Consider the following 243,793-nt stretch of genomic DNA (forward strand, 5'->3'; position numbering starts at 1 on the left):
TACAAGCCATTTGGGAAACCTGGCAGTGGGGTAGTAGCAGAGAGTAGAACACTATGTTATTTTTTTATGCCAGACTTGAAAGTGGATGTGAAAGAGCTAGATGGTCTAATTGCTTTGACTTTTTTTGTGTGTGACTGCTAGAGGAGTGAGATCTCACCTTCTGCATTTGTACTTTGTACTGGCAGTTCCTGGTGGTTCCTCTGCCAGTTGTAAACAGTGTGGTAAAGTCAGACTAACATACTACACACTGATGCGTGGTTTTGTATTTGCCAAACTTGTCTTGTCATCCAGTCAGGTATTTTAGTTAGTGTCATTTATTTGCCCAAATTAAGCTTCTAGCTGAAGATTTGTTTGAACTAAACATTTATTTATTGTTCACAATATTTTTATTTTTTAAGAACTAGCACTATGAAGACATATTTCTTTTACACTAAACATAGCTGTTCTGTGAGATAGTAACAAACTCATTTCAATGAAGTGCGGTTGACCGTACTAAATTCGTAATTTTTAAAATATACAATAATATTCAAGCAAACCTTACAAAGGCAATATTGTATTTGCTACAACAAATGTTCAGAACACTTCTGTGGACAGTTTGAGAGGAGCAGTCTATGACTTCAGATAAACAACATCTTTAAATAACAAATATGACTGCATAGATGCCAAGATACTGACTGGCCTGATACAGATGGGTCCTTTCAAGCACTGAAATAAAAACCAAACATGGAGAGTGCACTGATCTTCAGGAATTGCCAGCACTTAGAGTATTTGACCTCTTTCTGCACTATGAAGAACCAAAACCTATTTTGCAACAAGATTGCTACTTGCACTCTGGCTTCTCCAGGACCTGCATGCTTCCCGGGCTGCAGGGCCAGGCTGGGAGTAGGGCTGGCTTACACTGTGTTGAATGTGGTGATTTGGATTATTTAAAATCTTAACTGAGCAGAGACAAATGCGATGGAAATTTAGTATTTTCTCCTCTGTTAGAAAAGTGCACTTTTGCCATTTCAGTGGACCTGTATGGTCCGTGTAGTTACTGTTTATATTTAATATACTTCCTGTTTTATTTTAGTAAGATTTAGGGTCACAGCAGTGTTAACCTCTGATTTGCCAGATTCTGCTTTGCCTGATCTGACTCAGTCTTGCTTTCACTTGGTTTGAATTGATGCATAAACACTTCATCAGTGATTTCTGAGCTGGGGAAAGAAACCCTAAGAGCAGTCAAGTGAGGGAAAAAGCATTAGATAGTTTGAGATGGTGTATAGGCACACAATTCCTGGTGTCCAAATCTGTTACTAGAATAAGTGAATATTTTAAACTGTCATGAAATGCTCAAATGCTTTCCCCTTTGTAGTGTACATTAGTTGTGAATTACTGAGAAATTCTTTATTACAAGCTAATACCTTACAACTATTTGAGTCACATTTTTCCTGATATGCCTGATAGGTTGTTAAAACTATGTACCTGTCTGTGTGCTATTCCAGAATCTTCATGCACAAGTCTTGATTGTGATTCTTGCTGTGAAACTGCACAAGGAAAACACAGTAAGACAGCTAGCTCAGCTCTCACTTTGCCAGGTTAGCAACTGTCACTAGTACCACATGCTTCTCTGGAACATTAGTCATGGCTGCCCTTTATTTTATCACTATTTTACTTACGTTGGACAAAAGATATTTGTCCTGTGCCAAAACAGTGCTACACTACTTTTTATTTAGGTTGTGAGGCCTCTGCTGACTTTCCTTGACCACCAGTAGCTGTGTCTCTTGGAAATCAGAAATTATAGCATCCTTCTTCCTTGTTTGTTTTCCTTGTTTCCTTTTCTTTTTTCCTTTCTTTTTCTTTGTTTTTTCTTTTTTTCTTTTTTTCTTTCTTTTTTTTCCTTTTTTTTAATTTTTTTTTTCTAACTATCTTGGCATGCAGTGATCCAGGTGGTATTTCTGATGGTTTGCAACAGGGGATGGCAAAGCAACAAGTTATCTTTGAGCAACTCTAGTGGAAACATAGGAGCAGTTTGTTGGAATGTGTCTTGTAAGACGACGTGGGTCAAAGTGTTCTTGGATACGCAATCCATGATGAGGGGATGCTTAGGTGTTGCTGAGTAAAATAAAGTACAGAAGCTGTGGAAGAACTTGCAGTGAAAGGAAGGAATTTTTTTAACACATATAGTTGGCTAAAATCTGTCCACAAGTCATAGAAGATTCAAGCCTGACTGTACAGGCACTTTGTATTCAGTAGAATCACTTTTAAATTGCGCTCCTGTTCTCATGTCCTGTTTGCCTTTTTCTGCATGCTTTTTAAAGACTTTTCCAATTTTTAGCTCTGCGTTAAGGTATTCTTCTGGAGTGGTAGTAGATGCATCTTCTGTTTTGCTCCCTCTTTGGCTATACCTTTAGCATGTCCAAGTGTTCTTCATCTGTCTAGCACAACCATTCTCTTCTGTCTTTGTGCTACTCTGTTCTTTCTTCACGTTCTCATCCATACATATCACTTCAGCTTCCTGGTTTTGTCTGCATGAATTGCAGATCTATCTGCCCATTCCTGATTCTTTCCCTGCAAATTTCTGTAGAAGTTTTGCCATAAATATGAGAAGGATTAAAAGGGCTTTTGATCTCAGTCATTTCTCGCCTCTAGGTTCATACTGATGGCAACTGAGATTATCATTCCATGCTTTTGTTCAACAAATGACATGCATAAATTTGTATGAAAGTGTAACCTAAAAGAACCTGTGGAATTTAGTTCACCTGTTTGTGTTCAGTAGTTTCATATTATTCTTCCTCCTCCTACACAGGGTGTTCCTGTAATGGCAATACGAAACAAAATGATTTCTGAAGGGCTAAATCCAGATCTTCTCGAGTAAGTAATATGCAACTCTCAGTAGGGCTGGAATGCAACTGTGTGTTTAAAAAACTTGGAAAAAAGTTTGCTTAGAAGAGCTTGTTTATGGTATTTTGAATCTAAATGATGAGCATTAAAATAGGTTTTGAAGTCTTCTGTGAGAGGTGGTTTAAGCATTTTGTATGTCTGAATAGGGCCATCAGGGCCAAAGGGGGAGCCATGCTGTCTCAAGTTCGGGTTTTTTCAGTATTGTCTAGCCCAAGGCAAAGCCCAGGAAATAGAGACTGGGTAAGTACTGCACTCTCCCAAACAGAAAGTTGTAGGACTTTACTATTAAGACTTGAGAGGAAATGGAAGGACTTCTTCCAAGCCAAGCAGAGGGGATGCAGTTCAAGGAAAAAGATACTGCAATGACAAGGTAACATTTGACAACGTTCATTTAGTGATGAGAAATCAGGTAATACGTCAGTAGCCATTTTCACTGTACTGTTAAGAATATGAGGGTTTTCCCAGATATTTTCTTTCAACACTTCAATACCAAAATACCATCATTGTAGAGTAGTAAGAACAAAACCTATTTTATTTTGCTGGATGCATGAGGGACAACGCAGCAGTTTCCCGCTTCCCTCAGTAGATGGAATGTACAACTTGATTTCAACATCGACAGTGTAAATTGAAGTCAGCAGTTTGAAATTGTGACTGATTGAGCTAACCTGTTGTGAAGACTACTAAGAATAGATACTCATTTTCAAAGCTACGTGTCTGACTATAAGCATGAATTTTAGGCTTATTTTAGATTTGACATGTAATTTAGTTTTACTGTACTATTTCACAGAATTTGTTAAACTGATGAAAATACTTTCATTCTTACATTATAGCCACTAAAATGTTCAATACGGTTTTGCATCCTCTTCAGAAAATGTCAATGTATTAGAAAGTCTGCTTCTCCTTTCCAGTGAAGTCTTTTTACATTTTGGAAAGGCTTATTCTGAAACCAGCAACTTGTTTAACAAAATAAATAAAAATATAGGAAAACTGAAGTATCGTCGTAGGTTGAGTCACTTTATCTCCCAGCTACTTCCTGGTTTCTGAATGAGCCTAAAGTAGTTATTCCTCATTTAATATTTTTACCAATTGAATGAGAAATAAGTAAAAGAACGCAAGTAAGAACGTGTGCAAGTGTTACATGTGTTGTATTTTTTACTCTGCATTTCTGATCCATGCCTTTCTGTAAATGCTGCTATTCATGTTTGGGTGGATTATTGTAGTAGATAAAAATAAGGTAATAGGTTAAAATTTCAAAAACTTTAAAAAAGTACCTGCTTTTGAATTGTCTGTTTTGGGCTAAGACAGAAATGTTATTGCTGTGAATTGGGGCTCACAGAATATGTTTGGGGTCAAAGATTCTGTGCAACAGTAAGGCTTAGGCGGATTTTCTTTAAAATGTTAATGGTTTGAAAACTGTATACAAATCTACATGGTTAAAGAAAGCTAATTATTTGGCAAGGTGCACACCACACAATATTTTAAGGAGTCAGGGATGACGCTTCTTTTAATTTTCTTGCTTCCTTGTCTCAATATCATAGACTTTTTTAAAAATATGTATCTTGCCATTCACACCACATTTCTTGGGTCTTCAGGTTCCTTAGTCACTCCTTCCTGCTCACTCAGTCCCAGTGGAAATTAGGAAAACGTACATATCGCTATCGCTGTATGCTCAGTCAGTTCCTGCACACTCTCCCAGCTATTAACCAGTGACTGAGCGTGTGTTTTTGTGTGGCTGCAGAGATGCTAATTCTGATAATATGGATTTGTTTATACTGTCTTCCTTCAGCTGTTTTACTTCTGTTACTGCTCCTTTCTCAACTTTTTGCAGTTTAATAACTCCCTATTCTATCAAGCTCCCAATTTATCTATTTTTAACTTTTGTTTCTTATCCTTTCTCTCTTCTCCTTATAAAATGCTGAGAGGGTTTGTCCTGCTCTTACGAACTAAAGGAATTCATTGCCATCTTCCTTTCCTTACTAGAGGCGAGTTTTTGCACTGGTCTCTCCAGATCACATGTCTTTGCACAGTTCTTCTGTTTTGTCATTACCACGGCAACAAGGAATAATACCGTGAAGTGGTATTTACATAAGAAAGCAAACTCTTTGATTTATTTTAGAGGTGTGCAGGGGGGAGAGGGAAGGCTCTTTCGCATTTCTGTAATGCACTTCTCATTTTTTGTGCCCAAAATGTTTAGAAACACTTCAAAAGTACCTTAGGGATTTCCAACAGAAATTATAATAAACAGAACTAAAGTTGGAAAAGAAATTCTGTAGCATGACACACAGAGGTAGTCCCAAGATAAATATCAACAGGATGAATAATACAATTGTCAGCTTATTTTAATATTTTATCAAAGAGAGCAGTTAACTATCATACAGGAGCCTAGTTTCTGTGAAGATCATTCTTCCCCAAGTGTAATTGCCTGTTTATTTTCTACCTTGGTTTCAGAATTGACCAGGCTCAGTCCTGCTTGTATTGTCAAACTTACTGCATACTTAGGAGGGACGCTCCAGGGAGAGACAGCATCTTCAGTCAGTAGTGTTAGTCTGTAGATGACTTGCTTCTGTCCCCTTCATTCCCAATAGATCCCCCTGTGCAAATGTTTTGATGTGATGTTTAGATCCATCTTAAATTCTCTTCAAAACTAAGCACAAGAGGTCGGATCATTTATAGTCAATAAAAATCCCATGGCTGCTCTTGCATGTCAAATTTAACCCAAAGTTCTAGCCAAATTCCACTCTGAGTAATTCTTTTTTGCTTCTCTAAATTATCCCTGCAGTTTTAGTTGGATACAATATTGTTCATTTCCTGTGTTATTTTTTTCATGTACTATTTACACTGCTTAATAGTGTACAGCGTGTTCCTTTCAGCCCTAGAAACTCTGAAGATTGAAAAATATTGAATTAATCAGTATTGCCTGCTTTCAACTTGTTCTACAAGTGTTTGCCACTTCTTGGTGATCTGTCAGTATTTCCGATAGCCTCAAAGATTTGCATTCAAATCGACGTCTACAGAGTTTTGATGTCCTGTGAGTTACAGTTTCTAGTGCTTTTCAGTTGTAAGTGAAGCAATACCAGTGAGATGAGAGTTTGTAAACTGTAAACAGTTAATGTGTTAAATGTTTTGGAAATAAAGTGCATGCAATTGTAGTGAAAGGACATTAACATGACATGCTAAGTTGCTTGTGTTCTCAGCCACCTTCTGGGAGTTACAACATAGAACATTTTTGTTGCCTGCAGGACCCCGGATGCCCCTGTGCCTGCCTGGGGAGATGATGGGAAAGCAGAAGACAGTTCCGATAGTGAATCTTCATTTAGTGATTAAAGAGACTGATTTCAGCCTTTGGAAACCTCTGTTAAGTGCTAATGTGTTTGGAGCTTTAGCAGACAGTGGTTTTCTGTGAGTCACATGAGTGACATGGTTTATCTGACAGCATTTTTAAGAGCTAAGATCCTCCATGTTCTCTCCCAGAAAGTCTGAACAGGCAACGTGTTAGTGTGTTTCAACTAGAACCTTTCCACCATGAAAATGAATCGTGAGATCCTTGCAATGTTTGTGCTGCATCATTTCAGATTCCTTTCTGATTCTTCTGAAATTACTTTGTAAAACTCTAAAAATTCCACACCTCTAAACACTGCATTCTGGTCATTATTGGATTTTCTGTGCAACTCATTTAACCTGGGTTGTCTTCTTCCTGTCCCATAACTTACAGATAAAGTAACTTTTCAAAATGAAATTGTTTCATTGATGAAAGGTATTATTTTTTTCTAATGTACTATATTCTGTAGTGACACAAGAATTACGTAGAAATCAGCTATCTTATGGTGATTGCAAATCGGTGATACTCTGTTTTGAGAGAAACTAAAATACAACTGAAAATATTAAAAACCAATCTGAATCTATTTTCGAACTATGTACTGCTATTTAGTGTCACGTTAGAGTCTAATACAAAGTTGTTAAAGCAGTTCTTGCTCTTTAGAAGAGTTGATTTATCAGATTCAGGTTACAGCGGTGTAGGCAAGTGCAAACATTGCAAGATTGGTTTGAAAATGACACTGTGAAAGAAGCAAGTGACTGGGAGATTATTAATGGAATACCAGATTCTCACTGCTTGTTCATTGTCACGTGGGTCAGTAGAAACCACTTTCTGATGGCTGTTGGGCTTATTTGAAAGGAGCTGTGGCTGAGCAGTTTGCGTGGAATAAGAAACCACCTTCAAGCTGATGCCTGTGCTAATAACTCCAGCAAAGAAGCCATAATTCAGTTTGTATGATGATACAACTACCTTGCTACCTGTTGAGGTATGCATTAGGGAACAACATAAAGAAATCCACTTGGAGCCTGACTGGCCCTGAAGACTTCCCTGCAGTTACTTAATCTACTCCATGAGTCAGAAATGACATTTTATTAAAGAATCTTCTCTAATATAATTTGTTCCACGTGACATTCTTCACAATCTATTTGAATTCCCCAGGTTATTGTGATTATACCAGAATGCTGTGGGCCAGGAATCATTCACTTTCTGGTCTTTCACATTCTTCCTGAGACCAAGAAAAGACTCAAACTGAAGCTCTGAGTATATAGATTTGTAAGCTTTTATGATCGAGTCGTTATCTTCTCTCTCAGTTATTTATGCCACTTCGGTAGGTTAGCTGCTTTTTTTTCCTGTAACTTAAGCATGGCTCCCATTTCAGTCTAGCTGACATATTTAAGTTCTTCATAACCTGCAAATCAGACTAATGCCTGAATCCCTATGAAAGCATATATGCAATGGAAAATGTCTAGAGATGGCATTTCAATGATGAGTTAATTATCATTCAACAGAAACAAAAATATTAAATAATTAAAACTTGGTAAAACTTGAAAAATATTAACATATTAGCAATAAGTATTACAAAGGTAAATGTTACAGCGTTATTCCAGAAAGCATATATTAAAACACCGGTGACTTTTTAAAATCTGTCTTTGAAAACTCATTGAAGTAATCTGTTTAATTAAAGCTATGCTTTGTAAACCAAAGCTGTGGTTCTGTTTCATTTCCATATGTTGTTTTAAAGAAGTTAATGACAATTCTTCTGAAGTCTTTGCAAGTCATGTTTCTCCAAAGCTGGTTATGCTGAAGTTGCATCAATCTGCTGTCTGAAGGGGGGAGTTTTGGATATAGGGATTTGGAGTTTAACCTAAGCCATACTAGCACTCTGACTAGGGGGGAACTGAATACCCCATAGCCACTATTCTAACAAGAAAATTTAAGGAAGACTGAAATTAATGAGGACTTCAATGAAATTAATGAGGACAGTTCAGTACTCAAACTGATACGAACCTGTGTAAGAAAGTAGTGTGATTTAAAGAGTTAACTTGAGATATAGTAGTTAATTATGTTTTTTAAAAAAAAAGTTACCAAAACACATTTAAGGAGATACAACTTCAATTGTTTATCATTTGAAAGAAGCTTTTTGTGTAAAGCAATTTTAGTCTGAAAAACCTAAAATCAATTGTCTTTTACACCACTACAGACGTATTTTTATGTGGAATGAAAAAGAAAGCCTCTTAGTCTACTGTCACTTGTTAAAATGAGGGACAATTATTTGGTAATTACATATGTCACAGAATGACAATTTCATTTGTAGGCATGGTGAATTTAATTGCTTAAGACTTCTGGGTTTTTTTCAGGGTAGCTGTTTACTTTGGAACAGTGCACTCTTGGTAGGCTTGCAGAAATGTTAAGAAAAATCTTGCCACTTTTGTCTCATTTCCCACTTGAGTTGTAGCACACTGCACAGTAAAAATTCCAGTGTCTAAACTGTGAGGAACCAGGGAAAAAAAGATAAAACCTTCCTTTTTTACCTTCAGTGCATCAGCAGCCATAGTGCTTCCACCACCTTCGGAACCTCTGACCACATGAAGCGCCTCTGTTCTTGCCAGTCTCATCTGCTAAACACATCCCTGTACTCTTAGATTGTAGCCAAATTCAATCTGAGATGTTTCAGCTTAGGACACATGCTGACCCAAGAAGCTATTAAATATGGGAAGGTTGGTTTGGGACTGGATTATGTCAGCTGTGCTAGTCCTCCTTGATCTACAGCAGTTTTCTAGTGAGATGGTGCTAACCCAGAAAGTTGGAAAGTCCTTAACCGCAAACTAAATACTATAAGCAGAGAATATTCCAACTTGCTCATTATTTGCCATCTGTTTTGGAATAGAAGATGGAGGGAATATTTCAACTTGGCTGTGTAGTAATCAGATATACGTAATACTTTCAGGGAAAAAGTCCATTTTTAAGTGCCTTTGATTTTTAAAAAGCTGCTAACAGCAAAGAGCTTTTAAAGGGTGCAGTATACATTAAGGGTGTCATTCATGCACGTCTAATACACCCAAATTTTACTTGGATTTAAAATCAGCATCTGGGCCAATATTACAATTTGTAGGCATGAGAACTACTTCAGCTTGTTGCTAGAATAACTGTTGAATGTATCTGTTAACACTAATTATGTACTCAATGTTTAAACAAACTTACTTGTTTTTTAGCCCATCACTATCATCCTCATTTTGCAGGTGAACTGGAGTGCAGAATGTATAAAGGTCAGTTTCTTAAAGATATTGCAGGCATTTTAAGTGCATGTAGGTGCCTTAAGACTAGACGCATATCTGTATTTATGTAAGTGAAACCTCAAGCAAATGTCAAAGGCAAAACCAACATCTAGACATGATAATAACTTTATACTAAAGTCCTAGTTTAGAACTCTTAATCTGTTCCCTCTCAACTCTCCTGTTCAGCTACATTTAAAAAGAAAATTGTTGGTTCTTTTTCCAAGTTGGGTCTCTTCCTCTCTTGTTTTCCTTCCAGTGTCATTTACACCAGTGAGTAAGTATATAGTTTGACATTCTGTGAAAAAAAGTCATAAGCTGTAGCCTGTACTTGGGAAAAGAGAATATCCCCAAGATCAGCACTTCAAGTTGCATGTGATCAGTCGATTTTGTGTTCCCAAACGTAACGTAGCAGGAAACTGCAGTTCATCACAATCGGAAGCTTTCTAGGAATCCAGTTTTATCTCTGAAAAGCTCACACAAGGTTTCAGTATTACAATGGATTTGTCTGCAAAACAGAACATGTATTTTCTTAAGTCTTCAGAAAATGTGGCAACCTGTTGACCGAGATGCCGGCAGGTTGAATGCCTGCACTAGTGCCCAAAGCTTTATTGCCCTGATGCTTCATGTGATGTCTCCATTCGGTCCAATTCAGAGCAAAGCAGGACCTGCCGTGCTGCCTCAGGCCTGTAGCTGGCTTGGTCTCGCCGTTCTGTCTCTGGTAAAAATCGATACCGACTGCTTTAACAGAAGATGCAAGGAGTACTGCAGTCTGCCAGCAGTCCCTTTTCCTGCCACCAAGATTTTACTCCAGCTGTGAGCAGAGATTGACATTCAGTGCTAAATTACAAGTTTGTTAGTGCTTCCAAAAATGTTTACATCAGTTCAGGGAGTGCTGAATATTCCTGCCTTGGGTTTGACTGTCTGACTTTGCTAATACAATATTGTTTTGAGGGAGTTCCACGGCCTAGTTCATTATGAGGGAAACTAAGCAGAAAATTAGAATAATGTACCCCATGCCATACATAAAATGAATGACAGAAACAAGCTTAGCATAGGATGTGTCTCCACATACTTATATATTTCAAGGAAACAAGTTTAAATAGCTATAAATCAAAATGTTCGTGGTTGGGTGAGGGCAGATGTAGCATGAAACACTCCAGTTTTATTTGGAATTTTTTTAAGACGTCGTTTCAGTCAGTGTCTTGACCTTAAACAAGTGGATTATTTTCTCATTCAGTGTATTTCCCATTTTCAGGTAAATGGGCAGAAAGGAAAATATTGAACAGTCACTTTGCAGCCAGTTGATTTTTTGCATCAGACTTCACAACTGGTACCCTCTCCCTGAAGGAATGAAATGGTAAATAACTGTATTTTCTGATTTAGGTAACATACTTTTTGCTTATCAAGCTCTTGTATGTTCCAGTATATGAGCTTTTACATGAAAGCTGCCTACTGTGTCTGAGGACATACTGTTCCCTGTACCCAAAAAATCCTTTTTTGTGCTTCATTATTGCCTCCTGCTCCGGTCTGTGGAATCAGAAGTTGTAGTAAAGTGGATGCTAGGCTTGAGACCAGTCTTTTACTGGAAAGAGCATGCATCTGAGTGCTGAAAAGGACAGGCCAGTAGGAAGGGATCTGGGAGTAATTTTTTGCATATGAACAGATCTTTTTATAGGTGATTACCATCGACTGTTTAATAAACCTTACCCTTTACGTTACTTGTAGTGATGAGAACTTGAGCATACTTGAATTAGCCTGCTGTGAAGAACTGAACAGTGGAAAAAGCTTGTAAGGGCCCATTTTAAATGATAACTTTGCTAAGAATTGTGCTTATCCTTTTTGCTTTCAAACAAATGATCTCTAGCGTTCAGCTGACTCCATGCTCCCCACAGATTCCATAATTCTTCTGTGATTTCTCATAGCACAGTTTACACTGGTTTTCAGGGGCATGGGGAATCCTTCCCCAGTGAGAGCTAAACTGTTCACAATGAATGTCTTACAGTGCTGGTTCCTCTCCATCACTTCCCAGCAGCTCTTTGAAATGGAATACTCTTGCATGCTGAGATGATCCTTTGATCTTCTGTGTTCAGTTCACCTACTTTTAAAGTAGAGTAGAAGTAGGGAGGGGGATGAACAGAAGGAACTAGGAGTGTCTTTTTCTTAGTTGTTTCATCATTCACTTTTTCCTCAGTGCAGTGCTTTTAGGGAATTGCCAAATAATAGCAACAGAGATTTTTGTTCCAAGAAACCTTGAACAACATTGTCTTGTTTGCCCAGCACGATGCCTGGCATCATCAAAAGCAAAGGGTGAAATAGGCAGCAGCCAGTATTTTTATAAAAATGGATTAGGTGAGAAATGGTTCATAATGCTTTATCGTGTGTTTGGTATGGTTGTCATGATGATGTCAAAAGCTTGCCTGCCTGCACAAAAACAGATACTGAAAAGACATTTTCAAAGCAGCTGAATATAGTTAAAATGTGGGCGGGGGTGATTATTAGTATTTTTCTTACTGTAACTTATCTTTGCCTCTGACTTGGCTTTTGTGTCTGCCTCCTCTTCTGTTGTAAACATTAGGCTTTGTTATTGTTCTTCCAGCCTCGTGGCATCCTTGCTCTTCAAACTGTTGAGTTGACCTATTACCGTAGTTCAGAACCATGCAAGTCTCTCTTTTGAGCTCTTCTGTTTTATAGGATGACTCTATGATAGCTTCTGCATAATATTTTAATTGTGGAATGTGTTTCAACCTGATTTACTATGGAAACACCATGACTTTGTACATGTGTCCGTCCTCAATTTTCCTCAACTTTCAGAACCTTTTGTCTAGTTTTAGTCACATTTTGGTGCCATAGAGAGGAAGACATCTCAAAGGTCCAGGTCCCTATGGATTTGATGAAAATAAGTAACTGGGTAAATGGGAGAGATAATGTAATATAGCATTGATTGATCTGGAGAAAGGCTGCACCCCTGGCTGGTGCCCTCTTAGACCCCAAGTGGTCAACGTCAGAAAGAGGTGCTATAAAGTACCTATTTTACACTTTTCCCCTAAGGTTAGGCCTTCTCATCGGCCAGCAGCCTTTAGACCTCTCTTGCTACAACCCGGACTCAATTCTAGGGTTGTCTCCGGGATTTTGTTTATTCAGGCAATGTGTCAACCAGCAGAACAGTGAGATTATAACCAGTGGCAACTGGTCTGCCCAGCAGCTAGAATCTGAGGTTCACTAAGCAGGGTCACATTGTCTCCCACAGGTTTTGATGAGCATAAGCTTATGGTCTGTAGCACTGCTATAAGAAACGTACATATAGAGCTTGCATCTTAGAAACCAAGGCCAGTCAGGCACATGCTCGAGCTCCCTAGGAAATCAATTTCTGTTCATTTCCCTGAACTTCTTGCTGTAAGTATACAGTTACCAGAAAACATTTCAAAATGTGACCAGCTTGGACAAAGAGAGATGCCATGCTTTTGTGGTGACTGAAGCTTTGGCAGAGAGGACAGGAACAATAGGACAGTTCTCTCCGGGAATTATTTATATTGTGCTCACAAGTGAGCCATGCTGTGCTAGTGTTGTGTAAGGCAGTCCTCAGAAAATCAGGTGGGAGTACAGACTTTCCTTTGGCATATAAACAGGGTGGGTTGCATAACTGGACTTGTCTTTCTCCCATTCTGGACCTTTTTCCCATTTCAATTACTGTGTCTGTAGCATCATACATATCAGCATACGCTGCACTAGCTGTTTTTTCCGGGACCTGCCTCTACTGGGCATCCATCCCTTTGCTCCATTACATGCTGTTGCCCTCCACAGGATTTCCAGGCGTTCAATGAGCCTCAGCCACCAGCAGCATAAAGGACAGCTGCACGTTGTCAGGCCACAGCTGGCTGCTGCACGGTGTGTTGCTAATCTCACCTCTCCCAGGGACTGAATTCCTCGATCTTGCCCAAGTATTTGACACTGGCTTCTTTCATCAGGTGCCTTCACTAGGGCGGTGTGGTAAGTAATAGACACGCTGTAGTAGGGAGATTCACCAAACCATATACAATGGGGCTCTGCTGACCCAGCAACCTGACTTCAGGAGCCATGAGCCCCACCTTTCCCTGAGAGGGCTTCCTTTTCCCTTTTTTGAAGGAGGTTATGGGTTGTGGTTTTTTGTTGTTGGCTTTTATTATGTCTCTGTTGGACATCTCAACTACCATTTTATTCACACAATGAGCACACAACTGTAGAGGAATTATAGAGGAATGAAGGCAGGTTAATTAACATTGATAATATACAGCTGTGGGCTGGCTTCAGGGGCGGTGGGTTGGCTGATGTGGATAATGTGCAGCTGTGGCTGGTTCCTGCTAAGTAGTTAAATAGCTCTAAGGGGTATGGAAGAGAAGGACTGTATGAAGAGGAGCTCTGGATGAAAAGAGACCTGGAAGAAGCAGAGGGAGGAGACAGAGTGCCCTGGATGTAGGAGAGGCCCTGGGAGAAGCAGAGAGAAGAAGGAGGCCTGGATGAGGAAAGGCTGGCTGGAAGAGGAGCTGGAGAAGGAAGACTCTGGATGCAGCAGAGGCAAGAAGCAGGGTGGACTGGCCTGAAGTGGACAAAGAAACAGCACAGACAGTAGATGAACCTTTGAAACCTTTTGTGAGACTGGTGGTGGTGCCGAGGCATGAGAGGGCTCGTATGGGTCGGTAAAAGCCTTGTTGCAGCCAGCTAGTTTGGGTAGTGCTGTGACACACAGCCAAGCTATAGCTACAATTAATGACACACAATCAGTTCAAGTACTAGCCATGCAACTTTGAATGCCATAATTTGGCCGTTTTTCAGTATATATCCCTATTGTGTGAGACTCCTTACTACACAGGAACCACCTGCCAAGAGCATCGCCCTGCAATAAGAGAGAACCTTTTGATCAGCAGTCATTTTGGTGATCCCTTCCAGGTTTTGTATCTATCAGTTGCAAGCAATTGTCCACTGATGCAGTTTATATCCTTTCTCCAATAACACGTGCATGTCATACTTAGCTAGAGGACACTGATTCTGTTTTTAGGATTGCATAGCAGGTTCACTTTAGTGCCAGTCTTAGCTGAAAAGTTTTGCTTGATCTCTCATTGTTTAAGCCTACATATGAAACCACAGTGAACTGAGGAGAGAAAAAAGCATTCATTGATGGTTAACTTGATCATGGACAGAGTCTTTATCCTCAGATTTTTGAAAGTTTTTATTATATAAACTCTTCTGCTTCACAGAAAACGTATCCACACATACAATTCTCACATATATGTTCCTAACTTCCCAACCTGTTTACATTTTTAGTTCCAATTTGCAACGCTTCATCTGTTCCTGAGCAGTGCACATTCACTATTTATGTCCAAGACAAAAGCCAACAAAATTCCTTTAAATATCTTTCTGAATTAGATGAAAGTGGTGAAAAAAAAGCAAAACAATTGAAATCTCTTCCACTTAAATGAAAATTTTACTGAGGCTTGTTTTGTTACATAGTGTTACAGTGAAAACATGATATTTGAAACTTGGCTTTGAAGCAAGCCTCCCTTCAGACTCCACAGGCAATCAGACATTCCCCCTCTGCACATCACTTCCAACAGCTCTTTAATGCAAAATATTCCCGTGTTTATCCTCCAGACAAATTACAATTGCTGATCTTAAGTCATGTGTGCACTAAGAAAATTATGTGTTGTCAACCCCAAATCCAGCTCTTCTTTACAAGTCCTTTCTTTCATGAAGAATTGAATGAAATGAAGAGGAAATTCATTGCATGTCTTCCTTTTTAAAAAAAAAATATTAGGGTGGCTTCAGTGGAATCAGCTCATCCTTGGGAAGTGCAGTGAGCACCATACACAATCGGCCCGTGTAGCTGGACCCCAGAGCACTCTGGTAGCTTGCACGTTGCCCAGGCAGGGCTGAGGTTCGGCAGTACTGCTGGCACTAGAAGAGCAGATGTTGGGTATACTTACCCCAGTCTGTGTTCTTTACAAAATTACTGTGGACCATTTAGCAAAATGTTTAGCTTGTTTCGATAGCTGGGCTAAATTGTAAACAAATGATAACCACGTGTTATTTACGGCAGAATTATTTTGCTTTGTTTGGGTTTATGACAGCATTTACACAGTATTTTATGCAACCTTAATGACCTACATAATTTTTTCGTATGCAAGTTATACTCTTTTTCTGAAAAAACAAAAAATTAACAAAATAGATGATGGCAGGATTTGTTTTTAACCATAGCAGCTGGTAAATTGATGGGGAAAAAAAACCCTGTAAAACTGCTTCAGTGTTTTCAGAGATCAAATATTCTCTTTTCTGCTGTCCCAAGGGTCTTTAAAAATATTCAGACTTCTTGAAGTTCGTTAAGTCATGCAGTGATAGCAATACGGACTACCATCCCTAATTTCAACTAAGTTCCCCTAATTCCTGCCATCACAAACCATTTCCTGGCTTCTCCTCACCTTGCTCTGAAGTGTTTTTAATTTAGTTTATGGGGGTTTGTTACTCAATTTTGGGAAGAAAGGGGAAGACTGTGATGAAACCTTCTTCGGTAAAATGACTGAAACAATTACACTGCAGTTGCAGCTCTGGTCTATTTGCCTTTAAGCACAAGCCAAGATCAGATGGTTCTAGATCAGCAAAGAAGAAATTGGGAAGGAAAAGCCACATAAAAGCTTTTCTCCTCCCTAGCACTTCCATTCAAGAGTCCTGGAGGTAAATCACAAATACGTTAGGTCAGCCTTACAAAAATCGTTCTTTAACAAAACACAAGTGCAAAAAAACCCCAAAGCCCCAAAACACTAGGGTGTGCAAAATCTGAATTATTTCACAGTAATATTGAAAAAGTAGGAGCTGAATAATTATGTGACTTGGTTGTTGTTTTCAAGGCAGTTTTTTAAAGGTGCAGGAGAGGGAACAGAAACCTCTTGGTTAGGATTTGTAAATAGAAAATATCCAAAGTCTGCTGTCCCTTTTCTCTTCTCTCATTACTCTCAGGAAGCCACCTGTAATTCTCTTTGTAAATGGTCTGTGCTGCATGTGAAAGAAGGAAGAAAGAAAGGGGAAAAAAAACCAAAAAACCAACCAAATTTGCTGAACAGAACACAGTAAAGTGAGTATTGTTGAAAATGTTTAATTTTCCAGGAGGGATGCCTCCAATTTTTGGTCTCTGGTACATGGCAGGGGGTGGGGAAGTTACACCTGCTTTAAGCACTATCAGCTCCATTTTACTGCCAAGATGACATACATGTGAACTGAAAATATAAAAAATACCAGTGCTAATATTTCTTAGTGTTGTTCTATGATTTGTGTATGTTATATGCATAAGCTTTTTCAGTGAAATGGAAAGAATTAAATCAAAAGGCTTTATTTCCCCATAGTTAAATCACTCACTGAGCTTTAAAGAAGCTAAAGTTAAGGTGTCTGACTTTACAGTCCCTTGCATTTTTACTACGCAATTTAGTGTCTTGACTTATGGGCTGTCATATTTTTTATTCCTTCTAAACCCTTTCTGCATGACATTCATTTGCATAAACAATCCCATGGTAATAGCAGGAATAATATTTAGCTCTCTAAACCAGAGCATTCATCCATATTTCCCCAAAGTATGTCAGATCTGAGTGTGACTGGTCAAGATGCCACTTGAAATTCCTCCCTGCTCTTACACCACGATGGTGAGTTTGAGCTGGGTGCAGCAGCTTAAGTAAATGTTCAGCTCATATTTCTTTCATAGGAATGACTGGAGCTACCGGGGAGGAATGACCTTCTCCTTTTGCTTCCTCTAGCTCCTTCATGGTGCCTCACCGACTTGCCCAGTTCCATTTTATCATGCTTCTCCTCACTCCCTGCATCCATTTCTTGCAAAACTGCAAAAAATTTCAGAGCTACTTGAGCAGATTTTTAGACCTGCCGTGTTTCTGCCACGGGGCAAAACATTCCAGACCAGGTGCCCTTCTTGGACTGATTTGTTTCTGAAAAGTTTAATTCAAAATGTCTTCTTGAGAAAGTATGGAGAAAAACTCAGTTGCTTTTTTCTGCATTTAAAAAAAAATGGTATTTTTGAGAAGCTTGTGTCCTCACATTTAGATCAGAGGGGAAGCCTTTGTCAGGGTGCAGCAAGAGCAGATTCCCTTCCCCTGAGGGAGAGCAAGGTGGGAGCTGAGGCTGGTGGCAAAGCAGGAGCAGGGCACAGAGCTGGCCAGCACAGGCACAGTCCCACAGCCCCCGGGCGCGGTCAGCAGAGAGGCTCTGGAGGTGGGAGCCAAGTCTGATGAAGAGTCCAGATCACCAGGCAAGTCCATAGTGATGGGTGAGGTTTGAGGTCAGGTTGGGTCTGCAGTTCAGGGTCAGGTCCACAGACAACCACCACGTTCATTACACAGCCCAGTGATCACGAAGTGTACCCATAGTGTGGAGGAAAGTCTGAAGTCAAGCTAGAAAATCAGATCTGAGGGTTTTCTCAAAGAGCTCCAAGACCGGTGATTAGCCTCCCTGATCGTCTCTCTCCCCCAGCGAAGTCCAGCCCCTTCAGAACTCAACCACCTTCAGTAAAAGCTTTGCTGGCCCATTTCCCCCTTGTGCCAAGTGGCCATAGTGCCCATGGTGGCACCTGGCCCAGCACCACAACACGCCGGGGTGGGAGGAACACAGGGCCTGTGTAGCAGCCCACGGCTGGGATTTCCCTGGCCATTTCTGCTACGTTTTCTGTTGCGCTCCCCTTAGCTTAAAAGCATCAGAACACCATGTGCAAAAACCATGAAAGTAATGGCTGCCAGGAAAGATAATGAAATGGGAGGCTCCCTATGGAAATACAGAGCATCACAGCAAAACTGAAACAGAAATGGTGGCATGTTTGCAGAGGAGGCTCAGATTGTGCTGTTGCACAGGTAGCTTTAAAACTGACAATTTACAGCTTGCGTGCTTATGGGAAAATACACATGATGGTTGCAAAGCCCAGTCTTGGCTTGAAATTTTAATACGTATAAGCAGCAGAAACTAAAAGAAAAGGGTTGACTCATTCTTCTTGTGTGGGGAGGGATAGTGTGGAAAAGATACCGAATAACACCTAATAAAAAATGGGCAGTGGTGCGTATAAATTAGATTTTGGGAAGAGGTCTGGTAAAACTTTGCTTTTGGCACTAATAGCACACACCGAAAGGCTTTCTGAATATTGGAGGGGTTTCTTGAAAGAAAACTGAAAACTCCAATTGTAATAAAAGGAAATACTTTTCTGACAGAGCAGTAAAAAGGTGCAACAACAGATGCCCTGATAAACATACCCAGTTGCCACAGGCACCTATAACGCATCCTCTAAACATGTTTTTTTGGCTGGCAACGTGGAAAAATGGGCAAATCTAGGATTAAAGAAAATTGCATCCCACTTCAAATGGAGAATTCCTGAATGGTATAAATTGTGTATCTTGGCCACCCCCAGATATATAGGCAGGCACTTGAGGAAATGAGCTAGAACTGCATTTCCTCAGAGTCAAAACTCAGTTGCAGCCTTCAGTAAACTTGTATTTTTCCATCTAACATGGTTAGTGGCTTGGATTCCTAATGAGAAAAAAAGATAGTAGCAAATAATAAAACACAGAAGCGGTGACCTACGTCCCATATGGTAGCAGGTTTTCTGTAATTGGTTAGGTGTAACCATAGAGATACTAAAAGCTAGTTTTCCCCTAAATCAAAACACACAAGCAAACAAACAAGCAATCTAGTAAGGTGACAGCCAGTTTGACTCTGCATCAGTCATCTGAGCTCTCAGGGGGCAGCAGCTTAAATTCCACAAATGTGAAAACATTTCTCTGTGTAGGTATTTTGTGTTCAGCGAGTGAGTTCAATTTATCTGACAAAGTGAATGTTTGAAAGATTTAATGGAAAGATCTGGAAAGAACTTGGTTTTAAAAAGTTTTCAGATTTTGAAGACTTCAAAGTACTTAGAAGGAGTTATGATTGATTTGTATGAAACTTTAAAAAAATGATCTTTGTCACATTCCCTGTAGAATATTACAAATCTTTATGGTCAGCCAGAAATATTTATGTAAAGCTTCTAAAATTGCCTTAATGAGGATATGATGTGTTTTATTCTTTTTATGTTATGTTTTGGCTTTCTTTTTCTTCCCAACCCTGTCTTAAATTCAAAAATAGGAGTGGAGAGACTTGTATGTGTTCTACATATGTAGCTTTTTAGATTAATTCATACTTAATCCAGAAGCATTTTATCACCAAAGGGGAACTGAATGATCAAGAGAGTCCATACTGGTCTTATATTTAAAACATGCAAATAGGGAATATGTTACATGATTTTGCCTATTTGAAAAAGCTCTAAGTCTTTCTAGTCTTTATTAACATCATAAGGTCTGTAACATCTGCTTATTAACTTCCCTAGCATCCTTGCAGTAAAAAGACTTGTACTTGCAAAAGGATGGATTGAATTGCACACTAGAAGTCATCTCTGACTAAGTTCTACCGATAATTGCATTTGTTCCTTTTCTTGTCTACATAAAAGACGGTTTGTACACATGGGAGAGAAAGACCCAAGGAAAAAGCAGGACTATGTAACAGTGTGTTGAAGGTATGAACTCTTTGGTTTTTGACATCAGTTGCTCTGATCTTAGACTCATCATGGCAAGACAGAGAGCGAGCAACTTAGACCAGCATGATAAATGTTCTTTGAGGTCCCCAACAGGCATGGGTAGAGCAAAAAATATGAGCTTCAGCTGAGAAAACCTTTGTCCCACATCAGCACATGTATACATGTGGCCAAAGGGTGACTGCTCCAGAACTTTGCTTGGCATCACCTGTTTTAAAATAGCAAGTATGATAATGCTTAAACTGTTGCAAAAGCACAGACATGCTACCTAAATAGAAATTATCATATCTAACTGCCTCAATACAGTTAGGCAAATATTATGACAAAATATGAAATTCCAAATACCATGAGAGGCAGGGGCTTTTCTGCTGTCAGATCATTGTAAGGAACTTTAAAAAGATTTAATGTTGAATTTTCAGGTTTGTTTTCCTTAGATGTTCTAACTTGGCAGCGTTCAGTTCCAAAAGTGTCTGGTTTTGGTACAAATGACTCATAAATAAAAACTTACTGTAGAAGCTTTAAAGCTGGTGCATAGTTTTCCACAAAGCAAAATCATGAGGAACTTATTCTCAAAGTGGTAATACAAATACTAGAGTAAAAACACAGGGTGAGTGAGGGGACCAGGATGGAAGAGAGTTAATCACCTTAGCGCGGAAAGCTAAATTTAAAAGGTGGGCGTTTTTTCTCTTTGTTTTCCCCCCCTTCTTTATTGCTTTTTTAAAGGCAAACAGTCCAAAAGTGCTCAAAAATCAAATTTGATCCAAACTAATTCAATATTTACAGTACTTGCATTCCTTTGTTATGGTTTGGCTCACAGATACAAATCTTGGATCAAGGACCTGTGGTGAGAGGTGGCAGACTAGTCAGTAAGAAAGCTTTAGTGATAGGAAGAAAATCAGTTTTGCTGCTTTATGATAATAAATAAGGACTGAAAACAAGCCTTTGTATAATTTCAGATTTTCCACATTTCAGACCTTTCCAGCCAGTTTATGGTTCCTGCACTCTGCTTTCTGCTAAAAATAACAATAATTGCCTCCCACTGATTTTGATCCACCAAAGGCAGGAAAAGTCGGAATCCTCCTGCAGGCAGGCTGCGGGGAGCTGCCAGAGTTTCAGCTGCCATTTGGTCTAACTCGCTGAGATCAGAGCTGTACCTGAGATTTATAGCGGAGTCGTGCTACTTAACCAAGCTAAGCGTTGTCAGCGAGACCAAAAACTGAGCAAGCAGGAACAAGAATGGGAGGTTATAGGAGAAATATTCTCTTGCATGCCAAGATTATCATAACTGATGAAGTCAGGTTGAGGGCAGCAGTAAAGACAACTGGCTTTTTCTGCATGGTGTACCGCAATGGCCCCTGTTGGGGATTTTGTCCCCTTGTGCTCAGCTTTCACAAATGGCACAAACCTTTCTGCCAGCCCGGAGCCTGCAGGTGTTTGTCCCAGACACCATTTTATAGGAGCCTGCTGGAGACAAACCCATGTAGCCCTCTGCCTGTCTCGCAGCAGGCTGCCCTCTTCTCTGGCTCTCAGCAGCTGCTGCTGCTGCTGGCCACTCATGTTTGCTGCTGCTTTAAAACCACAGCTGAAACCTTGTTTAGGTGAACTAAGATAAAGTAAATGTAGCGTGGTTCCATCCTTCCTGCCACTGTTAGACCGGCCAGACATGGGAACACCTGTTCTCCTTCATTAGCTGGCAAACCTTTGCAAAATAACCCTGTTACCAAAATCTCGGAATGAAGAACTGATCAACACCAATGTGATGTAGATAAGCAGACACTTCTTTATTAACGGCCGGGTGCATGAGTGAGTCCTCTCACGATCAACGCACACCAAGTTTCAAAACCGTACACCATATATAGAACTTAATCATGCATATTCATTAAGTATTCACCCATAATCATAGTATTTCCCCCAAATCATTAACATACTCTCCTCCCATATCTGATTCTGCACAGTAAAGGTTAGAAAGGTCCAGAAATGGGTCTGGGGTACGATTTGGGTAGGTGGTACATGAGTCGGTGGTTGCGATCTCCCCCTGCCAGAATTACCTTTTAGTAAAGTCCACGGTTTCTTGGCAGATAACTACAAGTTGTTCCAGTCGACTCTCCCCAGTTCCCCTTAATTCTACATTCTGACATTTCAATGCATTCTCCTAGTCTACCCATAAATACTGTATCCAATTATCTTGAATCTTAAGTCTGTTATCTAGGTTCTACTCATTCCTACTAGGTGATTCTGACCTATTCTTTTGGCCTTGCCACAGGGCTGTACAGAGGATTTCATAGCAGCTTTTGCTGTGCAACTACAAGTTTCATTAAAATATATTTCTTATTCCAAATGATTTTATAAAATCAAATAAAGTCAATTAATTCTAACTTATTAGCAGATCTGTAACAACCCCACCACCCTCTAACTTGTAAAAGGCAAGTGTTCGGAGAGCAAATTCTCTTTCCAGTCAAACAGAGTGATTTACTCAAATTCTCATTTGATTTCAGCTTCTGCATTTACTGATCTGTCAGCATACTAACACTTTGGAAATATACTTTGTAAACTTTTACCCATTTCCCTGAAGAAATTATGTAGACAGGACAAAATAAAGCCTGTTTGCTCCAGGTAAAACATTAGTTACCCTTGAAAAACTTGTCTTGTTTCTTAATTTCCTGCCGGCAATTTGCAATAGCCAATTAGGTAGTAAGGACAAAAAAATACACTTCCTAAACTACATGTTGTAGCCCAAACTCAGTGTAATACCTATATGACTGCAGAAAGGACTTGTTTTTCTGGAAAAAAAAAAAAAGAATCAGAGAAAAAATATTCCAATTCAGTAATATTTTAAAAAGTTAGAGCAATGAACTATTGTCAACCTTCAGATTTTGGCTGCCAGGAGCCTGGAGCATCAGTGGTTCTGAGGATTGCTGTGGATGACTAGTGGTCCACAAACCCTGCTTGGGTATCACTTTTCCAAACCATAACTGAAATTATGACAACTTATAACTCCAATTTGGCTTCCATATGAAAGGCAGAAATATGATATCACTGTGTAATTATTCAAATGTTGTTTGGTTTGGTTGTTGTTGGGGGTTTTTTTGTGTCCAAGGACAACTAACATTCTAGTTGTTTCCCTGATGAAGGAGTGTGAATGAATGCAGTGTCTGCAGCTAAGGCTAGGTATCGATTTACTTGAATATGGAAATACTGATGGATTTGACTTTCCTTTGAAACCTGAAGAATGCTAAGTCAGCATTGTGACAGCTGTGCCTCTGCTCACGTTTTGAACAAACTTTGTTTTGGATTCCTGGGCCTGGCTGCTTCTTAGCTTTATATTTATTTTACACTTAAATCTCATGTTACTAGATGGGTGTGCCTGCTTCTTTTTTTATCTATTTTGTTATAAATAAACAAATCTCAGCATCATACAAAGTTCATGGAGTTTCATTTTCTTCATTTGGTTGGCCTGCCTCCAGAAAAGAAATAAATACTTTTTTCTAGGTTCTTGGTTTTAGGTGTATTCTTTCAGAATGAATGGACTTTCCTGCCCAGACTGTTGCCATTTGTTCCTTTATAAAGCCCAGAGTAATTCTTGTAAAGACAGGTTTCCTCTTTCATTTCATGAAGTGTAGCCTGGTGTATGGATAGTTAAGGATACTGGTATCGTCCCAAATGCCCTTATTCCCAGGCAAGATTTTCCTTGGCTTTAATAATTATTATTATTAATAATAATAATTTAGTACTTTTCTAGCCTAATTGCACTCTGGTGACCAAGGCTATAGATTTTCATAAGAAAAGTTTGTCACCTGTCTTTGCTTGCTTCTTTGTGAATTGCTAGAAGAACAAAAGGTTTGGTACTGGATGGTATTAGGTCACATGTAACATAGCCAGGGAGAATTTCTTCATTGCTGATTCCACCCTTGTGCAGTGAGACTGGCAGATCTGCTTTCTGAATGACGGTGTTCGTTACTTCTTCCACAGGTGACACCCTGTGCCTCGGGAGCCGGCACAGCAAATGCGCTCTGTCCCCAGGCTGCAACAAAGCTTCTGTGCTGGGTAAGAGAGAAACGCAGCTCTATTCTCTGGAATGCCCTGCTAAATAAAGGCAAGTGCTTTGAAACCCATGTGCTTAGCAGCCTTCAAAAGCTTCTTCCACATCAATATTGAAGCCTTGCTGCCCTGAATAGCTCCAGAAGACAGGATGTAGTGCTTTTGTCCAGGCACATAAAATAATTTTCCTAATTGAACAGAATCACAGCATACGTCTGGGGAGTTTGTTTTTGCCATTGTACCTGATGAATGCTTGATTTTTGGCTATCTGTTCTGTAGTTTTCTGCCCCATCTAGCATAGAATGATTTTAGACAGGATGAATTAAAAAAAAAAAAAAGGGGGGGGGGGGAGAAATCAACCATTTGGAAACCACTTAATGAAAATTAAGGCAAATATCTACTGATTAGATTATATCAGATGGAGGAGTATCAGTCATTCAAAAGGATACATGCAAAGGATACCTTTGAAACCTTCCATCCAGCAGTGCTTATTGTTGAACCTGGATACACGATCCAGATCACAATTAGATCATTCTGATTGCTACCTAATGAGGTAAGATATATTTTTTGACACTATTCCAACAGCCAGGTCAAAGATGAGGTCACATACGCAGACTGGCCTGATGAAGACCACTGTCCATGACTTCTGCATCTGCAGCCTTACGAATGCTAAAAACTTTGCCTGCTAAATCTGCTGGGCATTTCAACACCGTTGCCATAAAGGCATCAGCAAACTCTTCTGTGAAGCCTGTAGTTTTTGGCAGAGTGTAAATGAGCACAAAACTTATGTTAGCTTTGGCTCTGGGTTCTCCTGCAATTGAATACATTTGTATCAGTCTTGCTTTACATGAAGCACCATTTCTGGATAAGAGATTAGAAATTATGATAAATTAAGTGTCAGTTGTAATCTGCTAATTAACCTAGTGTGTCAAGGTGGATAGCCCAGGGCACATGGTGCCATCCACCCTGATCTCTGTGATACCCTTAATGTGATATCATTGTATAGCACGTACAGTTAATTCTTTCCAGGGGAAGCTTATTTTCATTCGTTGTTTCACAGCAGTGCATGGAACTCATGGTCAGTCATTCAAACATACCTAGGCTCAACTACAAGCACGTATGTGTTTGTACAACTAAGGACAAAATTTAGTTAATTCATTCAACTGCTGGACAGGTGATGACAAACCGGAAACGGCAATTACACAGACCAGCCCCACCAGTAACATATGTGCACCAAGTATTTCAAGAGTCAGTAGGTAAAAGCGGTATCAGTAACCACTGCTGTTTACCTGCCTCATAAGTTACTGTCAACCAAGAATAGTAAGCAGGGGTTTTGTTCTGCAAATGGTTCTCAAGGGCAGATAAGCATGACAGGAACAGAACGTGATTTAAATCCAAGCAGAATGGACAGATTCCACAGGATTTCGACGGTGTTGAATGAGTCTCGTTGTAAACAGCCACCTTAACACAGCAGCTACCATGTAGGATGCTTAGGAGATCTTGTTTTCCTCCTGTGGCCAAATTTAAGTATCCCCAGACTCTACCTCTTCTCTCCAATGAATCTGAAAAGAGCAAATGCTGTGTATCCCACTGCTCAGTCTAGTTCTTCATCTCTCATAATTGCACCATTATCACTCATAAGGAACCCATTAATATGGAAAAGGTTTTGAAACCAAAGTCTCTCTTTTCAGAGCCCTGATCTAGGAATGCTTTATAAGGTTATATGCCAGCTCAAGAATCAGATTCATTTTGGTTCTGGGAATCAAACCACAGCCTCTGAAAAACAATGGAATTCTTGGCTTGCTCCAGAAAGTTAAGCAACAGCCTCAGCTTTTTGCTAAAAGACGACTAATAAGGTTTGATGTAACATCAGAGGAGCTAATTCAGATCTAATAACAATAGTTGTTTTTTAAACACTTTATTCTTAACACAAACAATTTCTCACTTCATAATTTTCCTTCCTAGAACCTTCTTTTGGAATATCCTACAGGCAGATGTCCTACTTAACAGGAGACCCCTCATAATCTGCCAATTTCCAGCTATGTTTAAGTATTTACTGACTGAGAACATTTCAACCATTAGGCAAAGAATCCTTTCTGTGTGGCATGCCAGATGTCAGCTGCAATATGATCTGCAGAAAGACGTGCTGTCTTAAGGCTACCTGGGCAGTAGTATGATGGACTTAGTCATTTCTGCCTTATTTGAAACAGCACTGTCCCTATTTAGAAGTAGATGTTAGGAAATAATGAGCTGTATGCAAAGTAGTGTGTTATGTGCAGAGCCGAGTGGCAGAGGAAAACTAGTTTGTACTGCACCAGCAGCAGAATTACCATGAACAATATGAAGAATCAAAAGCAGCAGCAAACGTGAAATGATCTCAAGGGAATGGACATTTCAGAATGTGACTGGATTTGTATTTCAAAGTTAAGAGGATTCATTACAAAAATATTTGCTCCCATAACTGTGAATGTAGATGCAAGAAGTAGCCAGCTACCCTGACCTTTAGAAGCAGCCAGGAAATAGCCGAAGCCTAAACCACTCCAGTTTGCTCCAGGATCTGAAATTGCCGTTCTGATAAGGGGTGGCAGCTAGGTGGGTGGGGGAGAGATGACACCAATTGTTATCCTTTAAAAAGAAGCAGGTTTAAAATCAAAGTGAAAAAAATGCCAGGAAAAAAAGTGACAAAAATGGCTAGGTTTCCTGAAGGGAACCTGCACTGGAATTAATTTCCTGTTTACAGTAACTGCTGTAAACTTCAGCCTCTATAGTGTCCTGTTCGTAGCCCGGACGGGTCTGGAGCAACTGTACATGACAGAAACAGAGCTACCTCCGTGTGCCTGTTCATGTACAGTGTTGGAAAGCAGAACGCAAGCTGTAAATGAAGTTGTTTTAAGAACAGGGTTTGTGATTACACTTTAATTACTAGTGAATCAGCTGGTCTGCATTCAGATTTGTGCAAATCTTAGATGAGTAAGTTGGTTAAAAAAATATTTTAAAATCCTAGGAAGTTAAAGGCACTAAAGTGGCCATAAATAAACATTAAAGAGTAAAACTAGATGTTGAAAAACAGACTCCCCAGATATGTTGGGCAAGAGCCTACAAAAGCCTTCAAAAGAATTTTCTTCAAAACACTGTGAAAGTTAACAGGAAACGCTCTATAGGAGACTTCATGATGATTATAAAGATGTTGTTTGGCACTTTCTGAATAATGTGTTCCCTTGTTTAAAGAAAACAATACTGACAGTTCGCAATAGCCCAGAAATAAATGACTGGGGCAGCAACAAACGTGTGCTGAGGAGTGATTTCAGATTAGCAGTATTTTATATTAAACAGTGGTTTAGCAGTAGACTAACAGAACTACCCCCTGTGCAGACTATTTAGGAGATGAGAATTAATTCCATAGGTTTGGTTGGATGAAGCTTGACAGCACATTTGATTGTTCCTAATGAAGCCCAGAATAAACACAGGTAAGAAAAGCCATCTCCACCCTTTTCTGCTGGAGTCTCTGTGCTCCTCCTGATTGTCAACAGATGTTTTAAGACTTCATTACGTATTATTTGATGGGTGGTCATTTACCTTGTGGCTCTTACAGTTGCATCAGCATAGTTCTCTTCTTCCTCCCTGGATCAGTACCAGTCCATTAGACTTACCAGAGGTTTGTAGTTCTCTCTGTTTTATTTCCAGTTTCACTGTTTTTATTTCTTGGTATGTTTTGTTTCTTTTTTTTTTTTTTTTTTTTTTTTCATTTTCAGTGATGAGCATGGGGCTCCTGACTTAGGTTTCTGTTTTCCCATCTTGTGATGTGAAGGGTTCTTGTGCACTGGCTCCTTGAGATGTATTTCAGCCATCGCTTAGCTGCTGGGAGTGGAGGACCCATCACAATCAAGCAAACCCTCCTTGCACCTGCAGTGACAGCCTTTTTGGAATCTCCCACATGGCACCAGAGACAGGAGCAGATCACCACAAACATCTTTCCTGTGTAGCTCATTCCTCAATGTTTCATTTCAGAGGCCCTGTTCCTCTTCCAGTTCTGTCATTTTGCTGGCAAAAAACCTCTCCTGTCTTCCCTATGGGACTGCCAAACAAGCTGCTGGCTTCTCACCGGCAGATACATGGGACCTTTCTAAGCAAGCATGATCGCCTGTTATCCCGAATTCTACACTGAAAATCCACAGATGGGAGAAATCCTCCTGGCTCTGACTGATTTGCTGCAGCTCATGAGCAGGTACCTCTTCTCCAGGTCCTGGGACTGCAGTTACAGTATAACCTTGCTTCTAAGAACCCTGCCAAGGTATTGATCCTTAGTATCCAGAAGCTGGAGAAAAACTGCTTACTGCTCCCTCTATGTAATGTGCTGTCATTTAATGAAACTGAAAAGAGTTCCTTATGTTTTTTATTTCCACTGAGCCCAGCAACAAGTGGCATGTTCATCTCCACACGCTCCAAGGCAAACTCCTGTAGCCCTACCTTTTCCTTCTCCTCTTTTCCTATATGAGGACTCTCCTCTTTCTTACTGGTTCTCTCAACTTCTAAATTTTAGACCTGTTTCTGAGTCTGCACATCTTGTGAGTAACTGACAAATGCTGACAAAAATGCTGGGGAAGTGCTGATTCTGTTATGAGGTTGCATCATTCAGTGTTCCAGATGATGACCTGTCTCCAGCTCTCCTTGAAGGAAATTGAGATTGCTAATTCCCATTTTGCCACGCCATTTAACTACTACCACGACTTACAGGATGCTTTCAATAATCCATCCATGATATTGCTAGTATTTTGGTTTCCAAGATTTGTGCTTTTCCAAAACCCAGAGGTATGTGCAAAGGCAGTGTTTCTATTCTTTCTAGAAATCTGGGAGAGACTTGTCTGTCCCCAGTCCTGAGTCAAATGCTTGATACACAGCGCTTTCTGCTCACTGAATTTAACTGGGTGGTTTGAGAGTCAGCCCCGTTTCATCCTTCACGTCTTCTCAAGAAGACTCAGTGGTCTGCAGAACTGCATTTTTACTCCAGAAATTGTTTTTTATTTGTCTGTTTGTGCATTTTTCCATATTGAATTTTTATCTGACAGTGCAATGAACAGTTTCCAACCCTGTCTTTCTTTAGTTTCCTCTCACTCCTCTTTAGTCCTAACATTGTTAAATATTTTTGCAACCAGAAGGTATTTTTGGAGGGAATATACTGCCATGACTCTCTGTTTTCAATGGCAACACTCAGTTCTGGCTGCCATGAGCAGACACAAGATGCCATGTAAAACTGCAAGTTGATTTTTAAAAACTCTGATTATATAATGCTGTACCATTCCTTTTGGTTGAAATTCCAGGAAAGTAGCAAAAGGGATTTTGTATTGCCTACCCTAAACAGTAAGCATGTTTTAAATTCAGTTCAAGACTAAAAAGCTACGCTAATACAATAATAATGTTCAAATTTTAAAGCTGGCAAGAAGGGGGACTGAAAAAAATGTCAGCTTCACCCTTTGACAGCACTGGCAATCACCCTTTAAAATCTGCTATAATACTATAATTACCCCAAATATTTGCTTTAAACACTTTTAAGCTAACCAGCCATGCCAGCTGTAGGCAGGATCTTAGCTGAGAGTTGATTTTGGTCGGCAGTCAGGTCAGAGAGCACCCATGACTTACTACCTGCATAAGTTTAAATTACCCAGACATCAGACTGAGACCACAAAATGGGGGAAAGTAAGGCTAATTTGTTGACTGTCATGAAGAAAGATGATTTCTGGAACAGAATCCTAGAAACCACATCCTAATACTAACATACTAGGAGAGCCGTTTGCCAACACAATGTGTGTGAATTGAGTATTAGGTAACACAGAAAGGCAGAAGACAAAGGGGGAAATAAGAAATGGCGCCATCTCCGTGCCCCCAAACCCGAGAGGAAGCCATGCCAACAGAAAGCTTCCACAGTCCTGAGAAAATGAGTGCTTGCTGAAGCCTGGCTCCTGGTTCCATGATTGCTTCTAAGACGGTTACAGCTACTTGGGGACTTCGCAGACCTTGCCACAATGCCATGATCTTTATACACAATAGCTTTTGCACTGGATTTCAAATAAAATGTTATTAGAGGCTTAGTCAAAACTGCATCCTTTTACAGTCTGTGGTATTGGTTCTGATACCTCAGGCTAAACACTTCACTTTGGACACTCCATTTCTGTTTCTTCAATAAGTAAACAAGTTGGGTTTAAGGAGCAAGAGCAGAACAAGCAGAGTCTTCGAGCTTCAGACTACTTACAGAGAAACAACTTATTTTCTGGATTCACCCCTGAGGTTACTCTGCTGGCTCCAGCAGCTACCCAGGAGACATCCCCAGGCCCTATGAACAACATATGCACTTGCTGAGCAGAGAAGAAATACTAACAATTAAAACTAGTAAAAGGCTTGTAATCTGATTGTAGTTGATTAAAGGTAAGAAGATCCCTTTCCTTCAAGTGAAGGTTCTTATCTGCTATTGAATTTGGATCTTCAAAGACTAAACAGTTGTCTAGAAGAACAGAGTGATATTTCATCAGGAAGAAATTTTGACCATTACATTTTTTCCTTAAGATCAAGAGCTATGATCAAAATCAGTTCTAAGCAATAAAGACAAGACTTTTCACATAATCCTAGTGAAAGTTCAAATCTGTACAAAATCCTGTTTATTACTAAAGGAAAAAAGCCCACAAATTATTTTACTATGAAAAACTATTCTGTGGAGGAGACCAGCAATTGTATAAAACAGTATTTATGGTAACCCCACAACAATAGTCTTTCACTTTCCCACACCACCTATATAAATTAAATCTAGCACAGATTACTAGAAAAACCAGAGCCATCATAGAGATGCTGGGATATGACAAATATAGCTGCATAAGCCCTTGTTTCAGATCATGTGATTGGATCACGGTCAAGGTTTTTGAACTATCTACACATTGGATATTTAAGGGGGAAGATAATTGATTTAAACAAAAAAAAAGTCCTTTGAATTGTAGTGTTGCCCAAGAATTGCATCACCCAGTCACCCATGGACAGACAGACATTAAATAGTTCCAGATTCTAGCTAGATTGAACAAAGATAAAAAAGAGCCTTTATGCACAAAGACAAAAGCTAAGGCACATAATTTATCTCATTATTAGTGTTATTTCCTTTTTTCCTGGTTAGAATTTCCCTAGTCTTCCACAACCATCTAATGTGTTTCAGCTCTTTGATGCAATGTAAGAGGAAGGAAAGACACCTCTTTACAGGGAGATCCACCAGCTGCTAATACCTCTAATAAAAGTGGGGCTGCAGAGAGACTGTTCCTGCAGATCTCATGGTGAAAATCCAGGTGTTCATCAGACAAACCTTCTTTGAAATATACCTTCCACTTACAATGAATTCTGAGTGTGTTTTGGGAGAGGAATCATGTTGTGGCGTAAGAAGGTTCTACCATGTTAAAGATGTCTCAATAATTACAAAGCATTCATCCTTTGTTAAAGCATTTTCTGTATTTATTTTTAAAAAATCCATTCAACATTTGATGAGAATTTTTAGAGGACTATCTATGCTCAGTGGCTTACATAAGACTGAGAATGCTGAACATGTATGATTCCAGGTCTGGATTATTGCTACACTTCACAGAAGACATGCAAAAATGCCATCCAAGTGTTTAGTTAGGCAAGGAAATAACTGAAAACAGACTTCTTATATGTAAACAAAAGTGGATTTTAAGTAGACAGAGTAGCTGCCTGTGAATTTTTTTTTGCAACCTGACATGTCACTGTTTCTGGGTGAAGAATGGCTACAATCTTGGAATGTTAAAATCTTGTTCTTTTTGTACTGTTGTCTTGTGAAACAAGGTCTATGTTGTCTTCCAATGCTCCATTGCAAACATACAGAAGTCTATTGAAGCTCCTGAGTAAAATGTCAGGGTAGGAATAACTTCCCAAGGGAAATGGCTTAGTAATGACAGCTGAACTGCAGCTTGTGCCAGTGCTAACTACAGCAAGTGGCTCCTTTGATTTAGACAAATTAATTTGAATATTGAAGTTTCTATGACACTACACGTTGCAGTAGCAAAACATATTTACTTAGATTAAGGCAGGAAGGGATGGCAAGAAAACTTAGATCTGACTTGTTTTCCACAAAGGCATAACTAGGTCTCCAGATGACTACTAAAAACAGTTAAAGCTACCTACAAAACTATTGTACTTGCTAGCCTGAACGTGGAAAATAAACCCTGATCCTGTGGTCTGCTGGTGCCATCTATTGTGTGTAGGGGAAAATACAGATACCAAATGTAGAAGTTGCCTATTTTCAAAATGTGAGAAATACACTTTTGGCATTACAGTACCAATTAGAAAGCATAGCAAAAGCTCATAAAATCACTTTTGTTTTTTGTAAAATACAGCAATTTATTTTCAGTTATGTGTATTACAGCAACATGCAGGACTCTAATGACTGTCAGGCTTCATCATGCCAGTACTGATAGTGTACGCATGTATGGACCTCATGGCACACACGGAGAAATGTAGTGAGACAGACCCGGCTGTCACAGTTCTAGTCAAAGCTACAGACATCTTACAAATTAAAACCTACTGCAGCTTCCTTACATTATGTCAAAGTTCTCCAAAATAAGGGACAGCTCCTCTTCCAAGAAAACGGACACTACCCCTCCTTAAAATCCAAGCACCATGCTGCCTTTCACCATTTCTTGGAGGAGAACAGCTCTTCCAGCAAGAATATTTGTAGTGGATATTGTAACCACTAGGATCACTTCAACAACCCCAAACACTCTGAAGTCTTTAAGCAGACCCTCCAAAACCTGAAGGCTTATGAAAATGCAGCGTCAATACTAAGACTAAGACTGTATTTACGGAGAAGTTTAAAATACCAAGCTCTTGAAGTTCTTTACAAACTTTGTACTGAAATGTTCAAAACTTACTGACATATGTTACCACAATCCCTCTAGTCTGCTTGAAACTTTTGCAACGAACATCCCTGGCTGCCAAATAATAAACCCCTTGCCATCAAGATCATTTTACTACTGTCAAACATACACTGCTGTCACACCTAAGGCAGTATGCAGACAGAGCAGATCAGAAAGAAAAAACTAGAATACCTTATGAGATAAAACAAAGGTGCAATGTATGGGGATCACTGGCTGAGCACACATGAGAGAGAGACCAGTGCGAGGAACAGTGTCCTAAGAAAAAGCGGAGTTTAGGAATTTTGAGTTGATTGAGTTTCACTCTTACATGATTTGAAACTGTGATGGAGACCACAATGGTAGTAATTCATCAGTAGATCAAGCTGCACAACCTAGAATAATGGGGGTTTTCACTTTTGGAAGGGGTAGAGAAATGATTTAGCATAATCACCAAAAATAACTGTCATTTGATTTACTGTAGTTTATGCAAAAGAAGTTTCTCAATCACGCACGATGAGCTGACAAACGGAAAACATCACCCAGAGTAGATGGTGAAAATATTTCTATCATAGCTCCCAAGAAAAAATAGCTATTTCTTGTGCCTAAGAAATGTGAAAATATAGAAAAATGGCCTGTAGCAAAGCAACAAAGTGTAATGTGACATTATCTGTACTAACCTGTAGAGATTACTTGTTTGTAAAAAATTAAATAGCATTATTTAACAAGAGTTATCCACAGCTAAAATGGTACACCTTGCTAGAATAAATTTTTACAATTGCTTGCAGCTTGTCAACTCATATTTCAACTGAAAAAATAATAAGGATTATGACCAAAAAGCTGCCTGGAGCCAGAGAATAACCGAAGTGTTTTCGGTAGTTGTTCACTGCACAAATTGAAAGCTAGGAATCTATTGCATCTGTCTGCATGTTGATGCATATTGACATTTTTGGCCTAGCAAATTAAATAAAAGGCAAACTTGGTGACATATTCTTTTGGTCATGAATGTAACTCATATAAAAATGTATTACGATAAAGCTCAGAAAAATGGGGTTTCATTCAGTACTTCTTCAGTACCTGAGTTAACACATTGATTTCAGCAAAGATTACCTTGATTCAGCCACTTTCTCTGAAAAAAATGGTGGTTTTTTTTCTCTTTAGGATACTGTAAGCACTGTAAAGTTTGGCAGGCTGGATATGATTCTTTTGAGGAGGAGAGTGCTAAGAGATTAAATAAGCGTGAAGGAGCCTTGTATTGGGATGATGATTTAATGTTTTCTTAGTGTTCTCTCACCTTGAAACTTGTGCAATTTATTGTGGTGATTTCCTGCCTAAATCAGAACAATACAAATAATTCTTTTTAAGTGTAGTTGGATTCACTGTGAAAACACACTAATATTAGTTAAGGCTGAACTTCAAGTTAATGTAATTTCTTTTATCCATGTAAAGGTTTTAGTAAATTGATGAGCTGAAATCTGGTATCATTTGAAATAACACCTTCCAACTCCTTATACTTTAGTTTAAGAAAGTTAGGAAAAGCAATAAAAGAACAATAGACAATGCTCCGAGAAATATGGTCTTTTCTTTACACGGCCTTCAAAGTAACAGGATCTCACATTTTGTGGTTGGTATACATTTTCTTGTGAGCATTTCTGGTCTTCACTTGAAGGAACGTGTGTCCTGGCAGGACAGCTAATCAGCAAGACCTAAGTCTTGCATTTAGTCAGTACTGGAGTTGATTTTTAACAGAATTGTAATTATAAACATCTGCAAGATAACTTGAATATTGTGGAAAGTAAATCTGCCAGTGAAAAACATTTTTACTATTTTTATTTTGAAGTACTTATAAAGAAAACATGGACTCTTAAGTTGTGAAACAGCTGAATTTAATACAGTTTAAAATACATATTAAAGGAAATATCAACAGATGACTAGTGTTAAGGCATCACTATCCAAAACACACATTTGTTTTATCTCATGAAAAATTAGAAATCATCAATATTTCTGCATAAACTGTGATAGACCATGGTAAATGTAATTTTCAGAGAGCTTGATTGATAGCTAAGTGGTTAATGCACTAAATGGAGGTAGTGAATCAATCCACAAAAGACCCTTTTGCCTCCAGATAATTGCAACGTGCCTTTCCAAGTCTTTCATTATAGAAGTAAGTTTATAGCAGCAAATATGCCGTATCTTCACTACAGAAGCTCTCCAGGGTTTTTTTTCATGTTTTATAGATGTACAATACTCATACACATACAACTGAACACCTGAGAAGAACTGGTGCCTCTTCCTCTTTGCCATTCAATCCCAATGACTTTTTGGAAGCCCTCTTCATTCCATCACTGTAGGTTAAAACACAGGCTGGAGAGCTTCTGCTTTGTATTAACCAAATTGCAGTAAGATTTCTCTTTAGCAGATCATGCATAACTGTAAATTTACTTTCTATTCCCACCAGTTTTAAGCTTCCTACAGCCAGCAGTGCATAAAGGGGAAAAAGGAGTAGACTTTTACAACATACATTAGAGTGATGATTAGAAAACCTCTTTCAAGCAGTAGTTTAAACTTCTCCTAGGATTTGCATTTGTGTACAGTGTCCACTATCAGAAATGTGTAGCATAGTGTTGCCATGTACTAACTGCAAATTTCTAGTCCTGAAACAAAGATGCCCACTTCTGCTTACACCTTCCTCCACAGTCCTTGCAACTCAATAGAGCGGGAATTCAGCCTTAGTGTTTTCATTGTCTTTAAACTTTCCTAACTATTTGCAAAATGTACTTTCTGAAGGTTAAAACTAATGTGACTAATCAGACTATAACAAATGAAAAAGTACGGATACGTCCAAAAAGGGAACAGCTGAGGAGATCAAAGTCTTTGAATGACTTTCAGGTGCTTCTACAGATTACTTCTATTACAGTATTTTTAATATATCAAACATTATAAAAATACAAAATATTGCAAAAAGGTAGCAGGAACATTACTGTGAATTTTTAAAATGTTTAGTGGATGTTGTTATAGATGTTGCAGAGATAATGGCATGGGTTCTTTATAGAACTTTATAAATCCCTATCCCTGTGCAACATTTTTCTGTAAGTAAAAAGAAACCTAGAATATTCATATATAAAAAATATAAATTTTTCCACTATCAGGAGTCTTCACATATTTCTGTTGATATCCTTAAAGAAACTCTCTAAAAGAAAAATAAAACAAGATCAGCTTAAGATAAATTAATTTTACAGTTCTGTGATATAAAGTACATGAAGATAAAACAAAAAATGTATTTAAGTGAAATGCATACAGTAAGAAATTAAGAAAAAAGAAGGCTTATTTTTCTTAGAGTCTGGTGTTTGTTTTTTCTGAATTAATAGTCTGGCTTTCTGTGAGTACTGGTTAGGACAAAAAGAGCATAGAGATAGTACCTTTCTGTCATTGTCAAACACTAACATTGGGTTTCATGCTATTATATAGCCTGTAATTTAAAATGTCTGCATTTCTGTTTAGTTTAATTCCATCACTTCCTCTTATTTATTATGTTCACAATATTGATATAAACTTTCAGTGTTGAACACTTCTATGGTCTGAAGCAGACTTATCAACTAATTTAGCTAGTCTGCGGACTACAGCATTCTTTGCAAATATGTATCTCCAAGGGAAAAGCTTGGCTTTTGAGAAAAGAGATGCCATCATATATCTAGACATCAGAGAGTGATGGACTGGCAATAAACACCTCCCCCCTAAAATGGTAAATTTAATGATGCATGCATTTCTGAATGGTACTTTAATATTTTTGTCAGCTTTAGCAGGCAATTATATGCCTTTAAGATTGCATACTTTTGAACAATTATTGTTTCTTAAAAAAGCATTTTGTTCTGTAGAACTTAGCTTTTTTATTATTATTATTATGGGAAGGCCCTACAGCCATAGTCTATGCAGTACTCTCAGTCAAAAGTAAACAGATGTAGAAATGTTTGCTATCAGTTAGCAAAATGTATGTTAACTCTGAATTCTTAGTTGAAAATTGATTTCTGTATATGCTTATGAATGTTATGTAGAGATTATATGTAAGTATTAACCACTTCCATGCTGAGCAAGCACATAAGTGAAGAAGCAATTAAATTATAAATTAACTACAAATTTTTACACGATCTGATGTCAAACTTTGATGCCAGAGGACTTAGAGGGTTCTCACTATTTTTCCTCCCTTCCCACTTCCAGAAATTCTGGATATGGTTTCCAGGAATTTATCACAGCACCAATTGGCTCACATATGTGATCTGAATTATTACTTCTACAGTTACACAAATGCTTGGATCTAGTTTTCGGCTTTCTGTGAGTCAATGGTATATATGAAAGACCTACATATGTGGTACAATACCTACAGTGATTACAACTGAGTTAGTTCATCTACGCAATTATGGTATAAAGCAGCAGTTCTCAGTCTTTTCTACCTTAAGCTCTCTACTCCAGTCTTGCAAAGATCCAACTACTTTATGGGGAAAAAAATCCAGAAGTCTGAGAAGGGTAAGGCGGTCACTATCCTCCAAACACCTACAGTAATATCCAGGAGGTTTTGTCTGGAGTAATCTCCAGAAAGAGCTTGCCATGAGCAATGTTTCTATTTATTTTTTTTTTAACAAGTTCTTTTGCCAAAGTTAAGCCTCACACACTGGTATTTCCAGCATTTTGTATCCCTGTACCAAACAAAAACCCCATGAAACACTGCAGCTAGAACATGCTGTGTAAACAACAAGAGCTGGGCAAGACAAAACTTGTGAAAGTAAGTTCAAGGCACACCTTTCACAATCATATAAATTTGTTTTCTTTTTAACTGATCTAATATTTTCTCTTCCTTAAAGTCAGTCTTCATGCATCACCAGATCCAGCTACACAAACCAGGTTTTCACGTCAATACTTTTTAAAAAGTATTTTCTATTCTTTGAATTGTGAGGGAACATATATCAAAATGTGTAATTTTTAAAAAGAAAGTAAACATCTATGGTTGAAGTGCATTGTATTATTATATAAAATCCATCAGGTAGAAAGAAATGTAGTTTTAGTTGCATCATTTATTTTGGTATTGTTTCACCTTTAGAGGGCTTCTTTCTACAAAAAGATTGGTAAATAAGTAGAAGATACTAATTTACTGAATAATTTTCAAGACCAGACACCTACTAAACTGATAAATAAAACAGATTTGTATGTTTTAAAACCCAGGGGAAAATATTCATTAGGTGGACAGAAATCAGTTCTGTGACTGATAAAATTTGTTTCTGTATGGCTTTGGTAATCTAGCTGAGATGAAGAATGGTAATTTTCTATTGCATTTGCTGTTATACAATTCATAGCACTTCTTAGTCACTACTAAAATATGTAGATACTCACCTGAAAATCTCTAATGAATGTTAAAAAGAAGAAGATAAACCCAAAGGCCACCATCCATTCACAGATCGCACTCACAAAATGGTAAGTATAATCCTGACAGAATAAGACATTAAAAAAAAAAATTGAAGAAAAATTAAACAAAATAACTGCAGAATGCTATAAAAATAGACTTTTCCCTCTGTAAATTCAACAAATATTCTAAGACTTACGACTTATCATCCCAGTACCCTGATGCATAAAAGTCAATTCAGATTTAGTTTTTACAGATGGTAAGTATATTTATCAAGGTTGCACATGTTCCATTAAGCAACATATCTTGTGCCCTAACATAAAAATGTGCACTAACAAGAGAACTACAATTAGCACAAATTCAAGACATAGCTTGAATATAATTTGCACCTGATAAAAAATTAGTTCTTATGCAAAGATACCAAAATGCCCGTATTCAAAACTTTTACTTAGAGCCATTGCGTTCAGTAGTACTGTCCCTTACAGTAAATTCTCACATTTTAAAATGGACAGCTACCCTTATATGAGTTCCTGACAAGACCTTTGTTTTTAAGTAGATCATCATAGAAAATCTATGGAATATGACACAAACAGAATGTAAAGTGTTTCTTAATATGCCATCAAGAAATAGGTCACCTGTTTCAGTACAAACATTTTCTCATCCTTGCCATCTTCAGTGAAAGAAACCTCAAGAGGCAGATATTACTAAGATTACCGGCTTGTGAAGATTTATCCCACGGCTGCTTTGCCACTGTTTGGTTGAGGTGCATTTGTCAAATCTGCTTTTATTAAGCACTTCAAGCAGGATACACTCCTTGCATAATTCAACCCGCTTTTTGAATACCTCCATGTGGCAAAGTTTGTCCAAAAAGGAAACTTACCTTTCATAGATACCATTCTGAGAACACTGAAATCAATCCACATACCTAATATTAACTTTAGTATGCTCCATATCAGACCCCACAGTGTTTATCACAATAGTAAGGCCTATTTAATAAAGAATGGTGAAAAAGCTGAGAAAACAAATGTTGTAAAAAACCCCAAAAATTTCAAAATCAAAATTGGTTCACTTCTGTTCCATGTGTGAAGTTCATTTTCAAGAAATGTGACTATAAAAGGAAGTAGAACAACACACTTCTTCCAGAATTTTCTTCTTTTTTTTTTAAACAATTTATTCTGTGGGTAAGTTTCAAATGCTTCGTTAAAATGAAAGTCTAACTCTCAAGACTGACCCATCCATGACAAGTTTTCTTACCCCAGCTGCAGACAGTTTTCTAATGAATAAATAACTGAAAACCAACATTGCACAGATCAGTGAGATTTCACAAATCTGTTTATGATAATGTACTATTTAAAGTCACTGAAGTTTTTGCTATACACTTTCAGATAAACATAACAGCATACCCCAAATAATATGACACAGGGTAAGTTGGCTATCTAATGATATTTTACCTTTTCACCTGGAATCCAATCAATTTTTGTCATGGAGATTTCTGAAGCAAACACAATCACTGGGAAAAAACAGCGTAAAGGAAGATATAAAAGTTTACAGTGAGTAATAGAGAAAATGTCTCCTTACAAAAAAAGGCCCTCTTTCCCCGTTCTGTAACACAGGAGATCCTGAACAGCCAAAATATCAGATCAAAGTATTAAGAAGGCAAGTAAATTAAACACATTATTTGAAAGGTAACTGATAGCAGCAATCAAAACAAATTTCTGCAATAATAAAGGTTTCTGTGACTTCTTCCAAAGTACAGAGGGTAAGGAGAGACATTCCAAAACTTAGATCGCATTCGTGATTGAGAACTGTGGGAATAGAGTCCTGCATAGTTGGAAGGTTTTGTTGGAAGGAATGTTGGTTTCCATTGGTCCACAATAGGTGCCTTGATATATTTGTACAACCTTCTCTCAGGATTGCAGTCCTCTTTAAAAGCGCCTTCACAGCTGCTAAAACCAAAAGCAGGCTGTAGCTGCCTGGCTGATGTGATGATCTGCTGTGACCACTTTTCAACACTGGGAGATCACCTAAAGACCAATAAAATCAATGGGATGACTAATTTTAGCAGGCTGTGGGAAAAGGCAACAAGTGTATTGAGCGTGTCTCTATGGGAGGCATCTAGTGAAACCAAGCACCAACCAGCACGATCAAAAGCATCCGCTTAGGCTTGAAGGAAATCTTGTGTATGCCAGCTGTATTTTATATGTTCATATGTTAGGTTCATTTTAGAAGTGGTGTTCCCCTTTTCCAGGCCCTTCTCCATACCCTTCTTCAAATGAAGGAAGTTGGAAGGTTGGTCTAGCTTAATTATTGTATGATCCTGTGAAGAACACTGGGGCATTAGATTTAAATATACCGCTGACAGAAGAGAAACAGCTTTTTAGAAGACCCTGAAACCCATCTTTATGCTATTAATGGTGTCTCGACATGCTATATGCATTATTATAGCAGAAATATTAGATAGCCCTAAGCCAAGATTGTAACCTCATTTTCATCCTTAATCAGCAATGGTTTAACTTAAAAGGAAAATCATGAATGCATAAAGGGAAAATCATGGGATACACCATAAAGGATACTGGGAATGAAAGCAATGCATGATATTACAGATATGGCCATCCTTATGTGACACACAAAGTAAGTGTTCCATTGTGGACAGGACTTGTAAGAGATTATAGACTGAAGTGTAATGTATACAACACCGGAGCCAAACGCCACCAAAGCTCCTATGTCATGGACACTGGGAACAGACAGCTCCTGGAAAGAGAATCAGCACAATGGTTAGCTGCTACTATTTGTACAGGGGTAGGAATCAATGAGCCCTGAGAAGACAGTAGATACATTATGCTGGGCATGTACAAACAATGGGAAGTAGTCCCTTCTCCCAACAGTCTACATAGGGAAGATGAAAGGAAATGGAAAAAGAGTAGCTCAAAGAGGTTAACTAACCATGTCCAAAGCCCAGGTCAAAGTCCTTTCCCGTGTTCACATAAAAGCATAGATCAATTTTAGTACTGTTCAACAGCTGGTCTATTACCAATTACAGTTTCCACAAACAGGAAATGGCTTGTGCTTTTCTTAAGATGTTCCTATACCTCCTTCATCCCTTTAAGTTGTCAAAGATTTTCATCATTTTGCATTGGAAGTCTAATCTGCATTTGTGTGGCCATACTCTAACTGGCATGATAAAGTTTCATGGGATCTGTTCTAACTAGTGACTGACTGCTGTAGCTCCACCCCACACCCTCAGTGGCGAGCCACAAGGCTCCAGGAAATAAGTCAGCAGAAAATCAGTTATATATTTAAGAAACCCCAAACTGTTACCTAAAATAAGCTCTTGATATGAAGGTTTTAACACTGTCAGACTCTTGAATTATTCAACCCCCTTACTCTTCTGCACATCATCAGCCGCTTCTATTCAAGTTCCACAACAAGTGAAAATGTGTATAAAATTCCAGTATCACTATATGTGGCCTATATTTTTACAATACCCTACCTATGGAAGATTCTGTCCTTTAAAACACAAACAAGCAGAGTGGATATCCCGTAACAAAACAGATTAAGATTCAAGAGAAATTATTGTATTCTAAATATTTCAAAAATTACAGATACAGAGTTATGCCACCTTGGAATCCAGTCTCAGACAGGTAAATTAGCTTTAAAGCTCCTTTCTGTCACCAGAGCATAGCAAAACTTATGCTATGATCTGACCTACTACAGTGCTATTTTACTGATTCGTGAAAACACATCTATATCCTTTCATTACATATTTTAATGTCTTTCCTGTCTGGAGACCATTGTTTTGTCTGTCTGGTAATGCTGATTACATTCACATGCTTTTTTAAATTTGGAATTCTTTTAAATTTTAAATTCATAGTAAAAATTTTACAGCAAAAGCTTCCATATTAAGTATTCTAGTGCAGACATGTTACAAGACAAGCACACATAAAACCCGTTACTGACATAACTGCATAAGCAAAAGATCTAGTATATAGGGAGAAAGCAGATCTGTCTTTTTAAAGCTACTGGAAAAGGCAGGAACAAGAAAGACATTCTTACTCCATTTGCCAAGTGTCCACACTGGGATAAAGTTAACACTTTTATCTATTTGATTTTTTAACTGAGAAAACAACTTCAGTTTCATTTATGATATTAAATTTATGGTCATACCTGAAAAGTTGCAACTATGCCCATTCCAATACAGCCCATCAATCCAATACACAATGAAAACACGTTGCACGAAGACCTAACAAAGTGCGATGACTCATTTTGCTTCTCTATTAATAAATACCTGATGTACATTGTAATTACACCTGAAAACCAAAAAATACATATTTTGTTCAATGATTATGCATTGCTTATATTTTAACACCTAGCCCTTTAACACATTAGCATACAGAATAAAATTATAAGCATAACACAACAAATACTACTACCTTTACTGGGGTGAAGAAAGGTAGTGAATTTCAAGTGTATTACTTCCAGATAGAAATGTCTTAACATTGTACATCAAAGCTATCTAGAAATAATTGCACATCACTTCAAGAAAAACACTAATTTAAATCCCATTCTCCTGTGTGTTTTAGGCACAGAGGCACTGGCATTCCACATTAGGAACAGATGTTACAGGGAGATGAACCATAGAAGTGGGAGAATTTATTCTGCTCTGATATGCAGTCTTGTACCAGAACTACATCTCCTTATAATGGATGCCCTGAAGAATTAATACAGTTTGGTGGAGTGTAAACAGAAAAAAAATATAACTAGCTGTGTATCCAGAAAATACTTTCAAAGCTTTGGGGCCAATTCTGGCTGTTCTTTAGTACAACAGCACCCCCAAACCCCTACACACAGATTTTATTCTAGCCTGTGTGACCCCAATATGCAGTCCACTCCTGACAACCACCTCTACTGAATGAGAAGATCGTGGTTCATCAGGATATAATAATCTGTAGACTGTATTTCACGGTTCAGTAACACAGAACACAGTTTCAGTCTATGTACATTTGGAAAAACAAATCAGGTAACTTTCCAGGCACAAGGTTATACGAAACACATCGAGATAGTGTGACTGAATGAGGTTCTTAGAAAAGGTAGAATATGTGATTTTTACTTTACATGAAGGCCATCATAGACTACATGTACACAGAGGTACAGAGCTCTTGATCCTTCATACCTAAATGTGAATAGAAAATGCCAAACCTCACGATTCAAGGCCAGTAGACATTTAGTAGAGGAGTAGGCATCTTGTGGAGGAAACCAGGTGTTGCTTCAACACTGTTCTTCCCTTTGCTGCAGCATCCTAGAACTTAATGTCTCCCTACATCAAAGATACAGTTTTTGCAAAGTAATGATGCCATCTTTCTTCCACTTTCTATTTCCAGCTGCATTGACTACTTTGCACTGATGAGATGATCTTAAAATAGACAGAAGCGCCTCTAAGCCTGCACTTACTGACCCTAAGGGCCTGGCCCTCTAGGTATAACTTCCAACTGTCTGATTCACAGTGGCGTAGTTCTTCTGCAGAATATTGTATAGACTGCAATGTAAGCAGACAGCTTTTGCTAGTTTTCATTTCTGTGCTGTGTTCAAAATGAGTATCTTATACATACCTAAAAGTGCTGAAATATTAATCATAAAACCAAAGATACCACTCTCTGGAGGTTTAGTCCCAGTGTCACTGAAGCAGGAAGAGAAAGAAATTAGAAGTTAATTTAGATCCGTGAAACATAACTGACATGTACACATGAAACCCCAGGAGAAATGTAACTTATGTGAACTGCTGCTATGTGCGTAAGACATTTAAATATATAAATTGGAATGTTGTCTGCTGCACACTTTAAGCTCCATTTGTAGTACTGAATCTTTTTTTTTAGAAAGAAATCAGATTTTTAGCACACTATTTGAACTGTATTTCTTCCTTTTTTGTATGCAATATGCAAGGATGTGACAGAGTGATACTTCGATCATGAATGCCATAAACTATTACATAAATAACATTTTAAAAAACATTTCTTTTACCTGCTAACATCATGATACTAGAGTAAAACATATCTAATGCATTCAGTATCCTAAGATGTGAGAGAATTGGGCTTTACTACCTGATTTGTTTGAAAGGACTTTACCCCATGAGAGCAATTACATTCCAATGCCCAGGAAGCTTCTTAGGCACAGTTTAATTTACTAATATAGATAGAGCTTAAGAGTACTCTATGAGCAAGGTAATGTAAGTGTCTTCTGCTGAAGCAATTCATCCTTATAGGGGATAATTAGAAATTCACTGGGACAGATGGAGCATGAGTGTGAGAATATCTACAGAACTGATACACATACATAAATGTATACATATATATGAAAAATGTATACATATATACAAAATATGTTACGTAGAAAACAGCATACCTTCATCATAGAATCCTCTTCCCTCTTTTCCCTTCATATGTGCAAACACCCAACCCAGAGAATGCCCTTTCCTTGCTGGAAGGACATACTCTTGGGAGTACATGGGTTCAAGTTCCCTCAAACAGAACTTTTTTATACAAGGTGAGTGCTCTGTTGAAAGAAGAATACTGTGATGCCATCACCTCTTTACGCTATTTTTTCTTGTCTAACGTACAATCAGTTGATACCTATTTGATCAGGGTCTGTTGGGCAAGCCAATGGCAAACATGTAGCCCATAAATCTTTACATAATTTGGGTGTGAGCTGAGTTTTCAGTTACTCAGCAGTACCAGGAGGCACAACTGTGTGTAAACACAGGCACCCAAGGAACTCTACTGTCAGAAACATAAAACACGTAAGCTAATTCAAAGCTCAGTGGAAACTGAGCAAAGATTCTGAGAACAAAACTTTTTCTTAGGTGTATGATGGGACAAGTAGGTACTAGCTAGAGGGGGTTTTACGTGATTCAAGAAGAGGAATACTCTTCATTCCAGCAGTGAGGCTGGATTAGTTTTCAGTGTTAAACTTCTAAACCTACCACTGCATACAGCCAAAATGACAGCTGCTCAGCATGAATGCCTGCGCTTTTAACACCCAGAAGAGAAAGCACTCCCTACATAAGTAATCATTCTTACAGATTTTGACAATTTTGTTAAGTTCAAGCCAGGAAAGTATGACCATATTAAAACAGTTATTTTTTTAGAAGTTAATTATTTGCTCTCAACCCCTTTCTAAGTTACAGAAGCATTTCTGTAATCAGTTGCTAATATGATTTGTCAAGAACGGGAGGAAGCTTAGGGTAAAGGGAGAACCCATTTCTATGAAAAACTGGTGCAAAAAATAGAGAAAAATCTTGTATTTTGTTTGACCAGATTGGTTCCGAAGTCTCAGATAACAAAAGCTTGGACCAGGCTTTTAGACAAGTTTTTACAATTTCTCAAGCATTCTGAATCCCTATTCATCTGAATTTTCTTGTTGTAATGCTTTCTGAAGACTTGCTCCAGCTTGTACTCTGTTTCTCTTTGATAGTGGAATTTATGAAAACAGTACAGTAACACTAATTATTTTTTTTTGTCTGACACTTTTGAAAATCTATGCTTCATTTAGCCCATTTTTAACATTCAACTTCACATCTTTTCCTCATGTTTCTGGAGTGTTTTCATTAATATCACAAAGGACTCCATTTAAAAAGTAGGCCACTTGTGACAATCTTGAAGGACTTTTGCAAACCAGAAAATGCTCTATGCTAAGTACAGGACTGTGATCACTTCAAAGCTTTTGAAGGATCTTAGGTGAAAAAAGAATGGAATTGGCACATGCAAAGAAAGTCACTTGAAGTTCTTGGAACACTTCACATCATAAGAGCAATCCAAATAACCTGAAATTGCACTGAACTCCATTCATTTTTTAATTAAAGCTTTTCTCAACGTAAATCTTCATAGATGAACTTTGCTGTTGTTGATTTTGAAACTCAATAATCTTAGATGTATGCTTTCAAGAAACTTCATACCAAGAATACTGTATCATATCTGCAATGTATTTACAAACTACTGCACTGGACTTTTAGGGACACAGTCTTTTTAATCCCATATTTTGCACTAAAAAACCTCTGAAGCTAAATGAAGACTTAGTTACATTCTTGTTTCACTTCTGGTCTGCTGCTTTGAAAAAAAATATTATTTTTAACTGTTACTTTGTTTTCATGAAAAAGAAAAAAGCAAATGGCACAAATGAAACAAAACCGTGTGCTCACTTATTTGCAATGGTGCACAGGTAAGAACAACCACCATGGAAAAGACAAGGAACCCTGTATGAAAATGACAGCATTTTTGTGTCACCATCTCATATAGTAGAACTCTACAGTCAAACAGTCTTCTCAAGACTGGAAAGACAAGAAGGTAGAGGAGACAGGGAAAAAATATTTTAGGACCAAAAGACTCATGATCATCTAATTTTCTTCACAGTTATCATAAACTATTTCTCTCCAAACTGAAGTCCCAAATTTTTAAAGTAGGAAGATTATATTCTGCCTGCAGGGATTTTCTGACTGATCCAGAGGTACTAACTGGCAGCAAATACCTTAAGGAAAATTCCCTTTATTCTTTCACTGAGAATTCAAACCACCAAACAGCCCCCCCAGCACATCCAAATTAGTTTGGATTTTGAGTAGCATGAGGAAAAGAGCTAATTTGGGCACAATCTAATCATCTTTTAGGCCTCAGCTGCTAGAAAATTAAAAAATCATATTCATTTTTATTTAGCCAGAAATGTATTTATATGGTTTGCTTGATGAGACATTAGGACAGTTTCAATGACAAATTTAGATGTGGTCTTTCTCTCATTGTGATAGCTGTTACATGGTACACAAATAAAATAAACAAGTTACTTCAAGGCATATACCGGGTATTTGAGGAATCTAAATAAGAGGTACAGAAATTTTGAACTAAAATTTGTCAGTATTTTTCTCCTTCATGTAAACAGAATTTCCCCATACAAGCTCTATTTAATTTTTATAGTTCATTTTAGGATATTGCACAACTGAAATGTTGCAACATTCTTCCTCTTTCTTTTTTATCACTCTAAGTTTCACTAAATCACGTTCTTAATCCCATGATTCAGCTTCTTAGGCTAAAGCAATAACCTGCAAAATAACACTATGAACTATGGTGTGACTGTTGGCCTGAGTACTTAGAAGGAATCATCATATTACTTCCAAATGCACCTTCTACGAAGATCATATGCTTAGACCATGCACCTTCAGAATTACTACAGATTGTTCACCAACAGTTAATGCATATCCTTAGTCCAACTGTTGTGCTAAAAGGTTGTAAAGTAAACTGTCTTTCAAAAAACTTCACGAGCAAATGCAGAGGGCCTGAAATGTGAGTGGGTTTAATGTTTTTTTTAATCACTCGCACAGCCTTATACATCTGGGGTTTTTTTAGGGTATGCAGACATTTACTGTGATTCCTTAGTTGAAGGATAAAAATTATCTTTTCAGTGAGATGTTCAGTTATATTAATATAACTATGGCAGCTGTGATACATTCATCAGAGTTATACAGCTGTGACTTGTAGGTTTGATCTACCTCTTTAAAAAGAATAACACAACTGAGATATCTTGGTTGTCAAAAACTTGACTGCAAACACAATTACACAGAAAAAAACCCCTACTATTCTCTCATATGTTTTATTCAAAGACATGGCTTCAACATAAGAAATATCATTTGTCAAATTTCTTAATACAGGACCTCAAAATCCTTCTGAGCACAAACCATGAACTCAGTGTGGACACAGTTATATCAAATAGTTTATTTTTCTTGGTTAAAAATGTATAAATTGCACTGATTACAAGCACTCTTACGTCAGTAAAACTGTGTATGTAATCAAGGAAGAGCATGAATATAACCACAGTTGTTAAGGCAGTAGTGTATTTGTGCATGTGCAAGAACAAGGCTTTCCAAAAACTGAGTCCAGATTTGGGTAGATAATCTTAAAAAAATTTGCTGACATAAGCATGAAGCCAAACTTTCTTTGGCTCAGTTTGAATGAAGCTCAACTTTCTTGTGGGCTCCAGTGTCATTTGCACCATCTCACTTGCTTATGGTGACAGACCCTAATTTTCAATCAAATTTATGTGTATGTACAGATCAGATGAGCAGCCTTCTGAAATTGTGCACATCCATAAGGCCCTTCAAGGAATTAGGTCTTGGTGTACCTTGAAAAATATATTTTAAAGTCTTTTTTTATATCTTCTATATATCAGAGACCAGTCTTGACTTTCTGGCTTACCTTTAATCTATTCAGAGCTAAATACTAGTAATTTCAGAGCTGAGATTTAAATGTTAACATAAGCCAATGTATAAACAATGATTTATACAGAACTGCACTTAAATGACTAAAGGTTATAGAAAAGTGATGCCAGTCACCTCTCTGGGAGCCTTTTACACTAATTGTCCCGATGCTGAAATTTTAAAAATGCATGTCTGTGGGTGTGAGTGTCCTACAAAAGCTACTGTAGGGCTTCCAGTCCTGTCACCATCTGATGCACTTGGGCCAGTCCTGGAGTTACACAATCAAAACTACATTTCCACCGCTTACTCCGTAAGTTTAGCTGGGGTCGGGCCCGCACCACACTTTGGCTCCTGTGGAAAACTCACTCAGGTCCTACCGTGTCCGTCAGCGCGGGGGTCCTGTGGCTCTCAGGGGGGCCGGGCAGCTGGAGGGGCGATGGGCCACTGGGGCGCACAGCGGGTCTTGCTCGGCTTCCCCTCACGGGGAGGCGCCGCCACCGCCGCCTCTCCCCCTGCGGGGACCCGCATCCCCACCGGGGGGCCCGGCCCCAGCTCGGGGGGAAGGCGCCGCGGCGCCGGCAGGAAGGCCCCTCTGCACCTCCGGGCGAAGCCGCCCCCTCACAGCCCGGGCGTCACCCCCTGCGCCCCGCCGGCAGCTCGGCCGCTCCCGCCGCCCCCCCGCCTCACCTGATGTAGGGGACGAGGGGCTCGACGTGCCCCGCCAGCACGGCGATCGCATAGGAGATGATGAAGGAGGCCGAGGACCAGCTGACGAGCAAAGCGGGGACGAACGCCACGCCGGGCATACGGCACAGCATCACCGGCGGCCGCTCTGCCCGGGGCATCGGCGGCTGGGGCGGCAGCGCCCGGCCGGCCTCCGCGGCGGCGCCCTCAAGTCCCGGACCGGAGGACTTGCGGGACGGACGCACCCACACGCGCACACACCCCACAGACACACCGGCCGGTTCCCGGCCGCCCCACACGCCTCTTCCCCCGCCAGGCAGCGGCCGGCGCTGCCACCCCCGAGCGCCCGGCAGCCCCCGCCGCCCGCCGGCTACCCTTCACTTTCGATTCTCCTCAGCGCTCCCCGCGGGGGGCAACGCCCGCGTCCGCCCCGCCCGCCGCGGCCAACGGCCCAGGCGGCCCGCCGAGCTGCCCCGGCCCGGGGGGCGAGGTGGGCCGGCCCAGGTGGTCCCGCTCGCCCTTCACCTGCGCCGGCACTAGGAAGCGCCCGCAGAGTTTCTGGCGGACGGCAGAAAGTCTCCCCGCGGCCGCGGGCCCAGCCCCGGCGCGGCCCATCGCTGCGGGCCGCACAGCCCGGTCGGGGCAGGGAGGCGGGCTGTGCTGCCGGGGAGCCCTCCTCCGCGGCTGGGGGGCTGCCGGCGGCTTGGGCTGGCACGACTATCTTTAAAAGGAAAAGGATTTAAAAAGTGTTCACGTCTATGGCTGCGGGCTTCACGGCTTGTGCTCGCTGCGAGGCTGGCGAGAAGCCCACGGAGATCTTGGGGGCGGGGGGGGGGGGGGTTAAGGACGGTTAGCTGGGCTCAGAAACTCTGGGGTTTGAAGGTCTCATGGAGTTCTACATGGCACAGAATGCATCCACCTGGGACTTTTCGTTCCAAGCACATCATGTAGCCTTGATCCACTGATCTTCTGGGGCATTCACTTTTTCACACGCTTAGAGGCAAACCACAGTTTAATTCAAAATCACGCTGTGTTCCGCATTTTTGCTTTGGTTTAAGCTGAAGCCATGACAATCTGTCAAAGTCGTTTCAGTTTCCTTTGACTGCTCATACTCACCTGCCTTTCAAATGCATGGCCACCGTTCTGAAACAAATACGTGCATACTCCACCTCTCTCCTTTGGCCGCCTTGAAAATGTAGTGTGAGTCTTGTCTTGCTACCTTCAGTACACATTCCATGTGGTGGGAGCACAGTAAGTTACAAAGCAAGTACTTGGCATGCCTTTGAAGACATTAGGAAGCCAGATAGAAATTTAATAAGCGTTGGGACAATGTTCTTTGGTGCAAGTACAGAAAAGTAATCACACAAATTATTCAACTGTTAAGACTGGAGGTGCTCAACACCCTTTGCTTTTTGGCAGTAGCATGTTGCTCACATTCTTAATGTACAACTGGAGTCTAATAATTCACTGATACTTCATGTTTACAGTCCAACACTTTAAAAAGAAAAAGCTCGTCTGTTTTGATACTGGCTAATACTTCTGTACTACTCTGAAAGAGGTATTTTAGGTATAGGGAAAGCAAGGGTTTGGAAAAAAAACTACCCAAACCCTACAAATTCATACTTAATCTTTCCATAGGTGAACTGTCTTCTAGTAATTTTGAATGACAGAAACTTCTGGCTGAAAGAAAGGGTTTATTTCTTTTTAAGTTAGAGGTGCAAAAATAATGGAACTAAATTACTAATTGAGTTGTTTTAATATATGCAGATTTAAAACTTTTTAATTACCCCTCAATAGAAGATATTTTTGCTTTTTTCCCTTGAAACAGAAAATGAAAAGAAATACCATACAGGCACTATATCTAGCCTCTTTGGTAAATAAATGGACTGCAGAAATGTATTGATGTTCACTGTAGTTATAGAAATAGATATTTTTGTGTGTCAATAATGTAGTATTCTGTTTTGGTTCCTTGTAGAAAGAGGATACGATTCACTGTATTTTACTGCATCAATATTTAAGTCACATTGTTGGAAAAATGTTTCATCCACTGTTCTGCAAAATCTCATTATACTAGCTATAGTTTTGTAAGTAATAAATAACTCACTCTTAAGGAAGAGTTGAGTATTTAAATTCTTCACATGACTTTTTGCAGTGCCTGGACATTATTTGAAGCGAAAGAAAAAGACACGTCTTTGGCTCAAGCAGGTGGTAACTTACTGTTTGGCAATCACTAGTAAAGGCACTTTGTTGCTATGTAAATATTTATTACAGCTCATGTGCTGTTTCTTTACTTCATACTTTTATTATAGGAGGTAGTCAGTAACAACATATAATTTGAACGATTAACTTGTTTTTGTCAGCAGCACTGATCTTCAAAAGATCATTAGGAGCTGTAAGGAGTAACAAATACAAGTTACTCAAACTTGGGGGGACTAATTTACTGGACTTGAGAACATTAGTGTGATATTTCAAAGAAAGTCTATGTGTTTTGCTTTATTGTGCTTTGGATAAACTATATAAAAACACTAGTGGTATAAAAATATAAAATAACTATGGACTTTAATGTAGCTTCACTGGATTTTTGTAGATGAAAAATTAGATATGAGCCAGCAATGTGCACTTGCAGCCCAGAAAGCCAGTCATATCCTGGGCTGCATCAACAGAAGCATGGCCAGTGGTTTGAGGGAGGTGGTTGTCCCCCTCTGCTCTGCTCTGGTGAGACCTCACCTGGAGTACTGCATCCAGCTCTGGAGTCCCCCGTGCAAAAAAGGCATGGACCTGTTGGAGCAGGTCCAGAGGAGGGCCATGAAAATGAGCAGAGTGATGGAACATCTCTCTTGTGAAGAAAGGCTGAGAGTTGGGGTTGTTAATTCTAGAGAAGAAAAAGGTCCAGGGGCACCATATTACATCTTTTCAGTACTTAAAGGGGGCTTATAAGAAAGACAGGGAGAGACTTTTTACCAAGCTCTGTGGTGAGAAGACAATGACTAATGGTTTTAAACTGATAGAGGGTAGATATAGATAGATAGAAGGAAGAAATTCTTCACTATGAGAGTGGTGAGACACCGGACCACGTTGTCCAGAGAAACTGGATGATGCATCCCTGCAAGTGTTCCTAGGTCAGGTTGGATGGGGACACCTGATGTAGTGAAAAGTGTCTGTGCCTGTGGCAGGGGGGTTGGACTAGATGATCTTTATGGTCCCTTCCAACCCAAACCATTCCATGATTCTGTGATTTAACAAAGTGATCGGACTACTTCCTATATGTTTAAAACATTGATATAAATTTATGCTTGTCAGTGCAATATTGTATTATAATTATTAGAAGAATAGATATGTCAAAATATGAAAATAGTAGCATCCATGTCAGTGATCTGAAAACATATGAAGATAAAGGAAATGGAAGAGATCTAAAATAGGCTACGCTGGTGGTACTTGTATCCCCACCTTTCTTCTATTTTTTTCACAATCTGGTTTCCATGGATTTTATATTTATTATATGTGAACATTTTCTTTATCACATTACATTCTGAGGAAAGTCAGGTAATTTTAATTAACTAAGGCACATAATGAAATCTGCAAAATGTTATGTAAGAAGCTCATTGTTTTGTTATGTCACCTATGTAGCACCCTTCAGTTTCTAAAATACTAGAATAAATTTTGCCTTGACATCTTCAATTTGAGAATGGTTATATAGGGATTTTAAAACCTGTCTCTTTCCCATTCGGCTCCTCTTTTGATCAAAAAAAATGCACTCATTATTCAAATGCACTCCTGCTGCCTCATGGTGTGTACTCCATGGACTTTTTCAACTGCTGGTGAAAAGTTTATTTGAAATTGGTAGGCATTCTCTTTCTAACAGAAAGCACAGGTACCTAAAAAAATTTGCGGGGAAGGGCTGGTTTGAAGGCGCAGGGATTGAAACAATAGTGGGACAATCACATTTTCTAGACACATAAGCATCTCACTTTGAGCTTTGACGAAAAGAATATTGAATAGTACCTTCTGAATCTAGAGAGATCTCTTTCACATTTCTCTGGTATTTCTATTTGTCACATCTAGAGCATTTTTTCTGGTGAACGCTTTCTTGTATTTAAACAATGGGTTTCTAGATTGGCTTGTAAATATTACTGGTTTTAAAAAAAGGGTATGGAGAAGCAGAACAGCTTAATTTAGGCAGATTTTGAAAGATATCTGAATGAAATAAGAAAGTTCTGACTGCAATGTGTGATTCCAAAATCATTTGTTATGATCTGGAGCATGAAAGACCTACTGTGTCTCCCCCTCCCCAAACATGTTGGTCTTTATTATCTCTACATGGTGTTCAAACAGATCCTGTGCAGAATAGTCATGGTAGCTCTTACTTCCCTGATTTGGTAAAGAATTTGCTGTAAGATGGAAGAACAAGTGAGATGGGAACATGACAGCAGTGAAAGCCTGGAACATGAGCAAGAGAGAGGTTAAGTAGTACAGTTACTTCTTGAAATCTTTTATTTTGCTGCACACAAGCACTAGGAAAAAGGCAGCCTTAATCAATGAATGGAATGATTAAATTTTTTTTTGCTAACACCTGCCAATCCTGCAAACTCTATAGCAAAGCCAAGCAATTTCCGTCTAACATCATATGTATTTTTTAAAGATGACTAAAGGGTACCTCCCAAGCTTGCTTTGGCTGTCATACACAAGTATTCAAAACCCTAAATAAAACTGAAAATACAATTTTTTTCTAGCCTGTTTCTTCACTGTTCTCCTAGCACTTTTACCCTTCTTCAAACTTGAAAGTGTTTCCAGTGTAGAACAAAAAAACTAAAAATTTGTGAGATTGCATTTAGAATATAAAAAGATAAGGTATGCAGATTTTGCACTCGGAGATTATTTGTTAGATTTATTTATATGTAACCAGACCTGAATATCCAGGGAGCTCTACTATAACAACATACCCTTTGGAATTCGCAAATTTGCAACTGCTCATAAGCAGAACTAGATCTTCCCAGGGAATAAAGTGAGAGGCAAGAGGAAGAATTTGTTGCTTGTGAAGAGAAAAGCAGTGTATGGTGAAATAAGGAAAAGGAGGGTGTGACAGCTGTGCAGCAGCTGGGGACTGCTGTGGTAAAGATGGTATTGGCTGGAAAGAAGGAAACCGTTGCCAGCCCCAGGTTGTGCCAGAAGGACATTTACAGGAGGAATCAAATACACTAGCTGCAACTCCTGCAGGCTGCTGTGTGAAGGGTTCAGGGTGGTCTGTGGCATCCCTTCCCTTCCTCTGTGGTCACATGCCAAATGTCTGTGACCTCTCAGTAACAAAAGCATGTGTAAGCTATTTTCACTTCTTACATGCAGTTCAGAATTAGCAGTAACAACAATTTACATCTGTGAAGTCTTGCGCTGTGAGCCATTCATGGCATTACATTAATATTTCTGGGAAGTAATGTGATTTAGTTGTAAAGTAGTTGTCAGGTGTTACTGTTGAAGAGGAAAGATGGTTTATTTTGCTCAGTTTGTTTTGGTTGCCTCTATGCCTCTATAGTTATCTAGATTATAATATCTAGCCAAACATCTAAACAAAATATAGATAAAGATGACTCATTTGTCAAAAAACAGTGGACATGTAGGAAATATTGGTATGTCACTCAAGAATGAAGATAGGTAACTACTGGGTTGAAATTGTGTAGTTCTTTCTCTCAGAAAAAGGATAGAAGTGGTGTGGGACAGATTTGGATCAATATCTCCTGATAATGCTGAGATCTGAAGTTTAATTCTAGAATTCCTAAAGAAGATTAGCTCTCACAATGTACATATTTAACTCCACTCCTCTCTATTTTCACTTTCTTTTCAGGTGATGGTTTTTCAAAAGAAAGGGTTTAGTGAGAGCAATCTTTGTTTCCAGAAAGCATGAACTATAGATCAATGTGGGCTATAAAGGGCAACAAAGAGACTGTTTAGCTGCAGATGAACCATTCTGCAGTGGGTTTGTTCTCCCTCACTCTAAATGAGGTAGTCAATGTGCTGAAGCAGGCTGTGGGAGAATTTGACTCTAGCATTTCAATAGTTCTGTTACTACATTTTTAGAGAAACACATTTTCACGGAAAAGGCAATCTTTCAAAGCAAAATGGTAGCTTTTCATGTGGGCTTGCCATCTGAGAAAAGTACCTTTGCAGTTTTCTTAGAGGAACACAGCAACTGACACTAAGTTGCTTGCTGAAGAGGAAAAGGAAGTAATGAAATTCATGACCTTGAGTCCAGTTAGGATGGTCTAAATGGAGAGAATTTGATCAATCCTAGCAAAAGCTGTCAAAAATGTTTTTTTCTCAGCAGCAGAAGTGGCTAATGATGTGCTATTCCCCACATAAAACCTCCTGGAAGTGAGGAGGACCCACTACTGAAAAATCAGATCCTACTTTCACAAGTTAAACTAGATTTGCCACAACAATTTACAGATGTTGATTTGTCTGCCTTTACTGCAGCATATTGCTAAATATAGGGCGTTCAACTACTTCTTCCTGTTCATACCATGCTTTGCACTTTGCTAGTTGCATTACTGTTTGCTCCTTTCATAAACTTCCTTCTTTTGTGTCTGGTCACAGCTGACACCAAGGCCACAGAGGGCAGCCACACATGCTTTAGGGTGATATTATGAAATCTCTCTATGTTGGAACTGCTTGTTTTGAGCTGATACAAATGTAACAGACTTACTTAGTAAAATGTAATTTAAAAAAAAACTAATTTTTTTTTCAAATTTAGTATTTTCAGTTTTAACAAACAGTGTTTTCCATCCTTTCTTGCCCTTTGCCAATGTCCTTTTTAGTTCTTCTATATCAAAGATTTGTGCCACATAGCAACTCTGATAAGACCACAAACAATATGGAATAAAGGCAGAAGGATTTTTCTTGTTTAGTAAAAGTGCAGCGAAACCAGCCTCATGAGGCATAATCAAATGCTCAGCTTTGTACCCTGGCCATGAGCATTGTGATAAGCTGTAGGAGCACAGCATCACTGCTTCTTATTTTGGTGAGGAACTTTGGATCGAGGAAAAGCTAGTGCAACTTCTCTGGAGTCCCAGAGGAAAGATTGTAAACTCTATCTGGATCTTCCCTGTACCAGCTTTTCCACACTCATGAATGTCAGCAGCAGAGGCATCAGGTTTTCAAGTGGTTTGAGTTGTGCATTGCTGCAGCCCATTGTTAGGGTTCGATGTGAGGTGGGAAGTGGTACCATAGACAGCACCAGAGGCTGCCCATTAGAGCCCACCTGAGTGGGTTGCTCCATCTCATAGGTCCACCTGCCACTGCCCTGCTGGAGAAACCCTCCTTGGTCCTTCTCCCTGCATGCACCCTAGGGGATTCAGGTTGTTCCTTGAGGCTCATGAGGCAAGAATTCAATGTCTGGTTTTTTGGAGACAATTAAATGTAGATGTAGGGTACATGAAGATAAAGGACTCATGATGAATTCTTATCATGTTCTGAAATAAAATAGACATGAAGAACAACAGTTAATAGGGCTTTCCAAAAACATCTTGTAGCAATTATTTCCACTCTGTTCTCTTTGTAGTGTCTTAAGCATTTGTAGATATAGAAAGTTTATTTCCAAGCAACAAAGGAAATTGTTCATCCTAAACAAGTCCTTTATTTATTTCACCCTTCTGTCTGATACTCTGATCCATATCAAGTAATAACCAAAATTAAATGCTCTTCTAATGTTCTGAGTCTCCATCTTACTACTGTAACGTAAAAAAAGTGCCATTTGACACAGCCACAAAAACTTCTTGGCCACTGCTCATCACTAAATGCACCTCCATTTTTTTCTAAGTGTGCCACTGAATGGACTTAAAATACTACCCTGCCTATTCTAACCATCAAATCCATACATCCTGTTCTGGTGCTATTAGAATTTGATAGGATTAACAAAAGAAACATAAAATTCCAGTATTGTTACATAACAATGACATCAAGGTACTAAAGAGCCTGTGTTTGTAGTACTAAAGTACAAAATTATACCTTTTTACTCTTTAGAATAACTGTACATTTTCCAAAAGCATGATGAAATGAAATACTTCAAAAATAACATATTTATATAATGTATAATTTTTAATATACACTATATGTATTAAATAATGGCTGGGGGAAACTCTCCAGACTCTTCCATCTACTCCATTATGGACTTTGGAAACAGACATACAGATATGATTCGGTTTGAAGCCCACAGTCTATTGAAATTATCATTGCTTGTTGCTAGGAGTGTATCCCTTTAAAAAGCAAAAACTTGCTATAAAACAAACAAACAAGAAGAACCAAAACAAAACCACCCAAGAACAAATGCCAGATTCTGGCACAGAATACCTGGGACAGAGTAATTCTGGGCACAGGTATAAACTGGGAGAGGAGTAGCTGGTGAGCAGCCCCGCAGAAGGGGATCTGGGGGTGGTGGTTGACAGCAGGCTCGGTGTGGGTCAGCAGTGTGCCCTGGCAGCCAGGAGGGCAAACCGCATCCGGGGGGGCATCAAACAACCAGCTGGTCAAAAGGGGTGATTATCTCACTGTATTCAGCGTTGGTGTGGCCTCGCATTGACTACCGCTTGTGCAGTTCTGGGCTCCGCAGTTCAAGGATGTTAAGGTACTCAAATGTGTCCAGAGCAGGGCAACAAAGCTGGTGAAAGGGCTGGAAGGCGTATCCTGGGAGGAATGGCTAAGGACTTTGGGCTTGTCTAGTTTGGAGAAGAGGAGGCTGAGGGGCAACCTCACTGCTCTCTACAGCTTCCTGAGGAGGGGGAGTGGAGAGGGAGGTGCTGGTCTCTTCTCCCTGGTACCCAGTGACAGGGGGTGTGTGGATGGTTGAAAGCTGCCCCAGGGGAGGTTTGAACTGGACATTAGGAAGCACTTCTTTACTGAGAGGGTGGTCAAACACAGGAACAGGCTTCCTAGAGAGGCGGTCAACGGCCCAAGCCTGTCAGCATTTAAGAGACATTTGGACAATGCCCTTAATAACATACTTTAACATTTGGTCAGCCCTGAAATGGTCAGGCATTTGGACTAGATTTTTGTAGGTCTCTTCCCACTGAAATATTCTATCCTATTCTGTTCTGTTGTTCAGTTCTGTTCTGTTCCGTTCCATTCCATATATGCTGCAGCCTAACTCCCTGATCAATTTAACTGATTTCAGTACTTGATGGCTCTTCATCCCTTTTCCCACAGAGGACAGAACAGTTGACATTCTGAAGAAGAACTGGACCAGGCCAGCTGCCTGCTAATTTAACCACAATGACATTGTGCAGTATCTACAAAGTTTCAAAAAGTTTCTTCTGGCTTTTGGCAGGCATTTGTTATTTTAGTTTGAAATGCTCAGAAAACAATGACATCTTTCAGAGTAAAATGTTGGTATTATGCTTTGAAAGTTTGATTTTGGTGCTAGGTGCACATGCTGCCTCAGCCTTGTGTAGGTGTTCACTTTCAGAGATCTTCAAAATGCCGCTGTTCCAATCCTTTGCTCTCCAGTTACTGCTTTTTCTTTTGCTTCTAAGATATTGTTTTCCTCTTTTTTTCTTTAGTCATACCTATATTTACTAGCCAAGCTCTTCAGCTTATTGTAAATATCCTTTCTAGTATCTGCACAAATATAAAAAAGAAGTGGAAAGGGTAGGATGACTAACTGCTGTGTAAGAGATAATAACATGTTTTTTCCTCTAGAGAAATGAAGCCAATAGAGAAATGGGGTCTGAAGAAAAAAAAATATCTATATTACATCAACAAAATTTTCAAGTAAGAAGTCGTAAGTATTCCTTGCATACCAATTCAGAGGGTTAGGAGGGGAACATCTGGCGATTTTCAAAACTAGTGACACACTGAAGTACTGAGCACAATTTTAAAATTTCTACTTTTGTGGCAGTGCTAAGTGAAAACTCTCACTAGCTGCCTATAATGAGAACACGTTTACTCACGAGGCTAAAATTACTGCGGACTGATTTAGAGATAATCTATTACAAGATGTAGCATTAGGGTCTAACATAATCTTTCAGAAACTGATCGCTTATATTCACTCTATTTTAGGAGTAACGTCAGTGGAATTGACTCATATTAAAGGCTAAGATCTCTATAAATGGTGAATCAAAATGAGAAAAATTTTGCAAAGGATGGAATACTACTTGGTCATTGTTTTTTACTGTTTTATGTTCTGAATGATTAATGTGATTTAATTATTTTATTTGATAGATATTCGTACTACCAAATTCACTGTGCTGTACTGAGCTACTCATTCCAATATGCCTAAGGCTAGTGCTTTACATTTCAGAAGCGTAGATATGAACATTCAGATATAGATTTTTGGGGCGTGGAGGGTCAGAGGAAGAACACCTAGAAGGCCCTATTGTCTCCCATTTTCTGGTGCTGCAGGTCTTCAAAATACTGACAAGCACACCAGCCTGTTTTGACTGCTATTTAAGGCCTAGCCCCCTACAAAGTCCTCTGTTGGCTCCTAGGTGAACAGAAGATACATAAATTCTTAGAGGAGCTGGTCCTTAACGTATGTTAATGTAGTAAATGAACATGCAAGTGTAGCAGAGAAACCTTTGAAAGGCTTTGGTGGGGAAGAAATGGTCCAGAGCTGTAGAGAGAGGCTGTAGGTCCCTGTTGGTGGGTCAGCAAGTGTGCCCAGCTGCCAAAATGTCACACTGCACTCAGCTACTTTTAACCCAGCTCTTAAAGATCATGCTAGTTGTGAAGATCTGGAAACGCAGCTTTTGATATGGACTATCAGCTCACATGTGTCTTACCAGGAGCTCATGTAACCTGCCCTGAAGTCCGTGCTGACAAATCTTCACTATTAGTCATCTTCTGCTAAACAGGACAAAGCTACCCTGGACACATACACATGCCACTTTTGCATGATATAGAGATGTAATTTCAATGGTAGGTATTGACAACCAATGAAAAATTAGGAGGATTTCTGGATTGTTTATGCTAATTAACGTTTATGCTGATAAAACTGCTTTTATTACATTTTTTTCTTATATGTTACTGAAAAGAGACTGTTTAGACCAGATGCACAAAGGTAGTTATGGAACAGGCATTCAGTCAGGTGTCTAGATTGCCACTAAAATCAATAGGTATTTAGATAGTTTTATTGGAGCTTTTGAGGACTTTAATCCTTCTGAGCATGTGCATTACATGAGTGAAATAATTGGCTGCTTTTTTCTCCTTTCCATCCTTCAGCGCATGGGGTGAACCTGTTCACAGCTGTGTAGAACTTCTAGGGTTTTTACAAAAGTTCTTAGAAGATCTCTTGTGAATAAGGCAGGAATAGAAATGATAGCTGCGTAATTACAATAAGCAAATATAAACTGGCCCCAGCCGCTGCTGCAGAACTCTTCTATAAGGACAGCAAAGTCGCTTCAAACTTTCCACAGTAAGTCAATACCTCTCTGTTCTTTACTTCTGCCTGCCTAACTTTTGCTGCCTCTGAATGCTGAGAAGTTCTGAGCATTCACAAATGCAACAAAGTCCTTAAGAGTGAACTGCTGAGCCTTCAGAGTACTATCAGTTAGCCCCTGTACTGTGAAAAGTTGGTCCTAAAGTGGAAGCAGGCATCAAACTTGTTGAATTTTATCTTTGTCTCTGTGCTTGGTAATATTTACTTCACAGAGGCGCTACAAGATTAATTCATGTTTGTTGAACAGGCCATACAGTGATGAACGCTGGAAGCCTATGAGGACGTTAATTCTCTTTGCTTTAGCACAAGATTCATGGACTGTGCAGTGAATATTATTCTTGGCTAACAAAGAAGCTTGAGATGGTAGGTTGCTTGTTTCTGGTCTTCTGCCTCAACAAAAGATAATTACATAATTATCTCAGATGTTTAGCTCTTTGTCTTCTCTCTTCCCAGAAAATTAGAATGCAAAACATCTGGAAAAAGTATTCCACAATACTTCAGCTTTTCTAAGGAAGGAACAGTGTGAGTGATTGCTGTTTTCCTAGGATAGATATGAAGAAGAGTAGCAGCAACTCCTGCCTTCCTCAAGCCTTTGAACATTACAGGTTCTCCAGTTGAATTTAAAGAAGTAGTTATTACTTTCCTTTTGAAAGTAGCTTCTACCCCCTCTTAGAAAAAGGTTTGACTACAGTAAAAAAAAACATCTCAAATTCAGAGAGCTTTCCAAGATCTAAAAGATTTAAAAAGTTGGTGAAGGCAACTTGCAGAAAATCAGGATCAACATAAAGTGTGTTTATAATTATCTGACTGCTTATTTTAGATTAATTCATATTGCACAGAAAGCATGCCTTTATTGTAAGTGTTGCTACGTGCATCTTAAGTTAATACAAATACAAGTACAGCTAAGTAGATCATTCCAAGGGCCTAATGGTTTACATGGATAGTGATTTGGCAAGGCCCTTGAGTATACTTTGGATTACAACAGCAGCATCTAATTTTTAGATATTCTGACACCTAGTGGAATTTGTTGCTCCAAACAGAAAATCTGGGTTTATTTGCTTGTACAGTGACTGTGGAAAATGAAGAAAGTTAAGTATCTTGTTCTTGGTGCAATAACAAGATACTCACCTGGACAGCTGCCTAAGCAATGTATTAGATAAAATGTGAAAAAAAAAGAAGAGTCTGGCCTGAATCCTTCCCCTTTCAGAGACATGCTCACGAAGCCAGCTGCAGAGTAATGCAAGGTCCCTGATCCAGTTTCTGGTTTTGTGCTTGGTAAGAATTTCTAGTGACAAATGTGTAAGGATCCAAGAGGCTTGGATTCAGATTGTCTTAAACCAGATTTGAATCTGCATTTACTATATATACCATAATACCTTGCAATTAATTAGCAAGTTGAGGATGGCCTTATTTTCATCCATTTTCCATCATGCCTTTTTGTGTTGCATGGAATAATTAAGCCTTTGATGGACTGAAGACAGCAACAGCGTATAAATCCATGGCAAACTGGGAATATAGGGGAACATCTGGAGTACAGAGTCCTGTCTACTGTCAGAAGCTGGCTAAGCTGTCTCTCAAGGCTTAATAGGTATTCCTGCTATTCCTATTTCTTAAAGAAATTCCTACTTCTTAAAGAAAAATATATTCCAGAACCTTTTTTGCTCTCCTTTTTTTGGTTTTTTTGTTTGTTTGTTTGTTTGTTTTGGGTTGGGTTTTTTATTGTGTTTTAACCTGGTGAAAGTTTTGCATTTAGTTTAAATAAACTTCTGATCTTCATTCCTGTAACATGAACAAGCCAAAATCTTTTAGTGTCTTCTCAGAAGGGAGGATCTGGTTGTTTCTTTCTGTGCATCTGTTTAAGTTTAAATGTATATTCCTTGAACACAAGTATTCTAGAAGCAAGGACAGATATAGTCTCATCATGATTTGTATGGTAGCTTTTTACATTTCTATATCTGCTGGAATACTTTTGCTGATACTTTATAAAATCATATAAACATGAGAATTTTAATGGTGTCTTCACATTGGTATTATATGGAAGTATTTATTAATCTGTATAAATGTATCATTCCATATTTTGCACTAGTTATTTATCCAGGGCTTGTAGTCATCCAGTTTTCCTTGACTGATTTTCTGCTTTACTTTGCTGTTATGTCTCTCAGCTGCCTATCTTCAGCATGTTTTAGTCTGTTTCTGCATTTTCTGCTGTATTATTCACCAGAAATAATGGTTTTGTTTCTTTAATGTGCACACATGCTATACCTCAGTTCTGAATGAAAACCTCAGTCTGCTGACTCAGAATACCAGGCCATGACTAGCACTCCAGCCACAGTGCCGTAGCGGGTGGTAAAGAGGTGCCGCCATTCAGTGATAATGGCTCAATAATAATAGCACAGTTCTTGAACAGGAGGTGCAAGTGAGGGAAGCACCAGCAGACCTCCAAATATTATATTCCTCCAGGGTATTACTTTGGTACATTGGTGAGAACACGTGAAAGAAGAAGACTGCATGGGTTAGGAGATTGTGCTGGCTGTGCACGCCAGGCAATAAAAGCTTAACTAGAGGCTTCTGCGTACTGAGACTGGAGGGCTGGGTTATTGTAAAGGGCCAAATAAGTATAACCATGCTGATAACACAGGATAAGGAGGTGGCACACAGCACTGTGTGGTGGGCTCTGAGACTCGGAAGGTAGGCCCTAGTGAATTTGCCATCCTGTCCCATGGTCCATGAAGAAAGGAAAAACACTGTGACACCAAAAAGGTAAATAGGAGTAGGGCTCAGTGGATTGGGAGAGCAGTGCCAAAAAAGCCATGCACTCTGGGACACTTCTTAAAGAAGTATGGCCAGGTGCAGCCCTCTCACACCACAACTGTGTAAATATACTAGGACAAACTTATGGAAACGGTCAGGCTTTATTACTATACACAGGGAAAAATAAGAACAGGAGGGTAACGCTTGTTACTCAGAGGAGTCACTGCAGTGAGTTGTAAGAAATACTTAGAAGAAGACCTTTCAATGCAGTGGTAAAGGGCTACAGAGATAAACGCTACTGTCCTTGTCCTCATGAGCGCCTACGACACCACATCATTTTGCTGTGGTAACCACAAGTGCCTTTCATCATTCTGCCTGAAGAAACTTTTGGCAGTGGCGATACCAGCCGTGTCCTGTGCAGATGGCTGCACTTCGTGACAGAAATCAGATTGATGCAGATTAAGGATTTAACAGAGTCTGCTGTCAGCTAGTGACTTCTAACTAGTCTCTTGTTATTATGGTTTTGCCTCAAGAACTGTTCTTGAAGAGCTCCATGAATAACCTTCTTCGAGCCTGGTGGCTCCCCTTGCATGAATCTATGCCTGCACTTAATTTCTGTGCGCACAGAATTGCATCTCAGCATGTAGCTTTACTGTATCTTTACGATTCCCAAGAGTCCTCCCACTCGCTCTTAGCTGGGGAAAACAGATTCACTGTGGCACGCCTGGAAGCACGACAGGGTGGTGCAGCTCTGCTGGCCGCAGCTGGGCAGGCGTTAGGTGCGCAGAAAAATCGTCTTGTGGGTCAGCGATTTCAGGATCACCTAGGACATTACACGTCAAAACGTTTAAGCTCTGTTCTACAGGCAGCAGGTAACTCACAGGGGAGGGGTCACAAGTCCGGTCGCGACAGTGCAGCGGAGCTGCGGGGGGCTGCTCCCGCGCGCACCCCCGCGTGCGGCGCTGCGCTCCGGTGCGGGGAGCGCCGCCAGCGCAGCGCATGCTCTGGCCCAGCTGCTGCAAACAGGCTCCTGGGTCCGGATTGCTTCATCCGGATGATTTCTGAAAAAACCTGCAGAGTCAGTCCCGCCGCCTCCGGCGGGTCCGTACTGTTGATACGCCTCGAAGGCTGGAGCGCCCAACGCCGTGAGAGAGCAGCCGGGGAAGCAAAAACCCGTACGGCCCGGCCCCTGCTGCCTCGGTGTTGGGCCCTTGGGAAGGCAGAAGGAAAACGGCAGAGAAGCGGGGGACGGCAGAGGCCGGGACCCCGGCACCCGTGAAGTGCGGGGCAGTGCTCCCGTCCGCAGCAAGCCCGCAGAGCGCGGCTCGGGGCGCCGCCTCGCCCTCCCCGAGGCCGCCGCCAGGTGGCGCCAGGTGTCGCGGCGGCGCTGCCGGAAGCGGGGCGGGCACTGGGGGCGGCGGGATCCGCCCGCCCGCCCCGGCGCACGGCAGCGCGGTGAGGGGCCGGGCCGGGCCGGGTCGGGCCGCGCCGGGCGAGGCGGCGGCCGCCGGCAGGCCATGCTGCTAAAGCTCCTGCAGCGCCAGACCTATACCTGCCTGTCGCACAGGTATGGGCCCTGCCTCTGCCTCGGGGGCCTCGTCCTCATGATCGTCTCCGCCCTGCAGTTCGGGGAGGTCAGTACGGCGCCGCGCCGGCGTGGCGTGGCTGCCCCCCTTCCCCTCCCTTCCTGCGGGCAGCCCCGGCCGGGCCGTGCGGAGCCGAGCGGTGCCGGCGGGGAGAGGCCTGTACGCGGGCGGCGCCCGGCGCAGTCCCGGCGCGGCCCGCCGGGCGCGGGTGCCTTTCGGTTCGGGACTGTCTTTGCTCTCGGGAGCCGGGCGGTCGTCACGTCCCTGCGAGCAGCGGGCGCCTTCAGCGGGCGGCTGTGGTGTGCGCGCTGGCCGTGGCTCTGTATTTCCAGCACGTAAAGGGAGAGGACGGCGCTGCTGCTCCCCTGGCGTCCCGGGCTCGGTCCCTCTCGGGGCTCGGTCCCCCTCGGTCCCTGGCCGCCCCGCGGGCCGCCGTGTCGGTGCGGTGCGTGGCGCTGGCCGCGGGGCTGCGGGACCGAGGGTCCGCACCTCCCCTCCCCTCCCGCGGGCCGGGGCCGCCGTGCGGGAGCGCCCCCGGGGCAGCACTGGCGGGCCCTGGCGGGGTGTCCCCGGGGAGCCTGGCAGCGAGGAGCCGCGGCAAACCTGCCAGCTCCAGCAGCTGGCGGCCTGTTTTGGGGCAAGTTTTTCCCGCTTCCCCCATCAGGTGATTAATTACCGCTGTATTTTGGGTTTATTTGACTTTAAAAGCCCGTGCTGGGTGTAACCTTCCCTTCAAATGGGAACCGGGAGTGACAAAATCTTTCTCCATCCGAATTTAAAGAGTTAAATGTAGCCTCTCCAAGCTGCCTTCAGCTCAGCAGGGTCTGTGACATTGCTCGCTGCTTGTTACTGAGTTTGCCTGCTGTTTTTTAAATGATGCAGTATAACTTCTGATTTTTAGATATATGATTTTATGCAAGTGCATAGTATATTTTAAAGTTTCATTTCAGATTACCCTATTTGTTTTGGAAATCATCGACTAAAGCATCTGTAGGGGAAAAAAACTCCAATTGTTCTTCAGTGTGGTGTTTGAAAATATAGCAAGTATTCAGGGACTTAGAGTATTTTTGTCAGTGTAAAAGGGTGGCATGTGTTAAATGCAAACAGACAGGAATTTCCTGATTCCTAAACTTCCTTGGTTTTTCTCTCTGTTTTCTTCTCTCTTTTATTTTGATGGGCTTTCAGATACAGAAAAAAATCAAGAGTCGTAAAGATTATTATCTGAAGCTCTTGAGTGTAGCACGGTCAAAACTTTTATTTTGTGTATCCGTACCTCTTTTTTTTTGCATGAAGTACTTCATCCCTGCTGTCTTATAGGGTTCACAAGTTCCTGAAGCACTTGATAAGCCATCAGCAAATTCATAGTGTAGTACTTCTAGGCACCTGTTTGTACAATTCTCAACTTGGATTGTACCTCTTGGTGCTGTGAAACTTTGAGTGTAGTTTTGCATTTCTTCAGAATGACAACTTTAGGATTTCTTAGAAACTTCTTAAAAAACACTTTGGTAGTTGTCCAAGCTATGGCTGATTTCGCTGAGAATAAGTGAAAATCACTGCTCAGAATTACTTTCCTACCAAATCTTAGTTTGCTACTTCTGGCCCTTTTAGAGCTACTTTTAGAACTATTTGGAAAGCTTAGATACTATTTAGACAGTGAGCAAAGATCCGGCAGATTCCTGTAGGAGTAAACTTTCAAAATGATATGTTGAGAAAAAAGAAAATTGACCAGCAATGTTTTTTAAAAAACAAAGACGCCAAACACTAGCAAAACCCCCACCCTTTCTGGTATGACCATACAGAAACCTAGAATAACTTTTTATTTTTTTTTTCTCTACAGTGGTCATGAGTGTTCTTGGTAAGCTATGTTTGTGTGCATTTTGCTTTTTACTTTAAATCATAAAAGCGATGTGTTTTGGTAAACAGTGGTAGTTTAAGGCTTTAGGAGAGCCTAGGCTTCTGAGAGCAAACACTGTTAGACCTTTTCTGACAACTGTAGTGGGAATGGAAAACACTTATCATCTTCAGTACAAAGTCCATGAGGCAACAACTGTTAAAATACATCACTGTTCTGAGAATGAAACCAAGAAATCTTTCTAGTAATTACTAGCTCAAACATTTTTAACAATCTATGGGGAACTGTCAAGCAATAAAAAGCAGTGTGGTGCAATGCTTATCAGACCCTAGTGTTGGAGCAGCGTTTGCAGTTCTGCTTTTCCCCCCACCCCTAGAGCCAGCTTTTTTGTCCTGGTAGGCAAAACTAGATCTGCTTGCTTAGATTCATACTAGTATCAATAATAATGGTGGTGTAAAAATGAATGGCTAGGGGAAATAATTTGGGACTGATAATGGTGTCCTCACAGCCTCAAGCTGAAAATTAGCTTGATTTCAAGAAAAAAATCTTGAGCTTACTGAAATAACAGTGCATTAAGCATGATTCAGGAATATTTCTGCAAAAATGTGTAGGGTAGCCTGATTTAAGCTAATGCTGTAACCTAGCTGTAAGATGAGCTTTAAGTTTTAGGACAGTTTGGTTGTACCTGTCAGCCCTTCTTGGCTGTCCTTCCGTAGGTTGCTCAGCTTGGTGCAGTGTTTTATAACTGGAATATGTCAGAGCCTCTGTTATCACCCGTCTGATACAGTATCTCTTAATAGAGGGTGTCTCTCCCTCTTTTTTTTTTTTTTTTTTTTTTTTAATGTTGTTCACTTTGTGGTTTTATAGTATCAGTATGCAAACTTGAAAAGCAAAGAGGCCTCCAGGCATTATTGCAACACAAGTAAGGTGACAGGAGGGAACAGTTACAGGAAAAAAAAGTATCAGGTGGGAAGAGCTTAAATGTTTTTTCTAAATGAGTTTCTCAAGTTGACTGTCCTGGATCTTTTTGATTATAGATACACAAAGGCAAAAAGCCAAGGCTTGAACACTTAGCCTTTTTCTTCTGGAAAATCATATTATTTGTATAATAAATTACATTCTTACTCAAATACTTCTGTATTTCTTCTAGAAGCAGATCAGTCAGTGTATGTCAATTCATCATTATCAGTAGTAGCAGATGTTTCACTATGTGCTGTATTAAATTAGTGTATTTGGCAGAAGGACGTAATGATTTATGCAAGAAAAAGTGTAATAGTATGTTTTTAAGACACTTTCTGACTTGAGTATTTAAGGGAGGAGATTTTATGCTCACCTGGGACATTGTGTCCTTTGTGTAAGGGGAATGAACTTGCACAGATGTGATCTTGGTTACAAAGAGACCGTTTGTAGCTTTGGCAGGAACTGTGTGTGTGCATGGACTTGTCACCTAGCCACATGATGGGGCTTCCCTGCTCTCTAGAAGGCTTTAATTTGCTTTAGTGGGCATGAGAGAAGAGATGTGTATCTTCTTAAAAGGGACAGAGGTAGTCTTTATGCTATAGTTTCGGATGCTGTTTCAGAGAAATGGTATATTTCAGTGTTCCTGTAATACAAGAAATAAGCAATAAAAATTTAAATCTAGGAAGAGTGGTGTAAAGTAAGTACTAGTCTTCCCTGATATTTTTTTCCCCTCTCCAGTACGTATAAATACATACTTCTCGAGGTAAAATAAGTCACTACGCCTTCATCTCTAAATCTCTCAGCACAAGATAAGGTTGGACTTTCACTGTAAAAGATAGCATAGCAATTTTATCTCAGAGTAGAACCTAAATGTCTTATATTATTTTTATCTCAAATTACTTATGCCTTTTTGCTGTATTGAAGCATATTAAGCATTTTTAGTGTTGAAAAGTCATGGGTTTTTTATTTAGAGCCATGATGCCAGATACTTTGTTATTAATGGAAACATAACTGTGTGCCTTTGTTTTGTGTATGTATATATATGTACAATTAAGAATGGGAACAGAATGTAAAGTTGCAGCTTTCCATAGTAAGAATTGGCTTAAGATTGATTTGCTGTCTAGTTAATTTATGTAAATGCCTGGGAATGGGGACAGCTGGCAAAGTGGCCCACAGTTTGATGTTTTAGCGAAGCAGCCTTGATGGCTGGATAAAGGTGGGGAAGACAACCCTCCCTTCAGCTGAGTGTTCCCACCATTTCTCACCAGCTCCAACAACCACGTAGAGGAAGGTCAAGTGCTCTGGTTTTTGAAGGTTCATCTTTCTGTTGGTCTCGCTTCGTGACTTGGCTCACTGCAGGACTGGGCGAACTGTCAAGCTAAAGGGGGGTGGCAGAAATGCAGGGGGGTGGAAGGGAGACTGCAGAAATGCTATGCTGTTGGGTTAATCTGTGTGCAACGTAAGACTTCATCTGTATTGGGAAAGAGCTATTGTGTTTAAATTTATGGCCGGTTCAATTTGCATAATTTGATATGGCCTGTCTGTTTGCAAAGCTCAGATTTCAGAGGTGTATACACTTTAATATACCCTGTATGAGAACAGAAGAGAAGACAAGCAAAATTATGTGGGGTGGGGTAGGGATTTCCTGCTTGTATTGAAGTATATTTATTTTAGGTATCAGTTTTGGGAAAACATTCCTGAATTTTTATAGCCTAAGAGGTGAGGGGGAGGTAACCTAAATGAATAGTAGCTTAAGATGTGTGTCCGTAAACATGAAATCCTTTCTTGCAGATAAAAAAAAAAAAAAAAAAAAGTTTAAACCAAGTGCACTCTTAAGTTGTGGGTCTGGTTGCTGGCTCAGTGTAATAACAGTTTAGATTAAGATCTGGTCAGTTGTGCATTAATGCATAGATCAATTTGAATGAAATTGATTAAACATTTCAAAAGGAGAGTTGTAGGTGTCTAATTTTAGAGAGTGGTGATGTCAAGTGTTGGTGTTTTATTTTTCTCTTTTTTTTTTTTTTTTTTTTTTTTCCTTTCCAGGTTGTCTTGGAATGGAGTAGAGACCAGTATCATGTTATGTTTGATTCATACAGAGACAACGTTGCTGGCAAATCATTTCAGAATCGGTGAGCTTTATTTGCAGTCAACAGAATTGCACACTTTACTCTTCAATGGATTTTCAAATATTCAAATCAAATATTTCAGATGGAGTAATGTACTGTTGAGTAGGACCTTATTTGTATGGGCTGTAAATCTGAAGCAAATTTTGAAGTTAGTGGTTTTAAAATTGTAAGTTAGTGCTTAATATCTCAGCTTGGAAGGTGTTTGGCATTTGGAAGCTCTAGTCATACCACAGTTTACATTTGAAATGCATTTAATTCATCCAGTCTCTAATAAAACATCAAAATGGTGATAATGTTAACAATAAAGGGAGGACATGACGTGTTTTCCGTATTAAGATAGGAAAATATAAATAGCGTTCCTGTGGGCTTAAAATTCCAACTGTCAATGTTTTGAAAAGTTTTTTTTTTTATTTACCTTACACTTTCTGTGACAGCTCATGAGGGGCATTTAGTAGAGAAGTCACAAAGCTATTAAGAAGCTTTTTAAAGCTGAATGCATGGGAGGTAACTCACAGCAAGTTGGAAACCAAGTCCGAGGGGTCATATGTTTCAGTTGTGTTAGCTGCTACCTGTGGTTTCAATGTTTGTGTCTGAATAGTCATGGGGTCTGTTGCTCAGGAAGTCAGTGGATTGTGAAGTGGTAGGTGGAAGAAGCTACTAAGGAGATATCATCTGACTCTTACATGTTGATATGCTTGATGGAAAAAAAAACCCAACACTGAAAGCAGATGTTTAATCTGCCTTGAGGTTTGTGGAATCACGGGACAGAAGAAATTATAAGATCAGTTTGTCACGCTTTAGCTGGTCTGAGATAACTCTATAATACATTGCATGGTGTTAGTGAATCCTGTATACTTTATACTCATCTCTTACCCCCCTCCTCCATTTTCCAAAGGATGATATATGAGCTGTATCACTTTGCTTCTCATCTGGATGATTACCTTAATGTTTACATGTTTGTCAGTACTGAAGTGAAAGCATGCTAGTTTGTTCCTGTCAGTACTAAAATGCCTGACTTTGTGATAAAGGACAGTGCTTTTATAAAATGATTGAGTTTGTCCAAAACAAAATCAAAAATGTTACTGTTGTGATGTTTTCTTACTTTCATTTTGGTTGTGTAAAGCACTCCTTAGCTGTGAATTGCAAGCAAAACATCTAGTGCCTGGAGAGGAGCTGTTGGCTGCCTGAGCAAAAGCTTGAGATTTTCATAATGGGTGCTTAAGTTATTCCAGTTCACCCACCCACCTTTAATACTGGTACGCTGGGCATGGCAGGGAGGTTTGTTTTGATGTTTGTGTGCAGATACCAACTTCCCATAAAAATTCATACTAACAAAGAGTCTTTGTGGAGATATACTTTTAGGCATCTGTTAACTTTTAGAAGTCCTTTGTCAGGGTGTTTTATTGTTGTCAAGTTTTTTTGTATTATTGTCGAGTTTGTTTTTATTATCAAATTTCACAAATGCAGTAAGGGACCCCGTTTTGCAGTATGCACTGTACTAGTGGTAGTTTGATGGAGTTTTGAGGCTGGCATTGATGCAATGTTTAGGTCATGTGGTTTTTACATAAACTGAGGATTCTGGACTTCCAGTTTTGATCCTACCTTATCTGTTGATTTTAATAAATTCTTATTTTAGTGTTAGAGAAAAATAATCAAAATTGGAGAACAGGAAGCTTGTTGGTTTGGAAATTAAGCAGATCCACTGCTTAGTGGACAGTAAAATCTGTGTGGTCTTTAGGAAATATTAATGGACCTTCAACTGAATTAGTGTTATCTTCTAGGAGCTTTGCAAGAAAACATCTCTGTCCTTGTCAAACAGTTGTGTTATAAACTTTTATAAAGAAAACAGTGTAACATGTAGACAAATTTGTGCATGTGGGCAAGCTCTGTACGATTATAAACTCAAAAAGCTGTTCTTCCCGAGTAACATAAAACCAATGAAGTTGCTAACATCATTAGTTACACCATTTAAATGTTCTCTGCTAGACCAAGGAAGACTTCTTGTTTTGCCTCATTTATCAACTGATTTGGTTTGCTTTTCCCTCCTGTTCATGTCCTTTGGCATCCCAGCTGTTGCACTTTCTAGGTAGTCATGTCAGCTGCTAAACTTCCTACTTAACATTGTCCAGACGCTTATACAGCTTGTGACAGTGGCATAGAGATTCCAGGGCTTTTTACTGAGCCACTTCATTCAAACCCATTTTTGAAGACTTAGTTTTGTTATGAAAATGAAACAACAACAAAAAAGAGGAGAGAAAGAAACTAAATAATGAAGTTGCAGGCATGAGTGTCTTGAAAGAGAACTGTATTTCATTACTCTCCACCAGCAAATTCTGCATTTTGGCAAGTGCTGAAGTGTAATTTTGCTATTGCAGGACATGGCCTGATCATATTTAAAACTCCAAAATCTATATGGAAACAAAATGTGAAGGAACAGTCCTTAGCTTTTCAAATGTACAGACTGATTTCAGTACAGTACAGCAAGTGAGAGCCATTTATTGTTGAGCAGAGTGAGGCAGGAGAGACAAGATGCACCAGTTCAGAGCCGAGAGGTCCTGAAGCCAAAATAGCAATGGAATAGCTGAGTTGCCATTGATGGGTAATTACAGAGATTTAGGAGAGCCAAGAAGTTTACAGTGGGGAGCTTAAGGCCATAATGGACTTACACTTGTTTGTAAAGAGGCCCAGCAAGGTTGGACATCACCGTATGGTAGCTTGGGAGAGATCCAGAGGCTGCTGTACTCCTTCAGCAACAGTGGATACTGAGGCAATGAGACTTTCTCTTCTAGCAACAATCTGTGAGCATGGCTGTCACGCGTAAACAAAGGCCACAGGTATGGAAAATGCTTCCCAGCAGGTGCATAGAAAAGGCAGCACGTGACAGGTCTCCTGTCCTGTATGGGAGAGCTGGTGGCTTTGTCTTTGTCTTCAAGCAGGATCCTGTTGATTTTTATTTTTTTTAGGTCTGCAAGTAAAAAATGGGTACGTTTTTGAAAGAGGAAAATGTAAAGGAGTATCCAAAATAAGCCTTGACGTATTGTCTGGGGGTCCCCAAAGTCTGTGTTTGCTGATATTAAAAGCAGTAGCAAATGGGGAAATTAATGATTTTCTGTAGAAAGGAGTTAACATAATTTATATTTAGGCAGATCATCTTGGGTTTAGTCTGTTTGTCAGAGTGGTATTTGTGATGAAGACCAAATGTATAAATCCACATGAAGGAGAAGTGCAGCTACAGAATTTGAGGGAGAAAGTTTTTGATCTTTTCTGACCTTGAACTATTTGCAAAAGACTCTGCATATGAAAAATAGCATTTGAGAGCAATAAAGCAGAAGTGGCTCTCTTGTTCCTTTTTAGTTTTAAAGCAAAATGCCAATATGTGCATTTCAAAATAAAAATTCTTAATACTTTTTAAGAAGCCATGAAACCAGCTAGAAAGCTTTGGCAAAGACCAAAGAGGTGAAAACTTAACAGTGTTACTGATCCTAATTGGGAACAACAAATTAATTTGTGTATGATATCTGGTTTTATTACTATGTTTGATAACCACTACTTTCTCGAACTATGTTGTAAAAATGCATTAAGAAAATTTATCTGAGTATTTGGATAAATTTTAAGCAATTATGCTAGTGGATCTGCAAACAGTTCGCTTGCTTTAGTTGCCTTTTTCACTAGTCTCTATTGCCACTGGTAATGAAGGATGAGCTTGCTGTGCCTGGGTTAGTTCAGAGACATAACCTGCATCTGACCAAAAATACCTTTTCTCTCTGGAGTTTATTAGCATTGGCTGTACGTGGTGTCATTTCAATGCTAAAAATTAAGTATAGCAGATTACATAGTTATATGTGTTACTGCATAGAAACACACTTTTAGCAAATGATAAATTGGGGAGAGGCTTCATAGAAGTCAAAATTGCCTCATACCTTAGAAGGAGTTGGAGTAGGGGTTTTGGGTTGGGTTTTTTTTTGACATCTTATGTTCTTCACTGAAGCCTGGGTAAACTCTGCACTTTGCCCAGAAGTCTGAGTGTTGAGCATTTTTGAAATTGGCTGACTTGTCAGGTGCTTCCACCTAAAACACTGTTGTCCTAGCTGTAGCATTCAAGGGACTGTCAATCCAATAATTTAACAGATCACAACAAAAGTAGAAAAGGTCTAAGAGCTCCTGCATTGAATTTCTACTCTGTGGAGGACTTCTTAGTTCAAAACATGCCTTGAGTTGCACTTGTTAATGAACCAGAAGCTAGTGCATGTCAGAGGCAAGAGAGATGTTCTGGGTGGTGCTGGGGAGGGCAGCGCTGCTTCTTAGATGGTCAAACTGTCTCAGAATGACCTACCATTATCCTCTGAAGTGTCATAGCTCAGTTGGGAGTAGTGATTGAGTAAAAAATGTTCCTGAATATTGTGCTGTGACCAGCTACTGGCTGCCCTTTTAGCAAATTTTGTAGTTCAGTTATTGAATCTCAGCTGGTAGGAAATGGAGCTCAGTGGAAGTTGTCTGCGTGGCATACTGTGCAAAGGAAGGTAGAGGAGATACTCTGGGTCTTTAAATGCTTTTTGAAGGAATGCAGGGGGTGGGTAGGGAACACCTTTCCTTGGAAACCTCATTGTGTGACCCTGTGTATTTATCATAGCGTTATAGAAGTGCTAAGCGCTTGCTAGGCCGTCTTCAGCTCAGGAAAGCATTGAGTAGTTGACACTGGAACTTTTGAAAATAATATTTGGGGAATCTTCCTGTCGTCTGGGAATGAGAGGTTCACCTGTGGCAGCAACCTGGAGTATTTGTTGAAACAAAACTGTGGGCCATGTACAGAAGATTATCATAAATAAATAGAAGAAAGGTACTCCAAAACTTTTCGTTCTTCTGCCTTAGGTATGCTAGAAAATGCATAACTGTCCCGAAGCAGCCCCAGGATATTAAATTGTGTCAAGAACGAATTTGACTGCTGTGTCTAGAGTGTTAATATATGTACCCTACTTAGGTTGTTGGTTTATGAAATGCCCTGTTGCTAATATCTAAGAGGCATTCCTAGGATAGAGAGTTGGTCCTGCTGAGGCCTTATTAGCTCTGTGCAATTAAATAACAGCAAGTATGATTTAAGTCTTTATACTTTGTGCTGTCCTGTCTAATGTAGTTAGTGAATTAAGGATGTGCCTGGATGCTGGTACTGGTTTATGTAATATTTTATGGGCTCAAAGGAGTTGGATTATAGGCTAATGTAAGTGAAATTTAGAGCATAAAGTTCTGAACTGAGTTACTGAACTGTTATAGCCACTTTAGATCCTTTTTGGTTTTATGTCTGTCCTGTTTTGTCAAAGGCTTGTGTAAAATTAAGAGATGATATATATATATATAGCTAAAGAGAAACTTTTTGCTTTGTCTAGTTCACAGCCCAGACACCAAGTATTTCTTTGTTAGACATAAATCTCTATTGTAGGATGCCACAAACACCTGTAATGTAATATTAAACAGCTCATGTAGCTTTCATTTGAATTGTGTAGGCTTTGTTTACCCATGCCGATTGATGTAGTATACACCTGGGTGAATGGCACAGATGTTGAACTGATCAAAGAATTGCAACAGGTCAGAGAACAGATGGAGGAAGAACAGAAAATAATGAGGTAATAATCTTATGTATTTTTTTCCCTTTAACCAACAACAGCACTCTAATGCAGTACAGCCCTCCTGGTTTTCTTCCCATGTTACTCAACATGAAAATTCAAAGCATATTTTTCTCACTTCTCTGATTATTTGAAAAACCTTGTTTCAATTCTACATTTAGCTATGAAATGCCATCAAATCAGAAAAGTGTTTGACATTTGAAGCATAATAATTTGAAGTAACTAAGGCTGTCCTGTCTTTTAATTTGCAAAATGCCATGCAGAAAACTGTTCTCTGTGTATGTAATTTTGTATTGTATTTCTGTAAGTTGGTTTGTAAATAATAATAAAACCATATATCAAATGTATAACCTCTCTTCACCCAATGGGCTTAATAAAATCTTGAGCATATGTTTATTAGAGGCTTCTTTTTAAAGTTAGATTTGTGGTCTCCCTAACACTGAAACTGAGAAAGAGGAAAAGAATTTATTCATGTTATAAAGGTATGAGTCAGCCTTCTGACTAAGGAAAGACATGTATTGCTGCATTTGATGTTATAGATTGTGCTACAGTTCTGCAAAACTGCTGATCCAAGGCTTCATACACGGGCTGCTGCAGATACCTTGGATTACGTCTTGTAACTATTGCTTTAGTTCTTAATAAGCAGTTTTGTAGTCACATGATCTATTTTGGCCAGAAAATGTACTAGCTGGAAAAACAAGTCTGTATTTTAAGGGTTGTAATAATCTGAAATCCAGAAGTGAGCAGATTGATCTGATTCTTGGCATATTATGATTTGCAATTTGGGTACCACTGACAATGTGATGACAAGTGAAATTCTGGATCTTTGTTTTGCTACCTAAACAATGAAAGTATTAGTAGAACTTTAAACCCATTAAGTTTAGACATCTTAAACATAGACATGATCTGTGCTCTGAAAAGCTTTCAAATTGATACTGATCTTTTCCTAAAAGTTTGTATAGCAAATGTTAGTGGGTTTAGCTTTGTCATCATTTGTGCTATGGTTCCCATTTTATAAAGTGAAAAACGCATATATCTTTTTTCCATAACACTGATTTGGAAAGTCAATTATCAAGCTTACAAGCAAGACTCATGTCCATGCCATGTTCATTACTTACAGGGGCACCTGTTCTCTCCCTTATAGATGATTTTTTTTTCATGTACTTTGAAAACGTTTAGCACTGTTACGTTAGCTGTTTCATGGGATCAAGATAACTGCAGAAGACAAAGGTGTCAACTTTTGTTCTCTGCTATTGAGTGTGTATTTTGTGTTGCATAGCAAAGCTTAGTAAGTTGTAACTTTCTCCTTGAATAATGCCTGGATTGAGCTAGTCGTGGATCTAGATGCTTTATTCTTCAGTGGGAGAGAGTAGCTTGATGGATGGTGGTTCTTTTTGTTGGTGTGTGTAGAAGGGTGCCCTTCTGATATTATTTTGATTATTATTTAGCATCAGCACTGCGCTACCTTTATATTAATCCTCATTAGCTTCTACACGTACATGGCAAATGCATGATAGACCTTATCGGAATATTTGTTAGGCAAAACAATCAAGTCAATGTAGTTTCATGTCACTTCTTCCTGGTTTCCTACCAGGGTTTTCAGTGTCAACATCAGTTTCATTAGGTAATCTAATAATAACCTCTGAAAATCCTGTTAGCAAAGAGTCCTGCTACCACAGCTGTCAACACAACCAAGAATTTCTGAGCTCTGCTGCATGAGGGTAAGTGAAGGGCACGTGTGTCAGCCTGTGCTTGCCTTGGCAAGGCCAGTGGCAAGACCTTGGCAGTCTTATAACTGGGTTATTGGTGCTTTCACAGCATGTCCCTGACTCAATTATCAGTCTGAAATTAGTCTAAATTCCTTTCTGTCAACTCAGTGTTATTTAATATAGTTGTTTTAATTTGTAACAGGGAAATCCTCGGAAAGAATGCAACAGAACCAACAAAGAGGAGGTGAGTTTTTGTCGATTTGGATGTAAATTGGAATAAATTGTATCTTGCTCATTGTTACCTGAAAGCAGATGCTGGTTGGGGATGTTGTTTGGTTTTCTGTATGTCACTTCAAGAAAAGCTAACAGCATGATAATATATGTACTGAATAAAAATAATGTTATTTTGACATATATGAATGAGCTTCTTAAAATGTGACAATTTCTGAAGTTCAGAAAGTGTATCCTTGCCAGTGGTTAGGCTTAGTTCCAGTTACGAGTGTGGATTTTTAATGAATATGTACCTGGAGTTTTATAATTCAAAAGCATTTCCACATTGCTTTCACCTGCTGTTTGTGTACACAGTGGTGCAAGTAACTGTCTGTGGAGGGTGCAAGTCCCTTGTGGATCTGCTGTCAGAAAGTGGCAGGGCCTGGTCTGTCCTGTTCCTCGTTTGGTTTGGTCATTCTGTTAATTTAAGAGATCTTTAGAAGGTCTGTTCTGTGGGCAAACTTTGAAATCTTGGAAACTTTTTTTTGGGGGAAAAATAAAAAAAGGAAGACAGGAATGAACTAAACTATAACAGCCAGATATGTACCTTCTGCAGCAAAATACATGTTCTCCTATAGAAAAAATTGATCAGATTTTACAAAAACATCTCAAAACCATTGATTTTTGACTTAAATTTTTTACTAATGTTAAGTATACCTTTGGTATTTTGCTGTAGTGAGAAGCAACTGGAGTGTTTGCTGACATACTGCATCAAAGTGCCAATGCTTGTCCTGGATCCCGCACTGCCTACCAACATCACACTGAAAGACCTGCTGTCCATTCATCCTGCTTTAGAAGCTGCTAACAATATGTTCTTTATAGCAAAACCAAAAAATCCTTCTACCAATGTGACAGTAATTGTTTTTGATAGCCCTAAGGATGGTAAGAACCTATTTGTCAGATTCCAGCCAATTTTCTAGAGGAAGCTTTTTAGTAAGCTTCTGTGAATTAGGGTTTTCTTTTCCTCCAATACTGACTCTGCCACTAATTTTCTGTTTGACTTTGGCAAGTCATTCAGTGTCTCTTGCCCTCAGTCTGTTCCTTTAAATGATGACATTAATGATACTGTTTGCTTACCTCCCAGACAACTGATGATTAGAGTTCCATGCTTTAAAAGACTATTGCAAAACAGGTTTGATATCTGAATATCTGTGTTGCAGTGATAATCTCAGAAGACTGAGGAAGATTAGTTTTAGAAATCCTCTTGTAATTGCTGTGAAGTCTAGTTTGAATATTGTGCAATAAGTTCTGCCCTTGTTCAAAGGACTGAAACAAAATTGTCCATGTGGTCAGGGTATATAAGTAGGACCTTAGAGCAAGTATGGGCTTCTTACTTTGTTTGATACGTAGCACCTGACCACTACCACCCACCAGCCCAACTACTGGTGTTTGTTTTGCCTCCAAGAATTATTTACCACTTATAAAGACTACTCTTCGCACCATAAATATTCAGATTTTTTAATTTGGAAAAGTATATATTGGTTGCTAGAATATACAAAAGAAGTGACGTTCAGTTTTTAATTTGCAATGTATTTTATGTATTCTAGTGGAAGCTGCTCATTCTGGAATGTTAAAAGACAACAGCAAACATATAGTATGGAGGGGTTACTTGGTATGTACTTCTAAAACCTATTGCTTAGCTTTTGTATATATTAAATTTTTAGTACATTTTTTAGAGAGTGTTTCTGTGTTGTTCTTTTTCTATAACTCACATGTAGTAAGAATTGAAAGCTTTTATAATAACTAATTTCAACTTTGAAGTTTGGGTTAAGTGACAAAATAGACACTGTTAAATCTGTCACCTGATGAAGGATTGACAGACAAATGTGAATTATTGCAGGTTTTAAAAGGTCTTTATACCCTGTTTTCTTGTTTTTAGACTACAGACAAAGAAGTTCCAGGTCTAGTATTAATGCAAGACTTGGCCTTCCTTAGTGGATTTCCAGCTACATTCAAAGAAACAAATCAGCTACGAACAAAACTACCGGAGAGCCTGGCCTCTAAAGTAAAACTGGTAAGGGTCTGGAGGAAAGAGTAATTTAGTTGTATTGGTCTTTTGGAATGGTTCATGTACGGGATCTCACCCACCTAGGAGACTTAGGATGTTTCTAATAGTAATCTGGTTTTCTGTTTGACTCTGTTTTCTTGAGTTGTGAAGAGTAGTAAATAGTGACTCAAGTAGTTGCCTTCAAAAGACCAGTTGTCCTTTCTGTGACTGCAAGATACATTAGGCATTAGATTTGCTAGCCTGTAACTGATTAAAAAGTACTAGCCTTATCAGTTTCTCTGAGCCATTTGCTACAGGCTGTTGTCTGGCTGAAGCATACCCTATAACTGGCTTGTTTAATGCAACAGAATATTGTTTATGTAGCTTCTTAGCTTTTTTCGTCCCTCTTTGCTTTTAGAAGAATTATCTTAATAGTAACAACACTGGATTGTTTCACAGCTGAATGCTGTATTTCTCTATGCCAAGTACTCTGTATGGTCTTGAGCAAGTTGCACTTGAACTTACCCACCTGCAAGGCAACAGTAGATCACAACTTCTGTGACTGTGGCATCTATTAACATTTTGTGCCTTCTATTCTTCCCTGCTGTTTTGGCATCTTTTTCTGTTACAGATAGGTAGATGTTTCAAAAGTTTGTGAAAATTATTGGCTTATGTATTGGAGAGAGATGTGATTGGTGGTGTGTGAAAGGGGCTGAGGCCAGGGCGTTTGTAGAGGACAAGTAGTTAGCAGGGATAAAAGGATGTCAGTCCCTTGGCAGTCTGGCTTTGTTAGTCTGATGCCCATTTGTAGGATGTGCTAATTCACTTCATGGTTCGTCCTTGGTGCTAGAATGAGCTGACTTCCTTTCCTTGTCGCTTTGTTTGGTAGGCTGGGTTAACAAATCTTGTATTCTGCTATTGCCAAAAAGATACTGTCTGACACCTTTCATAGGCTGGTCTCCATCTTAATACAAGCTGAATTTCACCTTTCTTGTCTTAGCTTGTGTTAACAAGCTGTCTTAGTCTTACTCAGGGTAGAAACCCTGGGAAGTAAATACTGAAACTGCTTAATAGACCTCTTATACAGTTATTTAAGCTCAAATAGCTCTTTGCTTTTGCTTTGTTTACATCTCTACATCATTCATAGAGAGTTACTATGGCTTCTCCTAGCCTTTATTTTACTAATTAATCAGTCAGTGCTCCTCCCACAGCACTGGCTCTCCGTTCCTCTCATTTTTCTGACAGCCCTTCCCTGTGAATTCCATTGTGGATTTGTCTGCCTTCATCATGATTGACTGGAATTTTTTACAGGATTTTAAATGAGGCATCACTAGAACTTTTTACACAGTGAAAAATATGTAGTATGGAGCTAACCCAAGGCTGCAGACTGTCAGAGACTTGCTGTGTGCTAGATTATGCTCATTGCAAACAGTGCTGCCACCATTCCTATGTAATCTCTTCCTTCCATTGCTGTGTATTGGTGCTGTTCATAAAAATTCTCTCTTGCTATTGTGAATGTGTCACTAGTTTGGGTGAGTGATGGCAGATGCACGCTGCTGTGGCCAAGGCATCCTTCCTTCTCTCTCTTAGTGGCACATTTGGTTAAATAGCAATGGATATTCATATGGTCAGTCTGCCAGTCTCCACTTGTTTTCTGTGCTATGGGTGTTTTTAAAATTTCTTTAAATGGTGTTCACTCTATAGAAATAAGATTGTTATCCAACAGGAGGAGGTACTTTGCTATATGAGATGTTAGGTTCTTATTTCAACGTTCCTCAGGCAAACTTGTTAATTAAATGTTTTCTGTGTTTGAGCCATCTGAAGAATTGTCTTTTTGTGCAGGTTCATCCATTTGGGTTTGGAGCCTTTTCTAGTTCCTCACCACAGCTTAAGTTACAGGTTCCTGGTAGTTTTAATATATTTGACTTAATGGAGCTGAAGAGCTCAGAATACCTTTGACTTCAATTACCATCTCTTTTTATTCGTTAAACTTGTCCTTCAACATTCAGAAATTTAGTAACAAATGTTCCTTAGTTATATTTTTTTCTGTTTCGATTTGAAATCAATTAGCTTATGTTTTCTTGACCTAGGGTTATTTTCTAGGAGCAGCTCTTCTGTAATGTTCTCATTAATTACCAAATTGGTATCTGAAATAACATTGCCTCTATCGCTTCAGATTATTATTTGATGGAAAAGAAATCTGTCTGCTTCAGGTTCTGGGAATATATTGGAGCACCCTCCAAGGCAATGTTTATTCTCTGGTCGATCATCATAGACATAAGCTCTCATAGTAATGTAGTACTGAGGAATGTACCGCCCTCAAATATTACTTGGAATTTCATTCTCTGTCCCTTGGCATGTTGCTTTATGGTCTTTTTCCAAAATGAGTTCTTTTATCCATAGTACCCTACTTTTTTTTTTTTTTTTTTTTTTTTTTTTAATTTTTAAAGTTCTGGTGTCTTGGGCATTAACACTTGGTGTTCCTTTGTCAGAGTAACTTCTATGCGTCTTTCTTGGACACTTCATTATCCTTTGTCCTTGATATTTAATTAACTTCTTTCCTTCCGTCTGTCTGGTGTCATGGCTAGTAGAACATACTTTTAGTATAAGAATATATGTTGTTGTGGGTTTGATTTTCTGTTTTGTTTTTTTTTTTTTTCTTGTACCCCATCTCTCCCCAGGTACTTTGTAACTTCATTAGTTATTTTGCTAATTGCATTATCTGGCTATTGTTCAAGTCAGTATTGATGCTTTTTCTCCTTAATACTTACTCCTGTGTAGGTTTTTGCTTCCAACACTTGAGAAGTTCATGATTCTACCCAGGATTTCTGCTGTAAATCTGTCAAGCATAGACCTTACTCTTAAGTGGGCCTGTGTCTCTTGTGCTATAATAGAGGCCTCCCATCTTTTATGGACACCTTAGAAGAATGAAATACTTGGATTTTTTGTAATTACTTTTGAGCCATCTGGTGTTTTTTTATTATCTTGTGGTGACTTGTGGAGCGATTCTGCCTGGACCTTAATTTTTTGTTTGCATTTAATTTTTTTTCCTGTTTCATTGGATGATCCCTTTTCATCATCATTTTTCTATTCCGGTCGGATCTCCTAGCAGTATTAGTCCAACAAAAACCAAGATGGATGGATTCTTTCTGTGTTTCAGTTCTGCTTCTCATTAGCAGCTGGCTAATCTGTTGTCTGTATCCAAGCTGCTTGCTAGCTTTAACTCTTTAACAAATCTCAAAACTGTAGTTTCTCTGCATTTTTGCATTGCTGTCCAGATGAACGTAAAGGCTACATCTCTGGGGTATCTTAGATGTGTCTCCTGTCTCATTGTCTGGTTTTTATGGAAGTGACATCCTGTGCCTATTATCTTTCCACATGATTTTGCCTTACCCTGTCTTGGTTGTGTTTTTGTCTTTGTCGTCAGTCATGTGTCATCCAGTTGATCACAAATCTTTCTTTATGCTGATTCTCTTTTTCCCTGATGTGTTCTTACAGTTGTGTAAACATTACTGTTGTGATCAACTCATCTGTTCCGAAGACCTCCTCTTCTGCAACTGGATTAGGCATATCTCTGTATAAACACAATTTTTCTTGAGTATTGACACTATTCTGCAGTTTCTCTATCCATCCATCATTGCTGTCTGTGTTTTGTGTTTTTTTTCCTGGTGATGGGTGCTTTAGAATATTTGGATTGGGATTATTGTAGCCTTTGTGGTTATAGCAGCGTATTCTTCCCCAACCCATTCTCTGTTCTTGATAGCAGCAATTTATTTATGTTATACCTACAATGGAATGTATACATATATGTAAGAAATGTCTTACTTGCAAGGATAAACATTTTTACATATGAAGTGTGGATGAGGTTGTTTATATAGAAGCCTTTTCTAAGATCCCAGATCAGAATCAGTTATCGGTTCAGTGAATGTTATAGGTAGGCAGTTATAAACATAAGCAAGTGTGGTTTTCGCTGGAGAGAGAGATGCTGGGTTAGTGCTACAGTTAAGTAGAAGAAGGGTTGGTTGGTTACAGTCTCTGCTGAAAGTTGCAGTCATTCCTCTGCTGTTATCACTTCTGGAATCGAAGATCTGAAGTGCTGCGAGATGCTGGGTAGAGAGGAAGAACGTTGCACCTGAGTTTAGGCTAGACTTGTGTCTCATAGCTGCCTCCTGATGCTTAATTGGTTTCTGCATGCTCTTGCTGGGTAGAGAGGAAGAACGTTGCACCTGAGTTTAGGCTAGACTTGTGTCTCATAGCTGCCTCCTGATGCTTAATTGGTTTCTGCATGCTCTAGGTGAGAAAGGGAGGAGTGTAGCTGTTGGTGCGTTTGTGTTGAATGTTGATAATACTGCTTTAATTGGATTGCTTTAGTTTGTTTGCAATCCCTCCTCAATCCAAAAGGACCAAAAATTGCTCTGACATCTGGGCCAGATGTTTCTTCAGCTGAAATATCTGAGAAAAGCAGCCGAGCTCAACTAGAGTGGGTTAAATTGTGAAGATTTACTATAAAAGGAATCAATTTCCAGGGTCAATCAGGTAGGTTATGGTCTACTAAATTTTTGTTCTTATGGCCTGCATTGTAATCTAATGATATGGACGTTTATTTCCAGACAAAAGGTAGGCAGTGGTGTGTCTGCTGATCCCATTTGTCGTTATGCATTGTGTGACTATGACAGATGTGGTTGACAATTGTATTTGGCTGCTTTTTGTTTTCCATGCTTTGTTAACCGTGCATTAGTAAGCCGCTAGATGGAGGTGTTACTCTGGTTGTGCAGCTCTCTGCTGCTAAGCCTTATTTCTTCAAAGGCTGTTAAGATGTTACATTGCATCTATACGTGAAGAACTGATTACACACACACACACACCCTTTTCCTCGCTACCCCCATTTCTAAAGAAACCTATTATTGTTAAGCCTAAAAGAGACACTTGTGACTTAAAAACCAGATAGTGATGTGAAGGATTAAAAGGGCAAGGGGATTGGATTTCTTTGATTTTGTTTTTTTGAGGCTGTCATGCTAACGCTTTTTCACTGAAGTAGTAGACAGTAGTGAAAATTTTTGGAGAAGGGTGACTTTCCTTTCAAGATTTAATATCCTGATTGGTTCAAGGAAAACTGAGAGCTTGCAGATCTCCTTCCTTTGCAAAATATTTCCTCTTTAATCTGCATGCACACACACATACATATATATACGGACAAGTTATGTTGGAAACTAAGGACTGTAATGTGTCTTAATGACCTTGTGTTACCAGTGGAAGAAAACCTATATAGAAACCTGCAGGCACAGTGATGCTGGGTATTTGCTTTCCTCACTGCCTTGAGGGTGGGGGATCTGGGATTTTTACTGCTGCTCTTGTCGGTGTTGAAGGGGCAGATAGGTGGCTTCAGGAGCTAGTGTCATATATGTTCACGCAGTTGTAATAAGCTTTGTATAAAAAACCCCATAAGGCGCTGCATTGGTTTTAGCTCTGTGGTGATCCTCCTACTGTGTTACCTTATAAAGAGAATTTGATAAATTTATAGACAACGACCTTTCATATTTGAAAAGTTTTTTTGTAACTCTTTAACACGACACATGCCCCCTCTCTTCCCTTGCTCTGTGGGTATATGAGTTTTCCCAGTATCCATACTGGAGCATGAAAAAAGGAGCATATTATTCCTTTAACAGTCAGCTTTGGCCATTAAGAAGATAAAGCATAATAATGTAAAGACTGGTTATGGGTCGAAGCCCCACCTCAGGAAAAAATCTGCTCTTGAGGCCTTTTATCTTGAGAACATGGAAATGACAGTGTTTACTTCTGCATGGGGTGTCTTAGCCCATCTGGCCTGCTTCCTAGTCTAGTAAGTCTAAGCACTGCCAAACATACTGGCTCCAAAGGAGAACCTGTTAAAGTTTTTTGTTTTAAAGTTGCCTGGTGGGGAGAATGCAGTTTTCCTGTTTTGTTTTCAAGTGTGTGATATAAATGTGCACGGGTGGTGGTCTGGGTATGTGCCTGCATGGTGTCTTTTCAGCCTGCTTGTGTCAGAAGCAGAGGCTTGCCTGATCATGCTGACTCTGTGCATCTACCTGCTTGTTTTTCTGTTCTGATTTCACAGTACCTTTTGGATCTGCTGAACTGTTTTGTCAGCATGAAGATATTCTTTAGATAATATTTCAAGGGAATGGGCTATTGCATGCATCTCCACTGAGAGAGGGTTAATACCTGTGTGACATAAGAAAATCTGCCAGGAGTGAATTCCATTTTGAATATACCAGCAACAAAATATTTAGAGCAGAGCTTGCAATTTAGTATAATCTAGTTAGTTATGTCACCAGATAACTTCACTGAAATCTAACTTTATTGATAGTTCTGCTTGTGAAAAGACCTTTTTCTTGAAAAAGGTATTGGTGGAAAAAAATTGATGTAATAAAAATATGTGTTCAGTGCAGGGATTGTCTTAACTCCAATGCTGAGCAGTGGAGTACATTTTTTCCACTGTTTTTTGTTTGTGCTTGGTCTGTTACGTGTTTGAAAACCTGAAGTATATATGCTGTGTTAGTGGGGGAAAAGGGGAAGCGTTTGTAATAAACACAGGTACCTATTTTCTTGAGATGATGGAAACAAGTTAAAGAGAAACTAAATGTTTAAGAATGCTTTCAAAACTTTAGAATGCTAGTGGTTTTGGTTTTTTATAAGTATGTTTTAAGTAACAGATTCTAAGAGACTGTGTGACACTTTGTATTCCTAAATAAAGGACATACCCCCTGATGGCAGCTTTGCAATCTGTAGCATTTTGATATCGATATTTTTGGAGGTTGCTTGCTGCAGTCCGTAACTATACCTCAGCCATTTAGCTACTGAAGCCATCCTTTCCACCCGTAGGTTCAGATGATTCCCTGGAAGGTCTGAGATTTATCAGATTTTTCTGATGGCAGGCCTCATAAGTCAGATTGAAAGATCTCAAATAGCGTATGACTCAAAGCATCAACAGCTTTAAAATGTCACAAGTGGGACAGCTGGTCTTGCTAAGGGAAGGGGTGGTAACTCTGGGACAAATGTTGTTTTAAAATGAGCAGAAAGGGTCAGATTTAATAAAAAATACAGAAATAAAATCACTTAAGGGTATTGTAAAATAAATTGTGGGTTTGCAGGGTTTGAACGTGACAGTATTCAAATTCTGTTAACTTAAAAATTGCATTTACAGATCTTATGCCACTAAAAATCCGGTAGATGTGCTTATTTGTCTTAGGTTGCATGAAGGAGCAAAACTTAAGCACAGCATGTAATATTGTTAGTGATTAGGTGCATTTATTCTCAGTCTGACTGTTGAATGTATGCACTTTGAGAACCAAGGTGTGGTTCTGCTTTTCGTTTTTGTGTCTGCTTATGCTACTTCATAAATTAAACATAGAATTTTATTGGTTATGTTGTTTCTAGTGAAACATTTTGGTTCCCTGTAATTTGTAAGCTATACTAGCTGTTAAAGAGGGCATGTAGCGCAAGCCTCTTCTTATTCTGTGCATTATGAAATCTGATCTACAGACTTACTAGGGGCAGGAGATAAAAACGGCAAACAGATCAAACGGTCCACAACTAAGAAATGACCTTAACAGCATATTGGCAACCATCATTAAGGACTTGGAGACCCACATGGATTAGTTCTGGAGCCCTTTGTATCTCAGATTTCTGAGCTCTAGGTTGATCTGTAAACCATTCTGAAAATCTCATGCTTCTGACAGCAATGATGAATCTGTGGCCTTAATTTTCTGAGAAGAGTGTTGCTTGATTAAGATGGGGGACAAAAAAAAAATCATTCTTTCAGTCATATAAAGTTGTAATAAAATACAAATTTTGTTATTTGGGGTGGGAGGGAATGGATGAGGACTTACTCTTCACTTCAGAAACATTTATAACATGGACAACTTTACTGTTGCTGGTATTGCTGATGTAAAGAGAAACTTTATTTGGAAAGTGAAAACTAAGCATCTAGAAATGTTCTGTATTTTTAAGTGTTTTTCATTTCACATTTCACTACCTGGCTTTGTGTTCTTACAAAACTGTAGTTCTTTAAAAACAGTGTTTACCAGTCAATCTTGTTAGTAACTCTAGAAAGAAATATACAACAAAAAGATGGAAATGTCAAAGGAAGAGTGCTGCTGTGGGTGCATGCCAGAAATTATTTCTCTGCTTGTATAGTTGCAGCTCTATTCAGAAGCCAGCGTGGCTCTCTTGCAACTGAATAACCGTAGGAGTTTCCAAGAACTGAGCAAGCAAGCAAAGAAGAACATGACTATAGATGGAAAAGAACTGATGCTTAATCCTGCTTATTTACTGTGGGACCTCAGCTCTGTCAGTCAGGTAGGTAAATTCTGTTATGGCATGTAAAGGTTGTAGTATTTAAAAACTGCAAGTAGAGGCTAACTAGTCAGTGACAAGGAACAAGGGATTTCTTCCAAAAGCTTGGAAGTGTTAAGAATCCAGGATTTATTACATTGTAAGAAAACATCACAAGAACACTGTCAAATTCTGAGGTTAAGGAGGAAGACGGATCAAACACTGTGACATTTAATTGAAATTTTCATGTTCTCCACTAACTGAAAAATTTTCCCCTCTGCACATGTTCTGATAGTTGTGTGCAATCAAGTCCTGAAAGGCTTAACTCATGCTGGCAGATAAGCAAACTTCTTGTGTGGAGGAGACAGAGGGATTTATTAACAAACATGTTTATCTCCTTATCAATATGTTTCTTCAGCATTTTTTGCTTTGCAGAGTCGTATATGTTGAGAGTAAATGCTAATCACTTCTATAAAATTTTGAAGGCCTGAAATACAGACATCTGTAAGGAAAGGAGGTTTACTTTCAGTGTTTTTGATACAAGCGAGGATATTTGGTTTAGCCACAGAAAACAGAATAACAAAGCATCTGTTTCAAGATAAGATCTTATAATATCTTGGGGTTTTTTCTCCTGCAGGAATTTAGTTTTATATTAAATGTCAGGTAGCATGGGTAAAGTAAATGTGCCTGCTCCAGTAAAACTTGCAATCTGTCTTTGTATCCTGTGAACGTAGCTTTTGGGGAACTTTTCCTTTTTAATACAATCCCTGAACTCAAACTTTATACTTCGGCATGTTGAAATTATGTGTTATTTTGTAAATGGGTACCTAGCTAATGGATGCTGGTGTTGCTGTAATGTTTTCGGTTGTTATGTTTTTGAGAACGTGTAAGCTGTGTTACTGTACATATTAGAAAAGGTGACAACTTTACAGTGTGTAGAACCTGCAGTGAAAATGGTAATTGTTCAACATTCACATTTTTCTAGTTTCCTGTTTGTTGGGCATGCTTCTTTTAGACATGTTCCTTTTAGGCAGCCTTAATTCTTATTTTTCAGAAGAGGTCATCAAGTTCTTCTAAATGGGAAAAGAAACATATATTACAGTGTCATGTAACCTAATTTTGTTACTTAGCTGATGAGTTTCTAATTAAAACATTTTCTTTTTAACAAAAATATTCGGAACATTTAGCTATTTGGTAGTGAATATCAGGTTAAGTTTTGTTTGTGTTTTTTTTAATTTTCTCCTGCTTAAATTCTTCAAAATAAGAGCAGGGAATTATTGAAGAGCTGCTACATCATGACACTTCTGATGTATCTGTGTTAGGTGATATTTATGTGCGGCAGTGATGCAATGTACTTGGAAGGCCCCAGCCTATTAAAACTGAATTTCTGAAAGGCGATGTTACTGATTTTAAATGCACCTTGGCTTTTGGTCAAGATCAGGAAATAATTGAGACTAATAATCCAGGAAAACAGGAGGGTGTGTGTTTTCTGGGGTTCGTTCTTCAAGACTCGGGATCATACAAGGCGCTATCTTGCCATGTGGTCAGAGACATCCTAGTGATACTGTGTGGTCAACTACTGATGTCATATTTCAGAAGAATATGAATCTTTAGAAGAAAAATGGTACTTGTTCAATGTTCTTTTTGGTTTTGAATGTCTTAAGTCCTCAAATGCTTGTGCACCCATATGCTGAAGCACACTCTTGTTGCCTAGCTGGATCAGAACTTGAATGTTCTATTTAAAAATCTAAGAAAGGGATTTTTCTTTTTGTAGTCTAAACAGGATGAAGATATTTCTGCCAGCCGTTTTGAAGATAATGAAGAGCTGAGGTACTCGTTACGATCAATAGAGAGGCATGCCCCATGGGTACGACATATTTTCATTGTCACTAATGGGCAGATTCCTTCCTGGCTTAACCTGGATAATCCTCGGATAACCATAGTGACACATCAGGTAAAACCCAAAGAATCAAAAGCCAAACAGAAAACGGCACCAAAACACCCAAACAAACAAAAATACCAGCATGACTGTGCCACTAGTAAAGATTTTGTGTTTGTTTTGAAATGCAGTTGCCCCCTTTCAGCTAAAGGCTGTATTTATTTGGAATGTAGAAGTGACCCCCTCTTCCCTGTCTCATCCATGGTTTTATTAAACCTCAGTATATCTTCGCGTTTTGGCTAAGCAGTAACTGAATACATATCAAGTCTTCATTTAGTCCACTTTTCCAAATAGTGAGGCTTCAGCCATGTCTAGTTTCCTTATAACTATTTATAAAAAAACTGGGGAGAAGAAAATGTAATATGAATCCGTAAGCACTCTCTCAGGACCAGTAATAACCTAATAAGCTTGTGTTGAGACAGGATGGATTACAATTACTGGAACTAAAAAGATGGCTGCAAAAAAAAATAGCTATGCATTCTAAAAATCTTACTTTAAAAGAGAAAGAGAATCCTTCAAGCTTCCTGAATAAGTGAAACAAAAATACCCTAGTAGCTTCTTATAATGAATTCAAGAGTAATTTTGGTATAGTGACATGCCATAGGAGGCCTGAGCGACCTAAGTGGTAACAGGATACTAATTCAACTTCTGTTTCTGTCTGCTTGTGGAGTTACTTGAAAGAGATGGAAGAATCCTGACTTTTTGAATGCTGGAACAGGTTCAACTTGTTTGAAATTTTGTGCAGCCTGTACTGCATGAGAAGTATAAATGTATGTTCACTGGGCCTGATCCAGTACCCAGTGAAAGAGGAGCTTGTGTCCTTGCATTGAACCAGGTGCAGTTTCTTAGTTAAGCACCAGACATGTAAATGTTTTTGTGTGAGGAAGATGAGGTAGCAAAGTTTCCTTTTTCACTAAAATATTTTCACTCTTTTTCTTTCATATCTCTCCTTTCTCTCCTTGTTCTTGATTTTTATTTTTTTTTTTTAATTGTAGGTAGCTATCAAATACATCTGTTGTGCCTGACCTTCTATGTTTTGGGGGATTTTTCATTTATTTTTGCCTTCTAAAACTGTTTGGGGTGGTTGGGGCTTTTTTCTTCTAGGAAATATTTCAGAATGTGAGTCACTTACCCACCTTCAGTTCACCAGCTATTGAAAGTCACATTCATCGTATCAGTGGCCTCTCTCAGAAGTTTATCTATCTCAATGATGATGTTATGTTTGGGAAGGATGTTTGGCCTGATGATTTTTACAGTCACTCTAAAGGTCAAAAGGTAAGCCATTATGAAAGGATTTTTTGCCAAAAGTAGATGTGAAACTTTTCTATGCTAATATAATAAAAATCAAATAAATATACATTGAAAGGAAGAGCAAATATAAGCTTTCCTTTTGGTCCCCGCTCCCCGTTCTACCTCTAAAGGTTCATTATTCTTAACTAGACAATAGTTAGTGAAGATACAGGGTGGGAAGGGATCTGTCTTTTTTTGGCGTGTATGCTATGTTGATGTTTGGGTTGCAGAATTGCTTTTTTTTCCACATTCACTTTACAGGTTTCTGGTCTTACAATGGTTTCTCTGCCAGGCTTCATGCTTTAGTTTGTGTCATTCTCTAATTCTCCCGCTTTCTGCTGGAGCACTCGGTAAGACTGATGTGGTGTTTGGCAGCTGTCAGTCTTCCCTCCCTTGTAAATTTTTTTTGTTTTGTACGGAATATTCAAAACAAAATAGAATCAATTCTTCTGTGCGAATACTGAGGTCACACGACATTCAAACTGGTCTAATGTTTACATTTACCATTAATTGCTTCTTTTCCAGACACCAATAATATCTTTGCCTAATCTATATATAATCATATACATAATTTACTAAAAGATACATTGTTGCATGTTCATGAACATCAATTAATTTAGTCCTTCAACAGATCTATTATCAACAGCTGGGTTTAAGCAAGGAGAGCAGGACGAGGAAATTGTTAGCAATAGTCATGCATAAAGATTCTGACTGCCAGCATAGTTTTCATCCATGATCTTGATCAACAAGAGTGACATGGAGGAAATAAGATTTATTAATAACAAGACGCTAGAGACTACTGAATTAAACAATTCACACATGCAGATGTGCACACACACAGAAGGGTTGTACAAAATTAGTTTACACTACCCTAAAATTACTGTTTCGGTACTTGAGGATGTTGGGAAGCTTTTAGTTGCTTTGAATCCTTAAGGACATAGGCATATAACTGCAGAATCATATTGCTAGTGTGTATATATTATTCTTCAGTTATTCTTCCCAGTTATGATAATAAAGTCAGCTTATATATGATGGTGTTTGTGATAACCTGATCAGCAACTGTTTCAATAGGAAATGTGCTGCTAAAAATCTTGAAATAGTAAGGCCTAAAGGAAAATCTGTGTGGTTTTAATGCCTCCCCTGCTGAAAATACACACACCCCCACACTTTTTTTTATCTTGGCAATTCTTAGAATTATTTAAGTCATAGAGGATCAGATGCTTTGGGGATTATGTTCAACATGTGCTGCTTATCTCGTGACTGGTTAGTAATGAAGAAACATTTTGAGTCAGGAGAACAAGTGACCTGCATAGCTATTTAAGAGTTTAAGTTCCCCCTTCTTATCTGGAAAAAGATAAATTATTAATTTTCGTTGGAATATTGTTTGCAGAAGTAGATTTGAGAAGTCCTGCTTTCTATTTCTGGCCACTGCTGCTTTGCTGTATGGCTTTAGGAATTCTGCAGTTCTTCTTTCTGTTTTGAAAGGGATAACACTTACTTCATAGGTGGTAAGGTTTAAACGCTCTTTGTAAAGCTTTGTGAATACTTAAGGCAGTATACACAGGGAGGCATTAATTTAAGTCTTTGTATTCCAAGAAACGAGCTCAGTTAACTTCTATTTGCTAGTCCTTGTCTGAGATTGTAATGTTGTTCCAGGTTTACTTGACATGGCCTGTGCCAAACTGTGCTGAGGGATGTCCTGGTTCATGGATTAAAGATGGCTACTGTGATAAAGCTTGTAATAACTCAGCATGTGATTGGGATGGAGGTGATTGCACTGGTAAGATGGCAATGCTATATTTAGGAAAAAGTGAACTGGTTTTTCTTAGAAGGATAGTTCTGTAATTTGTTGTTCTCTTATAACTAAAGTTTGCCTTGTTTAATAACAGTAATAAAAAGTTGGCTTGCAGATGAAAACCATAGTTCTTGCAAACTCTGAATTTCTGTGGAAAATGATAGCAAATAATAGGGCATAGGAAAATCTTTGGGGTACCCAATTTAACTAGCTGAAAAGAAGGTTTTTGAAATTCAATTATTATTATTGTATAATGTATATATAAACGCAGTATTGCGTCTGTGTATATTTGGACTTGGGATCCAAATAATAACAGGACTGTGAAGCTGCACTGTTAGTTTCTAGATCGAATTTTCAGGAGTGCAGGGTAGGAAAATGAAGTGATACTCCTGGATTGAAGAAGTAATACTACTCTATAAGACTGTGCCGTCAAGACTGCAAGCACAACAACAAAAAGGCAGGCAAAAACATAGTTTAGAAGTTAAGACAAAATACGTTGGAGTTTTTGTTGCAATTTTAAGTTGGTCCCTAAACTACTACAGTGAGATTGTGCGCACCATAGATTTTACACTAACTCACAGAGGTCTGGTTAGCATTTGCTCCATTTTAATTTCACCAGTGATAAATGAGATTGTCAACTCTTCAGTCTAGCTCTAACACTGTGGCGTAAAATGTGCCTTTCCTCAGAAATAAGGATTTCAAATGACTGGTGGTTTTTTTTGTTGTTGTTGTTTTCTCTCCTTGTAGGTAACGGTGGGAGTAGTCGTTATGTTGCTGGTGGAGGTGCAGTTGGAGGTATTGGGAATGGACCACCATGGCAATTTGGTGCAGGAATAAGTGGTGTTTCATACTGTAACCAAGGCTGTGCTAATTCCTGGCTAGCAGACAAATTCTGTGATCAGGCCTGCAATGTCCTCTCTTGTGGATTTGATGCTGGTGACTGTGGCCAGGGTATGTAAAATACATCTCTGATAAACTTTCTGTAGGGATTCTCTTGAATTGTCTGACCTTTTTGTTCATCATTACACTCAGATTAAGCTAAGATGCCCTGTATGGAGTCGTGAAAAATAGCTACTAGCAGCTGAAGAAAAAGTCAGCTGCTTCTTGTATTCACTAATACAAGCCTGAATCAATATTACATGCTGCTTTATTTAACAAAACAGTTATTGACCAAGCTTGGGTGGGGTGCTTGATAAGTTATGGAGCAGCAAGCATCAAACTTCTTGCCCCTGAAGAGCCTTACATTGTAAATGGAGAAATTGTATTTCAGCTATGTAAACAGTCTTTGCCCAGATAAGGACAGCTGACTTGGTGATGCCTGTAGCAGTTAAGAAATTTAAAGAACCTCTCTGATGCTGATAGCATGAGTTCAAGCCTGGCTCTGTGCTCTTGCCAAAGGCTACTTTCAGTCACCTGTGAAGTTGTCTGAAGTTTATTTTGATATGAAAGAGTAGCAGGAGTGAGTGAAGTGATCCAGAGTGCTGAGTGCTATAGACAGGGGAACAGAAATGAAAGAATTTAGCCTGTTTGGAAGAATAGAGGCTCCCCTGCATCTCAGCTGGACAAATGTTTTACTGGTAATTCTGTTGCTGGCAACCATATTTTGTTCATGTGAGAGTTGACAGCTGATCTGTTTTTTGCTGTGGGAGGAGTCAGTTCAATTCAGCCTCTCCGATTTTGGGAGTCTTGAGTCAAGATGCAATGTAGCAGTGAAATCCAACCGTTGTAACATTAATCTTCTAAAATGTGGCAAAAAGGTAGTATGGGCGTGTTACTTCTGACTGATACGTAATTTTAAGGGATGTGTGATAACAAGCCACTTTGGCTTTTCAGGTAGAGACTGAAAGAGTGATAAATACTGGCTTTTAGAATTACCACTGAAATGGCTGCCAGCTTTATATATCTTGAGTATGTTCTAGACATTCATTATTGAAGACAGGTGAGCAAGAAACTAGAAGCTACAGTATCTGTCCTTTTACAAAGCTGTCTCCCTGCTAACATAGCGAAGCTAACTGGGCATATTACAATCAAAAAAAGTGAATGATAAGCGTCACAGTGCACATCGACAGAAATTTGTTTTGTTTTGTTTTCCCCAGATCACTTTGAAGAGATGTACAAGGTGACACTTCAGCTTAATCAGACCTACTATGTTATTCCCAAAGGTGAATGTCTGCCCTACTTCAGCTTCAGCGAAATAGCCAAGAAAGGAATTGAGGGTTCATATAGTGATAATCCAATTATCCGACATGCTTCAGTTGCTAACAAATGGAAGACTATCCACCTCATAATGCATAGTGGCATGAATGCAACTGTGATCTATTTTAATCTTACATTTCTAAATAAAAATGATGAAGAGTTTAAAATGCAGGTAGCTGTTGAAGCTGATACTAGAGAGGAACCAAAACTAAACACAACTTCTGTGCAAAAATCTGACTCTGATTTTAAACCTATAACTTCAATACCAGAAGTTGAAATTATATTTGAGGATATTCCTGAAGAAAAACGTTTTCCAAGAGTCAAGAGACGACGAAATGGCACAAAAGAGAGTCTACACAAAGAGGTGATAATACCATCAGTAAATGTGTCTCTCCTTCCTGAAGATGTTCAGCTAGCACTGCAGAACCTGCACTTAAAACTACAAAATGGTGATATCACTCAGAAAGGATTTAACCTATCTAAGGCTACTCTCCTGAGACCTTTCCAGTTCTTAACTACAGTAAAGAGTATTACAGGCTTGGAAAAGAGGAGTGTGCATAATCGTTCAGGAGATCAGAAGAACCATACCAGCTGGCAGAAGCCTTTTAAAGATGTAAACAATGGCAAAATAAAAACAATAAAAGCAAATGAAGAAGTTCCTTTGAGGCTTAAAGGAACAAAGGGGACTGTTGTGACAATGAACACAAATAAACCGATTTATAAAGCAAAGCCTAGATCCACACTTCCCTCCCAGAGCATGCGAAGTAAAAATGAAACTCGAGAAAAAGTGCTGAATGCACTAATTTTAAGGGAAACCCAGAAATCAAAACATACTGGGAATTTAGATACTGGAGAAGACGCACAGGGAACGGAAGGAGGAAAAGGGCATGTGCAGGGGGATACAAATGTAAGGGAGGGGCTAGTGGGAAGAAAATTACAGTTTTACGCTGAAAGTTACCAAGGCTTTTTGCCATGGGAGAAAAAGAAGTATTTCCAGGACCTTCTTGATGTGAGTATCTTAATGTCATTGCTTATTGGTATAGTTGCATCTTTCTGTGCTTAGTGGAATACTGTTACTATGATCTGTAAATTTTGAACGTGTCTTGCCTGTGAGGCAAATACTGAGATTTTTTTGAAAGCTCCTTTTGACTTAATCTAATTTGTTTAAGATCTGGGCCTCTCTTAGCTATGTGGTAAAAGCTGAACAGCCATTTATGCTCTCTTTCTACTGCCTTTTTTGTGTTTTTTTTTTTGTCAGATTCACTTTTTATTCATTGTATATTGATACAGTGCTATTGTTCAAACATATACAGCACTAAAACAGAAAGCTTAAGTTTTGTTTTGATTGCATTTATGCAACTATGGATCCAGTTTAAAAAAAAAATAAAAAATATGTATAATGGTGAATACTTGCATTCTAAAAGTTAAATTGAAAGTCTGCCACCAAAACTGAATGTCCAGACCACATCAAACAAACATGTAGGAAGCTTCCTCTGCTTCCAGCCAAAGCATTTTGGCAGTTTTGAAAACCTCTGGAAGAGAAGATAGAGACTGTGCTTCAGTTGGTAGCAACTGCTTTGCCCTGCTCCAAATAGGGCATAACCAAAAGGGGTTGTGTTTTTAAAAGACTAGTTCTTTCTGTTCGCCTGAGACTGGATTTTATATGGGGAAACTTTATACTCATAGAATTTCAATTTATCAAATATGGATGAATAATCAGCAAAAAAAAAAAGGCACTAATACAAATAAATCTGATAGCAAACAAGGACTTTAGAGTGTGTGTGTGAGAGATGTCAGAGCAAATATTAAGGAAGTTTTTTATAGACTACTTTTCATCAGAGCATGAAAATTTTAAGGAAAAGGTTATCTTTTATCTTTTGTTTTTAAAGAGAGAACTAAGGAGTATGAAGAAAAATATTCAAAACTTCTCTTCCTATTTTCAAATATCAGAAAGGATTAGTTAGCACCTGGCTGAAATGCCATTTTTCCTGTGTGTTTAATATTTTCATTCTTTTTTTTTGTTTTTGGTAATGTAACCTTGTTTTGTGCCTGTCCTGCTGTTTAGGAAGAAGAGTCATTACTCAAACAAATGTCATACTTTACTGATGGTAAACATTTTGGAAGGCAGCTGAAAGATACATTTGCTGATTCCCTTCGATATGTAAATAAGCTTTTAAACAGCAAATTTGGGTTTACGTCTCGGAAAGTCCCTGCTCATATGCCTCACATGATTGACCGCACTGTTATGCAAGAGCTACAGGATATGTGAGTACGTTTGTCTTGGGAATAATGTGAAAATTTTACCTTTCTGTTGATGCTTTGCTATAGCTATTTTCAATGTGTTGATGGCTACTCGTTAAAGTTATATTTTGATAAAGGAAACAGGGAATTCATTCCAACATGATAGTTGTGCTAAATTAAGGAGACTTTTGAGGACCTTTTAAAATTCTAGATGGTAATTTGTTTTTAGGTAGGGAATGTTTTACTTGAAGAAACTGAAGTACTAAATTAGTTTACATTCGTGTATAGGTTTCCTGAGGAGTTTGACAAGACATCATTTCACAAAGTGCGGCACTCGGAAGATATGCAGTTTGCTTTTTCTTATTTCTACTATCTTATGAGTGCAGTCCAGCCACTGAACATTTCTCAGATCTTCGATGAGGTTGATACAGATCAGTCAGGCATTTTGTCTGACAGAGAGATTCGCACATTGGCCACGAGAATCCATGAACTGCCACTAAGTTTGCAGGTACTCTTTCCTTACCAATAACTTTTAGAGTAACTTCAGTTTGAAGTCCAAAACTGTTAAAATGAGTAATATGTTTTTTTATCCTTGCTTTATAGCATCTGCAACATTTGGCATTTATTAAATTTTACTTGGAGAATGTAACATTGTTCTTATTATTGTTGCTTTATCATTGTTCTATGGAGTCAACAATTAAGTTGAGTTCTAGCAGTATCAGAAAAAGGATCACTGGTGTCCGAGCTCAAGAAAGCAATTAGTGTGAGTTTGTCAAAAAATGTTAACTGATAAAACAGCTCTGAAGAATGGAATCCTGCTGTGTTTGCCCTTGTTCTTGCTCATAGTAAAAGACAGTTCTTGCCCTGAGGAACTTGTGGCCTAAAGAAAGAATTGAGAAAAAGGGTAGCAAGGAAGTCATACTAGTAAATACTATGACCACATGCGAAGACTCACATTTCTGGTTTTGTAGGAACCTGATAAACAGAGACATGTCTCTGTAGGATTTACACGTTTAGAGACAGTTGGTAGAGAACAAAGTGTACTATTTTTGCTTTACAGAGAGGAATTGGCACAAACCAATGAAATTATTGGTTTGTGAAACAGCATACAAGATCATTGGCACAGCTGGAATGCAGCTCTGCTTGAGTGTGTTCCTGGCCTGTACCTTAATCAGAAACTCATATTCCTGTCCTTTCAGTTCACTTTTCTGTTTGCTTGATTTGGGTTTTAATATGCCACTGCTAGTTTGGGAATTCTGTACTGTTCTGATATCATTAGTAAAGGTGTGGTTTTCCTCTTAAATTAAAATGACATTGTCATGCTTTATGTGGTCTCAATTCAACTATGCACTGAGCATTTGCTTTGTTGGGTGTATGGGGAATCCCAGTGACTTCAGCAGCTATTGAATTGCGGTCTGCTGAATATTAAGTTGTCTTTTTCTGACAGTAGCACAGAAATTTGTTATGTAGGTGACATTAAATATGTCTGTGCACCCCGGATTTTTAGAACTATAAGAGTGAGAAAATAGGATTATCTCTCTTCTCTTTCTGTTAGGATTTGACGGGTCTAGAACAAATGCTAATAAATTGCTCTAAAGCTCTTCCTGCCAACATCACTCAGATCCACATCATTCCACCAACTCAGGAAGCATATTATGATCCCAATCTGGTAAGAAACATTGGTCTTAAATGGTGTTTGGTTTCCTTCCCAAGCATGCGTTTACTGTGCTTGAAAAGCTGGTTTGATTTCTAGAAGGAAAGTATTTACAAAAATGCCTGCTTGTGTGTACATAAATGCGTGTTATAGAAAGAAAATTTTACAAGCTACTTCCTAACTTACAAAGCCATTAATTTCCTTCAAAAACAGCGAAAAGCTGGATTTTTAAAGTCATCCTTGTTAGGAGAATTCACTGTTGTGAACCAAAAAGATAGTAAGCCCTATATCGCTCTGACTAGAACTTTCTAATGTCTTTACCTGAATTATAACCATGTATTTAGAAACAAAACAAAATCCAGAAAACCACCAAACCATCAGATAGAGATCTTTAGAATAATTCTCCCTTATCTGAAGGTTTCAGTCTAACTGCTTTTAACATCCAAAGATGGACTGACAGGAACCTCATGAAGTTCAGCAAGAAGTGGAAAGTCCTCCACCTGGGGAGGAACAGCCCAATGCACCAGTATCATCCTAGGGGCCACCCAGCTGGAAAGCAGCTTGGCAGGAAAGGAGGCAAGGGTTCTGGTGGACACCAAGTTGAACGTGAGCCAAGTGTGCCCTTGCCACAAAGAAGGCTAATGGTGTCCTGGGTTGCATTAGGCAAAGTGTTGCCAGCAGGTCAAGGGAGGTGACCATTCCCTCTGCTTGGCAGTGATGAGGCCACACCTGGAGTGCTGTGTCCAGTTCCAGGCTCCTCAGTACAAGGGACACATGGGCATACTGGATGGAGTCCAGTAAAGAGCCATGAAGGTGATTAAGGGGCTGGAGCATTTCTCTTATGAGTAAAGGATGAGAGAGCTGCAATTAGCCTAAAGAGTAGTCTCAAGGGGGAATCGCATTGATGTATATAAACACCTGAAGGGAGGGCACAAAGAAGATGGAGCCCTATTCCCAGTAGGGCCCAGTGACAGGACAAGAGGCAGTGGGCACAAACTGAAAACACAGGAGGTTCCCTCTGAACACTAGGAAACAGTTTTTTAACTGTGAGTGTGACTAAGTGGTCTCCATCCCTGGAGATACTCAAAAGCTGTCTGGACAGTCTTGAACGACTATCACCGGGTGGCCCTGCATGAGCATGGGGCTTGGACCAGATGAGCTCCTGAAGTCCCTTCCAACTTAAACCATTCTGTTGTCCTGTGAAATCTGAGGTCTTAGGACTAGATGTCACTTAAGCATTTAAGTCCTTAATTTCTATTCTAGTGGTTAAATTCTCATTAAAACCTGCTGGAAAGTTGAAATCTAGAATCTTTAAATCTCGTACTAATACCTGAATATCTTTTACAATGAGGATTTCATTCCTGCATCAACCTATGCATTTGAAAAAAAGTGTGCATGTACTTTGCTGAATTGATGACCTTGTGTTTTATAGCTTCAAACCAATACCGTATCAAAGCAAAAATAATTTGGATGAGTACAGTTCATGAACTTTTGGGTAGAAGAACGTTATTCATCCTCAACTTGCAAATCATAGTACAGAGATCTACAATGTGTGTAGATAAATGTATATGAATATTGAGTTTTTTCTTTTTATTTCCTTCCCTCTGGACATCTCTCCTGTATATTACCAGGCTTTAAAAATATTTTCCCCACAGTCTTAATTCCAGCTGAGTTCTATATAAAGCCGTTCTGTCAGCCTGATTTGAAGAGGTGGAAGTATGGATATGAGAATTCTGCTCAGTTTGAGGACATTACATCCAGTATAGCCTTACTTCATTTTGCCTCTATTATTCTGTCTTCAAAATTCTGTGAAGTAAAAACTTTGAAGAGTAGAAGTAAAGGGTGGCTGCCATTAATATGTTTTAAGATGGGGTTAAAAATAGTTCTCAGTGGCTGGGAACAATGCCACATTACTTCTAATCCTTTTGGGGAATTAGTAAAATATTAATAATCTAAGCAGTAATGCCTAATGTACTGTTATCAGTCAGTTCAAATAGTGACAAAATAGTGTTCGTGTTTAGTACAGAGGCCTGATTTATTCCTGTTGTCTGCAACAGCTAAATTTCTTGGAATGAGTCTAGTACCATAGAATATCCCTTGAGAACAGGGATTTTATTTCCCAGAATTGTTTCAACATAGCTTGTGATAGAAATAAGGCCTCGTGTATCAGCTGTTCTACAGAGTTTGCCTGGCCCGTGTTACTGGTGGCCTCTATCAGAGGAATGTCAGACAGCTGTAAAATGAGTAGAATTTCTAAAGATTTTATTGAGGATGAAATCCAGAACTTGCAATGTTTTTGCCAAAAATAATCTGTATCTTTCATATAGTATTGTTTGCATAGGAAATTGTGATGTTATGCACCAGTATCTTTTTTGTTGTTTTTGTTTTTTCCTTCAAGAGATGATCAAGAAACTATTGCTTTTCATTCCAGGAGAGTAAAGCATACACAGGCTTTTCTAGCTGTAATACAGGTTTTCTACAAAGTACAGACTGTAATTTTCAGTAACCTGTAATCTAAACAATGTTTTCTTCCAGCCTCCAGTAACAAAAAACCTAGTGACTAATTGCAAACCTGTGACTGACAGAATTCGTAAGGCATACAAGGACAAAAACAAATACAGGTATGTTGTTACAGTCCTGTGAAAAGCTATGCTAGGTTTTGTAATAAGAGGTATAAATATATACATGACCAAAGATTGATTGTGTATGTTAACAAATCTCAGCTCAATTTATTGTAACATTGGAACTGAAGAAACATACTGGTATCTACTTATGTATGTTTCATCATGCAGAATTATGTGATTCCCCCCCCCCCCAGTTTCCTGTTTAGTAGACTAAATATGCTGCGTGTCATCTTTGGTCAGATCCTAATTTGTGTTGTACAACAGTATGCCAGATCATCTTTAGATGGCTATATAAATTGATTATATGTAGTCATATGAGTCAGGGCAGTTAAAGTAGCATAAAAAGGAAGAAAGAGCCTGTCCTGTGCCTGGAAGTTGTAAATCTGCTTCATCCTTTCTTCTACTGAAGCTTAAGAAAAGAACAGAAAAAGTGTTTTAGCCCTAACTACCTTGTAGCTTTCCTGCAAGGTTAGAGGAGTGAGAAGCAGGGAGAGAGGGGGACAACACAAAGGTTTCCATCCCCTGTTGGGAAGGGCAGGACAAACCATGGTCGTGACCATGGGTTTGTCTGAATAATTGTGTTTGTGTAGATCTGCCTGAGATAGGTTCTTTCAGATCTTCCTTCTTTGAAACCTGCGAACCAGTTGCGTTGCAATGAGGCAGTTTGCTGGTGTGGAACTCATAGCCTTGTCTCCTGTCCATTGCTTCAGCAGTGGTGTTGGGCAGGGGTAGGTGGTGGGGAGTTTGAAGCATGCAGTTGCCCCAGGAGTGGCTACGAAGTCAAATAAAACTGTAGAATGAAAGGAGGTTATAGATGCTGCTTAGAGGCAGCTTTTGGACATGATTATATGTTAATTTATAGTACTTCAAGTTGTGCTGTAAGCTTTATAAATAATTCCCTTCCCAGGAGAGTTTATGCTAAAACTCAAAAGCTGACATAAAAAATGAGATTGACAGTTGTTAGGGTGGGGGCAAAGACTTGCTGTACTTAAACTGATTCATAGTAATGTATTTATATCATTAAGATATATGTTGCTCTTTCATTCTGTTGAACTTAAATAATTTCATTATTAATTTGTGAGCTTTATAAATGGAATAATTTCTCAGGGGAGACTAAAAGGAGCAGGCAGGATGTTTTCTTATATCAAGATAAGAAAGGTGAAAAATGTAAGTGTGGTACCTCTAGTAAGACTGTTAAAGTGGGTTAAAATGCTTCTCAACTCAAGATACCTTTCAGAGATTATATGATACTTCTGCATTTTATGTACTTGTTTGCAAGTTACTGATTAGGTGGGTGAGGAAGGTTTTATTTGTATTTGAGGTTGTAGGTTTATATATTCTTCTGTTGAAGATTGGAAGATAAGAATGTTTTCTCGTGTCTGAAGTTTAATTATAAATGACAGTTGTAAATGCTGTGTGTTCAAAAAGAAAAACACTAAAAAAAGTAAATAGTGCTATATCTGCTCTCGGATCAATTGTTACTTTTATGACAGAATTCATAGTTTATATACTTGGTATTGGAGTTCAGTTCTCTGATTTATACTACTAATAAATCCTGTTGGAATGTGGTTCTGTGCAAGAGCATTAGCCAAAAAATGTATATATACTGATAGAAAGCAAATGGCAAATTCTAATGAAGGTTGGCCAGTCAGATTAGAAGTTAGTTATTAAATAAAATACTAATATTTATTGAACCTGACTTTAGGTGGTTTTATTAATGTATAAATACTATTTTAACAATAAGGTTTGAAATCATGGGAGAAGAGGAAATTGCCTTCAAAATGATTCGCACAAATGTTTCTCATGTAGTTGGTCAGCTGGATGACATACGAAAAAATCCCAGGTAACCTGTTTTTTTATTTGTATGAAGTTTTGAGGTGGCTTTAATATTCTGCTTCAACTGTTTAAGCTATGTTGGAAAAATAAATTATTGCCATGTGTTTCTACACTGTGTGTTACAGGGTAAGAACAATTTTAACCAAAAGTACTTACAATTTTTTCTATTTAACTGAATGGCTGATCTCTCTGTTATGCTAGGGGTTCTTTCATTAATTGGTTACATTTTTATATATCTAAAACCTTTGAGAATGTCTAGATGAAATTCAGTTATTTTTGAAGCTTTCATTTTTGCCGTTCTAGAGGGCATACAGTTTATATTGCAGGCAACTTTATTCTAACGGAAGAGTATTTTGATCTGCTTATGCAACAATTTATGAATAAAAACTGTGTGGATCATTTTGTTACAAAACCAGTTTTGCATATCCATTAAGCTTTCGTGCGCTGTTACATGGCAAGAGGTATTATGATTTATGTTTTTAAAAATATTTGTAGAGAAACAATTCAAAGCTGGAAGGCAGTCCCCTGTCCCTTCATTCTGCAGTAGTAAAAGGTTTAGATATCCAAATCTGAGAATAAGCTCTTTAGTGTTGAATTAAGCTCCTGAAATGACTGTGAGATAAATGGTGAAAATAAATGTTAAAGTAAAAATAAGAACACATTTCACAGCAACCACCTTGCAAAGCAAAGGAAGCTGTATTTGAAACTCAAGTCTGAATCTGCTTCGCAGAAGCATTTAACTGTAGTCCTGAGCCCATTGCATAAGACTGGGGTTTGACAAGGGGTAAGGGAATGTAATAGCTAGCTGTCTTGGAAGTGAGACTGCCTCCACTCCTCATCCTCTTCCTTGCTCTCAGTTGCATGTTTTTATCTTGCATCTTGCTTCTGTCTTCAGAAAACTAGAGTTCTCTGCCAATTCAATGAGTTGGGCTTCAAGGTGGGGTCTGACAAGTGTCAAAAAACAGAACAAGGAGGAAAGTAGGCCCAGGTACCTTGGGCCAGGGAAAGTGAAACCTCTTGCAGGTCACAGCAAGCTATTGGGTAATCTCAGCTGGCTGTAAAGCTACACTGTTTGTAGATAAAGAGTAGGTTTTCACTTGCTCACTTGCCTGTTACACTGTACTACTATTTGGTAGGCCATTCATTCAGAAAGGGGAATGCTAGTCTTGAGACATTTTGCAGCTGAAGGTTGTTTGTGTCTACTCTTGCAAGAGTGCTTTCTGACCACGTAAGTCCTGCATTCCAGTTCCTGCAATGACCCAGTTCAAAAGAAAAGCAGGCGCTGCCCTCAGTCATCCTGCTTCTTCCTCTTCCTCATCTATTTCTCAAGCCCTGTTAGACCCAAGGAGGGCACATAACATGAGTTTCTGACCTTCTGTGTTCAAGTTCATGCTTGCAATCACTGGCTTCTGATTTTGAAGGGTGGTTGCTGATGTCAGCCTTGATCCTGATGCTGTGTCGGTTGTGATATGAGTAAGCCAAGTGGATTGAGGCCTTCTAGCAACTTAAAATGGAGCTGCCTGTTCTGAGTGATTGCATCCTTAGATGAGGATGTGCTGAGTAAGGGTGTCCAGACTGTTGTCTCAAGGCACCTCAGTAGGCAAGATGAGGTAGGTGAGCTGATCTGCCTTGAATTTTCCCCAATTTTGATATGATACACTGGCATGCTATTATGGACTCAACCTTGAGACCTCATATATGCATACCCTTTTGTGGTTTTGGTTATTTTCTTTCTTCTTAAGGAACAATAGCATATTTTAGTCCCAGATTGTTGGCTGGTTCATGGAGTGAGGTTGAGTCAATTGCTTGGGCTGTATTCCTGTGAAGTATAGTGCAGTATCGCAGTCATATCTTGTCAGCAAAGGAGAGCTGATGTGGCTATGTAGGTGTGCCATTTCTTTCTCTGCCACATTTTCCCTGCATATAAAACAATAATTATACAAAGTCTCTAAAAACAGGTATTCAGTGTCTCTCTTGCAATGAACTAGAAGTATTGTTCACTTATTGATCTGCCTAAAATGTTTGGTTTGCATCCTTTAAGGAAAAGTGAGCCTTAATCATCTAGGCATTAATTCTGGAATATTCAAAGAAGTGTCAGGTTTGGTTTCTTTTGGGCGGATTAAACCAGTCTTTCCATTTGAAACAAGTTAATATCCCCATCAGTCCCACTTACTGTGCTTTGGTTTGCTATGTGTAGCAACCTTTCAGTCTGTAAACTGTGTCTCTTTCAGATGAAGCTAAACAGGGATATACACTCCAGGAGTGCAGCTACTGCATTCCCAGGGCTAATGAGCTGCCAGTCCAAGGGACAAGGTCAGGGACAGTACAAAGTGAACTCCCAAAATGCTTATAGTATAGACATATGACTGCCATAACCAGCTGCTTTGCATAGTATTACTTGATAGTGTAGACATAGCCTGCTCATCTTTGAAGAGGAGAGGCGTATTTTGTTCTTCTCGGATTTGAGTAGTGATTTGAGTGGCTGTTTATCCTGTGCATGTAATTGTCTAGAGCAAGCTTACCGGTTATGCCAGATTCAGTACAGGCTGAGGAAAAGTGGTAATGGCCTGTGTAGGCAGATTCATGTGCTGTAGAGTTCTGCTTATTTCCAGCTTCATGTAGGAAGTATGAACTTTGCTCTTTGAAAGAGCACACCATACTATAGAGAATACAGCTGACCAGAACTACTTATTTACAAAGGTTAGCAGTTACAAGACACATGTCACCAGATACGATTTCTCTCTCTGGGGAAAATGTAAGGGTCTTGTATCTCACAATATAAATAAAGCACATAACCTTGCCTATATGTGGGAAAAGGGATTTTTGTTGTCAGGCACCAGGTCAGAGTGGCCAAGGGTACATAACCATCCAGCACACTAGCTGCTGCTTTATTTTCAGTAATAAGCAATGATTTAGATAGTTACATGTTTCTTATATGAGAAATAACCCTCCGCAAGAGGCATTATCGGGAACATGCTTATTTGGTCACAGTGATTTCCATACACGTTCTGTCCAGGTGGTGGTTGTTTGTATTTTGGTTGATTACACAAGTTCAGCATTAGGTCTGTGATTCAAGTCATGTCCTGCCCAGTTTGCATAGTGTTCCCAGTGACTCGGAGCCTTGGGGACCAAGCTTTGCGTTCTTGTACAATCTTGTATAGGTTTTATGTTGACTTTCTCTGAAGAGTGCAGTATTAATTTAGTATGTTTACCTCCTACAGTGGCGCTCACTTTGTTATTTAAGATACTCATTATAATTTATGTAAAACTTTAAAAACCCTTAGGCAAATCATAACGTTGGCTTCCTAATCTGCTCTGTAGCCGGTGGTGGTGGGCTCTGGGATGAGACACAGTAGTGCCCATTAGATGGCAGCATTGCATAAGTAGAAGAGAGAGAAATGCCGCTTGTTATTGCATTCCTCAGAGGTTTTGACTCACTATTGGTACTCGTAGAATTAAACTCCAATTAATTTTAAATAATGCAGCAATAAGAGAACCGATTACCAGTATCATATATATCAATTTAGTTTTAAAAGGATACTGTAACAATTTTGTTTGAAAGGATTCTGTGTTCTTGGTTTGGCAATACCTTTGCTATATTATTAAAGAAATATTCTGACGACTTCTTGTTTTTTAGAAAATTTGTTTGCCTAAATGACAATATTGATCACAATCATAAGGATGCACAGACAGTGAAAGCAGTGCTTAGGGATTTTTATGAATCAATGTTTCCAATACCTTCCCAATTTGAACTGCCAAGAGAATATCGGAATCGTTTCCTTCACATGCACGAACTCCAAGAATGGTATGTTACACAGGTTCTCTTCACATTATTGTAGTGCAATAGCATATAATTATAGAACATATTGGTATAAGCCATTCCCCACCCCTAGTTTTGTAATGAAGAAGTTAACAGTGAAAATAATGTGAAAATATTTGAATGGACTAAAATTTGGGGGTTGCAGGATACGGATTTTTCTGATCCTCCTAAAGTCATTAACACTTCATTAATTGTCTCTAACCTAATTCAAAGAAAAAGTGATTTGGTTGTGGGGGGGGTGTTTGTGTGGGGTTTTTTTTGGTGTTTTGTTTTTTTTTTAATAATTTCTGGCTTTCTTTAAATGCAGAAAAAACTCAAAACCTTTTGTTTGAAATGTCTGTTGCAGAGGAGCAATATAAACTGTTATGTTTCTTAGTGATTTTTTTTTTTTTTTAAAAAAACCCTGTCAAACAGCAATGATCAGCTGGAGAAACGTGTGTCATTTTTACATAATGTGTGAAATTTTTATGTGTGTTTTACCTCTTGCCAGTTTACAAATAAAAACTTCAAAAATTAGGGTAGTTGATTTGAGAATACAAGCAAAAGGTTGGCCTACAGTGATAAAAAATGAGGCAAGAAGACTAGTATAGTAATTTTGTTGCTGATCAGCAAATTATGAGAAATAGCTGTTAGTAAGTAAAGAGAAAATATTAGAGGAACTGTAGAAGGAATCAGAAGGATTGTAGGTGACAATAAGTGTGGATTGTAGTGCTACAAGCCCTGCTGTAGCAGTGGCAAGAGGAAGTGGTGGGCAAACCCATTTCAGCAGTTAGCTGTAGAAATTTATGTTGGAGGAGTAGACATATTGTTGGTTCCCTTTTTGAGAACATCCATCAAGACTTTGTTAGCTTCAAAAGAACACTTTATTTTTACTTGTTTGTAGCCACAGCAGATTTCTATTGGGGAGGGTTAAAGCATGCTGAAGTACTGGTGGAAATCGGTGTTTATCAAAATGTTTTACAGAATCGTAGGATAGTCCAGTTTGGAAGGGACCTTGGAAGATCATATAGTCCAACATTATGTGGGAAAGGGAACCTAGATGAGATTATCTAGCACCCTGTCCAGTCACATCTTCAAAACCTCCAGTGGTGGGCCAGGTCCCTGAGGAGGTTGTTCCAGTGCATGATTTTCTCCCTGTAAAAAAAAAATTTCTTGTATCAAGATGGAACCTCTCGCAGTCCAACTTGTACCGGTTGCCCCTTGGTCCTCTCCATGTAGCTCTTTGTGAAGAGACAGCCTCCATCCTTCTTCTGTCTGTCCTTTAAGAACTGGAAAAAACTTCCTTTGCCTGTTTCATGGAAACTCTTTAAAGTTTATGTATTTGCATTTATAATATATGAAGATATTTTTCTGTTTCCTTTCTTTGTGCAGGAGGACATATAGAGACCAGCTCAAATTCTGGACCCATTGTGTTCTAGTAACACTTATTGTATTTACAGTCATCTCATTTTTTGCTGAACAGGTAACATTAATATCTCCTTATCAAATCTGTAGTACTTCATAATTGATTGCTGTATCTTCGGGATAACATAAAATGGGATTTTTTAAGTAGGTTTCGAATAGTAGCTAGGATTTTTCCTTCATAAAAGAAGTGAAGATATTACATGACTAATGATTATGTTGCTTCAATTCTTTAGTCATGTTGAAATTCCTTGAAAAGAGTCATATGGGGGGTAGGAGAATGGTATTCCCTTTTCAGGCACCTTGTGACTGTGAAGTCCATCATCATTGTGCTGAATTTGGGTGCTCAAAATCAGGAACTGGTTTTTAAATTCTCAGTCTATTAACACGTGTATCTGTAAAACTGCAAAGTAAATTATCAGGAAGGAAATGTAAGTAATAGGAATATTCTAGTCCTGAAGAGAATCAGAAGGTATTTAGAATCTCCCTAAGTAAGTGCAAAGACTCGTATTGAATTAAAAATGTTTTGAATCTGACTTGAAGGAGAAAAAAAACAACAACCCTCCACTTCTGCAAGTGTAAAATGGCTTTCTTGAACATGATTAATCCTGCTAAACTTAGAGGGAGTCAATGGAACAAATCATATGGGTAATTCTTTGCAGGTTGGGGCCTTAAGTAACACTTTCCGTGGTCTGATGAAGAGGGTGTAATTCTTGAAAGGTTGGCTTTTGATTATTATTTTTTTTCCCACCTGTAACTTTTGCATGAATCTTTCCCTTGATTTTCAGCCTTTTGTATATATTAGGAAACTTGCCCTCTCTTGGTAACTTAGTTTTGGAAGGGGTTACTCAACTCAGTACAGCTAGGTATATAAATACTGTTTTAAGATGCCAGCTTTGTGTTGATCTTCTAGAAACTGAATGTAGCCTGGTGTTACATTAATTTAAACACACCAACTAACTTTAAAATAACCAGAATATAGGTATGCTGTATTTTTCAATTCCTGCTTGTCTTCTGGTTATTGAGAAGTCCAGTGGAAATGTGTGCATTCCTAATAGATGAATTTGAGTATTTTATTCCTGTGCAGTGGGAAAAAAAAGACAGTATTCACTTAATTACTATGGATGGTACCGATTTTATGATTTCTAGGATGAAAGCTTGATCACCTGTGCACCTCTAGCCCAGTAGAGAACTAAATATTGTAATTTTTTTTTTCTCTTCTCAGCTAATTGCACTTAAACGAAAGATTTTTCCAAGGAGAAGGATCCAAAAGGAAGTTGGTCATGAACGAATCAAAGTGTAGAAGAGCTTTATTTTGGAGATCAGTCTACCTCAAGATGTGATAAGCATTTAAAATCTCTCATAAGTGTCTTTTATGGTTTGACATTTAACTACATTGATATGAAGAAAAAAAATCGTGCATCTAGAGTTGCAGTACTCTGCAGTACTCTTCATGATATGTAAGCTGCTGGAGCTGTGACAATGCAAAACAACAAAAATAACTGCAGGAAACCTGTACATAGGCAGTTTTTAATAGATCTTACTTTACAACTGTTAGTTCATGGCCACATTATCCTTTTTTATAAAAAGGGTTACCTAAAGAAATGTAACTGCATTTATTGCAGTGGATGTTGCCAACTAGAGAATATGTTGGAAGGCAAAGTTGTTTGGGATCAGATTAACAGGTCCTTGATCTTGCATTCCAAAACATTTTGCAAATTTCTGTCATTGCTGCTTTTTTTTAGCCCTATGGAAAAATTGAGAATTATGTAACTTGTCATTTAGATTTAATATACGTTTATTGATGTTGACATTCTTTAAAGCACAGTGACAATTCATCCCCTATCTGTAGTACTTAATTGAGATCTGGAAGAAATGTATGCTAATAAAAAAAATACACAGTAACAGAACTACTAATGGTTATTTGAAAGATTCTTTATCTATGATGTATTATATTCCAAAGAATATAATGGTGTTATTTTTTGGTTTGATTACAAAGAGAGGGTTGTAATCACATGAAAATGATCAAGGTATAGTATTTTACAAGCATTGTAAATACAAAAGCAAAAGTGCCTCTCTCTATGAATGGGTAACAAAGAATTTTAATGTAGCAATGTATAGGAGCAGTGTTTCATTTCAGAAAACAACATTTGTACCGACATATGAAGCTTTGGTGTTTTTAAATTTAACAGGGTTTGGCCTTGTATTTTGAGACATCAGCATTAGTATGGTTTTATGTGGGAAAGGATACTGAATCTTTTCAGGCAGAAATTTTTGGTGATGTATCTTCAGTTAATTGTATTATCAGTATTCAAAAAAGCATTAATTTTTGTAATCAGATGATGTACAAAATGTATGTGCATATGTATTGTAAGATACTTGGTTTGCTTTGAAATTAACTAAAATGTGATAAGTTTCATCTGTTTCTGGTTTAAAGTACACCAAAACCCATTTTTTATAAATTCTTAATCTTCCAACAGTAATAATTTCATAGTAATTTGAAGCATGAATGAATTCTCAAAGTAGAACCAAACTTTTAGGCATTGTAAAAATGCAAGCACTTTCGATTATTAAGGTTATATTTCATGTTAGCAATATTTTTCATGTTTCAGCATAATATATAAGTAGTTTAAATCTACAGTACTTTGGACTAGCAGAAAATGAGACATTTCAAGAAATACAAGAAAGCTTTGATAGGTTCTTACACTTCTGTTATTGGGTAGATTCAAGTTTGACTAGCATCTGTGTTGTTTTTTGTAAATGGTATTTGGCATTCTAATTAAAATGGTTGGAAAACTTGGTTGAAATTTTAAGGCAGTTTTTCTGCTGAAGTAATATGTAAATCAATAGATGGCATAGGTAGCTCAGCTGTCACTATAATTCCTTATTGTTTAAGCAAAAAGTCTTGATGGTAGATTCATGCAGTTTTGTTTTACTACAGCAGTAAGAGCCCAAGAGATGTAGCATAAACTTACTGAGAAACATTCATTGAAAATCAGTAATAAAATCTGTGTGCATGGTACCTGGAAAAGAGGCAAGCAAGCGAAGCAGGGTAAGATGTGAACAGTATTGTAGTTGCAACTAAGCACCCACCCATGCAGGTGCTCCTTCCTGCTGGTAGGATGAAGGAGAGAAATGGAAAGGTAAAAGTGAGAAAAACTTTTAATAAGTTGTAACAGTTTAATAAGTGATAGGCTAGGAAGAAACACTAACCAAAGTGATGCAAAGGGGGATACTGAGACACTGTATCTCCCCAAAGGAGGCTAAATCCCCAGCCAGTCTGTGAAGACCAAACTCACAGCTTTTATTGCAGAGCCTGACGTATGGTATGGAGCACCTCCTCAGTCAGTTCAGGTCAGCTGCCCCAGCAGTGTCCCCGCACTGCTGGCTGGGGGGGGGTGAGGAAGGGCTCGATGCTGTGCCAGCCCTGCTCTGAGCAGTGCTGCGCCCATTCAGCCATTGCCAGCAGCGGTGGGGATGCACAGCATGGGCTGCTGTGAGGAAAGCTAACTCCACCCCAGCCCCACCCAGTGAAAACTTGAATGTAGTGAAGGAAATACTAAATAAAATGTCTCAAATGGTTGAGGTTAATGAGAACAGTGTAAATGGAAATAGCAGTAGGTTGTTGTTTTTTTTTTTTAATTTAGGTTTTTGTATTTGGTGTTCGTAAGTAAAGATCGGAAAATCCTGTGGGAACAGCGGAAAAATCCTAAACCATGTAGTTTGTAAAAGTTAACCTGACTGGAGAAAGACTGCCTGTTTGTGTTGACTTACGGAAAAATCCTTCCATGGCATTGCATCCTGCCCTACCTACACAAGAACAACATATTTTGCAAACTTCTTGTTGTCTGAATGAACAGTTAAAGCCATTTCTATAAAAAAGAATAAAAGGAGGTTAAAGGTCGGTGACATTCAATCGAGTCAAGCGCCTCCTGAGGGTGCCGTGGGGCGCGTTACTTGGCGTGCGCCGCGCCGGGTTTCCCGCCTTTTTCCTCGGGGGTGGGTGGGGTGGAGGCGAGAGCGCGCCCAGTCCTCCGCGCCTGCCGCCGGAGCAGTCGTGTGTGGCGGTGAGGGGGTCGGGAGGGCGTGAGGCGGCCTGCCTCCCTGCCGCTGCTGGGGGCCCTCCGTGTGAGGCGGCGAGAGTGGGGAACGAGGCCATCGCGCGGCAGGGGGGTGAAAGATGTGGGGGCTGAGAGTAAAGGAACAGGGTTAGGACACTGTGACGCCCCTTTAGCTTTTGGCACCCCAGTGGCTTCCCCCCTGAAACGTGTTCTGGGGGTGGGGTGGGCCCAAGTCTCCCATGCTCTCAGAGGTAGAAACAGGTGGGTCCCCTGGTGAAAAGCCCCACACAGGAAATTAACACAAATACCGGTTTATTTCATATCTTTTGGGGCAGGGTGAAAAAAGGAGGTGAGTTTCTCTCAAAAATCATCCTTAAATACACAACTGTGGACTGGAGATACTTGAATCAGCTAAAGCAGGTAGCTACACGGTATGGATGAAGGCTGTATGGGGTTGCGAGGTTGCAAGATTGTTTTGAAGTGTATGGAGGGACTGGGAAGTTGTGCTTTGTGTACTGAGTTTCAGTACAAAGAAAAGTGCCTGCATCTGAGATAAAATGTGCTTGCAGTTTAAAGTTGCAGTGCTTTGGCAGCACAGTCAAGAGATGCACAGCCAGATGCTGTACTAGTACTTGCCTTACATCATGTTTTCAACAGACACAGTAATTGAAAAGCAGAATGAGTCTTGAAGATTTTGATTTCATTTAAAAGCAATTTTAATGTAAGAACTTCTGATTTTCCAGTTAGTAATTTAAAGAGATAGTGGTTTTGTTTTTCAAGAGGTCTAAACCCCCTCATTATATAGAGATGCATCAACCTCAGAAAAAGCTGGATATTAAGAAGCAGTGTTCCTTATTTAGTAGCTTAGTGTGATCATGTATATATCCATGTAACATGTATTAAAAAAATATATATTTTTATAGCTATGGACAACTAGTTCAAAAAATAAATGGGAAACTCAGGTGTGTGAGACAGGTGTTAATGCTCGGGAGACTTCACAGACCAAGAAATGAAAAAGATCTTTACTGGAGTTTGCAATTTGAGTGTGTGAACCTAATTTTTAGATCTGTCTTTGCCCTGGTTTGTGGAAAACCTATTGATATTTCTAGCCATGTTGAACTGCATCTAGAATGAGAAGTTTATTCACTGCCGAGTCAGGTCTTGCTCAGTTTGGAAAACAGGCTACTTGCAACCCATTTCTTTTTCTGCATTCTGTCCATCTTCCAAGTAATCCTGTTATTTTTTGAAAGGTTTTTTGAAGTATATGTTATGTGACACAACTTGAAATGCTTCATACCTCTTGCTATCAAAGATAATGAGAGAAGAAATACTTCAGCAAGGATTCAGTATCTTGCTATTTCCTTTTGTATTTATATATTATTTCTATTGTTGATAAAGTGCTAAGGAAAAACTGATTTTATTTTGTCACTCGTGCATTTAATGATTACAACTGTGCTCTTTTCCTTCTAAACAGATATTTTACTCCTTGAATATTTACAAAAAACCAATATATAAAAGTTATTACTAAAGTAATTAATATTTTTTTCATAGGGCAGTGTATTGGCAAAATGCTTACAAATACAGAAGCTGCCTTAGTTACATTACAGAATGCAGAGGCGTAACATATAAATAAAGATAATTCAGAAACTGAAAGTTGTTCAGGATTTTTAAAAATGGCATGTGTGTCTGCATGTTTGTCTTTCTTGTGTGGGATGGCTTGTAGAATCAGATTGTCCTTTATGGTTTATCATTTCTGTATTTTGTACAATAGAATATTGGCATATCTTTTTGAGTATGCAGTGCTGGATATGGCAAAACACATAATAAACACGGAAGATGAGCCAGCAGGCACCTTAAGAAAGTGCATAATTTACTTCCTTGTTTTTCAGCAGAATCAAGTATGTTCCTGCTAGCTCTGGTATTATTTTTTTTTACCCTGTTCTTAAAAGCACCCCTTACGGGTAATCCTGTGGATTATCTCAAAACTAAGTCGGTTTGACTGCTTGAATATCCTTACAGGTGGAGACTGTTACAGGGCTGTCCGTAACAGGTCCATGTAAGCATGAAAGTGTATTTATCTTCAAAGTATTGTGGGGAAAGTTATGTAACAAATATAACATACCATTTCAGTAGGAACAAAATCTCATTATGGCACCATCGGGAAGAAAGCATGGAGGAAAAGCTAGTAAAGCAGCCCAAGAGGGTCAAGCCATACCTGCCTATGACTTTCAGGAGGACAGAAAAGAGCTGAGTGGATCGGAAGAAGATATTAGAGAAGGTGCTTATGTCATTATTTTTTTAATTTATTTATTTTAAACATGAAGTTTATAATATTTCTGACTACAAGTAGAAGTGAAGGCACTTCTGTGTCAGCAAGTGTCTGAGTAAGTATGGTTCAAAATGTTTGTGACAGCTAACTTCCTGTTCTGTAATTTTGATTGGTAAGAGAACACAATAGAATAGCTCTGTGTAGTGCACTTATATGTCTTAAAATTATAGGTGAAGTCTTCAGTAGAGTAGGATTTTGTTACATGATTTTGATACCTTATTTTAATTCCATATCCTTCTATCACCTGGTTGCATATAACATTGTGAGATCAGGACAGAACGAAAGAAAAGCTCTGCTTGCTTGTATGGAGTGCTGAGTCAGGTAGGGTAGTTGGAATCTTAATGCCAGCAGGATTGTGAGTAATTCAGGAAGGATCTGAACTGAAGAAAAGAAAGGAAGAAGCAGAGAAAGCTGAGGAAAACAGAAAAGTCAACCAGGGAATTCTTGTTTGATTTTGAGGGAGTGTCATCAAAAAGTGGACTTCTGCTTAAAAATGCAGTTATCATTCATCACGTGATAGGTTTTTTGTAAAGTGTGATGTAACTCCATTTGTGGATTTTTGTCTTTCAGCACTTATCTCTGGGTTTGTTTCTCTTAATTTCTCACCTTCTTCATTTGTTTAGACTAAATTCTCCCCCTTCCCCCTGTTAGTGAAAATCAGAGTGCCAAGGATATTTTTTTTGGAAAGAATATAAACATCTATTTGTGACTGTGCTTTGTTAAGTGTCAGAGTACCTAATTTCAGTACTTTACAGTAAATGAAATTCTTACAAATTGGGCTTTTTCAAGTTTTAGATTATTTTTAACTTTCTGATGATTGGTATATTGCAAGTTGGGAATAACGGCATAGTAGTGGGCAGAGAAACTAAAACTGGTTGAGAACAGTCTAGAGGAACTCAAAGCAGTGCCAGCTGAAATCTAGCCTTGCAGAATAATTCACCGCCATCTGTCAAATCCAGATTCAAAGTTTTAGGAGCTACATGTGTTAATGGAAGGGAACTGAGACCCATGAGAAATGTTCAGAGAAGTGGCATTACAGAAAAGTAATTATACTTCTAATAATTCAAATTACCCCTACAAAATATAGGATGTTTCTGTAAATCTTTTTGAAATTTGTATTAAGGTGAAACACCGGTAATGGACAAGCATGTAAAGAAAAGACCTTTGGTGACTACTCGTGTGGTTCCAGATGATGTTGGGTAAGGTTAGGATTTCCTGTCCCTCATGCCCCCCAGCAAAATAAGCAAGCCTTAAATAGACACCGATTTCGGTTATTCAATATGCTTGTTGTGCTTAGGTTTGCGTTTTCTTAGTATTTGATTCAAAAATCAGGTGACAGATGGTGCAGTAATTGTATGTTAAATAAGAAAATATAACACTTTAAGTAATTCTATAGTTTCTTTGTAAATACTTGTGAACATGCATAAAAATTGACATGTATGAGTTCTTAACATTCTTCTTTCAAAAGATGATTTGTTTTATTGAAAAATGTTGATAATTTCATTTTTTTCCCACTGATGTTAGTTGCTTGAAGATATTAATAGTACTTTAAACGATCCAATTACTGCATGAAAAAAAAAATATTTTTACAGATAAATCTTATGAAATTCAGTATTTACGGACAGTGAAAATGTAATTAAAAAGTGTATGTTGAAATAGTTTTTAGCAAGATTATAGCTGTTGAGTCCAAGATAAGGGTTTTTCCTCTCTCCTGCCCCGCCCCGCCCCCCCCCCCACCCCCCCCCCCAAAAAAAAAAAGAAAAAGTGATATCCTGTAGAGAAGATATAAAACAAGATAAACATTTTCTTTACTCACCGTGTCCCCTTTTGGATATGTCCACTATTGTAACACTGCCTTACACAGTGATGTTTTCATCACAAAGTTGTTTTAAAAACCACCCTGCTCTTTATTTGTCCTGGATTTTTCTTACTGAACCCGTCATGCTAACTTATTGGACTTGTTTTCATTTGATGTTCCTAATACCTTTTGTGTTTTCTTCTTGTATAGGGAATGATCAATTTTATTTACTGTCCTCCCTCACTCAAGACTTTTTAAATGCCTAATAATGCCTTTTAACTGGGGTGTGTGTTAATAGAGTCTAGTAAAATTTCTTTTAAAAAGCAAATTAGTGTAAAAAAGAGACCTCTCACAGGAGCAGAAAAGCAGTGTCACTTTTTATCTTGTAGAACAGTAGCAGCTCTGTCACTGCTTACAATCAATAAGCATGTGAATAAAATGAGTTTTAAGCATATACAACATGTCTTATTCTAAAGTCAGAAAATGGGCAAATAAAGTTTTTAAACACTTTTTGTAGGGGTGAAGTACAGAATATGCTGGAAAGATTTGGAGGTAAGTACATTTACATTCTAATAAATTAAAAAAAAAAACTGTTTAAGTTGCAGATTTGGCAGCAATTCCTTACCATAAAATAACTTCGAAGATTTACCTAAAATGACCAGTCTTTGTAGCATTCTTCAACATTTTTGAAAAAAGCCAGTTGTCAGAAAAAAAATTATATCCAAGTAGGGAAAGAAGGGAATAACTGCATATAAAGTGAGATGTCATTACCTATACTAACACAAAGAAAAAAGGGGAAGATGCATGCGTGCTTTTGGTTATTAAGTCCAATTTTAAGATGAAGGTTAAGAGGTAGTGATTATATTGGAGAGAAAAGGGACAATATGAGTTAGCTGTTCTTAGTCAGTTTTTTGTTACAATGACATAGAAGAGACTGGGGATCACAAGATTTGAGTGACAAATTAGGGGCATGTAAATCTTAGTATAAGCAGCTAAATAGAACAAACAGATTTAATTTTAGACAAGGAATTTTGAAAGTAGATTGTAGTTGTGAGTTGCGATACAGAATGAGCTAGAGAGTAGTCTACTCCACACCTTGAGAAGTCTAGAGCACAGGGCATCAGTAGAAAAGAGAATTTCAGCAGTCAGGAGGAGTACAAGTTTCTAGTTAAGCTAAATAATGAGGATCAGTAATGCCTGTTGTCTCACGATAAGAGATTTATGCATGTCACCTAGCTGGATTTAGTTCAGTTATAATCAGATCCTCAGATGACTTGACTTACAGCTAAATTTCCGGCTGAATTCTAGATAGTTGACAGGTTAGAGAAAAAAACATTTTACTTGTAAAGAATGTGTAATACATATCATAGTAACAAAAGTATCAAAAAGCTGTGGAAGGAAGGGAAACCATCTTAATACCAGTATGACATGCTCAATAGCTGATTAATGCTTTCATTGTGTGTGTAAGGAAATGCTGTACATAGTCATTACTTGCATGTAAATCTTAAGGTGGAAGAGGAGTTAAAGGGTTTCCTTAATCCATGAATTAAAACTTTCTGCTGTTAAGGTACATATTAGAATGCTATTACCAATCTAACAATCTAGATAGGAGGAGGATTTCAATGTTAAAAAGCTAGAATTGCTTGTTATTGAAGACTCAAAAGTAGGATGGAAGGAAGGAAAGTGAATGGATCAGAGATGGGATGCTGTCTGCTCAAAAATAGGTTTGGCATTAGCAGGAGCAGATGCCTCTGCAAATTAGAGGGAAATGCTTCCTGAAATCTACAGTGAGAAGGAAAAGAAATTGCTGTATTAACCTTAATCTGTGACTTGTTAAATCTCCAAATGTAAAGTGAAACAAACATACTAATTTATAATAACTTTTTAAAAGTACTGTTTCTCCAAAGTATGAAAAAGTTTGTCATTCATTCATGACACAGAACACATGTATGTTCACAGTGACAGTAATCACATACTACTTTTTATTTATTTTTGAAGTCTAAGTAATTTGACTATTACTTTGAAAAATGTGTTTTTTCTAGAAAAAAAATCAATTATAAAGTGTCAGCATAACTAAATTCCTTGAAGGTCTGGAAGGTCTGTACTGACACTGCAGTCATGCAGCTAATCTGATGAGGATTTTCATGATGTGACTAAAACATTATTAGACACTAGAGAAATGAGCAAGATGTCTGTACTCAGGTTTCTGCAAGGTATCTCTAGCTCTGGAGACTTCACAGGCTGTGATATGTCCAAATACGTTTGAAGATAATGCAGTGTGAATTGGATAGTGGTTCCAGTGTTTCGAGCATGTATGTGTGCTTATTGTATGGATAAGTTAGAAGTGCATCTTGGACCACAATAGTCAGTAGGGCAACACCTGATGACAGTGTGTAAGGAACTGATTTATATGTATGTAATGGAAGTACTTGCAGCTACCCTGAGTTCAAACCGCTGGCCAGTTTCAGTTCACTACCTACCTACTACCATCCTGCCTTGAATAAAAGAAGCTAAAGCTGGGTCACATTGCAGTAGGTCCTGTTTGGTCTGGCCCGAGAGAGATGGCACTCGAAGCAGATGCTAGAGAAGTTGGTGGGGCTGGGATGAGCGGCTGGAACTGCAGAGGCCAGCTGTTGGGTAGGGTGTTTGGGGGGCTTAGGGAAGCTGCACCCACACACCAGTGCCAACAGCAGGTTGAGGGACACTCTAAACAGCAGCCAGGAGCCCAGGTCACATTAGCTTCCCTCCATTAGAACACTGCTTGTTTCCTTCTCCAAAGTATAACTCATCAGCATTTTCAATAAAAGGCACGATGTATCTTGGTATGCTTAATTTCTCAATATTATTTGATTTTTAGCTGACATTAACAAGGCTCTCTTAGCTAAGAGGAAAAGATTGGAAATGTATACGAAAGCCTCACTCAAAACCAGTAACCAGAAGATTGAACAGGTTTGGAAAACGCAGCAGGAGCAAAGGTAGCATTTATCCTTGTTTTTCAAACCTATGAAAGCAACTTCATTTTTGTGTCACAGCATAGCTAGGTAGTCCATCTTCTTGCAGTTAAGTAGCAAGTAGTGTATCTACTAGTTAAATAACTGCCCACGTCTTCTGTTTCTGCTGTCTCTAGTTGTGTCCACTTGGTTAGATTGACAGTAACACTTTAGCATAGTTCTTTCTCTTTTGAATGGAGAAACTTAAGATTTGGAATTTTGAGAGCAAGGTATCCTAAAGGGCTGGTTTTATTTGTATCTTTGTGGAATATGATCTCTTGGTGTTGTTTTTGTCTTTTAAACCAATGTTTTTATTTTTTCCACTTCAGTTGGAATTTTTGTTTCTACTTGAAAACTGAAAAACGTTTAGTTAGTAACATACCATCCTGGTTAAGAAAGAAAACAATTTTCACTTTCACATTGTAAATAATTGTAAATAATTTTCACCCTACTAACATTCCTTTCACCTCTGAAGGCATATTTAATTACTACATCTGATATTACAGGTAGAGCAAACTTTAAAAATGAGACAGCCAAAACCTGAAAGTCAGCAATACTTATAATTGTCTTTTTATATATGTATTTATTATATATATTTACATAATATATAGAAAATATATATTTGTATAACTTTTAAAATGTTATATATAGAAACTGTCATTGACAAAATTTAAGTTTACATAAAGAAACTAGAGCATAATGGACTAATGAATGAGCTAATAAACTTCATTATAAACCTCTTGTGTTAAAGCCAAGATCTGTAGCTTGGTTGGATAAACACAGTAAATCTCAGAAAACCTGACACTGTTAGGAAGAAAAGTTGCTGTAATTTTTTTTTTAAACTGAGTTTTGTATATGAGTGTTCTGTCCTTATAGTTACATAATCCACATTCACTCAGAAAGTGTGTGTCTGTGTATGTGTGTTCAGTTTTTCAAAACATGAAGTATTCAGTTATAGCCAGATGTCAAAATAGCCTGTTTCTTTATGCCCGCTCCTTTTATTCTACTCCATGTGTGTGTTGCACCTCAGCTTTCTTTGTAATTCTTCATAGCATTTGTCATATTTATGGCTAGTGTCTGTTTGTAGGCAGAAGCTCAATAACGAGTTCTCCCAGCAGTTCCTGACTTTATTTCAGCAATGGGATGTAGATGTGCAGAAAGCAGAGGAGCAGGAAGAAAAACTAGCGGTGGGTTTCCAGCATGGCTTGAGTTTCACAGTATTTTCACCAGGAGGGAATATTGTTGTTTAGACAGTCAAGAAATGTAAAAACACTTTATGTAGTTTAAACAAACATATGATTGTTTGCCTTGGTTAAAAAAATTAATTCAGGTTTGGTGACTCAAACTTGAATTAAGTTTTCGTGCATTCATAAAATTTATTGCAAGTTTATAAATGGCAATTAGTCATGCTGTAGGAAGTGTATGGCTTGAGAAAAGCCAAGACCATTTATGGAGAAGACAGATGGGTGCAGTTTCTGTACGTCAATATTCTTTGGGTTCAGGGAACAAAGGAGTAAAGGAAATCAGTTGTCTTTTAGCATGTGTTGCCTAAAAATATGCTTGTGTATAATAAATGTGTGAGAATTTATCATTGAAAGGGGATAGGAGCTATACAATGGAATGTAACTGTATTTGTACTCCCATCACATTTGCAAGTTTTCCTTTTCCCTGGGCAGCACATTTCCCTGGGATACCCTCAAAAATGGTGCCAGATAGCAATCCTCACAGGGATAACTCAGGTTGGAAGGAACCTCAGGTGACTTAGGGCTTAATCCAGTCTTCAGTCTTTCTTTAATTAACAAGAAAAACTCTCCAGGCAGAGACCTATGTTATGTGACCCAGATTTCCAGAGAAGGCAGAATTTCTGATTCTTATAAATGACATTAGTGTTGCTGTCCAAGTACTTTTTGTTAACTAATGTGATTATTTTTTATTTTGCTTCTGCTTCAGAATATGTTTCGTCAGCAACAAAAAGTTTTTCAACAGGCAAGAATAGTTCAAAGTCAGAGACTAAAAACCATTAAGCAACTCTATGACCAGTTGTTAAAGGTACAGTAAGTTTTCTCCTTAGAAGGCAGCTGATCCTTATCATATGACTTCAGAAAGCTGTATTAATTCAGCCTTTATGAAATACAGAGATCTAAGGGTCATTTAAGGAAAATAACAGCCTTGCATGAATATTCATGTTACTATCTTTCCCTTATTTGTTAAGAACATGGCTTGTTCTCTCTATACATGCATACACATTGCATCCGTTTAATGAAGGATCCAGTTAAATGTGTTCTCACAGGGATCTGCTTGGCTTGCCTGCTTCAAATATTTAACCATAATCCTCAGAACATACTTGCTAAACAGAGCAGAGTTTTTGTACCAGTTGAAAGGTTATATAGGTCAGTTAAATGATCAAGATTTTATCTTAATTATTCCCTTAGATTTTTGAATGTATTTTAAAAAGTGAAGCTTGACAATCTATTAAAAATACATCTCAGGATTCAATTTACTGCTTTTATTACTGCTGGCATATGCATCCCCCATAATGAGAATTAGATAGCAATTTTTTCTGTCATTAGCCTTTCTAGCTATTGCTGCTGCATGTAAGGAAAGTGGTCCTTAAAGAAAATCAGTTGTAATTCCCTCAAAATTATTGAATTAGAACTCCCTTCATCTCTTCCTAAGCAACATTCATTAGGAGGGGATTCCTCTCTGTAAACTGGTATTCCAGGTAAGCATTCACTAAAATTGTTAATAGGAAGAACCTGATGGAAATAATGTTTTATGGAGAAAACAGGCCCAGCTGGATGGTTATGTCATCAAGCCCTTTTAACTTTCCTGTTGTTTTATGCATAATTTTTGTGTTTGCTGGGTGTCCCTACAAACACTATTGCTTTTGGACAGTGCTTACAGAGATAATGTATTTGAAACACAATTCACACTCGTCAACTGTGGTGTGGTTTGATTTTTTTTCTTTTTTGATGAAGTAGCTAATATACTAGATAGCAAACAAAAAAATGAGTACTATTCAAAAATTTGACTTTTTGGTAAAAAATTTTCCATGTCATTTTACATGAAGAACAAAACACTTTATCCCAGAATTTCCTTCCCCCACTGTTTTTCTGAGGAAGGTATTAGAAATCTGAACTGTGAGAAAAATGGGGGTACCCTCAATGATAGGTTTTGTCATTAATGTAGAGGCACACTATCATAGAACCACTGAAGGGCTGAGGTTGGAAGGGACCTCTGGAGGTCATCTGGTCCAGCCAGCAGGTGGTACAGCAGGGCTACCTAGTCAGTTGCCTAGGCCTTCTGTCCAGATGGCCTTTGAATACCTCCAAGGATGGAGATTCCACAGCCTCTCTGGGTAGCCTGTTCCAGTGCTCAGTCATCGTCACAGTAACAATGTATTTCCTGATACTCAGACAGAACCTCCTGTGTTTTCACTTTGTGTCCACTGCCTCTGGTCCTGTCGCTGGGCACCTCAACAGCCTGGCTCGATCTTACTTTGCACCCCTGCTTCAGGTACTTACACATATAGGTAAGATCCCCTCAGCCTTCTTTTCTCCAGGCTGAACAGTCCCAGCTCTAGGCCTTTTCTCATAGGAGAAATGCTTCTGTCACTTAATCATTTTTACGGCCCTCTTATGGGCTCTATCCTGGATGTCCATGTCTCTCTTGTACTGAGGATGCAAACTAGACACAGCTCTCAAGGTGTGGTCTCACTAGTGCTGAGCAGAATGGAAAAATGACCTCCCCTGAGCTGCTGGAACACTCCTCCTACTGCAGCCTTGGAGACCGTTAGCCTCCTTTGCTGCAAGGGCACACTGTTGGCTCATGTTCAGCTTGGTGTCCACCAGGACCCCCAGGTCCTTTTCTGCCAAGCTGCCTTCTAGCTGTGTAGCCCCCAGTATATACTGGTACACGGGGCGCATTCAAGTTGTCATTTTCTGACAAACTTTGATTTCTATTCAAGTCATTTCCTAACTGGTCCCTTTTTGAAATTTCAGGTGATAAGTTTGGGGTTTTTTCAAGTCTGGTTGCTTAGAAAAATAAATCTGAAATAGAGCAACTCTTAGTTTAAGATAGTTGAAATTTACTGAGGCTATTACAGAAGCATTAATAAATAGTAACAGTTCCAGAATGTGAAAAATGTCTTCATCAAAGATGAAAAACTGAACAGAATGTTCAAGTATTACTTTGATTTTTCTCCTCAAGGAAGATCAAAAGGTAGAAATCAAGCCTCAAATGAGCTTAACTAAATACAAGTCAAGAAAAACACAACTACAGACATGCATACAAGTTAGGTATAATGGTATGTACAGAAGGGAAGATGACCTTTACTTGGCTTACCTGGGGAGGTGTGCAAAAGGAAAGAAATTTAATGGGTTTTATAGTCCTTACTTCAGGTTTCCAAGGTTGTCATAATATTGAACCCCTATTGTTCCTGACAGATATCTGTTTAATCTTTTCTGGTATAATTCTTTATTGAAATGCAGGATAACTAGCTGAGACCTCACAGATGCTGAGTGGAGGGGGCCATTTCCTTCACAGAGGCTGTATTGTTTCACAGGGTGCAGAGTGTTTAAACGGGAATATAGACTCTAGTTCAAAGTCCTGTATAATCTCTCTGTCAAAAGTTTGTGACAAAACTAATCAATTATCAGTGACCATCGCTCCTGTAAAAATTAAATTTTAGTCTGAATAATGGTTTGTTTACTTGTTTTAAATGAACCCTTTGACACTGAGCAGTTTTGAATTAAGATTATCCTTAATTTCAGAGCATGGAAGAGCTGGAGAAGAGCAATGAAAATCTTCTAGCTGATGCACAATGTGAACTTCGCAAGGAAATGGCTATGTTGCAGAAGAAGATTATGATGGATACTGTAAGTAACAGATTTGTGTAGTCAGTTAAATGCAAAAATAGAACATTCTATAAAAAAGTCATTTTACATTCATTTAATGAGCACAAAGGAATCATATTGATATGGCATTTGTTCAGTATTATCTCCTTTTCTTGTAACAGCAACAGCAGGAGATGGCAACTGTTCGCAAGTCTCTTCAGTCCATGTTATTCTGATGGCTCAATGGAGAAACAACTTGTACCTAAGTAACACGATACAAGTATAGGCATTAGCCATAGAGAAGTATGTTAAGATTTAAATGTCTTAAAGTTGATATTAAACGCTTTCATGATTGTTCTAATCTCGTGTCTGATAACATTGTAGGAAAGTATATTAGTAAATTAATGTATATCTTGCCAGGGTGAAAAAAAACCACATTTACTGTCTGTCTGATTAACCTTTAACTACTTAATACTCACTTTCAGTAGCACTGGACTGTTTAAATTGTTTCACTTCTTGTAGTGACAAATTGTAACAATGGGAAGAATTAATGAAAAATGCATTACCCAGACTTTATGTAACAACTTCAAGACTTTAAGTAGGTTGTGCAAATGGAAGCATTTTTCGCAAGCTGCAGACTTCAAGATTTTCACAGTTTCAACATTTAGTCTGCTGACATATCAGTAGTTATAAAAGTTCACAGAGTATGACATAGCTCATGTAAGATTGTTTAATGATGTATATTATGGTAAAGTAAATTTGTTAACTTTTGTTAGGCTAGCCATTGTAATATCTTTGTACTAGTAAAGAGATTTATGAACTGGTGTAGCTTGTCCAAAAAGCAGGTTTCTTTAGTTGAATGATGAGCCGAGTATCACAGCTTTATATGACATCTGCTCAAGTAAGCATAATTAGATATTATGCATTTGGGGATATATAGTTCCTGTAGAACTACCGCTAGAAGTAATCTAGCTCATTTATTTAGTACAAGTTATTACAAGCCTTTGAGATGGGAGTATTACTTTTTGCAATTCCAAATGACTATTGATGCAGGGAGGTTTAAGGTTTTAAGGATAAAGATTATCTTTCATGTATCTCATTACAGTGAATCAGTATAAATTAAACAATCAGCTTAGCTTGCATGCCATTTGTTTTTACAGAAGACCATTACAACTGAATAGCCACTTATACAAATTAGGTAGTTCCTAACATATTTAATGCTTATATTTAATATAACAGCAGATACAACAAAAACCATGCACACCCCCACACACTCAAATGTGATGTTTTCATAACAATGTACTTCAAAAACAGTCCATACAGATTCTTCTCTCCCCAGCTTACTAGCATTTTCAGTTCAGAATCAAGTCATGTGGTGGTGGCGTTCCAGTTCTGGGAGCCAGAGTAGCGATGGCTAACTTACAGAAACCTCAGCTGCTGGGCTGCAGCTGAAGCTGAACAAGCAATCGGTATGGAGTGCTTTTTGTTCTGCGTCTGCTTGGACTCAGGGAAGGAGCAAACACAGAAGTTACATTGCGAGAATGATGTATGAGGCAATATGGGCTGCCGGTGGGTAACAAGTAACTACGCTAATTTGTAACTGTGCTGCTAAGTCTCAGCCCCCTAAGGATAATCAGCTGATGCTATGAACTACAGTTAACAGTTTGTGCATCCTATCCTCAATACTAGGTTATTTGTTAGTATTGCCTCATGTGTCTGGTTTTCTGACCAAGTTCTCTATTACTTTTCTATCTACAGCCATATCCTTAAAATTACTTACACCTACTACTGCATGATACATTTTTGAGACATCTGGGATACCAAAGGTTGTCATTCTAAAAAAAACCTGCCTATGTCTTTTCCTCAGGTGATTTGTTTACAGTATTCAGACAAACTGAAATGGTCTTTACCGTCTTCTGTTTGCCCAGGGGCTGGGTTCAGGCTGCATTCATGTGTAGATGCTGCGTCTTGCCCGGCCTTGAATGGGAGTAGTAGGATTCATTTGGAATTGATAGCGGTCAGTTACAGTGCCAGTCCTTTGGCAGTAACTGTCAGAGTTACCCCTCCAGTGTATCAGTATATCCTTCTTAGGCCAGACTGTGGTAGATGCTATTTTATTCCCTCCAAATTTAGCAGACAGTAACACCACTTTTAAAATTCCTTGAACACGGGAGGTCTTTTTGAATTAATGTGCAGCTAGGAAGCTGTAGCGGTAGTATTTTTAAAACAAAACCTTACCCTTCTTTATTGTACAGTTCAGGAAGGACTTTATGAACTCACAGTTCAACTACCTATCAGCAACTGAAAGCGTTAACAGATACATTCAACAGCTTTTTACAAAAATCATATTCAAATAGTACTCCTTTAAAGGAGCTAAATAGGGTTTGTGTGCAAGTCATGATTTTCTCTTACAAATAGCAAACTGCTTTCATTCAGCTTTTCTCTAATGACAACAGCAGCCCTTTAGCCAGGCATGTGTTAGCCAGCGGGTCTGTTCTTAGAGAAAGGCTGGCAGTGGGCCTGACTGGTTTGGAGAGTTTTGCTGTACACTGGGGTTTAGTTCCATGCAGATTTGTTTGGATCAAGTACAGTGATAGCTACAAGACAAGTCAGATAGATTATAAGATAGATGAACACAGTGACAGCAAACATACTTCACAGAGGGTATTACATATGGGTGGACTGCATTGTCACAGTCATTTGAATTTATCAGTGAACTTTGTCATTCACTTGTATAGTTTCACAGATACAAGTCAGAGTAGGTAAAGTTAGTGTCCTTGAAGTACACAACTACCTACAGTCTATGGGATACAATGAGGCAAACCTTATTATGACTACAAAACTAGAAACTGGCCTGGAAAGAAAACACAATTTTGACCTTGAAAGAAAAGCTACAATTGTATTTAGTAACAGTAGGTTTGTACTTTGATACTAGAGACTACGTGAATACTAAAGGCACTCATAACAGTATTCTGAAATAGAAGAAAATTATCCTGAGCTCTACCTCCTTCATCCTACTGATCCAGTAGCTTGTGCTTTAGAAATTCTGGAACAGAAATGAATGAGTTTTACCTCATGGATGCCTCATTCTACCAGTCTTAATAATGCAGTACTGTATTCATTGCTACCTCTGGCTACCACTTCACAGCAGTTCCAAGAAGACTTTAGAAAATAATGCTAGAAGATTAGTCACTTGGTCTAGGGAAAAGTGAAATTCCTCTTCAAATTCTGGTTGGTAGCACCTTGGTTTGCAGTCTACGTTCACCAGCCAAAAAGTACAGATTTAAGGTTACCTAACAGGAAATGGCAAGTGTTTCAAATGTGATATTCATGATGTGAAACACAGGGGGAAATACATCCTGGAGCAAAAGTACCGATCACCACAGAATCTGCAGGACCTTGTATTTACTAATTCTAACATCTGGTAATGTCTGGGATAGAGCAAGCTTTCTCATAAAACTATTTTTGTGAAAAACTTAATCTGTCTTCCCAAAGAAAGAGAGGCTGCTTCATTCAACATTCCCCTAACTGCTTCTTCTCTTGTCCTTCACCTATTTAATCAGTCATTATGGTTTTGAACCTGTTCAGGAGCTTGATGAGATGAAATTCTGAAGACATGTATATGAAGATGAGCGGCAATCTGTAGGCATACACCAGTGGCATATCTCAGCATATCAAACAAGGATATGAACTTCAAAAGAACAAAACAGAACAGGTTAAAAAAAATCAGTTTTTTTTTAAATTGTCCCTACTATAAATTCAGCTATACTTTAATCAGTGACAAGTTTTAACAAGCTTTTTAACATATAGAGTTGTCTAGTTCAGAACAATAAAAAGACCAAAATCCCCAAACCCCAAAACCAGCACTAAACACTAACAAAACCTGACAAACAATTAGTCTGCAGTTCACAGAATCACTTCAAACAAACCAGCTGGACTAAAGCATAATTACAAGAGCAATCTGGAAATTTACTTTTACATCTCTGATCCAAGGAAAGAAGGCCAGTCGGCTCCCAAAATACATGTTTACATGGTATCCTGGCACTTCCTCCACAGTGACAGCTGAAATCTGAGCAAGTCAGAAACGGCAGAGCAGAATGACAGGGACAGTTCTCAAACCTTTCTTTTAAGTATGCTCCCAATTAAAAGTGTAAAACAAAATGCTTACCAATGCTATCCATAGAACAATATATTCATCAACAAAACTGTTGAAATACTGGTCCAAAAACAGAAGTCCTGGCCCAATAAACGCAGTGTCCTGAAGACAGATTTCACTTTTTGTCATGTGAGCCACCTATGTTTAAAAAGAAAAACACCAAAAAGGAGACACACAAAAAAGCATGACTACAAGATCAGTGTAACTACCAGAAACCTGGTGTGATGTCCCTGCCCAGTAACAGCCTGCTTCCACAGCTGTTAGGAGGCAGCAGCAGGCAGGCCAAGAGCTTCACGTGCGCTTCAGGGCCCACTGCTCCCTGACAGTTTCTTTCTCGAGGACCAAGTAAAAACTTCAAAATAGCAAAGTAGTCTAGGTGCCAAGTTTGCCTTAAGGAGTCACCCTGTCGTTCCTTGCCTCCTTGCTTGTGGATACCTGGCAAGTACAATTGAAGTACAGAGGGGTTCCTGTGAACAAAGTGGTCTCTTGGGATAATACAGAAACGTTCAACTATGCCGAACAGCAAAATTCACAGAGAAGCCTGTGTGCGTCCCAGTCTAAAGACAGTACAAACCACAAAGGCTTGCGTTCAGAGGAGAGCTGACAGAGGCTTCCACCCTAAGCCAGCTAAGGATGCTTCTCTCCTGCTACAGGGATCTGCGACAGGGAGCAATTCCTGGCTGACATCTGACCTTGATGTGCCACAGCTCCACAGGGTTAGCACCCATGGAGCAGCTCTGGCACAGCCCCACAAACTGCACAGACCTTGGCTCGTCTCTCCGCTGGGCCTCCTGCCTGGTCACACCTTAAGTTTTTACTGCAGTTTGCTCACTCCAGAGTGCCTGAAGGACAGCGCCTCCTGAAACGGTGAGAGCTAAACCCACAAAATCCTTTCCCCACCGCCTTTACAGATGTGCTTCTGGGGCAGACTGTCCTCAAAGCTACACATAATGCGCCAAGGGAAACACGGCTTGCTCAGAAGCATCCGCGAGCGAGCAGACACAGATGACATGGCTACAAGGTCCTGAGTGAGCAAGGGAGCCAAGGTGCTCAACAGAACAGATGAACCACCTCAAGTTCAGTCTTATGGCTCAGTCTTCTCATCAGTGTTCTCTCTCTTGAACAAAGTTAATATCTCACTAGGTGAACTCCTCTTCAGCAAGTAAGTTTGTAGAATGCCTGTTTTCTGGAGTGTGAAAAATGTCATGCTGGGGCGGGAAGAGCTGGCTCGATTACTGTTGTTAGCAAGTATGTAGTAAGGCAGATTTTATTTTTTAATCCATAATGAGATTTTTAATTACAAAAGAATAAAGATAGGAAAGTTTATCTCTTCATTTTAGTAATTAAATTAATCAGATAATTAAATCTGATTTAATTCAGATTTATTAAATCTGATATTAATTCAGATAACTAAATCAGAAGTCACAGCCCAGTTAATGATGCTTGAGGGACTACAGTTATGATGTTTGAAGACAGAAAGTATATTTCTAGGAGTAAGTTAAAACTGAGATTTCTAACCAATACATTCCACAATAAGTGTGTGTTTGCATTAGCATCATATATAATAATCTCTGTAGGAGCCTGAGACTAGTTCAGTGTCTTGGTCATAACAAAACTGGTAATACAGTGGCAAAGCAGAATGGGAAAACTTGCACGGTGCCCACTGATCCAGCAAGCCTTAAGCCAAGAACCAGTTTAGTTTTAGGAGGTTTAGGACTGAAAAAATATTCCTTACCACCAGCTTCTGTGAGATTTTAGCATTCACAAATCCAAATGTCAAGACATACAGGCAAGAATGTTTTTCAAACAGCTGAGTTGTGGACTTTTTATAGATCATAATGGCCAGTATGATAAGTAGTCCAATGTGCAGACCTGGTGAAAGAACACTTGTTCCCTGAAATACAAATGGACAGAAAATTTGTCTTAGGCTTCAAGTCACACAGTAAGGTCCAAATTTTATACGTATTGCAAATATCACTAAATAAAACCACAGCTGCCAAAACTCAGGGAAAGTCCATTATCATTACACCAATGCTATTAGTACCCACTGCAGTGACCACTGATCGATTTCATAAGAAAATTCATTGCTGGTTCCTGTGACAGAAGAAATCCAGTAACAGGTAGAGAGAAGGTAGATAATGAAGTTTTTGCTTTAGCCATCCAACACTTACATGCTTGTCTGCTTAAATGCTTAAACAAATCAAACCCTTGCGATCATCTGAAATGCAATAAATTATGGGCATAAATTATTCAAAGATCATTCAGATTTTTAAAGCTACTTACTGCTATTGTAGATCCATTCTTTCCAACCCCTCCACCAAAGATGACACGGAAGTAATTGAAAAAAGAAAGTGCTGTTCCACACAGTATGCCAAAAACAGCAAAGAACTTCAGTTCTAAGCCCATCACAGGGATCTTAGCAGGAAAAACAAGAGAAAGATTTTAAAAGCTAAGGATATCACCTTTTTGTTTAAAAAAGCAATTAAAAAAGCTACTGATACCTAATAAACAATTGCTTTATTTGACCTCTCACTTTCATAGGCACAAGCTCAGGAGGATAGTGTTTGGAATTTGGTTCCTTACTAAGGAGACAACGAATTTCTTTTGTAAGGTTTAAACTTGACTTCTGAGTACTTGAGTTCTGGCCTTGGAATTCAGCTAGATCTTACTGTGTTTTTCCTTACAACATTCTTCAAATATTTTTACTACATAAGCAAAAAGTTGACACAGACTACTGCACCACCTAGGCGTGGGAGCGGGGAGAAGGGCAGTTCTTGCTCTTTCACTGGGTAACACAACACCGAACCACAGGAAACACAAACACCATCTGCCTGCTTTGTGTTTTGGTACGTGTTATTTGAATGCTGTATCTTTGCATTTAGAATAGTCTCCAGATAAAAATTTTAATTAAACAGTTACCTTTCAGAATCAATTGCAGTTTCAAGGAAACTTCCAAACGCAGCAGAGGATTTAAAAAAAAAAGTAGTAGTAATAAATTGAAACCATTGACTGTATTTTTGAATATAGATTGTTTTGAGATACAGCATTACTACCATAAATTTTAATACTAAAGAAAAATCAATCATAATTAAAGTCTAATGCACCTACTTTATTTTTCAACATGAAAATAAGCTTTTTGAAAATAGAACAAAAGCATCCTGCAGGATGGGGAATAGAAACAAAGTTTAGCTAAACATTTCTTAATTGCCGAGTAAACTTGTGAATCGATTTGAATTACTTGGTGGTTTATATTTAGATTCGTTTGCATTAGTTATCAATAGCATGGAATGGCCTCAGCTCTTCCACACGCTATAACCAAGCAAAACTATGTATTACTGAGTAAAGGCCCTAGAAAGGATGAAGATTTTAGTCTAATATACTTTTGATACCATCCACTAAAGTGCATCTTTAAAGATCAGAATAAAAGCCAGAGATAAGGAAATGCTTTTGGACAGAAAATAATTCTTTACATATAGATATTTACATGTAAGTCAGCTGCAACATAACTAGTTAAAAATCAGTACATCTCCATCAGCACGTAAATAAGGGTTACTTAATCAACCCCCCCCAACGTCATCCCATGGTTTTGTTAAAGCATTTAATCTTTACGTTTTAAAAATAAAGCATCCTATAAATCATTTTACTGAACAGAAATGTATGTCTTACAATAAAATACACAAAAGAAATAAAACTAGAACAAAACCTATTTGTTAAAGCTTAAGTATCTGTGGAGTATTAGTTCCAGATCATCAGTTTCTATGTGGCAGATGGGGTCTTTTTTCCTCTGTGTAGCTCTAGATTTGTGCATAGGAAGTCACATCACTATAGCTAAATTAACTACAACATAAAAATAACCTACATTTGTGCAATAAGCTAACACAGAACATTAGACAACTAGTAGGCATTGATGGTACTTGCACAGGACAGCTTCAAATACCATAGGAACTGCGAACGCTTAACAGACCTGAATACTCAACAGGAACGCTGAACACTTCATACACTTACCTTACAGTCCCATATTGCTGTTCCACAATATGCAGATATCAAGAGCAGCATTGTTATAGCTATCTGAACTTCAGTTACATCAACTCTATTAAGGCAAAAAAAAGTGAGATTTAGGTAAAGAAAAGGTCTTTTTGCTGTAAGTAGAAGGCGGGGGGGGGGAGGGGATAAAAGAAGTTACTTGAAATTATCTCTTTAAAAGTACTTCAAATTACATGAGCGTATATAATATGATTTTCCTTGACTGACAACGGTACTCCATATGGAAGAACACATCTTGGGCTAAGATTTAAAATTAAATCTATACTCCTTATCTAGAGCAAGCTATGTATGATTTTAATATGGGGGAAATGTTTAATGAATAGATGGTTAACTATCTGAGAATTTTGTATAAATTTACAGACTTGTTAATGTGTAAGTATCAAATCAAAGTTTAAAGCGAGCTCACAGTAAACGCAATCAAATATTTTCATTAAAAGCGTATCATATAAAAGGTTGGACCATAAAGAGCAGGCTGGGACAGAAAGCATTTTTTTGAAGCCATCATATCATGAAAACTTGACAGATACAACCCGCAAACATAAGGACAGTATTTTGAGGACTGAGTCAGTGGATAGCTAAGCATCTGCCCTGTTTCAGAGGACATATAATTGATATCTTGGGTTTTTTCCATAAAACCATTTTTAAAATAGGCGGCCTTGCATGCCCTCTAAAGTCTCCACCTTTGCTGTTCTCAGCAACTCTTAATTACTGTATTTGATTGATGAAATGTTTTGTGAAGAGCTGAATATGTTAAAAAAAAAAAATTAAGCAGAGGCTCAAGAGGAAGAAATTGTATACTTTCAATAAAGCTTCAAAATAAAAAAAATAAATGTGCACATCTAAAGGTACCTCTTATGCTACCAAAGGTTTTGAGACAGCTACCTGATTTTTATACTGAAGTTACCAGCAAACAGTGACAACAGATGTTTAAAATACAACATTTCTTTAAGCAGTTAGAATAAATTTGCTGTCCTAACGTATTATGACTGAAGTCAACATGTATTGTTATTGCATAGCATGTGAACTGTGCACAGGAAACAGGGTATTTTTCAAGGGAGATAGGGATCAACTCTTGGCTAATGGAAAACATTTATGTGATCTTGATAATCACAGTAACATTAGACTCTCATCTTTCATCAGAAAGATCGTGATAAAATATGCTAAGTTTCATCACTTCAGCTTCAGACTCAGTCTTAGAAGAGCCAAAGTTTAGGCTGCAGTTAGATGATAAGTGCTTGTCACTGCTCAAAGCCATCGGCATGGGTCGTCCTCCCTATGCTGTTGCACCCCGTCGCTTGTACCAGCCATAGCGCACACCAGACTGTAAGGTGCACCAGTTCAGCTTGCGAAACTCAGGCAGGCTTTTAATCTTCTGCCCATTTCATGAATTGGCTTGAAGTCAAGTGACAGTCTGTACAGTGGGGAAACGGGACAGTGGCGCTGGGAGTGGGCTTTCCCCTCTCCACCAGGAATGAAATGTTACACCTGCCCGGCCACTGCTGTAGCTGTGCACTGAACTTGTCAGTTACATCATGAAAAACCATCCACGTGCAAGTGCTCGTGTTCAGCATTCACACTCTGTACTATTAAAACCTAGATTTCTAGGCCGTACTGCATTTGCTGTTGCTGGTGGCAGGAGGAAGCTCAAACTTGGAAGCTGAGTCATTGTATGTGCCAAAGTTTAGTACTTAATTTTACAGAGGCTCAGGCTGTTGGTTGCAACACAGCCCAAATCAGAGCCCAGAGATTTTAAGCAGACACTGTGCGGTATTCTATGTAACCTGACAGTGGCACAGTACCCACCTGCTCTGATCCTTCCTGGCCATCGGCACTAGGATTCTCTCACCTGTCATTTGACTTCTAAAGTCAAGCACTGCTAATTCAGGAACAGCATCAGTGAAAGCTTCTGTCCATGCTATTATGTATTTAGAGCAATATACTAATGCCTTCATTTAGACTCTGACCTCTATGCTTAAGAGAAATAAAATTGCGAGCCTTGAAAAAACTCTGACCTGTTTTCACTAAACAGAAACGTTATCTTGGAGAAAAGTTGTGTCTATTGAAGTCCAAACTGTAATCATGGAACACCAGATGATTCCAAACTGCTTGTACTACGCACTATCACTATATTTACCCAGAAGCCATTAAGTTTTTAACAAAGAAATTTTTATGTGGTACAGAAATCTCAGTGCCTTCCTGACATAGGGAAACCATTCTCATGTTTTATGCAAGAAAGAAAGGCACAGAAAGTAATTGTGTATGCAGAATCCCAGAGCTCATGGCACAGTTGATCTCCCTTCAGTGTAGTCCACTGTCACATACAGAAATTATCCTATTTTGGCCATCGCTGTAAAGCATCTGTTTTTGTTTACAGCACAAGATGTCCTTTAAAATCAAGTAGGATAGGTAGGGCGGTAGCAGAGCTGTAGTTTGCATGGTAAACACATTATCAGCAAATCAGAAAGAGTTCTTAACATTACCACAGAGACGGCTTTCTTTTGGTACAGATATCCAACAGTACACAAGGATAGCTGATCACTAGCCTGTGTGCCCAGTGATGCTCAGATTTGCTCAGGTGCTCCTTGCAATTCAGAGCTAAGCAGAACTACAAACAGTCCTTTAAAACCTATAAACACCTATAAACAGGTGACTTAACAAGTGACTAGGCTTAGCAGAAGATAGCCTTCATCTACCACGTATTTCCAATCTTGCTCCTACAGAAGTCTCTGATCTTTTCAGAAATGATTACTGAAGTGCAGTCATTGTTTAAAAACAGCAAAAGGCCATGGCTAGGCAGCACCGCAGCTGCAGGAGGGTGCAGCAATCCCCACGTTATTAGAAGTTAAATTGGAATTGTTATCTTCTACATGAATGTCATGACCCTCCTCCTACACTGCAGTGAGAACAGATGAAATTTCTACCAAGTCATGAACAGCATCACAGCAATCTCTAGAACTGTGACCTAACACAAAAGCTAAAGGACACCAGAGCCCGTATGAGCCAGATTAAAAGCAAAGCCCCCACATAAACCTGGGGTGATTCTTCAAGCACCGCGGAGCTCCTTGCCAAAGGATGAAGTGGATGCAGAGACTTCGTTCAAAGGAACACTGAAGATGTCTGTGGAAGGGCAACCTATTAGCAGGGGAATTTCTCTAAAAATGCATGTGGTTCGGATCCCCTGGGCTGAAACTGTTCTGTGGCTGGGGGATTACAAAGGGAGGTACTGCAGATACTTGCTCTGTCCCTACTCCTACACAGAGCACTTGTTTACACTGCAGGCAAGACCTCTCTGGCCTGAGCCTGCACAGTGCTTGTATAGGTTCCGAGAACAAATCCGCAGACAAAAGAGCCAAACGCATGCAAAGCATATACAGCTAAAATTAACTGCTACAAAAACAAGTTGTCTACTCAGTATTATGCAGAGTTTTAAAGCTCTTGCTGGGTAAAACACAAGTCTGCCAGGGCAAAAGGGAGATGAGGAGGAAGGTGAGAGGAAGAGAGAGCAGGGAAAAAAAAAACCAGAAATGGAAATCAAGTTTAGCTAGCAGCCTCAGACATTAAGCCACATGTACTTCTAAAGATACCTACTTACTTTCCAAACCTTAGTATGCCCGATACATATGTCTGCCAGTGAGCAGAATAGAACATGAACAGTCCCACAAAACAACAGAAAAATAACCAGTCAGGATTTGTTCCTAGTCGGATTGCTATGCAGGATCCAAGGACAACAAAAACTGAAAAGCAGAAATGAACATGTTAGTCATATACCCTCTTTGCTCGCAGTTAAGAGAAAAAAAATCACAAGACATTTTTTGACATCACTGTAACAAAACAATACGACTGATACTTTACTCAGTAGCTAACCTCAGGGACAGTCCTGGCAGGAGAGACCAAAAGACAGGACTGCTTTTCTTCCAAGCGAGGGCCCCGCCTTCTAGCCTACTGTGGCTGTTCTCCCTTCCTCTGGCCTTGTTGTCTCACGTTCCTTGCAACACTGACAGCTTCAGCGGATGGGCCCAGCTCAGAGAGACTGGCAGTTGCACTTCTTTGGGGAGTGAGGCATAGAGAACGTACCAACTCCCAGGGCACGCGTTTCAGCCATTAAGCTTTCAGAGAAGGACAGGCATTGCCACCAACAGCTAAGTTATGGAAAGTAAAACTGAGCAAGGCTTACTGCTTAAGGACTCCGAATCAACTTTTTTTGGAACTCATTCTTCTAAGGAATATAAATTATCCTTCTCTTAAGTGCCAGGCTGGATGCCCTATTACCAAACTGATATTTTGGCATGCCACTCCTAAAGTGGAATCCTTAGTTTCACATGCCAGCATCAGTCTTTTAGGTCCTTAAAATCCTTTATGAGGCATCACCTGTACCCCACTGGGAAACACAGTCTATGTACAGTGACGAATCTCTCCGCATGCTCTTACAGAATTCTTTGTTCACCATCTAGCTCATTCAAACAACACTGTACATGAAGATGCACAGTAAGTATGAGCAGAACGCATGTTAACCAACATCTGCCAAAATTACTTCTGAAATGTCCTCCCTGCTACTGGTCAGGAATGCAAAGGTCAGGGGCAGCCCCGGCTGCAGAGACCAGGAGATGGTTATCCTAAAAGAACATGCTGACCCTGCTCTGAGCAGGGGCTTGAACTAGATGATATTCAGAGGTCCTTTACAACTCCAACAAAGCCCCTCTTGAAAGCAGGTAACTTTTTTAAAACTAGGATGAGTAACAGCAGGTTAAGGCTACCTGTGGAAATAGAGTCGCAACCATGATCAAAGAGTTCTCCAAGAGGAGAACTACTGTTTGTTCTTCTGGCTTGCTTCCCATCAATGGCATCCAGAGACTGGTAGATAAAAAGTCCTAACGCACCCAGGATGTATGCCCAAAAAGGTGCCTGAAAGAGAGTCACATAAAAGGTCACCAGGCAGTTCCCAATTTCTTAGCTAACAATCTATTTCATCTAAAGTAAAAAGAGCACAAAACTATACTACGCTGTTCTATTTGCTACTTAGTTAATGGACAAAACCAAATTTCTTGTGCTGATCTCTACATGAATGGTAGTAACTACTATAATGAACTACTCCAGACACACAAGTGGAACACAGGTCCTTCTAACTTTTAACATCTCTTCTGCATCAACTGACTTATTTTTCCCACCTTAAAACTACAGTATTTCTACAATTATTTTTATTCTGTGTACTGAAAAATGTTACAAAAATAAAATTAATCTTCAGAAAAGAAAGCAGTAGCAAAGTACTCACTAAAGTTCTCAGTAGTTTAAGTGACAGGCGCTTATATGACTTGCTTAGATTTACAACATACAGCTATAAAACCCCATTTTACTAAATAAAGACTTCAGCTTTTAGAGAAAGTGAGGTTTTCCAACATGGAAAAATTGACTACATAGGCACTTTGGACAAGGTTTTGAAGAAATTAAGTCATTCGCTAAACACGAAGGAGCAATACTTTAATATAGACTATCAGAGTTTCAAAACAAGCTGTGAATCAGTTATATTAACACCAGTCAGGTCCAAAGGAACTGTCCTACAGTAGTACCTTTCAAGAGCATTATTTTCACATGCATATATCTTTCATCTAGAAACTAGTTTTTACTAAAAATTATTTATAACACCTTTTGAGCAAAGTACAGGTAACATTTTTGCCTTATGTAATCCTTAACATTTAGAAGCACTGTTCACAAAGAGAGTCAAAGTTAGGCTAAATGCTGGAAATGTAACTTGAAGGTTAAACAAGTAAACAGTCACAGGCAGCCACAGAGCTGAATCTTTTCCCACTCCCAGGTGAGGCACAGCTACCACAGCTCTAAACCTCTGCAATTCCTCTCCTGCAGCACAAATAGACCAATGTGATTACATGTATTTCCTAAGTCCGGCAAAGGCTATTAAGCAGATTTAGACAACAGATCAAATCTTAGCGAGCTGACATTTGTCCACACTCACATAAGCCCAGTGTCACTGCTGGGGAAAAGAGGAAAAATGAGTTGCCAAATCAGTTCACAGGCAGGGACAGGAGAAGGCAGCAGTAAGAATGCAGATGTAAGCTGCTCCTCCAGACATCGTCATTCTACTCACTGACTTGAGTCAGAAAAAGAAAGTTGTGCCTCCAGTTAAGACTGATCACAAAACACATCCTTCCCAGGAACCAACATGCTTGAAGGAGGTTCAGTTCTGAACAGGTTTTTTGCTGTTATTCAGAACTTCCTCGTGTATTCCAGGCTGGCTGATAATACTACGTTATTGCTGAGATCTGTACTTTTAATATGGAAACAACACTGTCAGCAAATTTATGACTTTCCTGCTACCCAGTACTTTGGTAATTTCATTAATAAAACATTCCTATCATTGAAAGTCAAATGGTTGTCTGCTTTCCCAGCTTTGAAGCAAAAAACAGTCAAAGAATTAGGGGCTCCGACTATAGGTGAGAAGTCTGGATTTGTACGTACACAGAAATCTAGAAAACAGACAAATCTTCCAAACTGGCAAGGCCAGCTTTCCCCTTATTCCAAGGAAACTAAGAAAAATTGTAATCACAGAACATGTTGGAAGCCTTGAGCAGGTGAAAGAGGATGAGTAGATATTCTCATTCCAATGGACATACACATACTGGTACCCGATAACCCCCCAAGATCATACTATAGAAATCCAGATCAAGCGATGGCAGCAACGCATTTGATGTTTACCAATGGAACTACCTCAGTTATTTAGGTTTCTTTTCCCTTTTCGTCCAGTTAAACAAAGGAATTGTGTGTTGGGGGATGGGGTTAAAGCAAGGAGTGAGTTCTTAGTCATCTTTTGAAAAATGTTTCTCTCCTCTGACGAAAGGGGAAGCACCGAGGATCCTGCAGACAACAGGAGCAGCCTACTGCCACCCTAGGAACAGAGAGCTCAACGGCCTCTCCCGTGCAAGCTCGCTTGGTCAGACGTTCTGCAGGGAGGCAGCAGCTACCTGTTGGCCCCTGTTCTCACCCTCCACCTTTCCAAAACAGAGGGCTGTCAGCCATTGCTCAGGTATTTCAGGATATAAAAGCACAGTTAGGGCACTGTTGAAGCCAAGATCATTTTAGTTGTGCTAAAATCCACATACTAAAGCTACCACAGTGCCTATACTGTTTTTTTCAGAAGAACTTTGTTGCACGGAGAACAACAGACATCCTTAACCACGGCAGCTCTTGCCACAGAGCTATGAATGAAGCACCATGAGCAGGAAGGCTAGGAGAAACCACTAGTTTCACTGCAGTCCTTTAAAGTAGTATTGTAAAAGACATTTCCAGTTTTACCACTGATATTGCTGTGAAGTGCCACACAGGTAACCTGCAGTGTTTTTCAAGGTGTCGTTACTGTGACATACTTCTACTAGTCACAAAAAGATAGCGTGAGACACATTGAAACTTGTCACGCTAATCCCTGGATTTTGGCAAGTAAACCAGACCATACCCGGCAATTCTGTCCAGGACACCACTGGTTTTTTGGTTGCACTAGGCTCCCCTACTTTTGCAACCATCTACCTATAACCGCAATAGGTTTTAGTTTGCTTTAAAGTGGTCAGGTTCTCCGTATCATGGACAAAAGTGTTAAATATGCTAGCCAAATTCCTTACCCACTCTGCACGCACACACCAACACCCACCCCCACAGCGCGGGGCTCATCACCAATTAAGTCAAAAGGCAGAGCACGAGCAGTTTCTTATTTAACTGGATCATTTCCATAATAGAAACACCAGTCAGGAACAGAAACCTGTTACGGCACATTTTTTTATCATTGGCCATAGTGCTGTATGGTGTATGCTTGGTGTCATCACAATCTTTTGATTTCACAATCATTTGTGAAATGCAAGCTCCATGAAATGCAGTCTCAATTCTAACCAAAACAGAAGGCTTGCATGCGGGTTACCGTAGTCAGTTTATGAAAGTTTCCGTAACCCACAGAACATGATGCAAGAATTCTTGTTCAAGGTAACATCATCTGTGTTCGCCTTATGTCAAAACAAGTGTAACATATTAAACATAAAAATGAACAAATAAATCACCTTCAACTCAAACTTCTCTTACTAGGTCTTTCTGACAAAGCAATGGCTTTTGTCGAGTTGCAAGTTATGGTACAGGTGTAATCGTTACAACTGCTGATCAAGGCCTGTTTGCATTAGCTCCTGCTGGGACAAATCAAAGCAACGCTCCCCCCAGACTCCAAAACTAAATTGCTCTTCTCCTTGATCTGGAAAGAGGAGCAGAGCTCCCTCTCTTCCCAGTAAGGATCATCTACATCCATTAACACCTGTAGCGGATGCATCTGTATCCCCATGGATGTGGAGCAGGGAAGAATATCCCAGTAAGAACAGGGAACAGGTGTCTGAGAGAGTTTAGAAATGCCATCTGGGAACATTTCATTCCTGTCAGTTCAAATTTAACCCAAAGTGGCAATAATCAAGGGTCACTTGTGATCAGCCATCTATTTAGCAGATTAAATGAATGCTCTAATATTTTAATTGGTAAAACACAGCTTCCCAAATCACTGAAGGTGCACAGAGGTTTCCGAAGCTCCCAATAACCACAGATTATCTCTGCTATCTGTCCTCTCAATAAGCTACAGCTGCCATCTCCACTGCCTTCTCACATGCTTGGCTCTCTATCCAGGGATGTCCCCTGCCAGCTTCCCACGCTGGACCTAAGTAGTTTGTAAATTAGAGAAGTGGGAGCATTTGAGAATGCCGACATGGCTGACAAACTCAGCAGAAAGGTCAGGAGGCTCCCAATAATCATCAGCTTTTCACTGATGAGGTGTTTATTATCTCTGCCCAAAGTTATATCCTGTCCAAGCAAATGTATTATTTGGCCAGAGCTAGATGCTATTCTCATGGAACTAGAAGAGAACACAAAGCTGGGGGAAGGGGTGGCAGGGGGTAGAGGGGAATGCTTCTCTGCTTCAATTAAAAAGGATGTCTGAAAGATGATACAGCCCCAGAATCTTGTCACACACAGATCTGGTACAGCAGGTCTGGCCATCTACTGAACCAGAAGGTGTCAAAACAAAACCATGTGCATATGGTGTTTGGCAGGTATGTGTGGCATGCCTCTCCTTCAGGAAAAAGTTTAGGTTGAACAGCAGTCCTTATTCTTCTGCTCCCGTGATTCTACTCCACAGAAGAGCATGCCCAGCTACAAAAGACTGCATTTGCCAGGGAGATCCCTTACCATTTATTTCAAGAAAAGCTCTAAAGCCCAGAGAGTTCAACAGCTTAAGCTTTTGCAATATTTAAAGATTCAGCCCCCCATAATTACTCATTACATTTAGTCATAATCTCGCTTCCACAATCCACAGCTACTAATTTTGCCCTAGTTTACATGGCCCCTGTTCCAACAGATCTGGAATAGAAAGACACATTTTTACTGGACTCCTTTCCTCTTTCCCCTTAAACATGGATGATTTCCCTCACTTCTGTTCAGCACAAAGCACTATGTACATTTGTACTACTAGCAAGAGAAGGGAATGCTGCTTAAACCTGCATTACAGCAGGGGAAGAGGCCAGGGAGAGAAAAAAAAAAAAAAAGTAAAAATAATAATCAAATAATCATATTATATCCCAAATGCATTTCATACACACCGGAGGCTCCCTGCATTTCTTTAGCATCCTGCTCTCCCCAACAAGCTTCCTCTGAAAGAGCTCCCATCCTTTGGTGTTGGGGTTCCCGAACTTTCGCTGTCCGTCTTTATAACAAATACCTCTTTTCCCCACTCACTGCTGAGCGCTCTGTTCTCCACTCATGGGTATTGGCTGGATTCCCCATCCCACTCAGTGCTTCACACTTCTCCTCTAGCAGGTCAAGGGCTTAATACTTCTTCCTTCACACCCCCACATCACCAGTTCAGCTGCTGCAGCTCACCCTCTTTTCTACTTCTCTACTTTCTCCTGCAAAGCTCAGTTGTGCCCTTGCTGTTTACATAATGTCATCCCTGCCAGTATCTTCCCCTCATTTCTCCCTATAACAGGAAAAACCTGAAGACTATCCCTCTCTCAGTTTAAAAGGTGGGTTGTTTTTTTTCTTCTTTGAGGGGGGCTGTTGGTTGGGGTTTTTTAAGGGATTATTTTAAGAAAGAGAGAGAAGCAGAGTGAGCACCTCACCAATGTTTCTCTCCCTCCAAACAGTTAATAACAGAGCTAGCTAGAGTCACCTAGACTCTCCCCTGCTTTTTGGCCTCCCTCTATGTATGGCTTTCTAAATAGCATGTTTCAGCAAGGTGTGACACCCTTTCATAAATTCACTGCACCATTTCTTAAACACTTCTACATAGCTAGCCATCACAAGCCTCCCCCTCTCTCCCTTTGCTCTCTGCACGGGAACCCTTGGGCCCCTGACCCCTTTTGCCATCACTGCCCAAATGGCAGTCCATAATCCATGCTTCTCTCTTCCCGTCTTCCTGTTTCCAGTAACCTCCAGGAAATTACAGACAACAGAAACAAAGACTTTTAAAAAACACAAATAAATGAGACATGGTGGAATCCAAGAAGCTGAGAGCAAGCAGGACAGGTCTTTATCACTGTGTGAAATCTACTCTGATGCATTTGGAGGACTCTGCTCAAATCCTGCTGTAAGTGCTACAAATATTTTTAAAATAGGTACAAATTCATTACAAGGTAACTACTGTTACCAGTAACATCTGTCCTAAAATTGTAACTTCCCATGGTTTCTCAGAGACACCTGTGGCTGAGCTTCAAGGATTACTGAAACGGGGCCCCTCCATGAGCAATCATGAAAGTAGCAGGATGAGAGTTTACTTTCTCCCTTTTAAAAAGATAGTTACATTTAGCCAGTTTTCTTCCTAGTGTTTATGCAAGGAAAAAATTAAAACACCAGTTTTGCTCGGAATGGGAAGGGGTCCTAGAGATTCACCTGCAAAACCTAATGCGACCTAAAAAGTAACCTCGTCTACTTCTGAGAAGTCAGCTGGGAGTAGGGCAAAACAGGTCAAGGTCAAATGGCGGGGATAAAATGGAAATCCTCACCGAAGTGCTTCTTTTACACTCTAATGCAGCAAATACATACTGTCCACAACACTCAGCAAAGCTTTTAATCCTAAATATTTTACAATTACTGTTGGAAAAAAGGGAGGAAGGAAATTAAAAAAAAAAAAAAAAAGGGTGTAGAAAAAAGGAAGAAGGAAAACAGAAAAAAGAAACAGAAAGAAAATAGAAAAAAAAAGAAAATAATAAAAAAAAGAAAATAGAGGGGGAAAGGGGAAAAGAAAAAAAACCCAACCCAGCCTGCAGTCACAGTAGAAAAGATCTTCCAGCCCTCCACAGGACATGAACTGTGCAGGTAGCATCCTCCCCACACCACACCTGGTACAGCAGTCCCTCATACTACTTCTATAGATTGCTGTCCTAAGATACAGAGTAGGAAACTGGACAAACACTAAAAGAACTAAAAGCCACGTGTGTAGATTTTTAACAGTGCTTGAGGGGCACAGCCTGCTAATGGCTTAGCTACAAATAAAGTGGCTTATGCTGAAATGTGCATTTACAGGAGACAGTGACACAACCCATGCTCCTACTAGACAAGGCCACATTTCTGCAGCAGACAGTATTTTATAAAGCCAAAACATATTGTACTAGTCAGTAACAGACCAGCTTTTAGTGGCTACTGATGTTGATGAAGATAAAAAGAATAGTGTACAAGGAAGTAACAGCTACAGAGGAAGAGAACAAGGGAGCATTGTATGGTTTTATACATTAATTGCAGTGTTGGGGGGGGTATTATTAAACTGTGGAATTTACTGCAATGGGACATAATGGAAGCTGAAAGTACGAACAGGTTCAAAACAAATACTTCAAAGGCATGGTATCTGTGGGAAAACAGATCCATCAGCTGCTGTTCTCCAAGTAACCCGAGTAGAATCCCTCACTGAGAAACCCCTAAACCACAGTCTTTTGGCAGCTGGAAGGGTCTACTGGGGAAAGATCTCTTTCCTAAGCATCTCCTAGCAGCTGCTCTCTGAGGGATTTCAGCTACCAGTCTTGTTTTGGACGGTTTGTACGATCATCAAGACTTCTGTGTTTTCAGTAAAGGACTAATAGAAATGGCCCTCTTCAGACTGGTTAGGGAACAAACCAAAACCAACCACACAAACCAACTCATACACCACCACCCCCCAACACCCTAAACCAAAAACCTGCTTGTTATTTTATCTGAGTCTTCTACTCAATGTTCCTATACTTTTACCAAGAGAATATAACAAGTTCTTGTTAGTCCATCAGGTAATCAAGACTTGTTCATGAAGGAAAGAAGTGGCTTGATAGTATCGAGAGGTGATGCTGAAGTGCACTGTGCTATTAGTTCAGTCTGTGATTCAATCACCTTTAACATAATTTTCGGTTCCACCTTCCCCCTAGTCCTTCCAGCCTACACATCCAAGTCAAAAGTACAAAGTAGGTAATTACAACAGTACATACAGCACCTATTAGTGTTGCAACAGTTTTAGCTTTTTAAAAAAGCCATCCACAACTATGACGTCTTAGGTGGAAGACAAGCCAAGTCATTAAACAAGCACAAGAGAGGTAACAATGGTCTAAGTGATACAGCAAGAGAAAGTAAGGGCTATTCTCACAGTGCAGAGTCAAAAAAAAAAAACCAATAAAAAAAAACCCAATAGCATAAGGAGTCTGGCTTTACACTACATATTTATAAAGGACATACTGACATCTGAACAAGGAAGTTCAGTCCAAACTGTAGGTTCTTCTAAAATTCAGCTTCCACCACTAAAAAACCCAGTAAAGTTCCTAAAACTCAACCTAAGCTTTCCTGGAAAGATTAACTCCCTGGATGTCTCCAACACAACCTTTTTCTGTTTGTACAAGTGTCCTCAAGGGAAAAATAACTTTCTGCTTTTTTTTTTTTTTTCCTGGATAGCAAAGAGAAAAAGCTAAACTGAACATCCAGACACACAGCTGGCACATGATTGCTATCTACGTCATGCAAGTAAGCTAAAGGTAGCAGCTCCCCAAGCACTTGAATTCTGAAAGTACCACAAGAAGGCAATCTGTGGTTTCCAACTGTTCACTCCCATCTCTATCCTCCCTTCTCCCACTGCCTGCAGCGCCACAAAGTGCCTCTAACCTGGCGATGTATATCGGGGATGTGATCAGGGAAGCGATTAGGGCGAGACCAAAGCAAAGTTAATTTTGATGTGGATGAGTTTCCCAATAAATCTGCCACAAACACCTCTGCTAACACAAAGGGCAGAGCAAGAAGGGAAAAAGAAGGGTTCTTCTGTCAACAGGAACACTCACCAAAGTGTATCTAAGCTACTAAAAAAAGGCAACCAGCCGGCTCTGGGCAGCTCTGCCCTGCTCCTTGGCACATCCCGCACCTTCCCTCCTGGCTGGGAGCTGTTTCTACCTGCGGCCCCATCGTTAGAGCCTTCCTCTTGAGGAGGGGGTCAACGCTGCTGACACCTCCTCCCCAGCCTGCCCCAAGCAGAGGCACACACGTGGGGCACCAGTCGGTCCCTGGAGGAGGCTGGGGCGGTCCCTGGAGGAGGCTGGGGCGGTCCCTGGAGGAGGCTGGGGGGGTCCCTGGAGGAGGCTGGGACCAGCCCAGGCACAGCCTCGCTCGCAGCATGCGGCACGGGCCAAGCACCCGGCCGAAGCCCTGGGCCCACCGAGACCCCGGGCCAGCGAAGGGCCGGGGGGGCGAGCGGAGCCCACTGAGCCTCGCCCTTGCACGGGCTCCCCCCAGCATGTCGGCACCCAAACCCCCATCCCCACCTCCTGCCTGACCCCTGCTGCCCCAAAGCCTGGCCCCGCACCACCGCTCCCCGCAAGCCCCAGGGCAGCCCCGCAGCGCCGCCCCAGCCCCCTGCCCCGGGAGGGCCGCGCCGACGGCCGCGGCGGAGCCGAGCGCTCCGGCTATTGCTGGGAGGCACCGGGGCGGCTCCGCCACACCGGGCGGCCCGGGAGCGACCCGCGGCACCCGCCCCGGGGCCGGCGGGGCTGGCGGGCCGGGGCAGGCGCGCCGGGCCGAGGCGAGGCGAGGCCGCGCCGGGCGGGGGATGCGGTGAAGCGCTGATGGAGCGGCGGCGGCCCGCGGCGGGCGGTACCTGCTCGGTGGCGCTGGGGCAGCAGGCGATGAGCGGCAGCGCCGTCAGGCAGTTCAGCAGGAGGCCGCCCAGCGTGATGGCGTTGGGGGCCAGCCCCAGCGGGACCTGCTCCACCAGCCAGGCCCAGTAGGGCTGCAGCCAGGGCTCCAGCAGCGAGCGCCCGGCCGCGCTGTAGCGGTGCTGCTCCAGGCGCTTCAGCTGCGCCGGGCTGAGGGGCGCGGGCAGAGCCCAGGGCACGGCCATGCCGCCGCCGCCCCGCCGCGCACCGGACGGGAGCGGGGTCAGGCCGCCGCCGCTCGGGGCGGGGCTGCGCTGAGGCCGCGGCGCAGCGGCGGGAGGCGGAAGAGGCAGACGCGCCCCGGAGGCTCCGCTGCAGGGGAGCGGCCGCCGCCCGACCGGGAGAGCGGGGCGGGCGCCCTCGCCCCCGGGCCGCCGTTGGTGCCTTCGCCCCGGGTGCGGGGCTCCCTCCCTCCCCCGCAGCAGGGCCCCGTTTCTGGGCGGGTTGCCCCGGCCGTGGCGGCTCTGCCAGCCCCGCATCGCCGCGAGGGGATGGGGGCCCTCCCGGCAGCGGGGGCAGCCCCGGTGGTCGAGGGGGCGCGCCCCGGGAGGGCCCGTCCCGCCTGCGCTCCGTGCGCCGCCGTTTCCCCCGGCCCGAGGGCGGGGGCAGCCCGGGCTGCGGCGCGGTGTGGCGGCCCGTGCACCCGCGGCCCCGCACCGCTGGATGCGGGCAGGGCGGGGTGAGGCCCCCTCTCCCCGCGCATCTTCCTCATTCTTCTTATTTTCCTTCCACGCGGTTTAGAACGCAGCTGAGGGCCGCCGCAGGGCGCACGCCGCAGGTGGCCGGCGGGGCTTGGCACGGAGGCAGGGCCTGGGCCGCCCCGCAGCAGGACACCTCGGCCGAGTCTGCGGGGAGGTGGGCCCCGACGTACGGGCCAAGGGGGCCCCGCCGCCAGCAGAGACCTGCCCGGGCAGCGGCGGCTGACGTGTTACGGGGCACCTGGACACTGTGTTGTGCAGGACTTCACCTCCTTGGCCTGCTTAGAGAAGGCGCTTCAAAACAAACGGGCGTCCTCTGAAATCGCTGCATGTCAAGTTACTTGAAGTAGTCCCGTGAAGGATTTCAGATATATCCCTGAATCTCTAGGAAGGTGTGTGGTTTCTGAATGAGGCCAGGGAAAGGAGAGCACTGGGTAGCTGTATGAAAGATGAAAGCGTAGAATACAACCTCTAACAAGTATTATATAACCTGATGGCATCTTCCTAGAACCAGAAATCCTTTTTTAAGTTATTCCATTGGGAGTCAGGCTGTAGCTTTCTGGACACATTGATTTCCTGGACAGAGCTTGGTATTCAAAGTGCGCTGATTCACTTTGTCTAATAAAGGTAATATGTTTTTGAGTAGGTTTCTCTACTGCAAGGGTCAGGAATGCTTGATATACATAAAAAGGTGGTTTCAAAATCCCTTGGTATGGCATGTGCATCCTGAGTGCTATGTTGTTCATCAGCTGATTTCATTTACAGATCACTAAATACAGTATGATACAGCAGTTGGGATTAGCAGCCAAAATAGAGAAGAGAGGAACTGCCAGCAAAGGAGAAGGTAATGCATAACATAACAAAGATTCAGTAACAGCCAACTAGAAAATGGCAAAAGGGAAATGTGACTTGTTAGATTCACAACCAGCCAGGTCCCCAGTCCACTGGAATCCCTGGGTTTGGAAAAAGGTAAAACCATTTATTTTAATACCCGGTGCATCTCTGTGGTTAATGAACATAATGGTACTGGTATTTATGGAGAGATTGCTCAAGCTCTTTGTGATACCAAGAGCAAAAGAAAAGAAAACAAACTAGGAAAAGAAGTGGAGGGGAAAGAATGATGTAAAAAGTGAAAGCCACATGATTAGAGGAAGAAATGGATTCCTTACTGAATTTGTTACTGAGCTTGGGGAATGGCTTGTTTCATTTTCAGAAGTATTCAGCAACAAAGCATAGAACAAGAGAACAAAGAATTTAAAGCCCAGTGTGTTTAGACTTCCAGTGCTTCCTCAGTATTCAGGCTACAGTTTTGCTTCCAGATGCTCCCTGCTTCAGCAAAGCAGCAGCTTTACTTGTCAGTCAGGAAAGCAGGCCATGAAAATCAAGTGACAGTGCTTAAAATAGAATGCCTTTTGCTCCAGAATCTCAAAATGCAACAAAAGACGTTCATAAAGTAAGTCTCCCTTCACAATGCTCTGTAAAAGGCAGCAATATTACACTTCCCCCCCACCCCCCCCACCCCCCCCAAGAAAAGAAGTACAGGAAGCTTAAAACATTTCTGACTCTCAGTAAAGACCTCCTTATAAACAGCATATACCAATGTAAGCATTCCTTCAAAGATTTGCATGTGTTTTTTCTCCTTCCCTTTCTGTATTTGTGAGATTGCTTTCAGTGAGGGAAAAATAGGCTGGCACTGGCCATGATCTTTCAGTACAAACAGGTAGTAGCTACTATGCCTGTGTCAAGCTCCACATGCAGCAATCTGAGAATGGATCTGTATTTATACAACAGTAACATTTATATGCCTGATGCCCTTTCATAGGCAAGAAGAGCAAGCCAAGAGAAGATAAAATATTTTCCCTTGGCTTCCTTAAAAAAAACAAACCCTTTTTTTGTTTAACTTTGATTCTTCTTTCTCTGTTTATCTGTGTGTGTATACATGTGTGGGTCTGCCCTCTTATTCCAAGTAATAACTTTCCTTTACCTGTGTAAGTCAAACTCAACACCAAGGCAGAGCTTTCAGGAATACTAAAATCTTACCAGATATGTGAAAGTGTGCAGAAAAGAGAAAGGTGCTACTGAACTATAACCTCAGCACGTACTAATCGATGGAGAGTGTACATAGCAAACAGATAATATGAATAATGCAACTGGCTGAAGGTTTAAACTGGTTTCATATATTGTGAGACATCAGGGAACACAACCATAAGCCATAAAAGCACTACTAGTTTTACTTCTGGAGCTTTTGTGGTTTGTGTTATTTTTTATGATATAATCAGGTTTTATTTAATGTCCTGTGTTACTCCTAGGTCTCTCTGAGTTTTGTTAATTCCCTGGAAATTCCACGAGAGCAGAATTTGGAGAAATTTCATCCTGGGAGTACTGGGCCATATCTTCTACAGCAAGATATTTTGTTGCTTCTATCCTTTCTAGGTTGCTTTGCCTGTAGTTTTTGTCATCTTTGGTATGTCTTTATTCTCCTAAACTGGTATTAATGGCAGATTTCATTAGCATTTTCTTAACTCTCTTGGTTTTTGTCACTTTATTTCATCTATCAAACATGATCCCTGGAGAATCCCATTAGGCAAGTCATCATAAATCAAAACTTTATCTTTTGTTATTCTTTGTTTAAGGTTCTGCAGCCTATTTTAGATCTGTTAGAAATGCCTTTCATATCCCACCCCATCCTATCATTCCTCTCAGAGTAATTTTCAATTAATTTTTAATCCAGAGGCTTGGCTGGTCAGGATAGTTAGTGAGGGTATGAATTCATAGCACACCAATGCTCATTCATCTTAGTCCACCCACAGCCTGATACCCAGTACTTCCTATTGGCGTGGCCCATCTCGAGCCTGAGGGACAGCCGACGGCAAGTGCTGGGCAATGCAACTGGGGAAGAATTAAGGGCATCCGAATAGAATGCTTACCGTCCATACAGTGAAAAATAGCTTAGTTCAGCTTGTCTTTTAACACTGCTGGCATCTGGTAGAAATTACGAGTAGCTGATTCCATCGGCAGAGAGCCTACAGAAGCTGAGATTTATTCTGGCTATATAGGTTATAACGTACAGTTGAGACTGAGGAGGCAGATAGATAACATAAGCTTCAAGCTGTAAACGTCATTGCATACAACATGCAGATGGCCATGCACATCCTTTTTGGCTTACTGAAAAGCACAAACTCGCTATAGCTTTTTGTGCTGGCTATAATAGATCTCAACTGACTGATACTATTTTAAATGAGGGCTATGTGCCTAAGTGCTTAAATCTGCATGGCATATATTCAAACCGACCCTCTCCCACAGCCTTCTGTGCTTCAGAAGATATGAAGGGAGTCCGATTCACTGGTGAGATACAGAATAAAGAGATATTATTAATCCTTTATTATATTTTCTTCTTAGTAGATGTCTTTCGTGTGTAGGTGTGAATGGATGTGTAGGAGAGAATTGATTTTGACAGGAGTAGGGTGAAATGCAGGTGGAGGGGTGTCCAGGATCACTGGGAATGGAGAACTGCTTTCTTGCAAAAATGTCAGCCCAGAAGAAATCACAAAGATAGAAAGGAGAGAAAGAAGAAGAAGGATCTTTGAGCAAGCGAGATTTGCAGAACAAAGTGAGAACATTCATTCAGATCCCTACAGTGAAAGAAGTGGTAATTCAACTGCAAAAACACCAGTTCATAGTAACACATGCTTTTATTATTGCATAATTACTGATTGCTGGGTGTTTGAAAATGTGCTGACATCAAAAAGAATCTTGTAACGTACTACTGGTCTAAATAGACCTTTGTCTTTATAAACAATAATTGGAGATCAATCATTAGTCAGTAAGCACCTACCCTATCTATACAGCCAGAGTGAGAACTGGTAAATAAATGACAGGGCAACAGGGAATCGACAACCTGGCCAAGTTATGTGTGACCATGCTTCAGAGTCTGCTGAAGACTTACAATCACCCCCACCCCTGCAACACTTGAAGTTTAACATCGCTAGAGTTGGAAAAGTAACGTAGCCTTTTTGCCTTGTCTAAGGCATTTTTGCCTTGCACAGTAAACTCGCTAGTGATATGGTCTGAGTCCCTTTTCTGCTAAGATACCTACATGAGCTCCATGAACTGCTGAGGAAAGGGGTGGATCCAAAATGATGAAAACCACCGGGGTTAACATGTATAATATTGAAGATATTGAAAACATGTAGATACAAAATTGCATGTATTTATCTTTACTCACATTCTGTATCATGTATCTTACATTGTAAGCCCATTGGGTCAGGTGACCGCTGATACTGTTTTCCACTGAATGTGGTGGATTCAAGTTCCTGCTTTACAGTAATTAAACAAGAAGCATAGTAAGATGAGATGGAAAAAAACCTAAAAAAACAGTAAACAAGAACTTGATAGATCTTGAACACTTCATATTTATTGTACATTAAATAAAACAATTTCAGGTCAGTTGAGAGACTGGTGGGTTGGATTTAGGAAACCAAAACTTCTAAAGGAAGATATGTTTAGCTTAAATGATCATTAAGTAACATATTAATTCATCATAACGTATTAATTACGTTATAGTAAAACCATATTGTTAAACAATTATCAGGTGAATAAGGTACATTATCAAAGAGGTATGTATTCCAAGGGTCTTATTGCACAGCTACTGGCTAATCCATGTACTTTCAGTCTGAGAAAAGTATGCTTTGTACCACCAAGTACAAACTCTGACTGCCTCCTGGTGTTTATTACACAGCTTCTCCTCTTTCCTCATCAAAAAACAGACCACAACATCAAACAGAAAATAAAGCTGAACATTACAAAATGTGTGTTGTCTTCAGATCATTTAATTTCAACCTCAAAGCAATCCATGCGTATTCTTTCTTTTCAGTAAGAGCAGGTAGGAAAAACAAAACAACAAGTAAGAAACAAAAAAAAAGGGGGGGGGGGGGGGAGGGGGCAAGAAAATGCCCAGCCACACGTTTGTTCTGTCATTGCAAGAACTAAAATGCTGTTGTTCTGCTACCGCTTTCCAGTGCAGTGGGAGGAAACACTGTGGACGGACTTTCACTTCCCCTCAGTTTTGTTTGCCTGTACTTCACGCATATATGAAGCAATGATATGTGGAGGCACTCCATCCATCAGTAGTCTGAAGTATGAAAGCCCACCTACAAACAAGGAATGAGACAATCTTCAGGCTCAAAGTCCCTGGAGCAACAGCTTTGTACCTTTATTTTCTGGTGTAAGTGACAAAGATTTAGTCCATATTGCATAATTCATTTTGAGATGTGATAAAATTCATCCCTGTTCAAAACTTCATCACGAGAATTAACCATTATTTAATCTCTGTACTATGAAGAACTTTCCTGTCCTCTTGCATAGGGTGAATTTCATTTCTTGGGTGTCATGTATTCAGTCATTTATCTCACCCCTTGCAATAATCTATGATAAGCTTCACCTCAAATAACCCTCCTAGATTTCCATCAGGCTGGGTGGAGGATAGTCAGAGATGGAAGTCAGTTCAGAGGGAACAATGTAGAAAACACCTGACTGTGATGAGTTGTGGAAAACATGCAGAGACATTCAAATTATTCTAGAGTTGAGACTTAAAATGGTTTATAAGGATTTAGCAAAATATTTACCATGTTGCTTGAAAATATCAGGTAGGATGACATGTGAAAGAATTGTATGAAGAAAAGCCAGGGGTTTAGATATAGGTGCCTTTAGAGTCCAGAGGGGGGTGATGAAACTCAAAACTTTCATCTGCTGGGGAAGTCTGAAGAATGATTTTGGATTCAGTTTTGCATAAGAAATAGGCCACATGTAATCACCTTGGATCCAGGTGCTTATCTGCCTGAAAGCTCTAGAGTTTTCCCAGGGCTTGAAGCTATTGGTGCGTGATCTCAAAGCTGTGGGAGGTCCTGCACCAATCCATAGGGGAGACTTACTCTGTGCTTGTGGCCAGCATCTTCCTTAGCTGCAGCAGTGAGTGCCCATGCTCACAAGCCCCGCTGACAAATAGAGGCCTCTCATATTCAGTGCTTCCTCCAGCCCTGCCAAAATGTTGTCTCCTTTCTCTGTGAAAGGAAACTCTTTTCTTTCTTTCTTTTTTTTCCCCTCCATTTTCCAGTTTTGTGATGGTTGGAGTCAATATTCATGGAACAGGTATCAGAAGTACCATTCCCAGAATTTTAGGACTATGTGCTTTATGACTGTGGCTTAGCCACCATGAGTAAAAAACTGAACCAAACCTATTTTAAATCACTGCTATAGCAGAAACCTGGGTGTTCTGGAAAAAGGGACAAGGCAAAAAAATTCTGAAGAATGTTTAATAATTTTAGCAATCCAAGACAATTTTCAGTGCCCAGAAAAACATGTGTGTAGTGTCTTAACACACCAGCCGGGGCACCCCCAATAATCCTACTGATGTAGAAGCGGTAACTGAATACAAATAGTCCAAATTAGGAGTGAAATGTCATGCCATTGAAAAAAAAATTAACGGTAAATAAACACATGGGCATTTCTGTTAATTTCATGGAAATCAAATGACATTTTGAAGGAACAATGGGGAAAAGATAAATATTTTGCTAAAAACATTTCCCAAGGCAAAGGGTGGCATTTCTTGTAAGCAAGCTACATACCGTTACCATTCCTCTTACAGATCTGCATGAGTATTGTGTTCTGCAAGTTGCAAAACCACCCACTGATCACTGCACTTACCTTCTGAGCCTTTTCTGGAACACACCAAAAGCTCTAAAGCAAAAGTACACTGCCAGAATGAAGATATCGCTGTCTCTGAATACTTCTGCTAAATGCAACTGAGCTGATACAGACAGCATTTATCCTCAGCACACGTTTTAGGAATTTATAACCTTTATTAACACAAGGATTATCCAATTAAAGTGCTATTAGCTACTAGTGATTATGAGACTGTGCTGTCTTACTTAACACCAACATTGTTGCAGAACTGTTCGCTCCCGGCCTTAGATAGATGCACCATACAGACAAAAAAAAAAGCATGCTTTTTGGCATTCTTTTCAACTCAGGTAGTGCAAGTTGTGATACCAATAATTCATCTTTAAATTAACTGTGGAATAAATATTTTATTTATGTAGAGGTATATTCCTATATGAAAATAACTGACTATAAATGCAAAATACTCTTATTACTTGCAGTTTATTCATGCTAATTAATCATGCCAACTGATGCACTGTTAAATTCCGTTGAAACGTGCACTGTTAGAAAGATGTACTACTAGGAGGCATTACCGTAACAAGCAATTATTATAAAAATCTGGATTTATATGCATTAAAACTATCATGCTACTAATTTGAAAAAACATTTTCATTAAGTGAAATAATGAAAATCATGCCATACTAGGCAGACATTGTATGACGTCTAAACAGACATAAGCTTCATATGCAAGAACCATATGAAAGCTTACCTTAGATGACACTATACATTCAAAAATCCTTACTGTGTAACTAAGGGAGAGAGAGAAAGAGAAGTAACAATTTAATCGCAAACACAAAAGTAGAGAGAAAATGTTGAGTAAAATTATGCTTACAATTATGTCAAGATGATGCTTTAATCCTTAGTCATGTAAAATACGTAGGACTAGAAGCACATGAAGAGTAAAAGGTAGGGATCCAGTTCCGCTTCAAAATTATCATTAATAGGTAAAAGCAATATTAATATGTACAAGTAACTATAAATCCTGTAATTAGTCTAAAGAATACATTGGAACCCAATTATGCAACTGACATTTATGAAAAAGGTTTCCAAACGTAGCTTCAAAGAAGCTAACACATATATATATATATACTATTTTCCACCAGGGAAAAAAAGCACACACATAACACTGAAGCGCATATATATATATATATATGTTGAAACTCTGTAAGGCAAAATAATCAAGTCCAGACTAATTACATACTTGTGCACTAAAGTATGTACTTTGTCATGTATCTGCATTTACATTACTTACAGCATGCTATTTGTAGGAGCCTTTACCTTTATATAAACATTTTGACTCTATAAATAAACACCCATGTATATACATTTATATGTGTGTATGTATATGAAAGCACTCAACTTGGTACCTATTTTAGTCTTTTAAGAAAAATGCTTTAATACTTCAAAAACTACAGGAACAGTTCTGTGCAGGATCATAGCCTGATTTCTTAACATGTTTTAGGTCTGAAATAGTAAATTTGGATGCATAACGTACTGCAGATTGGTTTCTGGGCATCTGTCATTTTACAACTGCACTGTCAATATTCTGGGTTTGGGCAAGGCTACAAGCAAACACATTTCTATAGAAAAAGCCAAATTCTCTGAACCCCACCAACCCTGAATTTCAAGTAAGTTCTAGAGGAAAAAAAGTAAAACTATATTCTTGGAAGTAAAAGGTTTTCACTGATTTCAATTGGATCAAGATTTCATCTCTTAGGTTAAGCTCAGGCATGGATTATCATTCTGAGCACTAACTAATCAAAGAGTAATCTGCAATGAAGAATGCCTTTTAAGCACAGCAAATGATTTTATGATACTTCTGTTCTTTCAATAATTCTACAAACTAACTGAGAGCTGGTTTTTTGAGATGCAGATTTCTGTCTCCTAGAAAGATCTCAACGGTAGTCACAGTCATTAAATGAATTCTTTATAGGTACAGGTAGTTCTATGCCCAGTGGCACAGCAGAAATAAGTCTAAAACCTTTGTAACTCTGACATTACATACTCCTATTCTTGATTAATTTGGCCTTCTTTGCTCATGTGACATAGTCATTGTATGCCATGAGACACTAGCTAGTTTAATCTAAAACCACAAATAAATACACACTTTGCATGCAGAAAATGCGTTTGCATGTGGAAAGAGAGGAAGGGAATGAAATGGAATGTCCAGAGGAGTATGCTTATTATAAACCTGGTTATTCCCCGCCAAGAAGAATGGTTCTCCTGGGTTAATTACTCCGTGATATATCACTGCAGAATTAGAATATTTACAGTGGTATTTATTCGCATTTGAAATTCTTCCCAGTTGATCTTAACACCTTTTAAAAAAATATTTCTTATACAGCATCTTTGCTACAATCAACCTGTTAAGAGTGATCACCAACCCTGATTTTGCTCTTAAGATAAACAATTTCCAAAGCTATTTGTTTCATGATAAGAGAAGCATGGTGCTTTATCTGAATCTTCTCATTGACCTCAGATACCTGATAAGGAATCAGTTCCTTACTGCTTGTGATGGGAGATTTACAGCCATATTTAAGGATCAACCTCAAGAATCTTAAGAGATGCATACATTATTTTCCCTAGTAAGGTGAGTATGAAACATGTATCATGAGATTCAGTGTATGCATCATCTTTCAAGATAAGTGAGGCAGAGTTAATCTTTTCTCTAAGATCTATTACATGACTTTTTACAGCACACTTATATTTACAAAAAAGCCATTGTATCTGCAGTTGTGTCAAGCTGGTCATGTAACTGCCATCTTTAAGTTCACTCAGCAAAACTTAATACGGAAGAATGAAATACTATCTGTCTGAAATAGCATAAATACACGGAAAACCTTTTTTTGAGGACGGAATAAGGTTTTACTACTTTTATTATTGTGCTTATAATTATCACTAAAAAATTTTCAGGAAACGCACATTAAATTTACTAACAACTATGGGTTTTACTTTTACACCTAAAACAATGTAAGCAGATGGCTAAAAATGTAGAAGATGGTAGCACACTGATATTATTCATAGCCAGAGCATTCACAGCCACTTGGCTGTTCAAAAACTATGCAAAATCAGAAATCCTGTTCTGTGAGCAGGTCTGTGATATTCCTACGGCTGAGTATATATATATGCACAATAATGTTCAGATCTCAAATACCTCAGAAATAGATGGATAAAAGAAATTCTAGCCAACATAAGTAAAATTCACTTAGTATGATATATACTGTTGCATGGCATAGATCTCTTTAGCATGACTTACTATCCAAAGACCTGTAATAATAGCACCATGGCTGGTACATTCACCAGATTGGTAACATAGTCTTGAGTCTGTTTGTCTTATTCAGGCAACATTCAACTGTATCTCATCATTTTACAAACCCAGACCTTGACTGTTACTTGCTGGAATAAAGCTGAACCAGTTTAAAGCTATACGTATGAAAACAGACAGACAGCCACACACACACACACACTCTGCAGTCCATTTCCAGTGAGTCAGAAATCTGTAAGCCTTCGCTTCGCGTAGTGAGATGAGCAGTCATCTGAAGAGCTCTCCTAAATGAACAAATAGGCTGGAAAACTTAAAAGAATGATAATTCAACATGTAAATCAATAGAAAAGTGTAATATGATGTAATTATGTTTTTATGCTCTGGCTGTCTAATTCTCATTTGCATTTGGCTGTATCATATAGCAAACCCTGAGCCTACCCTGGTTTGCCAAGCTTCAGCTGCTGGGTTCACTTAATCCTATTCCCTTTGAATTCATCAGTTGGACTGCCAGTCACGTTAAGAGTGTCAGCACTGAACCCTTACAACAACTGTCCTTGTCTCTAAACCCTACAAATGGCTGTCTAAGCAGTCTTCAAAAAGGAGTCTAAAGTAATGGCTAAACCTGCCAGGAGGGAAAGAGGCATCTCAGCAAGGGTGACCACTCACAGCCCAAACTGCGGGAGGGAACCACAATACCAAGCTTGGTGGAGGGGGCCGTAGGACCACACCAGGTGATTGTTAATATGAAATCAGATTCAGAAACCAACCATCAACTAGAGGAGGTGGGATTTAGGTTAATGAAGCAGCCCATCACATAGCTAAGAAGGGAGAAACGGCACGCAGCCCAGGTGGGATCCTAACATGTTGCTTGTGTTTTTCGGGACTTCTTCCAGGTGCGATGCAAAACTGAAGAAGTGCTCTGAGCAAGATGTTTATGGCATAGCATTCCAATTTTTCGGCTGATCTTTCAAAGTAAATATTACTTTATTTGAGAAGAAAGAAGACTCTTTGAGTCTAGAAATGTCTAAGCTACAAGACTTCTACAGTCAGTGGGTGCGAGAGGTTTTGTTTAAAAGTGGGCAAGAATGAACTAAATCTTGTCTAAAGGGAGTAATTCTTATGGCCCCATTCTCACTGTAGCAAAGGGATGTTCAACTGCAACCCCAAGATAAGGTCCCGGAGGAATTGAGACTGTAGGATGTGCTGCAAGCAGCTGACAGGATAATTAACACAACCCTCAGGCATGATGCAAAGCCCATGCATCTATCCAAGGTTTCCTGTGGGATGAAGATTGGGGGCAAGAATACTTGAATTCTGAGGTGCTAGGGTATGTTTGCAGTGCTAAGAACTGAGTCAAAGTCAGACTCACAGAGCTGGAAGCAATCTTGAGATGTCATTTAGTGTATCTCATAATCCTAACAAATGGTACTTCTGTCATTCTTCTAAACTACCCTTAAAGGCTCTTGGTACCAAAGGCTCTACAACCTGTGCAGGAAATCTGCTCTAGTGCTTCACTGCTCTGACTGTTTACCCTAAATGTTTACTACAATGTTACCAGATATAATTTTTTTGTTTTAATCTTTAATGCTGCTGTTATGGAAAGAATCAGCTGTGAATGGAATAGGTCTGGCAGCCTGTGAGCATAGTGTATCCTGTGCTTTCCACTTCAGAAAACTACTCAGAAAACTGGACCTATAAAAGTTAAATAAACATGTGTCAGCAAAAATCATCAGTGACATCATCTCAGTTGTACCTAGTAAACACTTTAATGAACAGAACTGTAGGTTTTTTCCTAGATACATTAACGCTAATTGACTGGCAAAGGATCTAAGCATTCCCAGCCTATTTTAGATACCAATCCATAGGTATCTATAAATGTAAGAAATTAAATCCCCCACCAATATTGATCAAAGACAAAAATCTCTCCACACTTCTCTCCTAAAAACTCTAACGTTGAGCAGCTTCCACTGTGAGAGAACAATTTCTTTGGAGCTGTTGCATATTAAAAAATAACCTGAATGACAAAAACATTCAGTGAAAAAAAGGTTCCAAGATCAACAGAAGCATCTATATTTCACAACAGCTGGAAAGGGAATTACTGAAGGGTAAGTGTGATCCATGGCAGCATTTTGAGTTTGGACTTCTTGAAATTGAGATATATTAGTTAAATTAATTCTTATCTTAAAAATATTTTGCAATATTCTGCACATTATATGTAAAATATTCTTTGTAAAACAAAGGACAGAAATAAACAGCTTCTTGTATTTAAAATGTGGTATTTGGTTGTACTACAAGCAAAGGGCTGATGGCTAAAAAGTTACAACTGAGTGTAAACACGCATGAGAACTTTAGGGCTTGGGGACTTAGGAATTTTAATGAAATGGCCTTTCAGTATAAAAAAAAAAAAAAAGATGAAGTAACCTTCTCAGGTGATGAGGTCTTCCATTACGCTGAGAAATAGAAAGTTTGCTTGTGATTAAGGAAAACAATCATACTCAGGATAAGCACATAACCTTTTAAACACAGTATATTAAAAATAAATCGTGAAAATTAAGAAACATATTATGCATATTTTCATTATATTAGTTAATTGTTCAACTTCTCAGACCAAAACTTTGTTGCAATGGCTTCTGGCTAGCAGATTTGAGCTGTGGGACAAGATAAATCAGAAAATACAGAAAATGGAAATTTAAATCAAAATTAAACACAATACAATCCACAAGGATATTAAATATTATGGTTTTCATTATAGACTAGCATGATGGAAGTAATATAGTTAGGCCCATATTCAGCTAGACTAAATTGACTTCCTCAGTTACACACTTTGTATCAGCCTGCTTTAGTCAGCTTTCCTTACTTAAAACCTCATATTAAGTTTTTCAGAAATACTTAGCTTATTCCACAGTTGAAACAAAAGCCTTTGGTGGGAGTTAGTCCAACTGACTCCATCTTTTCCTAGGAAGTAATTTTCTGAAAAATATGGTCCTAAGATTATTTGTTAGTAATCTAGTCGAAATCCTACTGCCAGTCATGATATCCCAGTCAATGTTAAACTACCTGGAATTCATAAAATTTATCTATTAATGAAAATACAGATATATCTTCAGTTGTAGAAGGCTAACCTACTTGGCCCTCTTTTCTGTATTTGCAAAAGCCATAGTTTTGAACACTCTGTTCTTAAAGTAAATACAGCAATTACATCAACTAGCTTGTGTCCTTGAGAACAATACTTCTTTTTGCTACATGATTTTGCTAACAAACTTCCTTAGAAGCAAATATTCTGTCTTTAATAAAGAATTTTAAAGCAGACAAAACCTACCCTGAACTAATCTTTCTTCCTCCTCTCCTTCTCCCTTCGCCATTCTCCTCAGACATCTGTCTCCTATCCAAGGTGATTTTCTTAATGTTTTCCTGAAGAGCTCTACAGCTGAGTCTTACTAGCATTCCTCAGGTAAGTGGCACAGCTCTGAGAGTTACAGTCTACTATTTTGTCACTTGTGAAAAAGTCCTTGCAATCACTGAAGATGTGAATTGACATCTGGCAGGGGGAAAGACTATAGCATAAGCACAGCATGGTGATCCTCAGAAAGAAAACAAAGCAACCAACATAGTTTATTTTGTCCTAACCAAGTTATTTTCTTCTGGAAAAGTTAAAAAAGTTGTTTTAACTCCCTTTTGCATTTACCTTGCATCATTTTGACTCCTGTGTGGATGCTGTTCAGACAAACAGGGTGTTTACAATGTTTTAAACTCCTTACCTTTTACTTCCAGTTTGCAATCAACTTCTGCCTCTCCAAGTTCATTGACTGCTCGGCAGCTGTAAGTACCCCCATCATAGGGGCTGGGTTTGCGGATCTCCAAGGTACAGACACCTTGGTTGCTGAACATTCGGTACTTTGGGTCATTCATTATGACGACTTTATTTTTCAGCCAGGTTATTTTGGGCTGTGGTAAAAACAAGAGAATGCCCACATGTACAAATCTGTGACTGAAATATGTTACTGCTTCCTGTGATTTTCAGTTAAAGGTGAGTAATTAAAAAAATGATGCAAAATAGATAAAGTAGTGATGGAAAGGAAGCTGTAATTCTTAAGTCAAAAATAAACATGCATCCTGCATCTCGTTTTAAGCATGATTTTTTCAGTGCAGCCCCTATCACATAATTAAAGTCATAAATTATAAGGCTGTTGTCAAAATAAGAGGTGCTGTGTCACGACAGCAATCATCTGAGCAATAGCTTTTGACATCTGTTTAAGTCAATAAGAAAAGCATGTTTTTTCACAGTAATTCGCACAGTAAGAAACTGTGAAGATGAAGAGTGAACAGCAAACGTTCTTAACCACTAGAGTTCTTATTTTACTAGGTCAGTTCAGTTTCTCACAACAGAAAATACACAACTCAAAAGAAACTGGAAGACGCATTGCACAGTGGGTCTGAGAACAAATACGGTCCCAGAATATTCCTGCAATGTGTTATTTCAAGCATAATTAGTTTTTTATAGCATAATTACGGCTTAATTTTATTAGCAACATTTACTGTTGTATTAACTGGGCAGCTGTTGTCAGTGCCAGCCCCAGAATAGCTCAGCCTTTTCCTGAGGTTCTGCCTGTAACATTACAATGCCTATAACACAGAGAAGGAGGTCCTTTTTGTGTTCTTTAGAGCCCATGCCACCACTCTTTTTGCCTTCAGCCAGGCTTGTGAGTGAGACAAATAGTAAGAATGGTATTACAATTTCAGGTTAAGCTGTCTCATATTGTAACTGATACTGTTAGGAGCTATGCTGTACCTTGGGGTTGCCCCGAACGCTGCAGTTCAAAGTAGCATTGTAACCAGCTACAGCAAATGTGTTGACTAGAGGCTGAGTAAACAATGGCCGTTCACTGAAGTCAAAATCATCGTAAACTGGGTATTTGTAGACTTTACCTATGAAATGAAAATAAAACATTTATAAAAAGCATGCTGGCATGTAGCTAAATACCCAAGCATCATAAATAGCTACAAAGAGTCAGTTCTGATCTGCACTGCTTTAGGTACCAACATGACTCTAGCAGTCGCACTTGTAGGGGAGGCTGGAAGTGCACTTGCAAAGGGACTATAGCCCTTGGTCATACTATAGCACAGATGTCTGAGAGTTCCTCTGTGTTTCCCGAGTGGGTGGCTTACAAAATAATACATGCTTATTCTGTGTCTTTGCCTGCATGCCCTGCATTTACAGAACAGGACAGATCCCAACTGATGTACTGCAGGATGCCTGCCTTGACAAGCCTTGTTCACTCTTGCCAATTACTTTTCACAGTTTGTTCTGATTACGAACTGGCTCTACATATGAAAACCCATTTTTCTTTCTGCTTCATACATACCAACAATACAGATACCTGCATGGATGTAGCTTCTGTACAAGGAAAACATGGTAGTAAAATCTAGTTTCTTACTGCTGCTTTAACCCTGCTCTGCAGGGGAGATTACCATCAATAAACCATCTTCACCCACAAACTAAGCTGGCATGTAAAACAGCTGGACAGACTGACATCTGTTCCTGCGCACAAGTAACATGAAACAACTTTGCTTCACTGAAACCTGATCCAAACTCTTATACTGACTTGAGTGCAGCTTAGTACTTGCCCTCATGACAAGAGCAAGCAATAGTGAGAAAAACAATTCCTGTAGCCATTCCTTTGTTCATGATCCTATTTCTAAAAGGGGTAGTTTTCTTTTTAATAATGGAAGTGAGGTCCAGTACCCTGGGCCTTCAGTCCTTCAGCCTGGCTGTGTGGGTTGTACAGGTTGTCTGTCCTCTGCATCACGGCAGTCACATATTCCTTCCTTTCAAACAAAGTGAGGTGGTTTGGTTTGATTTTCTTCCTTTAAACCACCTGTTTGTAGAATTTCCTTTCCACACGGGACAGGGTTTGGGTTTTTTTTGTTTGTTTGTTTGTCTCTAAAGTTTACAGTACCATTTCAAACTGTCAGTTTCTGAAATGTCAGGATTTCTGACTGCAGAATCAGAATTTGTACAGCTCCACCTGCAAGAGATGTGAAGCAGGGGTTACGCTTATCCATTGGATCCTGTCTGAAATGGACAGGAGCACTTGCACTGATGCCAAAACTCCTCTGGCAGACAGTGATCCACCACTTCGAACAGGGCAGCTGCTATACTCCTCTTCCAGCTCTTGTTGTCTTAGATCTGCCAGTGGTGACTTGCGTCTGAGATCCAAGATGGGAGAAAATGTCAGAACATGGGAAAAATGTCCCACTTGGTTAAAAAAAACCAACTATGACCTATGTGGGCAAACCAAGAAGTCCTAATATGAAATGCCCTAACTGTTACTTGTACCTGGTCTCAGGGCCAGGAATGCATCTGAGTGGTTTAGAGATACAGCCTTTACCTCTGATCACCTTCCAGCCTCCGAACACAACCCCTTCCCTTTTGAAAAGGAACAGATAATTAGCTAACCATCCTTTGCAATCAAAGCACTCTCTTTGGTCATCGTTGCATCCTCGCTGAGGCCGCACATGTTTTCAGCGAAGATCCGGAAGTAGTACTCGTTTCCTATGATGAGCTCGTTAATGGTGGCACTGGTGCGGTGGTAGTGCTCCATTACTGTGAACCATTCCTGAAAGATACAGACACAGAGACTGAGCTTCCCCACAGCACCCAGCACCTCTCAGCCATGAGTTGCTTAGAAGAATCATCAAGCTTGTGGGAGTAAGATTTTTCTTTTAAGGGAATGTTAATGAATGCTAAAATAGTGAAGCTAACGGTAATGAATGAGATGAGTGATAATGAGAATACCACAGAGCTCACTGCTGAGCAGTGAAGGCTGAATGGAAAGTGACCTCTCCCGAATTGTTACAGTCTGTTTGTTGAGAAGGTTTGTTTTAGGAAATCCAGTATTACAAAGGCTGTATTGTGTGAAGCAAGGCAGGCTCCATTCCTTGTCCACGCTGCTGACTGAGAAGGTACTGCGGCAGATCAGAAAACTGGAGGCACTGAGGGAAAAGTATTAGCATGTACTCACAAGACGCCAGTGTGCTAATCTACCCCCTGTTCCACAGGCTGAGTGTTCATGAGCAATGTAATTTTATGCAGGTAGTCCTCTTGTATCTAAAGGCTCAGACGGGGAGGTGGGTTTTAGCATTTTAGTCTTGCAGCAGTAACAGGACATGTGAATTCTATCCTAGTACACAAAACCTGAATAACAAACTGAGATGAAAGAGATTAATGCTACAATGCAATTAATATAAAGTGCAGTGTGACCACAGCAATGTTTTTGCTTTTCTTTACTGTGCCTGCCCTACATAGTTTTCTTGCTTTTCTAAAGGTGAGCTTGTGCTGAGTTCCCTGTGCCACAGTCTGCATTGATATTTGGTCACCTTTAGGAGCCAAAGTGCCTTTTGGGAAAACAGTTTTCTATAGAGGGCCAGCTATGCCAGAACTGCAAAATTCACCACCACAGGGAATGCGGGGACACTACGACCTGAATGATCCATGATACACTGGACCCTAGACACGACACTGCTGTTGTTGCTTTCTCCTTGACACAGTGATATAGAGACAGGGGACATCATTGCTTTGGTTGCTATACAGAGAGCATCTATTCTTATAGCCTGAGGAGAAAATAAAGATGAAGGATGGGGTGGGAAATAGTGGCACAGGAAGAATGAATTGATCAGACCATGAAGCAGATGAACATATTAAAGTGGGAGAAGGGAACGGGAAAAATATTTGTTTAGGTAAGGCAACTCCCAAAATATTGTCTGAGATTTTCAGTATGTAAATCTGCAATTAAGTGTTAAATCTAAGAATCCAACTACTGTCTTTTAAGGAATTGTAAAATTCATGTTAGTTTAATGAAAATAATAAACATCTCTGTATTGCATTTTTAATCTGTTAATCTCAAAGCAGTTTGCAAAATACATAGGTACCATTTTGACATGGGTATTAAGGAGTGGCAATGACTTCCACAATGTGACACTACAGCTCTGAATACAGCAGTACTACATTTTGATTCTAGTAACAACCTACTGCCTTCAGAATTAATGTTTTGGGGTTTTATTTTCTGTGCTGAGACAAAGGAAAAAAAATCAAATTACTTTCCTCAGATCCACCTCTCCTTTCCTTCTTAGCCCTCCTCTTTGGTGTCACCTGAAAACATTCCCATTTCTGGGCTTTAGATACAGTGAACAGGAGATTTTTAGATTTTTCAGAGAGGTATTGCAGATTTTCTGAACACTGACTAATCAATGCTTTGTCCGCCTACATCAATTTAAGCTTGTAAGGAATTTTATTTTTAAAAGGGAGAATTCATGAATACATCAGTCATTTGAACCTCTCTTTACTACTTACCATACTCTTCTTATCTGCTTTTTGAATAGTGTACCCAGTAATGGCAGCATTGCCATCATCTTTTGGTGGCTTCCATGATAAATTTACATTCTCTCCCCAGACGTCCTCAATAGTTACAACCTCTGGTGGGCCTGGGCGATCTGTAATGAAAATATGGCAGCTGACATTTTCTGCTGTTTGCTTTCTCTCTCTCTGTCTTTCCTACACACACTTTCCACTTCGTTTGGTTTCTCTCTCTTTCTTTCAACTTGCACATGCCAAAACTAATGTCAAAAGAAAGCTGAGGTTGGAAAATAAAACTTGCCAAAGTTAAGACAGAATTTTCAGAATTCTGAAAAACTTAAATTGACCACTTTGTGAGTATGGTTTCTGATATGCATATGCTCTTGAATTGCATAAGGGCATGATAGTTTGGAAAAGGTAATACCAGTTGGAGATGTGATCCTAAAAGACAAGGTCAGACAATCATAAAGGCTGTGACCAGTTTTGCCTATTATGTAAAGAAACAGATGGGTAAAAAAGAAAAGTAACTGTGCTTTCTTGTCTGCCTTTCCTACTTTCATGTATTTTCAGTGTTTAGGATTTCTTCTCCATTAAACTTGTGACAAAGTTACTATGAATTTACTGCCATTTCGGACTATGGATACCACTCAACAGGAAAAAGCTTGCATCCTGGATAGACAAGAACATGAAAAACATAACAGTAAAAAAAAAAAAAAGACTGACATGTTCCAGCAAGGACCTGCTGTTGTGTAGGGAGGTTTACTTAGAGACCACAAATCTACATCCAAGTAATTGGATGTGGAGAGTTATCACTGGCAAGAAGGATTCTCTTTGGGATTCCTCTCCTTTCCTATAGCTGTGGAATGACTGGAGTCTGCTTCTGTGGCATGCATTTATTTCTGTTTCTCAAAACATACCAACAATCTGAATATCTATTGTAGCTTTGTCCTCCAAGTTCTCTACTTCCACTTTCATGTCATATTCGCCTGAGTGGCTCCTTTCTGCTTTTCGGATGAAAATGATAGTGTCATTCTCAGTGTTGCGGATGTTGATATCGTTCTTGTCGATTGGAGAACCATTTTTCTGCCATGACACTTTTGCTCTTGGTCTTCCCTGTGAGAAGCCAGGAAACAGTTTGATTTTGGGAGGGAAAAGGAAGGGAGTGAAAACAGATTTGTTTCCCCTTTTTCCCAAACAGGAAATAAGAAACTGTTCTGAAAGAAACTGAGAATTCTTTTTGCATTTGAGATGTAATCATATTAATTTATCTAAAACGCAACATTCTTTCTTTCTTTCTTTCTCCCCCCCCCCCCCCCAGGAGATTGAAAATATTTGCAAATTTTGGCTGAATTAGGCAATTAACTTTCAGGCTAAATTTGGTAGTTAATTTCTACTTTTCTAAAAGAAAGAGAAAACCCCAGAAAACGCAGAACAAAATATTTTGCACTCTGGAAGTGGCTACATTCCCTACACTGCTAGTGAAAGAGGAAAGTAATAAACTAAACCTCCAGGGATCTCTTTTCTTTCATCGCAAAAGCTGTTAGAATAGTTGTTAGGTAGGCTGGATTGATATCTTTTCTGTGCCTTTTTTGTGGGCCTAGTAGTGCCCAATTTCAGTACTGAAGTCAGAGTAAATTTCACCTGCTTTACCATGGGATTTGCCTTCCTGAGGCAAACAATTGCAGATGCTGTCTGAAAAGAGTAATCTCACACCTTTTTGAATGCCTTATCTTAGAGAATAACCACATAATCCTCCTTTAATTTCTCAAGAGCAGTGTATCTTGCAGTGTATTGCTGATCAAGGTTTTAATAGGCTTTTATTGGCCTTGTGGAAGGCAGATTATGCCTACCCAGTATCTTTATGTGTGCAGACATGAAATAGAAATTAATTCTGCCATAATCCTTGTATTCAGAGGAATAAGGACCCTGCAGGTAGAGAGGTGTGGGAATGAAGGTTAATATGATGCTGTGGGAAACTGTGCTATAGCTTTAGAAATAATCACGTTATAGCTGCAATCTCAAGGATTCTATAGGAGACAGTGAAACTGCCCACTCTTCCCCTCCCTTTTCCTCTCTCATGACAAAAAATTCATTAAATGCTACAGTCCTCACCCTTGATACCATATCAAACTACTGCCAGTGTAATCATTTTGCATTCTGTTAGCGATCATCTCACACGTAATGTCTACTGTGAGCAGTATCCTTGGTATAAGAGATGACAAATCAGCCTAAGCTAGTTTACCCAATTCATTAATTAGCTTGACATAATTTCTTTGAGATGTCAAAGCAAAAGCTTTCAAGCATGTACTTCAGGGTGCTTCCATATCTGCTTTAGTTAACTCTCTGGCCTACCAAAGTTGCACAGAAATAAGTTAAAAAGCAGCGGTATAAGAAAAATAGAGTATTTTCTTGTAAATGTTTTTAATTCTTACCTGGAAAGGAATAACAAGATTCACAGTTTCTCCAACTCTTCGAGTATAGGTTTGTTTCAAGTGTCTTGGTAGACGAATCTTTGGAGGTTCTGAAAAAAACCAAAATTTTGTGTTTGACATGTATCTTCTTTTCTAACTGAGGCAGCAGTGGTGGGCATTGGTATAAATAGGAAACTGTGTAGTCTACAGTTCCAGAAGTGACTAATGAGTGAGGTATCTTAAATTTCTTGGTCCCACAATATTACATTCAGTACATCATCACTTTTTGTAATACCAAATGCTATGGCGGTAGGAATAGGTGGAATAAAGCACAACTTTAAAAAAGCAACATCAGGCTCAGGTTTGGCAGAAAAACAAGCTCTGAAAGACTCAGAAACAAAACAAATTAAAAGAATTAAGATTTTCTTAAACACAGTTTCATGATTTCTAGCCACTGCGCAATGGCTATGTAAGGCCATATCATCTTTTGCCAACAAGTATTAGCCTTAATAAAACAGAATTAGGTATGGAAGCAGAGTGTATATGTGGGTGAGCATAGGCAGGAGGATCTTACCTATCACTTCCTTGACTAAAATAGGCTGTGGGTGGTACCTGGGCTCACTTTCACCAGCAGCATTCACAGCTTTAACTCTCACAAGGATTTTTGAGCCAGTCGGCAGGTCATTGATAGTAAACTTCGTTTTGTCTGTCAGCTCCGGGTTAGCCACAATCCATTCATCAGCTAGTTTAGGGAAAAGAGGAGGGGAGGACGAGGGGAGGACGAATCAAAAGAATAGGGAATTATAAATACATTCACTGCATGGATGAGGAAAATTACAGAACAGTAATAGATTCATTTTATTTTAATGAATACCTCTGTTTTTCTAGTTATGTTATAACTTGATATTGATTTACTTCCATACATAGGAAGAATGTTTCAAACTTTAAAGGGTTTCTGTTTATTATACGTTTATATTTAAAGAAATAGATGGTTTTAAAGTGTGTCTATCATTTAATTGTACCAGAGAGAAAACTGATTAGTTTTTAAATTTAGCTGATAGAAAACAAGGGGTACATAGACTATATTTACAGAACACTCATCATTGCTTTAACAGCTTCCTTGGAGCAAAGTGGGTTTTACAATTAATTTCAACCAGTACTGAGTAACCTTGAAAGTACCACTGAGAGCACAGGGATGAGAGAAACACAGAATATTCACAAATTGCAATTAAATGCCGTATCTTATTGTGCCTTTAAAAAAGGAAGGCTGTGCCAGAATTATTCACATAATTACAGCATTCTCAGGTTTTTTATCCTACCCCTAGGCAGTTGCATGTAATCCATAGAGTGATCATAACAGTACAATCTTTCAGAAGAGCTTCAATTACAAATGATACTTTCTTTTCCACCCTGCCCTCCAAACACAGAATGCTTTAACACTGCTGGCACCTTGACATTTGGAGTCAGATTTATGCAGTGGCAAGTCAGTATCAATACTTTCTACATCATATAAAGACAGCAAGATAGCATTATAAAATTGGCACAGAAGACAAGAGAACTATTATAAACTAGAAAGCCTCGCAGACTTAGAGTGCAATACTGTGGTTACATTTTCAGAACAGTGTGTCTTACTTTTAAGAAATAAGTTCTCTTTAAGCTGCTTCTCGCAGCTTCTAGCAGAAGATGATTGCAATCAGTGACTGTTCCCTGAGCACCTCCCCCTCCCTTATCCATGTACTACAGCAAGTTCTGTAGACTGTTGCCCCTAAAATTCACTCTCAGAAATTTATCTTTATTTTTACAGAGAGAGTTTTTCTTTCATTAAAGATTTATATCCTTTGTTGAATACTGTACCTTCCAGGTTAAAAGGTGGCTCCAGCAATTCCTCAGACAGATCTGTCGATATACCTTGTGAGAATCCATCTTTAAAATTAATCAGAGACACCCACTTTCACACAGATGGAGCATTTTGTCAGTGGTTAGCAATTCCTGTTAGTAAGTATGCAAAGATAGATGCTGGGCTTTAAAGATTTAGAGGACCCGTATTTAGGGAGACTGCAGGGAGGAAAGAGATGGAAGAGGGCATCTAGATCAAAGAACAGTTATGCATAATGCTCACAGGAAAGCTAAGGACAAAGGAAGAGGAGGAGAGAAGGTTGGTTTTTTTCCTTGGGCTTGATCACAGCCCTGGAAAGATGAAAAGAAAGAGACAAAAGGAACATCTGGAAGAGAGAAACAAAACAAAATGATGATGGGAGAAAGTGTAGGAGGAGAAGAAAACACATCATAGAAGAGAAGAAATTCAGAGAATTCTGAGAGACAGAAGAGAAGTCTTGGAAAAAAGCTTGGGGAAACAGAGGAAGAGAACACATTTAGCTAAAGGCAACATAGAAAGAAAAGTAAAGAAGGCCAAAACCATGGATGATGACAGGTATGATGTAATCACTAAAGCTTTATTTCCTGGAAAAGGCTATCACTGCCCTGGATTTCCTGGAATCCTGGACATGGCTATTTTCAGGATAATAAAAATACCATTCTAGTATCTGGCAAAGATCTCAGCCAACAGAGACTCTCTGAAATGCTTATTTACTAGCTATGAAAACTGATCGTCTGTAGGTACAATGGCCCTTGGAAGATAGATAAACGTAGTGTCCTAGGGAAAACTAGGGCCAAGCTCATCAGACTACCCTGGAAAGAGCCAGTTGGCAGCATACTTTAGTAGGAATTGACTTCTCCAGTGCCAACAAGATTTGGTCTGCTCCACATCTCCGCAGCAAGAATTTCAAGTTGAAAGTTGTAAACTAGCCCTGGGGAGTTCTATATTCAGGTTATTCACACCCATGCAATGCCAGCTCCAGATGCTCATGATGAGACTCCAGTTCAGTAATATATACAGAGAGCTGTCGAAGGTGCTACCATAATTAAGCAAGTCCAAGAGTCCACCATGTTGATCACATTATGACGTTCAGACTAAAGGGAAATACCAGTTTTTGTGACGTCAAACCAATGCTCATGGTATTTGATTCTTCTAAACTATAATTATATATATATATATTGTCCTCCTATTTTCAGCTTGTGACTTCTCATATGATTTCTATGTTAAGGAAGACTCAAAAAAGCCCTCTTCAAAACTACTTCAGTGACAATGATGAAAGAATGGAGAAGGTAAAGACAAATGAGTTTACAAACAGTTAACTAGAAGAAAAGAACAGCAGAATGAATATAGACAGTCATTAAAAGTATCTTGAAATGGAAGAGTTATTAAACATTATAGAAGAAATTAGTTTGAGGCAGAACAGGCACTGAAAGGACTGAGAAAAGGAGGCACTGTGATATTGCAAGAAAGAAAAAAAGGACCAAACACAAAGAGGATGTATATTTGAATAACAAGTCTTTTTGAGTTGGGATTTTCTACTAAGATGGCTTCTTCCTAACCATTTTCATAACATATATACATAAATAATGTCAATTGTGTATATATAGATGTATATGCATATATAGGAGGCATATATAGATATACATAAACACTCAGAAAGCTATGTAAAATACATTGTACCCATTGTATTTTAACTGAGATGGGTAACAATAAAATGACAGACTTGACTGCCATTTTGTTGTGTCTTCATATGTTTTAAACCTATCTGAAAAGAAAAAATTAAAGAATTTGTTCCATTCAACCCGTATACAATGATCCTCTGTCTAATAGCTCTTAAAAGAGATTTGGGAGATTCCTCTAAAAACCATACTTTTCATTAGCATATATGTATTTCTCATCCTCTCTTACCACCTAATTTGGATATATGATACTGTAATGTCAAGGGTTTTATGACAGTAGCATATTACAAGCACTTGTAATTTTTCCCCCGCCATCCTACCAATGCTAACCAGAACATAATATACAGCATACACTGAAGTCCTTACATTGACAGTCCCCTTTATATTCCCATACATCTTGCCTGTGCAATGGAAACATTATAGGAATGCTACATCTTGATGTAAGACTGCATGCTTACTTGTCCTGAGCGGTTTCTGCAGCTCCTTCCCAATATACAAGGAAAACCCTTCCTACCATTCCAGCTGTGTCTGCCTTCAGGGAATCTTCTCCAGACCTCTGAGCTTCTTGAAGTCTGTTCCTGCTCCTTACAGATATTCCGCTCAATACTAGAAGATGCTGAGTGCTCCTGAGAAAAGCCTGCGGTTCTTCTTCACTCCCTCTCCCACTCGCCTGAGTGAGAGCTGAGGGCACTCTGCTCCTGTGGTATCTGACCACTTTTGTGAACTACTCTTTTCCTGGATTGTCTGAATCTGAAACATGTGACAATGTGAATGGCAAGTTCTGTCCTCTACCTCTCGTCTCCAGGCTGTGGAAAAGCTTTCATTGAAATAAATGCCTTTACGAAAAAAGGTGTCCAACTCATCACTTGATTTACAGTGCAATTAAGAGCAGCAGCTAGCAGAGCTGAGTATAACGGTATCCCATTCATCCGAATGTACAACACTGGTGGAGTCCCACGGGCTGGCATTTGCCCACAGAAGCTGGGTATTGCACAATTGCACATACGGCTCCAGGCTATTTGATACTTACCCTGGTGCTGGTGGATTTTACTTTTTGAAAATAGATTTCATTTGATGCCAGCTCAGAATATCACCTGCTGGAAAATACTGTTTCTGCTGCTTGATCACCAAAGACTCTTAGTTGTAAAATATAAATTATATTTCCCTATTCCTTGTTATTTTACTCTCGTAAGTTTATTCAGTCTCTTACATCTTTCTTTCTCCTTCAGTTCTGCACAGATTTACGTCTTAGATGGACATAGTTAAAGATCCTGTATCTAACTACAATGAAACATTGGAGAAATTCAAAATCCAGACGCGAACATTGCATGCCTAGATAAATTCTACAGCCAGCTATTGAAGAGGCTGTCTGTCCTCAGTATTGGGAACTGGCATTTGAAGTAGCCAGTTAGTAATATGTCAAGATCGGGATTACCACACTGAGGACCTCTCATCCCTAAAACCCAGCCAACATGCACATACTTTTGACCACGCTTACAGCCATTCATTATTTCCTACTCATCCATCCATCCATCTACTCTTTACTGCATTGACTCTTCATTTAGCTTAAAAAAAAGAGGATAGCTATTAACACGGAACTTGGTACACTACAACAGATTATAAGGCTTTTGATTTGGATTTCAGATCAAATACTAGATGGGTTGAAATACAATCAATTGGTGGGATCTGGAATACAAACCAAAGGAAGCCTGAACAAAACCCTGCTGCTTGAGGTTTTCTGACTGATTAGTCTCTGCCTTAAAGTGAGAGCACCTAATACCTGTAGAGAAAAAAATGGAGAAAGTCTCACCTACTTTCACTGTGAGTAACATACCACAGTCGTTGTCACTTACTTCCTTCGAAGCAGTACTCTACAACATAGCCATCTAACCCTGCTGCTCCAATGTGGTCTGGTGGCCTCCATTTCATTGTAACTGAGGTGTCAGTCACTCCATCCACTGCCAGGAGAGTTGGTGGACTAGTAACAGCTGAAGCAAGCAGGCAGCGGGGAGAAGGCAGAAAACAGTGTTACAATTAAGGGTTTATATTTATGGTGTGCATTCCTCTCATTTAGCATCATAGGTGACAGGCTAAATCCTGCCTACCAGGCATTTCTAGTCACCCCTGGCCCATCTTTCCCAATTCGGACCAAACTAGAAGAAGCAGGTACCTCATCCTTTGTCTGCTCACAGCCTACCCCAGAGTTAAATTCCTCCTGCTGAGGAGTGAGGAGGACAAACAGTAGTGGAAGGTTGTGAGCTGTGTGTTCTCCAACAGTAGGTATTTTCTGTCAAGAGGAGAGCATGTTGTAGCAATAATAGGCACCTTCTTCCCTCTCCTCTGCATTGTGTGGGGCCACTGAGCAAGGTGGGAACCTTTGCTGGCCTACAGAACAAGACACCTTTCTTATACAGGGACTTGTAGCTGTCAAAGTAGTTTGAAAAATCTGTTTCTTTATATGCAAAAGCCAGCAAATTAGTCTGTCACTAGGTGAATGACAAGGCCCTCTAGCTGTTACATTAATATAAAGCAATAAAATGACACATAGAATAGTATACAGTATGACCTAGCCTAATCTAGATTGTCTGCAAAAGGATATTGAAAATATGGGAACCCCTTCTGCGAAAAAAGCCCTTACTTCAGCTAATGGGGATCCATGAGACAGAGAGTGAAATTAGGGACTATTTAAATGTATCTTATTGTATGATTTGTTGCAATATTGGGCAAATTCACTTAATTTTTTTCCATAGATTTCTATGTTTATGATAGATCATATACCTATGGCTATTCTTTTTAAATGGAAATGTATGGATTATTGGTGAATACTTGTACATTTTTAAATGGCAAGCTACTATTAACAGCAAAGTACAAGTAGTGAAACATGAAAGGTTGTCTCATTTTCATACAGTGCAACCTGCAAATAGTGATCTTTACACTTCTGGTCACTTTTCCTGAGCATTTTTGGCCAAAAGCCAGTGTCTGACTGAATTTATAGCAGGAGAAAGACACACAAAACAACGAAGACTATAATCTACTATCTTTATCAGTTCTCTAAATTGCTGGTTTGACTGGCAATAGTTTGACTCTATTGACTCAGGAGGTACCTATGATACACACAAACATCAAACTGTTAAGTCTTGTCCTTAAAACACATTGACCATAGTATTGACCATATCAGGCTCAACTACAGCGTGTCACTTTTATTGTAGTGCACCATTTTTCTGTCTATACATCCTTGTTTAATGTTTATAAAAGATGATAAGTCCTTCAGACATAGACATATAATGAAGACAGGTCCTGAGCAACACAAGTGCAATGGGAACTACAGTTACATAATTAGATGACTGTAATAATGTATTAATGATAATTTTCTAAATGCATACCTATCTCTATGCCCTTGATTACTTACCTAAAGGAACAAAGGACTTAGAAGGCATACTTGGCTTGGAAATGCCTATTGCATTAACAGCAAATACACGGACCTCATAAGCAACACCTTCAATCATCTTCTTTGGCTCAAAAGTTGTTTCTTTACACAGTTCAAAATTCAGCCTCATCCACCTGGAGCTTTGTTTCTTTTTCCTTTCAATGAAATATCCTATTGACCAAACAAAACATTATTATACTAAGTGGTAGCAAAAAGCTCAATAGTGAGGGGTCTAGTTTTTGACTGCTCAAGGGCCTTTTTTTTCTGGAAACACATCAATATCCCCTTCTAGCCTCAGAGTGGTTTAGGGGCTATTATTAAGTTTTTCCAATTGCAAGCTGTCTGGTAGTCACCTGTTCGGCTTTCACAGCCACCTACGAACTTTTTTCAGACTTCACTTACAAAACCACTGTGTTTAGTTCAGAGTGAAAAGGGCCCCTCTGACTTTCCTCTTTGTTCAGTATTGGAAGATATTCTGATTTACTCAGTAAATTGTTTCTGAAATTCTTGCTAACATTCAAACAGGCTAACTGTTCAAAGTTTGGTGTTACAAGAGGTTGCCTTTCAAGTAGGGGCGTTCATAATGTGGCAACATACAAAATGACAAATCTCAAAGCATTAGAAAAATAGGTATCTGATAAAGTTGAGGACTGGTTAGAACATTCTTGCAACTGGATACTCAAGGTTCAGCTCTCCAGGGCCTGAGCTACACTCAGACCCTATTGCGTTAATTATTTGGAGTTTGTTTCTTTTGTCTATATTAGAGCATCACCACAAACACAAAAAAAAATTATAAAAATAAATAAAAAAAGGACTTACCTAAGATGGGTGATCCACCATCATTTGCTGGAGGTTCCCAGGTCATAACACACCAGTCTTCACCCACCTCAGTCACATTTGGTGCCTGAGGAGGATCAGGGACATCTGTTGTACACAAAGTAAATATTATTTAAAAAAATAAATATGTTTCTTCTTTTTGCATAGGTTGAAATAAAAAAAGTCAAGTAAGAAACAATTTGAAGTGCAACAGGAGTTCCTAATGAGGAGGGAGAGAGGAAGGTGGTCTTTGTGGATCCTGGCAGGTGGTTAGGAAGGCATAAGCTCTTCAGCACAGTCAGGATGCCTGAGAGGCACTTGAGGGTGTGTGATAAGAGAGAGCCCAGAACCACAAGGCGCATGGAGAACAGAGTGTTAAGGGCAGCCTGAGGCAGCTGCGCACATGTGGCCCCTGCAGCATGAGATGGCAGCGGGGTGGTAATTAGCTCCTACTTGAATCCCATGCTAAGCTCCTGTGTCCTTTGGGGACACTGGGCCTTAGTATCCTTGCACCTCAATTCTACATCTGAAAACGGGGACAAACAGGGAAATGGAATTTTTCTGAGACTCCACAACAGTTTGGTAGCTAGGGAGGACAGCACCTACAGAAAAGACCCTGCAGATATAGAAAGAATTTGTCTCTTGTTGCAGTGCAGAAAAGTAGGGTTCTTCAAGGAGCAGTTATTGAAAAGTCCTGTGATAAAAGACATGGCTCAGGTACACTGTTCCACATGACTTACCAACCACTTTAATGTTGATTAAAGCTGTGTCCTCTCCAGCCTCATTCTTTAACGTTATTCTGAAAGGACCTGAATCCTCCCTCTCAGCTGTATCTATGACCAGACAGCTGCTGTCTGAGTATGTTTCTGCCCGTATTCTTCCACTGTCTGTGAGCCACTAGAAAGCAAAGCAAGCAGAGGGAAAAGTCATATTTTCTGGATTTCAGAATCAAAATTCTCAAAAATCAAAATCTAAATGCAGTAAAGGATACTTAAAAATACTAAAGCAACTATAAGAAAAAACACACAAAGCTCAGAATTTCAGTCACCTAATGATCACAAAAATGACAAAATAACTGAGGGACAAATTAATAACTTTAAATTGCGGTAACTGTTTAGTACTCAGATCAGCCTTTGCATCTCAAAGGAAGAGGCACTAGCCTTAGCTGTCCTGTGAGCAAGAACATGCTTTTGTCAACACTGCTGTCATTAATTTGATGGAAAAAGAGTAGTGGTTTCTCCCAGAAGTCAGACTGAAATGTAATTAATTTGGTTTAAACATCAGAGTGATCGTAGTGCTCAGTAGTTTTTCCTCACAGATTTCAAATGCTGGCACATATTTTGGAGTAAGAGCTCCCCTAGAATAATTCCCTATTTGACAAGTCCACAGTGATGATACTACAATTAATATTTGAAAAACAGTAGTCAAGAGGTTTGCCCAGATAGTTCTGACAAATCCAGTAATAATAACATGTTCCAGCTTCCGCATACAACAAAAATTTAGATGTGAAAAGTGGCTTTTTGGCATTACACAGTCAGGGATTGATCTGTGCAGTTTTGCTTTAAGACACCAGATGCAAGATGCCAGTTGCCCAGCCTGTCATTTCATTCAGGGCTTGACACTCTATCAGGATTTATCTTTTGTTTTCCCAAACCAGAACCTGGCAGCCATTCTGGGCACTATGTACAGAAGAAGTAGCCATTTGGTATTTTCACTAGTTTTCTTCTGCATCTCATACATCCCTCTCCTTTATAATTTATTTATAGCAAACCACATTTTTTCCTTTGTTAGTTTCAGCCTTTCCTCAAAAAGACCGAAAAGGTACTAAATAATATTTATCCATTTTACCCTTTCTTCCTGAGCAAGGAGAGTTTTTTAGATCAAGTGCATCTCCTCCTTATTTTCTGCATTAAAATCAATGTCTTCACAAGGCTAGAGGTTATTTTTTGAAGGAAAAGGCCCATGGTTAAGCTGAAGAGATGTGTATAATGACAATGTACCTTGTCCCCTTTACTCCACATGACTTTTGGAGTTGGCTCGCCAGTGATGGGGATCTCAAGTCGTAGTTTGCTTCCTGCCACTACTGTCACAGTGTTACCTTCCCCAAGACCATCCAGGTGGAGTTTAGGAGGATCTGAAAAAGGAGAGTTTGTTCAAATGTGCTATGTAGCTGCCAATGTAGAGAAACATGCTCTATGTTTTGTATTTTCCTGGTATTTTTAGTCAACTGATATTTTGTTCAGAAGAAAATTTGTTAAGAGGATTTCTTTTTAAGGAAATAGTTGTCTGATGAAAAATTGTGGCACCACACAGATTTTGAAATAGTAAGATCATAAAAAAATAAATCTGTCTTGCTGAGGCAGAATTATATATATTCAGGTAAATTCTGAGAGAGATTTCCTCTGAGTGGCTCTTGTGAATTTCCTTTGCAGGCTTTCTATAACACTTTTTGCCTTGCTTCAGACATCACTGTTCTTATAGCGTAAAAGTTTTCTTAACTCAAATCCTTTTTCTGAAAATGAAATGGCCACTTTTATTGTACCCTATCCTCTTACAACCTTTTTTTAATGTATTGGAAGTTGTGTCAGTGGGCATACCCCTCTAGTACCACTTCCGTCTTCATTCTCCCTAAACCTTGCCAATACTTGTTCTAACACAGATATTTCATTTCTTTCAGCTTCAATTACAGAACATATTTTGTAAAACTTTGGTCATTTATATTGCTCTCCTTTTGACTTCCCAGTTGCTGGTTGCAGTTAAAAGCCAGTGAGGTATTGTGGTGGGAAGAGTCAATGCCTTGTTTTATCCTTGTTTGAAAGACTGGGATCATTAACAAGCCTTCTGTTTGGCTGAGTGAATAAAAGCTGGCCACAAACATTTTGCTTGCTATATATCATTTAACGTATTTAAGGAATAGGTAAGTGTGCACCTATTCTACTAAACTTTTACAAAACTCATAGTAGTGATTTAGGTTTAGATATTAAACATCAAAAGCCTTCCCCAGGAGCTTGTGAACTACGTATAAGCTATGAGCAGATCCTGAGCACAGGCAAAGCACTCTGACTAGGTTGCTTGCACTTTGCCAAAGCAGCATGTCTGTTTTCTCTGGTAGATGCCTGCTCAGAGGAAACAAACTAATTGTAATCAAGGATATTTCACACCGCTTTTAATTTCCACAGGTCAGAGAAAGGGATGCTATATATAAGTCATTGTGCCATATACTTACCCACAACATGTACTTTGCATGGAATGTTAATATTATAGGCATCTGGTACAAACATGTATTCAGCCTCATCATCAACAGCAGCACTCGCTATAACAAATCTGTGGATTCTGTAAAAAATTGTAAAAGAAATCAATGTAAATTATTTTTGAAGACAGGTTGGTTGAAGCTATAAGGAAAAAACTGTGAAAATTCAAGTCTGTGCAAGTGTGTAAAATTACTGACTAAAAGTCCTTTGCTGGCTGCTTAGTGGTATTTTACCTGATTAAATACTGTGTGGTTTACACAAAATACTGTTGAGACAACCACCAAATCATGTAACCAATTCTAATATCTTTTTGTTTGAATACAGAAATAGAAAAATACAGGAATATAATCTTTTTGATGCAGGGATTCTGTGTCACTGGCATTAGATTGTAGTTTGATTGTTCAAGGAGAAATCTTTAGGTGATCCCATTGTAGGAATATCCTGACTTTTGTTAGACCATTTTTGTGACAGGATCCAATCTACTATTTGTTTGCCAAAATAAAGAAATGAGTGAGCAAAGCACACACTGCTCTTACTACCTAACTGTGTCTTCCAGTATGATGATATTTTTGCTCTCCTATGACCTGCAGTGGCTAAGTTTTTTTCAACGTAGGACTCACTTCTGTGCCCTTTCTGCTACCCTTCACCTCACCCTATGGGTTTACATGGGTTGTGAGGAGCTCCTTCACCTTATGTCAGTCCAAAGGCTCACTGCACAGCTGGCGCTTGTCCATTACTGCAACTTAGTGAGTGTTATGGAGTCAATGTAGACATTTCATAGCCTGTTTAGGATCATCTTCACAAATGCAGTTCCCAGCTGTACGAATGGCCTACTAAGCTGAAGTGTAGTTTAAGGCAGGACCTGTTGTTGGTTGTTTTATTTAACTGACAAACTTTCCATGAAAAAGGACCAGTTATAAGTGCGAAGGGACCTGATATCTCCACATACTTTGCATGGGAAAGTAGACCATGCATGGTCTAAGTTGACACAACAGAAGCTATCAGAAAAACAGACATTTAAAAGCTATATATTTTTTAAAATGTCTAACAATGATTTTACTTTGCTACTTAATATCACATACTAACAGCAATAGCAACATCAAGAAAATGCATAGCTTGAACTTAGATAGATCAAGGATTTGAATTTTGTACTCCACAGCCAAAAGACACAAGATGAAAAAGGCCAAGAAGACATGGCTTTTGTGACGATAAAAATAAATATATTTGAGGGACAAAGGTTAGGCTTGATTACCAGATAATTTGCAGTGAAGTAACCCACATATTGGCACAAGTCTACAGTGTAGTTTCACCAAAAGTCAAGTCAATACACGACAGGCTTACCTTCCTTTGTGATAAAGCTTTACACGGTCACTAGCTTCAACCAGTTGCCCATTTTTGTACCATTTCCCTTCGACGTTCTCAGATATCTCACACTTCAGATGGATTTCCTGTCCAAGCCTCACAGTCTGGTCTTCTAGTGCAAGTTGGATCTTCAGTGGTCTCACTTAGGAAAACAGAAACAAAGTTATTCATGCTAATACCTGCTTTAGCAGGAGGCTGAACTAGGTGATCTTCAGAGGTCCCTTCCAACTCTGACCATTCTGTGATTCTGTGATACCAACCAGTAGCTCATGATTCTGTCATGGAGCTGCTACTAGCCATCACAGCAGTCTTCAAATCAGCAAAAAGCCTCCAATAATAAAGTTCTGAAGTTGAAATACAAGTAATATGTACATGTAAGCTACATAAAATAACCTCGTTTCATGTAGTGTGATGCCTTAGAAAGGGGGATCCAAAATACCCATATCCTGTGTGGGGAAACTCCATGGATATTGCCAGTAGAAGAACTAAGCCTAGGAGCATAATTTGAATGCTGTCCCCTCTCTTGTGTTTAGGGGCTGGAGGTAGGCTGCTTCTATCCCCCAGAGTCCAGTAAGAAACTTTCAAGAAGTGGAGGATGTGTGTCCCCAGATCAATACACTAGAAGGAATTGCGACCCACCACTCCTGTGATCTAACAGCAATCTATCATACTCATAGCTCTCCCAGCTGATCTGAGGTAATCTGGAGACTCATCAAAGTATTTAATCACAAGTGGGGGCTGTAGTTCTTAATCTGTTTTGTCAGGCTGGTAGCAAAGGTTAACTGGCCAGTAAGCTTAACTTCATACACTGCTTGTTCTCATGTTTACTGAACTGCCTTAACTCACCCTATGAATAGCCACAGATACTACTAGCTTTTGTAAAACTTGGGTCTGAGAACTGGCACCCCAGTTCAATTTCACTTTCTAGAAGATTAGATGCTGTAGACCAGAGTCCAGGCTGAATGCACAGTATGATCTGTATGCAGTAAATATCCCTGACTACAATATGACATGAAGGGTGATGAGAAAGGCAGTGTTTTATAGAAAGCTAGTTGGAAAATCCTCAGAAGAAGTTGCATGAAAGGAAAGATGATGGAGATCAATACCCATGGAGGATAATTTCCAGACTGATAATAGAACAGCATGAATCAGTTAAGCTTAGGATGAAAATTTGTAAAAAATACTCAAGAACAGTACAGGTATTACAAAATAGTGTACATTTATATGTACATTATACGTATAATACGTAATGTATTATAACTTCAGAGGATGGGCACATATATTTTGCTAACAACCACAGGCATTTTAAAGAAATATTGCATAAACAATACTGAGGGAGCTACATAGTCATGTGTTTGTGCCTATGAGTTCAGGTCGAGTGACCCTGATGCGTACTAATGGTATGCCTACTTATAGAAGTACTTATTTTTTCCAGCATACTTTTTTTATGATTTGGCTTAAAAGCCATGGTTTGGCTTTCCTGTGAAAACATGAAAGGATTAAAGAAAAGCAGATAATTCTCTCAAAACTTTCACTTTTTTAACCTATTATATCTTTGGATGGATAGCTTGGTTTTCCATCTTAGTGAAGTGACAGAAAGTTTTCCAGCAGGACTAGTTAATTTCCTATTACTGCAAACAGCATTTAAAGGAAAGTCACTGTTCTGGAGATTTGTGGCAAAGAAGTTGATATGGAAGTTAAGCCTCCCTTTAAACCCTCAGGAAAAGGCAAGCAAATTGTTTACTTCTGTAAGCTACCAAACTGTGACATACAAATTGAAGAGCAAGATGGATCATACTTACAATCAACTGAAAGCTTAGCTTCAGATTGGCCTCCAGTTGTCATTACTGAGTAGGTTGCACTGTCATTTTTTGCGGCTTCCTCTATGATCAAAGTGTGTTTTTTACCCTCAACCTTGATTCGGTAACGAGATTTAGGTTCATTGGTAAGTTCTACACCATTCTTAAACCTAATGGAAAACAAAGAGTGATTATTATTTCAATAGAAGTCCTATGCAAATAAGACTCCCATAGACTGAAACTTCCAGAGAAAACTTTATAAGACTTAAGGCACAAGAAAAGGTTAAACAAACTCATCCATGAATGTGTAAGGATGCTTTTGCTATTGCTACATTTTTGAATAATGTTTTCTTGAGAGTTTCTTAACAATTTTCAGGTTTAATGGTATATAAAGTTTCCTACAATTACCTACAATTAAAGTATTCTGGGTTTTATTCTCAAGGGAAAGAGTATCTGTTCAAAATGTGGCGTACCATTTCACATTTGCATCATCCTCGGACACTTCACAGCTCAGTTCTACTCGTTCACCCACATAGGTACTAGTATCCTCCAGGCCTTTGGTCACCAAAATTGGAGGATCTTTGGAAAGAGAAAATCAAAGATTTAGAATCTAAGAGAGAAAACTAAGTGAAAGAGGTTTTCAAAAGCATGCTGTAGAAGATGATATTACTTTAAAATTCTAATATCAGTCTCAGTGCAGCTTTTTCTGCCTTAAATCAAAAAAGCGAATGCTCATTAAGATACTAGTAGGAAATGTGCTAAATAATAAAATAACATCTGTTTAGATTAATACCTGCCTTGTGCCCTATTTTATTGACAGTTTGTCCAGGCAGGTTGACACGAGAAGCTGACACTGCCCTCTTGCCTCCCACAGATCCCTCTCATAAAGCTGTGTTTCCATTAGGTCCTAGAGCCCGCTATACACAATAATATGACCTGATGACATAACGCAGTGCCCTTATTGGTTTAATCCAGTTCATTTAACAGCAAGAGACTTTACAACAGTTATCCTATGATATTTATAGGGGTGATGGGCTCCATTATTTTAAAAAGCTTTCTGAAATATTTGATGATTTGTGTCTCTCACTGTAAGTGGTGCTGTGCATGTGTGAGCAATGCCATATTATCAGTAAGACTATCAACACCATGGGAGCAAAAGGGTGAAGAAATGCCCGCCCATTCGTAGCTTTTGATGAGTCTTCCCTTAAATCCCTGCAGATGGAATGACAACAAACTGCTAGAAAGCCTGATCTGAGGGTAATTGAAAGAGATCAGTTGGGCCAAAAGTATCAGGGTCATCAGGTACCGAAGTGTGGTGTTAGGGAATGCCAATGCTGTGACAAATGAGCCTCCAAAATGGCTTTAAAACTATGAAGGCGACCACAGCCCCACCAGATCCCAATGCACAGTATGAAATCCACCATATCCCCATTCCAAGGTTTTCACTAAATTAGTAAATACAGAAGGGGGTGGGGGTGGGGGTGGGGAATGGGCAGGGATCACAGAAAGAGTGATCCCTAAGGGCTGCTAATACAAATACAAAAATATACAGAACCAGATCCTCCATGTTAATAATTCTGTTGCAGCCGAAGAAGCCACACCAATTTACAGCAGGTGAAATAGGAGCAAGCTGACATAGTTACCTCTCACAAACAGTTCTGTGGAGCATTTCTCATCACCAGCTGTTACGTAATAGCGAGCATCGTCTGTCATCGAACAATTATTGATGAATAAAATTCTCTGGTTACCTTTGTGCTCAAAAATGTATCTGTTTGAACAGGAATGCAGCAGAGATACATTAGCAAAACTGCTGGACCCCTTTTGTTTTATGTAGAACGTGCTTTAGGGTTTATTAGAGGCAAAAATCCTGTTTTTTACATAGACCTGGAAAAATGTCCTGGGAAGCAATTTCTAAGGTTCAACAGAACTGTCATAGACTTTTTAGCAAAAAGAGCTATGGTGTAGAAGTGACAATGAGCATCTTCTGGCTTGTTCCAAAATCCCAGTCTTGTGTGACATGAAAAAATAAATTAAAAAAAAAGAGCAGGCTCTGAAGGATGGCAAATAAGTCTGAAACTCGAGATGAGTGAAGATGAAAATAACCAGTAATAGGACACCATCCTCATTCCAACACTCAACATTTTTGTGAAGTATAATAATAGCCAAAGTTAAGAAGTTAATATTATTGGTAGGCCAGATGGCACAAGAGATCAGTAATGGGATATGGGGTTTTGGTAATGGGATATGGAGCCTTTCACCTTTATGTCACCAGTTTAGATCTGCTCCAGGTTTGTAATGACCAAAGCTCATTAGCATCTGACAGCTGCTTCAGCAGCCTGGAAGAAATGCACTGGAGCATTCAGTCCAGGTCCTTCTAACAGGAAAGGTATCATAAAGCTGCCTGTGAAACAGTCCTGAGCTGCTCATGGCAGGTATAGGGGCTAAAGAAGAGGTACCCTATTTATTATACATTTTTTGTCAACTATGAATATTAATCAAAATCCTTCACTGACTTTTGCAGCCACAGAATGAAGGAAATCTGCCCCTCCTCTGTAAGAGGCCTTTTGCTAATTTTTTTTTTTTTTTTTTACAGGGCCAGAGGAAAAAGTTGCTAAGGTTTTGTGCTGCTGAGAAACATTTGATGAACATTGCATTGTTGTGCATTACTGAATGCACATCGTAATTCCTAGATGTGTCTGACTGTGGAATGGCATTTTCTGCACTGGGTTGTAAGAGCTGGTTGTGCCCATCCTAGGAACTGGGCTCAATTTCCAGCCATTGCTCTACTTGTACTCAAGGGTCTGCACCTGAAAAGCCACTTCTAGATAAAGTCAGAGAGTAAAATTGTATGCAGATGATACAGATGACGAAGTAGCTTGGGTACACTAGACCTGTTGCTCATGACTGAAGTCACTTTGGGCTAATGCAGGTTGTTGACTTCAGTGTGATCATTAACTGGGTAGTGGAAGGTGAGACAAACCTCCCTCCCCCTTCCTCAGATGCTTTCTGAGCCAAATGGTAAGTAGGTGATGTTAAATATTTCTCGTTACACAGTTACACAGTTATGGTAGAAAGATTCTGACTTCCTTCAGGCAAGTGGTTTATTTACTCACAGTGCTTCCTGATTCTTTAAAAACTACTGACTAGGAAATGGCCCCATGTTTTGTTGAGGATCTTTAATTCTTTTCTCTAGAGGCAAAGAGCCAATCTGGATTAATATTTAGCATACAATGGACTTTTCTGGGTCATGAGAAATATAGCATTGTTTGCATATTTCTCATGTATAATGACATTCAGAAATAAAATTGGTGCAACCTAAGCAAAGAGAGAGATCTATGCAACACACTTGTCAAGGAAGTACATGTCTACCCATTTTATTTCTTACATACAAAAAACCCACTTACTTTGCACTTGGTCGTATTTCTTGGCCATTTTTATACCACTTGAGTTCCACTGTTGGATCTGCTAGCTCCACCATGAACCTTACTTTACCTCCTTTGTCCACCTGATATGCAGGATCAAGACCTTTGGCAAAAGCTGTTGTGGAAGCCAAGTGTTATTATAAAAGAAGGTCAGAAAACAAGAATATGAATGCTGAAATGATGTTGCTTACATCAATGCTGTCAGAATACATGCACACAATGTTACGCATCACTCTATACTCTTAGGCTAGTCCACATGAATCAGTTTATTTTCTAGAAAAATCAGAGTAAGTGCAAAGCTATGAAGATCTGATTATCCTGACCCAGTTCAAGCTAATATCTCTTAATCACTTTGCAGTATAACTGTATTCTGAATAGGACTGGGTAGGTGTAGCTTTGACAGCTTGCTGAGAAGCGCTTTGTCACAGTAAAATGGTATACAGCTGGTGACATGGAATAATTTGCAATGAATCTGTTATAAAGGACTTCTCTATTAGCACCCCTACCAAGTTAACAGGGAATTTTAAGCTGAAATTCCTGTTGAGCATCCCACTATCAGAATAAACATTGGTTTGCCTAAAAGCCAAACTAGCTTTCCTGATTCTTTCTGTAGGTTATGAAGAGTACACTGCCATTCACTTGGGATAAAGGGTCACAGCTGTGAAACATTTGCAAAAATATTTGAAAGTGGCAAAGGTTGTCAGTCTGTGAATCCTAATGGGGCTTTACAAAAAGGTTGTTTGAGATGTGCAAATGTAGACCAAGGTGTTCTTGGCAAGGTAAAGCCAGGTGCAACTCAAACAAATCAAAACACTTTAACATCAACACTTAGATATTGCCAATCACAAAAGTTAAAGCCAGGGTACAAGGTATCTGTACCTCAAATACATAAACACTGTCTCAAACAAATTGTCCACAACTTAGCAACCAATTTCTACTAAGGTTTACATTATGCATATGTCTGACTGCAAGAGACTGAATATATCAACACAACAGGAGTTATTAAATGTGAAAAGCCTTTTCTACGTATCTTGTTGCATTGTAAAAGTTTCTAAGTTATAAGGAAGGTGGTGTGAGAGGAAGAACACCCTGCTGTCATCTTGTCACTACTGTAGACATTTTCCCCAATATCTAAAGCCCCTACTGTAGGGAAAACACTGTCCACTGAAAAATCCTGATATGGCTGTCAGCTCCATCATACTCAACAGGGATCTGGGAAGAGGGACCAGACAAACTGATCCCAGGTCCTGAGAGATGCCCCCTTCCCAGTAAAACATCCAGGCACTTCCACATGATGCACCTGGGTAGGGAGCAGCTCTTCCTGCCAGTTGCGCAATTCGTGCCCCAGCTTCCAGCCCTGCCCCAGCCTCCTGGGGGAAGGCGAGGAGTTTCCCCCCTAAGCTTTCACCACTTTAGAGAGCACCACTGGCTACAGAAACTGCCCCAGCGGCTCAGCCAAAGCCCATCAACTCCATTTCTCCCTCCCTCAACTGTAGCCAGAATCAGATATACCAGCAAATGAAAAATATAAATAAAAATTAATGTGTAGTAACATAACACGTGTTATGATGTGAGGTAATAGATGAGGAGAGATGGTATATCAGGTAGATGGATTACAGCTGGATTTGTGGAGGATTTTACCTAAATAAAAGGGACTCCTCCAGGAAACCAGTGGAACAGCAGATGTATGTATTGCTTCCAGTTCTGAAATGTTCTCCAGGAACAAGCAAATGGATAGTGTGTTGCATTTATACATGTGTGTATGTGTATGTATTATGTCACATATATATACATTTTATATACATGCACATATATATAAAAATGCTTCTCTATACTTATGTATTATACCACTCATACTACTTAGTAGAGTAGATGGGGAAAGACAGGCCTGAATGTCCTCACCCAGCACAGGGTGAAGGGGTTTTAGTGCAGCTGGGATTTCAGAGGAATGTCATTTTAAGAGCAAAATGAAATGATGAAGAGCAAACAATGTGTTTGGAGTGACTCTTATTTTAGAGCAGAAGATACTAATGATAACATAAGGTTTAATTTCCATACTGTTTGATCAGGTAACATACAACCAGGGAACATTTTTTCCACACAAATGGGAGATATTGTTCCAGTTGGAACTATTGTTTGGCCAAATGGGAGGGATGCTTTTGGAAGCACTGAATGGGATAGAGTGTTTATGCTAACCACAGTGGACCAAAGCCTACTTCTGATTAACTCCTTGCAGTAATAAGGCTTGCATTATAGCGTGCAAGTCCCCTTAAATGGAAATGAAGCAAGCCTGGATTTTTAAGGTGGATGCTTATGTTTGACTACTGAGCATAAGAATATTCTGCCTTATCCATACCTGCACTCTTCTTCACTTCCCTGCGCATGCGCTTCAGACGCTTTAACATGCCTCTCAGGTCAGTGATACCATACTGAAAAGCAATCTTCTCATATTCACTGGGATTTGCGTTCTTCAGGAGCTCCCACACATCTACCTCAGGTTCTTCTTCTTGCTGTTTGACCTCCCTAACAGCAGTGAAATAAAATGATGGGAGAATAGTTAGTGAAGCTGTATCATACCATAAAAGAAGGTGAAGCTGGATCTATGGTAAGGTTAGAAATGTTTAGATCAAAATTTGAAGGCCACCATCATTTCTTTATTTCACTCAGTATAAGAGGAATAGCTCAGAATGACATTCACACCTTACTTTACACTTCTTCAAGGCAGAATTTGGATATAAGTTTTAAGTTGGCCTTTTCTGATCAATCAGTTATGGGAATTTTATATTGCTTCATTATTAAAAAAATACAGTTAGAAAATGTAGTACTATAATAGCATATGGGCTAATCCCACTTAAATCAGTTTTATCTGTTGTAATGAGTGGAATCAGTTACAATTTATGATGGCACCACTGAGATCTAAATCTAATCCATACATTTCATAACAGAAAAACTCTTTCAAATCTTGAGTCCCTGTAACTACTACTAGGGGTGACCAATGAAAGGACATTGGAATCCAAGGGAATCTGGGTCTGTTTATAGACAGTTGCACCAGTACTTCTCAGAGTTAAAGTTGGCATATGGATAGAAACTGGAGATTTCCACACCAGCTTGGACTTGCAAGATGGATCTGTTGGCTCCCGTGTTTATCTCAATCTTAAGAGCAGGAAGTGTTTTCCAAGGCCTGTGTGAGGCATCACCTTTATACAGAAGTTTCAATACCATGTTTACTGTCTGCAACTCCAGGCTAAGACAGCCAATAAAGAGAAGTATAATTATTTTCACAATGGCAGCCATTAAATGGGAGAACAATGGAAGCATCCTAAAAAACATGATAATTTTTGAGATTGACAGCTTAGCTCAAAAAAGTGAACTGCTAGAACAATCTAGGAATTGGAGGAGATTTTTTTTCATGTAAATTAGTTAAGATCAGACCAGGATCATTCTGATTTGATCTAGTTGGTCTAACAAAAACAGTACTTTTCAGAGCAGAGCAAGAAAATAAACATTTGAGAAATAAAAAAGATTGAGCTTTGCAGTGAGACTCTATTAGAGCTGGTCTATTCAGTCTGACAGAGAATTTTCTTTAACATATACAGAAATAGCACTGAGGGTCTCTGAGAACCTCTGCATGTTTGGATGAGGAACTGTGGAAAATCACTTTGTTGTTTAATCCATGAGGTTTATTGATTTTCATAATACGCCAGTGTTAATTTAAAAAAGAAAAAAAGCTCACTGAAGATTCTTTGACATACTTACATTGTTATCTTAGAATTATTGTTAGGCAATCTCGAGTATGTAATTTTATGTTTCATTCCTTTTACTTTTATCTGTGTTCATGCTTCTGGAGGGTGACTGTGCAGTGAACACTGGTGTTGCACTGAGATTCCTTCTGCAGGGCAGCAAGTCGAGCTCAGCTTGCAAACATATGTCAAAGCTGACACACCCCATGGGGTGGCATTCTCCTCTCCGGGGGCTGGCCACTTGCCATGCAATGCCTGTCCATGGTAAGGAGAGGCACACTCCATGGCAATTGAGATAATGTATCCTTTTAAATCAGGCAGTAATTGAGAATAAGGATCAGTTAGAGTATCCTGATTTTCAACCAGCTTGAAATATTTAATTCCAGACTCTTTTTTTCCTCTTCTGTAACTGGAGAACAAATTCTGACAACTTAGAACAAATCAACTTAATTCTGGGACCACAATAGTTTCTGCTGTGGGTAGTGGGCAAACACCACTTGCTATTTCCAAAGCAGACTGACCTCTCCACAAAACTGCTTTCAGATCTTTTCCCCGAAAATGTGCATTTTGTTGAAAGATGTACTTTTTTAAAAAAAGACCTAAATGTTTGAGTGTTTTTGAGATCTTGTGCCTTTTGAAATTTTGTGCTGTTGTTGATCCATTGCATTTATGAAGCACAACCAGTCATAGAGTGGCTTACTGACATAAAAACCAGTTTGTCTTCCTGCAAGACCAGCACAAAATTAGAAAATAGGCAGTACACAGATTCTATGCATTTAGGTTTTTTTAAAAAAACATGTTTCAAATATTATGCACCACAGGTGAAAAGTTCTAGCTCTTTCCTTGGAAATATAACCACATAAAAGAGAAGGAATGCACCTGCAACATTACCTCTTGAAAAAATTGAAAGGAAAGCACGTATTTGTCTTCAGAAAAATGGATGTTAACCACACTGGAGCTTAATTAGCAATCTTATTCAATTAAGTGCAGAAGCATGAGGTTGCATTTCACTGTCTGAAGCAAGGAGGTGATGAACCAATTTGACCAATATCAAATAATGGTGTTTAAAAGTGAACAGTTTGCTTTGCCCATTAACCACACCATAGGTATACTATGTTTATATGGCTATACAGTATTTATCTTACAAAACATATGAGTTACTTGTTAGTGAAGTGATGACTCTTCAATCACATTTCTCTTTCCACAAAAAACCCAAGACCTCTTACATGCAACTCTCACATTGCTAATAAAACACCCGACAGGCATTCATGAGATTTGTCAGAGTAAGTTGTGTTAGTATGATGAAAAGTCAAACTGAAGATCCTAATTAGGGATGAGAAGATTAAAAAACCAAAGACCTGGTGGATTTGAATGGGTTCAGGTATTGCTTTCACTGCCTACTTTTACCTTCAGCCTTTCTTGTTTGCTTTAGTTGCTTAAATACTGTCCTCACCATCAAAGCCTATGAGCCCATTGTGAACATTTTATGTAATTAATACTGCAGATTGGGTTTTCCTTTTACAGAGTAAGCAGTAGATGAGATAAAGGATATAGTTCCTTTTCAAATTCTCTGTGGTCAGTTGCTATTAATTTCCATGGCATATAGAATTTCTGTGGTATTTTTTTTTCTTAAATTACCAATTAACTATCTTGTCTTAACCTATTAAAAGCTAAACTGGGTTTAAGGTCTGAAATAGCTAGAGGTATAACTATTATATCACCAGATTTTCAAGGGAAACCAGAGAAACATGCTCAAGTTTTTCTCAATGACAGAATTTAAGTAGAATAAAACACCATTGAATATGTGAGCACATACTGAAACAGAAAGCTACAAAGAATTAATACCAATGTCTACAGTTTGAAAGCATGACATAAGATTTTCATATCAAGATGCTTATAAAATCAAATTAAAATGTAACCAAAGAGGTAAATTTAACCCCTGCACCAGACTCAATTTTCTGAACTGCTCATCCCTGTGTAGGAAATTGTCCCCCTCCACCCTCCATGCAAACACAAAAGAAATAGCAAGTAAACTAAATGTTATTGGGCTCTTTATGTTGTGGCTCACTTTTTTCCCAATGGACTTAAATCTGAGGTTTCTGTTCTGCACACTTAAAGGTACAATTGACTGAACGTTTGCATATTATACTATGAGAATGGAATAATAGTTAGAAAAACTGAAAAAAATAAAATGTCAGAAAATTCTTAAGAAGTTATTAATGCTACACCTGACTCTTTCTGTGTGTGAACCTAAAGGTTTGCAATCCACACCTGCTCACTGCATCACTTGGTTCTCACCTACGTTTCAGGAGACCACTAAAGTCAAGTTCTCCTGCATCGTCTTGTCCATCACCGCTGTTATTAATAGAAAAAGATCAAATCTTTGTTTAATACAGGAAGACTTAGACAACACGCATTGCAAACGCTCTACATGTCTCATACACTCAACACTGTCCAGACACACAAATAATGGTATAAAATCAACACAAACTTGTATCCTTTTTCACACAAATTATGTTTCCTTAGGCACTTGTGAAAAATAACACAAAGGTTTGTATTGCTTGTTATTATACTTTGGTGACAAATTTTTGTAACTGCATACATAAATTTGCCAAGATTTGTGTTAGGTTTCGGCAACACAAATAAATGTAGGCTAGTCAACACGAGCTTTGTTTTTCATTTCCATAGTGTATGTGTATAAAAACAAAGGCTTGTGCTGATCTTTTGGTATGAATTTAAAACAAAGATTTGCATTGCTGGGTGGTGCTTTTAACAATGCACAGCTGTGTCAAATACTGATTGCAAAGCATTACACTTCAGATTTAACCTTTGTCTAAGTGAAGGGAGAAATCAGTTAAAAAAAAAGGAACAATGCATTGTACATTATTACAGATAGAATCACAGTCCTGTGAAGGTGCATTTCTTTCTATAATGTGACCTTAAGCAGCAGAACTTCACTGAAAAGCACATAAAGACAAAATAAATGCCCTTAATACTTGTAAAAAGGGCAAGATCCTGCAAATGTTACATCAAATGATGCAGTATCTCATCCCAGGTTTTGCATGTTAAAAAACCAGAAAATATTCCAATATCCTCATCTGTTTGGGCAGAATAGTTATTGCAGCTTTTTTAAAATGTGCTCAAGAAAGGAGTGCACCTTGAATGTAGTGTCTTTTGCACTTACTTTTAAAATCATATCCCTCTAAATAAAAGCAGTTACTTCTGAATCACAGATTTGCTTGTATGTGTAAATTAACAAACTGCATTAATTTTCTGTTTGTAAAACATTTTCATTCTAAGTATTTCTGTCCTTGTAAGACAATTTTCTCCATAGAATATAAAAATTATATATATACTGGTTTGAATTGCTATTTTACCAGAAAGGTAACAAAACTTAAGACACAATGCTTTATCTTACATCCTCTGCAATATATTATCTGTAGTTTTTCTGTAATTATGATCTTATAACACATTTTTTTACTGTAACATAACTTAAAGTCAGATCCTGTCTTCTTGAAATCAGTGTGAATTTTCTCTCTGCTTTTAATCAGTACAGGACTTGGACCAGGAAATTTCATATTGCAGCTGACAACTTTCAGGAAACATGCAGTAGGATATTTTAGTGAATGAAAATATGATTTTAGAAACCTCTAAAGAAACGTATATTTCATTGTCTTAAATAGTACATTTTCCCTTAAAGCAATGACACTTTAATTTTACAGTAGTTACTGTCTACGTGTTGTAACTATTTTGTTCTACTCACTACTGACTACCCTAAACCCCACATCTTTAAATCTTTATTTAAGAAAATATTTTTTTTAAGTACTTGATACAATTGTCTGCCAAGACTGATGCAAATTCTGTGCATGCTACCAGCATCCATTACTGAGGAGCTTCATAGGATCGCTGTTTGATGTTACCTTCTTTTGAAAGCAGATCTGATGTCAATGGATGGGGCAGCTTGGGAAGATTCTATGAAATAATAATAATAATAATACAGGAATTAAAAACATAATTTGAAACTAATGTAATTTATGTAATCAGACTAATTTGTTCATATGATTTTTTTCAGTTCATATAAACTGAAAATTCAGTTCAGGCATATGAAATTTGTTCAGTTTCCTGCTCAGGGACTAGAGTTTGTGCTGCTCTGTTGGCATTAAGTTTTGATGTGCGCAAAGCTGCTCAGTGCTAAGCTAAGTTTAGTTAATGCATTCCTCTAAACTGCTTTCTGTAGTTCTGCATAGGAGATCTCACTCTGATGTTTCTCTCTGATCTCCTTCTTGCCTATACACAGGCTCTGGCCTTTTTGTCTTCCCATTCCCTGTGCTTTCTCCCCTGCTTGCACCTTGCATTTTCTCAGTACATTCAGCATCAGAGGAAAGAGGTAGTCTTCTCTACAACTACAGACTCATGTTGAGTCTTGTTGGTGCAAGGATGAATTCCCTCTGTGTGAATTACCCATTTGTGCCAGCCTGAATCAGATGAAATGGTTCTGATCCACAGCCAGTGACAGATGCTGCCAGGCTGATCCCTGCCTCACTGGCCTCTGAATACACACACCTACCTATGCCCCTTGGGCTGTCAGTCAGCCATCAAATGTCCCCTTAACTGTGACCAGTTTCCCCTGACTCGTGAACGAACAGTCTGGTCTGTGCCATTTGCTAGGCGTGCTTTATGAGGGTGAGCAACTATTTTGTCCACTGGCTGCTGGCCCTGGCATTTTGGAAGACATCCATCTTTCTCAGTCTGATCGTGCAGGTATGTGTGTGCTGTTGTGCTGGCAGAACTGCTCTCGAAGGAAAAGATAATGTCTGCCAGAGTAAGGTCTTTCAAAACACAGAATCAGACAAAGGCATGAGTGTCAAGTGTACTCCGCATTGTGATGTTCTTTAATTTGATGCAGAGTGGAAGAAATAGCTTCCTGAATTATGATTATACCGTGCCTGATCAGGGTGCAAAACACTGGTGAGCTACAACCACTCCATGACCCTCTGCTCAGGTACTGCCAGATGAAGCCTTGCTCTCTGAATAGCCCTAAGCCTAGCTCTCCGTCCTGTGTGGCAGAACCTGATTTGAATTCAATACTAGCTTTATCTCACAGCTTTTCCAATTTTTTGGATGAACGTCTCACATACTATCTATCCCAATGTTCATTTAAAAAATAAATTACAGACAATTAAGAAAATTCTCTGAGCTGTATGCTAAAAGTGTTCGCTTTAAGCATTACTTCATTTTAAGGTTCTGAATAAAATCAGGTGGCATTCCAGGTTAAAAAAAAAAGAAATCTTTATAAATGTTAGACACAAGTGGAATCTTACCAGTGACTTCGAGATCAAAAGAGCAACTATCAAACTTGTCCTTATAAGATACTTCACAGCGATAGTTCCCTGCATAATTTTCCTTAGCTTGAATGATATGCATCTCAAACGTGTGAATCTAAAAATCAAACATAGTTGTTCATTAATATGGGGAATATATTTGCACAAAGCAGAAGTTAAAAGATTAATCTTTCAGACCTAAACCAGAAGCAAAGTATAACTCAAATAAAGGGCTCTAGAAAGAAACTGGAACCCAGGCATGGCAACGGAAGACTTTGATTTCCCCACCACCACTTGTCCTGCACTAGAATAGCAGAAAAGTCTGCTTCCGTGCAGGGTCACAGATCATCACCGAAATCTGTGTGAGGAAGCCAGGTTTAGAGTCCACTGCTCTTGAATTGCTACCTGTTGTGTTAGACTGATCTTTAAGCTCTCTTTGGAGCTTTGGCCCCATAAAAAGGAAAAGCAAAGATCCACCTTAGTGTGACGTTCAAAGGACTCTTTCAGCTGCAGGTGCTTCCCCGCTTTACTGGCTAGGTCCATCCATTTTCCTTTAAACCACTTAACATTTGGCTTTCGGAGAAGATCTTTGGCTTCCACTTTGGCTATAAATGTAATATTCCCACCTTTTTAAAAAAGAAAAAAATAATGCAGTCATTGAGGAACATGTGGTTGGTCAGCCACATCTGTACAAGTTTGTTTTACTACTGCTCCCTCCAGTCCCCATGTGCCAGCTCTGCCATGACAGTAAGAATCAGATGGAGTCACACAGGCTATGAAAGTACTGCAGTGTGACAGAGCTTAATTATTTTGGGTCTGGAAGCCTTCGGCCCAGCCCATGTTGACATGGAACTTGAAACACTAAGAAGCGGGTTAAACTAGTTGAGACAAAACTCCATGTTCTCATGGGCGAGTCATTCCAATTATTTGAATTTCTTTGCTTAAAACAAGCAGGTGTTCCTAGGCTACCAGGAATTTTTACATGAATAAACTCCAGTGTGGAAAAGAAAGCTTGGAGCTCTTCATGCATTTCTATCATTAATTCTTTAAGCTGAGAAGGGAGGGGAAAGTGTCTTCTCTAAACAGGTTGGCAATGGTAAAAGTTAGCTCAATTTTCAGAACACCACTGCCCAGCCCCTGCTGAGTTTCCATCCTGTCATTCATGGGCTTCAGAGCAGAATACAGCTAACTTCTTATCTTTATTTTCCAAATAAATCCTCCCAAAATGCTCTTTTTCTAGCCAGAAACCAAAATAAATAATAGGCATGCATAAACCCCCCCACCTCTGACCCTGTCATAGTGTATCATGACACAACACCCATATTAAGTAGCTATTGCTTCTTACCATTGCTGCTGCCCTGCTTAGGGTGCAGCTACCTTACCATGATAGTATGGCTTAGGAGTGCAGTTGGAAGTGAACCTCCTAACTGTCCCCATTTACTGTGCTCTGGTTCACCACATAGAAAGTCCTCACAGTGCTTGAACTGCATTCCTTTGGGGTGAAATTAAAACCAAAAAGGTCCTCTGAGAGTTTACCACCTGTGCTCCAGCTGCTAATAGGTATATGAGACCACTGGACTAAACCAGAGCTAGTCCAGAGAAAATCCCACAGAAAGGTTACAGCAGGAGTGACCCCACCAGCTTCCCTACAGAGCTGCTCCTATTAATCTGCTTGCTACTTTACACACAGCTGTAGGGTACAAAAGCTGACTGGCAATCTCTAATCTATGCTGCAGGCTTTTGGGTAGATCTTCCTGACATCAACAGCATCACAGCCAACAGCGTCACAGCTCTCTTCTCCAGCAACGATACCTCTTACCCATTGTGCTCAGTAAACTGTTACATTTTGAGATTGTCTTGAATTAAACAACTGGAGTTTGCTTCTCTTTATACAGTCCATTTTGCCTTTGAAGAGTGGAGTTTCCAACCAACTAAAATCAGTGGAAGTAGTTGCAGCTGCGGGCAAAAGCTGAGTGTCACAGGAACTGCACATTCCTTTCCCGGATCTGCCTCAATCTCTGTCCTTCTGGGAGTGGCTTTTGATTTTGTTTCTAAGCACTTACCAACGCTCACTGAACCGCTCTGAGGTTTTTCGACGAATAAAGTGGACCTTTGGGCGTCATCGCGTTTTTCTGTCTCTTCTGGAGCTCCTTCTCCAATAGACCATACTGAGATGCGGAGAGACAGGGAAATGTCAATCATATGAGTGTGTTTTACTTCCTCCAAAATCCACTTACCTGAACTTACTAAACTATCTAACCCTATTACCTCTCTCTTCAGTTGTCCTGAAATATATGTAATTTGTTGTTCACACTGACATCCATTGCTTAGCTGTCACATTGTGTACAGTTCCTGCAAGAACACTACCTCCGTGGTGACAGAAAATGAAACTAACAGGGAGGAAGAGAGGGGAACCTGATCAGCCAAGGTGGGCACTGCGCAACTCGAATGGCACCAGCATTCAACCATGAGTGCTTTACAGGGGCAATGCACAAAGGGCAGCTCTTTGTTTTTCAGAAGAGATGGAGGTTCTGAAAACACAAACAGCTGTAAGGACAAACGAAACACATATGATGCGGGTCTCTCTCAAGTCCAAACTCAGTCTATTGTACAAGCTAGTTTTTCCTCTTTGACAGCAAAACAGGGCAGGGATGAAGCTTACTTTTGAATTTTGTGCTCTTCTGCCCTAACAGAAACAGAGAGTTTGAGGATGTCCTGCCATGGGCATTGGCTGATATTTTACAGAAAAATAGTTTGTCAGATGGAAATGACTGTGTCATGTGTTCAGACACTGCACCTTTTCTGGAAACTGGGATGTTGGAACCAAAAATGAACAAGGGTACTGAGAGAAGTGGCAAGTGAGCAGCCTCCCCAAGGCAGAGAACTGTACCAGCACAGCTGTGCATTTCTGGTCTTCCTGCTCATCTGAACAGCCCTGGCTTTGTGCTATGCAGTTACATCTTGGGTAAATAAATACATGCAAAACCATGGCCAAAGCTCATTCCTACAAGAAAAGGTAGGGAGAGCAAGGCAGTGAACATCTGTCTGTTACCTGCTCCCTTTCTGCATGTGTCTCATATTCCAAGTGAGAATTTGTGAAGTCCAAATGCTACATCTCATTTTTTTGAGGAGTTATCACCAGTGCATAGGGGAAACTAAGTAAAGCCAGTGCTGCCATGGTAGTACAGAAGAATTGAGCAAATGTGGAGATGTACAGCTATAAGAAAGCCACCTGCCTCTTTCAAATCAAAGCTGCCTCTCCCTCGTTCCTCTTGAACTTATAGTTGTTGCAGAATTGAAGATAGCTCTTTATAGCTTATCCAATGCTCTTTTGGTTTTGGTTTCATAACTAGCATAAACAAGGAACCAGTCACACAACACTTCTCACTTAGTCAAACCCCAGTCTTGAAATTAAAAGTTCCTTTCCCTGCTCAGTATTTTCTGTAGAAACTCACTTGCCAGAAGTCAGAATTTTCTGCTATATAGATATTACTGTGACAGGAGCCTTTGTAAATCATGAAGATTTCCATTGCTCACAAAAGCAAGACAACTCATGACAACCGTGACAATATGCAGCAAAACTGTTTTAATTATCCTAGAGTCTATTAGGAATTTTAAAAAGGAATGGAAATGATAGATAGCATTGATATAAAATATTTGCCTTTCAGTCTTTCCGTGAATTCTGAGGGGTGTGCCTAACAACTCTATGTATGTCTGCTTGTACAATCTTTCCTACAGGTAAAGATGTTCATGTACATACACATACAAAAACACATACACAGACACACAGGAACATAAATATATATAGATACACATCTATATATACTCTCTCTATAATCTAGATCTTTAGATTATGCCAGTATAACGTGGTAGTATATGGAAACAACATAAGAACAAGTGATAGTTACTGGTGTGAACAGAATGATGTGACATTGCTTGGTACAGGACCTGGTCACGTGCAGTACAAACCTAACACACCACAAGGTGAAATGGAAAAAGGATATTTAAAATGGAAGAAGCTTACATGAAGTCATTAATTCAGTACCACATAACACTTAAATATTATCATCACCTTTAGATATTAATGTTTTCTTATTTATTAAACAAACAGAACAAAACATGGGTCTGACGTTGGCTCAGGGGGCTGGCATAGGCGGTTATGCCAGTTCAATAATCATGGTTGAAGTACCTGCTGCTCATTTTGTTCCAGAGGCTGCAAATCCTGAAACCACAAAAGTGGGTGCAGTATGCGTTACCTGCCAGGGTAGGAAGAAAGAGATTATGACTTTGCTAGGTTTTCCCCACCGTCCTTTGAGCTGTGAGAAGAAGCCATTGTCCTACAGTCTCCTGGGGCCTGTGTGTGGGATTCAGGTAAGCCACTGTCACCCTGTAGGCTGAGGAGGAAGGGAATAGCTGTGTATCTATCTATATAGAAAGAGATATAGATAGATAGGTATGTATGTATGTGTAAAATACTGATACGTGCCCTGTATTGTGCAGCAGAGCCTTCTCTCACTCTTGGCTTAGCTGCTAGAAACCTATTCACTCTGATAGTTAAAAGCATTTCAACAGTTACAGTTTGATACTGTATAAACAGTGAAAATAAAATTAAATATTTTCTTTAAGGAAAAAATATTAATTACAAATATATTATGCAAATTTGGGAGTCTTTCATCATGTTTTTCAGGAGGTCTCACCTGAATCTTTTCTTTCCGCTGGCTTAGACATCCCATCTGAAAGGGAAGAGCAATTTAGACGACACCAGATCAGAGATCACAGCTTAACTGACCTCAGATCACTGGGATTTTAGGTACATTGTTTCTTCATGCAAGAAGATTAGATTAGATATTTAGAACCATACCCATGAGGAACTACCTGAATACCAGAAAAGGGAAGCACACAGTTGAGAAAAAAAATCAGAAATATTTCCCCCTTTGCTCTAGAAAATCTAAATTAGTTTAGTTTAATTTCTATTCAAGATTTTCTTTTTAGTAGTTCACATTTAGAAGGGTTCTCTGAAGCTGATGTTTTCTTTATGATTTATGTAGTTCCAGACAACAGATGAATTTATTTTGTTCAATATTTATCTGAGGGGACAGTATTTTGAATTCTTTAAATTGTTTACTTATCTAGGTTGAACAAAATAATGATAAATAGTTAAAATTAAATTTTAAGGGTTTGTGATTTACAATGTTATTTATATATTTAGCTTTTAACAATGAGGTCCTCTAATACTGTGAAGCAATGTACTGCTACTGACTTTACAGATGGTATCCAAGCCAAAGTTAACAATGCAAATTCTTTTGGGAGAAATCAAGAAAATGCAATCGTTTAGGGCAGTGAAGATAATTAAGAGCATGTTTTCCATCTGACACACTGCAAAGCATTTTCTGATGTTCAAAATTGTTTCATTCACAGTTTATTTTTAAAAAACATATTAAGCCAGCAATGGAGGAATGCTGCTCATGTCATATCTATCATGATGGACCCCTGTGATGTTTTCTTTCATTGCAAACAACGAAAGGCATTTTATCTGCCAGGCTGGCAGCAATGGCATGCAGCAGTACATTCAAACTACCTTGTAGGTCATACGGCCTAAGGTGAAGTGATAGACAATTATGTGGATAAACCTGTTTTGACATGGTTCCAGATTTACAGATTCCAGAATTACAAATAAAATATGTGTTTTGTAAAATGTATTACATATTTGTAAAAATATGTAAAAATGTGTTTTATTTGTAATTCTGGAATTTGCTTTCAAGATTAACCTTAAAAATGCACTCCGTGTTTGTTGATAGGAAAAGGGGAGTTGCTTTCAGAGCTGCTAACTGGTGTTTTACCTTCCAATGGTAGGTGTTCTACCAAAGCCCTCAGGACAGGAGTGGAAAGGAACTTACTTGGTATGAAGGTCTGGTACTTTTGAAGAGGGATTAATTTAATGTAAGGCATTTCAAAAAACTTTCTCTAATTAGTATGTTTTGAGTTCAGCCCAAGAGTTTGGACTCTTTCTTCATTAATAGTCATGAGAAACATACATACATACACACACAAAGCACTATCACAGTCCTAACCTGCTGGTGGAGTACTACCTGATGTGTCATCTTCGTCTGTGAAAAGAAATACACATAAAAAAGTACATAAAGAAACTGAAAGCACAGATGATCATCTGCTTTAAAACAACTATGTGAAAATGTAAAACCTGCAAAGGAAAGGGAGAGAAATCATAATAGTCAGGAGCATTCAAAAAGGAAGCTTCAAACTGATGAAGAAAGCTTTGCATAATTCAGTAGCCGAAATGGTAAACCTTAATGTTTCAAGCAAGTAAAAGAAAAATGAGATGTGGGCTGTGATCTATTATTAAATCATGAGTTTATATGAAAGATGCTGAGTGGTTCTGTTTGTTAGAGATGTAATCCACAGTAAATACAAAAAAGCCACAATGAAATCAAGGTCAATCATATATCTGACCTGAGGAAGATGCCATTTCTCTGATGACCACGTCTGCAATTAAAATGTGCACCATATATGCATTCAGCATCATTAAGTCAAGATATGCAACAGCTAAAAATAGTTCCCTGTATTTACACTTTGCAATTTCTGTATTAGATTATTAATCTAAAATGCAAGGAATAAATAACTCATTTCCCCCATATTACAGGAAAATAATTTAAAATAAGAACAGAACTATTATCATCACACTGGATTTTCCTTTAAATCACAGTAAAAGGTGACCATTATCAGGTATTAAATCACTACAAGCAATTGTTGTCGAGGTATTTTGAAACACTTAATCTTACAGAATACATAGAGGTATATATTTATATAAATCAAAAGCTTGAAAAAGCATGAAATTTGCATTAAACCTGAAATACTGTAATCATGATTATTAGAAAACCAGAATAAGGTAAAGACTATCTTTACAAGAGTCTTCTGCATCTCTTTGAATTTTAGATGTTGACTAGAAACCTCAGAGATACCAGTTGCTGATAAGAATATGCAAAAAGTCTATGTCTTAAAAGCCTAATAGTAAAAAAAAATAAAGTATTAAAATTACCAATGTAGCATTTGAAAGGCTAGAATAAACTGGATATATTTAAGATTTAATACATATGTAATGTAAAATTAACATGTCTTTTATACAGTATCAGAAAATCATCTGGAGAACATTTCAAAGTGGAGGAAAATGAACAAGAACAACTTTGGATGAATATTAACTTAAATTTTTAAAGAGGGTTTGTTTTGTGTTTTTTTAATTTATTTTAGATTTGGGCTTCCAGAATCTAATTTTAACTCTGAAGATGCCCTTTGATTTGGACCTTAAAGTCATAATTTGTAATAGCCATGACAAAACCACATATAAAATATAGCTGCATTTTTGTAAATACTGGTCATATTGATTTTTTGTGCTTACTTAACCACCAAAAGCTCATTGAAAGTCTGTTAATAGAATTTAACTACTTAGGTGTCACATTTTACTCATTCCTTTTTAATGATTCATCAAAATTGTCTTTAAAAGTCCCTTGGGAGGAGGATGTTGGTTGCAAAAAGAAAGCCTATATATGAAGGATTAATGTGTTATCTTATAAAAATTATTTCTAATTCATAGGAAAAAAAAAAGAATTTGTTTAGCGGAAGAGTTCTCACCACCTGCATCATCCAAAGCATAAGCAGACACTGAAGATGTTGATTTTCCGTGAAAACACAGTAATGATAAAGTCCTGTCAGATGTTTTAATGTTTTGTGCTAGCAACTAAATGAATGCAAGGTTCAGTAATTCCACTGCAAATCTTTCTCTATACTTCATGAAAGTATAAAGTGTACTTTCAGCTCTTTTTGTCAATAATGTCACCCTTGTGGTTGACGATGGCTTGAAGAGGTACAGAATATTCTCTCTGGCCAGAAAAATATAATTAAGATCAATCAGCATAAAACCTTTGAAGTGACGCATCCTACATGATGGTGTATGATAATCACATTATTAAAGGGCCGCTCAATTTGACTTCTAATTTTTTTAAACATTTGAAAATTAAAACAACAAAAAGGTGTTACTAGTTTTGCAGAGGGATTGCTGGGGTTTCTCCAGGGTAATCTATAATTTTTCAAACAAAATGTTAGCATCAAATACAAGCAAATCAAAACAAACAAACATTCCAGAAGTACCAAAATGAAAGCACAACTGAATGTGCTGTAAATGGAAAGAGTATGAAAAAACCCACATGCCAGTAGGATTGTTTTGATAAATGGGTAATTATTAATTCATCATTCCTTATATCTCAGACTTCTAGGACAAAATGAACTGACTATTGAACAAATATGAAAAATGGTTCAACAGCTATAACCCATCTGCTGCCTGTGGTGAGCAATTGTTCATGTTAGCAATAAAATCCATCTAAAGATAAGAAAAAATGCAAAAATCCAAGACCTGGCAGCAGAACCATGATCATTAGTCCACTTTACTTATCTTCTGCAAGTAAACTATTAATGGAATACATTTAGCAACCTGTTGCATGTCAAGAGCTAGGTATGAAGAAATCACTTCATTTAACTCATCAAAATCATTTGACAGTAGGTCGATAAGATTACATTTTTGTTCTTTGGCTTCTATTTGTCTATGGCAAATTTCCATTAGCAAGTAGGATATTTATGTTTATTTCCATGTATCTAAACAATCACATTAATTGAGGACTGGGCCTCTTGGACCTCCATCAGGAGCAGTGTCTTGTAGGATGAAAGAACACTTCATATCTCAGAAGTAACTCATTTTAATTAGTGTAATCTCAATATTAAAATTTCTAACTGCTGACAGAGCAGTAGTGTAGAAAAATCTGTCAAAATATAAGTAATAACTACTGATTTATATATGAACTGCTTATGAATTTTAGACCTACTTTCCCTTGATTTGAAATCTACCACACAAAAGTGGAAGCTGCTATTCTGCCATCAATCACATCGTTGATAAACAGTGTTTTGCAGAAGTGGCAAAATCATATTAATCTATTAGTTTACTTTTCTATTTTTCAGCTGTTTAAAAGACAATTTGAAAGCCATGTGTCAATGTCAAAAGCCTGGTGCTGCAGAACTGAACAGGGAACTTCTGCAATTGACTCTACTGGAACAGCACCTGAAATGTGATTTAATCCACTAACAGAGCCCGTAAACAAATTAATCTTTCTTTGTTGTTGTTCCCTGCTCGCACTGACGGCCGCAGAAGCTGGCATGAGAGATAGGCAGAGTGGTGAGCAGGGAAGAGGCACTGTTTTGCAGCGAAGAGGCACTGTTTCGCAGCTGCAGGTGACTTAACATTTATCTGTGCTACTGCACACCGGAGCAAATGTTCAGGGCTAAGGCAGGATGTAGGTAAACAACACAAAGAGTGAACCTGTGTCTTCATGGTACGTAAACACACACAGAGGAACTCAACCAATCTGCTGAATCTTTTCGGTTTATGCTGAAATTACTAAGCACAGTTTAGCCCTTCCAAGACGAAGAGTTTAAAATTTAGTTGCCTTCAATTACCCATCTGATTTTCAAAGACTGTTCGGCAGTCCCATCAAGTGGACTTGAAGTACATATGTACAACAACTGTACAGTTTTAGTTGAGAGATGAATGGATAACTGAAACCTGCAAAAATACAAAGATGAAACATGCAAACATTTTAGTAGATGGTTGGATGGAACCTAGAGGAAAAGGTATCAGTAAAACATGCAGAAATTTTAGTAGCTCTCTGAATGGCTGGATGTGACCTAAAAAAGGAATGAGCAAATTGATATTACAATTCAATTATTATTCTAACAACTTGGAACACAATTATAACAATATTCAATCTGTAAGATAATGCTAAAATTAAAAAACAAAGGCAGAAGATTTTAGATTGAATGAGTATGGGATAACACAGTAAATTTGGTGGGATTTCTGTTGAGTCACCTTTCTCTGGAATTAAAATGGATGATCATATATATGCTGAATTTTTTACAACATTATTTCCGACATTTTTGAAACTAGAAACGCTGTAAAAGATTATTCTATGCAAGAAAATTTTATTTTTACTGCTCTGAGCTACTAATTTACAGTGAAATAACCACAAGATAACAAAGAATTTATCACACTGTCCACTATTTCTTAACTTTACAGTGAACATAAAGGAACATAAATACATTATTTCACACGGACAATAACTACTAAAAAGAAATAGAACAGTAAAACAGACACACAGATAGTTATACTTCATCTTCCTAACTTCTGCAGTTAACTTGTCTTAGAGATGAGGTGAAAATTATGGACTATGTTGTTTATGTGGACTACCAAGCTTGCTTTCCTGGCTGCCAGGTTCCAGCACAGCCTGACTGTACTGCAGAGAGGGGCTGTCCCAGGTTCCTATGGTGTGCTGTTTCTTATAAATTATGAGCAAAGAGGTCACAGCTGCTAACACTGTATAATTCAGATATTAAATCCTTCCTATCTCATTTCCATTCAGGGAAGTACCCAAATGTGTTGCTTCTGAAGCTACAGAAACAGTTTCATGAGTAACTTATACAAAAGATAACCTCTAGTTGGTTCTGTCCTCATTTCCTTGTTGAATTACTCATTTTCTAGTGTAAATGATTTTGGACAGACTGGAAAAATGGAACATTTTCCCATTTTGTGAATTATGCTCACCATTATATTTTCTTCTGGCAGACAAACATGAAGGAATCACTCTAAGAAAATATACTTTCCCATACTTGGTGATACTCTGCAACAAAAGAGGAGCTGATAGGAACAATTGCACTATACCTAATTAAACAAAAAAATTACTACTGAGTGCTTGGCAATGACATCTACATTGCTTTGTGGAGGTAACAGTTTCACTGGAGTATGGCAGGTTGTTCTTTCTACGTACTGGTATTCAGACTTTCGCTGGAATTCTTACAGAGGCAGCTGATGCCACCATGGACTGAAACTGGAAACACTTCCCTTCCTAGGATCTCAAATATTTTTTTTTGGTAGCAAAATCCTCCTAGAAAGGCTAAGTACCAAAAAGCATTTTTCCACTTAAAAATACCTCTGTTCTTCACTGAATGCAAACCAGACCCATAATAATATATAAAAAGATAATAGAAGTATTTGATAAGATACCTACCATGTTTTCTTTTTTATTCAGTAAAATGTAGACTTGTAAGCAGTGGGGAAAACACCATTCATGTTCAGTTCAGGAACAAATATTTCTCTCATATCAAAATAAAGCAAGCAGAACTAGCTGCTGGAATAGCTTGAGGCAAGACCTTCATCATTTTCCTATCATTAGGCATGCAGATTATTCCTGAATTATGTTTCCATTGCCAAGATGACAGATTTGATTACTCACATGAAATTTTGTGTGTCAAAATAATTGCTCAATGCAAAGATAGCTGGCAAAATAACATGCACTGAATTCTGGTTCAGCATTTTTATTTTCTTTAAGGGTACTTGAATCATACTCTGTGTTTATATTTTGACTTTGCTGAAAAAAATAGCCATGCACGCCTTTGCCAAATAACTCTGGAAGTATCAAGTATGCATCCAGTCTGTCTATAAGGCAAAATTTTGTCTTGAAGAGACCAAAAGCCAGAACACATTTTCAAGCAAGCCATTTCTTGATTTGCCATGAAAAAGCATAACTGTGCCAAATGAAAAGCAAGCAATACATCAGTTGTAAGTATATTTCGGTCTGGTTTAGCCCTTTATTATAGTGAAGGAAAAAAAAAGATTATTTTTTTGAAAATAAGCTGATGAGCTGTTTGAATTCTACTTTGGCAGGGAGTTCAAAAAAGAGCAAAATTTGGCCCAGTTCCCTCAAAATGTATCTTTGTAGCTGGAAGAATTGCCAACAGAGCTGGAGTCTAATCTCAGTGGCACAAAAATATATATTAAAAATGGAGCTGGTTTTTACATGCATTGCTAGTGGAACAATTATGTGTTTATTCACAGTAGACAGTCCTCAAAGACATTTTTCAGAACTTGTAATGAGCTCAACTGCTGGGCTTCCAAAAAGGACAGGAAGAAAAACGTGTAGTTTCTTTTATCAGATGAAAAAAATCTATTGGACTTTGCTGAAAGGTAAAACATGCAATATCAGGTTTCTGTGGTAGAACAGAAGCAGCTTAGAGTGACAGTAGAATATTGTCCGCTCTATTTAAAAGCTACCAGCATCCACAGTATCTGAGTTTTAGCAAACTTGGTCAGTGTTAACATCCAGGCTCACTTAAATGTGGCTTTCTGCTCATGCAAATAACTTGAAAATTGATCTGTTAATTAAACAGTCTATATAAATACTGTTGCTGAAGTGTCAGTCTTGTTTGCAGAATTTCATTAAGTATCATGATTTCCTTGTGCTGGATAAGTCATGCAGATAAAGGATCCAGGAAGCTTCACATCACACTTCTGAAATTTGGCACCCAAATTCTGAATTGCAGCTCAAGCAATCCAGCATCAGAACAGCATTTAGGAATGTTCTCTTTACTGCCCATTTTAAAAATATGATTTCAAACTCACCTTTACCCTTTCCAGTTTCACCCTCCTGCGATGTTTTTTGTTCTGTGTAGGAAGTACAAGTATATTTTTGAGAGGATCTTAAAGTAAAAAGAAAAACTTACACAGCATTAAAAAACCAGCAATATTCTACATTCTGCTAGTATTGAAAAAGCAAAATTAAAGTGTTATTGAGATATATGTATATGTAATACACAGTTGTAATCCCATAAATCATTTTACAACTCTGTGCATATCAATGCATTTTCTGTGTCTTGAACAAGTGCATAAGGTTGATGTTCCTGTACTCAGTGGAAGAAAAATACTGTGTTTTTCAGAAGCAGCAATTGTTAGTCTCTTGTTCTTGGGCTTATTTGTGAAAGCCTTTGAAATGAGTTAATATCATTGCTAATTTGAATGGAATGGGATCAGACGTGAGATACTGCCAAATATTAATGGTATACAGAGCTCCATCACCCTAATCAATTTATCCTTAAGACAAAGTACACCACAGACAGAACATATTGAGGGTGTCCTTAATTCTTTACCATCTTCATCATAATCTTTCCTCAAGCTGTTTGCTTTTAGTTTTCTTGATCCAGCTTGTCCTCTACTCCAAGGAGGTGAATGTGAATTATCTTTGACCTTATAGGTATGCGAAAACTTGGACTGTATTTTCAACAAAATAAAAATGTCTGTGCTTTTTCTATTTCAGGATCTGATATGATTCCTATTCTCTTTGGTTTTGTATCTCATTCAATTTCCATACAAGACCATTTAGAGACTTGTCAAATCATATGATTTGTCTTCAAAGTGTAAACACTCAATATTCTATTGCCTGTGAACAAGGACTTTCTGTGGCAGACTTACCTGTCAACTGTCTGATAAAACATGCGTGAAGGTCAACGGACTAATATTGTTAAGATGGAGCTAAGGTAACTTTTGTGCCACGGAAGAAATATTTGCAAGAACCAGTTGATATGATTATCCTGATTTCTTGTTCACATGTGCATAACCATGGTAACTATGAAAATAAAACTTGAAATTTGGAAGACAAGTCCATATTCTGGAAGTGTGACAGAATCCTGGATGCTTCTGTCTGAATTCCCTAAATTTCCAACCTCCAGTTGTCAGGTCATCCATCCTGGCCAGATGGTCAAATTGTTCCTTTTTAACGGGGATTTTGCTACAGTAACACTTTCCCTTCCTACTAGGAAATGAGCTTAGAATTCACTGTTCTTGGCAGGTGGTAGCATGTCTAAATCCCATTTGAAAACCTCATCAGGACTAAAAATACCAAACTGGTGGCTTGACATTGAGATCTAGAAGGAGCTCTTACAATGGCTTCCCCAAAATTTCCTGCTGTAGTTCAAAATTATGATTATGTCCAATAAACTATTTATATGTTATAGCATTTGGATTCTTGAACAACCAGCTTCCTTCTTTGTGTGATAGCTTGGTACGCATCTTGATGATACATCTTGGTAATCCAAGATGACAGCATCTCAAATCAGGCAGAAGCAAGCCAGGAGAAGTGATTGGTACTTCCAGCTTAGAAATATCCCAGTTTGGTCTGTGCCTAACCATAAAGGCCTGCTGACACCCTACTTGTTGTACAGAGGAAGTACAAGATGGGGGAAAGGAAGGGGGTTATAGGAGTGATTTAATATTTAATCCTGTGTATTTAAATAAAAACAAAGATGATGTAACTTATTTGAAAATGTTAATAAGTCTTTTAATATAACATTTCAAATATGCTATTCCTTTCTGTCTACAAAAAGCAGTTCCTCATTTCAGTTCTACTTAAAAGTTAAGACCAATGAATAACATGAATTCAAGTACAAAGTCTATCAGATAAGTGCCTCAGTGTGAACATTTTGAAATTAATTACTTTAATATCAACTGTACAGATTTTATGGCTGAGTGAACCACAACCATCATGAATGAAATACAAATTACCTTTCCTTACAAATAAATATATGTGATATGAAAGAGTTCACCCTAAGATAAAAATAACATATGGGCTATTTAAACATGAAACTCCCTGTGGCAAATGGTACTGCTACCTCCAGACTTTGTCTTTTTTAATGAAAAAGTGTGTATTCTTTAATAAAATAGCATATCATTTAAACAAAGATATCTTGAATCAGCACGATAAAATGCCAGTTTGCAAGACTGTAGTAGATGCACGTTTAACACCTACAGAGTATTCTGTTTGGTACTGCTGTTTAGGTAGCTACACAGAGAATAAAAAACTCACCAAATGGTCAAATTAGACATGTGTAATGTACATATGTTATTAACCAGCACCTGAGAATTTAACTCAGGTTGCTCAATGCAAATCAAACTCACACAGCAAAGGCTTGCCTACCTTTCCAGCTCCCCCTAAAGAAAAAGCAGCAGGTCGGCACAGAGCTTCAGCTTAACTTGAAGCCCTAGTCCTTATGATTCAGTTTCACCTAACTTTGGCTTCCTGGAAGTTACTCACCCACTCAGTTCTAGACAACCAGACTCCTCAGGGCAACTGCCTATACATAGACAACCAGTGCCATTTTAGATGTTATCCAGGAAACACCCATTGGATGAGCATGTATGACCCAGGATCTGCTCCACTGATTGTAGGTGGAGCACTGCTGAACAACTTAGACAAGATACCTAATCTTCAGATGGCTAAAATTAGGTGAAATGAATCCCATGTTTGATTCTGTCAACTTTACTCACAGTGTGCCTTTGAGGAGAAACAAAAGGGAATATTTTAGTGATTAGATGCTGTTCAGCATCAAAGAAGACAGCATAATTTAGCCACAGAATTTAAGCAGTCATCAATTTCCTGTATCCTGAAAAGCATTTGCATCATTATGCAAACAAGTCTCTCGCAAACAAAAACTGAGTCTGAAAAATCAACATTCAGGCAAAGTAAAGTGAGAATATCTTACTCAGTTGGGTTTTCTTACTTTTCTTACTGTTCTCTCAAAGGGACAATGTACACAAAACATCTTATGGCTATGCAGTATCCAGTCTCATGGAACTGTTGTTAGTGTTACAGCAGAAATTGGTGTTTTTTACACTAACCTGGAGGTGGCGGTGCACTTTCAGTTTCAGTCTCTGAAAAACAAGGAAAGATGACAGATATTGAGCTTCAAGTAAAAGCAAATATTTTTCACATATTTGGTATATTCTTGTTGAATTTGGACACAGTTTTGGTTCATTTAATATTTTAATGCAGTTCTCAAATTTATTTTTGCTTTCACACATGCAACACATGGCATCTTCAGAGTGACAGGGTCAGAGGCCTAAAGCTATTATGCTCTGTGAAGAGATGATACTGAACTTTTCCAGTCCAGAGAGATATAATACTCACAGAATCATAGAATTATTTAGGTTGGGAAAGACCTTTAAGACCATTGAGTCCATCCAACCATTAACCTAGTACTGCCAAGTCCACCACTAAACCATGTCCCTAAGTGCCACATCTACAAGTCTTTTAAATACCTCCAGGGATGGTGACTCAACCACTTCCCTGAGCAGCCTGTCCCAGTGCTTGACAGCTCCATCGGTGGAGAAATTTTTCCTAACACCCAATCTAAATCTCCCCTGGTACAACTCGAAGCCATTTCCTCTTATCTTTTCACTTGTTCTTGGGAGAAGAGACTGACACACGCCTTGTTGCGACCCCCTTTCCTGTAGTTGTAAGAGTGATATGGCCTCTCCCAGACACGCAGGTCATCTTCCTGCACATATTCATGTTAATTTATATAGGTGGGACCCAGCACATTCTGGGACCTTTCGGCAATTCCAGTTGAGGACAATTCTGGAATATCGTGGGATCCAAGTTGAATTTCAAGTTTGGGTTTGATTTTTTAAAGTGAATTGGTCTTGAACATATGCTTAAATATATAAATTAGCACATCGATATGTTTCTGTCAGATGATATCCTATGTTTAAGCTATGATATTGCTATGTTTAAGCAAACTTTCAACTGGAATAATATCTGATATGACTTTAATTGTGAACTTTAATTAACAGAAGAGGGTCATTCACAAAGAATCCAGAGACCTTTATTTAATTTTAACCACACCATTAGATCTAGAGTTCAGAGTTCAGTGAAATCAGCTTAGCAGCTCTGTGTAGAACCTACAGTATGTTTCGGTGTTCTTTCTTTCAGTCATTCTTTTTAATCTAAATTGCTTTCCTTTCAGATGTGTGATACAGAAACCAGGCTTTTTATCCTATTTAAATGTTATCCTTTTGGGACGACATGTTCTCTGATCTAAAAACATTTTTTCAAAAATTAACTAGATAAAATTTACTTTTAAACCATTAAAGGAAGCTTATTTTCAACTTGTAAAATCCTTAGGACTCTGGACTCGTTGAAAATAGTAATATTTATTGGAGGTAGTGCATTGACTTATAGTTTAAGTACTTGCAACAAGCAAAGATTTAAAAGGTTGAAATCCTTAATTGTAACAGTAGATGGCTCTTACTAACCTTTGTCATGTTATGGGTATTAACCTTTGGGACCCCACCTAAGGTCGTACTCAGGAAATAAAGTTTCAATTTCTGTCACACAGAAATGCTGGTAAGGCTAATCCTTTGCACTCAGGTCTAAATTTAACTAAAACATAGTTCTCATTCTTAATATATCCATTTAACATTTAAAAGGGAGAAATACTTTTAGCACAAATATAATTTTGACTGTGTGAATTTGATATGGCTTAGGAACTTCCAGTCACATATGCAGATACTACAGTATATCCTTGTAGAAGGTCCACTGAGAATCCCTTGCTACAGGGAAAGAGCTCAGAGATATACATTCTGGTCACAGCACCCATCATACAGAATAGAAGGGAGAATGTACATTAAAGATCAACAGAAACAGAGTCTGACAATAATAAAACAGCTTTACTTAGGCTTATAGCAATTTATTTTTTCTGGTCTAATAACTAACATACTAAGTTTTGCTTTGTGACCTAGGAAAATATGAACATTTTTCATATGAAACTATGAAAATTCCACCACAAAAAGTAAGTCTTGGAACATAACCCTTTTACTACCATGACATTTCTTACTGCTTCCACTGAGAATAAAATAACATCTGTGGCATGGAAATCTATTTCTTGCATGGAAAAGTAATAGCAGATAATGGCTGACTATATAATCGTCTTTTTGAAATGTAATGGCTAGAAACAGGGAGTATTCTTACAAACACTGAATTGGAAAATTCTCTTTGGCTCACCAGCAAGGCCCACAGATTTATAAACAAAAGCTCACCAAACTCAGCAATTTCAAGGCTCAGATGAAAGGCTTATGAGCCTTTTGAGGGACTTTGCTTGAGATCTTCTTTCATGTTGAAAAGTATTTCATGGCTTCATCACACTATGAACACATGGTTCAACACAACACATTCTGTTGGTCAGAGATCACACATCTTTAGTCCTCTCTTACCTAGCAATAGGCACAGATGTTAGCCAAAATCTACTGCACAAACCAGACTAGAAACACTATTATTATAGTCTGAACTTCATCTCATACATGCAGACATACAAGGAGATATTCAAAACCTAAACAATGTCACAGACAACCTACTCTAGCTGACCCTGTTGCTAGCAGGGAGGTTGGACTAGACAATCCCCGGAGGTCCTTTCCAACCTCACCTATTCTACAGTTCTGTGATGGGATGATGACTGAAGCCAGACCAAGAAGTCAGTGGTTTCTTTCCTAAACCATAATTCAAGGCTGTTTGGTCCATTGCTAACCGAGGCAAGAACTGAGCTCAGGGAAGAGACCTGAAGTATGGTGCAGGAGGAAAAAAAAGGAAGGGGTAAGAGTTCCAGGCACTGGGGGTGGCAGAGACATGGGAGATACTTCAGCATAATCTTTTGGCCATGTGTGACCCCTTTCATGGTCATGCTTGGCTTACAGTTCCATTCCTGAGGACAGCCAGGAAAAAAACCATTAATAGCACTGAGTAGTTTCCACCTCCCCAAAGAATGATAGCCCTCTCTGGCTGACCTCTGCAACAGGCTTGTCAGCCAGGAAAGGGCTCTGTGCACTCAACCAGCAGCTTACGGTTGTGCTCCTTCCCTAGGAGGCATGCTCACTGGAGTCCCCAGATGCCATTCCCGACAGCCCCATTGCCTAATATGGTGCTTTGTCGAGGCATTGTCAGGGGGGCTGGCGGTGGAGAACGTGGTGCCTCCAGCATGCGCTCCCCAGCCCCTTGGGAGAAGATGGGTTCACCGGGTTGTAACGATCCCTCCCATGCTACAGGGGAAAGCGGCTGTTGAAGGTCCAGTTACTGCTGGATTGACACCATGTCAACTGGGCCTTCTACCACGCAATTGAAGTTCACTTCTGGTTCACAGTTTCTAAGGCAAAAGGCAGTGGTTTCTTCTTTGCAGTTCTTTATGTAAGAAGCCAAGAATGTTGGATGTCAGTGGGTTGTGTTGCGCTACACAGAGACCTTAGGTTATTCATTGGCTGTGAAACTTGTAAAGCAGCTGGTTATATAAAATTCTACAGCAAGAAAAGGAACCAACTTAGCAGTCTACTACATGGCTACTCAGAAAGGATAGTAGATTAAGAAGTGTAGTTAGCAAATAAAGTGAAAGCACAACTGTCACTTAGATAACATCTCCAGAAATGCTTTCATGCCTCAGCTGCATCATCAGATGCATTCAGGATCCAGTTTGACATAGGATATGAGCACTTAGAGACAAGACATTTTTATTTGTGATTTATAATTATATATGCACACATACACTCCTGAAAATCAGCAGGAGATGCAACCTGACCCATTACCAACAATTTTCCATCACTGTTCCACATTTACCGTGTTCAATATTTTGGATAAAAAAAGGACTTTAAATCTCTCCCTGTGTGTATAGATAACTAAGCTTTTAAAAGTTCCGTGAGATTACCCATGCACGAAAGTTATGGAAATGCTTAAAAACCATGTTAAATTGGGACTACCATTATTTAAAATTTCAATTCCATTTTAGGTCTGGCTGCAGTGACATCCAGCCTGCAATAACCACAAGTAGCTTTGGATCTGGCAGGGTGCTTATGTGTGATGGCCATTTTTCAAGGGCTCTAAATTCCCGCTTCCACTGGCTTCTGCGACAGCAACAAGCATAGAAACTCCCTGACCTCATATATATTACTTTTCACATTGGAGTATAAACATGACAAGGCATGCTGACAGTTCTAAAACAGTCTCCAGGTCCTACTCTACTACTGTGCTGGGAGCAAAGTATTCTGGAGTCTTGAAGTTCAGACCATTCGAGAGCTACAGGTTGTCAGCAAGCAAACTGGGAAAGAGGTCTGGCTGGATAACTCTTCTCATTTTGCAACTCTGTACTCAGGACCAGGTTTGTTTTGGGTAGGCTTAGGAACTCTCAGTAATATTGGAAAACTAGTAGTGGTTTTATCCCCTCAGGTGAAGGAAATGACCTTGAGCTTTAAGTCAGGGCTTGCACAAAGTCTAAAGTTAACATTTCACCGGGCTGGAACATTCAACAGGAAAGTTTCCTGCACTAGTTTCTCCCTGCAGTTAGGTATAGATTGGTTACAACCCAGCAAAGACTCTGGTCTAAACAGACAAGGAATTGAGGATTTCACCCGGTCTGACCAGAGGGCTTACTCCCATCTACCTGAAAGGGAAGCCAGGACTACAGCTGCATCATCATGGACACAGGTATATCATCTCTGTGTAACAGCAGCATATTAAGGTGACTTTCATATGTCAAAGAGCACGAGGATGGTCACTCTAATGCTTTTTGTCACAAAGACCTGTCAACGTCAAATTGTGCCATATTTAAGTAGGTGGATTAAGCTTGCGCACATAGCCTCAAGGGATCAGACAAATATAACTATTACGTAGGAATTCCTAAAGTGCTGACTCTGCTAGTCAGGCAAAAATAGACAAAATGCTAGTTTGGGGAGATAGCATAGCTCACCCCAGCCCTTGTGCAGTTGTCATGTGTAAGGATTGACCCCGGTGCACAGCCCCTGTAAGACACAAGAACTGCCGCTGTGGCACATGGCTTTCTCCCGAGGCAAATGCTCCACTAAAATAGGTGGGCAGGGAAGGTGCAAGGGTGTGGAACTGTTGCATTCCGCAAAAACTGAGCACAATCATGCAGACAGGGTCTGCCCGCTGCCTCATGAGTCTCAGTTCTTTACTGAGAAATCATCTGATTTGCGTGCAACCTCCACAGACAGTTCCCAACCTGAGTGGAGGCAAGAAACTATAACACCAGCTGAAATCACAACCTTTTTTTCTGAATATCCATGGACATTTTCTATATTACTTTTAAAATAAAGCTACAGAACCCATTCTAAACAGACTTCAGTCCTAGGTCCTGAGAGCAAAAGTGGTTCTAAAGGACTGAAGTGAATAAGCAGTGGTGCTCTGGTGGCTGTCTAGGTGACAGTTACAGTGGCCAGCAGTGTGATGCAGCTAGACTGATACATTTACTAAGTATTTCTGCTTTCTGTTTCCACTTGTAATGATGGTGTAGACAGAAGAGGCTGCCTGTTTTGGCTTACTGTGACCGTTTCTGGTTAGTCATGAATACTGCAACCTTAGGTTAAGTACTGTCTGTTGTTGCAACAAAGTGAACAAATCAGCATGTTCACTGAAGCTGAAATTATTTTTGTATTCCAGCAATTAGAACCATCATAATCTTGTGATGTATCTTCAGCTAGGGACTGGAGAAGAAATAGACTTAAAGAATTTGCTTAAAAATTTAGTTTTGCATATGATTAAAATTCAAAACTGTTCCTAATGAATTCCAGCTTGTAGGAAAAAACCAAAACCAAAGATAATAATTAGTCCAACTGTACAATCTCACCTACAATGCTCCTGTTTCAGTAATAATCTAAATACTTCCAATTATGAAGGATTTTATGGGCCACAGGATCCAATCAAACCATCATATGATAAATGCAGAATGTTCCCCGACTTAAGGACTGCAAAACTGAATGAGCAGTTGGAACAAAAGCCTAGTAATAGTGAATTCTGTGGAATGAATTAGATACCAGGAAATAGTTTATAGATCTACTTGAGGAGCTACAGTAAAATTGGTGACTCCAGATTTTGTCTTCATTGCCATCCATAATTGTGGAAATGCATAAAGCAACCATTGCTTGTTTAGTGTGTTTCCTTGCAGTTTACATTTTTCTAAAATCATAGAATCATTTAGGTTGGAAAAGACCTGTAAGATCATAGAGTCAAACTGTAAACCTAACACTATCAAGTCCCACTAAACCACGTCCCCAACTGCCACATGCTAGTAAATCAAATCTGATCATATGTAAGCTTCCACACTGTTCTCATTTCTTATGAGAATTTTGCTTTCCTATAGGAATTAATCTTTAAAGAACACTGTAACCATGACCTTGAACAAAAGCAATTTCTTTAATAAAATGTATGTTCACATATCTATAGTCTCCCAAGTTTGTACAAGTAGACTACCCAGTAAAGAACTATGTCATCCATGCATTGAACCCCCACATATTTAATTTCTGGTAGGTAGGAGGGAGCTATCGGCAGTCAACACCCTCATCAGATGGTGCAAGGCTTCCTTGGCAGTCTTGAAGTTGCATGTGTACTGTAACTGGGAACTAAATGGCTGCCAAGTGTTGACAGTATTTGAAATAAGTAAAGCTAAATTTGGTGGCTTTAGTCTAGTTATCAAGTTTCCATGCATTCTCAAACTCATTTTTAACCTACTCGGGCCGCAAGGCACCGATATGGAATAATCAAATTCCATTTGTATTTCCATTGTATCTTTCTTCTCTGACTTTATATCAAGAAATGACTGCACTAAAGTTCCTGAGCACTTGTGCACCCTGGAGAAAGAGTGCTTATGCTTGTATCTCACAGATCACAGACTAGCAGTAGACTACAATTTGAGTGCTGCACTCAGTTGAAATTTTTTGACTAAATTTTTTCCATGGAGGTTTTCACAATTGCAGTTTTCTAACTTATCCCATCATTTAAAAAAACAAAAACAAACTTTTTTTTTTTAACTTGCAAACTGAAATTTTGTGATGCTGTGTATCCTGCAAAATCTCATAGGCAAAGTTTTGCTGGATATACCATCTACATGGCAAAAGGATTTTGATGAAATGTGTTACAGTGCATACAAAAGTGATTTGTGCTCATAAGGTAATTCAGCTTGCCACATAACTCTACGTTTATGAGAAGGCTTTGTCAGCACAGCTGTACCTGAAGGCCATTGAAAAATTTTCCAGGCCTGAGTCTGTTTGTGGCTATATTGATTTATTTTTTTTATTCTACATATTGATATGTTCAGTTTTATTTCCACGTTTGGAAATTAAAAAAAAATATTTTGAAGTATCATTGCAAGACTTGTTTTAAGATGAGGTGTATGCAGTCCCAAACATTACTGAAAAAATTCTTAGTAGGCATTTTCCCCATAAGTCTTGCACAGTGAAAACTGCGGAAATTCCACACAGATTCAGTTTCTTCCTACCAATGGTAGCTCAATGATAGAAACACTCAAAGTCTCCACTGTCATGGCACCATCTCTGTTTATATACCACCAATTTAATGCAAGCCTGAAACGATTCCCTACACCTGGAATTCCATATTCCTCACCTACCTGTTCCCAGCCTGAGCCATTCTTTAACATTGCTTCACATGATGTACTTAAACATGGTTCTGGCTCCAGTTAAACAGGGGAAGGAGAAAACTGGCTGTGTAAATATTGCCAACCAGATGCGTGCTTATGCCTAAAGGACAGGAGCAGCGTTGCTACTTTTACGTTGTAAAGCCAACAATAAAACAGACCCGGCCTGGCACCTGAGCCTTACCTCTGCAGCTCTGCACCTGGCAGCCCCCGGCCCTGCTTTAGGCCCAGCAGTTAGCACGGATTTCTGCCTGCTGCTGCCTTAAGAAAGGGCTGTAGGTGCGGTGCGAGCTCTGCAGAACCACCCCGCCACACTGGGCTCAGCTGTGGGCATTCACCCCGCCTTTCCGTAGCGTGCGTTAGAAAGGCCCCGCTACGGGCCGCGGACGTGCTGCCGCGCTCCGCCCGAGGCCGGCCGCCCCTCTCACACCCGCCGGCCGCCCGCCCGGGGCGCTGCTGGGCCGCGGCACTGCCCGCCCCCCGTCCCCGGTTGGCTGCCTGTCCTCCCGGCCCGGGGAATAACCGCAACTCCCGCAGAGCAGGGACAGCCCGAGCAGCTCTGGGTCTGGGCTGCGGGCTGCAAACGGGCGACCCTGTGTTTCAGCGTTTCGAGCTCTGCACCAACGCCAGGTGCACCGGCACGGCCTGGCTTTGCTTTCTTTAGATTCTTTAAGCGCTGCAACACGTTTTTAACGTGTTAAATTGCCTGTAGAACAATACGATTTTTTAGCAGGAGGTGCTAGTGAGAAATTGAGTTTTCAAAATGACTCCTAGCCCAGCCAAGTGGAATTCTTGTTTTACGTATCCCACATCTAATAATTAATCTTTGCTATGTATTTACTGAAATCGATTAATCCACTCCCCATCAAATTGCCACCCCGTGTCAAAAAGTATGGCTATAGATAACTTTATTCTCAATTCCCTATCCTTCCTTGCAGGTTTGCTAGTAGTTTTTCTCTGGAAGCAAGTATTTTCATTTAGTTCAAAAGATTCAGAGAAAAATGAAAGCAAAAGACGCGACAATATGATCCCAGTGAGAGCGGCAGGCTGAGCAATGCTAACTTCCCTTCTGAAAGCTGCAAAACATCATAAAGCAGAGCAGGTCATAAAACACAGGACTGCTGCTCAGGAACAACAGGGATTTATTCCTCAAATTTAACGGTATATTTTTCAATGGCAGTTGCACTTCTAATTATAGGATAAAAGTCAGCAATAAAGTTGAAAGGGCAGTTATTTCAAGAGATGAGTACTTAACCAGTAAAGAACTTCCTTTCAGATAGTCCAGATAATTTCCAAACCAGCTCAGGAAACATTTTCCTAATTTAGAAAAATGTCTTCACTGTTGTTTTGCTGAGCTATTCTGAAATATTTCACCCTGAATCGAGGAAATCAGTTGCAGGGGTTTTTTAATGGAAATTGCATTAGGGACCCTATGGTCTGAGTAACTGGAGTGAGCTCCACAAAGGACTACATCTCCTGGTGTTCCGTGCCTTCAGGTTAGTCTGAAGAGGCACGTAAGTATGTGCAGATAGTGGGAAATCATTCCACTTAGAGAGCTTGACTTTTAGGGGAAAATTAAGCATAAAGCTGTGGTGAATGTGAATTCATGCAATCTAGTTTGTTTCAGCAAATTACAAGGAAGCATTTGAGATGTGGTGATCTGTTTTATTTTAAACAAATTTCAGATTAAAACATTTCAACAATTTAAAATTAAAACCTGCTGGTATTCCCATTCCATAGTTTTTGAAATGTCAGCTTTTCTTTGAGGGTCTGGGCAAAACCAAACATCCACCTGTTGGGATTTACCCAGGGTTGAATTTATCAGCTTGTTATCAGCTCTTTGTCAAAGTAATATGTACTACAACTGTGTCTAAACATTGTCGTGACTCTGTCCAAATACCAAATAAGAAAAACATTTGCTTCAAGTCTATTTGACAGTGGGTGACAGATAATCTGATACTCTGTGATGTTTTCAAGGAAGAGTCTTCACAGCCTTCCATCAGATAAGAGCACTCTTCTGTCATCCGCACTTCAGTACTCAGCCTCCTCTTGAGAGACAATGGAATTATAAGAAAGAACTCAGGGCTGTCAGGTGCCTAGGTGATTAGAGATGGTTCAAGCAGCTAATCACTACCCCATTACTTATGTCAACCTGAATTTTTTTACCCAGTGCTGATTTTCAGTCATCAGGCTTGTGGCAAATAACTCAAGATGAAAAAGAGGTAGTAGCATCCACTTTCTTAGTTTACTGCAGGTAACTCAAATTTATGGGCTATGAAATTCAGGGGCTGCTACCGTTTGTGAGTGCTGATGTTCCAGTACATGCCAGCCAAAGATGATTTGTAATTAAGTCCGGAGAAGAATTTAAAAATCACCAAACATAACTGGCAATGCAGGAAAGCTTTGTATCAGAGCTGCAGTATTGTTGATAACAAACACTAAAAGAATGAGAAGTTACCCTAAAACTCAGAAACTTACTGATTTAATGGGAATTCTATGTACTGACTTTGGGAGGTTGTTGTTGGTGGTGTTTTTTTGTAAGCTTGTTTGCATATAAATATTTATTGTTACTTAGATGCCTGGAATTCAGTATCGTATTGAAAAACCTTTAGGAGTATTTTGCACACATAGAAAGGACTTTTTCTGTAGGTAAAAATTCAGGACACCTAAGGTCCAAGAAACCTATGGCACTAGGCAAATCTTTGGTGGATTGTGCAGCAATATTTATGTACACAAAAGTCACGTATGACCCTTTGTGGGTGTTAGGCATACGAAATTACATACATCCCTCTGTGTTAATACTGTTACATTTTCTACCTGTCAATCTCATTCTGCAGCAATGAAGATAACGGAGAATTATAAGTCTTCACTTTAAAAAAGTCACATAATTTTACCTTTAGGGAAAACACTACAGCAGGATGTTTGCAGACAAACTGTGGGGGTTTGCATCAGCAAATCACTAAGTGATATAAAAAATCTCTCGCAAAGCATGACAGCGAAATGCATTTGAGATGCTACTGTGTATAACAGTCACAGCTCACTGAATATACTTTCTCTGCAGCTAAAAAAGCTGTTGGGTAAGAGAGAAACCTTCACTGCAGAACATGGAAATGCAAAACAAGGGCAAAGAAAAAGGGGCAGAGGACAGAGGTCAGATTTCCCCTTTAAAAATAGGGCTAAGGGAAGCTTAGATGAAAGATTAGTAAGGCTGGAGGGAATGCCATGGAAAAAATGTCATAAGGCATCTGACCCTCTGTGCCTTCACTGAAGTCTGCATCTGTGGAGGAGTGGCAGCCACAGCCTCCATTGGTATTATACTCCTCTTTGGGTCTAAAATAAGGGTTTTGGCCTAGATACTATGTTCTTATAAAAACAGAAGATACCGAATGTGCTACAGTGTGTGTATGTATATCTCTATCTACGTGAATGTCGCAGCATGAGACCCAGAAGCTATTAGTCAATGAATTACTCCATCTGCCTGGCATTTCTCATGTGACTGTTCCTAGATATCTGTAGCCACAGATATTCTCCACATCACCAGGGATAAGAGTTTTTTGTAAGTTTTGCTAGGAACAATGCTTTAGTGGTACTGGAAACTAATAAAGCTGTTGAAAAGGACAGTAATGCAATACTGTGGACATTCAAGTGTGCAAATGATTTGAAACGTTTCATTTCAGGTCAGAAAACAGTGAAAGACCCTATCACACAGGCACAATCAGATCAGACTGATGAGAGGAAGTTTTTCTTCCTTCTAGAACAGTTGGAGCTGGTGCTAGGGGCCATAATTCGAGCATTTCTCTTGCACAGAAAAGGTTTCATGGCAAAAAGTTATGAAAATGAACACAAAAATACCCAGAGGCTGGAATTCAACAACTGTTCAACAGCTCTGATTTACTGCTTTTTGTAGTCCACTAGCACACTGGAGTAAGGTGTGCATCAAGGAGTAACACTTATCTCATCAACTGAACCAGTAAGCTTTTCGTTTGGAGTCTCTCTCAGTTTTAGCTGCATCTGCATTGTTTGATTTCACCACACCTTCAGGGCTTTGAGAGAAGACAAAATTTGAAATGGGCTTTCAGACTCGGTTTTCATGCTAGCTGAACAAAGCCTGGTTTCTGTTCAAGAAAAAAGTAACTGTTTGAGGTGATTTATGAGTTGCTTTCGCTCAGCCCCTTCCTAATGTGTTCCATCCAGTCCGTTCAATAGCAAGAAGTGGAGCAAAGGTCTCTGCAATTTATGTCTATGCACACAGAGCTAAGATGTGTAAACAGAAATCTGCATAAAAAGGGAATCTTCGTCTGTGTCTGTGTATGACTGCAACGTACCCTTGGCATTTATGACCAAAATTAGTAAGTTATTCTGAGCCTGAGAAGTCGTGATGAGTGTGTATTTTAATACAGATCCCTCTCAAGAAGCATTGTGGTACTACTGAACAACACTTTCAGATGTTCACTAAAACCACCATTTGATCCTAACGAGAATTAAATTAGAAGGGAGCTTTTTGTAATAATCACCTGATCAAAATAACTTGCTGGAGCCATCACATATAAGAACAACTGCCCTAAGAAGTAGGTCACATGCTATTTTCAATTAGTAATAGGGCCAGGGGATAGCAAATTATGTAAGAAATATTTCCTGATCTCCAGGGAAGGGACAGCAATGACTCTTGAACATGTTTAATTGCTGCAATACATAGCAGGATTCCCTTCTTGCTGCAGTGTCTGTACACTTTTGGGAACATGGAGGTGGCACATAGTGGGCCTCTAAATCGTGGAATGAGTCACCCAGCCACGCTCCCATGTCCTGGTACTGCAGCTCTCTGCATGCATGGAAGTCACATGCACTGACTGACTTGCAAGTTACCATATTTGTGAGGGTCTTTTTTGAAACAAACAACTTTACTCCAAGGCAGAGCATAGAGTGATTTTTAGGATGGTGAATTTTTTGGAATTTCAGAACTTTTCTGAGACTATGCCATATTCAACTTTTAGTTGAACGACCTTCTGACACTACTTCAGGAGGTCTAATGTCCTAAACTAACCCCTATCTAGCACTACCAGGGAGCAGGGCATGCAACATCTCAGTATTATGACATCTAACACCACCATGGCTAACCGCAGCAGAAACAACAGGTTATTTTGCCACTTTAAACTGAAAATACACATAAAGACACTTGGCCAAGCAGTGGAGGATTGTGGATGTGACTGGTCTTCTTCAGATGAGGCAGTTCTAAGCCATGTGGATGTAAGACATCCTGCATCACTTAGCCTAGGTCCCACCAACTGCTCTGTGGAGATGCCATTAGCAATACAGACATAGGTAACGGGAAAAGGAAGTCAGAAAGAAACCACTCCATTTTTTGAATGCTGTATTTTTTAGGGTTCAAAGAGGTCTCTGTTCACTCTCTGCTTCAAGCATCTCCATCTTTGCTGAATCATCTGCTAGTTCATTGAGCTCTAAGAGCTAAATCCACACCTGAAAAAATTAGGAGCACTAAATTCCAGAAATAGGAATTTATGGGGATTTCTAAATCTACATGTCTTTTGTTGAACACGTTGTAGAATATTCAGAAACACTTTATTGTTTAACATAAAAAGTGCTTGTTACTCATAGCTACAAATGTCCTTGATGTAACCAGTCATTCGTCTAACAGCATGAAGCTGTTGGAGGAAGTGAGAGTAAGCTGGAGTAGAAAGGAAGAAGAGTAATTACTATTGCTTGGAACAGGAATGCTACTTTCTGTTTCCTTTCATTGATGAAAAAAAGAAATTTAATTTTTAGTTGATTTAAATGCTCAGCTATGAAATAAAATATATTGTCTCCTTCTTATAAAACATGAAGTAAAACCATCTCAATCTCCCAAGTAACAAAAATAAATGGCTATAGCACCTTTTGTTTCTTTCTTTTTTCTTTTTTTTTTTTTTGTTTTTATTTTTATCAGTGCACCCAGCAGATTTACAGAAGGGCGCTCTTTTCTTGGCTCAGGGGAATCTGGGCCCAATGTACTCCCTCATTTGTTGAGGGAGAGCATCCGAGTATCACATGCAAATAATGCTGGAGTGGAACTCTGTCCTTGTCTTAAAAACTACCCATTGCAGAAAATCCTTAAACACTAATTGAACAAATTATACAGAGTAACTCTGCAGCCTTATTGTTAAGGTACTCAGAAAAAAGGGAGAGACATGAATGTGCGTCTGTGGTGTGAGCTAGGAGTCTGAGCTACCATTATAATCAATGGAATTAGATTTTTATTCACCATAAAATAGCTGCTTATGGCTCAAATAATTTCCTTAAACATAGCTGATCAATGATATTCAGGTACTGTAGAAACCCTTCTGGTTTCTAGTTACTACTCCAGGGTGTTGCAGATCTGCCGTAGGTCCTGAGCCATATCTGCCAGTCCAAAATGGGTATTCAGTGTATCCTAGAGCGTCTCATATGGCAGTAGGCACCTATGTTTAGGCAACTGCTGGCTGGTCAGCTGAACAGCAATTTGGGCTCCACTGACTGTAATGACCCGCTGCCTGTGACTCCAGTGGGAGCGGGGACACCTAGTTCACTTGTGCACACTTCCATTTAGGTATCTGGTTCCTAATCCAGAGATCTTCTGTGACAGTTAAAAGACTGTTAGGATCTTTGTACGGTCGCAAACTTATCAAAATTTTCAATGAACTAACATGGGCATTCATGTCAGATCAGTCCTCTCTTCCCTAACTCTTAAAATGCCAACAACTCTTCAAAACAAAACAATAAAATCTCCCAGTGGTAATAAAGTGCATCAAACTCCCCCGGTAAATGATGGAAAAATGGCTTCAAATATCGGTTCCCTATATCCTATATGTCCCTATATATCTTTTTTTTGTAGTCTTCAGAAGTAACACTGCATTGCGGCTGAGAGCAGAGAGAGGGGGCTGGATGGGAAGGGACGGGGCTGTTTGTCAGCTACAGAGTTCCTCAGACTCAGGGAACAAAGCTGTTTGCAGTAGGACTGAGATAATTCTAATTACAACTGAAATTAATGATTCTATCCATTTGCCGCCTTCTTTATTTTACGGATTTTTACATTCAGTGCAAAGTCACATTAGTGTCTGGATGAGAATGACCTTTTTTCCCCCTCCTTCTAGAGCAATTATTAAATTAAGACCTCTTCACTAAATAGAATCTCTGATTCTGACTGAGTGACGAGTCTAGTATTTGGCTCTATTCCAAGGGAAATTTCCCCAGGTAATTTATTTTCAAACTTGATTTGCTCTTCCACTTCAAGGAACCCTCTGGATGTCCCCTTAGGAAACATGTAATAAGTTGTACAACATATTTTCCAAGGACTGTTGATGTGTGTGACAGCTACTAATGTGTTGATAACTGGTCTCTCCTGATCTACCTGTTATGGGTTTTTGCTGTGTGACCATAGACCTTCCCATCTTGTACGGTAGATCCCTGAAACTAATAGGAGGAAACTCATCCAGTTTTTCATGGAACAGAAGGGTACTGTAGCACGGTTGTTTTTTTTTTTTTAAAGCTCTCTTAAAGTGATATATTTAGGAGGTATGAGGGGAAAGAACTGGGCAGTCCTTTATTTATCTTCCCAACAGGTGCAGCATAGGGAGGCACAAAGGCAGCATTTGCTAATTTCAGTTTTGCAAAGTACAAAGCACCCTCTGGTCTGCTGAAAGACTGTTCTCTGTTTTCCTCTGGAACTCAATGAGTTTTTTGTTTTAGTGTGACAATATTAATTATTTTTCCTGTGCATAAATACACTGCTTTTTGCACAGGCGGACAAGCTTTTCAGCTCAAGTAAGAACAACAGTAAGCCAGATCAATCTTTTGTTATCCTCCTACATTACTGTTAAAATAAAATCAATGCATTATATGAGAAAATAAAATCGATGTAGTTCCTTCCATTTACACTGTATAATAATGGTGTAAATAAAACAAAATGTAAAAACTCCAATATAAATTGAGTTTGGGGATTTTTCTTTGCCAGTGTAGGGTTTTTTTTTCAATCAAATTAATCTGCTTAGAAAAGTAGTCTTAAACTTAAGCAGTGGAGGTGGAAGGTCAAAGAACAAATCTGAGATGGTATCTCAGAAGGAAGTGTGGGAGCAACACTTAGAAATGAGCAATGGGAGGGCAAAGACAGTCTAAGAACAACTCAGTTCCCAGCGTGCAACAAGATCTGTGCAGGAGGACACAGCTCCGCAGGGCTCAGGACAGGAGCGCGGCCCACCATAAGGGATCTAGTTACAACAGTTAGGCGTAAGTTTGCTTTCCATTTGTGAGGGCTTTAAATTTATTCACTAGAGGTGATGAAGAGAAACTTTCTAAAGAATTGAGAGGGAAAATAAGATAAGGGGTTAGGGTTTCCTCCTTCCCTCGTCCACCAAAACTCATTTACCTGTGACTTCAATACAGTGCTTGTAAATGATATATGTAGGCCTGACTTTGAGTGTGATTTGGCTCCGAGACTGAAGGTAGTTAGAAATAATGGGAATGCCTTTCAGTCAGTCCTGCAGAGGAGCAATGATGGTGGCAGAAGATCGATGTCTATGCTTTTCTTTTGCGTCGCTGAAGCATGTATCTATGCAGCAAGGACAGCAGCAGCTGCAGTGCCCAGTTTGGTGCCATAATAAAACGATTATACAGGTCCATTCTTCTGCATGGAAAGCGTTAAGCAATGTTATACAATGTTCATGCGCTGGGTTCTTGAATTTTCAGGAAAACTTTCCATCAGTAGTGTTAATTTTGACACAAGCCAAATCCATATACTGAAACAGGATTTCCATTTAACTTTTTTTTCACCTCTGAAAAATTGTCTGACCTTGAAAAGAAATCTAACTTTGATTGAATCTTATCCAGCCTTGGTACTGAGATTGATTTCCCACAGGAATGCTGCTCTACATGTCTCCTTACATGAATTATATGACTAGGCTGACTTGTTTGACAGTGCCTATTATCTTGATACACCAGACTGGGGTATTGTTTTAAATATTATAAATATAAAGCAACTATAATTGTAGAAGAATCATACAATGAAACAAAACTGGTCATGTTTAAAAGCTCATAGAAGTAAAGGCGGTTTCAATCGGGCTTCTTCAGAGAGAACAGTGTTACTGTATCTCCAAAGCAGTCTCTACTGGTAATGTCTGTTTAACCTCCTTTCACAATTGCTTCATGCTGTAGAGATTGTCCTTCTAACAGACAATATATGCACAGTTTTCTTCACAACTTTTACATCCATGCTGTTTACAGACCGAAAAAAGTTTTACTAAACCACTGTCTAAAGTAGACACACTGAGTTTTAATTTTGATGCCTTGCCAATATGTGGATGCCTCAAGCAGTATTAAAGCAGAGACTGCAAACCCTTAGAAAATTAAGTTGGCAGACAGTTGATAAATGCTTTGGCTTAAAATTCGGAATGGTTGCTTAACTCATGGCCCTGAGTTATTTCCTAGGTTGGGGAAAATAAATAAGGCAAATTTACAGAGCTGCCTACTGGGGACTGACTTGCACCTGTCCCTGTGGGATGATGCCCACAAATAGTTTGAAACCATTCCTCTTGAGAGTCTTGGCACTTTTACAAGAGCATATCCAAATGCCGTGGCCTGTGACAGTTTAAGAAGGCACCTAATTAACGAGCAGCTCTTATTCTGAATATTGGTTAAAGGAAAGGGGAGAGAGGAAAGACTGACTGAGTGATTACAAATTACAGGAAGTAATATGAGGGAGGTTTATTTGATCAGTCACCAGGAAAACTAAAGACCATTAAAATTTAAATGTGCTGGTAAAGGTATCACAGTTCTATCCTAGTCATCCACTGGGATCGGTTAACCCATTGATGTAAACTTCACCTTGTGAATATGAAATCTTGAACAGGCTAAGACAAAACTACCTTGCAACATCATGACCATATACTCAAAAAAAGCCACAGCTGATGTAATATATAGGACTTCAACTTTTTAGGAGTACAATGAAGGCCTTAAATCATTAGTCATGGAAGCCTGTTTCTACAGTGACAAATTCCATCAGGCTGAAGTGCTCCAGCAACCTTCTCTAAGCTGAGTGGTGTGTTTAGTTTGGTGATCCTATTTGTTAAGAGCACGTTGTGAGGCTACACTCTCACCAAGTCAGGAAATTTCTCACTTCAGTAATCTAATAATCTTAAAATAGCTCAAAGAGCATTTGGCCTGAAAAAAAAAAGCCTGGGAGCTTGCTCTAGCACTGCCTCTGAAAAATCTAGCTATGTACTTCAGAGACTTCAGTGACAAAAAAATGCAAAGCTGAGATTTTCTTAACATTTCTTAACATAGTGTTAGCCAGTTTCTGATTTCTCAGCTGCTTGCTCTTGTATATGCTATTTTTAACTGTCAGGGCCTGTGAGAATAAGCGATATGGGATAATTCATGTAGATTGCTTGTTTTGGACATGTCAGAAGAATAATGCTTAGATGCCCATGTGATGCAGCAGCCTTAAGCCTCTGTTTTTAATCTGCTTTCTGTTGTGGTCTGCCAACAATTTCCGCAAAGGTTTCTCAGAGAGGCCTTCCAGTGGTGCCTTCCAGAATGTAATCAGTCCAAGGTTCACCTTCATTGATTAATTACCTTTGATCCTTCACACCTTGGAGATTACCTTGAGAACAGGCATTTGAAGGACATGTGAGGTTCTGAATTCTTATTGGTAGAATTAATGTGAGTAGTAGCAGTGGTATTGTACTATCATTGGTACCGAATATTCCTGCAGCTAATACGTAAGTACTTCTACTTACTATACAGGTACTGCTGCTGACTCAGGTGAGTTCTTGATCAATCAAAAATCTTTAGGAAGCAGCTAATCTCTTAAGTACAATAAGATAAAACCTGTTATCACCCTGGTCTACTGGCTGCAAATAAGCTGGGTGCAATGAGGAACAACCAGTGTACAACCTGTGCGTATCACTTTTCCAGAGCTCATTACTACTTGTGAACTCTAGCTCTATCAGGACACAAGGCTTCAATATTTTTTATGTTCCTGAATATTGACTCATCAAAAATCACATTTATTCCACTGTCAATATAATGTTGTTCAGAGTTACTAAACTTATTTTGTAACACAACCACGGAGTTGCATTTGTAATCATTGCATTGTAAAAACATCTTTGAAACAATCTAGGCTTAAACAGAATAATAACCTTTAGAAACATGGGCATCCTGACAGATTTTCTCCAAAGCACATATCTTTTGAAAGTACAGAAATATTTTAGGTTTTTTTGTTTATTTGGCAGCCACAGAATGCATTCTGATTAAACTGGGTAATATCCAGTCAAATAGCAGATCAAGTAAAAAGGTCACTTAATACATGTGTAAATCATTTGAATTACAAATAAGACACTCTAGAAGGGGCTTGGCTCTAGGTTTGATATAGAGGATTAGGCTCTCGTATTAATTCGTGCACTTGGTGTAGCTATTTTCAGAAGGATGCTTCATCCATCATTGTCCTCGAGCACTAAGGAGGGCTAGTAAGTAAAGTGATCACATTGGTCTGTCAACACTTAAGATTCAGTTGTGCAAAAAGTTTAGTTTTCATATGCCCCCAACCCAACAAGGTGCTGAAACTGCCTAATGCTCCTGATAGTTGCTTTGCTCTTGCCTTCCACAAAACCAGAAAATATTTCAAATACTTTTAAAATCAAGCAAATGCTGTTGATAGAACAGTGTTAAATCAAATGTACTCATTCAAACTACACACATGGGCCTATCAGATCTTTCAGAATTGATGGGAAATAAATGCTATTTAATGACTTCTGTACTTTCCACAAGATTATCTTTAAGATTAAACTCAGTTTTGCATTTGGGAATATATTTGGCAACTTGTCTGTATACCTGTTCTTTGGCAACACTTGCAAAGCATATACAGTTTGCACATTTATGGCTTTGCAGAAGCTATGTATATTGTCAATGCTAAACAATAATCCCCAAAAATTCTTACCAAAATGTCTAAATCTGAAAGAAAAATAAAAGAAGGGCTACAAAAAAATGTAAATATAAGAAGCTTATGTAGCTTAAATTTTAAAAATAGTAAAAAAAAAAATACTAGCTATTAAAAAGTTATGAAATAATGGACTCTGAAGATTTTATGCCTCTTTGGGTAGTCTCCAATGGACAATTTCTGTATCTTGCTAGCAGAACACATACTCAGTTTCTTTGCTACGAAGGGGCAGTATTACTGCCTTTAACTAGCCTTCTGAAACATAAAATAATAATTTCTGTAGTGTGGCAAATTGTATCATTGCAGTTTGACCTGTACAGCAAAACTTACTACATTCTTCAATTATGCTTTAGACACATAGGATATATTTTCATCAGAATCTTAAAACTGTTTGATAAACACATTGTTTCTATTCAATAACTTATAAAGCTTTATGAAAAGCATATCAAAATGCTGGCTTTTTAAATTTTATCACATAAGAAATGGTTATTCCCTGTTTTCCAGAGTCTAGATATCTTAGCTATAGAGAAAGTACTAATTACACTAAAAAAATCCCTCAGTCTTTAAAAAGTGAATACAGCATTTGCCCAATCAAGTAGTTTTGCAGTATCTCTGCAAGCCATTGTTTATTGACTAAAACAGTTGGAGGCAAAACAGCTTTGTGCTATACCTCTACCTGAAAGTAATTTCTTAGTTTAAAAGGTCGGTGATCTGTAATGATACAATGATGTTACACAGCTATCACTCTTAGATATTATTTGTTGCTGAAATATGGAAGATGGTCTAAAAACTGTTTGTGTGTGTGTGTGTACTCGTAATTCCTGTAATTAAGAAATCTTGAGGTAGTATTTGTTATGCTTACCCTCTTTCTTGGTGGGTTCCGGCATTTTTACAAGAATTCTTTATTTCCAGTGAGTTTCAGCCCTTCAGATGCAGTAAGTAGTAGCCCCAAGTCCAGCTGAGAGAGTATGCAGATCAGTGTGACAAGCAGAGGGTAAGAAGAATTCCTCTGCTTTATATACTGCAACTGAAATATCAATCAAAATAGCACCTCCTCTCTTTTCAATGCAAACACTTTGAAAATTGACAGTTATGGGAACCCCTCTCACATCTGTTGTCTGCAGCCTCTGCTCCCTTGGCTTTTGGAAGGAATCTCTGCTGCATTGCATGGGGCTGATGAGAACATCTATAACTTTCTAAATTCAGCTGCACTGCTTGCTCTCTGCCTCTCTCTCTGTAACGTGCAGGCACATATACACACACAGATAGAGGCTGAAAAGTGACTGCCACGCTATTAAAGAACCCCTTCCTGCCTGCAGAACTTATAGGAACTACCTATATACACTTACACCTTTTCCCACAACATAAAAGGGACAAATAAGTATAGACAGTATGCTTGCAGTGAAACTTAATTTCTTTGCTTTAAGAGAAAGCAGTATGCAAAGATGCAGTGAGGAGTACTTTCCAATATGAATGAAGAAAAAAGGATTATTGTGTTCCTGCTTGGAGCAGCGAAGTATCTTCCTTCTGCTTACATTTGCTACACCTTGTTGGGTCCTTTTCCTGTAGCCATCCTAATTTTTGCTTTTGGTAGTGTTCCTTTCGGCACTGCTACTTCATTAACTGGAGAGGTCACTGCTGAGAGATGATATACTGTGTTTTCCACTCATCCAGGAGATGCAACACTCCTTGCTTTTGCCAAGCCAGGAAACCAGACAGAAGGAATGGAAATCCTATCTGTAGCACACACACCGAGCCACTAAACTAAACCATGGGGCTGCCCTCCTCCTTAACTCCTACTTAAACTATGAATATGTAGGCAATAAAAATGCAGGTGAAGTCGATCGGGGGTGCTAGGATTTATTTTCTTATGCCCTTTTAGGATTTTGAGACCAAACTGTAGTGTTTACTGCAATAGATAAAGTGGTCCTCAAGGGTTTCATGTTATTAAAATACATGTTTATATCATTATCACGTATCAATAAGAACCAGGCTAGTAGACAGACTGCTCAGTGTCTAAATACACCCAAATGTTATAGTAAACTTATTTTATATCTTTAAATAGGGGTTAGAAATGGAACAGTGGTCATGCGATTGTTTATCCTGTGGCCAGTGCATGATTGTTTCTTCTACAATCTGTTTTTTTTCTGGCTATTTAGCCATTTTATTTCCATCTTACATGGCAAGGGTGTTTCATTCCTTTTTTTTTAAAGAGACCAGACTGTCCTCTGGCTTTTTCTGCTTTACTCATTGTAGTATTTTATTATTTGAGTCATTCATGTTCCTGTAGAATACAGAGAAAGGCAAGACCCCTGCCTGCAAGGATGTAAACAAGGAATATTAAAAATATTTTCCTCCTTTGTTTCATATCACTAGGTAAACCTCCTTATATCACTGAAATAATTCCTGTCCTTGGAAAGTAAACAGAGTGCTACCCTGAATAGGTAACTGGGGATTTTGTTCCTCTGTGTATACAAGTGTGGTGGCAGTAGGGAATCAGTGCGTGAACAGACCTAATGACATTGCAGAGATAATTTTTTCTTGTTCCTCATTCTACTCGCATCCAGCAACCGAGCACTGTGATACCTGGAATAAGAGGAGGATGAAGAGTAACTGCTGATTCCAGCATGGTGTTTCCTTAGTGTCCCCTTCTAAGACAGGTGTCTTTGCATTTTACCCATCATGTGCCAAGAGGTGCCGAGAACTACGTGTCTGGAGATTCCTGTTAATACAAACAGGATTAAATATGGTCACAGTCTAGCACTGGATGGGTTAGAGAGGACTTCTATTGCAATCTGACAGTGAGAAAGGATTGGAGACCAGTGCTTATCCTTGCAGCTTTAAAGAGCTTCCTTTACAGGAGGAGGAAAAAGGATATTAAGGAAGACATAATCTAACTCATAGAGCACTTTCATGCTACTAAATAAATCAGTACTGAGACCACTCACAGGCCCAGTGGCCAAGTTGAAAGTGTGTGGTTCTCATCTGTACAGCAAAACTCCTTCTCTACCCCAAAAGCAGGAGACTGCAGCCAAAATGTACACAGGGAATGGTTGCTAGCATGTGCCTGAGCTATGCTTAGGCATAGGTGGGAGAGTGCTAGCTGGCCGGAGCCAAAATGCTACCAGAGAACACACTAACCATCCCCTAGCATGGATAATCACAGAACAACACCTGAACTTGTGCTCTAGCCCTCTTTTATTTATGGGTATAGACATAGCTAGAAAAACTAAATTGTCTTCATAACCTCTGCTAGGCAACAAGGGAGGAAGATGGGTTATGGGTAGAAAAAAATCGTGAAATACTATAGTTGCTTTGTGGTGTGTGGAGAGATGTGTGTTTCTTGAGGTCTCTGTTTTCTAAAGGCCAGCTAGCTGAGAGTGCAAGCAAAAGGCTCTCTATCTGCATGAAATAAATTGAAACTGTGGAGCAGCAACTATCTGGAAATTTTCTTATCCTTTCATTCTTTCCTACCCTTACATTATACTTGTATAATTAATTGCATTTCATGTTACGTTCTCTTCTAATCTGATAAAAAAATCCAGTGTTGCAACTTTCCTATAATGTATTTTTTAATAGTATTACAGAAGATGCCACTGGGGTAGATTTAGACCATGATATTTCAGTGTACCTTAGCACTAGCAGTGACAGAGAAAGCAGTTTATTTCCCAAGAAAGTAAGCCATGTTTTATTTGTTTCAGTCTAATCCCCAACTGAGTCCATGACTCAATCATGTACAGATACTCTATACTCCAATCTAAGACAGCTTAGTCATTTCAGTTTATTTTTCTTCCTGCATAAATGTTGTCATCATGTTGACCCCATCTTGCTTATGCTGTAACAATTATTAGTACATTGGTGCCATTGGATAGATGTCATTCAGAGCTTGCCTTCTTATACTTCTCCATGTTTGCAGAGTGCATGGTATCACCAAGCTTGTTTTATCACTGCATACAAGAGAGGTGTTGATTTTGGCTAACAATTGTCCAAACTGCTTTAAGACTGATTAAAAAAAAGAAGGAAAAAACTGAAAAGAAGGAAATGTCTGACTTTGGGGGGGTGGGGTGTGTTTTTGTTGTTTTTTTCTATTCTAAGCTTATGCTTCTTGGATCACAGAGATATCTAAACATGCTTACAATTACCTATCCACCCAACCTGTAAACTTTGTTAATAAATGCATTTATCTATTCATTCTGTGAAGTTCAGATTTTTAAGCATTTTTTTCCCTGCAGTCCTGCTCTGCTTCCCTATATATGGTAATCAGCTGATTTGATTGCAACTCATCTTGTGAAGGAGCTGAGCCAGAAAAGGAAGCATTTAGCTCCTCTTTGCTGAACACACAACTCCCGAGCAAGTGAAAAGGCCACAAACCACCTTCCAACTCAGCCACCAGCCCACTTGCCAAATGACTGAGCCAGACCCTTCACAGAAACCACGAGATGGAAAGAGCTGAGCTCCGCCTTGTTTCTAGCCCACCTCCTGTACCTCAGTAGGTACAACTAGATGCTGTGCCATCCCCAGCCATCCTTTCATTAACTAATCCTATTGCTAAAATCACCCCTGTTTGCACAGGCTGCCTCATGTCTCTGGATGGAAACATCTCTTCTCCCAGCTTGATATTCTCCTTCTGTAAGTTAGCTTGTGACCTTGCATTTTGCCCTTCCATAAAGGGAACATCTTCTGACCAAAATTTATCCTCATTGCAGTGTGGCTTTTGTGTACCACCGTAAGCCCTCTTCTCAGCCACCTCAGAGGCCAGACATGCTAAGCTTTCTGAGCCTTTCCCTTCCATGCCTGCCCCAATTAATCTTCTGCAGTCTCTTTCCAAAACATGAGTATCCTATTTTAACTCTGTTCAGCTCCTTGAGCAGTTTCCAAAGAGCAGCTAACCAAGGCGTCAGATAATTAAATCATTCTCTCTCATCTGTTTTTAATAAATTCCTTTGGTCAAACATCCAAACCCTTATTTGCTCTTGCAGCTGCTAGATCTGCATCCATAACTTCATATTTGCTGCTATTCCTAGGACTGAACTCCCTCACTTACTTCAGGCTCTATTCTAGTAAGTCACTGTCTGTTTGTTACCAGAGAAAAAATTTCATCTTGTCACCAAGGCAAAGGATCAGGACATTCCCAGAAGACCTCAGAGACAAATCTTTAATCAAACTTTTTAACCAAATGACGGTTTTAGTCATAATAGTTTTAGGCAGTCCTGTGAGTAGCAGGGAGTTGGACCTGATGATGCTTATGGATCCCTTCCAACTTGAGATAGTCCGATTCTATTTAAATTTTTTCCACTGAAAGGTTTTGTTAATATTGAGAAAAGCTGATCAATTGAAATAAGAATGCTGGACAGAAACAGTCAGTTTAGATGAGAATGGGAAAGGATTCCCAGTCCACACACAACAAAATCTGGAAATAACCCCCAAAATGCTGGCATGTCTGTGTGTTTTCTTTCAAAAATAAACAGCATCCTGGTTTTGTACTAATAAAGAATCCAAAGTTTTGAAATCTTACATAACAGAAAATAATTTTCCAACAGTTTTAATATTTGGAGATTTGGAGACTTTAGGAAATAGTTATTTACTGAGCCCAAGGATGAAGGATAAGAAGCAGATGGAGCCTTTCCTCCCGTCAGGAGCAACCCATACGCCCACTTCTCCAGGAGAACACTGGAATGAGGTTTGGCAGGGCCCAACCCCATTCAAGTCCCCTACCACCAGGCACAAGGCCTGGAAATCCTGTTCTCCATGTCTGCAGCAGAATGGCATCATAGTGACTTCATTTGGTGCTCATTCTGCCTTTGCCACATATTCTATTTAAAATAGGACATTATAGATGTTGGTGAATTTACTTCTTTTGATATCACTGATAGTCTGCAGAGCATTTTTTCTTTTCTATGAATAAGAATAACAGAACACGCTGGCAAGTGGAAGTCTAAAAATGTACAACTGAAAAATGCACAACTTCTGCTTTTGCAAGATAGGCAAGTACCTCAGCATGGAAGAATGCTCAATCTCAGGACATCTATTACTTTTTAAGTCCCCATCTAATTTGTGAAGGCGGTCCTCTTTGTCTGACAACTTTGCTGAACTTATTGGTGTTGATGAAAGACACCTGGATTTACCTGGGCAGCTCAGTTTAATCACAGCCTTGCACTGTGGACCTGCCAGGAAGAAAGACCTTCTTACTCTGTCATGCACTCTACTTTTCTGCCATGTAAATGAGACGTGACCTTGGCTGACAACTGATGAGAAATACTTTCTGTATAGATGTAGCATCCACAAATGGGGTCTTACTCTATGTAGCAAGACGAAGGAAGATTAAACTTTAAAGCCTAGATTGCATTTTTTTTCCAAGGCAGTCGGCTTGGAGACACTTCAAGGCATGTACAAGATGTCGTTGACAGATAAACACCACTTGTCAGCTTTACCTTCTGCCTTACAATGACCCAAAGGGTGACATTACTGTGTAAGCAACACATGCCCATGGTGTCCTGTAGCAGTCGGAGTGTTTCCTTTCTGACAGTAAATTCCAGTGCACTGAGGCACTCGGCACCAAAGTCAAGAGCTAGTCCCCTAGGTCAGGGCAGCAGGAAAAATGGCAGGAGGAGGGAGGAGAGCAGCTTCTTTCTGTCGACTGCTTGGCTGGATCAGTCAGAAAAAATTGGGATGAGGGCTGTCAAGAAAGGAAAAGTGATGAGAATTTTGCCACTGACTTCAAGAGAGCCAGAGCTTATTTCACAGTGATTGTTTAAGAGAAAACCTGAAAGAGGACTCCACAGTCAGGAGAGGAGGGAGACCCTGCAGCCCAGGTTTTTGTTCTTACCTCCACAGGTGAAATTGTGAGCAGCTCCTCATCTCAACTATGCCTGGGTAAGCAAGACCCATGCTGGGGTTTACATGCTCCACCATCACGAAATCTGTCTAACGATGAATGCCTGATGCAGTATATCAAACCGGAGTTTTGTGAGTCCTGATTTGATCTGTTCGTTAAACATGTGAAATTTTCTGCAGCAGCTTACAAAGAGCACATGATTTGCCTCAGCAGATTATGGTGCATCACACTGGTATGGTGTCTCCAGCGTTGGCCCATGAGACCTGGCATGAGGAAAACACCTGTTCATCATTATAAACCTAAGATTCTGATTTCGACTTCTCTCTCAGAATTGCATTTTTTGGTGTTTTCTGACGTGATTATAGCGTTTCACCATTGAACTTGGTGGATTAATTTAAAAAGATGTTCAGTGCATTAGGCCTGTCTTATTAGAAGTCTGCAGAATTTCAAAAACACGCCTGTAGAAATTTAGCCCCGGAAATTCCTGAAATTCATAACTATCCTAGCACAAATTCTTCTGAATTAATTTTTCCTAGTCCACTTCTCTACTGGATACAATTACATGTTCCGGTGTCAAAATTCTGAAGGCATGTCTTATACCCAAAGATGTACAACCCGTATTATGGGAAATGCTAGCAAAAGTGATTCCAAGTTAACCTTGATTAACTTTTCTGAGACAATTTTAGAATTGCAATGACAGAGGCAGACTTTGTAGTTAGTGCTTAAACAATACCAGTTTGCTGTGTTAAAATTGTCACAAGCCTCCAACTGAAAGTTTTAGAAATAGATTTATACTAAAAAAACTCCATTTGGCCTCCTTTAGAATTTTAAATACTGAAGTCTTAAAATTTTTAATACTTCACAGAGGTAGATAAATATTTCAGTGGTTCAGAACTAATGATGTAAATCCAAGTGTCATAATTTATTAACACTCAAAGAAAAGCATCCAATTCCCAGCCTTGAAGGGGCTGAAAATAAAACTTAAAAAATCACTTTATCTGATAGTTTGGAAATGTTGCCAAAGTGCCTGTTCCCATTCAGATTGCCACCACTTAAGCTCGCCCTCACTATATAATGATCACTCTGTGAAGGTATTTAACAGAAATACATTCAATTTCCAGATGTCCAAAGGAGTTCATATACTTCATCATAAGCAGCTTCCTTAACTGGGGCATACCTGAGTTCTTGCTTTGTAAAGTGAGGAAGATAACCCGTTTTTTTACCCTACAGCTTTTATTACACGTTCTTTGTTTCCTTAGAGAGCCTACAGAGTGTGCATTAATACCTGTTTTCACAGTGGAACCTTAATCTCAGTTGCTATTATAAAATGTTATGACTATTTACAATGCCTAAAAAGTACTGCTGCATATGAAAAGATGGAATAAAAGGTATCAGGTTCTAGGGCTGCTATTATCTTTTGTCTATTAAATCACATATTCTTAGCATAACTGCAGTATAATTATAACAGTATTGTACACCCGGCTAATTCATTTGACATATTAATGGTATAGTTTCCTGATACACATAACCAGTGCCACCGCAGACTGCTGCTGTCAGGATAGGCCCATTCTCCCCTCCTTTCCCTCTTCCTTCTCTCTCAGCCAGAACATCTTGTTCCCTTCCTTCTTGTGCTGGACCTAGTGACTATGCAGGATGAGTCAGTTCAGCTTACTGGTCTGAGGGAATCCTACTCATTTGGAGCAGCAGGTACTTCATTTCTGCTGGCTTAGCTGAAGCGATATTCTCTAGCAGCCCTGTGATCACTAAATAGGAGGCAAAGGGAGCACACAGCCACAGGCAGGGGTGGGACTGTCCCTCTTAGCTGCAACCTACACACACATAGTGTTAGGTTTAATGGGAAATTATACCCTCGTTCTGTCCAAGGTCCACAGTTTATAAACATCCGTTTCCTATTCTGGAAGATAACTGAGATACGTGTGAAGTACTGCATATTGATCTCTTAATTCCAAAAATGTCTGTTGCGTGGAGATAGATTTTTCTTTAATTTATCCTTTTTTCCTTTTTTCCTTTGTGTTGGGTGAAAAAAAATCAAATTCCTTTCAACCTTCCATGACCAACTGAGAGGTCCCACTGATCCATTGAGTAGAATGAATATGGGCTGCAGGGGACATAACTGCAAAGGCAGCACCATCCACTGGGAGCACAAAGCAAACCTGTAATAACAAGCCCTGAATCTCCACTTCAATGGAGGCCTTCACCTTCTCACTAAGAAACAAGGGTTGTTCAGTTTTTGTCATTTGCTCTAGGAGCCTGACCAGTCCTCATAGCTTTGTGGTTCCCCCTGAACTCAACGGATGCTGAAGATTTACCTTCTTCCTATGTACATTACGTAATGAAAGGAACAGCACACTCCCTTTCTGTGCTAAGAAATGTCATCTTTTATGTAACATACTTAATGTGACTGAATGACAGGAATGTGGTGGCACCACCCTACCTTCACTTATGAACATATACTGGCTTTAACAGAAATACAGTGCCAGTTTCTACCAGTCTTTGTAATCTCTACTCACACTGAGTCAGCACTGGGCTGGAAATCAGTGATGTCTTTTAAATGAGTGATGAGATTTTCTTGGGGAAAACCCTGTATGTAGAACATTCTTACTTGAAGTTTTTGGACAACATCCAGCGTGAATTTTAATGATAGCCTGTAACTCAAAAAGTCACATGAAGTGGTAAGATTAAACACTAAAAAAGACAAAAAGACTGTTAGAATCAGTTAACTTATTGCATTGTGTTATTAATAATTAATATTATTAATATTCAATAAATATTAATAATATTACTGTATATGCATAATGGACTTGCTGCATTAATTAAACTTAAAAAACAGCCTGATGAAAGTAGGCTAGAAAGAATATTTTATATGTAAAGGAATAAACAGAGACAAGTCATGGGACTTGAAGATCCACATGAGGTATTGAAGTCAAAGAACATGACCCACAGATATAACTCTCAGGGTTTGTCCTTGGCTCCTGATCTAAGGTATATGCTGCTTTCTGGAACTCTGAACCCTGGAAGAGAAATCACAATGGGATATATCTCATTTTTTCCCTGGACTGCACATATGAAGTTCGGATCAGACACTTGATTTGACTTTTTTGGGGTGAGATCCCTTGTGCTTAAGTTTTAGTGAGGGCAGTGCCAGCTTCTGCATCTAAATTCATCTTTCCCAGTCGTGCAGTCAGTGCAGATGTAGTCATCGGGCTCAGTTCAGTTACTTAAACGTGATCACACACAGTTATCTGAGAGTGCCCTCTGGTATCATCATGGCCTCCCTTTGCCCCGGCAGAGCATGTGGGTCATCAGTAAGTCTGGTGTCAAATCCACCTCTTCCATATGACTAAGTAACTGCAGGCACCTCTAACAGCACTAGGCAAATATGTTCAGGAAGCTGAACTAAGCCCTTGTGCAATGGAGTTTAGAGGGCAATGCAGAAGTGAATTTTAGGATAGGGTGTCTCATATCTTGGATTTCAATGATGGTTTTTACAACAACCAGCCCACATGTCAGTGCTCCAGTGTAGATTTCCAGAGAGCATTACTCGATACATCTTTCACAGAGATTAATGATTATGAGACATTTTCAGTCTCATAACTACAACAATACATTGGATGCCCAAAAGTGAGCCCTCCAATGTGCTACCCTCCTCTTCCACATGCTCCTCCCAGCAGCTGCCTCAATTGTACCAAGCCTCATGGCTTGTGCAGCCTCTTCCTGAGTGGCCACACAGCAGATCAGCCCAGTTTGGCTTTTCAGCCTTACAGTGGCTGTGCACCCACAGAACTGCATGTTAGCCAGACCGTTTTGTCTGTCCATGCACAAGCCACCCAGCTCCATCTCTTCTCCACTGCCACCTCCTAGACATGCTGTTGGCGGTGCAGTGCATCTCAATGTACAGACATTAGTCTGGGTTCTGACTATTCCTTTCTCAGTAGTACAATGCTGTTTTGAGCCAAATCTTTTCACTTTAGTGTAAGTTTTACTGTACGGTTCATTAAAAAAAAAAAAAAAAAAAAAGTTGGTATTGCAGGCACTTGTCTATGGGAAAAATTCTTCTTCCAAAAATAAACCTTTCCTGCTCAAGTTAGAGCCTGAGGCTTAGGGTATTAGCAGTCTGGAACCATAACAATACAAACACATGAGAAGCCCAAACAGGGCTGAACAGCATTTGTGCACTATGCCGTCACTGCTTTCTTATTAACAGTTCAATAACTCCTGTGGGATTGCTTCCGCAGGACTTTTTTACTGCATATTAACTGCATAAGCAGGAAGACTGTGTGCCATCTACTGGCACCTAAACAAGTATGAAAAACTTTTTCTTTCAGGTGCTAAATTTAGAAAAAAGTTCTGTGGCTTGAAATATATCTGAAGTAAAATGATAATTCATATGGTTGAAAATGCTTTTTTGTATGAACTTCTCAGGCAAGCAGTGGCAGTCCATGCCTTGCACTGCTCAGCAGAAACCAGCCACGGTCCCAGGCTAGCAGCAACTCTTCTTCCTTGTGAGTCACACAGTGAATCATTCCTACTGGCATTTTGACCAAGTCAGCTGAACCGTACTCAGCATTCCCTCTACTACTGCCTTCTTTCAGGGGCAAGTTAGCAGTTTAAGCAGGTATATCATCTCAACTAGTTTCTTCTCACCCTCCTTTGGCAGTTATGGATAGCTTCCACACTGGTCTCAGCTAGTGATGCTAACTGAATGCTGACATGCACCAGGAACACTCCCAGGTTCTGTTGCATATTCTCACACAGTCTGGTATTTAGGACTACCTGAAAACGGCCTCTTCTTAAACCGTCCTGCTAGTTTCACCAGCAGCCACCTGGCTAACGTGTCCAGCAACTTGCAGTGTATTCCAGGAGAGACTATTAAGTCTTTCCTTCGTATTCCTGCTAACTCCTATCTCCTGTCTCAAATCTTTCACCCTGTCTTGTTTCTTTTGTTAGTGTTCTGCAATTATTGTCTGTCATGTGCTTTTGCCAAGGATCAAGCTGCAGAGAACTATAAAAATAGAGGGGAAAAACCAAACTATCAGATTTCTGCAATGTCAAAAGGATCAGCCAGTAGGTTGTGTGTAACACTATCATTTTTCCTTGGCATTAAACGTTATGAATAGGGATAAATGTCACATTACTGAATGTCACATAATTTCCTGAATATGCTTGTGCTTGGTTTCAAAAATATATATATAAAAGTACAGAATTTAAAGGTGGCTACCAAACCAAATTTTCAGGAGCCTTAAGTTGCCACAGGGAGATGCAGTCTATGTGGCACTGCCAAAGTTAGCCACAGTAATCTGAATATCCACTTAAGAACCAACTTCAGGTTCCTAGTTTTTAAAATACTAGTTTTATTTTACTAAAAATGAGCAGATACACCAATGGAGTTTACATTACCTAATAATGAATATGCAGACCAGAATCTCTAATCTCATTCTCTACCACTGTCATTCTGAACAAGCTAGTCTCTGCTGTAGCATTCATACATAAAGAAATGAGGAAAATAGGTGAACAGCTCTATTTTCCCTTTGCTGGTGATAATGAAAATCATTTTACTGGGAGAAGTTCACCTCTGGCTTCCTGGTCACTTAAAGCTGCTAAGCCCACCAACTGGCGTAGACATGGCATCCTCAGGAGCTGAGCAAGTTATACAATGGATTAGACAGGATCTTTTTCCTTTTCCTGCACATGTCTGTGGCACACCACACAGGTCAGCTTTTGTCCTGACTGGGCGTTGTATAAATCTCAGGATAAGACAGTCTTTGGCCTGACAGTCAGATGTCTGTAAGAAAGACTACTGACACACACATAGTCTTAATGTGGTGGGAGTTAGTGTTTTCAGAACAATGAGAATTCAAGGAAGATTTTAAACAAGAGGACAGATTTCTAAACTAGAACTAAAAGGTAATTCTGTTTCTACAAGAGGCCTCAGAAAAAGAGGGGTTTATGAAAGAAAATGTTTAGATGTTGTGATAAGTAGGATGAAAGTGATGCAAGCAAAGAAAGTTCAGGCTGGATTACAGCACCTTCAGGGTTTAGGAGAGCAAGAACACAAAATGTAATTTGGCATCATGAGGAAGGAGAAAGCAGTGAGAAGATTCAGAGACATGTAAAGTACCAAAGAGTGGAGTGATTTTATTGATAATTCAGCGTCTTTGGGGTTACAAAGTAAGGTTAAAGCCCCAAAGGATATTTAATCTGGAGATGGTATGAATAACTGAAATACCTCTGGTGTAAACCACAATGCTGCCAACAAACATGCTAGATTAGCCATACTCATTCATACAGTTTTGGTGTATGAACAAACAGATTTGCACAGAGGTGTGCTTCTCCCCAAGTACTGACCCACTAAACCGAGCAGTGTTCCTCAACGCAGATCCTGGTGGGAATTTAGGAAGAGGCCTCTGGGAATGGAAGGAAAATGCAAAAATCCATCATTCCTTGAAGAAACTCTGCTACCCTCCAAGTAAGGCTGTCATTTCCTAGCACCTGCAGAGAGAAGGGCAAGGGTGGCCAGCTCTTGATTCTTGCACAGAAATAAAAGGTTTTGTCAGAACAAATTCACCTGACCCTGAAGCTGCCCATTTCTCAGAAGTCTGTGTAGTTTCATCCACAGTTATACAA

At 39.2% G+C, this 243,793-nt stretch overlaps 6 protein-coding genes and 1 long non-coding RNA gene across 17 annotated transcripts in view; 4 read left to right on the top strand and 3 right to left on the bottom strand.

The window, feature by feature from the left end:
* WASHC3 (WASH complex subunit 3) overlaps positions 1 to 7,902 on the top strand; it is a 16,211-nt gene extending 8,309 nt beyond the window's left edge. For 3 of the 6 annotated variants that reach the window (XM_055808083.1, XM_055808079.1, XM_055808078.1), the window contains 3 exons: positions 1,485 to 1,577; positions 2,789 to 2,853; positions 6,123 to 7,902. In XM_055808083.1, coding sequence (XP_055664058.1) covers positions 1,485 to 1,577; positions 2,789 to 2,853; positions 6,123 to 6,207 — 243 coding nt within the window. In that variant the 3' untranslated portion in view covers positions 6,208 to 7,902. The remainder of the gene's footprint in view (positions 1 to 1,484; positions 1,578 to 2,788; positions 2,854 to 6,122) is intronic. The other 3 variants (XM_055808084.1, XM_055808082.1, XM_055808081.1) reach the window with 1 other exon arrangement.
* Positions 7,903 to 34,857: 26,955 nt separating this feature from the next.
* Positions 34,858 to 49,800, bottom strand: DRAM1 (DNA damage regulated autophagy modulator 1). Of its 3 annotated transcripts, XM_055808233.1 has the most exons (8): positions 49,296 to 49,431; positions 46,569 to 46,697; positions 43,987 to 44,054; positions 42,545 to 42,687; positions 40,954 to 41,131; positions 39,832 to 39,890; positions 38,371 to 38,463; positions 34,858 to 36,178 (listed from the first exon to the last, which is right to left on the bottom strand). In XM_055808233.1, the coding sequence occupies exons 2-8, from the start codon at positions 46,640 to 46,642 to the stop codon at positions 36,134 to 36,136; spliced, it is 660 nt and encodes a 219-aa protein (XP_055664208.1). In that variant the 5' UTR covers positions 46,643 to 46,697; positions 49,296 to 49,431; the 3' UTR covers positions 34,858 to 36,133. The 3 variants fall into 3 exon arrangements, with proteins under 3 accessions (XP_055664208.1, XP_055664207.1, XP_005235661.3); XM_055808232.1 differs by lacking the exon at positions 46,569 to 46,697 and having other exon boundaries at positions 49,296 to 49,800; XM_005235604.4 differs by lacking the exon at positions 49,296 to 49,431 and having other exon boundaries at positions 46,569 to 49,248.
* A 15,084-nt stretch (positions 49,801 to 64,884) lies between these two features.
* On the top strand, positions 64,885 to 111,479 carry GNPTAB (N-acetylglucosamine-1-phosphate transferase subunits alpha and beta). Of its 3 annotated transcripts, XM_055807649.1 has the most exons (22): positions 64,885 to 65,096; positions 69,904 to 69,989; positions 75,485 to 75,604; positions 77,516 to 77,557; positions 78,260 to 78,465; positions 79,131 to 79,195; positions 79,463 to 79,597; positions 87,746 to 87,907; positions 89,658 to 89,837; positions 90,927 to 91,097; positions 92,769 to 92,892; positions 93,655 to 93,858; positions 95,004 to 96,112; positions 97,169 to 97,368; positions 97,633 to 97,852; positions 98,900 to 99,013; positions 101,534 to 101,619; positions 103,367 to 103,465; positions 107,096 to 107,263; positions 108,650 to 108,740; positions 109,342 to 109,399; positions 109,905 to 111,479. In XM_055807649.1, the coding sequence occupies exons 1-21, from the start codon at positions 64,980 to 64,982 to the stop codon at positions 109,387 to 109,389; spliced, it is 3,747 nt and encodes a 1,248-aa protein (XP_055663624.1). In that variant the 5' UTR covers positions 64,885 to 64,979; the 3' UTR covers positions 109,390 to 109,399; positions 109,905 to 111,479. The 3 variants fall into 3 exon arrangements, with proteins under 3 accessions (XP_055663624.1, XP_055663623.1, XP_055663625.1); XM_055807648.1 differs by lacking the exon at positions 109,342 to 109,399 and having other exon boundaries at positions 64,886 to 65,096; XM_055807650.1 differs by lacking the exon at positions 109,342 to 109,399 and having other exon boundaries at positions 64,892 to 65,029.
* A 142-nt stretch (positions 111,480 to 111,621) lies between these two features.
* Positions 111,622 to 125,053, top strand: SYCP3 (synaptonemal complex protein 3). The gene is made up of 9 exons (XM_055807664.1): positions 111,622 to 113,160; positions 114,871 to 115,018; positions 116,193 to 116,268; positions 117,385 to 117,419; positions 119,725 to 119,842; positions 120,945 to 121,044; positions 121,808 to 121,906; positions 124,630 to 124,734; positions 124,875 to 125,053. Exons 2-9 carry the CDS (start codon positions 114,889 to 114,891, stop codon positions 124,926 to 124,928), a joined length of 717 nt encoding a protein of 238 aa, XP_055663639.1. The 5' UTR covers positions 111,622 to 113,160; positions 114,871 to 114,888; the 3' UTR covers positions 124,929 to 125,053.
* CHPT1 (choline phosphotransferase 1) lies at positions 124,793 to 147,563 on the bottom strand. Its single transcript, XM_055807653.1, has 9 exons — positions 147,012 to 147,563; positions 137,647 to 137,794; positions 136,485 to 136,626; positions 132,854 to 132,938; positions 131,132 to 131,263; positions 130,584 to 130,742; positions 128,861 to 128,986; positions 128,273 to 128,383; positions 124,793 to 124,954 (listed from the first exon to the last, which is right to left on the bottom strand). The coding sequence occupies exons 1-9, from the start codon at positions 147,546 to 147,548 to the stop codon at positions 124,910 to 124,912; spliced, it is 1,485 nt and encodes a 494-aa protein (XP_055663628.1). The 5' UTR covers positions 147,549 to 147,563; the 3' UTR covers positions 124,793 to 124,909.
* Positions 147,564 to 147,569: 6 nt separating this feature from the next.
* Positions 147,570 to 152,574, top strand: LOC114011622 (uncharacterized). The gene is made up of 3 exons (XR_008747727.1): positions 147,570 to 148,159; positions 148,533 to 148,611; positions 150,077 to 152,574. It is a non-coding gene; the product is annotated as an uncharacterized LOC114011622 (long non-coding RNA).
* Positions 149,292 to 242,996, bottom strand: MYBPC1 (myosin binding protein C1). 2 transcript variants are annotated; one of them, XM_055807651.1, is made up of 34 exons: positions 232,900 to 242,996; positions 231,176 to 231,340; positions 210,766 to 210,798; positions 207,718 to 207,759; positions 201,278 to 201,313; positions 199,904 to 199,939; positions 197,270 to 197,374; positions 195,684 to 195,832; positions 195,207 to 195,324; positions 193,806 to 193,857; positions 192,184 to 192,240; positions 188,502 to 188,668; positions 186,128 to 186,260; positions 184,367 to 184,491; positions 183,197 to 183,302; positions 182,727 to 182,893; positions 180,904 to 181,066; positions 179,538 to 179,644; positions 178,312 to 178,445; positions 177,052 to 177,208; positions 176,315 to 176,419; positions 175,478 to 175,666; positions 173,922 to 174,056; positions 170,368 to 170,436; positions 169,088 to 169,255; positions 168,535 to 168,623; positions 167,020 to 167,215; positions 166,100 to 166,239; positions 164,207 to 164,366; positions 162,539 to 162,675; positions 161,508 to 161,694; positions 156,676 to 156,734; positions 155,194 to 155,233; positions 149,292 to 152,917 (listed from the first exon to the last, which is right to left on the bottom strand). In XM_055807651.1, the coding sequence occupies exons 2-33, from the start codon at positions 231,198 to 231,200 to the stop codon at positions 155,213 to 155,215; spliced, it is 3,567 nt and encodes a 1,188-aa protein (XP_055663626.1). In that variant the 5' UTR covers positions 231,201 to 231,340; positions 232,900 to 242,996; the 3' UTR covers positions 149,292 to 152,917; positions 155,194 to 155,212. The 2 variants fall into 2 exon arrangements, with proteins under 2 accessions (XP_055663626.1, XP_055663627.1); XM_055807652.1 differs by lacking the exons at positions 207,718 to 207,759; positions 210,766 to 210,798; positions 231,176 to 231,340; positions 232,900 to 242,996 and adding an exon at positions 201,675 to 201,702.
* Positions 242,997 to 243,793: the final 797 nt, after the last annotated feature.

Source organism: Falco peregrinus, chromosome 6, assembly GCF_023634155.1.
Source record: "Falco peregrinus isolate bFalPer1 chromosome 6, bFalPer1.pri, whole genome shotgun sequence".
Taxonomy (NCBI): Eukaryota; Metazoa; Chordata; class Aves; order Falconiformes; family Falconidae; genus Falco; species Falco peregrinus.

Excerpts from the sequence above, each read along its gene's own strand:
- GNPTAB (XM_055807648.1), top strand. The coding sequence starts at position 64,980 with ATGCTGCTAAAGCTCCTGCAGCGCCAGACCTATACCTGCCTGTCGCAC. Across the intron at positions 97,853-98,899 it reads AACTGCCACTAAGTTTGCAG|GATTTGACGGGTCTAGAACA; the intron begins GTACTCTTTCCT and ends TCTTTCTGTTAG. Across the intron at positions 101,620-103,366 it reads AAGGACAAAAACAAATACAG|GTTTGAAATCATGGGAGAAG; the intron begins GTATGTTGTTAC and ends TTTAACAATAAG.
- DRAM1 (XM_055808232.1), bottom strand. The coding sequence starts at position 49,453 with ATGCCCCGGGCAGAGCGGCCGCCGGTGATGCTGTGCCGTATGCCCGGC. Across the intron at positions 44,055-49,295 it reads CCCCTCGTCCCCTACATCAG|TGACACTGGGACTAAACCTC; the intron begins GTGAGGCGGGGG and ends TTCCTGCTTCAG. Across the intron at positions 38,464-39,831 it reads ATTGGATTCCAGGTGAAAAG|GATTATACTTACCATTTTGT; the intron begins GTAAAATATCAT and ends TTATTCTGTCAG.
- SYCP3 (XM_055807664.1), top strand. The coding sequence starts at position 114,889 with ATGGCACCATCGGGAAGAAAGCATGGAGGAAAAGCTAGTAAAGCAGCC. Across the intron at positions 115,019-116,192 it reads GGAAGAAGATATTAGAGAAG|GTGAAACACCGGTAATGGAC; the intron begins GTGCTTATGTCA and ends ATTTGTATTAAG. Across the intron at positions 121,045-121,807 it reads AGCAGGAAGAAAAACTAGCG|AATATGTTTCGTCAGCAACA; the intron begins GTGGGTTTCCAG and ends CTTCTGCTTCAG.
- CHPT1 (XM_055807653.1), bottom strand. The coding sequence starts at position 147,548 with ATGCGGGGCTGGCAGAGCCGCCACGGCCGGGGCAACCCGCCCAGAAAC. Across the intron at positions 136,627-137,646 it reads TTGCGACTCTATTTCCACAG|TTTTTGTTGTCCTTGGATCC; the intron begins GTAGCCTTAACC and ends TCTGCTTTTCAG. Across the intron at positions 128,384-128,860 it reads TTGTTCTATGGATAGCATTG|TTCATATCCTTGTTTGATAT; the intron begins GTAAGCATTTTG and ends GTTCTTTTGAAG.
- MYBPC1 (XM_055807651.1), bottom strand. The coding sequence starts at position 231,200 with ATGCCGGAACCCACCAAGAAAGAGG. Across the intron at positions 176,420-177,051 it reads AATCAACATTAAAGTGGTTG|ATGTCCCTGATCCTCCTCAG; the intron begins GTAAGTCATGTG and ends TGTGTACAACAG. Across the intron at positions 164,367-166,099 it reads AAGCAGATAAGAAGAGTATG|GAATGGTTCACAGTAATGGA; the intron begins GTAAGTAGTAAA and ends TGTATCTTTCAG.